Source organism: Camelus dromedarius, chromosome 5 (genome assembly GCF_036321535.1).
Source record: "Camelus dromedarius isolate mCamDro1 chromosome 5, mCamDro1.pat, whole genome shotgun sequence".
Taxonomy (NCBI): Eukaryota; Metazoa; Chordata; class Mammalia; order Artiodactyla; family Camelidae; genus Camelus; species Camelus dromedarius.
Window position 1 is genome coordinate 66066131 of NC_087440.1, and position 230624 is coordinate 66296754.

Below are 230624 nucleotides of genomic sequence, written 5' to 3' on the forward strand. Positions count from 1 at the left end.
CTGCCAGGTGCAGTAGGTAATTACCAGGGTGTCTTCCTCATTAGGCATAGTGAGAAAACAGGCGTGACTCAGGCAAATAAGGCTGTCCCACATCTCCTCGCCAGAGCAGACCCTGACGCAGGAAGACAGATTAGCTGGTTTGTCCTGCTCTGGTGGAAGGGTGGTGGGTGTTGTAAGTTAGTTCCAGGGCACGCTGGACCATTTCAAAGTTGAGCTGCTCGTTTGTTCAACATATGACTGGTGTCCTTGTAAAAAGGAGAAATTTGGATACAAATTCAAAGAAAGACTGACACGTGCGGAAGGAAGATGATGTGAAGACACACAGGAAAAGATGGCCATGTGACTGACATTCCTCTCCAAGCCAGGAACACCAAGGACTGCTGGTAAACACTGAAATTAGAGAGTAGCAAGGAAGGTTCCTCCCCTAGAGCTGTCTGTCCAAGGGAGCACGGCCTGGCTGACACCTTGATTTAGGACTTCTAGGCTCCAGAACAGTGACACGATCAGTTTCTATTGTTTTAACGCACCCAGATTTTTTACTTTGTTATGGCAGCCCAGCAAATGAATACACTATCATGTGTCATTTCTAAGACCAGGTTGTGAAAAGACTGTCGTTTCCATCTTGGATGTACTTTCTCTTTCAGATCATTTCTTTCTTAAGATAGTCAGCTGCATGTTGTGAGGACACTGAGGCCGCCTATGGAGAGGAACTGAGGTCTCTCAATAGTCACGTGTGTGAGCCTGGCAGGAGATCCCTCCAGTTCAGATAAAACTACAGCCCCAACCAACAGCCTAACTGTGGCTTCACTTGAGTCTCTAAGCCAGAACCACCCTGTGAAGCCACTTCTGAATTCCTGACTCACAAAGACTATGAGATAATTAATGTTTGTTATCTTAAGTGGCTAAATTTGGAGTTATTTGTTACACGGTAATAGATTACTAATATACCTGCTAACAGTGGAGGAAAAATGGTCCCTTGAGAAAAGGAGCAAACATGTGGAATGGCTGCTGAGATCATGGGAAAGGGAGGAGTGAACCAAACAATGCAGGTCGGTCAGTGGTTGCAAGTATAGTTGGGAACCACCTGATTAGGGTGCCAGTTAAACATTCAGATTCCTGAGCCTCCAATTCCTGAATCAGTCTCTGGGGACATGGCACTGGGAATCTGCATTTGGAATAGTGCCCTGATGATTCTTTTCAAGAATCACTGAGTTAGAGGCTAATTGAGAGAAGAGGTAAAAGTGAGACAGAAAGAGCAGCTAAAGCTAACATTTAAACTGGGTGTTCATTCATAGCACAAATGGACATCAAATAACCATTATGCTACGGACCCATAAAGAGTTTCTAAGTATTGGTCAATACATTCTGAATTAGTAAGAATTACTTTCTATTCTGTCTAAAAATATTCTCAGGAGCTTTTATGCTAACCTTTGCTCCTTCTTTCTTAAGACATTGCCCTATTTCTCCTTCAGTTCAATCCCTACGCAGAGATGCTCTGCCTTTTTAAATTTCTACCTCACTCTAAACTTCTCTGGCCTTGGTGGTCAGGACTCTGTAAACTCAGTAGAAGTGCTTCCTGTCTCTGGGATTTCTGGGGCCACCCTAATGCACAGAAAGGTATATCACATGAAGGTCATGCTATAGCTTTTATGATCAGGGCTTTGGCGGGAAAATCAGAAAGTTGGGTGTTCTGGGTAGAACAGATCGTTAGATTCTCTAAGCCTCAGTTTCCTCATTTAAACAATGTTTTAACACCTACATGGAAGGGTTGGTGTGAGAACTGACTGACATAACGTGTGTAATGTCCTTAGCATTGTGCCTGGATTGTACCAGTGGCTCAGGAAATAGCAGGTGTCAACATTAAGAGGGATGGTAAGGAGGACCTATCCTTAGGTGCCCTGAATTTAATTTCATGCTGATGTTAGAATGGTTTGTGTCCCTGTCAGGGCTCCAGCCATAACCTGAGTGATGTATGAGTATTTGGAGCAGGGAAGGTGAATTTTATGGAGAACAAAAAAGAGAGTTCCTAGACCTAGCTCAGTGTTAAAGACTATGCCTGGCTGAGTATTAGAAACACTTGCCGCTCTCATTAACAAACTAGGACTCCTCCCTAGACCAATTAAATCAGAATTTCTGCCAGTTGGGACTCAGGCAGCAGAAAGCTGTAGACGCTTTCCAGGTGATTTCAGTGTACAGCTGGTGTTGAGAAAGACTGATCTAGGGACTCAGAGTCATGGGTTCCTAGGTATTTTAATTACAGTGCGCTAAACTGAACAACAACAACAAAATCAGGATGTAGCAATAAAAAGAAGTCAGATGGGTATGTACGGGTGAGTGAGTCAAAACTGGAACATTTTAAAAAATCCATAAATTTCCAAGAGAGATTATTTAAGCATTCTTACTCCTACAAAAAGTGTTAGAATTATTATGTAGAAGCGGGGAAGCAATACCTAGTGTTGGGAATTTTAGATAGGAATTTTTAAGCACTTGGTGATATTCAGGACATTTTCAAAAAAATAGAGTTGTTTGTCAGAATGAGTATTTTCCCTAGGTGTGTGGTTGTCATATGAAGATACAAATTTGAATACATAGTTTTGACCATAAATACATTAACAAAACATGGGAAACAGCCATTATTAAGCTTTATGAAATAAAAAAACTCTCATAACATTTCTATATATGAGAATGATCCATATTTTGAAAACACAATTACACTTATAAAAAAACAATAAAGGGAAATTATAAAAAATTAAATAGCTATCCCTCAAGGTTGGGAATAAGAATGGCCTTTTAAATTCTCATACCTATGTTTTAAAAAATAATGATGAAATTGGAACTGGAAAAAAAAATTAAAAACTGGGGATAAAAACTGAGAAGGAAATATAGCAAAATATAAGCAGAGGTTGATCTGATGAGATCATGAGTATTCTCCTTTCAAGTTTTCTTCCTGTTGAACATTTTTGTGACAATGAGCATCTATTTCTTTTTATAATTGGAATAAAAGAAACTCTGTTTAAAAATAAAGATCAAATCCTGTCTCCTTGTTCATGATTTTACTTTCGGACAAAGGGAGTTGGGTGAAGCATTCACAGAGCAGTTTAGAGTTTAGGAATCACTTAGCTCGGTTAGTATGCAAACATTTTCTGTAATTGGCCAGATAGTAAATATTTCAGGTTTTCTGGTACATATGATCTCTATTGCAAATATTCAGCCCTGCTCTTGTGGCAGGACAACGGATGTAGACAGTAAGTAAATGAACAAAAGTGACTGTATTCTGAAGAAACTTTATTAGCGGATACTGACCTTTGAATCTTACATAATTTTCATGTGTCATGAAATATGATTCGCTTTTTGATCCCTTGCTCCCATCATTAAAAATGTAAAATCATCCTCAGGCCATACAAAAACAAGTGGCAGGCTGAATTAGGCCCACAGGCTGTAATTTGCTGACCCCTGAGTTAGATAAAATCAGGGATGTGATAAGTGAAACATCCCACAGTTATGCTGGAAGTCCCCCACAGACATGGCTGGTAAACTGTGTTTATTTTAATCTGTGATTTCTCTGCATCTTTTTTCCTTTACTAAAGATTTTCTAGTCATTTGGCTGTCTCAGGAAAAGGATGCCAAGCCATTCTGTTGAAACTTTAATATAGTAACAGGAACACCTGAAAGAAATGCTAATACAAATCAGGGTCTACAAATATTGAGTCTTATCTGTGCTGGGCATTTCTGAGAACAAAAACATGAATAACACGTATCTTTATTGTAAGTCAGTGGTGAAGGAATTATGGGGGTGTACACAGAATATTGCAGGGTCACAGAGGAGGGAGAGAGTAATTCTGCTCATGGAAGATGAACCCTTGCGTTTACTGGAGAAGTTGGTAAGAAACAATCTGGAGACGTATTAGGCAATTGTTACAGAAAAAACAAACACTGCAGAAGACAAGTGGCTTAAAATACAGTAGATTAAGTCCCTAGGCACTACTAATGAAAAATTACCTTTGTGGAAATCACATACCTTTTAACAGTAAATAAATCAAGAGACTATTTTAAAAAAAATTAATCCTGAAGAAAATCACACCACCTTGGGCTGAAAGCAGCAACTTAAAAAAAAAATGTGTACAGCCCTATCATTCTTGTTTTTCACCCCAGAAAATATTTTCCAGATTACTTTCTCTTATTGCAGCAAAAATAATGTTTAGTAAGTGAAATCACAAGATATTGCTTCCATATTCAACACAGAATATAGAAAATAATTGGAAGTACAATTTTTTAAAATATACAGAAAGCAAACAAATGCAATTAAATAAGTACTGGTTTTGTACAATTTTTGCATTATAAAATATTTATCAGGCTAGCAGCTAAAGATGTGTTTTAATTTAACAAACACATATTTTCTTTTAAATCCATCCTTTATTGCCCACACCATAACTAACTCACAATTTTGCTGTGTAGTCACTGAGACTCTTTCTAAAATTAACACACAAATGTATGAATGGACAAGTTCATGCCATACAAGTTACCCAAGTTCTAATCCAGTGTTCCCAAGGGCCCTAGAGGTCAGAGTAAGGACTGGTAGCTGCTCTTTCGTAAATACTTTATTCTCTGTGTAACTCCAGTTGCAAGCAGCAGTCCTAGATTCTGGGCATCTCCCTAAAATGGGGTTAAATTAAATGGGGTTACATTAAAGAAAAGTAACCTTCTCACCATCATTCTCTTTATGCCTTCAGAAGGCATATTCTGCTTCTGAAGAATAGTAGACTTTCATGTGTTACATTACAGAAACCTGAAAGGGGAGAGTTAACCAAATACCATTCGGACTTAAAAGTAACTTGAAACACCTTCTAGACTACATAGTCCTAGAAAAGTGGAAAAGCAGACATCTGCATTCTGGTCTCAATTCTAGATGGCCTTCCAGCCGCAGTTCCAATTTCAGTACTTCATGACCCCAAAACCTTCCATTTAAACAGTACTGCTCTTTGTCTTCTTACTGTATAACTAAACCATAGGTCCGTGGTGTGGTTGAAATACTTCCTTGAGTATCAAGGAGCGCAACCGTAAACTGCAAGCAACAAGGGATCAGAGCCAGATATTTTTGCAAAGTCTGAGTTTCCTTTACCCGGTACTGTTCGGGGTCTTCAAAAAAAAAATTCAGATTAAAAAGAGGTGTCATTTGTCTTAGGGTATTTTCATGGAAAAGATAATGATGAACCAAACTTCTTGACCTAGTAAAAGCGAAAGCCTTCCACCGCGGCCTCGCAAGCGCCGACCACCTGACGGCCACGCCCACGCCAGTTCCCGCCCTCGGCCCCGCCCACCGCGAGTGCGGGGTCGCTCGGGCTGTCACCGTAAAGAGGCTCCGCCCCGCGGACACTTCTGTCCCGGGACCCACGGAGCGGTAGAGGGGCGGCCCCGGAAGTGACGCGAGGGCGCGCCCTCCATTTTGTTGAACGCCAGAGCAGCTAAGTGCGTCAGTTGTGCAGAGACGTAGACGAGTTGAGTCCTGGTCTGTGGGGAGGCAGACGGCTCCGTCGCAGACTACGGACCTGTCTGGGTCTCAACTCCAAAGATCCTGTCCGGTAGGTGAGTGGCTCACTTTGAGGGAAAGGCTTCTCGGATCGAGGCTTCTTCATGGCCGCTCAGATGGCGAGTGGCCAGGGCTGCTCTCTGTGCGGAGGACGGCGTCCAATGAGCGCAGTTTACTCGAGGTGGGCGCTGGGGCACGTCTCCCTTTGGGTATTGTTTGAGGGGACCTGAAGGTGGAAGGGTGGTCGTGGTCGTTTTTACACAGCGGGGTCCTGTGCACCTCCCTGCCTCCTTATTTCACTGTCCGAACCCCGCGAGTAGTGGGCCGAGACCTTTGCTCGGGGTGTGGTAGGGGCTGTCTGAGGGCGGGTCGAGGGACCCCGGAATGGTGGGGTCGGGGGCGGGGAGGGAACAGGGAGTTTGGCACGCGCGGCTCTCCCCGCGGCTGGCTCCGCGGCCGCCATTTTGTGGCTGCTCAGCGGCCTCCCGCCGCCGTCTGCGCAGGCGCGGCGGTGGCGTCGCGAGATTCCGGCTTCCACCCGCTGTGACGCTCCTGGGAGGCGGCGACGCGCTCGCGGCCCGTCGCCATTGGGCTGGCCTTGCGGAGGGCGGGGTCGGCTCCGCCCGCACTTCTCGGCCTTTCCTAACTGCGGCAGATGGGAGGGGGCCAGAAGAGCCGGGGAGAGTGTGCGGCTGCGCAGTTCCAGAGGCGGCAGTGGGCGTTGCGGTTGCTGCGGTCTGGGCCCAGGGAAGGATCGTGTTGGGAGCCGAGTTTTAATTTTGTCTGCAAGGGACCTGGCCTAATAAGAGGCACTCTTGGCAATCTGGTTTATAACATCACCGGGTAAACATTTTATTTTATGCCGTTTATGTTTTTGATCCCTTGCCTGGGTATTCCTTTGATATTCACTGGTATTATCTCAATTGAATTATTTTCTAACAGGAAGTACTAGCCGGACATTATGAGTGGCTGTCGAGTGTTCATCGGGAGGCTAAATCCAGCAGCCAGGGAGAAAGACGTGGAAAGATTCTTTAAGGGGTATGGACGAATAAGAGATATTGATCTGAAAAGAGGCTTTGGTTTTGTGGTAAGTATTTAGAACTGGCTGAATTTATCTGTTGTTAAGTGGGTAAAGATGTGATAAGCAATGTTTCTGGTTTTATTGAGTCCAGGTAGAGTATCTTTAGGAAATGTTACGCATCCTTAAAGCAGTGAATTTTCTTAAGGGATAAAGGAACCTCACTGCTGGCTAGAGGGAAACCACTTCTGGTCGCCTGATTAGGCATATCTATATGGCGTTGTCGTTAGGACCGTTCTTCCATTTTTTCACAGATATTTAATGCTTTTTGTATATTGTAGAAGGCACTTTTAAAGCCATGGTAAGCATTGTTTTTTTCATGTTTGTACTTCAGGAATTTGAGGATCCCAGGGATGCAGATGATGCTGTATATGAACTTGATGGAAAAGAACTTTGCAGTGAAAGGTGAGAATCGTAGTTTTGTAACTAGTTAGCACTGTAAAGTTAAGAGTAGACTGGGTCAGCTGGGATGTTTTTCTAAGTAGATCTCATACATAGTTCAAGTGGATAATGAAGATTTTTCTTCCTTTCCTGTAGGGTTACAATTGAACATGCTAGGGCTCGGTCTCGAGGTGGAAGAGGTAGAGGACGTTATTCTGACCGTTTTAGTAGTCGCAGACCTCGAAATGATAGACGGTATGTGATGGATGGTAGATGCTGCTTTGAACAAACATTACTGTAGGAGTCTTCAGTGTTTAAGAACGTTAGCAATAAGTAATTTTGCTGTTTACCATGTAATCAGTTTTGTTATTCCTATGTTCACTGTTCTTGATTTAAGTGTATGTGTCATAAAATAATGCAGAAACGTTGATGGTTAAGTCTTCTGAATGACTTGTCGTATCCGATTGCTTGAACTTGCCCACAGCTGAACACAATAAGTGCATGTTGCTGCATTTCTTCCATTGTGAGTACTCATTTTCTTCCTCAGAAATGCTCCACCTGTAAGAACAGAAAATCGGCTTATAGTTGAGAATTTATCTTCAAGAGTCAGCTGGCAGGTTTGTTGAAATACAGTTTTGAGATATTTTAATGTGGCTTTTTAAAAATATTAATGGGTAGCTAATGTTAATGTTTTATTAAAAGTAGTTTTATCTTTAATTTAATTAATGGACTTAATTGTAATTTTAAAATTTTTAATTAAATATAATTGGGGGTTGTTTCAAACTTTAATATTAGTAATCAAATGTAAATGTTTTGAGGATATTTTTTCTTGTTTTTTAAAATCAATTTTAACCAAATATTAAACCCTTTATTTGCCAGCCTGTCTGTGTCGTTGGCCTTATGACGAGGAGTGCCTCTGGGTTATCCTAATCGTTGTCTTGGTCACTCTTGGTTGGGCCTGGTTGACTTTGCCAGTCAGCTCCTACAGTGATCAATTGGCCACCTCTAGATCTGTGTTTGCCGGTCTAGACGTAATCGGTGCACTTAACTTGAAGTGCCAGGTTGCAGCGATCCCAGAGCGTTGATAACGTGATCTGATCCCTAAGTTGAGAGCTGTCTTCCTGTAACGCTTCCGAATAAGAGGTCCTGGTCGAAAAGAGTTGAAAGATACGAAATTAGGTGGTCGTTGGAATCCTGATCGCAGTAAAGTGGTCCTTGGTAACTGCACAAGAGTAGAACGTGTCTGCATCCGCCACTAGTCCGCTAATAGGGAGGGGCTGTGCGATAAAGGCTTCCATCGATTGGGTAGTATCCTTCGAGTGGGTGGCGAAGAGCCAGTCGGGCATATGTCATGAAGGTTTCTCCGACCGATTATTGGTTTGCTGCTTGACTAGCCTAGGGAAATAATAATGAAGGTAAAGTAAACTTTTTTAATGACATATGGGGCACAAAATAACTGGTGTCTTGTAAATGTTCTGTTTTTAAATATTAAATTTTCTAATTTAGTCTTTACTTTAAAAATATGTACTGTTTCTTTGTTTTGTTTCTTGTTTTGTTTTGTTTTTTTTTCCTTTTGTATTGAGCTCAGTATAAACTAATACTACTTTAATGTTAAAATCTGAATTTCTAGCATTTTGCTTAAAAGCAATATGCTATTTGCTTATTTCGTGCCCTTGCATATATTATTTTTGAATTCTGATAGAATACCAGTGTGGTAAATGCCATGTTTGTACTTTATCTAACATCTTCTCTTTCAGTAGTCTTGTTTTTATACCATGTGGTTGTTTGTGTGTCACATTTTTTTTTTCTCTGCATAACACAATTATCTTGTGTTAAGGATCTCAAAGATTTCATGAGACAAGCTGGGGAAGTAACTTTTGCGGATGCACATCGACCTAAATTAAATGAAGGGTGAGTATATACTGAAGTATAAGAGCCTTTTAAAACATCCTGGAATTTGTACTTTTAGTGTTTTTGAGTGCTCAAAATTTGGACATACTTGAGTGCAGTAGTTCTTAATCAGGGTTGAGTTTATTCCTGAGCACATGTGACAGTGTTTGGAGATTTGGTTGTCATAACTGATGCAGGTTGCTGTTGGCTTCTGGGTAGAAGTCAGGGATATGCTAAACATCCCACAATGCACAGGAAAGCTCCCCACCCCCAAAGAATTATTTAGCTTACGTATCAACAGTTTGGAGGTTGAGAAATCTTGCTCTCACACTGTTATCTGTGAAGAGAGAAGACTCAGTATAACAATAGCAAAACAAACATTAAAAGTATTTAATACTAGACTGGTAATACGGTTTGTGAGAGTTCAAGAAGGAATTTTACAAATGGTGTTTTTTCTTTGCAGGGTAGTTGAGTTTGCCTCTTATGGTGACTTAAAGAATGCTATTGAAAAACTTTCTGGAAAAGAAATTAATGGGAGAAAAATTAAATTAATTGAAGGCAGCAAAAGGCACAGGTATCTCTTTAATATTTTTAAGTTTAAGGTTTAGTTTTTGAATTTGTAGGGCCTGCATTTATGTTGTGTTTTGTTTTGTTTTGTTTTTCACTTTCTAGTAGGTCACGAAGTAGGTCTCGTTCCCGGACCAGGAGTTCCTCGAGGTCTCGTAGCCGATCTCGTTCCCGGAGTCGCAAGTCTTACAGCAGGTCCAGGAGTCGGAGTCGTAGCCGGAGCAAGTCCCGTTCTGTTAGTAGGTCTCCTGTGCCTGAGAAGAGCCAGAAACGTGGTTCTTCAAGTAGATCTAAGTCTCCAGCATCTGTGGATCGCCAGAGGTCCAGGTCCAGGTCCAGGTCCAGGTCTCGGTCCCGGTCCCGGTCCCGATCAAGGTCCAGATCAGTTGACAGTGGCAATTAAACTGTAAATAACTTGCCCTGGGGGCCTTTTTTTTTAAAAAACAAAAAACAAAAAACACATTTCCAAACCATACTTGCTAAAAATTCTGGTAAGTATGTGCTTTTCTGTGGGGGTGGGATTTGGAGGGGGTTTGGGTTGGGCTGGATATCTTTGTAGATGTGGACCACCAAGGGGTTGTTGAAAACTAATTGTATTAAATGTCTTTTGATAAGCCTTCTGCTCACATTTTTGTGAATGTCTGAAGTATATAGTTTGTGTATATTGACAGAGCTCTTTTATAACTAAAGCAAATTTAATTTTTTTGTACTAGAAAAAATTTGAACGTTTTAGTTCCTGGTTATTCAAATATGTTAATTCAAAATTAGTTTAATGCTTCAATTAAACTAATTAATAGCTTTGGACATTTAAAAGAGCTCTAAATTTGCTTGTATATAAAGGCTTAATTTGAGTTTTCCTTGTTAGGGTCAAGGGTGTCCACTCACCCTTTAACAGCTGCCTGACAAAGACGTTAAAGCAGCTGTTTGTTATTGATAATAAAAGATTATAAAATTGCTTTTGTCTGTTTGTCTGAAGGAAGTATGGCTACCGATTCCTCTCCCCATGCACATTTCATTTTAAATCCCTTGTAAAGAATGCTGTAATAGTGAAGTACAGGGTCGACTTTTTTTTTTAAAATTTAAACAGTACCTTTGACATTTCCAGGCTAGTCATAAGATGGGCAACGAAGTGAGTGATTTAAGTTGTTTATGACAGTTACCCTTGTGTGTGACTTTTCCTGTCCTTTTATCACCTGATGTTATTGGCATCAGGTTAGTTAAGCTTTCATAGCCAAGAGAAGGACGATTTGGGAAACAAATTGTAAAAGTTAATGTTTCATGCCTATCTTAAAGGTTGTAATATAGTTTTGATGGTCAGAGGTCACCACATGAAGCTTTTTTTCAATCACCACACCCAAATGTTTTCTCCTAGCCTGAGATGTGGATGGTGACAATCTATGTTAAAGGGAAAACAGTTAAGTAGTGAAAATTGTGTAAGGTTCTATCTACATTTATCTTTATATGAAGTGTTGGAGCCCTATACCTATAGGAAATGAGCTTTGTTTCTTCTCAGAATTTCAAAGACTCATTCGAGTGCTAGTCTAGATAAATAGTTAATAGTGTATAACACATGGTAGCCACTTAAAGTGCCTTGCCTGTGTAGTCACTGAATCCTCGAAATTGCTTCACTATTATATTTAGTATTTATATATGTATAATTTAGGTCTTATTTTTACATGAAATTTTACAGGATAGTCAGGGCCAAAGAGAAGAGCAAGTAAATAGAAGATTGGTAGTAGAACACAGGAAGTCTAGTTCCAGAATCCCCAAACCACTCCAGACTGACTTAGCCTAGCGTTTCAGGGATTTTTGAGGAAAGCAGAATCAGAAGCACTGGGAAGATAGCTTTTGGTTTCCCCAAAGTGTGGGAATTGAGTGGTGGGAAGTTCTTTTTGCTGGGATGGGTTTGTAAGTTCTTGGCATGAAAGGTAACCCCTGTGTCCAAGACTAGAACTTAGGCCATAATATTGTGCAGCTGATATTTTCAACACAAGGGTGAGTATAGGGAGAGTTTGTGTGGTATACTTGTTAATTCACTTGGATTCGGGGCACTCAGCTTATTTAAATGAAAACCTAGGTTTTTTTTTTTTATAGTGTATCTAAAGGCTGTATAGGATAGCCACGAGCTGCTATCGGAGAGGCAATTTTGTCCACCTTTGGGCTTTTTAAATACGGTAACTTGGGGTGGTTTGATGTTTTACCAGTTGACTTTTTTCGCATGTCAACTATTAACTAGGTAATATCAGTGGCTTACCACTTTAATGTTGTAAATAATTGGCCAAATGATGAGCATAAAGACAAGGCCCTTTGAACAAATGGCAGAAACGACTAAGTTATTTTGAAGTGAAAGGACTAAGTTATTTTGAAGTGAGAAGTTCACCTGACTTACGAGATCCAGAATATGGGAAGTTAATGAGTGTGGGTATAATTAATCCTGAGTGAAGTTACAAGATCAAACTTTGTAGGGTGTAGTGTAACCTGTTTTCTATATACAGTTTTCTCTTGAACAACGCAGGTTTGATCTGCATGGGTCTACTTACGTATAGATGTTTTTTCAATACATAGTGCTGTCCTACGCGATCCACAGTTGGTTGAATCTGTGGATGTGGAACCTCAGATATGGAGGGCTGACTATAAATTATAGTTGAGTTTTCAGCAATATGGAGGATTGGTACTTTCAACCCCTGTGTTATTAAGGGGTCACTCTTCCTTCCAGTCCTCTAAGGAAGGTTGGTGTATGATGTATCTTAAGTCCAGGCCTACCTTCCTCACAAAGCTAAATTTATGTTTGTTCTGCCTAACCAAGTCTACTAGCAGATAATCTCAGGTGAATATGAGAGCGGTTTGAACAGACATGTAAATGTGGGTGAAATAGGTGGTAGATCTTTTCATAAACTTATTTTTTTTAACTATAATTTTTAAGAGTGTTAAATTCTGGTGTTGGGAGTACTGGTAATTCTGGACATGTGCCAGACTGATACTCTAAAATTAGTCTCGGTTTTATTTGTACCTTGATCACGTTAAGCGATACGAAAACTGCGGGTAACTAGCCATGGTCAGTTTGCACAAGTGTTCATATTAGTTCTTTAATCTTTCACCTAATGCTTGCTTGTATATAAGCAGTTTGGAAAATGTCTTAATTTCATTGAGGAAAATGAAATTTAAAAATGATAGTTGTTTTTCTTTGAAAATTCTGGTTATTTTTCTTTGTAAACCACTAATTTTGGCAATAGCATGCAGTACTATGGATTTTGAGGGAGCATAATGTGAAAAGCACTGATATCTAATGAACTGATGGGATAGCTTATTAGTGAAATTCTGTTGGTATTTACTTTCCTGGGTTTTCTTTTTTAAAGTTTCCCCTCTCCTTTCTTCAGAGATTGTATTCTCAAAAAGTGTCTTTTCATTTAATTAGTGAGTTTTTGAGTTTGTCTTACCCATTGCTTTTGTGTTTTATCTTGTCTGTACTTCTATACTTGATGTCATGTTCTCAGGAGCTTTAATCTCAGTAATGTCAAAAAGGAAGGAATGGAATCTGAATTTTTAAGGTTAGAAAGGACATCTGAAGTCTACCAATCCTATGGCACTCTGAGCATTTATTTCCCTTTTGGGTCGCAAAGCTTGGAATAGGATTTGAGTATTTGATTTTATTGACTAGTCTGAAAATTGAGTGCTTATTTTATGCCTCTCCAGCACTTTTAGAGATTCAACGGGAAAAGGCAGTTTTGGTTCCTGCCACCATAAGGCTGCCATTGAATGATAAGTCTCTTATTTTTAAAACAAGTATCATGTTCTGTGCTGGGAATAAGTGAGGCTTTTGGGGGTAGACTCTCACGTTGTCCACACAAGGCTTGATGATTCTGATAACTTATGCTGGAAATGCTAGAGGAAGACTCAGACACCACTGGTGGTGGTTCGTCTTTCTGCTGTCTGTAGTTTGCCTCCTTTGCTTTCTGAATTGCCTCTGATGAGAATCCAGATCACTGGGGGAGGCTAGGCTGTTTGAGGGGAGCACTCTCCTTTGTGGGTGCCATTTCCCAGAGCTGTTGGAATGGTTTCTTCAGATGTGTCAACTCTGTAGATCATTTTTGTCTTATCTGTGAAGTTGAAGAGAATCAAAGGTTAGGAAGAACAAAAGAGTAGTTAAAATACTTGTTTGATCTGGGAGATAAAAGAATACTAACTTACCCCTAAGGTGTGCTATGTTTTTTCCCATCTCTTTACCACCTTTCTTCCCATGACTTAACTCAAACAGGAAAGATTTGCTTTTGCCTCAACATCCCTAATGGTAGTACTAGTAACAAAAGTTCTGGGAGTACTAACTTTTCATCAGTTGGAGATGGAGTACACGCAGTACAGTGGGGAGTTGAGTTTATGTAAGCAAAGGTTGACTTGCATTCTGGACGTGCAGGGGTGGGACAGGGAGGAAAGTGGGAAGTCTTCTAGGGAGTTTCCGTACCCCTGTCATTGTGATACTGGGTCTCCCCCTTTTCTTGCCTGCATGGAAGTGGTGAGGCTCTTTGAAGATAGGGGCCACCTTTCCTGTTCTTCCATCTCTGAAGAAGTGTGTAAGGGTCAAAAGCACAAAAACTTTTGTGACAGATTCTTTAACCTGAGTACTGCTGCTTGGACCCAGACAGTACATTAGCTCCAAAGAATTCAGTTGTATGCACTTAGTTTTGCCACAGGAGTCTTCCGAGGTACGTTGGTTTTGAGACCAGAGGTAATGTACTTCTGAAGTATGTTAGATTTTGAGAGCCAGAGACTTACAGTTAGAGGACAGCCCCTTGAGCGCACTGCAGGCCTTTCTAGGACTGAAAGTACAAACCTGGGAACCTTGTATTTTTGTAAGAGGGTAGAAATTTCAATGGGCAACATGTTTCTTGAATTGCTCTCAGAGGAGTTTCAGACTAGGTTCTCCACAGCTTTATTGTAGTTTTGAATCGAAGCTTTAAAATGGTCTGAAGTATGGTCAGTTACTTACTAGTTTCTTTTTGGCTGCTTGATAACCAAGATTGCATCTTTTGATTCTAGGATTTATGAGTTCCACGAGGGTGAGTGGTATCCTTCTAGGATATAAATCAATCTCTAGTGTCTAGAAGAGGTCTTCAAGTTGTCCTCAAGTTCATGGAAAGTATGAGTTAAGTTGAAGGATTTGAGTGGTTAAGATGAACATACTGATGTTTAGAGTTATAAAATACTGAAACATGTTGCCAAGTGAGGTTGAGTTTCCTGCTTTGAAAAAAAAGATACTTGGGATTGATGTCCACTTTGAGGAAGGGACTCTGGGCTTTCTTGAGGTTTGATTATGTCTTGAAGAGAATGAAGTACTTGGAGCATCTTTAGAAAAGAGGTGCTATTGGCTAATCATACTAAACCTAGGCTGTTTTGATAGTTGCTATTAGTAAGCTGATAGTTAAGTTTTCTTATTATGTAACCAGAGTTGGAATCCTCTTATTTTGGATTCTGGGTTATTGGGCTGCAGTGCTTTCATGTTTTCCCTCATAAGGAGTTGCCAGTGGTGCTGGGGCTCTGACCTGGTTCCATGACTTGAGAACCTAGTGTTAACACGGAAACTTTCTGACTTCTTGTGAATAGGGGCTTTTCATATGATGTCTTACAATTGTCTAATATCCAAGACAGTTCTGTCCTATTTCTTCATCCTGGCCTACATGGTCTGCCCAGTTAAAGCAGCCCAAATCACTTCTGTTCCATGAAGCAAATCCCACAGTTGATTCTTTCAGAAAAATGGAGTGTAGTTAATACAGGTGGCCTTGGCTTTTTGGAGTCCTTTCCTACTTGCTTGGTGCTACCTGGTTCCTACTGCCTGTGGGTTATAGCCCCACCCAGAAGGTCCTTGCCAGAGACAGTTGCTGGCAGGATCATGTCCAAAATGGAAGCAGAACTCAAAGGAAAATAGTTCAATACTCACCTTTGGAAGATTTGATTTTCTCGTAACACCGAAAGATGGCAATGAGGAGAAGACCTTCTCCAACCTGGAAAATCATGTAGAGGAGAGGAAAGAAGAAAAGTGGTCCAATGACTTCAGGCGGAAAGGTCACGTTGAGGATGGTGGAGCACAGTTGAACATTTTGGCATCCAGTCTCCATGCTGACAGTGCGACTGCACCTGTGTAGGTTAAAACAACCCGTATGCTCTCAAGGGACATGAGGGAACAAATTCACTTGCTCATCTCCTTTCTCCAGATGCCTTGAGACAGATAACCCAAAACAGGAAGATGGAAATGAGTCACATGTGTGGAGTGCACAAGATTTCAAGAAAAGTCAAGTTAACCCATTCTTGAATCACCAATCCAGCCTTGGGGAAGATGGTGACTAGTAGGTTCATGTCGAGTTTTTTTGAGAGAATTTTTGAGTAGCTTGGAAACGTACAATGTGTCACTTGTGGGATTACCAACTTAAATTTTGGAGAAATGTCTGGCTGGTGATGGACAAAAGGAGGATATGAGCCAGAATCAATCATTGTCTCATGTTGGGCTTACATATAGGACAATTAAAATTTCAACATACAATAGAAGATTGACTAAAGTGTCTGGGAACCTTGTCCCATGGTCAAGTTTCTGGTTTGGACATCCTTTTTAAAGCCAAAACATGGTTTAAAAAAAAAAGCTTAATTCTGTTATCTTTGGAACACATTCACTTGGTTTTGCTTTCCATTTTATGAATTGAAAAATGAGATGTTTGTTTACATTTAGTGAAAACAACATTTGAGTCACTGAATTGCAATTAGTGTATTAAAATAGTTCTTCACTAAAAGGAAATCCCGAGAGCCACCTCAGCACCTACATTATAAAGGAGACTGCTGTGACAGCACTTGATGCTCTGGCCATTTGTTATGACCCGTATCACTCTGTCTTCACAAAAATTGGTGTGGTCATTGGCAGCCTTTTGACTCTACTGTATCACCATGTGTTACATCCTATAGTAGTTTGTTCTGTATTAAATTAGCATAGTTTTAAAAATGATAATTATTTTTAAATTGTATTTTAAAAACAATTATTTTAGGGGTTGTTATGGGAGGCTAGAGTGCTGTTATGCCCACACAGAGAAAGAGGGCTTCTAGATTCATGGATAAATATTGGTCTATGCATAAATAATGGTCTATGATGGCTGAAAATAGGAAAAGTCCCAAAATGTGCAACTACTTTGTACAGAAAGAGTGCCTGATGTTCCCACACCAGCCTCTCAAGCTGACTTCCCCTAAAGTAGCAGCTGTGTGAATTGGATTAGGCTGTAGCAGAGGTCTACAACTCTTGTCAGCTCTGCCACTTAGCGGAGTCACCACCCAGTGATGTCATGTCAAGACTGAAACCTAGACAGAAAAAGAGGAAAGTGAGTAAGGGAGATTATCAGTGCTTGCCTTGAAGACCTGGAGCTACTCCAGTACTATTTGCTACCAAGGAGTTGGACAGGAGGTGGAATCTAGGCTCTGGAAGGAACACTTTGCCATTTAACTGTTGCTCTTTGGATGATTAGATGCCTTTGGTCTTTGGACTTTGTTTCTGAATTTGTCATGATTCAGTACCTTCCCTCCCCAATATTTCTCATGGTCGACAGTTCCTTGTTCAGTTGATGCATTTGAACATACTGCTTGGTAAATGCCTTCCCCAGATCTTGGATCTTCTTACCCTTCCTGAGAGACAAGGATGAGCATGAAGCCCATGGGTCCAGTGGGACCTAAAATAACACATACCGTCCATTGAGGCAGGAAAGGATAGAGAGAATGTAGCCCAGCAGGAAGCCGATGAAAGGCAGCAGGGCGGAGGTGGCCAGCAGGTGTGGCTCCATGACAAACAAGATGCTCTTGCCCACATTGAGGCCAGAGAGCACTGCGACAGCCACACTGCACAGGAGTATGAGGATCATCCCTGTCTGAATGAGAACAAGAGAAAAAAGGCAGTTAGAAGGATAGGGAAGAGCGGAGGGTTGGGGAAGCACTGGTGGATATTGGGGTTGGAAAACATTTTAATTAAAAAAATACTTTTAAGTGGAAGGTAATATGAAAGACCTTTGTGTTTCATCTTTCTGGGTTTCTTATCTGTAGCTAGGGTGCTTCCTGGAGGGCGTAGATCTGATTAACACTTGAAGGCTCAGCCGAGCACAGCTTCTGATTGACATCTCTGGGTACCAGATTCTCAGTGTAGTAGTGTGGCTCTGAAGCATTAGACTGTTCAGTCCTCCCACACTGAAGATAGTGTAAATGAAATTTCTCTTTCAAAAGTCTCTGAAGCCCATATACTGCCATCGCTCCAAATATTTTGGAGCTCACTCGAAGTTATTCTTAGAACTGTCATACTTGTCTTAAAACACTTCCACTGCAGGTAGGGACTTCATCCATTTTAGGATGAATTTGACTTCAGGAACTTGCCAAGAGTCATTTGAAACAAAGCTGGTAAACAAAGCAGGTAATGAAGTCAGGTAAGGTGGTTTTAGATCCACAGTGATGTATAACTTGTTAAGGGATGAGCCTGCTTTCTTGAGTGATCTGCAAATTGGGTATAAAGAAGTTCCTTAAAAAGGAGTTTCAAGGAGGTCCACTCGGCCTCCAGTAAGTGCTGGGGAAGGAACTTCCACTGGGAACGATGGTATGTTTTAATTTGTTTTATTTTAAAATGTATAATTTTATAGTTGGATCTCACATACCACTTAAAGTTTTAAATAGGCAGATTCATGATGAAATTAGAATGAAAATTTTCAGTGTATAACAAAGATGCAGGCTTTCAAAGTGTGCTTACATGTCTCTGCATTTTAGAGAATGACACACTCTAACTGGTAAAATATATGTGTAAATTTAAGGCTCTGTCCCACTTACCTTCTGAGTGAAGGAATATATAACAAACTTCTTGAACTTATCCTGTTGTTTATAATGGTTATATGTGTTGGTTCAGTTTCTAGTTCACTCACACATGTGGCTTTTTATATTATTTCCTGACACCATTTTTAAAAAATTATGGTAAAATATGTATAACACAAAAGGACATCACCTGTACTGCTAGTGGTCCTGTCCCAGAGTGGGAAGGAATCTTGGCAGAGCTCATCAGTAACCACATGCTTCAAGTTTTATTGAAAGACTATTAACTGATGAGCTTCTTAGTTTGCCCTTGCGTTTTGAGTTGATTTCTCCTTTTGGAGTTTGTTCTTTGGATTTGTCTTCTGCCTAATGACCAATTTTTTCCCCCACGAAGAGTGTAATGGGGAACGTAGTGGGTGTTGGGCTATAGGAATTGTCCATGAATCTAAAAAGCCCTCTTTCTCTGTGTGGGCATCACTCTCATCTCCTCACTCTAATTCTCCCACCCTTGGGACCTATAGAGTGGTTGTGAGCACAGATACTGGTGTGACCCACGTGTGAAAGCTGGCTCAGTTCAGTTGATCTTAAGGTGTGTAAACTTTAGTGAATCACTCAACCTCTCGGAGTGATGTTGACAGCAAGGACCTGGCATATAAGAACCACCGACTAAACTGTAGCTCCTATTATTACTCATAGGGAAAGGAGGGGAACTTAACATTACAAAGTGTCCTGTCACTCTCAGTCCTTCCATTTGTGGAAATCTCACGACCACAACCTCCTGCTAAGCAGAGAGATCATAGGTGGTTGCTTCTGCATAGGTCACCATGTTTTCTACCACCTGCACTGCCCTGTCATCGCTGATTGAAGCTGTGATGAGTGTCCATTCGTGGGTAGCCAGTCCAGCTTGCCAGTGACCCAGGAGATGACCTGGCCCAAACTCTTCCACAAAGGTGGCCTACATAGGAAGGTGATTGACCCAACTAGTCAGATCCTCTCGTTTAGGGAGTTTGCAGAATTATAGAGAGGGAAATGGGAACAGAGGAGAAAGACATAGATGCCCAGGAGCAGCAGAAGTTGTGAGATAAAGGAGAGTCAGGTCAGTTCAGTAGCAGCAGGTATGGGAAAAGCATAGGTGGAGTGGTTGAGTCATGTGTTCGGGCAGAATCCTTATTAGAGTGGTGGGTGGCTTATGGAAAGAGTGGCTCCTAGACCATGGTGTGCTCAGATTCACCAACCTTCTCACCACGGAGGTTTGAATAAGCCCTCATGGGTAAGTTAAAGAATTAACTTGAATTGCCTTTTCCAAATGGGGCTCCCCTGAGATTATCTTAGCATGTCTAAATGGGACCTCCCACTAGGGGGTGCAACTGGTCAAGCAGAGTTTGAGCAGATACCTTCTGCCAGAGCTAGTTATCAGAAATTAGATCATTTTGATTTGAAAATCTCTAGGAGGGTTAAGTGTGCGAAGAGACTGGGACAACTGCTCATTTTTTCAGCTTGTAACTCACTATATTTTATGAAACGGGACAATGAAAGATGAGCATAGTCCTCAAAGACCTATAAAAGCAGAAGAAACTTCAGCCTTTGCATCTTGACCACTTGCTTTTCTCTGCATCTTCACAGGAGTGACTCCTGTTTGGGAGTATTTTATAAACAGAGCTCTTGATTGTCCGCTTGTCTAACCCTGGAGGTTTGGCCAGCAGCAAAGTGGGTCCAAGGTGCTGGCCCCTGTCTTTCCAGCCCAAGCATATCTCAGCCCCTTTAATGTTCTCTGGGGTATTTTGGTTCCTTTTTTTTTGCTGTGAAATTGAACAGTGGATGTGTAACACAACAGGGACAGGAGACTGAGTCCTTGGGCCTTAGTTATTCTATCTATAAAATGGGAATAAGGCAGGAGACTGAAAATCTTGAAGGCCTTTCTTTTCTAGCTTTAAGATTTGAGAATCTTTTTGCATCCTCAGAAGAACATTTTTAAAGTTTATTCTAAGGTAAGGAGACATATTCTTTTATCAGTTGTACTTGGGGTTCTATATAAAGTGGAAGAGGGCAGAGTTGGCATTAAGTGATTATCAGTGTTCACTTCACATTTTTGTGTTCTGTGATTTTTTTTTTTTATTCCTATCCCCCTACAAACTATCTTGAATAAGTGAAATGATGGACAAACATTTCTGGTTTTTTGTTTTTCTGCTAAAGTGTGGGTAAGATGGGACTTGCCCTTTATTCCTTTGTTTATTCTCAGGTGTTAGCTGTGCGGGCACTGCAATAGGTGTTGAGAATTCAGTGTGAAGACACAGTCTTAGGATCTTGCTTTTTGAGGAACTTGCAGGTAGGTGGGGAATAAAAACGCATGGGTATTTATAATACAGCATGATAAATGCTACAAGGGTGTTGAGTGCTATGGGAGCAAGTAGGACAAGCATCCTACCCAGGCTCGTGGGTTAAGGAAATCTTCCTAGAGCAGGTGCTAATTGTGTGGAGACTTGAAGGATGAGTAAGAATGAGTCCAGTGAAAGGTGATGAGTGAGGTGGGATTGAGAAGGGAATCTTCCAGGCAGAGGGAGGAGAATGCACAAAGAGCTGACACTGGAGAGGTCAGTTGAGACCAAATCAAGAAAGGCCTGAGAGTAAGGAACCAATGAGGGGCTTTACGGAGTGGAGTGACATGTGAGTTTGTTCTTTCCAATCTTGACTTAAAACTGGCCCAGGGAGCCAGGTTAGAAGGCTGTTTGAGTTGTCTAGTACGAGAGGAGAGTGGCCTGAATGAAGACAGTGGACACAGAGATGGAGAGACTTCGATGGATCCAAGCAAATGAAGGCAGAATGGACAATTATTAGTGTGGGGTGCAAGGAGAGAGGATGTGGAGAATGACTTTCCAGTTTCTGGCTCAGGCAGTTGGGCACAGTGAATGCCATTCATTGGGATTGATCACATGGGAGGAGGAGGGTGTTGGGGAGAACAGGCTTGAGGAGAAGATTTTAACTTAAGACATACTGCGTTTTAAATGCCTGAGGCATATTCAGGTAGAAAGGTTTGGCAGTTAATAAATGGATTCTGGAGTCAGGAGAGAGTTGAGGGCTGAAGATACTGTGCTGCAAGTCGTCAGCTTGTAGATGGCTGTTGAGATGGATCAGATCTCATGGTGGAGAGGTCCTGGGCTTAGGGAAGGTTAGTAAGGAAAGCAGAAGGTTTATACTGACTGTAGAGAAGTCACTTTTACCAGAGGAACTCACAAGGGAGTCTGAAAAGAAGTGCCAGAGAGGTGTTAGAAAAGCAGGTGTGCTCAGTCACCGAAGCTGAGGAAGAAGGCTTCTGAGGAGGCAGTGGTCAATCATCCAAAAGTGACTAAAAGAACTGAGAAATGTCCATTGGATTTGGTGAAGGAAGTGGAACAGTGGTCATCAAGATGCTGAGTGGGTGGGAGACCAAGGAGGAGAGGAGGCTAACTGTTGAGGGCCTGGTCACTGGAGAGCAGCCCTGCGGGCAGCGTGGTGGAAGTGGAGGGTGTATGAGAGGAAGTGGGTGGGGGCTGCAGATGTGTCCCAGGAGTGCGGCTGGGAAGGGGAGGAAAGAGAGGTGTTGGCTGGAACAGGAACAGAGTCCAGTGAGAGTTTGATTTTATATATATATATATTTAAATACAGGAGAGATGTGAACCCGTATCAGTGCTGATTATAAAGTCATATGGAGACATTCTAGAAATGAGAACGCAGGGGAGGAGGCTGTTGAAGTAGAGGGCATGATCAACAAAAGGAGATCTCTGAGAAGTAAGGGTGGAGAGAACAGAGGGTGCCACCCCAGAGTGGGGTCGATCAGCCATTTGTCAGGAGGAGGAATGACTTCATGTCTTCCAGCAGGTGCGGAGAGGAGCTGTGGCCATGGTATTAGGACTATGCCAGGACAAGGGCAGAGACGACCTTTAGCAATACTAGTGTGGAAATCAAAAGACTGACTGGCAGCTGCTCTGTCCCAGGCCCAAAGCTACTGCCAAACCTTGGGCTTCCAAGTAGCATGCCTGTAGACCGGCCCAGAGGCATGGATCCAGGGGCAGGGACAAGAACAGGCCCTCAGGAAGACAGGAGGCAGAATTTTTCCTGAGGAAGAGGATTGAGCCTTGGACCCAGGGGATGAATAGTGAGGGGAGATAGGGACTGAGCTCCAAAGTCCCAAGAGTTGGCAGAGGGACCTCTCCAAGAGTCTGTGATTTTTCCAAACGTAAGGCAATGGCGTGATGATGCCCTCACAGCACTCCCCTACACCCTCTGGGCCAACTCCACACTCCTCCCGTCCCATTCCTGAAATGCTACACGTGCACCTACCACCTCTTCCCCTATTCTCTTCCCCTCTGGCTTCTCATCCAGTCAGCCAAGTTTGCCCTTGGTCCCCCTCTGAACAACTCTATTCAGGCTTACCCAAATCCTACCCTCTATTCATGGTCTGGCTCAGGTCCGCCCCTTCCTTCTGTCCTCCAGGGAATGCCTTCCTTGACCACCTGGCCCTCACTAACCTCACCACCTTGCATTCTGACAGTACCTGATTGTCCACTGTGTTGGATCTTGTTTCTCGTGTGTTACTTGACTTTCTGCAAATAAACTGTCTGAGGACTTACTGGATAGCATAAAACTTAGCATCTAGCTGGTACATGATAAAAGTTAAATTTTATTATTAAAAGAGTTGATCATACCTTATAGTTTGCATGGTGGTTTACTTTTTTTTTTTATTCTCCTAACTCTTCAAAAGCATGTACATTACAATCCTATGAAGTCGGTTGTACCAATAGCAGGCTTTTCTTTTCTTTTTAAAACAAGGAAGGAAACTGACACACAAAAAGCCCAAATGACTTGCCTCAAGCCATTCACTGAGGTGATGGTGGTGTTCTTGCTCCCCACCCAGGCCCCCAGATTCTTACCCTGGTGACATAGTGTACATATTGCGGCCGTTTCGCATTGAGGATGATGCCTATGGTGCAAGGAATGAGAATCAGGACCAGTGATATCATAATGCCTCCATAGGGCACCTTGTCCTTCAGGGTCCCATCATAGATGCCTCTGGAGTAAATGTACAGGAGGAGGGGCATCATGCCCAGGCCGCAGAAGGTGGAGCAGGTGGTCATCACAATACTGGGTGGGAGACAGGAAGAGTGGAGAGAGAGAGAGAGTCCATTAATACAGGCGTACCTTGTTTTATTGCACTTGACAGATACTGTTTTTTTTGTTTTTAACAAAGCGAAGGTTTATGGCAGCCCTTCATCAAGCAAGCCTATTGGTGCTATTTTCCCAACAGCATTTGCTCGCTTTGTGTCTCTGTGTCACATTTTGGTAAGTCTCGAAATATCTCAAGCTTTTCACTATTAAGTTTGTTATGATAATTCTTGATCTTTGACTACTGTTGTACTTGTTTCGGGGCATTGCTAATCGCACCCATGTAAGATGGCAAACAAAGGATAGATATTGTGTGTGTTCTGACTGCTCCACTGACCGGCTGTTCCCCTTTCTGTCTCTCTCCTCGGGCCTCCTTGTTCCCTGGGACACAATAGTGTTGAAATCAGGCCAGTGACTAACCCTACAATGGCCTATAAGTGTTCAAGTGAAAGGAAGTCATATGTCTCTCGCTTGAAGTCAAAAGCTAGAAATGATTAAGCTTAGTGAGGAAGGAATGTGGAAAGCCCAGACAGACTCAAAGCTAGGCCTCTTGCACCAAACAGTTAGCAAGGATGTGAACGCAAAGGAAAAGTTCATGAAGGAAATTAAAAGTGCTCCTCCAGTGAACACACAAACAATAAAGCGAAACAGCCTTATTGCTGATATGGAGAGTTTCAGTGCTCTGGATAGAAGATCAAACAGCCACAACATTCCCTTAAGACAAAGCCTAATCTGGAGCGAGGCCCTAACTCTCTTCAAATCTATGAAGGCTGAGAGAGGTGAGGGAGCTGCAGAAAAAAAGTTTGAATCTAGCAGAGGTTGGTTCATGAGGTTTAAGGAAAGAAGTCATCTCCATCACATAAAAGTGCAAGGTGAGGTAGCAAGTGTTGATGTAGAAGCTGCAAGTTATCCAGAAGGTCTGGCTAAGATCATTCATGAAGGGGCTACAGTAAACAGATTTTCAGTGTAGATGAAACAGCCTTCTATTGGAAGAAGGTGCCACCTAGGACTTTTGTAGCTAGAGGGAAGTCAATGCCTCACTTTAAAGCTTCAAAAGGCAGGCTTATTCTTTCATTAGGGGCTAATGCAGCTGGTGACTTGAAGTTGAAGCCAGTGCTCATCCCCAAAATCCTAGGGCCCTTAAGAATTATGCTAAAGCTACTCTGCCTGTGCTCGATAAATGGAACTACAAAGCCTGAATGACAGTACATCTGTTTACTACATGGTTTACTGAATATTTTAAGCTCACTGTTGACACCTACTCAGAAAAGATTACTTTCAAAATATTTCTATTCACTGACTACATGCCTGGTCATCCAAGAGCTTTGATGGAGATATACAATGAGATTTATGTCATTCCATACCCGTTAATACAACATCCATTCTGCAGCCCATGGATCAAGGGGTAATTTTGACTTTTAAGTCTTATTATTTAAGAAATAGATTTTGTAAGGCTATGAGCAAAGTCAATTGAAAACCTTCTGGAACGGATTCATTATTTTAGATGCCATTAAGAATATTCATGATGCATGGAATGAGGTCAAAATATTAACATTAACAGGAATTTGGAAGAAGTTGATTCCAACCCTTATGGATGACTTTGAGCAGTTCAAGCTTTCAGTAGAAGAAGTAACTGCAGATGTGGTGGAAAAGAAGCAAGAGAACAAGACGTGGAGCCTGAAGATGGAACTGAATTAATGCAGTCTATGATGCAACTTGAGTGGATGAGGTTTTTTTTTTAATTTTTAAAATTTTTAATTAAAAACATTTATAGAGGTACTGGGAATTGAACCCATGACCTTGCACATGCTAAGCACACACTTTATCACTGAGCTACACCCCCACCCCAAGGAGCTGTTTCTTATGGATGAGTAAAGGAAGTGGTTTCTTGAGATGGAATCTACTCCTGGTGAAGATGCTGTAAAGATTGTTGAAATGACAACAAAGCATTTAGCATATTACATAAACTTAGTTGATAAAGCAGTGACAGGGTTTGAGAGGATTGACTCCAATTTTGAAAGAAGTCTTACCGTGGGTAAAATGCTATTAAATAGCAAAATCACTCATGAAAGGAAGAGTTAACTGATGGAAGCAAACTTCATTTGTCCTATTTTAAGAACTTGCCACAGCTATCCCAGCCTTTAGCAGTCATCACCCTGATCAGTCACCAGCCACCAACACTGAGGCAAAACCCTGTACCAGCAAAAATATTACAACTTGGGGAAGGCTCAGATGATGGTTAGAATTTTTTTTTTAGCAATGAGGTATTTTTAAATTAAGGTATGTAAGTTGCTTTTTAAAATGTAATGCTATTGCACACTTAATAGACTAGAGTGTTGTTTAAACATAGCTTTTATATGCACTGGGAAACCATAACATTTGTGTGACTTGCTTTATTGTGACATTCTACTTTTTTGCCATGGTCTGGAACTTGCAAGTACTCCAAGGTGTGCCTACACAGCTATTCTTGAGTGCCTGCTATGTTTCAGGTATTATGCTAAGAACCTTACATTCTTTATGTAAGGAATACTTTATTTCTTTTTCCCAGTAGTCTTAGGAGGTAAGCATACTGTCTCCTTTTTCGTAATGAGCAAGCTGGGGACTTGAAGAGTTAAGACTTGCCCAGGATCACACAGGTAGGAAGGCTGAGGCAGGATTTGAACCCAGGTCTGTACACCTGCTTCAGTCCCTGTGTGCTGCATTGTGGAAGGAGTCATGCTGGTCTCCTCTGTAACTGAGCTCTCTATTCTTGCCATCTATACTTGCTCTCTATACTTGCCATATGCAGAGCCCGTTTTGAAGAAAGCTGTGTGATCCAATCACTTTGACTGTAGCCCATTGGATCATAGAATAACACCTGATCTACCGTTGCTAAGTGCCTGCCTTAGAGCCCAGGGGATGGCTGGACATAGTGGGTCTGTCTAACTAAGATAATAGGGATTAAGTGCATCAAGAGCAGTTTTTCTCTTGGGGATTTTGAACGTAGACAGTGACGGAAATACTTGGTCTTTGAGAGTGGGTAGCATGGGAGGGATGGTCAGGCAAAAGTCAAAAAAACATGCAAAGAAAAAGTAAACAGAGATCACGATTAGAAGGACTGTAAAATATAGCAGCAAAGGAGTAGAAACAGAATAACTGAAGGGCCACAATGCTAGAACAGTAGAGAAGGCAGCAATAGTTACCCACTGTTGAGTAAGTGACAAGATAGCCTGGTCATCAGACCTGTTTTGTATTTGTATTTGTATCCTGAAATGTTTATGTTTAGGAAAAGAAGAAAGACTAAAAATTAATGAGCTAAGCATTTTCCTCAAGAATTGGAAAGAGAAAAACAAAATAAACCCAATGAAATTAGGAGAAAGAACATATTAAAGATGAGAGAAAAACTTTAAAAATGTTAAAAATTAGTTGAGAGAATTGGTTAAACCAAGAGCAAGTTTTTGCAAAGTCCAATAAAATAGACACTTCTGGCAAGACTAACCAAGAAAAAGAGAAGACACAAACTGATGTTATTAGGAGAGAAAAAGGAAACAATCTCAGATAAAATAAAGATTTTAGAGAGCCATGCAAGAAACCAAGTACAGCTTTATACTTTGTCTATTCAGATTGAGTGGACAGTTTCCTGGGAAATATGTCTACAAAAACTGACTCAATATGAAGGTGAAAACCTGAATCAACTTAGAATGACTAAGACATTTAAGAAGCAGTTTGAAACCTAGCATTCAAACGTCGTATGACGTATATGCTTTTACAGTAGAGTTCTACTAAACATCAAAGTACAGTAAAATAGTCACAATATTATATGGAGAGTTAAAAAAGGGAAACATGCCCCAAATTATTGTATATAAATAGTATAATTTTAGAATCAAAGTTGGAAAATGACACTGAGAAAGGAAAATTAGGGGCCAGTCTCACTTATGAACATAGAAGCAAAAGTCGTAAAGTATTATGAATCTAGCCATGCCTTTACAAAATAATACAGTGAACAAGATGGGTTTATCCCAGCAATGTAAAAATAGTTTAACTTTAGTCAATTTAGTGATATATATCACTGTAGTATCAGAATTTTAAAAATTAGTAGTGATCATTTCATAGATGCAGAAAAGTGTCCTTCAACAAAATCCAGTGTTCATGCACGATAAAAACGAGCACACTAGCAACAGAATGGAAATTCCTTAACCTGAAAAGGGTTATCTGTAAAAAATCTAAGAGGAATGAGTAAATCTAATGGTAAATATAGTAAGGATACCTGTTATCATCACCTCTGCTGTAAATTACATAGGTCTTTGCTGGCATAGCAAGACAAGAACTAGAAAACACACATCGCTGGGAAAGGAAGTTACTAAACTTTCATTGTATGCCAATGATAGGACTGTCCACAGAGGAAACCCAAGTGAATTTCCATTATAACTGGAAAGTAAGAGAATCCATAAAATTATGAATACAATAGCAATACAAAAAAAAAATCGAGTCCTGGTAAGCTATGAAAAATAATTAGCAGATGAATTTTTTTAAAAAGATACCATTTACAATATTTACGAAAACTATAAAATATTTAGTAATAAATCTAAAAGAGATATGTAAGATATTCATGGAAGAAATAAAACTTCACAGAAAGGGATAAAACAAAGTCTAAATAAAATCTATACCATTTTCATGGAAGGGAGGACTCAGTATTTATTATAAAGATGAACTCTGAATTTATCTATAAATTTAGTGCAAATTTAACCACAATTCCAGAAATATTTTTTGTAGACTTGAGAGTTAATCCAGAAATTCAAGTGAAAGAGTGAAGGGCCAAGAACAGTTAAGATGGTTTTCAAGAACAAGGTAGAGAGACTTACCTTTCAGATATCAAGATTTATGATAAAGTTGTAATTAAGAAAATATAATATTGGTGCAAGGAGAGCCACATAGAGCAATAGAAGGGAGATCCCAGACACCAACCCATGCGTATCTGTGAGTTTGATCAAGAGAGATGGCATTACAGATTGTTCGAGGAAAATTCACTCAGTGGTCCTGGGGATTTTCCCTATTCATATAGAAAACATAAAATTAGATCACAGTATACATAATAATACATTCTAGGTTGATTTGAAGATCTCCATGTGAAAAGCAAAACTTTAAAACTTTTCAGAGAAAAGATAGGGGAATATCTTTACAATCTTGAGGCTGTACAGCGTTTCTTAAACCCCCAAAACTTGAACTGTCAAGGAAAAACATTGGCAAACTGGTTAAATTAATATAAGCACTCTGTTTTATAAAATATCATTATCAAAATGTAAAGATAAGCCCCAAACTGAGTAGACCATTGCAACATATAAAAACAACAAATAACTACGAACTAATTTGAAAAACCACAACGTTCCCATTGGAAAATAGGCAAAGGGCATTATTTTCAGAAGAGGATGCCCAAATGGCCAACAACATTTGAAAAGATGCTAGATCTCCCATGAAATGAAATTTTAAAGCACTCTGACTCATTTCATTCTCACCAGATGACAAAAATTTAGAAGTCTGACAATTCCGAATACAGATGAAGACACGGAGAAACAGGAATCCTCATACACTGCCCCAGGATGTGTGAAGTGGAACAACGACTTTGGAGACTTTTTTGTTGAAGATGTGTGAAGCTCAAGACCCAGCAGTCCTGCTTTCGTTATATATGCCCTCATGTGAGCACAGGGAGGGGGATGCACAAGACTTCCATGGCGCAAGCCACGAAAGCCACATAAACGTCTGACAATAGGAGAATGAAAGGATAAATGCAAGCAAACTGCGCCGCAGTTCAACTGCATGAAGAAGCTCTTTACATATCTGTATTTCAAAAAAGCAAGCTGTCAAATGATATGGGCAGTATGAGACCATTTACATAAAATTTAAAAGCATGCAAATGGAACTGTGTATCTTGTTTAGGGATATATTTGCATGTAGTAATAGTATAAAAGCCTGGGAGGTACTCCCTGTGGGTTCGGTAGAGGGGCATGAGATTGGGAAGGGCACACAGCGGGCTCCAGTGCTAGCTATTGATCTCTTTCCGAGAAGAAAAGCCACACAACTTGTGTGCTTGTTTTGTTGTCCTTGAGCAGAGGAGTCATGCTTGCTTTGGCTTGGCGTGCTGGGAGCCTTGGAGTTTGCTCTGGACCTGGTGTGCCTCACGCACAGGGATGAGTGGGAGCTGTGCTCCCAGACCTGCCGGTACCAGCTCCGAAGGTCCTAACTTGCTAGTAGCATCTGTGACTGTCATGATTCTCAGTCACCCTGAAGGACAGGAATGGGAGGTGACTGTTCTGTAGTAATGTTGTGGACCCAGTAATGTGCTGCCTCTCAGGGGTCCAGGGGCGGGGAGAAAGGAGTGCATTTGGTTTTTTATCTATCCTTCCTGCTTAAGTTCCCAGGGCACTGCATACAGCCTGTTTTTGGACATCTGTCCACCCTGTTTGAAGGACAGGTTTTGAGTCCCTGTCAATAGAGGCACTGGAGGCAGAAGATGAGGGAACTGTGAGGGGCCCCGTCAGAGTCTCTGGTGAAATGGGAAACTTCTGTGAACCCGAGTGGCTTCTGTCTCATCCTGCTCAGTCATCCTGTGTCAGTGGGGAGAGCTGAGGGAATCCTTGGGTTGTGTCCAAGTCTGTTGTCACCACAACCATTGGCTCTGGTCTCCGCTGTGAGCTGGGTGAATCTGAGGGGCAGCAGAGGTGGTCAAAGGGGCGCAGCTCTCTCTGGCACTCTCCCTTCTGTCCTCAATGGGGGCACTTTCTTTTGCCTGTGGGTCACCCGCATTTTTTGGAACATGTCTAGCAGCATCCTTGAGGATGGAGCTGCTGTTTCTGGCCGCCTATGAGAGGTCCACCTGGTGGCCAAGCCTCCTGGGACGTGCCCGCCCACCCACCTTGATGTCAGCTCCCCCAGACTCACTCAGCTGTGAGGCAGAATGATGGGGAAGGGAGAGCCCAGTATTGGCTCCAGACATGGCTTTCCCGCATGTTCTGTAAAGCCTCTGGCAAATCTCTGGACTTCAGCTTCCTCCCGTGTAATGTGGAATCAGTGTCTTAACATTCTTTTCTCCTCTAGATGGGAAATAGTGTAGTGTTGTGCTTAAAGGCAGGTCCTGTGCTGTTTGGCTTGCACAGTGTTTTACAAATTTTGAATAAGTTGCCAATACTTAAAAATGTGGAGATTTCACATAAAAAGGGAGATTCTGTCTTCTCCTGAAAAGCAGGAAGCTGAGCTGGTGGTGAGTCCCTGCTCCCACAACCCCCATGGCAGAGATGCTCAGCATTTGCCCTGTGTAGGGGGGCCCACATCTCCAAGGCCGGTGGTCAGCCTCCAGCCACTTAGTTTGTTCGAGTGCGCACCTGACCCTGAAGATATTTGAGTAAAAGCACAGGCTTTGGAGCTCCCAGACCTGGGATGAATGTATTAACCTCTCTAAGGCTCAGTTTCCTCATCTCTAGAGTGGGTCTCTTTGCGGCACCCCCCGCCCCACGGGAAGACACCATGTAAAGTGCATGGCTCAGCACCTTGCTGTCTCATGGCCCGCATCATTATGATTATTGCAATACATGTAACAAGTTGTCCCAGGTGAGTTCAAATTGGAATTCGAAGTCTGGCAGCATGTGATGTAGAGGGTGAGAGTCACACTCGGCCAGTGGGCTCTGAGGCTTGGTTTCACGTGCTTGGGAGGCTGGGCCGTGGGAAGGGGCTTTATGGCCCAAGGTGGCCGTCCCAGCAGAGGATTATCTCTCGTGGGGCCTGGGTGGAAGTGATAGTTGGCAGGTGCCCAGGCAAGGAGGCTGAGCAGGAGAGCATGAAGGTTGCATTCCTGAGTCACCGCAGGCCTGGGTGGAGGCAGAGCCTCATAAGTGCATGTGTTACTAACAGACCTCGTTAGCACCCGCTGGCTCAGGAGGCTGGGACATACGCTTACGCACACCTGGGGACTCCCTCATTGTCCTTTACGCTGCCCTACCCTGCTCTGCTGCTTCCACAGAGCCACAAAGCCCCAGGGTGCCTCTTTCCTGACCTGCAGCCTTTCTACATCACAATTAAGATACAGTCTGGGTTTCCTGGGACACAAGCTATGATGGGCCTTGTCTGCAGACCAGATCAAGACTGAGGCGAGGGCTTGCTTTGCAGCAGGAAAGGTTTGGATTGGATAGAGGAGTTTCCTCACAGTGAGGTGGCTGAACACTGGGCATGTCCCCATGGGAGACTGTTCAAGCCCAGCTCCTTGTTTGTGCCTCCCCCTCCATCCACCACCTCAGTGAGGGTTGAATCACAGAGTCCAGAGCTACTCAAACAGCAGGTCCAGGTAACCCCCAATGATCACTTAGCATCACCAGGAAGGGGGGTTCCTTACTTGGCTGATTTCCTTGGTAACATTCAGCCAGGGGCAGGGTACGGACAGACATGAGCAGGTGGACTGTGAATTCACTGCCCTGCCCAGCATGGAAGAGTGTCTCCACCTGGCACTGAAGCAGAGGAGACTTGCTTGAGATGGAGGCTTCGATAAAAGCAAGAGTCTTTGTGCTGGGAAGTTCCCTTCGGCCGGCACGGGCTGCTGCTGCAGCTGGAGCAGGTCTGAAATGGCCTCACCCTGGGAGGCATTCCAGACCAGAGTCCCGCCTGTTTGGAAGGACAGGCAGCCAACTGGCCCTGCAGGAGCGAGCCCTAGCTGAGTTTTGCTGTAATGCTTTGGGTGCAGGGGTGCTGCTGTTTCTCCCACTACCACTTTGGCTGAGGTGAGGTCTGTCATGACCTGGGGCCCTGGTCTGCAGCTGGGAAATTCTAGGATCTACCTGGCTGTGTCTTTGTGTGGAAGTGTTTCTGTATCTGATGAGTGGATGGGGGAAGTTAGGAGAGGACGTGCCTGGATAGTTAAGAGGGTCTTTGGAAATTCTTACCTTGCTTGCTCTGCAGGAATTGGAGGTGCTTTCTAGTTCTAAGCTACCTTGATCTTCCTAGAGATCTTTGGAACTATTCTATACTTCCTTTCAGAACTCTGGCCTCACAGCAGACAACTTGCCCACCATGGTAAGTAGGCGAAAGTGCTCCAGAGGTCCCTTTGGTTTAAATCATTACAGTATTCCTTCAAGACAATCCTTATGCCCCACTCAAGACAGCTCTGCGAGTAGGGGGCTCTCCAGAATGCCCCTGGACCAGATGGGCCCCTTTGGCCTGGTCCTTGAACCAAGAGGTACCCCAACTCCTGCCCTCAGCCCAGCATAAGCTCTTGACAATAAAGCCCCCCACCTCCTGTCCTAGCACCCGCCCCGCCCCCACTCCCTCCCTCTCCTAGCTTTAGCCCAGCTCTAAGCCTTGGTTGCAATCTTCCACGCAGTCACTGACCGCAGGCTGCTCCCTCCTCACCCTCCAGTACCTGAGGTTCATGTCCCCCTTCATGGCCAGACTGAAGACGTTGGAGAGGTTACCCCCGGGCGAGCAGCCACAGATCAGGATGGCCAGTGCCTCGATGTTGTTCAGCCGGAAGAGCTTGCCCAGTGAAAAGGCAGTGAGGGGCATGATGCCGTACTGCGCCACCAGGGCGATGGCCAGCCCCTTAGGCTTCCAGAAGTGCTCCTTGATCTTGCTGAACTCCATGGTGCAGCCTAGCGAGAGCATGATGATCAACAGCATGAACACCAGGATGACGCTCAGCGCCCGGTCGGTGGGCCGCTTGCCGAAGTTGGGTGGGAGGCTGAAGTTGAACGGGACCGACTCGTTGAGGACCTCCATCCTCCTGTGCGGCAGTGCTGGAAGGAAGGCTGAGGACCCAGCACACCCCTCGCTCGCCTGCTGACTCCCTGCCCTGCCCAGCCCTTGCTGGCTGTCTTCCTCTGTCACCTCCCAGGACAGGGAACTTCAGGGTAAATTGTAGATCTGAGCAAATAGAAGGGTTATGCAACTGGCTGTGCTTTTTCTGTGGCTTCGGCCCCAAAAAGAAGAGATCCCTGAGCCTTATCTGCTGGGCTGTCCCTGCTGCTCCTGAACTCCTTGGCCTCTGCTGCCTTCCTGGTGCCACTCACACCCCTCCCTCATCTCCTGGCTGCTTCTGGGACGAGAGGGCTTATATCTCTCCTCCACCCCCCACTGAGCATGCCCACAGGCATTCTGCTCCTGGGGGCCAATCCAGATCCAGCTCCTCCTGTTCTCTGCTCAGTCCCTGAGGCCTCAGTTTCTCATTTAGGAGAAGGTGCCCAACCCAAGCCAAGATGACCACCTCCATCTGCCCCCAAGCCCACGGGACTGACAAGAGTGAGTTTTACCTTTCCTTTGTAGATCTAGGGGGCATATCCCAGGGGGTCGTGGGATAGGGTTGGTGCAGGTAAGTTGCTGGCATCTAGGAGGATATGTGTCCATGACCCTTCTCCTGGGAGAGGAGAGGTGCCCGCGTCCTTCTCACCTGTGCTGGGAAACCCTTGTCCTATCCCCTGGATGGCATGGTCCCAGGGAAGGAACACGCTGCCCGGCACACTTAACTCCAGGGAAGAGAGGGGACTCTCAGAAAGCCTCAGGCACTTTCCCCAAATCGAAGCCCCGAGGGAACCCCAGCTGTGGGGATTTATCTGTGTGCAGATTCTTTGGTCCGCAGCCCGAGGAACCCCGCTGCTTGGGAAACTTGCTGAGAAGGGAGCAGGAATGCACAGGCTTTTCTGTCTGATTTCTTGACTGCTCGACTTTTGCTCTGCACCTGTCTGGGAGTTCTGGATGAGCAGCAGCAGTAGACAGAGGCAGGATGCCTGGGGCAGGGTGCGCTTTGGGTATGTGGCATCCTGGGTCTCCCTCCTCCCATCCCAGCCGTAGGGACAACTGCCTTCAGAGGAAGGTCAGGTGAGCAGCCTTCAGAAAAACTGCCTCTAGGCTGGGTGGGAACCCAGGCCTGAGGGGGGTCTCATAGTTGGATATTTGCTGAAGCAGGAGATTAGGCTTTTTGTGTGGGACTCCAGAGGGCAGGACAGGGACCAGGATGTGAGCCATTGTGTGGGGAGGTGGGGGGCGGCAGATTTTGGCTTGGTATGAGGAACCACCACTCTCCGACAGTGGCCCTGGGGCCTCTGGGATCCCGCGTAGATAAGGGTCTGGTGACTCGATCTCCACATTGTGTGTCAGGTGCAGAAGAAGGCAGCTCCCCAGAGTCTTGTCAGTCACAGACTGTGGGGCTATATACTGCGACCCTGAGTGACATGAATCTGAAACTCCTTTCCCTCTGAGAGTCTCTGATATTAATGATTTCCTGCTGCTTAAGCTGATCTGATCTCAAGGGGAGGCAGGCAGAGTGCAGGGTGCTGGCTGATGATGGAGGTATGTGGAGCTTGGACTGAGTGTGCCTGGAGTCAGGGCAGGCCCCAGAAGGGCTGCTTTCTCTCCCTAAAGCTGGTCAGAAGAGGCCCCCTAACAGAGTTGCCAGGGGAGAATTACTGATCATCAACTGACTGCCAGGCACTTTGGGAGTACAAAAATTTATATAATCCATGCTCCTGTCCTCAGGGACTTTATGGTCACATGATGGTTCACAGTGCAAAGCAAAAATACTTGAGGGTGGAGTCTGTGCAGGGCTGCCACGTACAGTTGTGCAGCCTGTGACTGCACAACACAAGGGACACCACTCACACAGACATCCTGTGCAACCAGTTTTCACACAACTGCCTTACGCCTGGGGGGGTGAGGAGCAATCAGTCAGTATCTCTTAAAAAAAGTAGGGCCTTGGGATGTGTCTATTGATCAGATCGTGCACAGAGAAAGAGCAGATCTCTGATCAACACACCTGTAAACTGGATACCAAGCCATTTAATCTCCACCAATTCTGCCTCCTTGCCCCTTCTCAGAAACCCATGGTTCCACCTCTCACTGTGGATTTTTCCCTTTGGGAAAACACACCTTCTGGCCCTGGCCTCGCAGCCCTCCCCTCTCTTCCCCTACCCGTTCTGTTTGTTCCCAGCAATGTTACTTTGTAGAGAATGGAAACATCTCGTCTAGGAAGCTGACAGTCTTCACCCCTTTCTCCATGTCTCCTCTGCACCTACTCTAATGCCATAAAATCTGGAAGGTAGGAGGATCTTCCGTGTTATGTTAATGATAGCTGACGGCTGCTGAGCACATACTCTGTGATTTAAATTACATTTCTTTTTTGGGGGGGAGGTAATTAGGTTTGTTTGTCTTTTATTTAATGGAGATACTGGGGATTGAACCCAGGACCTTGTGCATGCTAAGCATGCACTCTACCACTCAGCTATACCCTCCCCTCTAAATTACATTTCTTATTTAGTCCTCACAATAGCCTCATAAAGTAGGTACTATTACTACCCTTATTTTACAGATTAGGAAAGGAAATCTCAGAGAGGTTAAGCAGTCTGCCCCATCGGCACAGCTGTCTAGTGGTGGAGTTGATATTCACACCGCGGTCTGGGGGGCTGGATACTGAGACCCAGCATGGCTCTATGCCCCTAACTGCTGTGCTGTGTTGCTTTGTTGTGTTTTTTGTTCCATCTCATCCTACCCACTGCTTACCCTGCTTGTTGAGACCTGGAAATTTTAACTGGAAAAATCCTTGTGATTATACATATATTTTTCCAAAGTGGACTGGACTATTTTTTTCACAGGCTGGATACACCAAGCAGCACAACATTCAGTTTATAAGGGTAGTGGTGGCCGAGGGAGTTTACTTACGGGGCACTGCGCTTTCAGCTCTAGTAAAACGGAGCTGTGTTCCCATATTCTGAGGTAGCATAAAAAGCCTTCAGTCAGCCCATTGCTCTTGACTCCAAAATTCTACTTGTAGAAAAGTATCCCACAGAAATATTCATTTGAGTGCGAGGTTATATGTAAAAGGATTTTCACTGCAGCATTGCTTGTAACAGTGAAATGTTGGAAACAACCTTAATGTTTATTGCTAGGTGCTTGCTTATGGTGCATTTAAAAGAATGTAGCCACTTGAAAAATATGGTAGGGATTCTCGCTATGAAAGTGGCTGTAGAAATCAGTATTTCCCTCTCTTAGAAACCACTCAAAAATAACAAGAAAATTGGAGAGGAAAAACATACAATTTTTTGGTGAAACTTGTGATTGCAAAATATGTGAAAGGGCTGCCAAAGTGCTTAACATGAGGCAGAAATCCCCAAAAAGAACGTGAAGGCAGAGGGATGAAACGTGGTGTGCAGGAGGGTGCAGAGGGGGCAGATGTGGGACAGCTCCAGAAATATCTACCCCTCCTACAGGGGGAGGATGCAGTGTCGGTGCAGCTACGGGAACTGAGGTGAGCATGGTCGATGGCAGAAGAAGCCATGTTAGACCCCAACATGTACAGGCTCACACAAACGGAGGGAGCGGGTGTCTCGGCTACCTGTTGCTGTGTAACAAACTCAGTGACTTAAAACACCAAGTTACTATTAGCAAGTCACCATCCTGGGATGTGACAAGCTCAGTGGGTGGCTTTTGCTGGGGGCTCCTCACACACTTGCTGTCGGATGGCGGCTGCGGATGAGTTACCTAAAGTTTCCTTCAGTCTCATGTCTGGTGCCTTGGTTTGTCAGGCCTCTCTGTCTCCATGTGGCCTCACCAGGCAGCCAGCTTGGGTTTCCTCCGAGCACAGTGGTCTCAGGATGGTCAGACTTCTTATGAGGTAGCTGACATCCTTCCCCCAGAACAATATCTCCAAGTGGTCTGGGCCAAAGCTGCGAGGCATCTTATGACCTAGTTTGGGAGTCTCACAACGTCATTTTCATCACATTCTATTTGTCAAGCAGGTTACTAAAATGTCCCAGGTTTGAGGGATGGGGGGGGGATTAGATTTCACTTCTGAATGGGAAGAGGAGCAAAGAACTTGTGGCTATCTTTAATCCTCCATGTAGGGTTGCACAAAGAATTACATGCGTGTGCAGTAGTCATAGAAAGCAGCCTAGGTCTGGGTGATGGTGGGGAAGACCAGCTAGCCTGGAACACTACCCTGGTCCCCTCTGCAGGAGCCTCAGGCAGATACCTGGCCTATTCAATGGTGAGTAATATACAGCATCCAACTAATGTAAAAGCAGAAGAGAGCAGCCAAAGTTTCCGACAATTGAAGAATACTCACGAGGGAAACACTGACACGGAGCAGATGAAACCTGTCCAGACATTATGCCGTCAAATTTTAAAAAGCAAAAGCGCTAATTGCTTCTATGAAAGAGGGCTACGAAATACAAGAACACAATTAATTTTTTTAAAATCACCATTTTGGAACCCCTAATGTAATAGTTGCTAAAACCTTTGGGCAAAAGGTAACTGGGGAACAGGATGTTCATATGGCGATAAAGTATCATCATATAGATTAATTAGTAATTAGACAGGGGAGGTATGTACTGTATAGTGGTGAAACCTGGCAGCTACTCACCTTCACCAAGTGATCAACCTTGGAATTACTAATAAGACAACCTGACATCCGGGCTTCCAGATGGAATGCAATATCAAATGCACAATGTGATCATAGCCCAAACTGTGGAATCTTGCTCTAATAAGTTTTTAGACCTAGCTAACAGTTTATTGGAAATACACGTGTTAGAAAAACAAACGAAATATAAAGAACTAACCAGACAATTCTAGAATGTGGAGCATTTTACAAAGTAACTGGCATTTATTCTCTCTCTCTTTTTTCAAGGATGGAAGAGGTGAGCTTGGGGTGGGAAGTCGGGCAGTGATTCTTACGTAACAGGTTTGTACTGCTTCCACACATAGCTTCAGTTTCTAAACTTCCATCATTGTTGAAAGGCATGTTCTCTCAAACAGGTAAATGTAATAGAAGTTGGGGGTCTGTTGTATGTTAAAAGAGAATAAAGAGGCATAGCAACCAATGCAATGTTTGACTGAAGGCTAGATTTAAGCAAATATCTAAAAATATTTTGCGGGGGCTTGGAGAAATTTGAATATGGACTATGTATTAGATGATATTATGGAATAATTATTAAATTAGTATTGTGGTCACATAAGAGAATATTCTTATATTAGGAGATACAGGCTGATGTTTCTATGGATGAAGTGTCTTGATGTCTGCAATTTTATTTTATTTTATTTTATTTTTTTAACATTTTTTATTGAGTTATAGTTATTTTACAATGTTGTGTCAAATTCCAGTGTAGAGCACAATTTTTTAGTTATACATGAACATACATATATTCATTGTCGCATTCTTTTTCGCTGTGAGCTACCACAAGATCTTGTACATATTTCCTTGTGCTATACAGTATAATCTTGTTTATCTATTCTGCATATGCCTGTCAGTATCTACAAATTTTGAAATCCCAGTCTATCCCTTCCCGCCCCCTGCCCCCTTGGCAACCACAAGTTTGTATTCTATGTCTATGAGTCTGTTTCTGTTTTGTATTTATGTTCTTCTTCTTTTTTTAGATTCCACATATGAGCGATCTCATATGGTATTTTTCTTTCTCTTTCTGGCTTACTTTGCTTAGAATGACATTCTCCAGGAGCATCCATGTTGCTGCAAATGGCGTTATGTTGTCAGTTTTTATGGCTGAGTAGTATTCCATTGTATAAATATACCACATCTTCTTTATCCAGTCACCTGTTGATGGACATTTAGGCTGTTTCCATGTCTTGGCTATTGTAAATAGTGCTGCTATGAACATTGGGGTGCAGGCGTCATCCTGAAGTAGGGTTCCTTCTGGATACAAGCCCAGGAGTGGGATTCCTGGGTCATACGGTAAGTCTATTCCTAGTCTTTTGAGGAATCTCCACACTGTTTTCCATAGTGGCTGCACCAAACTGCATTCCCACCAGCAGTGTAGGAGGGTTCCCCTTTCTCCACAGCCTCTCCAGCATTTGTCATTTGTGGATTTTTGAATGACGGCCATTCTGACTGGTGTGAGGTGATACCTCATTGTAGTTTTGATTTGCATTTCTCTGATAATTAGTGATATTGAGCATTTTTTTCATGTGCCTTTTGATCATTTGTATGTCTTCCTTGGAGAATTGCTTGTTTAGGTCTTCTGCCCATTTTTGGATTGGGTTGTTTATTTTTTTCTTATTGAGTCATATGAGCTGCTTATATATTCTGGAGATCAAGCCTTTTTGGTTTCATTTGCAAAAATTTTATCCCATTCCGTAGGTTGTCTTCTTGTTTTACTTCTGGTTTCCTTTGCTGTGCAGAAGCTTGTAAGTTTCATTAAGTCCCATTTGTTTATTCTTGCTTTTATTTCTTCTAGGAGAAAATTTTTGAAATGTATGTCAGATAATGTTTTGCCTATGTTTTCCTCTAGGAGGTTTATTGTATCTTGTCTTATGTTTAAGTCTTTGAAACATTTTGAGTTGATTTTTGTATATGGTGTAAGGGAGTGTTCTAGCTTCCCAAGGGTTTTATATTATCCTTCAACTATAAAGGCGACAGACAGTCTTGAACAGGAAAGTGTTCAGAGAACATCAATCCTACAAAACCTTTTTGAGGAAACAACTAGAGGGTGAATGTCAGCCAACTGAAAGATAATTGAGGAAATTGTGGAGAAAAGATTGGCTGCAAGCTTTGAAAACATTTACTGTGGACAAAAGATAAAATAGTTCTACACATTAGAGTGACTGAAAAGGATGTAAAAATGATGTGTCTGGAGAATATGGGCAGTAAACAGATACTCGCAGAGAAAGTGGGAAAGTAGGTGAGAAGCAGAATGAGGTTACTGATTGCTACACCTTTAATGTCTGGGAGTCAAACCACATTCCTCAAAGCTGACAAACCAAGTAATAAAATACAAAGATTAACTCTAAGAAAGATGTTATTGACTAAAATTGGTCAGGAGAGAGGAGGAAGGGAAGAAGAGGAAATGTGCTTTTATTTTTCCATTGTTCATAGTAAGAAACTAATAGACATTTGTTAACTTATAGGAAACTGGAGGTATTTAAAGTGTTCCTTATAAAAGTAGAGCAAAAATCAAAACCTTTTAGAATTTGAAAATTATAGCAAAAAGACAACAGACTGCACAGTGAAAGATTTTTTTAAAAACCCTATAAAAACAGAAAGTATAATATAATATTAATATGATAGAATTAAAGCTACATACATGACCTCAATAAATGTTGGAATAGTCTTAAATCACCTATTAAAAGAAAAAAGATATTCAGATTGTATTCCTAGGCAAAACTGACTTTTATGCCATTATCAAACAAATGACCCATCTACGACAAAGTGTTTTCCAAAAGGCTGAAAATAAAAGTATGTTTTTGGTATAAAATATAAAGATACATGAGACAAATGCAAAGAAAAGAAAGCACAGTTCATCATCTTAATATCACATCAGGTGAAGATGAGAAAGTTACTTTACAACATTCAAGGATGCAATTCACGATGAGGATATAACAGCTGTGAATGCCCATGTACCATATAACAAAGCACAAAATTCACAAAGCTAAAATCACAGGAGATAGAGGGAAAAAAACAGGCAAGCAAGCAAGTAATGGTAGACTTTACTTCACCTCTCTCAATCAGTGATAGATGACCTAGGAAAAAATAAATTGGGATGTAGATGACCAAGTTATATCTGGAGAAACAGATACAGCTTTGTAATTTCTTACCCAAACCCCTCTATTACTTCAAAGTTTGGGAAGGTGATATAGTACATATACTGTATATTATGTAACCTCCCAGTTGGGGTCTGGGGCAACACGATAGTCAAACACATCGACATTTCTGCAGTGAATCATAGGATGGGGTAAATAAAGTCTATAAATAGCCTCACACCAGTTCAGAATATGGTTTGCTGTCAAAGGAATTACAAACTTTCAGATTTCAGAACATTTGATTTAGGAATTGCAGAGTTGGGAAGGTGGATCTGCATTTGATTCTGTAACTGAGCAAGCTCACAGCACAGAGAGCTAAACTCTATCAGGGGGTGTTTGCAGCAAAGTAAGGATTTCTTTGTAGGGCACTAAGCAAGGAGTGGGAGACCAACCTCAGGTCTGCTCCATCTTGATCTCCGAGTTAGGGTGTTTTGAAGAGGAAGAACAAAGAAACTGGGATTTATCATCGTCTCGTGACATTTCTGCAACATTTCTTAATCGTGGTTTCGGGAGTCAGGATGTTTTTGGTTTATGATTTCATGCTCAGGTGGTCCATGGCTCCGGGGTCTGTGAGCTCAGGTTGCCCTGGAGAAAACTTGAGTTTGCAGTTAATGATATTTATAATGGCAGTTTTAGTACATTGATGATGTTATCGACAACCGGAATCTCAGTCATCTGACTCTGGTTGGTTAGTGTTTACTTAGCACGGGATTGAGGTCAGAAGGGACAAGAAAAGGGATTGAGGTCAGAGGAGACAAGCAAAGGAGTAAAGTTGTGGATAGACAGAGTAATCGTAAACTCGGTAAGGGGAGCCGGTGTCAGCGGGGCTTGGTTGCAGTTCCACACAGGGAAGACTCTTAACCTGTAACCGTCTAAAAAAAGAATGATGTACCTTGGAAGTGCTGGGGGGTGGGGGGTGGGGTGAGAGGTTCAAGCAGAGAAGCAGATTCTGAATTTCTCAGGACACTCAAGTATCAGGTATCAACCCAAACGGAGATTCTGGGCTGAGACTACTTGTGGGGACGGGGTATGTTAGAGGAGTGGGGATGAACAGAAGGATTGTTCATACAGTGCTAGGCATCATCTGTTATGTGTCTGCTGTGATTAAAGCAAAATGTCACCTGCTCAGTGTTGTAAGATGTGGTTGGGAAATGTGTACACAAGCTACTCAATCAGCAAAAAGACAGCAAGCACTGGCTTTCAAACATTCTCAGAGGACTGATCTCATTGCAAACTCAATATGCAATGTGTTGAAAGGTATACACGTTGGGTGTTGAAAGAACAGGGAGCTGGTCCCCGTGCTCCCATGGCTGGAGACAGTGATACCGCTCCTGGAGTATTTCTGAACTCTTTCTGTTCCACAAAACACATCTGTAAATGTCTGAATTGGAGGCTTCATAGTGGGGACCGCAGCAGGCTTCAGGTGGTCAGGTGACACAGATAATCCAAGAGGTTAGGTGGATTCCCAAGGGAGGAGGCGGTGGTGGGTGCAGGGCATTAAGCCTTTGACGGACTGTGATTGGCTGGCTCGATGATTATGACCTAGACCTGGGGGATGGGGAAGACAGCTCCTAGCACCTTACAACTTTTCCTGAAGAAGTGTTTCAACAATCCTCCTGAAATTGCTCAGGCTGTGATTCCTGCCACACTCAACTATGGTTCCTACACCACTCAGCTTGGAAAACGGTGAGGCTGGTGGAATGCATGACACCTTCACCCCATGAAGCACTTCTTGTCCATTTGTGAATGTAAGCAAATGTTCCGTGGCCAGGAGAAAGCAAAGTGCATGGGAGACTAAAGTTCCCGAGGGCAGAGAGCCGTGGACCCACAGGGTCAGCTGCCTTTTATGACATTGATTTCTGTTCAGCTTAAACAAAATTACACAAGCTGCAGAGGTGTAAAGTCGCCAGAAAGCAAAGATAAGCACAAAGGAGAAAACAAAAATCTGACCACCCAGCAACCAGCACGGTTAATATTTCAGTCTGGTGGTTTCCAACCGGGTTCCTAGAGGACCCAGGATTCTGTGGAGGTGCTTTTAAGACTTCATAAATGCTAGTTAGAATTTCATTGAAGAAGTAGAAAGACCACGTAAAGCTACAATAAACAAACGTATATGTGAACTTGTTTGAGCAATAACCTCGTTGGGACCACCAACACAGGAATATGCATTTTTCTGCCGGCTCTGGGGGCTTACTCCCACTTGTCGTAGACGTGCCTTGGTGGGCAGGCTGAAGCCTCACGGGAAAGGCTCCCACAGAAGCCCACACCAAGGCAGCTCACCGTGCAGTTCCAGATTAAATGCTCCCAGGCTCAGGGCCTTCTCTTTTGCACGCAGACATTTACCTTGTAGGGAACTCATGGCTTGTGCAGCAGGAAGTGCATTTGTAACGCACTGTGGTGTCGTTGCATCACGGATCATTTTAGCACTGGTCTATTATTTTTATTATTGAGGCATGGTAAATATCTTTGAATAGATATAACTTTTAATAAGTGGCAGGATAATCAAAACAACAATGAGGCATCACTTCACACCAGTCAAAATGGCCATCATTAAAATGTCTACAAATAATAAATGCTGGAGAGGCTGTGGAGAAAAGGGAACCCTCCTACACTGCTGGTGGGAATGTAGTTTGGTGCAGCCACTGTGGAGGACAGTATGGAGGTTCCTTAAAAAACTAAAAATGGAATTACCATATGATCTAGCAATCCCACTCCTGGGCATATATCTTGAAAAAATTATAATTTCAAAAGACACATGCATCCCAGTGTTCATAGCAGCACTACTTACAATAGCCAAGACATGGAAACAGCCTAAATGTCCATCAACAGATGACTGAACAAAGTGGAAGCAGGAGACCATTGCAACGACCCAGACTAGAGATGAAGGCTGCTTGGACTGTTGCTGGGCTGTCCAGCATGGTGGCCACCAGCCACAGTGGCTGTGAGTGCTTGAAATGTGGCTGGTCTGAGCTGAGACCATGGCACAAGTGTGAAACACACTGGATCTCAAAGACTTGCTACGAAAATAAGAAGGTAGACTATCATATTGATCATTTAAACAAATAGCAATTACATGTTGAAATGATAATAGTTGACTATGTTGGGTTAAATAAAATATATTATTAAAATTAATCTGAGCTGCTTTATTTTACTTTTTAAAGCTGGCTTCTAGAAAATCTAAAATTACATACATGGCTCGCAGTATATTTCTATTGGAGAGCACTGACCTAGAGTGTGAACATTGGGGGTGGCAGGAAATGGTGGGATTCTGTGTTGACTCTGAAAGTGGAGTTAAGGAGAGTGTGAGAGGTGAGAAGTGAGGGCGAGCAACTGGTTTCCGGTGGTGCTGTTTACAGAGAGGAGGGGCACTGAGGAAGGGCTGGCTTTGGGAGGGGAGATTGAAGGATAAATTCTGGAAATGTTGAGTGAGAGGTCCCTTTGTCACCCAGAGTTAAAGATGGAGTTGGAACTTAGAGGTGGAGTCAGGACACACCCTTGGAAGCCGGCTGTGCACAGATGGTATTTGTAGTGCTGGGACTGGAGGAGGTGAACATGGATTCAGGAGAAGAGGTCAGAGCCCTGAGGCAGTGTTTAAAGACAGGGAAATGGAGGAAGAGCAAGCAAAGAAGTCCGAGAAAGGATGATCAGCAAGGTGGCAGACCCGGGAGTGGGTGTTGTCGAAACTCCCTGAAGACTTACTGCCTGGAGGATCAGACTTGAAATGTGGCTGGAAGCTGGCTCCCAGGAGAAGGAAGCCAGGATTGGCTGAACTGCACCACGTGGTTCAGCCTTCAGCTCAGTCACTACACGACCTCAGTGGGGGTTGCTGGGCCAGGAGAACTACACCAAAGCCAAGGGGATGGAGATGCTTCACTACCTACCTTGACCTTTCTCTCCTGAGAATCCAAGGAGCGGCCAGTCAGTTCAACCCCCACAACCAGCAGGTCTCTTTGAGTGGAATCTACCCTCAGCCTAATCTTCCCAAAGCACAGTTACACACACACACACACACATGCACACACACCAGTTAGCAGCCCTCCATGACCCACAGGATCAAAATCCAAGCCCTTTAGCAAGATGTCCAAGGTCTTCCATGATCTGATGCCATTTCTGACTCCTCCCATCCCGTAGGGGCTCCACCCTGCTTGAAGGGAGGATTTTCTTCCTTCCCTAACATTTGCCACATTTATGTGTACTCCACAGAGGTGCTCAGAAACCATCTGGGCACTTCTCGGGACACTTCCCATCTACTCTTTAGTTCTTCATTTCCCTGCATGGCTTCCTTCCCAGATGGAAAGTTCCAGGAGGATGAGAGCAGAGACAGGCGTGGGTGGACCAGCCGGGCAGCTCTCTGGGGCACTCAGCTGAGTGGACAGTTTCCAGGTTTTGAATTCCCTGGAAGCCAGCCCCTGCCTGCTGTGGGCACAGGACCCAGGTTTAGAGAATGAAATTGTGAATGAAGGATGCAGAGGGAAGATGGGTTCCTGTCTGCCATCGGCTGGGGCCGCATACCCAGTGCTGGGATTGACAGGCCAACCCAAGCCCTGCCGATTTGTGTCTGTTTCAAGTCTGATCTGACCCTCCCACCTCCTATGAATTCTGTGAAAACTTCTTTTCTTTCAAAAACACCCCCTACTCCTTTTTCTTTAAGATCATCAAAGTTGGGTTTTCAGGCACTCTGACCCACACAAGATGCAAAAACATTACTGGACTGGATTCCCCTTGCCAGGGGGTGAGGGGAGTGAGAGATATAGTATACGGGACCTTAGAAGTCACTGTCAACGTTCTCTTTCTTGATCTGGGGACTCCCATTTAGGTACATATGTTATTATTCTTTATATATATATATATATATGCATTATTTACATGTAGAAAATGTTTCATAATAAACATTTGAAACATCACTGGAGCGAATGGGAAATCTTATGCTAGGAACTCAGGTTTTCTTCCTACCTGAAGAAAAATAAACTGGTCCCACTTTTATTGATTTAGTGCTATAAATCAGGAATAAAACACAGTTGTTGGCAGCATCAAACCGGATCTAGTAAGCATTTTTTGTGACCTGGAAATGCAGTCTATTCAGTGCAACTAAGTCATACTACCAGCCCTGACTGCCACTGGAAGTCAGCTGAAGGTCTGAAATCAAATAATCATGGCATGGTGTTGTCATAAGGGGTGATTTATTACCTACAATTTAAATCCTTAAATCTAGCAAGTTGCCCAATTAGGAAAATTGCAAAAGAAAACAGAAGAGAGAGGAAGAAAAACAGGAAAGTTGGAAACCTTTTGCTGACAAAATCCAAAAGAAAAATTTTAAGTACTTTTTGACATTGTTTTATAGCCGTATGCTTGTAAATGATTTCTTTCCTTGGCTAAGTGTGAATGATTAGAGCTTTATGGAAGAACTTTTTCTTATTTGAGCATAAGGAATTATACAAATTCTGTTTTTATTAAATACAGAATCCCAACTCCAACTAAACATATGTTAAAACAGGCTGACAGGACGCCAAGCTATGGTCAGCTGCCAGGAACCCACATGTCTCCATCTGATTCTGGGAAGGAGTGTGGGCGAGTTTGTCCATCTTTATATTCCCTGTAGCTCCCAGAGAACTGTTAAATAAATGATTGCTACTACGGCAGTCACATGGCAACATATAAATGTATCAACTCAACATGTTGTATATCTTAAACTTACACAACGTTACATGTCAATCGCATCTCAATTTAAAAAAAAAATGCTTTTTGTGTGCTAGATCACGTTCTGTCATTTTTACCAGAAAAATCAAACCAATAGACAAAATCTTAGCTGCCCTTACTAATTCTGCCACCAGAGGGCAGTAAGTCACCTCTGATGGGCTTTCCCTACACCTAGCACTGCTGGGGGTTGGGGACCAGGGAGTAAATAGAGGTGTGTGTAGAGGCCATGAAAGGGGTAGAGATGGCATTTTGATACAGAGAATTCTTTGTGGAAAAGGGAAAAACTGTCAAGACATATAACAGTTTCACACAGTTCACAGCTTCTTACAGCACCGTGTGTAAACAACTTTCTTGTTGATTAGTGTAATTTAAGACTATTTTTCGACACATCGATATTTCCTCATCTTTTATGCATAGTAGTTCTGAAATATTGTAAGCTTCTCTTGCCTTCATGGCTGAAATCTTCTCATCCAGACTCCAACACTTCTGATTGATTCATAAAAAGACCTTTTTTTACAAAGAATACAAAGTTGGATTCCTTCCCCATTCAAGGAGCACCTATAACATTTATTGAGGGCCTACTTTGTGCAAGGCATTGTACACATCAAGTTCCTTTTATTTCTCACAACAGCCCTGTGAAACATTTACCCTTAACCCCATTTTACAAATGAGAAAACTGAGGCACAGGGAGATAAAAATTGGTCCCATAACACGTCAGTGGCAGAGTCAGGGTCTGAACTGCAGATCTGCTGGCCTCCACACTCATGTACATATCATAGGGTTCCTCAGCACTGGCACTGTTAACACTCTGGACCGGGTAATTCTTTGTTGGCAGGGGTGGGCGGGGCGCTGCAGGCGTTACCCTGCCTGCGGCAGCAGGTTTAGCAGCATCGCTGGCCTCTACCCACTAGGTGCCACTAGCACCCTTCTCCCACACTGGTGACAACCAAAAATGTCTGCAGATATTGCCAACTGAGGAGACAAAACCAGCAGCAGTTGAGAACCATCAATGTATCAGAAGCTCTGGCTGGGCTTCTGGGTGCTGCCTGAGAAAGCCCTGCTCTGGCCCCCTTCCCGTAGCTACCCTCCCTCCCTGCAGGGTGAGGAGGCCAGGGAGCCAAGGAGACACGCCCACCTGGAGCAACCCCACATTTCTGGACCACGTTCTATTTCCCAAGACCTGCGTGAGCTTCCTGCTGGCTCTCCTGGCTGATATGCTCCTACCCCGGAGCGGTGGCCCGGGTGTCCACTGAGCGGGGAGGGAGGTGGACGGCGCTGGACATGCTGACTACATGGTTTGGACGCAAACATGCACGCCAGGACCCTCGGATGAAGGATGGTGTTGGAGGTGGAAAGAGAAGGGTGGTGGGCTATGGACGGGGGGATCCACTTGAATCCTGACTCAGCCTACAAATATTATAGGGCGACCTCTCCAGACTCCGGCTGCTGGTGTAGCTGGTGGGAGATGCGGTGGTGGGCCACATTTTTTTGACATATCATCTTGAAGACCTCAGAATCACCGTATTTGACAACATAAAAAGGTCCTTAGGGCTCCAGACTTTCTCCTGAATCACATGTTCTGTGGAGAAAACTTCACTATATTTATCTCTCACTTGGTGGTCATTTCCCACAAAGAAATCCTGATCATTTTTCTCCTGGACATGCAGAAAAGGGTCGAACCAACGAAGACACACAGCAAGGATGGGCCCTGCAGGGCTCTCTCCCCAGCTGAGGGGTCCTTACCCACAGAGCTTTGAGTGGGGACAGTCAGCTCTGCAGGAGACAATGGCTTGAAATGATGGCTCGCTCACCCCCCTCCCCAAATGGAACTATCCTTACTAGTTTCAGTTGAGGAATTCACATCGAAATGATCTCAAGATACACTTGGTCACAATTAATACAGGGGTAGGAATGTTTTAACTCATTTGGAATTGTTTAAAGCACAAGGTCTATCTATAACCCCCATCAAAGGGTATTTATAATGTTTTCAGTTAAAATTTTTTATTGAGGCATAATTGACATACATTATATTAGTTTCAGGCATGTAACACGAAATTTGTATACAGTGTGAACTGAACATCACAATAAGTCTAGTCAACATCTGTCACCATGTGTAGTTACAGTTTGTTTTTCTTGTGATGAGAACTCTCAAGGTTTATTTTCTTAACAACTTTCAAATATGCAATATTTGTCACCAAGCTGTACCTTACATCCCCACGACTTATTTATTTTATAACTGGAAGTTTGTACCTTTTGACCCCCTCTGCCCATTTTGCCCACCTCCATCCCCCAACTCTGGCATCACCAACCTGTTCTCTGTATCTATGAGCTGTTTTCAGTATTTTTTTTTAACATTGTAAATAATACATGTCTATCAGTGGAGGACTGGTTATTTATTTGTAGTACATCTGCATGCTGGAACCCAAGGCAACCATGACAACCAGTAGCAAGCTCAAAAAGCCAGCCAACATCATTAAAAAGTCCACAAATGATAAATGCTGGAGAGGCTGTGGAGAAAAGGGAACCCTCCTACAGTATTAGTGGGAATGTAGTTTGGTGCAGCCATAATGGAAAGCAGTATGGAAATTCCTTAAAAAACTAAAAATAGACTTACATATGATCTAGCAATCCCACTCCTGGACACATATCCAGAGGAAGCTCTAATTTGAAATGATACGTACACCCCAATGTTCATGGCAGCACTAGTTACAATAGCCAAGACATGGAAGCAACCTAAATGTCCATCAACAGATGACTGGTTAAAGAAGTTGTGGTAGAATTATACAATGGAATACTACTCAGCCATAAATAATAATAAAATAATGCCATTTGCTGCAACATGGATGGATCTGGAGATTGTCATTCTAAGTAAAGTAAGCCAGAAAGAGAAAGAAAAATACCATATGATACCATTTATATGTGGAATCTAAGAATAATGACACAAATGAACTTATTTACAGAACAGAAACAGACTCACGGACATAGAACACAAACTTATGGTTACCAGGGGAGAAGGTTGGGGTGAAGGGATAAATTGAGAGTTTGGAATTTGTAGACACTAACTAGTTTACATAAAATAGATAAACAACAAGGTCCTACTGTATAGGACAGGGAACTATATTCAATACCTTATAATAGGTTATAATGAAAAAGAATATGAAAAGGAATATATATATATAACTGAATCACTATGCTGTACACCAGAAATTAACACAACATTGTAAACTGACTAGCCTTCAATTAAAAAAAAAGACCAGCCAAGATTTATTTCTTCATTTACTCATATAACTAACATATTCTGAGCACACAGCACATATGTTGGTGCCAGTTTAAGCACTGAATAATAATTTTAAAAATACATGTTTTGACTTGCAAAGATGTCTATGATAGGATATTTTAAAAAAAACAGGTCACAGTGCGTAATAAAATCACATGTATGCTATCATGTATTTATACAGATGTAATACTGAATGCCGAGATCCGTTATGCCTGAAATACTGGGCTAAGCACTCAGACATGACAATTTCATTTCATCCTCATTCCTATGAGGGTTGTGTTATCTGATCTGTTTTGCAAGAGAGATAGCTGAGGCTTTAGAAGTTTCAGTAATATGGCTAAGGTCATACATACAACCTTAAGCTGCAGAACTGGGATCAACTCTGACCACAGAGCCTGAGATGTCTAATAGTGTGCTTTATAGCGTTTCCAAAAAATGTGTACACACAGGCACGACGATCCGGTAATGCTGCAGGAAGAAGTAATCTGTGCTGTCTAGGATTATGGGCAAATTGCAGAGATTACACTTCCTATTTTCTATGTATTTAAATGAATTATATAATAAATCTGTCAAGTTCCAGAAAGAAATTTGTGATTAAGATTGCATTTAACTCAGAGAGTATCATAGGTAGAGTTACCATCTGCATAAATAATCAAAAGTCTTATCTAGGGTTACAGGAAGTTTCCCCATGTATATTCAAGTTATTTCTGCCCTACAGAAATTAAGTGTGATAATTTAAAATGCATAGACCTCACCTCTTTCCTGTGAAGTTTAATCATAGGTTCTTCACAGTTTCTCCTGCTGCTTTTAAACGGACTTTCCCTCCAGTTTCCTTCCTAACTGTGTGTTCCAGGTAACTGATTCTTGGGTGTTAATTATCTATTCAGCCACTGTATTGAACCATCTTATTTTTTTTAATTGAGGTGAAATTCATATAACATAAAATTAACCGTTTTCAAGTGACCAATTCAGTGACATTTTAGCACATTTACAGTGTTGTGCAACCCCTGCGTCTGTCTAATTACAAAACATGTAATCACCCTAAAATAAAACCCCATGCCATTAAGTGTTACTCCCTGTGAGCCGTATTATTTTTTGAATTGATGATTAGGACTCGGGGCTGTGAGACCCACGGAGGTCATCAGGCCGTGCTGCGTTGCCGCCAGGTGGAGGCAGTTGTGATGGTACTGAGACCAGCCAGGCTGTGGAGTTCCTGGTCTCCTAAATTGTGGGAAACCCCACAGATGTGGGCTTTTTTCCATGACAGAGTCTTGCTCGTATTCCAACCTTCCTGGCTCGCAGCTCGCCCTCCCCACCTCCTAGATAAAGCTGAAGCCTTGCTGATCTGCTTCCTGGGCTCCTTGCTTCCTCTCCAGTTAGGACTAATTCCTCAAATTCCTGGGGGTTTGCCTGGACAGCCCCAGACGTGTGTTTTGGGATGAGCCAGGTAGGGAAATGAAATGGATCTAAGGTTTCTTCAAATCCTGGGCACACCTCTATGCCCTTTCTAAGCCTGCTTGCAAATAAACAGTTCAAGATATTCACACTGCAATGACCCTCAGACCTCCTTTGGCCAGTCACAAGCCTGGGTCTCGCTGCCAAGGATAATCGGTGCTTCCGCATGGCTGGAGCTGAGCTACGTGCCGCCAGGGCTGGCCAAGAAGCCCTGGGGGCTTGGGGAAGGTGGAGGGCTGGGAGTGAGGGCAAACGTCTGGACAGCCTGTTTGGATTGTCAGCACTCGGATGTTTGCATGAATCTGCATGTTATTTGTATAAACTGAAATTTATTCTTAAATTTCTCACATTCTTTTCTTTTCTTTGACTTTTTGTTTAAATTAAAGTATAATCAGTTTACAATGTGTCAATTTCTGGTGTACAGCATAATGTTTCAGTCATACATATACATATATATATTCGTTTTCATATTCTTTTTCATTGTAGGTTACTACAAGATATTGAATATAGTTCCCTGTGCTATAAGAATAAACTTGTTGTTTATCTATTTTATATATAGTAGTCAATATTTGCAAATCTCAAACTCCCAATTTATCCTTTCCCTCCCTTCCCCCCCAGTAACCATAAGTTTCTTTACCATGTCTGTGAGCCTGTTTCTGTTTTGTAGATAAGTTCATTAGTGTCTTTTTTTTTTTTTTAGATTCCACATGTGAGTGAAAGCATATGGTATTTTTCGTTCTCTTTCTGGCTTACTTTACTTAGAATGACAATCTCCAGGTCCATCCATGTTGCTGCAAATAGCATTATTTTATTATTCTTTATGGCTGAGTAGTAGTCCATCGTATAAATATACCACAACTTCTTTATACAGTCATCTGTTGATGGACATGTAGGTTGTTTTCCATGTCTTGGCTACTGTATATAGTGCTGCTATGAACATTGGGGTGTATATATCTTTTCAAATTGGAGTTTCCTCTGAATATATGCCCAAGAGTGGGATTGCTGGATCATGTGGTAAGTCTATATTTTGTTTTTTAAGAAATCTCCATACTGTTTTCTATAATGACTGCACCAAACTACACATTCTCTTAAAACAATTATATTTAATGATACAAATAATAAATGAAAACTTTTCCAATTTTTTACTGTTACAGTGAATCCATTTTCTATTCTATTTTCCCTCTGTCACTGGGTCCAGGGTTTGTGTGTGTTGATCTGGTTGCCATGCCCTGTCAGTGTCTTCAATGAGCTTCCTTTGGGAGGACTAGAAACCCACTCCCTTGGCCTTCACCTCCACCCCATGTGGCTTCTCTCTTTCTTCACCTACAGGCATAGCTGGGGTGGTGGGGCTGGGTTAGTTACATCTAGCAGAGATTAAGTAAGAGGTGAAGTAGGCTCACAAATGAAGAGTCAGCTCCCAGTGGATCCCAGCAGTGCCAGGAAACTTGTGACTCCTAGTGAGTGTGTGGAAACCCCATACTCTCTGAGCCCCTGCCTTGAGCTTTCATATCAGTTACAGACTGAATATGTCCCCCCAAAATTAACATGTTGAAACTTTACCCCAATGGGATGGGATTAGCAAGTGGGGCCTTTGGGAGATGATTACCATTAGATGAGGTCATGAGGATGGAGCCCTCCTGAATGGGATTAGTGCCCTTTAAGAGTCATGAGGGAGACTGTTTCCTCTTTCTGCTGTCTACCTTGTGAGGACATGCTGAGAAGTTGGTAGTGTGCAAGGAGAAGACTCCCACCAGAACTCAACAATGATCTCAGACTTCTAGCCTCCAGAATGAGGGAAAATAAATTTCTGTTGTTCATAAGCCACCCCATGTGGAGTATTTCTGTTTTCATAGCCCAGATGGGCTAAGACAGTAACGCTGGTATTCCAGCAGCTCCAGTGGTCCTGTGGGCTTGCATCTAGGCAGCAGCAGGCGAGGGCCCCTTCTGGGTGGGGCAGGACACTGATCCTGGAAGACATTCCAGATTGTGCCTGGGCTGGCTGCTTCAGTTTTCCTTTTCATCCTCCTCCTGGAGCAACCTCAGAGTCCATGCTCATGACACCTCCCCTCGCTGGTCTCATAGTTCCTACCCTTCCTCTCCCATCCCCTCCCTTGCTCTCTTCTTCAGTTTTCCTTTTTGATAATTTAAATGAAAATTTCTGAGAGATTTAATGTATAAAGTATTCAATAATTTGCCAATGGTCTGACTGTACTGTGGAAATATATACCAACAGCAAAACTTTCAGTCATAGGAAATACAGTGAAACAGGGTTTAAAGTGGAATCAAGCAACAGGGAGCTGCCGCACAGGCAAAATGATCCACAAAGGTGAGGATTGGAACCCAGGACTCAGGTCATGAGCTCCCAGCGATACCTGTTACCTCATCTTCATGTGTTACGTCTAGAGCTCTACCTACACGCAAGTCAACAGAAAAATTCTGGGAACACCTCTGACTGTGATTTTAACTGGAATAGATTAATAATGACCTCACATCATAGAAGGGTAATTGTCAGAGATCTTGGCAGGTCAATATTCTGTGCCCATCACAATTTGTCTCTTAAATTTTGTTTTTAAATAAAAAGTTAAAACATACAGAAGGAGAAAAAATAGTTTATTAAACTTGATGGATCCATCACTCAGCTTCAACGATTAATTTGAAAGTGTTTTATTTATTCTTCTTTTTTTTTTTTAATAGAGGTACTGGGGATTGAACCCAGGACCTCGTGCATGCTAAGAACGCACTCTAACACTGAGCTATACCTACCCTCTCCCACCTCCCACCTCCCTTGTTTTGAAGCAAATCCAAGTCACGGCTTCATGTTGTCTGTAAGTATTTCATTACATATCTCCAAAAGTTAGAGTCTTAAAATAACCCCAATATCATTTTTACACCTAAAGAAATGAACAACCCCTTAATTATCATCAGTGATCAATGTACACATTTCCCTAATTGTCTTATAATTTTTACAAGTTTGTTTGAATCAGGATTCAAAAGAGTTGTATACTGTAGTTGACTGATATGGCTCTTATGACCCTATTGATCTGTAGATTCCATCTCCATCTCTAGTTTTTTTCCTTGTAGTTTGGTTGTTGTTGTTGAAGAAACTAGTTCTTTGCCCTGTAAGTTTCCAATTTTTTGCTGATTTAATAACTGTAGTGTTTAGTATGTCTGTCCCCTGTGTTTTTATAAACTGGATCTGGGAAGTTTGTTTGAAGTTTGGTCCATTTTAGGGATTTTTGTTTGTTTCTTTTTTGTTCTTTGTTTTGCAAGATTATCTCATAGGTGGTGATGTATACACCTCTACTGGGAAGTATATAAAGTCTAATTGTTTCTTTTTTTATTAATATTATCAGCCATTGATGATCATTGCTGAGTAGATTCATTTATTAAGGGTTGCAAAGAATATTATATTCTAATTCTATCAATCTTTCTTTGTTGATTAGCTAAAGTAATCCTACAGAGAGAGTTTTCCTTCATCAACTAATTAGTTTACCTTACATACAAATGTTATGTTTATTTACCAATCTTGAAGATAATAAGTTGGTTGTCTAGCATCTTCCAAAGGTCACCAATGACTTTCTTAGAATCATTATAAACTCATGAATTAAATATACATGATGTGTTCCAATCCTATAGTAATTATCTTTTATCAGTGGTCAAATTGTCTCATCTTTGGCCAGTGGAAATTTATTCAGGTTGGCTCCTGGATCTCTTTGACACCATCTTAGTAGTCTTTGATCATTTCCTTGCTGTCTGGTACCATAAGATGTTTCAGATATATCTTGTACATTTCTTGCCTCAGAACTGGAATCAAGAGTTCAGACTCTTTTCAATGAGAATCACACGTAGAGAACACAATCTGCGTGCTTGCCTGCTCATTTCTACTGTGTTGGTCATTGCTGCTAGGCCTTTCGAGTGGACAGAGCTGGAAAAGATGAATGTGCATATATGCATATTTAAACATAAAATTAATGTTTCAGATTTTTTGTACAACCTCGTTCATCTTACATCAGTATCACTTTTTAAAACTTTTTATCGGTTGAAGTATAGTTACTTTACAATATTGTGTTAGTTTCAGGTGTACAGCAAAGTGATCCACTTATACATATATGAGTACTCTTTTTCATTATAGGTTACTACAAGATATTGAATATAGTTCCCTGTGCTAAATACAGCAGATCCTTGTTGTTTATCTGTTTTATATCTAGTAGTGTGTATATGTTAATCCCAATCTCCTAATTTATCTCTCCCCACCCCCCCACCCCCAGCTATCCCCTTTGGCAACCATAAATTTTTTTTCTATGTCTGTGAGTCTATTTCTAGTATTGCCTTTTGACCACACCCCACATTTTGGTTTTCAATGCCACCAACAAATTACTTACTTGGTTTATTCTACATTACACACATACCAAAATTAGAATATGAATACCAATGCACATACCAACATTAAGAATACTGAAAAATATTTAAGAGGAGTTTCATTTTTGTACATTTTTTTGTCCTTAGAGTCTATCCCACTAGGGAGGTACATTTTTCTGTATTTTACAGTTACTTGGAGTGGATCTTCTCTGTGATTATGCTTCCAACTGAATACATAGTTGAGTTCATTTGTTACATTTAATTTTTGATGTTTAAGTAATACTCTGTAGGCACATTTTTTGTCTTATAATTATATAAATATATTGCACAACTCCAAAGTCAAATAATATAAATGAAGTTACAGTCAAAGAAGTCTTTCTTCTATCCTTATTCTCTCAACTCCATTTCCTCCATCCCCCACAAGTAATCATTTAAAAAAAGTTATCATTTATCCTTCCATTCAAAAAATTTACAAGTGTATGTATTTATCGTCTACTTTTTAAAAAAATCATGGTGGCATACTATGTATACTTTCCTCCAATTCTCTTTTTTTCCCAATTTAACACCATATCCTGGAGATTACTATATAATATTACAGAGATTATTTTTACTCTTTTTTACAGCTGTATGGTATTATGTCATGTGGATATACCATAGGTTATTCAAGGAGTCCCTTACTGCTGAACATTTCCCCACCCCTAGCCTTTTGTTACTATAACTAATGTTGCAACAAATACTCTCGTGCATGTCTTATATTTTTGCCAACCTATCTGTGAGATAGGTCCCTAGAAGTGGTATTGCTGGGTCAGATGGCTAAATGTATATGTGATTTCATTAAATATTGCTGAATTCCCCTCCATGAGGACTGTACCATTTTTCATTCTGACTCACATTGGCTGAGAGTACCCATTTTCCCAGAGCCTCACCAGCAGAGTAGGCTGTTATGGAAGAGCACAATTTTCAAAGGTGGTTGCAACAGTACCCCCATCCCACGTGCTAGTCTAAAACCCATTCTTTCATTGAGAGGTGAAGCCTAAGTCTTTTTCCCTTGAAACTGTGGGCCTTTGTAACTCCCATGACCAGCAGAGCGTGGTGGGAATGATGCTATGTGCCATCTAAGGCTGGCTTATAAAAATGTCATCAATTTCCATCAGTCTGTTTCTTAATATTTTTCCTTGCAAATGCTGTAGTTTCTCCTTTATGGATATGGTTGCTGTATATTAATAACTATATTTTCATGGTGAACTATAGGCTTTATCATTATAAAATGTCCTCCTTTATCTCTTTTGTTGTCACTCCTATTTTTTTTTTTGGATTTACATATTCCTGGTATACATTTGTCCATTTAAAAATTGGTAACCTATCTGAATTTCTTTGTCTTAGGTGTGTCCCTTGTACATTTCATAGGTTTTCATTTTGCTTTGGTGGCCAATCTAAAAATCTTTTCCTTTTAATAGGTGACTTAAAAGGAAAGTGGTATGATCAATATGTTCGGCTCATTTCTGTCATATTATTATGATATGTGTCATGTATCTCTTTTCTCTTTCATCTGTCTTGTCATATATCTGTCATTATGTGTACTTTAACGTTCTCTCTTTCTCTTTTTTTTTAGCTTTTCCTTTTGCTTATTTTAGATGGCAGGCAGCACTGGATAGGTTTAGGTTTATAATCTTTTCTAAAAGCGTTTCATTTCTGTCAGCATTTTATTTTTTAATTTTTAAAAATAGCTTTATTGCGATATGGTTCCTGTACAGTAAACTACACATATTTCCGATGTGCAATTTGATGAATTTTGGTAGACGTATATACCAATGAAACCACCACCACAGTCGAGACATTTCCATCACTCCTCAAGAGGTGCAATTTTCAAATTCCCAATTTATCCCTTCCCACCATAAACCGTAAGTTTACATTCCTTCTCTCTTGATGTGCCTTTTAGTATTTAGGAAGGTTCTAGTTTTGTTCTGATGGTTATCTTTATATTCATACCTTTATATGATGCCCGGAGTACCCTCTCTTCTTTTCTTTGGAGGTGGCCTGTTGTCTTTTGGTGTCATAACATGAACACTGGTAAAACCAGGTAGTAACCCCTTCTCACTCCCCCGACCTTTGCCTCCAGTATTTGGAGGAATACTCTCATTCTCAAATAATACTTATAAGGCAATCAGTATGCTCATTCTGCTTTTCATATATACCCTCCATTCTCATCCATTTTATGATAGTTGCATTTTATTTGCATTGTCAGAGCATGTAAGCACCACATGCTTCCCTGACTCACTTATAACTTATATCACTTATACATCATTTGATCTGAATTTCACAGTAAATGTATATTTAAGGCCCACCTTCAGTGCTTATGTAGGTATCTTTTTAATAACTTTTTTTTCTTACAACTAATTTCCTAGTAGATTCCTCAGGAGGGATCATGGAAAAAAAATATTCCTGAGCTCTTGCATGTTACTAAATTTTACCTCTGGCCTTTATTCTTGAAGTTCCATTTGGTTGGATATAAACTCCACGGCTTACATTTTCTTCTCCTGAGTGTCTAAACTATCTTATTCCATTGTATTTTGGCAAAAAGCATTGCTTTTGGAAGATCTGATGACAACCTCATTTTCTTCCCCTTATAAGTGATGTAATCTCTCTGAATGTTCAGATGATCCTTTACTGTTACTACTTTTTTTTTTTTTAAGTGAATTGAGTATTTTTGGAGAAAGAGTTGACTCGAAAGAGTGTTTGACCTTCTTGGCTCTAGAACTCCTTCTTCTGTTGTTTTTTGCAAAGTGATAACAAATACGGTCTGGCATTTTCTACATCTGTTTCCTCGGCTTCACTCTCCTATTTTCCCCAGGCTTTTCTATCCTTTGCTCCTGTCCAGTCCTTTTCTACTTAGATGCTGTTTTTAGCACTTTCTCTTCAGTGTGGGGTTTCCTCTGGAAAGGAGATTTGGCTTGTTAGGGTTTTTTTTTTTTTTTTCATATATTTTAATGGAGGTACTGGGGATTGAACCTAGGACCTCGTGCGTGCTAAGCATGTGCTCCACCACTGAGCTATACCGCCCCCACCCCACCCCCCAGCTAGTTAGTTTTGAGGTCACAGGTCCTGGCCTGCTCTAGCACCACCACCATTACTGCATCATGGTGCCCCTGTCCTGACCCAGGAGTGGATCCTGCAGAAGCCCCTCTCAGTTTCAGCTACTCATCTTACATCGACTTGCTGCACTGTCCAGTGAGTTTTGGGGACCTGGGGGTACTTAGTGGTTTGGGAGTACCTTGTCACCTAACACCGCCGCAGACGTTGTCTGGGGACCTCTGGCTCTGCTATCCTGACTACTCCATCTGTGTTTGGGGGAGTTATGGGAGATTGCAAAACTGTGCCACTGCCACCATTTTCTCCATATCCACTCTCTTACCCCCACTTTTTTAAATAATAAACTTGATTTTTAAGACAGTTTTAGATTTGCAAAACTATTGCAATGATAGTACAGAGAGATCCCATATACTCTGCCTCTGGGTTTTCCTCTTATTACCATCTTACAGTGCTACAGTACATTCATTATAATTAAGGAACCAATATTCATACATTCTTGTTAATTTAGGTCCATATTTTATTCACACTTTCTCATTTTTTACTAACATCCTTTCCTGTCCCAGGACCCCATCCAGGACACCAGGCTACTGTTAGTCATCAGGCCTCCTTATGTTTCCCTTGGCTGTGGCAGCTTCTCAAACTTTCCTTGTTTTTGAGGAGTACTGGTCAGGTATTTGGTAGAATGTCCCTCAACTGGGATTTGTCTGATGCTTTTGTGACGATTGGACTCGGCTTACCGGTTTTGGGAGGAAGAGCCCGGAGGTAACGTGCCATTCTCTTCCCATCATAGCGACAAGGGTACCAGCTGCCTCTATTTCCTTGCTCCTCCTGAGCCCTCTGTCTGGCTCAGAGCACACAAGACTTCTGTTACACCTGAATAAGACCCTAGAGGTAGGAAGCAGCAGAGCCAGGACTCCAACCCGAACTCAGTGTGTCTTATCCTAGAGCCTGTGCCCTTAACCTCTCTGCCATGCTGGTTCTAGGAATTGAATAATTAATTTAGCGAAGGCCCCCACACCCTCTTCTCTTTAGTTCTGGCACTGTGTCCTCTCCCGGAGCCCCTCTCATCAAGGGGCCATGCATCCCCTCTTATCCTTGCTTTATGAAGGATGTCCGCTCTTCCTCCCCATCCAGGGGCCAGGCCATTTCCCCCTTGCCCACCTTCCCCCATCAAGCTGCAAAGAGGCCCTGTGATGGATGGGAAGGGAAAGCGGAAGGGCAGGGAGGGGAGGAGGAGGAGAAGAAGGCGGGGGAGGCGGGGGAGGAGGAGGCAGAGTGGGATGGAGTGGGGGCCTGAGTGGCAGAGCCACAAACCCTAATTTAATCACAGGGCCCCACGCTCAATTTAACAGATACAAGGGCACAGAATGGGGTCCCTGTGTGGCGGTGGGGCAATCAGCCTGCTGCAGTTCCTGGGAAAGCATTAATTGCGGATGACAATGTGTAAACAGTGGGGATGAATGGAGTGTGCAGGTGTGAGCGGCTGGGGCCAGCGGGGCTGTTTTCACACGAGCTGCGAGCTGTGGCTCCTTCACTGCTGACCTGCTCCCCGGAACTGGATTAGCGGCAGCAGTTGGGGACCGTTGAGGGTGCTGGAGTTTGGCACAGAGCAAGTGGCTGAGAGCAAAGGGGAAATAGGGGAAGGACTAGAAGGGCAGAGGCCTGGGAGACCAGTTGGGGAGGGAGTGTGTGTGTGTCTGCATCTGGCCTACCCCCAGCCAAGCCACCGGCTCTCTGGAAAGCAAGGCTGACCTTTAAATAATGCCACAGGTGTCAGGGCCCATGCAGTGCAGGGGCTGGGCTGGGGTCTGCCGTCCACTGGGCCTGGGAGGCTGGAGCGAGGTCCCCGAGGCCTTGAAGTCCACGGGTCTGAGAGCCTGGAGGTGTTTTCGGGGAAGGCCAGGCAGCGCTGGGAGCAGGGGGCCCTCCTGCACCAGCACGGAGACGCCCAGCAGGATCCGTGTAGGAGAGCGGCAGTGGTCGTGTGCAACTGGAGACTGACTGAGAAACAAGTCCCGGAAAGCCTTGATGTTCCAACATCTTCCATCTCAGGATCTGAAAGCTCCTTTCCAAAGCTGTCTCTATCCAGCAAATGTGAAAACTGAGGCCCAGAGTGTGCAGGATGGGCGGGTGGGTGGGTCTCTGCCTGGCCACAGCTGGCTCCAGGAATTTACCTGATCCGCTTAGAGCAAGCACCGGGCAGATTTTGACACATAATAATAATAACAACGCTATTTATTATTCTTGTGGATTCTACTTAGTGAGCTCTCTCTATGTGCCAGGCGCCCTGCTAAACACTGTCCTTATGTAAGCTTCTGGGTCTGCCTCACGCGCAGCTTCCTGTGTGTCTCTGGTCTTCCCAGTTCTGTTGTGACTTTCTGGGAATGAAGGCAATGCCCCCCATTTTTCTTGTCTCTCGCATAATCCCTAGCACTGAGCTGGGCCCTCAGGAATCCCAGGAGTTTGTTGGCCTTTCTCTTGTAGGCAGTGGGGGTCCAGGGCCTGTTTTGGGTAGTTGACTGTCATTGGGTTTCAGATGACACTGACCACTGTGATGACTTAGAGGATGGAGGAAGGACTTGGAGGTAGATGGGTCTGAAAGAGTTGCAACAAACCAGGCAAAGGGCGAGGACAGGTGAGGCGGTGGAGCTGGGGAGGAGTAGGCAGCGTTGAGAGACATGGAGGAGATGAATTCCCAGGACTTCAGGCCTGGTGGGCCATGAGGTGCGACGGCCCCGGGTTCTGGTCTGAATGACTGGCAGGGAACACAGACTGAGGGGCAGGCTCATGGTGGAAGATAATGAGTTTTGGCTTTGGAATGACTTTCTTTCTGATGATTACTGTGGACTCAAGGTTGGTAACGATGAACTGAGAGCCAAAAAAAAGAGTCCCAAGGGAGCTTCCTGAAAGAGGGGCAGCATGCTGGGTCCTCACGTCTACTTTCAGCTGAGGGCCCTGGGCCAGGCTGAGGCCCCAGCAGGAAGCTCAGGCCCAGGAATGCCAACCTTACTCTGAACACCTGCTGGGTGCCAGCCCTGAGCTGGGTATAACCGAATTGGTTATACAAACTGACGACAGGCTGAGAAGAGGAAAAACATCAAGTTGGCTCTAAAATATCTCACGAATAAGGTAAGGAAAAACAACACACAGATGTGAATTGAGTTCAGGACCTTGAACGTATGTTCTTTCAGGTAGACTGTTCCCTCCTTCCCCATCTGCTTGCTTTTGATTCCCTTTTTTAGAGAGAGATATGAATTATTTTTTCCCCTGCAAGGTCCAGGCACCTGAGTGAAGTTAAAAACTGAAGGGATTTTCCAATCAAAGGAAGATCAATGGTAACCCAGGCCTAAAACACTGGGTGAGAAGTTGGATATTGAGTACTATTTGTATTTTGGGGTAATTTTCCTATTTTAGTTTTTTTTTTAATTGAAGTATAGTTGATTTACAACATTGTGTTAGTTACTGATGTACAGCTAAGTGATTCAGTTTTATATATATATAATATATATTTATATATATAATATATATATTCTTTTTCAGATTCTTTTCCATTATGGTTTATAACATATTGAATGTAGTTCCTTGTACTATGCAGTAGGACCTTGTTGTTTATCTATTTTGTATATAGTAGTTTTTATCTGCTAATCCCAAACTCCTAATTTATCCTTCCTCCTCACCTTTGGTAAAGCCGTTAAGTTTGTTGTTTATGTCTGTGAGCCTGTTTCTGTTTTGTAAATAAGTTCCTTCATACCATTTTTTAGAGTCCACACAGAAGTGATATCATATGGTATTTGTCTTTCTCCCTCTGACTTAACTCATTCCCAACCTGTCCCCTTCTCTCAGCCAGAGGGAATGCCAGATCTCAGAGGCTGAGGCTAGGGGTATGGATGGGGTGTGGCTGCTCTGTGAGGCTCTCTGGGGCCTGGCCTCTGTGCTGGAGCTCCGCATCCCATCAGAGTCCAGCTTTCTGTGGCCTTGAGATCCTCCAAGTGGAGCTGGGCCTGAGGTTGAAGGCAGGAGCCTGGGTTGATAGGTCTGAAGGGGCTAGTCCTGGGAGACGAAAGAGGAAACCAGTTCCTGGGGAAGACTGACCTTTCTCTTCTCAAGAAGGGCAAGTGCACAATAATGATGATAGCTAAATTTATCGAGCACTTAGTATGCGCCAGGCATTATTTTAGGTACTTTTATGTCCCAGTCTTATTGAGATATAATTGACATGTAATATTGTATTAGTCCAAGCTGTACCATATAATGATTTGATATTTTAATATATTTTGAAATAAGCACCACAATAAGTTTAGTTAACATCCGTCACCTCACAGTTACAGTTACTTTTTTTTCCTTGTGTTGAGAACTTTTAATATTTAGTCTCTTAGCAACTTTCAAATACACAACAGACTATAGTCTCCACACAGTACATTACACCCCTAGAGCTTATTTATTTTATAATTGGAGTTTATACCTTTTGACTCCCTTCACAAATCACCCCCCCAACTCTGCAACCACCAATCTCTTCTCTGTAGATATGAGTTTGTTTTTTAGATTCCGCATGTGAGATCATACAGCATTTGTCTTTCTGTGACTTATTTCCCTTACCATTATGTCCTCAAGGTCCATCCATGTTGTTGCAAATGGCAAGAGTTCATTCTTTTTATGGCTGAATAATATTCCACAGTGTGGAATAATATTACACACACACACAACTTTATCTATTCATCTGGTGATGGACATTAGGTTGTTTCCACATCTTGGCTATTGTAAATAATGCTGCAGTAAACATGAGTGGGCATATATCTCTTCACTGTCCTGTTTTTTCTTCCTTTGGATATATACCCAAAAGAGGGATTGTTGGATCATAGGGTAGTTCCATTTTTAATTTATTGAGGAACCTCCATACTGTTTTCCATAGTGGCTGCACCAATTTACATTCCCACCAACAGCGCACAAGGCTTCCCTTTTCTCCACATCCTTGCCAGCATTTGTTATTGCTCGTCTTTTTGGTAACAGCCATTCTAACAGATGTGAGGTGTTATGTCCTTTACCTGTATTATTTCATTTAATCCTCACAACTCCCTATTTTACTGGTGGAGAAACTGGGGCACAAAAAATTAGGAAACTTGCCCAAGGCCACCCATGTAGTAAATGGGACAGCCAGGCAGCTGTGACCTAGCCACACACACTGCTCTGTGAGTGGCAGGGTTTGAAGCTTTGGGAAGGCCCAGGCCTTGTATTCCCTTTCCGGTCCCCACTAGCCTGGCAGGAGCTGGGTCTCAGTTAGCAAGAGGGGACTTCTAGATGCCAGGCATGAGGTAAGCCAGTTGAATATCTTGTTTTATTTAGTTCTCAGAACAGACCTCTGAGGTCAGTACGATCGTATCTTTATTGTGTGGCTGAGGGCTCAGAGGTTTATACAACTTGCCGGAGGCCATGATTTACAGGGGCCATGATTCACACGTGAAATTTCCAACTTGCAGGTGCCTGGAGGTGTCAGGGAGGGGAGGAGGAGGCCAATGATGACCTTTCCCCTTCATGCCAGAGGTGGAAGTGCCTGCCTGATGCCTTTGATTTATAGTGGGGCAGGGGGTTTAGTCTCAGCTGTCAACTTGGGAAGCCACTTGAAGATTCTATTAAAAGAAAATTGCCTTGTAATTTATAATAGTGGGAAAGGAAAAAAAGAAACCAAATGACAAACGCTGAGCAAACAGGGAAACAATTTGAATGATAACAATGGGGGAACCTGTTAAATCAATTATGGCACAAGCCCTTGATGGTGTATTTTGCAGCTGTTTAAAAATATTTTCAAAGCCTATTAACATAGGAAAATGCTCCAGATAATGGAAAAGCAGGAGATAAAAACTATACAACCTAGCTTGATTAAACAATGATAACTTTATATATGACTTATACATAGAAAAAGGCCGGAAGAAAAGACTCTGGAATATTGATAATGGTTCTATCCACGCTGTGAAATTAACAGCAATTAAGCATGTCTTAATTATACTATTATGTACTTGCCACATATTTCACAAATCAGTTCCTTGACTCACAGACCTTTGGAGCTGAAAGGCATCCAGGTGGCATTTTAAAGGTGGGAAAACTGAGGCCTGGGACTGGGAAGGTGGTTCAGGCGGGCAGGAAGCCAGCCTCATTTGGCCCGCGGCCCTGCGCGGAGGGGGTCAGCCCACGCCTCCCACTCTCCTGGTGGGGGCACCTGCGTGGGGCGCCCGCTGCAAGGGGCACGGCTGGAGCACAGGGGAGGGGAGGAGGGAGGGAAGAAGGTGGGTGAGGGCTGGCTGGAAGCGAAGATTGGGGACCTTTCAAAAATGGAAACCAGATGAGCGGTTCAAAGGGGACCACATTCTCCACGGCGCGCTCCTTTGTTGCGAGCGTGTGAGGCGCCGGCAGCTGCGCGCCTCGCCCCCAGCCCACGGCCCGATGGGGCGGACACGGATAACTGCATTAGATGCACTCAGCTCTTTTCAATAAAACGCTCTTGTTGGCGGCACAATAGGGGGAACGGGGCAGCAACCCCAGGCCGGGCCGGGGGCGCCCGGCCCTCCCCGCCGAGAGTCAAGAGCCCGCTCATTTGTCAGGGCTGGGCTAATTGACGTTTGGCCGCTGTGGGTTCAAAAGAAAAGGCCGAACTCAAGTCCACTTCCACCGGAAATGAGGCCGCCCTCCCCTCCCCACCGTGGGTAGGTCTCTGGGGCGCAGCCGGGGACCCCGGTGCAGCTGGCCACAGCGGCGCGGGGGACGCGCGCCCTGAAGAATCCTTCGCCCGCGGTTGCTTTGACTCAGAAGATCAGGTATCCAGAAGGTGGCTCCCCAAGGGCTTGGGCACCCCGCCTTCTAGTTTCTGTGGGAGAAATACACCTTGGGAAGGGGGCCGGTGACGGCTGCGAGTGCAAAAGACAGTTTCAGGGCTGTAAGACTTCATTACTGATTACTGAATGCCACATTCTTTTAGTGATTCTAATAAAGATAGCCCTGAACATTCTTTATAAGTTTTTTTTTTTTAAAGGGAAGAATGAGTACAATGCTTTATCTAGGAGTGAGGTATTTACCATCCCTGTTTTGCAGATGTGGAAACCAAGGCTTAGAGAGGTTATTGACTTGCTCAGATTGCAATTAGAAAATGGCTAAGCTGGAGTTTGAACCCAAGTGTGTTGACTTGAGAGCAGGATTTCTCAACCTGGGCACTGTTGACATTTCGGCCTTGATAACTCTCAGTTGGGGGACTGTCCAGTGCATTGCTGGATGAAGGGCAGCGTCCCTGTCCTCCACTTTCTAGATGCCAGTAGCACCCCCTTCCCAGCCATGGCTACCAAAAAAGTCTCCATACGTTGCCATATATCCCCTGGGGGAGGGTGGAGGACAAATTCACCTTCTGTTGAGAAGCAACGTTTTAAAGAAAGCAACCTGGCATGCTGTACGTGCTGGTACGCTGGTTTTCAGTGGGCTTGGTATTTCGTCTTTTGGGGAAAACAGTTGGACCAGCAGTGTGGGATTCTTTCCAAAGAGGTCAGCGGTGTGGTTTGTAGAGGGTGTGGCAGAAGAAGAGTTGGCTGAATCTGACAAGGCCAAACTGTCTGGACACTAGAAGCCAAAGTTATGTTGCGTGCTTGGGGTATTTTGAATTGGGTGTCTGTCTGTCTGTCTGTCTGTCTGTCTGTCTGTCTGTCTTTCTGTCTGGAGTGGCCTCAGACCCTTCAACTGCGCTCTCCATTTCTCTCTGTCCCACAGAGGGTGAGACCACCTTCCTCCTCCATTCACTCTACCAAAGAGCATACGTAGCCTTGGCCACTAGAAGAGCTAACATTTTAGGGAACAAAGCCAGTGAAGGCAGCATGAAGAAAGGTGATGTCACTGTGCGAAATGGAGCCTGGGCCTCATTGTGAAATAACCTGGTTGCAGGCAGCCAGCTGCACTGCTGGCCCAGGAAGGGGCCTGAACCGGATTTTCGTTAAGTAAGGGCTCACAACATTTTTAGCTGCAACTTGTGTGTGACCTTTTATCCGTCTTCTGGTCCTGCTGTGGCCTGCTGCTGCTTTAGTTCTCTGACGGTTCCACTCCCCAGAAAGCTGCTCGGGTCACTTGAAAGCCAACCTCAGGCTCTAGGACCACACCGTACCGAACTGAAGCCTGTTTCAGTCCAGCTGCCTCCTTCTCACTTAAAGTTGACTGATAACTGGGCTCCATATTTGTTTTTCCAATTCTGACCTTCCTACCTCCCAAGTGGCTGTGTTGACTTTTTACTGGAAATGCCATTTACAAAAAGCCCTCTGGGAGGAATGTCAAGCCCATCAGGGCCTATCAGGCTTTACACTTGTCCCCAGTCCCTCCTGGGCTGCAGTTCATGATGGGGAGATGTGGGTGGCGGGGTGCAAAAAGCTCAGAGCCTTAGAGATGGGGCTTATATTTGCTGATGGAGCCCAGTCAAGAGAGCATAGAGGATAAGGATTCAGAGAAGTTAAAAGAGAAGAACAGACATCTAGAAAGAAAGAAAGGGGAGACTGGGATAGTAAAGAGCAATCAACATTTCAGATAATGAAGGGTTAGGACTTTTGATAAGTGAAGTTTGTCTTTGTATCTTGCTCTTCCTCCGATATGCCCGTAAGCATTTGAGGTAAGTGTGAAAACCTGTATAGTTGTCTCTCAGGACTTGTTCCAGGACTCCCCCCACCCCCATACCAAAATCCGCGGATGCTCAAGCCCCTTATATAAAAATGGGGTTGTATTTGCATGTCAATTACATACATCCTCCCGAATACTTAAAATCATTTCTAGGTTATTTACAATGCCTAATACAATGTAATTGCTATGTAAATAGTTGCCAGTGCAGTAAATTCACATTTTGCTTTTTGGACCTTTCTGGAATTAAAAAATATATATATTTTTGATCTGTGATTGGTTAAATACGTATACAGTGGAAACTGTAACTATGGAGGGTGCCGACTGTGAGTGCATCACACACACACATACACATCCTTGGTTTACTTGGCATAGGATACACATCTTCTCTGTTTCCCCTCTTAGCCAATGATACATATTTGGTGGCCACAACTTCCTTCTAAAAGGACCATGTTAAAGAAGAAGACATGAAAATAAGTGTGAGAACGTGTGAGTGCCTTTGCCATGTGTAAGTGCTTCTTTTCTTTGCACGTTCCCCCTCCCCTGAGTGGTTCACACTGGCCCTCCTTTGGCTGAGATAATTTGCACTCTGCAACTTCATTAGTTGCAACCCCCCTCCTGCCCTGGGACAAAAAATAGGGCCAAGCTCTTCAAAAGAACACATGGAGACCCCATTAATGCTGGCCCTAATTGTGCCAATTCAACCCCCTCAATAACTCTAATTAAAACCTGTCTTGTGCAGGGCGCTGAATGGTCACACAGCTGTCATTCCACACAATCACATAACAGAGCTATGAAAAAAAAAAAAAGGTCTCTAGATGCAATTTTTGGTGGTGGTTGTTATGGAAAGGGTCAATGGAAGAGGATTAAGACAGGGGTGCAGTTGGAGTGGGGAACCTTGAAAAAGTCTTCTCTGTCAGGTCACAGTTTGAAATCTGAAGACCTTTAGCTTTTCCCTCTAGCTTCCCCCTCCTTTTTTCCCCCAGGCAGGAACACCTGCAAACTGACTGGAAGGGGCCATGACCACCAGACACATGGATACCACAAGTTGACTGAAACATCTGAAAGCAAAGGAAAAAAAAACCAACCAACAAAATCGCACACCAAAAACTAAGAACTTTTTTCTCTGCTTCTACCTCATCTTTTAGGATCCAGCTGCATTTTGCGGGGCACCATAAATAACTCTGCAATTACATTAATTGGTTGCGTATTTGTTGACACTGAAGGAGCAGCCCCTGAGGTTGGGGGAGGGGGATTTCAGCTGCAGTTTAACACTCTTCCCCTCTGCCCTCCCTCCAGGTCTGATCACCAACCACCCCGTTTTTTCTGGATGGAGAGAAGCGGTGGGCTGCCAGGCCCGTTTCTGAATAAGCTTTGACAGCCCCCAGTCAGACTCACATCTCATCTGTTGGCTGTCCCTGGATCTGTTCATCAACCCAGTGGGTTTAGAGGTTACATCCTACTGGGGCAGGACTGAGAGACAGGTTCCTGGCAACACTTGATGGGATTTAATTCCCTTTGGAGGCAGGGGGTGTGGCGGGCTTATTGTCAGGCATATAGTTTGGATCAAATGAGAATTGGCTAGACCTCTGTCTGAATCCCCAAGCCCATCTTGGATGCTTCTAATGGCTTGGCCCACCCTATGGAGTCTCTTGAATTCCATTCCTTGGGAAGCGACAAATCTTAGTTACTCCATTCACTCTGCCTTGGTCAGTGGGCAAAAGTAGGAGAGTTTGGCTTGAAAACCAGTGCTCTGTTGTTGGGGAGGACGTCTTAGAGTGGGGTGGAGGGCAAGTGGGGGCAGATGGCAGGGACTGAGCCCCAGCAGGCAGCTCAATGTTGGCCGAGGACGAGAGACTCAGGACTCATTCTCCCTTGGCCAGAACTAGGGTGGGAGGAATTCCTCTTGGGTCCAAGCCTGGGAGAGGATGGTGGGTGAGAGTAAATGTGACACACTGACGATGTGTGCCTTGGAAGTGGCCCTGCTGAGTGATTGGAGCCATCCTTGGAAGGAGGGGCCAGTCGGTCTCTTTTGTCACTGTGTCCTCACAGAGCACAGCATGACCCAGCATACAGGAGGCTCTTGGCTAACACTGGATGGATGGATGAAGACTGGAAGTCTGGTTTCCAGGTGCTCTGTGCTCTTAAGAAGGAAGGAATTACATCAGCCTGAAGTCATATGGTTTCCTTCTGCATAGTATGGTGGAAAGGGCATCGGCTTTGGAGCCATCAGACCATAACTTTAATATGCCCACTTTTCAGAGCCATTGTAAGGAAAAATGAGCTCAGGTAAGTAAACACAACAAAATTTCTTCCTTTTCCTCTCTCTGTGAAACCAGTGAGGGGAACTCTCTGAATCTAGTCCTCTGATTTCCTCATTATAAAATAAGGATAATGTGGTCCTGCAAACTAGCAAAAGGGAAAGCAGGCTTGAGAACCTAAAAAGTGGGGCCAACCTGACCTCCAGGCACACTCTCCCCATTAGTTCCTTGTATTAGCTGTTCCCTCTGTATTTGCTCTTCTCCCAGATCTCTGCAGGGCTCAGCCCCTCACTCCTTCCAGCCTCTGCTCAAAGGTCACTCATTCAAAGTGGTCTTCCTCCAGCACCCCACCCCAAATAGCAAGCCTCCTCCCTGTTGTCACTCTCTAGCTCCCTTACCTGCTTGATTGTTCCTTGTGGTGCTTGTCACCCCTTCATATCACATCTTAGTTGATTTGTTATCTATCTTATGGCATGCTGAGTTTTATAAGCATAGATACTTGTTTGTTTTGTTCATTGCTCTATCCATGGCACTTAGAACAGTGCCTGACAGTTCGCAGATTCTCAGTATTTATTGAATGAATGGATGAGGGGATGGTGATGCTCTCTTACCACCAACCAGGAAGAGACTATCTGGCCCTACATCTTTACTGGGTCAAGTTATTTCAGGAGAAATGCATCGTAAGAAGGCGGTGCTTCTTTCTTTGGTTTCCAATCTGGGGTTCCGGGAGCAGTGGTTAAGACCACAGCCTTTGGAGCCAGATAGATCTGGATTAAAATCTTGGCTCCACCCCTCAATAGTAATGTGAACTTGGGATAATCACCCAGCACCACTAAGCTTCACTTTCCTTCTCTGAAGATAATAATTAATAATAATCATAGGGGTGAATTGAGATCGTGTTTGAAAATTGTTTGTGACAATTCTTGGCACAAAGTATGTGCACAACAAATGCTGTATGGTTGGCATCATGATCATGGTCATCTTCATTACCTTGATGCTAAGACTCTTTATAACTGGTTATATCAGTTATAGGGGCTGATCTAAGTCCTGGCAGTTCCATGGGGGGAAGTGACAAAAGGGAAGGTAGACTTCTATTTCAAATACCCTCCCCCAGACTAATCCTACTTAAGGAGGGGTGAGCCACTCCCTGTTTGGTGGCTTGCATGCCTCTGCTATCTTATTTATAAAACTTGCACTTGGTTGCCAGTCACGTAGATGCAGAAGGACCACAAATTCCTCACTGAGTTTGTTCCCTCAAGCTTGGACAGCAGAAGGTAGTGACTGGTATTTGGGTCATTATCACCTTAACAAGAATTCTGATTCCTCTTCAAACCAGAACAGGTTTCTGTCCAAGGCCAGAGTAAATGCCATCCCTTCAATGAGGCCAAACAGATGAGTCAGAAGCAGACAAATCTGGGTTCTTTTTCAGTGTCCAAGGAGGTTATGCGTGGGCACACCCTCATTCCTTCCCAGCCACCAAGAGCTGGTCTTGGGTGTGGGCTGAGGAGATGGCAGGCCTGCTCCAGGGGCTCTCAACCTGTCAGTCCATGTTTGGACCCATGGCTTTCCTGGGACATGTCAGCCTTTCCCCAGTGTGGCTCCTTACCTACCCATTCACCTGTATTCAGTTGTATCGTATGACCATATGGGTATGTATGTTTATGTGCACATATGGAAACACACAATATACCTACAAACCCTAGTCGTTCCCTGCTTTTGGAGAGTTGGAAACAGTGTGGGTTTTGGAATTACATAGACCCAACTTCAAATTCCAGTTTTGCCACCTAGTAGCTTTGTGACCCAGATCAAGTCACTGACTCTCCCTAGCAGCAGAACTGGTAAAAAGGCCCTCGATAGGAAGTCCAATGTAGTTCCACCTGTGTGAACACTTCGTACCTCAAAAGGAGCTGTCTTGATTTCTTCCAGCAGGAAAGGTGGGGTTGGTTAAGCAAAAACTGGGTTCCCGGGTAGGGAAAGAGGCGAGGGGAAGAGGACACATACTTTGGAGAAGGGAGGAACCTATGAGGTGTGGAGAGTGGGGGTGCGGGTGAGAGAGCAGTGGAGAATCACACCCCAGAGTAAGGTCCCCACACACTCCAGCCCACCTTATGAGACTGAGGTCCGGGGCCCAGCTCTGTCCACCGGCACTAAATGCTGCTCACCCCAGATAGCACGAGCCTTCGCAGGGTGCAGACCTCAGTGCAAGACAGCATCTTGGCTCACCTCTCAAGCAAGGAGTGCTGATCAGCAGCAGGTGGAATGAAGAGTGAGAAAGATTCCATCTGTGGACATGTTCAACAGTCAGAGAACATTATGGATAATCACGGAGTGGCTCTTTCTCCGTCCGTCTGTCTGTAGATCAGATACTGTGCGCCATGTGGGGTGTATGAGTGGAAGCCCTGCACCAGGACCGGGAGCCCTCATCCTTTTCCGTGCTTCCAGTGTGCTGCGATGTATTATAGTTTACTTGTGCCTATTAAGAATAATTTATGAAGTATATTGTTTAGCTTTAACGAATACCTCTCCTCACCAAGTAGTCAGGCAGCCTAAAAAGATTCCTGCCCCCCCCCCAAAAAAAACTGTTTTAAAGATAGTATTAATAATTTAATATTGTTTTGCAAGCAGAAAGAAACAACAACAGCTGAGCTGGGACTTCTCCAGTTTTCTTATAAATTCCCCCTTTTAGCCACATTATGAGGTTAAAAACAGGGATCTGGCAAGAAATCAGTGACAAAAACAAATGGAAATTATTTTGAAGTCTACTTGAAAAATGAATTTAAAGCAACACTCAGCAAAGTCTTGCCCTCAGTAAATATTTTGCCTTGAAATATTAGTGAGTGATAAATTGAAGGCATCATGGTTAATAAAACATAAAAATACCATTTTTTTCATGTTTCTTTTATCCGTTAAATTTTTCTGTATGGTGTATACATAATATATCAGTACAAATAGCGTAGTATAACCAGAAATACGTAGAGTGGAGACGAATGCTGAAGAAGTTTTTACTGATAGAGGCATACATTACAAAACAGTCTGGAACCCACTCATCCCAACTGCCCTTCTGGTTGTAGAGATGAAGTAATTGAGGGCACAGAAATCAAGCCGTGCGTTCAGAGTCTCACTGTGAGCTCGTCTTGGGCGCCACACAGGCACTGGGACCCAGGGGAGTGCCTGTCCAGAGCTTTTTAGCTGCACAGGATTTCATTGTTGCTAAGGATATAGCGCCCCACAGCCATTCACTACACAATCGTGGAAACAGTGTAGGGTGTTTTTTTTCCTCTCTGTAGTTTAACCATATTTATTATAAAATGAGGTGGCAGTGCCATTGCCCAGATTATGTCTGGAAAAGTCACCTCAAGAATAAGGGCCTTTAGGGGGAGGGTATAGCTCAGTGGTAGAGTGCACGCCTAGCATGCATGAGGTCCTGGGTTCAATGTCCAGTACCTCCATTAAAAAAATAATAATAGTAGATAAATAAGTAAATAAACCTATTACCCATCCCCCTGAAAAATAAATAAAAAACTAAAAATCTAAAAAAAAAAAAAGAACAAGGGCCTTTAACAGTAACACTTGCATGCTAATAACCAATATACTAGTTATATTTAACTCATATCTGTTAAAGATTTTGAGTGCTGTTCCTGTAACTCTCAGTAGGTAGTGTATATTCTAGAACGCAATAAAATGGCATTTCTTTAGACACATTCCATTCCCCAGGTGTTTGGAGATATTCCATTCACCAGGGTTTTGAGTGATGGGACTGCTTTTCCTTCAGTTAGGGAAGAAAGAGCAAATTTTACTGGAGCCACCCACCCCACCAAAAAAAAAAAAGTGTCCCACTGCCACAGAGAGGAAGAGGCTGCTGGGAGTGAGCTGGAAGGAAGGTAAGAGAGGGAGGTGTGGATGGGAGCAGAGCCTGGAAGGATAAAGACGAGTCAGTCTAGGAATAGAGAGGTAAGCGAGGAGAAGGAGTAGGGAGAGGGGTGCAGAAAGGACTGGAGAGGGAGAGGGAAGGGGTGGGGGGGAGGGGGGACCCTGGGGAGGAAGGGCCGTGGGCTCACTATATTCCCGGCTTCTATTAATCCAATTAAAGTGTTGAAAAATCAGATCACATGTGAAGATTTTAACATGGATTTTTCATTATGTCATGGGGGGGGAGGGGAAGCACCAGAAATCATCCTGTGGGGGTGGGTGTCCTCCTGGTCCTCTCCAGGACACACATGTCTGTGTGACACTGAGCCTAGGCCTGTTTCTGTTCTGAGGCCCACCAGAAACTCTGGCCTCCTCCCTCAAGCACCTTCTGCCCTATTTTAATTTCCTTTAACCTCTGACCCCGGCATTCTGTTGGCAGGGCGCTTGGCAGGTGGGGTATGGGCGTTGTTGATGAGGACACTGGGTCCCAAAGGCAAAGAAGAAAGGAGGACGATACCAGTGCCGGATACCATATGGTGAACCTCCATCAGCTTCCGAACTTGGTGTGAGAAAAACAGCTCAGGAACCCCAAGCACTCAAAAAAGTCCCCTTCTGATCCTGGGGGAACACCACAGGGAAGAGAAAAGGTTGGCTTAGGCGGGAAGGGCAGCTCTCCTTTGCCTCATCAGCGCGGCTTCCATCCTTTACTCAGGCGACGGAAACCACGTAGGGACCAGCGTTGATGCTTGGCACCGTGCTGGCTGCCCGGTGGGTCTCCAGCGCTGAGCTCGCGGCATCTTGCTGGGTGAGACAGACAATAAACAAGTGAGCAGACCCAGTCCTGTTTGGCCTGCGTGGGACAAAGGAAATAACCCAGTCACACGTCTTACTGGTTTTCAGTCTTGGTTCGCAGCCCCCCTGGTTGGAGAGCGAGGCAGACAGATGGCCTAGCTGGGGCAAATGGTCCTAGGTCGCCCCGTGAGCTGGTGGAACCCAGACGAAAACCCAGACTCTGCCTCCTTTCGGTCCCTCGGATTTCCTCCCAAATTACGTTTGTTGTGTGATAAAGAAATTTGGTTAATTTTTTTTTTTTTTTTTAAGTCGAGAGGGAAGCCACGTCTGGCCACGTTTTGTGCGGTGGGCAGTTCTTCCCCGCGGACTTGCCTCTGCGCCCTCCCGGGTCTGACGGTGGGATGGAGCAGGGGCGCGGCCGGGGTGAACGCGATCCGGGTCCGCCGGGAGGGCTCTCTCCTTGAACTCCCCGCTCCAGGCTCCGCGCCCCTTCTGCGTGGGGGTGGGGTGCCCTCCCCGCCGCCTGGGGTTTAATCTCCGCCAGGCCTCCGCACCGCTGGGCCTGCTGGTGTGTGGTCCTTCACACTGATGTGCCTCTGCAGCTGGAACTAGTGAGGAGGGAAGGGGGGACCGCGGGCAGAAAACCCTGGCACTTCTCAAAACAAAACGAATGACTCCAGCTTTTAATCAGTTTAGGGCCGAGGCCGGGGAATTGTGTTTGGTTTTACATAGACAAAGCCCTTTTTAGGTCTCTGCTGACATTTCAGAGGACTCTTCGACCGCCCTTTCTGTGTGGGAATAGCCAGCCACAGCAGCCTGGGTAGGAGGTGCTGGGGCCGGTCCAAGCCGACCCTGCCGGGAGGAGGCCAGAGCCTGGGGCCCAGGGTGGTGATTTGGCCTTATCAACCGGACCCCTCTGTCTGCAGTGAACCGTGGTAGGTGTTACCCCCACCCCTGATCTCAGAAGCCAGGAGAACCACAGCTTTGGGGACGATGGCTGGTACCACCTCAAACTTGGACAGGTGGGCTCCTTCAAAATTGGGGCTGTAAATGTAAGTTTTAAAAATGAATTTCTATTTTGAGACTGTGGGGAGAGCTTGCTATTTATAGGACCTCAGCTGTGAAAGAATACATTTATAAAGCAAAGAATCTTATTCTGTTCTCCTCCCGCCCCTCCTCCAAACGATGCCCTGTCCAGATTTTTAGATACCAGGTTATTCTAGGATCTGTCATCATCATAGACTGACTCAGTGTCAAGGACTGAAGGATGAGTCGTGCCTCAGGCCTAAGGTTGCTAGATTTAGCCAATAAAAATACAGGATGCCCAGTTGAATTTGAATGTCAGATAAACAATGAATACATTTTTAATATTAGTCTGTCCCTTGCAATAAAACAGAGTTATGTAGTATTGGGGACATACTGATTACAAGAAAAAATTGTTTATCTGATGTTCACATTTAACAAGGCAGCCTGTGTTTTTCTGGCAACCCTGCTCTGGCCGTGTTTTCACAAGAGGCCTGCAGATCTATTCCTCTCCTAGTCTCTTCCAGGGCCTTCTCTTTTCATCCTGTGGTTCTTCTGGGGCTTAGGACTCTCCAGGCCCCTGTTGTCCCGCCACTGGTTGGACTAAAGCCAACAATGGTGATATCTACAATTTAGCGACCACTACTCTGCGCCAAGCACTGTCAACTGTTTTACCAGTGTTAATTTATTTAGCCCTCACTGTGAAACTACAAGGAAGATTTTTTGTGTGTGTGGCAAAACATATATATAACAGAAAATTTCCCTTTAAAAAGTTGTGGTATGATTGACATACATCCAACATTATATTAATTTCAGGTGGATAGCACAGTGATTTGGTATTTGTTTATATTGCAAAATGATCATCACAGCAAGTCTAGTTAATGTCCATCGTCATACACAGAGAGCTGCAGAATCTTTTTGTCTTGTGGTGAGAAACTTTAAGGTCTACTCTCATAGCAACTTTCAAATATACAATACAGTGTTATTAACTATAGAGGCCATGCTGTGCATTACATCCTCATGACTTATTTATTGTATTACCTGAAGTTTTTACCTTTTGATTCCCTTTAAGCATTTACTCACTCCCAACTCCCCATCCCTGGCAACCACCAATCTGTTCTCTGCATCTATAAGCTTGGTTTTGTTGTTGTTTCTAGAGTCCCCACATACTTATGATGAGTGTGATCTCGCTTATTTGTCTTTATCTTTTTCTATCTGACTTATTTCACTTAGCATAATGCCCTCAAGGTCCACTCATGCTGTCCCAGACAGCAAGATTGCATTCTTTTTTTATGGTGAATAGTCTTCCACTGTACATAAAATTTACTTTTAACCATTTTTAGGGGTATAGTTCAGTGGCATTAAGTATATTCACATTGTTGTGCACCCATTACTGTAACTTATCTCCAAATCTTTTTCATTTCCTTAAGTGGAAACTCTGTACCTATTAAACAATAATTCCCCATTCCCCCTCCCAGCAGTCCCTGGCAAACCACTATTCTGTTCTCTGTGTCTTTGAATTTGATGACTCTAGGTACCTCATCTAAGTGGAATCATCCAATATTTGTCCTTTTGTGTCCAGCTCATTTCACTTAGCACAATGTCTTCAAGGTGTAGCATGTGTCAGAATCTCTTACCTTTTTAAAGTAGAATAATTTTCCATTGTACTCATATGCCACGTTTTGTTTATCCACTCATTTGATGGACCTTGGGTTGCTTACACCTTTTGGCTATTGTGACTAAGGCTGTCCTGACCACAGGGGTACGAATATCTATTCAAGTCCCTGCTTTCATTTCTGTGGGATATATATACCCAGAAATGGAATTGCTGATTTATATGGTAATACTAAGTTTAACTTTTTTGAGGAAGCGCCCTACTGTTTTCCACAGCAGTTATATCATTGTACTTGCCCACCAGCAATGCACAGGGTTTCAATTTCTCTACATCTTTGCCAATGCGTCTTTACTTTTTTTCTTTTTTTGTTTTCTAAAATAATGGTCATCCTAATGAATGTGAACAAGGAAGGCACTTTTAATTACAAGTTCATAAATAGGGAAACTGAGGCTCAGAGAGGTAGAATGACTTGTCTGTGGTCAGGCAGCAAGTCACAGAGATGGAATTTGAATCTAGTTTTGTCCACCTCCCAAACTGGGACCCTTAACTGTTATATTTCTTGCCTCTAATATATGCATCCAAATGCAAACTTTTCTGTCTTTGCACAGATGTCTAATTGTGCAAGACATCTGGTAAAGGCACACAAGTAGGAGTGAAATATGTCCAAAGAGTTTTTACATGTTCTTATTGAAAATACACCTCTCACATGGGAAAACAGTAATAGCAAATGATTTCTCCTTAATCTGCATTTCATCCTGGTTAATTTTAAAAGAATTTAGTCAATTTGGCTGCCCTGTAGTCCTTTACCTCAGTGTCATCTGGCCATTTAAATGGCCTAACTCACAAGTGTGATTGAGCATGGATTTTGACCTTATGGGGAGGATAAAAAAGCCAGAAAATAGAAGATATGGACTCTAATCTCAAGATGTTTGTGGTCTCACTGGCCAGAGAGATGGCACCAGCTGAGAGGCATTATCCAGGGCACAGACACAGGACCACAGGATGGTGGGCTGCTGGAAGGATGAAATTCGAAGGGCTGGGGCCAGCTACAGTGACCTTGTGTCAGTCAGGGAGTGTTCCTGGCCGAGAGCAGCCTGCCTCCTTACCTGGGTGCCACACCTGCTGTGACTCCAGGCAGTGCATCCTAGAGAAGGAGGCTGTGGTTGGTGTTGCCCTGCCTCTCAGACTCCAGAACCTTCCTGAATGCCGCTTTGTGCAGAGGCCACCACCCTCTGGTTGCACCATTAACTTTGAATGTAGGTCCCATGGAGACCGCCAGGCTCCTGCCTCTGGTGACAGCTGGGCCTTTAGACTGCGTCATCGGGAAAGGTTCATCTGGTCGTCCAGTTCTTCCAACACAGGCTAGTGGTGAAGGACACGGGCTTAGGGGTCAGACATGTTCAGGTTTGAAAACACCTCTGCCACTGAGGCTCTGTAACCACAGGAAAGTGTCTTAGCCTCTCTGAGTTTCAGTTCCCACCTCTGAAATATGGGGATTATATCAGGGATAGTAAGCTTGTCATGAGGATGAAAGGAGATGTTTGGAAAGTGTTTGGTATATTTAAATGCTCAATAAATAGAAGCCATTAAAATGTATATACACGGAAAGCTTGTGGAAAAAACCTGCTAGGTTTATACTTATTTCTCGTTGGACAGTTTTGTCACTTTAGCTACATCATCACGGTCAACCTCAGTGAGAGGAAGAGGCCAGTTGACGTGTTGAAGAGGAGAGAATATGGTCTAGGCGAGGACAGAGGTTGAATTCTCTTCTGATCTTGCTGCTGTTGCAGGTGCTGAGATGGGCTGGTGTCTTCTCCCCACCCTCAGCCACGCATAATCCCATGGGCTTCCCGTCTTGGACCTGAGCCCCAGGGGCCCAGCTCTCCACGTGTCCTGCCTGGTTCACTCACACAGCCACCCTGGGGTGTAAAGCTCCAAGAGGGTGTGGGTCACAAAGACCTCAGCCCTGCCCCTGCCTGCACAGAACCAGGGTCCCTCTCCCTCTCCACTGGCCAGATTCCTCTAAAGGAGCAAAGCTGCTTACAGCACAAAAAAGGGCTGCTACTACTCAGCCATAAAAAAGAATAAAATAAGGCCATTTGCAGCAACATGGATGGACCTGAGATTGTCGTACTTAGTGAAGCAAGCAAGAAAGAGAAGGAAAAATAGCATATGATATCACTTATATGTGTAATCAAAAAAAAAAAAAGGACACAAATGAACTTATTTACAAAACAGAGACAGACTCACAGACATAGAAAACAAACTTATGGTTACTAGAGGGGAAAGGGGGTGGGAAGGTTAAATTGGGAGTTCGGGATTTGTAGCTACAAACTATTACATATAAAATAGATAAACAGCAGGGTCCTACTGTATAGCTCAGGGAACTGTATTCAATACCTTGGGAAAAAATATAAAAAGGAATATATAAATGAATCACTATGCTGTACACCAGAAATTAACGTAACATTGTAAACTGACTATACTTCAATTAAAAAAAATAAAAATTAAAAAAAGGGCTTGTTATACTCTTTTTCCCAGGACACTGATGCCTGCTGACCCTCCACGTACATGACTAAAGGGGACTCAAGTGATTCTTCTGACACAGGCCATCTGCTTTGAGGTGTGTGTCCACCCCTGCCCACACCTCATGCTAGCCGGCACGTTACCTTGCCAAAGACGATGAAAACCACAGAGCATCCTACCACAACCCATGATTTTACTTATTAGTCCCAGCAACGCTGTGAAGACTTTATGATCCTCTTTGGTAGAGATGGCAGTTGAATTCGGAGAGGCCTGGATTGGAATCCAATTCCTCCGTCTCCCTGCCCAGGACTATTCCACCGCCCCAGGAAGTTTCTTAAACGAGATCAGATGGTCCATCTGCCACCCCGGGAGCCCATTCCAACTTTTTGTTAAATGGAGAAAGCACTTCTGATGGTTTTAGACAGCTCCTTATTCTAATGACCTCTAAAAGCATTCTTTCTCCTAAACTGCCGTCTGCCATCATTAACTAGTCTCCTCTCTGTTTGGCTTGCTTACATCAGCCCAGTCTGCTCTGTTCTGCATGAGGCCTCCAGGTAGAGCAAGAAGAGCCCTATGATTGATTTTTAGAGTTGCAGTTGCTTTATCATGATGTGGTTTCACCTTGTGTCTTAGTTTAGATTCTCTCAATGGCATATTCTTTTTTTTCCCCTTCAATGGCAGATTCTAAGACGAATTTCAGTGCAAGTAGTTTACTTGGAGGTGATCCAGGAAGCACAGTGAGGGAGTGGGGAAGTACAACAAGGAAGGGGAAAATGCCAGCTAATGGTTCATTAATGAGAGGGCTACTGCTGTGGGCAACTGGGGCTTAATCCTGTTGGGGACCCACTGAGAGACTGTGGAACACAACTCAGAATTGTCTTGCTGGGGGGTGAGGAAGTTGGGATTTACCCACTAATTCTGGTTCCGCATTGGTTGCACCTGGGGGGTATTGCCTTCCAGACACCTCCAGCTCACCGTCTGCAAAAGATGAGCTGGCACCTGTAGGCAGAGGACGCCCTGGGGCAGAAAAAAGAGGCACTGTGATGTTAGGAAGATGCTGGGGAACTTGTGTGCTGAGGGGATGTGGGTGCGGCATGAATGGTGTCTGCTTTAAGTCCTGTCAGTTGTGTCACTTCTCCCAAATCTACTGCATCAGGTATGTTAATACCATCCGGGTTCCACTGGACTCAATTTTGGTTGATCTTTTTTTAATGCACTGTATCTTTTATAAAGCATTTCTCGCAAATATCTTTTCTTGAAAAGATCTTTCTTGACATTTAGTCTTTTTAAGATATCTTTCAAAGCACAAAGATAAAATTAACTTATTTTTTAAAGATAGACTAAAATTCATTCTATCTTGCCATTATGTTATAGGTGCATGGGAACCCTTTCATAAATGTAAGCTACATTATGAGTTCTTAGTGATCTTATTTTTTTCTTATATCTTGAAACACTTCGTTATTTTGTCATCCTAGGAGTTATTTTACCATTACTCATCAGTTATTCCCAACTATGCTGAAAAAGACTAACATAATAAGAAAACTGAAGAATGATGGAATTACCTGGAAGGATGGTGCAACAGTGTCACAAATCATCATTTTATCATCCTTCAGATTTCTGAATTCACTGCCTAAAATACTATATCATTTTCCAAGAAGGTATAAAAGAAGACTGGAGACATCATCTTTGTGGTCTGCTTTTAGCTTTCATTTGATAGAACTGAAAATTCTGAAATTTTCATTTTGTGCTTGTAAAGGCAATGAGAAAAAAATTGATAGAGGAAGAGATTTCACAATTATTACCTAAATCAGAAGATGAATCCAAAGAAGCAACAGTGTTCTAGAATATAAACAAATGATGGTAGCGAAATTAATTAAGAGAAATCTTAGCCTGTGAATCTTTAGATGATGATATCCTAGATGATTTTTTCTCTAATTCAATTATCAATGAATTAAGAATATAGTTTTAAAGACAAAAAGGACATACGGTTTTTTTTATCTAGTTATTCACTTAACAAGATGGACTTAATTACACAACATTTTGTGACAAGAGCCTGAACATTTTTATTTTGCAAAAGAGACATAAAAATATTCATTAATCTTTCATATTTTTGTGCAACAAAATTTGCTTGAAGTGGTTTGTAAATGAGCAAATGTTGAAGACAGGTGTGTATGCAAAGAGGAAACAGATGATGTAGAAATGAAAATATTTGTTGGGCTGAAGATTTTAAATTATGTTTTTAAATCTGAAAAATGAAAATGTTTGCAATTACAGAGCAAAGGAGATGGCCATCTTCTCTTCAACAGAATTATGAGCCACTAAAGCTTTCAAAAGTACTGTTTTGATGATGCAAATACAAACTGGAGAACCATAAGGAATGATAAGCTAGATCAATTAGAGATACATTTGAAATCTGAAATCCATATTTACAAGGTGAGTATGTTCCAGGTTTATGATATTTGATGAGTGAATGGTTTCAGTCAAAGTTTGTTGTCTATTTCAGGTATGTTACCTTCGAAACTAGGAAAATGTAGAATAAAATTTTGGGTTTATTATATTTAAATTCTTATTAACAATTCTAACAAAGTTGTTTTTCACTGTCTGTGGTTGTCAGTCTCCAAGATGGCGCCCACTGATCCCCGCCTTCTGGTATTCACACCCTGATGTGGTCCCTTCCACATTGTACCAGGTTGGTCTGTGTGACCAATCGAATATGGCAGAAGTGATGGTCTATCACTGCTGAGATTAGGTTATCAGAGACTGTGGTTTCCATCGTGGGCTCTCTTGCTGATCACTTGCTCTGGGGAGAAGCCAGCTATCTTGTGAGGACTCAGGTGGAGGAAAATGGAGGTATCCAGCCAATAGCCAGTGAAGAACTGAAGCCTCCTAACAACCATGCATGTGAACTTGGAAGTGGGTTTTTCAGCCTTAGATGACCGTAACCCTGGCTGAGGTATAATTGACAAATTACAAGAGATTTAAATTGTCCAACATGATGATTTGATATATGTATCCATTATGAAAGGATTTCCCCCGTCGAGTTAATTAAACATCCATTACCTACCTCACATATTTACTGTTTCTCGTGTGCGTGTGAGTTGCCTTGTATATTTAAAGTGTAAGAACTGACCTTGGTACGATTAACTTCTATGGGTGAATCTCATCTGCATAATGGGACAAATAATACCTACCTCAGCCCAATGCTAAATGTTACAGCAAGTTTATCATAAATCCAGAAGCAGAACCCAGGATTCTTAGTGTCCCAGGCTCCTGAGCTCAGTAGTATATTTGAAAGGAGTTCTGATTAGACACCACTCACCTTTCTCTGTTGGTATTGGTGTCACAGGTGAAGCAAACATAAATTAAGGTATATTTATATTATAGAAGCACTTTTCTCTAAAGCTCGATTCAAGACCTACCTTCCCAAGACCTTTCCTGCCCATTAGGTTTATAGTGGGTCCCTGCTCTTTGAGTCCCCAAGACACATTGCAGGCTTTGCCCTTAAATATGGTCTCCAGGTATCTGTCTGCTCCATGTCTTAAATTAGATTATAATCTCTCAGAGGGCTGTGAGTGCATCCAAAGATCCCTTATAATAATGAGCATTGTGCTGGGCACAGAGGGAGATGCATCCAAATGCTTGTTAAAATGAATAGAAAGGTTCTATTCTGAATTCAAGACAAGACTCCTCTAGGCTATACAGAAACAGATATATTTGAAATGGGTGTTCCTAGCTACTCCTAAATATTCAAGGCCCTCGGCCCTCAATATGGGATATAAAGTATTATTTTTCTTCACTGAAATATCCCTTCACAAACAGAAGTCCCACAGGACAAGGAGCATGGCTGAAAACCAGACAGACCAGGTGCCAGGAGAGCTAGATTTATTTTTGGACCATAAGCTTGGCCCCCAGGGAAAGAAGGAACTTGTCAATTTCACTTTTTCACTTGGATCAGACGATTGAGCCTGGCAGAGAGATGCTGTTTGGGACTAGCAGTTCTCTGGAATTTCTAACCTTCTCTGGGCTTCTCTGGGAGGAGTCAGGAGAAGAAAATGCATCACTTGAATGATGGCCATAGTTACGACAGGCCTTGCATGCCAACCAGAAGGAAAGAAAATACTTGCTAAGCAAAGTAACTGGAAGGCAGTTGCTCATATTTTAAACTAAGTGACATGGTTGAAATCCAGAATAATGTAGATTTTTGGACCAGCGACCACTTGGAAATAAGCTTTCTGGCTGGAGAGCAGCCCAGGGTGTTATGGATGGAAAGGACTATTGCAATGTCTGTTCCCTGGGCGCTTTGTGCTGCCAGATACTGGGGGGCCATTTCAAGGATATTTACTCACTCCAATAGATTTCTCAATAATTCCAGCTACAGAAGGAAGTTAACCAGCTTGACGCGGTGCATGTGGCCAGGTGGTAGAGTCAGCACGAACTTGTCAGCCTGCTGAGCCCAGTGGTAACATTTTCATCCTACCCAGCCCCTCATGGGGGAGCACCTAGGCAGGCACAGGGAAATTGATGTCAGTGCTTCAGTGCTGGGGCATGGGTGTACTGGGTAAGTGTCACAAGTCCAGCTGGGCAAATTCCCAGGTTGCCAGATCACAAGGGCTGTTTCCAGGAAGGGCTGACCCTTGCTGTTTCCATACCCTTCCCTGAAGCTCAGTGAATCTCAGAATCTCAGCTCCTTTGCAGGCCACTGAAAAAAAAAATCCCCAATGAGCACACAGGAACCTTGGAACCCTATGGCATTTGCAATTGGACATTGCAGTTATCAGGTGACAGAGGCAGAATTAGAGTCTGAAAACCTGATCTTGAATCTCTGCTGTCACTTACCAGCCAAATGAGGCCAGGCAAGTCTCAATCCCACGGAGTATCCATTTACTTACCTGTAAAGTTGGATTTCTCTAACTTCACAGGATCATACTGAGGCTAAAATGAGATGAGGCATTTGTCCCACCCTCTTCACATGCCAAATGGTGATATTTATAACTTACCCATTCTAAGGGCTTTATATACTCCATCTCCTTCAATCCTGCCAACAACCCATGAAGTGGATACTATTTTTTTATCCCCATTTTACAGAGGGGAAAACTTGACCCTAGATAAGTAAGGTGACTCTTGCAAGGTTATACCACTAGGTGGCAGACCCTGGATTTGAACCCATCCTGACTAGCTCCAGCAGAGGAAGACAGGCAATTCTCTTAGAGCAGCTCTTCATTTTTTTTTTTGGAGAACCACCAGTACTTTGTTACTGTTCCATCATCCAGTCTGGGCTTTTTTGATCTGAGGGCGCTGGGGAGAGTTTAAGCTTTTTAGGCAGAGAGTAGTGATTCAGGTTTGCTCTTTAGAAGGATGACTGGCAGCTGGTGGAGGCTGAGTGGTGGGCAAGGGGAGTGGGCAAAACTGAATGCAGGAGTTGGGTCAGAAGCTTGTTTATACAACCCAGGAGAGAAGCTGCAGGGGAGCATAGTTAACCTTTGTCAGGACCTCTCAGGCCCACAGGAAGGAGGAGTTAAGCCCTGGCGCTGCTTGCAGCTTGGTTGGAGAAAATTACTCCTCCCCTTGAAGTGAATGATCCATACCAATGAAAATAAACACTAAGGGTTGAAGATAAACCACAATTTTCTTGGGTTGACTGCAGTGGACTGTCTCCCTCCACTGAGGAGCTGATGTGATGTGTCTGTGACCATTTCCAAGATGGTCCCCTGGGGGTGACCCTGCGTAGAGCCTTCCAACATCCTGCTGGACACTTTGGTAGGCTGTGGTTCCCAAGTAGGTTGGTCACCCAGGAGAGGTCTCCCTCCCTCCTCTAACCCATCTCTGTGGTCTTTGCACCCACAGACTACCCCTCCCATCAACGCTTTTTCTTCCTTCTTGTCGCACCGGGAGACCAGGTCTCCTATGACCTTTCCTCCTAGGGCTCCTAGGCCACAGAGAGACTACGTGTTGGCCTTTCAGTTTGAGGCCAGGCGCCAGGACGCCTGGGTTCCAATCCCAGATCCACAACGGAGCCACAGGTCAGCATCATTCAGCATCATCCCATACCCACAGGGGCCGCCCCTGGCAAGCAGATAACCAGCAAATGCTTCCCCTTTCTCCTCGACTCTGCTCCCGGGGCAGCCGCTGTAGGACTTGGTATGTCACCCGCTGGAAACTTGTTTGCAAGTAGCGAATACACTCGCTCCCCACTCCCAACGCGAATCACAGCCCGCTCTGTGCGGGTGATCTGGCGATTTTCCAGTTGTCCTTGGTGTTAATGCAGAGAGGAAGCAGATTTCTCAGCCCCTCCGCGTCCTATTACCCTCATCTGAAAGAAAGGGGCTAGGAGTGTTTTCTCTGCCAATTTCACCCGGCCGCTGTGACAACTCGTGTACTCGTGCTGAAAACTGTAAGCGCTTAAGGTGTTACCATTAGCCGGGTGGGCATTCTGGTATATTTAGGCGGCTGGAGCTCTCGTAGGCTTCTTCGGACTGAAGCGCCAAGAGAAAGTTTCTCTTTATCTCAGTCTCTCCCGGAGCCCACTCCACCGAGTGTCGCTCCTCGGTGGGGAGGACCACGAGCCTCCTCTCTTTCCTCTCTCCCATTGGCTTTCACCTGCCAGAGGGGCGGCTGCCACGGGCCTCTTGGCCCGTCAATCAGAGCCGCCGGGCTCCGCCCCGCCCCTCCCGGGGGTTTATAACGGGAATTCCCATGGCCCGGGCTCTGGCATCCAACCTGCTGCAGCCGCAGCCCAGCCGAGCGGTGAGCGCGCCGCGCAGAGCACACGCTCCGGCTCAGCTCCCCTCCGGGGCGGTTCATGAGCGCGCGCTCCGACCGCAGCCTCAGCGAGCCCGCGCCGTACCGACGCGGCCCGCGGTCCGCCGCCCGCCGCAGCCAGGGCCCCGGGGGTAAGGAAGGCAGGAAAGCAGAAAAGCAGGCGCGGCCGTGCCCCCCGCGGAGCCCGCCACCCCTGCCCGCAGCCTGCTGCCCGGCCCGCCTGGCACTATGCTGCCCTCGCGCTGCGCCCGCCTGCTCGCGCCACACTTGCTGCTCGTGTTGGTGCAGCTGTCCCCGGCTTGCGGCCACCGCACCGGCCCCAGGGTAAGTGCGCCCCCAGCCGCGTGCCCACCTGCGGAGGGAGACCGAGGTCGCTGGCCCTTATCCCTCAGGGGCTGGGTAGAGGAGAAGGGAAGTGTCAGACCTCGTCCCTGCGGTCTTCTTGGCCAAGTTGTTGAAATAAAATTTTCTCCTATTGCCCGCTCCCCCACCTCCTCCAACCCCCCCGCCACCCCATTCTTTCTTGCAGCACCGACTCTGCCTCCTCCCTTCCCCCACGACTGTCTCTGGTGGGTTCTCTTTCCCAGTGTTTTCTTGCAGGGCATTTTGCTCCGGGACCCTTAGAGGAGCCTCCTGCATCCGAGAGACTCATTTTCCGCCCAAGCAGGGCTGCCCTGTGGTCTCACTCTGCGCGCGGTCCCGGAGCGCTGGCTTTCTTGGCAGGAGGTGGGGGGGGGGGAGCTCTGCCTCCAGGGTTTTAGGTTACCCGAGAGCCACACAAGGACCTTGTGTTGTTGTTGTTTTAAAAAGCTATCGCTGCTCGTAAAACCCATAGCAGATAATTTTAATGCTCCCTCCTGCTGGGCACAGCTCTGGAGGAGTGGAAGAGGTGGGAGCTGTGGGCAGCTGGTGGAGAGGAGCTGGCAGTGTTCTAGGGTCTCTTCCCTGGCGTTCGGGGCCGGGCGTTTGGACTACTTGTTGAACCTTGGTCCGATTGGAGTTCCTGAACTATGTGAAACGTGCCAATTCTGTGCACAGGACAGGCTGTCCAGAGCATTGTAAAATCTCCTGGAACCAACAGCATTGTGTTCATTTCTGGGCTAGATTATTGCTCCCTTTACCCCAATTGTTCTAATGAAGGATTCCACTGCCTTAAAAAATGTACTCTTAAACCACCCAGGGGTTCATTTGACCAAAAATATCCAGACAATCTCTGGCCAAGAATTAGCTTATGTCAGGAGAGCTGTCTCTCGGGATAGCTGCTTGCCTCCACCGTCAGCATGAGAGTCCCTGAAAAAGTAGCTGGGATCTTTGTGAAAACAAGGTTGGCTTCTTTACCAACTCTTGCTTTCCGGGATTTTGGTCGGCCTAGCCCATTGCCACCTGTTTAGATTGCAGGTTCTTCATTCATAGCTCTTGCTACATAAGAATCACCTTTATAGCTGTCGTATGTGTTGGGGGGAGGGGGAGCCTTGCAAAGCTTGTCAAGCCTTAATGACTGCCCAGATGCCGAATGATTACATGCAAGCCCAGCTATCACTGTGAGATCAGATTTGCAGCCACTTAGGAAAGAAAAGTGTTTGTCCCCGTATTGGGCCGGCCCTCGCTTTTATGGCCAGATGTGCAACAGCAGCAGTTAAAGTGCAGTCGATTAGATCCAGGGCGTGTCATAAATCCTCGACAGCAGGCATTCCCAAAGCTGGGGCAAGTCAGGGCTCCGGGAGTGACTTTTATGGATGCAGATGAGGATGCCTTTTAAATGAAGCTGCTTGGTTGGATATTCAGACTCCCAGCTCTTAAACTCCGAGGTCAGGAGAGCCACAGCGTTCCCTCCAATAATTAGGAACAGTCAAGACAGAGATGCAGACCAGAGCACCCCGAGTGAAATCTGCATGCCCGCCCACATGAGAGGCCCGGAGACAAATGGTGGGGGGCTTGCTTGCTGCCGGGCAGGTCTTGCATCTCAAGACATATGGCTCTCCTTCCTTGACTCCCGACCCTGGAGGAAGCAGCTCTTAGGGGAAAAGCTAGGTACGTAAGGGGGAGGAAAGGGACATTGGTTACTTTTCCCTCCAGCTTCCTTTGTTTATTAATTTGATTGAACTGATGGAACATAAGCAGGAACTGTAAATAGGTTTGTATGTGTCCCAGCTGCATTTTCCCTCTTTCTCTCTGACACATACACACATGTTCAGAAAGTACCAAAGGGAAGATGCTGTCTTGAGCATGTGGTTACCTGAATGCATTTATAGGCCCCAATAAGAGATACATTTATGAACCCTCGGGCTGGGTGCTTTCCTTGATAGTTTATGCTTGTAAGAATGAGAAGGTGGGTCTTTTTAGTATCATTTGGCAAGTGAGACTCAGGGAGGCTAAAAGCCTTGCCTGAAACAGTCATGGTGCATCCGTAGCTGTGGGAGCCAAATCCCAGTTTATATGGATGTACAGATTATATGCTTTGTACACCACCAAGCAGCTGCAGGGAGTGTTCGTCCAACCAGCGATGCGGTTCCTGTTAAATGGGCATCAGGAGAGTCTGAAGAAATCATTATTAATGGCACTTTTTGGTGCCTGTATTGCTAATGGGTGATGTCTTTGAGTTTCAACCTAACCCAGAAGACTGCAGTTCTGTCGCTTCTTGGTGGCCTCAGAAACGTGGCCATGGTTGTGAGTGGTGGTGTCGTAGGAGGAGCAGAAACATCTGGCTGTGGCACTATTCCCTTGGGCACTCCTGGGTCTCTGCTGTTAATCTTTTGAGTGACAGAGGCTTAAGAACTGGCATCTTTTCCAGCTGGGTTTTCTAGGAAACTGAGAGCATGCCCTTTCGGTTTAACTTTATCTGGCTCACTAATTGAGTTCCCCCGAGGCCTAGACCCCAATCTATGCCCCCTTATTTGCTTCTTGCCATCATAAAATGCCTGACATTTGTTTGACTCTGGAAGCCAGTGGCTATCAAGTATCAGATTGGAGGCTATTATATAGGCAATACCTGATTTCTTGGTCTCTCAGCTCCGAGCAGCCGCGTGGCTACCTGGGATGCTGACTAGGAGCCTTTTAATTACGGAAGAGGCAGCCATTTCTTTAATCCTGCACAATTTACTGAAAATGTTTCTGGGGAGTGTTGGATGGGGGAGGGGCTCTCCTGGGCTGACGGAATCCGACTGATGGTCAGGCCAACCCACTGCCTGCCTTTGTCTAAACCTCTGTCCTGCCCTACAGATGGGGAGCTGGGCGAGGGCAGGAATTGGGCCCGTCTTGTCCATCGGCGTATCTGCCAGAGCTCAGCACAGGACCTAGCCCCCATGGAATGAACAAATAAATACAGGTGATTCATCTTTAACAGTGACCCACCGGCTCCACTTTCTCGGACTAGAGGCAGGAGATAGATTTAAGAAGTTTGAGAAATAGGAGAAAATAGGAGAAGGTCAAGAATTCGGAGAGATTTGATTTCTGAATTGTTTTCGGTATATTCTTTATTTGTCCTCTCCCCTCTCACCTACTGGATTCGTACTTCAAAGCCCAGTTCCAGGATCACTCGCTAGGAACTTTCCTGCAGAGCACCCTTTTGGTTAGAATCGATCACTTTCACCTCTGTACGAGTTTAGCATCTGGTTGCCTTGTGTTCTAACTTTCGCTAATTCTTCTACAGTGAGCATCTTGAGATCAGGCCAGTACCTTCATCTTCTTAGCTCTAACTTGCCCCCTCTGCACTCCAAGCATGGCTCTGTCTTGTTAAATGAACAAGCTCACAATCTCTCGAGGGCAGAATCGAGATCTTATTTGTCAGTGTGCTGGTCACACTGCAGAGCATTCTGTAAATATTTATTGAAATGAATTCGTCTGTACTGTGACAGCCACGCCAGACCCTCTGCTCTCATCTAAATGTGAAATTGGTCCCTTAACAAACTATTTTTTCTCCCATTTTTAGACTTTTGTTCCTTATTTAAAAATAAGTGTGTGGGGTGGTTATGGGAGGTTAGGGGGTGGAGAGACTGAGCAAGCAGACTTGGATGGGGGAACAGGCTCTGGCTCCACCAAATCCCTTTTTTAAAATCTTACATTTGCCAAATGTGAAGCAGCTTCTAGACAGTTCCCCTCCATTTAACTAGCCTGCCTCAGGGTCTGGACCAGGGTGGGTCCTGTGTCTGCATAAGTGCCCTTCTGATTATCTGCATTAGGGACAAGAACCTTGCTTTTCCACATGGAGGATTCAGTTGAGAGGCTGCTCAAAGTGTTAGGCCAAGCAGTTGATTTAAACATTTTGAAGAGCTGACATGTGAAACTTAAACAAAATTGAGGAGGACAGGAAGAGGAAACAATCATCTTAGAAACTCTAGGAAATGCAATCAAATGGAAAACACTTTGATGTTATCTCATTATCTCCTAAAGTTGAACATTCACATTTCTTATGGTCCAGTGGTTCCATTCCTAGATATGTATTCCCAAAAGAACCTCGGGTCCAGAAGGAGACTTATGTGACTGTGTTCACAATACCACGAGCCTGGGAAGAGCCCAAATACCCATCAGTTGGAGGGCAGATGAATAAACTGTGATGTATTCACACAGAGGAGAATTATACTCAGTCAAAACAAATGAGCCTCCATGACATGAAAAAATATGGACTCATCTGGGTAATATGATATTAAGTGAAACAAATGCACCAAAAGATGCAGCATGACATCTTTTGTCAAGTTATAAAGAGCAAAAATTAAAGAAAAAAACTTTTGGGAATACATACAGCTGCAAGAAAAGTATATGAAAAGAAAAGCAAGGTAGCAACGTGCACAGGATTGGGGGAGGTTAGGGTGAGGCAGGAGGATGGATTGGCTGTGCGGGGACCATGGATCAGTGTAAGTTAGTGTCAATACTTTACCTTTTTGAGGGGAGGAGCAGAAGAAGATGGTTTGAAGGTATTTGTGCAGAGGTGAAGATCTAATAGCTAATGAAATAAAAAATAAGAGTGACCCTTGCATGGACCAGTGTTGAGTGTGACACGAAGCAAAATTATGATTCATTCAATTCTTTACACCTGAGGTCAGACAACAATTGCCTGAGTGATGACTCCTTTCTTGCCTCTTTCTGCTCCCTCCTCCCCTTTTCCAGATGTACATCTCCGAATTATTGGTTTTTGTTTTAATTCTTGGCTGATTAGACCCAGAGCAGGGCCAGGCCGGGGCATAAATATCTACTGGCGAGTGGGCTCATTTGTAAAGCTGAGCCCGCAGAGGGCAATCTTCCCTCTCCCTTGCTCGGGGGTCAGCCCTGTCCTTCTGAGTCCTCAGCCCATTAGAGTAGAAAAATTCACTAGCTGATGCTTGGGCCAGAAGCCTTATTTGCCAGCGGGGGTGGGGGAGGCGTGTTTCTGGCTGACCTCTGTCTTCATTCCAACCTCCCTCCTCACCCCTGCTTGGCAGAGGCTGCGGGAGGGAAGCAAGGCCCCTCTTAGCGGGTACAGGGTACCTTTTCTGTCCTGACTGCATAGAGATCTATTGTTTAAGCAGCCAAGTTCCTGGCATTGCCGGTGTTGGTAGGGGGATGTCAGTGTGGAGGACCCCCTCCTACTGCGTTTGTCACCAAGGAGCTGTTTGGGAGAGGACAAAGGTTGAGCTGTGGATGGGAAATTGATCAGAGCTGCCTGTGAGCCCCGGCAAACAGGGTTAGCCTTGCACATACGTGCCGTGAGAGAATCCTGAGTCACCGAGGGGGTAAGAGAACTGGGTCTCCAGGAACACTCCCAACAGCCTCATGAAGATCCCAAAACCACATAGGTCAGTATAGCAATGACTTGGATTTCCCTTTGCACCTGATGTCATTCTAATCTCAATCAGTAGATCACAAATTAATCTTCCCTCTGGCAGACATTTAAGCTTCTTAGGTGTGGAGCTGTGTGTACTTCCCAGACTTTGCCTTGGTTGATTTCAGCCTCCCTTTTCTGGAGCCAGAGTGGGGCAGTCTCTACAAAGCAGGAAAGGCTGCTCAGAAGAGCTGGCATCTCAGAAGAGCCTCTACCACCATCAGGGAGGACCAGGACAGGGTGAGGTTCTATGAGATAATGTGTCAGGTGCTTTGAAACCTGACAAAAACTCTACAGATGTGAGCGACTGTGTCCCTTCCCCTTAAAAACCATTTCCCACTCCACTATTGATCTGATTCTATTAGATAAGGGCTGATTTTTTTTTTTTTAAAGTATTGACAGTGGAGAAAAACTGGACCCACTTCCCAGAATAGTTCATTTTTTAGGACTAGATAGCATCTCTAGGACAGTGCTGGGTGTTAAAAACATTTTTTTTGTGCATGTTTATCATGCATCTCTTCTTGAAAAATTCTGTAGAGCCCCAGAGAAGAGGACACAGAAGTAGGAATAAGTCAGAGGGTGAGGCGGAGAGTGTTATGAAAGGATGAGATGCACACCTTCAAGTGTACAGCGCCCCCGACCAGCTCAAAACTGACCCCAACGACTTCCCTTCATCAGTGGGGATAGACCTCTTTGCCAGGGTGGAAATGTTCTGCATCTGCACTGTGCAATATTAGACACATGTGGCTATTGAAGTTTTAAAGGTGATTAGTAAAACAGAGGAACTGAATTTTTAACTTAATAGGATTTTAATTAAATGAAGTGTAAAAATTAATAGACACGTGTGGCTAGTGGCTATCATATTGGACAATGTTCTCTCACCGAGGTGCCCAGCCTGGCCTCCCACTAGATAAGCCCCACATGCCCCAGACTTTGGTCATACTGAACCACATTGCATTTCCTGACCCCTCCTTCTCTTCCCATCTCTGTCTGTCAAAATCCTGACCATAGTTTGAAAGGCTCCACACAGTCCTCCCAGCCCCCTGTGCTTTGCTTACCCCTGGGGCATCTGCAGGACCAGAGAGGGAGTGTTTTGAGGTAGCCTTAGCACAGGCTTTGGAGGTGGGCAGACCCAGGTTTGAGTCTGGTTCTGCCACTGCGAGCCTGGGCTAGTAATTTAACATCTTGGGTCCTCGGTCCCCCAGTTTGTCCAATGGAAATCATAGCATCTCTTTTCCAGGATGGTGGGGAATAGTTCCCTATTCCTAGTCTTACTCCTATACCTCTTCTTTTGTAACAAATACCACACATCTAGTGGCTTAAGCAATACACACTTTTGGAGGTCAGAAGTCTGACACAGGTCTCAGTGGGCTAAATAACCAGCAGAGCTGAATTCCTTCTGGAGGCTCTAGGGGAGAATTCCTTTTCTTGCCTTTTCCAGCCTCTAGAAACTGCCTGTATTCTTTGGCTTGTAGTCCTCTCCCACCTTCAAAGCCAGCAAGAGTTGGTCAAGTCTTTTTCATGCTGCCATCTTCTGCTTCCCTCTTCCCCATTTAAGGACCCTTATGATTGCTTACATTGGGCTCACCTGGAGAGCCCAGACTGTTCTCCTTGTTTTAAGGTCACCTGATTAGCAACCTTACTTCCTCCTTGCCATGTAACATAGCAGTATTAGGGTTAGGACATGAGCATCTTTGGGGAGGGTGCATTATTCTGACTACCACATTCATTAAGGGATAGTGCCTGGCTCATAGAGGGTGCTTGGTAAGTGGGGACCATTATTATGACCTGCATCTGTGAGTTTCTTTCCTTTCTGAGTAGCAGTCCCTTAATGGTGGAGTTGCTTCATTTTCTTTATAGACTCCATTCTGCCCAAGAACAGGTGCTTAGTAAATATTTATTGAATAACAGAATCTTCAATAAATGTAGATTGTTTCTTTCCTTGTAAAGAAATATTAAACAGTAAAAAGAAGTAAAGTGCAAACCAAAAAATATAATCCCCTTTGTGCAAAAAAAATGTCTGTATGTTGGTTTATGTATCGAAAAATTGGGTGGATTATGTCATGTTGTTAATGGTGGTCACCATGGGGATATTCCATTTCTATGATATGTGTCTTAGTGATTATTGAAATAATTTTGTTTACCATTAGCATATTTTAATCTTAGAGGAAAGTAATACAGATCAAAACATGCATGACTTGAAGAAATCCCCAAACCTGTCTCCATCCAGCCTGATCTCCGTCTTCACCGGACACAGCCTGTGCACGTGTTGGGTTGATTTTTAGGGTTAGTAACTATTCATACCAGGCCTCTGACTCAGTTTCTGCCTGCTTTGAACTCAGTCTGCTTTAAAGGAGAGTTTCAATTAACCTCAGCAGGACATAACTATAAAAAAATGTATTTATTGCTGCTGGTGGGAATATAAATTAGTACAATCACTTTGTAGAATTACAGTTGAAGTTGCACACCTTGAGCTTGTAATTCCTCTTTGATATATATCCTGAAGAAATGTGCTTAAAAGTATGCTAAGAGACATGTTTAAGGATGTCCATGGCAGCGTTTTTTGGTAGTAGCAAAAATTGTGAACCAGTTAACTGTCCATCAAGAGGAGACTTGAAATATAAATAATGAAATATTATACAGCACTGAAAATGACTACTATAAAGCATCACTCACTATAATGGATCAATTTCATAATCAAGATGTGGAGTGAGAAAAGGCAAACTGTAGAAGAATACATATGTTATGCTGCTATTTATATAAAGGTTGAAAATTTTGGAAAGAAGAAGTGTCAGCTGGAAGTATTCTGTCAAGGGAATTACTTGGGAAATTTATATAAAAAGTGTTACTTTGAGTAAGCAGGATTTCCTGGAAATGACACCAGGACGTTGGCAAACAGCTTAGACTCTCCATTTTTGATTCCTTTTCATTCATTAAAAGAACTTTTCTTTATTATGAAAACTTCCAAATATACACCAAGAAGGAGAGACTAGTATAATGAATTCCCCTGGAACCCTCACTCGGCTCCAACAATGAAAAACTCCTGGCCAATCTCGATTCTTCCCCCCATCCCTCTAGTCCTCTGCTCAGATTATTTTGAAGTAAGTTCAGACATTGTATCTTATCCATAAATATTTTCATATATATCTCTAGAAGCTAAAGACTCATTAAAAAAACACCTAACCGCAATATCATATCACAACCAAAGAATATTAACAACAATCCCTTAATATAGTAGAGTTTAATCAACATTCAAATCTCCCTGATTATCTCTCAGATCAAGATCCATTTAAGGTCTACCTATTGGCTTCTCTGTATTTTAGTCTATGAGATTTCTCACCACCTCCTTTTAACTTTGTAATTTATTTGTTGAATGAAGAGCTTATGCTAGGGTTTTCCACACTAACTTTTGTTGATTACCTTCCTGTAGAATTGTGTCACATGTTTCTCTATGCTTTATATTTCCTGGAAAATGATACTTAGGTCTCGAGGCTTGATCAGATGTAGATTTGGTATGTTTTCGGGCTAGTATGTTTCTTGGGAGTTGGTGTGTACTTCCATCAGGAGGCACATGGCATCTGTGATATTAGCACCCAGTGATGATCATCTTGGGACCCATTCATTTGTTAGGCATTGTCACTGGTTTTTAAACAAGTAATAGGTGATTCCAAAAAGTGCTTCTACCTTTTGTGTGGCATGACCATCTTTTTCGTCTCTGTGCTGGCATGGAGGGGTCTGGGGAAGAGGGCCTGGAGGCCAGTGTTCCGTTCTCAGCAGCGGCCTCCCAGTGGACTCTAGCAGCTTGAGAGAAACTCTGCGTGAGTTCTTGGTTGGTGGCTTAGGAAGAGGAGTCTCCTTGGTTTTGGGTGGAAGTAGTAAGGGCGTGAGGGAGCTGGTTTTACTCTCTGCTGCTACTTGGGAGGCCTTTGAAGTGTGACTGCAGATCAGCTTTGTGTGTGATCTTTGGTATATATACATCAGTTGGGAATTTATCTTGTAGGAAACAGACACCACATTTTGAACAGGCTTACCCAATGAAGGGGATTCATTCGCTCAAGTAATAGAAGATACAGATAGAAAGTAGGTTTCAGGATTGTTTGGATTCAGTGGCTTAATGATGTCCTCAGACACTCAGTGCATTTCTGTCTCTCCTCTCTGCCTTTTTGTGGTGTCTGTTTCATCCAAAGCCTCACTCTTCATGGTGGTGGAATTGCTGTGGTGGTTCCATGCTTCATACCTAAGAGAGGAAAGGGAGAATTGGCTTCCAGACAGCCTTTCCTCCATGCTCATGGAAACCTTTGGCTCTTAGCTTATTGATCTACATTGGCTCAAATGCCCATTCTTTTAGCCAATCCCTTTGGCCAGGAGAGTGCCCTGCTGTGAGAGACGTGGTCCTAGATTCCTTAGACCAATTTCTGTGCATAGTAGGAGAGAGGATGCCCATTTCTGGAGCTGAGGGTGAGGGCATTTTTCCTCCCTCCTCCTGACCACATGGCTGTACAAGGTGGGAGTCTGGAAGGGATGCTGGGGCAACAAACACAGTGTCCATTTGGGGATTTGCATTTGTAGCTCAGCAGAGTGGAGAGTGGATGCGTGATAAGAAGTGTGCTGGACATCATTCATAGTCAGAGCCCAGAGAGGGAGATCTCCTGTGACTGTGTGACCAGTTCTCTCATCTATTACACGAAGAATTAATGACCTCTAAGGTGACCACCACTGCAGACATTCCAAGATTAGGAGCTGATAGGAAAGGGGAACATGGGAAAAATTTGGATACTTTCAGAATAGAATAAGCCAAATGAAGATGATTCCAGAGGACCCCTCAACTGAAGAGACACAATCGCACAGTCCCATAGTTGGACAGAATCTCAGGGGTACCTTCATTTTATGCATGAGATAAGGACTGTCCTGGGTCCACACAGCTAACTAGAGGCAGAGCCAGAGCCCGGACCTAGAGCTCCACCTCCATCGCTCTGTCCATGGCTTTTCCATTCAAAAATGTCCTGGAGAATTTGGGAAAGCAGCAAAAGTCTAGCCAAGGGGAGGAAACAGCCCGAATTTTAGGAGCAGATTGTGTTTCTGAGTTGCCTTTGGCCAGTTCACCAATGTCCAGTGGTTGGAACATGTGGCCAAAAAACTCAGGACATTCAGAGTCTTCGCCATCCTTGCCACCTGACTCTTGGTGTCATTATACCTTCCATTTCATAAGGTTCGAGTTTCTCAGTCCCTAAAAGATGTGGATTCTTGGTTTCTGCCCGTGGTGAAGGTTTCAGTTAAGAAATGTGCAGCAGAGCAGCTAGAACATGTGGTCAGTGGTAGAGTTTGAAGTAAAGGCAGATCTTGGTGTAAGACTCTTCGTGCTTGTCAATAGCAATGCAATCGGTGCAGACACGCCCAAATTAAATGACAAATGGTCTAGAGCACAGGGGGTGTGTTTTTTGGTTGGCACAATATTTCCCTGGGAGATCTTTTAAAATCAATACCTGATTTGAGGGTTGAAGTGGAGACTCTTCGTATTTGTTGAAGAGCATCTGGAAGTGTCCAGGACTTGCCCTCTGTGGGTGCTTTCTCCCTGCCCTGTGGGGCAGATTCACAGCTGCACTGGCCCAGGCAGCCGGAAGTCAGAAGCTACACAGAGGACAAAATACATCATTTCTATCCTTTTCATCTTTTCCTTTGCTTCAAGGATCATGTCCCCTCTCCTGATGGTGTGTTATTGCACTTTCTTCTCCCACCACGGGAGAGACTTAGGGAAAAAAAATCAAAACACTCATCCCACAGCTGTTGCCAGTTTGTTCCTTTTCTCTCACTAAAGCTGCATTTACCTTGGGAATGAAATGCACCTCTCATCTTACTGCTGGGTGACAGAAGAAGTCTGAGCTGTTACCATTCAAAGCGTTCTTGCCCATCCAGAAGGCAGTGTAGCTTAGTGGTTTAGGGCCAAAGAGACTTAAGATTAAATCCTGGCTCTGCTTTCAAGCTCTGTGTCTTTGGGCAAATTAACCTCTGAGCTTCAGCTTCCTCATCTATAATTTGAAGATACATGTACCTCAGTGGGTCATTGTGGAGTTTAAGGGAAGTGATGGCAGGATGCTCAGTAAAACTAGTTCTTTTAACTATTCATAAAAGAACACATGTAACAAGAAAAGATGATTCAAATAAGATCCCAACATTGTTTTTTCCCTAGAGTTTCCCCTTGGAATGAAAGCTAAAAGGTCCATCGGTATATGTAAGATAGCTAATTTGTGGTTCTATTTCCTTTTGTTTAAAACAAAGCATATTTTGGGGGGATAAATCAAATATCTCTGCCCCTCATGCCTTTCCCAACCCAACATAGGTCAGAAGGACCCCCTCCTGGGAATCAGTGGAGGAAAGGTGCCCTTTGGAGTGATCTCCCTCCATGTGCCAGGTGGCCGTGTCTTCTTCTTCAGGTGACTGTACAAGCTCTCCTTCCTGAAGTCTTCTTTCATTTTCTCTTTTCCTGGGATGATAGGTTGTTTTTCGGAGTTTAGCATCTGAAGGAAGCTCAAGTAAGCCTGACCACCTTTCCTTTTTTCTCCAAGACTGTGAGAAGCAGTTTTGCTGGTAAGAGGTAACAGAAGGCCCTGCCGATGTGCCCTCCTCATCACTTCTGGGCTCAGGGTCACAAGGGTTGGGTTGGTGACTACTCAGTATGCTCCCAGATCTGGTCCCCAGGCAAATTCCATGGAGCTCAAGGAATTTGCCTGTTTTTTTCTAGGCCTCCTCCTCCCCTTACCCCATGCTGAGCCTTCCTTTATCTGGGGATGGAAAGCCAGTCACAGCAGGGCCTGTGGGTGGGCCTGAACAGGAGATCCAGGCTACTTTTAGAGCATTTCAGAAAAACTCCGTACTGTAAGCATGACTTCCAGGAGGGATATTTCCAGATAAGGTGGCTTGTGTCAACCACACTCACTTTTTTTTCTATCTAAATACTTCTAATTGGTGTCTTTAGACCATTGACGTTTAAAGTGATTGCTGATAGAGTTGAATTAATATCTACCATATTTGCTACTATTTTCTATTTGTTGTTCATGTTCTTTGTTCATATTTTTGTCTTGCACTTTTTCTACCTTTGTGTTTTTAATTGAGTGTTTTATACAATTCTGTTCTCTCTCCTTTCTTAGCATATCAACTGTACTTTGAAAAAAATACTTTTTTGTAGGTGCCCTAGAATTTGCAATATACGTTTACAACTAATTTAAGACTATTTTCAAATAACACTGTACCACTTCATGGGTAGCGCAAAGCTAGTAGGATAACAAAATGTTTCTAATTCCTTCCTCCTGCCCTTTGTGTCATTGCTGTCATTCATTTCACTTATATGTAAGTTGTAATTATTGAACACATTGTTGGTGTTATTATTTTGAGCAAACTGTTATCTGTTAGATCAAATAGGAAAAATAAGTTTTTATTACTTCTTTAGTGTGCTTCCTTTATGTAGATCCAAGTTTCCGACTTATATTTTCTATCTCTCTGAAGAGCTTCTTTTAATCTATCTTATAGAGCAACAAATTCCCTCCATTTTCGTCTGAGAAAGTCTTTATTTCTCCTTCACCTTTTTTTTCTTTCTGGCATTAGTAAATTTACTTAAATCCATTTGATTTATATTGTCTAGCAAGCTGTTACATTTATAGAGACAGAAATTATTACTAGTCTCCACTTTTGAAGGATAAGTTTGCAGGATACGGCATTCTAGGTCAATTTTTTTTCTCCTTCTCTCAACACTTTAAATATTTCATTTCACAGTCTTCTCACTTGTGTGGCTTCTGAGGAGAACCTCAGCGTAATTGTTCTCTTTACTTTTTTACAGGTGAGGTGTTTTTTTTCCCTCTGGTTTTTTTCAAGATCTTTTCTTTATTTTTGATTTCCACAGGTTGAATATGAAATGTTTAGATTTAGTTTTGGGGGACTGTATCCTGCTTGGTATTGTCTGAGCTTCCTGGATCTGACGTTAATTTGGTGGGAATTCTCAGTAATTATTTCTTCAAATATTCCTTTTGTTCCTGCCTTTCTTTTTTCTCCTTCTGGTATCCCTATTACATGCAGTACATGCATGACATCTTTTGTAGTTGTCCAATAATTCTTGGATGTTATGTTCTGGTTTTTGTTTTTTAGTCTTTTCTTCTCTTTGCTTTTCAGTTTTCTATTTGAAATTTCTACTGATATATCCTCAAGCTCAGACATTCTTTCCTCTTTGGGGTCCAGTCTACTAATGATCCCATCAAAGGCATTCTGCATTTCTGTTGCAGTGTTTATCTCTAGCATTTCTTTGGGATTCATTCTTCGAAGTTACATTTCTCTCCTCACATTTCCTCTCTGTTCTTGCATGCTATCTGTTTCTTCCATTACAGCCCTTAGCATGCTAATCATAGGTTTTAAAAAGTTCCTGGTCTGGTAATTTGAACAGCTATGCCATTTCTGAGTCTAGTTCCAATGGTTGCTCTGTCTCTTCAAATTATGTTTTTTGCATTTTAGTAAGCCTAGTTTTTTTTTTTTTTTATTGAAAGTCAGATATGCTGTACTGGGTAAGAGTGACTGCAATAAACAGACCTTTAGTGGTGAAGTGGTGAGGCACAGGGGGCAGGGAAGTATTCTATCGTCCTATGAATAGGTTTCAGTCTTTTAGTGAACCTGGGCCTTTGGACAGTGAACATCACAAATGCTTCTCAGTGCTTTTCTCTCCACAGGTGGGACAGGATGGCTAGAGGGGGCTGGAATCGGGTATTTCTCTTCCCCCAGTCAGTTAGGCTCTGGTAAAATAGTTTCTCTTGAAGGCAGGTCTTGTTAGCAGAATGAACAGAATACTCTGGTTATTTCAAAATGGCTATTTTTATCTCCCCTTTCTTGAAGCAGGTGGGGATTTTCCTGATATTCATTGTGAGACCCTGGTACATTTATTTTCTTCCTTCCTTCCTTCCTTCCTTCCTTCCTTCCTTTCTTCCTTCCTTCCTTCCTTCCTTCCTTCCTTCCTTTCCTTCCTTTCTTCCTTCCTTCCTTCCTTTCTTCCTTTCTTTCTTTATTTCTTTATTTCTTTATTCCTTCCTTCCTTCCTTCCTTCCTTCCTTCCTTCCTTCCTTCCTTCCTTCTTTCCTTCCTTTCTTCCTTCCTTCCTTCCTTCCTTCCTTCCTTCCTTTCCTTCCTTTCTTCCTTCCTTCCTTCCTTTCTTCCTTTCTTTCTTTATTTCTTTATTTCTTTATTCCTTCCTTCCTTCCTTCCTTCCTTCCTTCCTTTCTTTCTTTCCTTCCTTCCTTCCTTCCTTCCTTCCTTCCTTCCTTTCCTTCCTTTCTTCCTTCCTTCCTTCCTTTCTTTCTTTATTTCTTTATTTCTTTATTCCTTCCTTCCTTCCTTCCTTCCTTCCTTTCCTTCCTTTCCTTCCTTCCTTTCCTTCCTTTCTTCCTTTCTTTCTTTATTTCTTTATTTCTTTATTCCTTCCTTCCTTCCTTCCTTCCTTCCTTCCTTCCTTCCTTCCTTCCTTCCTTTCTTTCCTTCCTTCCTTCCTTCCTTCCTTCCTTCCTTCCTTCCTTCCTTCCATATTTATTGCTTGTTTGTTTGTTTCTGCTTGGGGGGTTGGTAATTAGGTTTATTTATTTACTTACTTATTTTAACAGAGGTCCTGGGGAATTGAACCCAGGACCTCATGCATGCACTCTACCACTGAGCCATACCCTCCCCGCTGCCCTTCAGTACATGTCTTGCCTATCCCCAACACTAAAGGCTCTCCCTTTGTGTTAGTGGTGAAAAACCTGATAGCCCGGTGTTCTGAGGCACTAAAGCAAGTCAGTTGTACATTACAGTGTGCATTGCCTCCCCATCCCTGTGCTAACTAAGGCTGATTGGGTTCATGACCATATGACCACAATAGCCTGGTCCAGCTCACGGATCCTTTAGTCACACCAGCTCTCAGGAGCTAAGACTCGGCAGTTAAAAATTTTGTTACATCTTGTAGATGTGTATTTCTTTTTATTTATTTATTTATTTTTTATTGAAGTATAGCTGATTTACAATGTTGTGTTAGTTTCAGGTGTATGGTAAAGTGATTCAGTTTGTATGTATATATATATATATATATATATAGAGAGAGAGAGAGAGAGAGAGAGAGAGATTCTTATATAGATTCTTATATATCCTTTTTCAGGTTCTTTCCCATTATATATTATTACAAGATATTAACAATAGTTCCCTGTGCTATACAGTAGGTCCTTGTTGTTTATCTATTTTCTGTATACTAGTGTGTATGTGTCACTCCCAAAATCCTAATATATCCCTCCCCTCTAGATGTGTATTTCTTAAACAGCGTATTTCCTAAGGTATGGTCTGTAGCTTTCCTGAGCTGCTGCAGTGTCCAGGAATCTGCATTTCTAAAGAAGTACCACAGGGGATTCTCATGCATACTCTGAGGCTTCTTTAGGCTAAAACTGTAGAAGGGAATAAAATCTATCAGGCAAGGACTGGAACCCCTGGCCTGTGTAACCTGTGACTTAAAAGAAGATAAACACAAATTTCATTTGCTTTTGCCAGTAGCTACTTACATATATCAAGACATGCTCCCTTAGAGGGAAGGGAGCCTCTTGAGGTTGCTGACCTCTACTTTCCCAGTGTTATGTCCATGTCTGAAGGTAGAGGAGCATCTTGTTTTGGGGTTGGAGCCATTCCTGCACTGATAGGAAACTGAGAATCTTAGCTGGGTAGGAGTTTTAAAACAGTGATGTCCAATTCTGTGGAAAACAAGTCTTAAGGGTCATGTGCAACTGCTATCCCATGTGATAAAATTTAAAACAGCTCCTTGTACCATACTCGGGAGTTGTCCATGGAGATGCAAAGATGAAAGCTACAGCGTGGATTAGTTCAGCAGAGTCTAAGAGGCTGCAGAGAGATGGACTGGTTGGATTTCTCCATGACCACCTTTGCTTCCTGTACCTGGGGGCTTTGGATCTGAGCACAGCTCTAGTTAGGGAGGGGCATTTTGATTCATTCTCTTGTCCCTTTATTCATTTATGAGTTGGCCCTTGATGGGGCTGTGGTAGGCGAGGGGGAAATTGTGTTTGCATCTGATGCCGAAAAACCACTAAGTTAAAAGGCAAAGCATTCTGATTTCTATTAGGGAGGGGTATCTTTGGGAGCAACGTGACAGATGCCCAAGAAAGGACATCATTTACCAAACGGAAGAATTGTGCAAGTACACGTTGCAAAAGGCTTTGTCCTATGTCTTTGTTTTTCACATGCACAATGAGTCATTCAATGGTGCACACACCACCTCACTGGGAAACACTTCTCAGTTGGCAGAGTTGCAATGATGGAGAGAGCCATTCAGTGCATTCTGTGGTGGCTCTGCCCTGTCACCATCTCGAAAAGCCTATTGTAGTAAACATCTGTGGTTTTGGTCTGTCTAATATCCATTCTCTCTTTCCTGGTAATAGAATATCTTTTTCTGGGAGAAACCCCTCCCTTACACTTAGTCCCCATAACTGAAGTGCACTGATCCCCTCTGCCAGTTGCAGGCTGAAAGTGTGACCTGGACTTGGTCAACGAGTGTGTGCTCTCTCTTGGGTCGAGGATGGTCCTGAGACCCAAGCTGGGCCAATGAATTCATTTCTGGGACTTTTTGTTACAACAGTTGAGGAAGAGAAGCTCTTAGTTGGGCTGGGACACCGTGAGGAAGTAGACCTAGAGTGGTTAGTGGTGACTTGGTCCTTATGAATGAACAGTTCACTTGAGAACAAAGCCAGCACAGAGCAAAACAAAGCTGAGAGAGGAGAGGTAGGTTTCTGATAATATGCTGTGAACACCTGGATACAGCTATGCTTAGAGCTCTTGTTTCTCCCATTTAAGTATGTCGGTAACTTCTTGTGGTAGATAAAACATGGCCACAGTTGCTTTGTGGCCCCTTTCATTAGGAACTGGAGTCTGTGTCCCCATCTCTTGAATCTGGACTGGACTGTGACTTGCTTTGACTCATAGAGTGTGATGGGGTCCACACTGGTGTGAGTTCTGGATACTGGGCCTCAAGGTTGCCTTGCAGCTTCTGCCTTCACACTCTTGGACTTGAGCCCTGAGGCTGCCATGTAAGAAACTCTAACTTCCTGGAGGATGAGGGGCCACGTGCAGGAGAGCTGAAGAGAGCCAGCCCGTTGCTGGCACCAATGGCCCAGCATGTCAGGGAGGCCATCTTGGGCCATAGAGCCTAATGGACGCCTCAGTGGCCGCAGCTGCACAGGTGAGTACCGCAGAGGAAACTCCCAGTCAACCCACAGAATCATAAGTTGTTATCTTAAGCCACTAAATTTTGGAGTGGTTTGCAATACATTAATAAATAGCTCATATACTCCTTTTTTGGCTGAAGTCAGTTTGATTCTATTTGCTGTCATTTGCAAAAGAGACTGATGTGCAACTGTTCCGACTGAGGCTGTTATGTAATAAACGAAGTTTTACCACAAATGTGCCTTTGTGGAACTTCTTCCCACCTCTGCCGTCGAGGCAGTGAAATCAGCTGTCTCCATCTGGACTTTCACTTGTCAGGTGTGTGCGTGAACACACTTGGTGTGGAATCCATTTCTTGCTCGTGTCAGTGTAGCTTATCTGGATATGTGCCACCGTCTCCAGAAGGGCAGCTTTCTTCAGCACATGCTCCGGAGGGTATCCCACTCCACAACTCTTCTTCACTGGTCCCTTATGTGATTTGATGCTTGATTTTCTTTGGCCCCATTGGAGAATGTTCTCTCCAAGATGACTTCTTGAAGTTGGTAGGTCTTTTTAAAAAAATTCTTATTTTTAATTGAAGTGTAGTCAACTTACAATGTTAGTTTTAGGTGTATAGCAAAGCAATTCAGATACACACAGACACACACACACACACACATTTTTTTTCCAGATTCTTTTCCATTACAGTGGTAGCTCCTTTTTATGGGTTCTCACACATTTGATGTCTGGGGTTCTTGATCTGTCCGTAGAATGCCTAGAAGATGTGAAGATGGGTTGTTTGAGACTAAGGAAGGTGGTAGGGACAGTATAATAGCCCAGGCCGTGGAGTCGGGCAGATGTGGGCTCAAAGGTTGGCTCTGCCACCTGCCAGCAGAGGGTTTTTCGCTCGTGACTTAACCTGGCTGAGGTGTGGTTTCCTTGCAGGTACAAGGGGAGGTGATAATACCGACTTCATGGGGTGGTGGAGCCCATTCCCTGAGGGAAGGCGAGGGGCAGGCCTGGCAGGCAGTGTGGGCAGTGCAGATTTAGCAGTGACCTTCAACATTGTTCCTCTTGTAGGAGGCGGGGTATCACGGAATGTCATTTTTCTCCTGCCTTTATCTCATTGTTAACGCTAGAAGGAGTCATGCTGTGTTTGGTTTGGAATCAATAGTATAACGGGTTGCTTGTGATAAGGAGGATCTTTTCTAACAGCCTATCTATTTCCTTCCAAGTGGGACTCATGGTCATGATGATCAGAATGGTGATAATGTAAACAAATTTTAACATCATGTGATAAGGTTGTAGGCAATAAAATTATGATGATGGTGAGAAGGGGCACTATGGCAGCACATGGGACAGAGGAGCCAGTATTTTTCTGGGAGCAGAGTCAAAGATGTCCTGCTTGATCTAGGTGTTTAACACTGAGTAGGAGTTTCCAGAGGGGCTTGGGGAGGAATTTCCAGGCAGAGGAAACAGCACAGGCAAAGGCTTGGAGGTGTGAGAGAGGGAGTGGTAAGTTCTAGAGACTGCACGAAGTTCAGTGGGGTGGTGGTGATGGAATAGAAGGAGTGAGGCTGGAAAACGGGGGTGACACCGGTCATGAGGGACAAGGCATCTGTGCGCTAAGGAGTCGGACATGGTGCTGTAGATAGTGGGGCATCCTTGGAGGACTTCAAGCCGGGGAGTGACATGATGAATGCTTTAGAAAGTCTGAGGAGTGCAGAGTTTGGAGGGGTTCAAGGCTGGAGGCTGGGGGCCCAGTTACGAGCTAATTACAAAAGCCCATCTAGAGATGATGAGGATCTGACTTAAAGGGGTTGTGATGATGGCAGGAGAGATGAAGGACTAAAACTATCGAGAGGGCAGCACAGCTAGGAGTCGGTGGCCGGTTAGATGTGGAAGGGCAGAGGGTGAAAGACAGTGAGAGATCGAAGATGCCGATTTGTTTTCTCACTTTTGGCAATTTCAGCAATTAGGTGGTGCTACCGTCACATTGGGGAGTACAGGAAAAGAAGTAGACTCGATGAGGGGCGAGGAAAGACTGTTTTGGACTTACTGAATTTGAGACACCTTGAGAAATCCAGGTGAAGCTCTCAGGATACATTAATTCCAGATCAGCTGCAGACTGAGGAGCTACCGGTGTGTAGAAGAGAGTTAAAGCCATGGGTGTGGATATAGCTGTCCAGGGAAGATGTGATCCGACTCTGGAGAAAGCTGCTGTTAAGTTGGGCACAGGAAGAAAAGCCATGGGAGAGGAGTGTCGTGGATTGCATTGTCCAAAGATACCTCCAACATCATCCTCCATCCCACATGCCCTTCTTACTGTATGACAGTGACATTCCTCCCGTGTGTAGGTGTTTTGGCTAACAGCCCTAGCTGAGGTCTCAGCTGACAACCAGCATCACCTGCCAGATGTGTGAGTGAAGACACCAAGATGAATACACCCCCAGCTGTAAATTCACCCATAGCCTTCGAGTCTTTCATGGAGCAGAGAATAACCAGCCTACTATGCCCTTTCTGAGTTCCTGACCCACAGAACCTGTGAGCATGGCAAAACTATTGATTTAAGTTGTTATGTTTTAGAGTGTTATGGACTGGATGTTTGGATCATTCCAAATTCATATATTGAAACCCTAACCCCTCAATGTGATGGTATTAGGAATGGAGGCTTTGGGAAGTGATTAGGTCATGAGGGTGGGGCACTTATGAGTGGCATTAGTGCCCTGATGAAGGAGACCCTAGCGAACTCTCTGGCCCCTTCTGCCCTGTGAGGACAGAGTTAGGAGATGCCGTCTATGAACCAGGAGTTGGGTCCTAATCAGACACTGAATCTGCTGGTAAGGGTGTTGTGCCTTCCATTCAGTGACAGTAAAGATGAGGGTGGATAAGACAGAAATGGAAGGGAAGGATTCAGAATGAACCTAAATAGAAAGTAGGTGAGTAAGTTATGGCATTGACCGATGGCACAATCTATAAAAATGGTGCTGTGTTTCTGACATGGATAAATTCACAGTAGATTTAGTGTGGAATGAAAATGGAGGTCCAAACACTAGGTACTGTGTGGTAAGGTCCCATTTTGTAAATGATAAATATGCATAGAAAAAGAAGATACATTAATATGTTAATAGTCTGGGGATTATGGAGATTTTCATTTTCCTTGTTTCAAAGAAGCTTGCATTTCTTGCATATATAAATACAATTAGTAAAAATGGAGCAGTCACTGAACCTGCACATTCGTTCATTGCAAATGGGAACATTGACAGTCTCGCACAGTTATCTACGTGCAAGGAGGTGAGCCCTGGCTGTTGCCTTTCCTGACGTTGGGCACCAGGACAGACTCTGGCCACAGGACAGGCTGTGTTTCAACACAGACAAGGAAAGAACACAGCTAGACCCCTGACAGCCTGCTCGCCAGGACTGGAGGGCCTGGGCCTCAGCATCCTTTCTGCTCCCCTTTTCATCTGGCTGCTGTCCCATTTCTGTGACAAATATGTATATCTTGGCCGCTTCTCTGGCTCTGCCGGTGCCGGGGGTTCTGCGGATGGCGCGCTGGCCTTCCAGTGCCCTCCGACGGTCTTCCTGTTAGTGTTGGAGGCTGGAAGGGGAGACCATTTCGGTCTATCGTGGTAACCTCCTCAGGTACAGTTAGGACTTGGGGTGAGCTCAGCTCAAAACAGTGCAGGGGAGTCGCTTTTCTGTTTTCCTTCCCCCTTTCCTGTTAATCCTAGGTATTGGTGTGAGTGTGTGTTTATGTGTTTATTTATTTTGGGGGAGAATTTTATTTGGGAGAATTCAGCTCTCCAGATTGTGTCTTTGAAGTGTCCCTCACCTCTTCCTCTCTGTCTCCCAGCACTTAATACTCACATCTGCTGAAGCTCTGATGGTGATGGGTTGGTTGGTTCGCTGTAATTTCTTTTTCTGCCCCACCAGACTGTGGGCTCCTTGAGGGCGGGAACCCCATTACCAACTCCATCAAAGGAACTCGGAAGACAAGAGACCTGTCTTCAATCTCTGTATTCCCAGGGCCCAACACTGTATCAGGTGCTGAATAACCACTTACTGGTAATGGCACCTGCCAGCATTTCGTCAGAAGTATGCGAGATTCCTGCATCTCTGAATCATATAGTACACGTGTACTCTATGTGCTTTGAATTTAACTAGTGTGTGAAATGTTTCTCACCTAATGATCTGAACAGGTAATAAACTACATCTGATAGCAGGGGTTGGCTAATGCCCTTCCCGATTTGTTGTTACCTTCTCAAAGCAAATACATGTCTCTGATGGACTTCGCTTTGATTTTATAGACTGATACATCGAATTCCAAATTCCAGAGTTCCCACTGCAGCGTCTAGGTGGTAAAAAGTTTGCCTGGGGAGGGAGACAGCTTTTAGTCCAGAGTATCGCACTGGGGTAACATGATTTCTGGCGAGGGTTTATGTAAAAGTTTTTCAAAATTGTGACTGTTGTATCTGTAATGAACGTTCAGTCTCCTGTTTTTGTGAAGAGCTATTTTCCATTGATAAACAGTCTTGGGTTTTAAGTTATGCCATGTAAAAGGTTTCCAGAAAATGTCAGGGTATTTTCCAAGAGCCCCCTAGGAGGTAGGAGCAGTTAGAACACTTTTTAAAAATATCTGTATTCTGATGGACATTGGCCATTTAGTTTGTTTTTCATTGACTCGGGCCAAAAAGAATTCCACCTGGGTGTGAATGAGGATTGAGGGAGTGAGAGACCAGAGACTTATTGGTCTAATGCTCCCTAGGAAGGGGTCCCACCTGATTATTAGTCAAGGTGACAGAACTAGAGACCAAATTTCTTTCTCTTCACTCAGATGTCAGTCACCCCTGGGAACCCAGGTCCCTAACTTGGAGCAGATGGTTTCCTCCTGGCCTCTGATGGCTGGCCTCTGCTTTCTGTGTGAGCTGTGTGTTCACACTGACGTGAGCTAACTCCAGGTAGAGGAAATTACCTAGGAGAAAGGAGACTTAAATGCGATGAGCGTGTTTTATGAGCCACGTCTGTGTTATGTGTTTTCCATAGACCCTCTTTTATTTCTGTCAACAGTCCTGCAAACGGGACCACTCTTTATCCCCACCAATCAATGAGCAAACTGAGGTTTAAGCAGAGTGCTCGGCCCCTAGGAAGGAACTGGACTTGAACCCAAGTCTGTCTATTACCAAGTCCTGGTGCTTTCCAACACACCACGCTGCCTCCCAGCACATCAGAGCCCAGTGCAGGTGGGTGGAAAGAAACAGTTGGGAAGAAACCTTCCTGTGAAGGTTCTTACTGTATTTCAGGCATGCAGGGTGGAGTTTATGATGGCCAGGCAGGAGGCTTGAAGCTGGCAGAGCTACTCTGGCACCTTCTGCCCACAAGACAGGCTCTGTTTATTTCATGCCAGCTTTAATGTGGAGGGTGCCTTAAATGATTTATGGTTGAAGGATTTTTTTTTTTTGGTCCACAAAAGTACCCCTATTGCAATAAATCTTGGATATTCAATTTTTAATAAACCAGGCTTAGTAGCTGCATAAGGTCAAGGAGACAGACTGTGTTTATGCTGAGAAGGTGTCCAGTCGAGTGTGCCCCTGGTTGGAATCCCTCCTGAGCAGATGGATTTTCCTCGGCTTGACTCTCACAGATGAACCCTGGACCTTCAAAGCTTTAGGGGATGGTGTCCTCTGCGAGGTCATCAGGGGTAACTAGTAGGAAGCCTGAAACTGGGGACTTTGGTGGGTCTGGAATAGGAGAGGGTCTGTTGTCTGTAACATTACCAGGGAGTTTCCAAGGACTGAGGCTGTTCTGAGCTATAGGTTTAACTGACATATTGAACTGTGTCCAGACTCCGTGTTACGCCGGGCAGATCCTCCAGTCCTGAGAGCCAGGCAGCTGCGAAGGCTGGTGGCAGGGAGTCACCATGGAACTTGTTGCTAATGTTTATGCAGTGGCCTGTATGGGGCTGCATACAATCTGGCTATTGTCCTGCGTTTCAGGGGTGCCAGTTAGTGGCTGGTGTTAAAATGCGCCCAGGATTTGGCAGAGAATCCTCTGTGCCTACCACTTTAGTAGATCCTAGAGGGATGTCCAGATGGTGTCTGGGGGTGGGGATGGGGACAGACCGGATTGGGGCAGACACTGAGGCTGGGGCCAGGGGGGGACGTCCCAGGAAAGCCATGTGGCCCAGGCCTATTTTCCTGAAGGACACTCATTTAAACTTAAAAAAAATTATTTTCCAGTTTACGTAGAGTAAATGAAACACCTTTTGGTGAGCAGCGGTATGAGTTCTGGCAAATGCGCAGAGTTGTGTAACCACCACAGTAAAGATGCAGAGCAGTTCTATCACCCCCGACCCCAAAATTCTCTCCTCTTGCTCCTTTTTTTTTTAATGAAGTTCCTGGGGATTGAACCCAGGACCTCGTGTGCGCGCTTAGCTTTATCCCTCAGCTGTACTCCCACCCCTCCCGTTGCTCCTTTTCATCGACCCGTCCCACCTTAACTCCTGACAAAAGCTGATCTGTTTTCTGTCCCGACAGTTTTGCCTGCTCCAGAATGTCATATAAATGGAATTAGGTGGGCTTTTGAGCCTGGATTCTCTCATGTGTTATAGTGCATTTGAGATTCATCCCTGTTATTGCACGTATCAATAGTTTGTTCCTTTTATTGCTGAGTATATATCATGGTTTGTTTATCCACTCACTCCTTGAAGGATGTTTGGGTTGTTTCCAGTTTGGGGCCATTGTGAATAAAGCTGCTAGAAACATCCAGGTACAGGGTTTTGTATGGCCATACGTTTCCACTTCTAGAAGTGGGATTGCCGGGTCACAGGGCGAGTGTATGTCTAACTGTACGAGACACTGCCAAACTTTCTTCCAGCCCGGCTGCGCCACGTTGCATTCCCGTCACTGATAAGTGAGGGTCCTAGTTGTCTGTGCCCCCACCAGCACTTGGGATTGCCACGATTTTTAATCTGTTTATGTTTACCTTTAGCATTCTCATAGGTATTCGGCATCTCATTATGGTTTTAACTTGCATTTCTATTGAAATGTTTTGGACATTGCTTCCCAATGAGGTTACAATTTTCAGGATTGAAAGAGGTAAATGGCACAATTACATTAAATTGTGTTTTGTATGTGGAAAAAGCCCATCCACTTGTCAAGTGTACACATCTGACAGGTAATACCATTTTGGTAACCTTGTTTTAGTATTACTTTATATTTTAATATACCCTGTGCCTGTAGCATTTAGGAATGGTGTCTGGCTGCAATTAACAGATATTCAACTATAGTTGAGGCTTAATTATATCTGGCTTCATTCACTCACAAAAAGGAGTTCCAGATGTGCCGTCGGTCTGCAGCGTCATCCGGGGCCCAGGCTCTTCTGTCTTTCTGTGCCATCGTCCTTCAATTGTGGCTTCCTTTCTCCAGGTCACAAGGTGGTTTCTAGATCGAGCTCTAGCTACAGCCTTACCTTCCAGGCAGGAGAAGAGGGGTGATGGGAAAAGCCCCCATCAGCTTTTTCTCCTTGGCTCATACGTTCCCTGTTTGGAGAATTAAAAAAAAAAGACTCGTGTGTCTTTTTCTTGAGTATCTGTTTATGCATTTGAAACTAGAGTTAGAACAGAAAAGCTCAAGTTCACTACAGTCGTGAGTAAGATCTTCATGAGGTGAGCACATAGGCCAGTGTTGACATGTTCAGGGCTTTTTTTTCCCCCCTAAACCAGTGGTTCTCATAGTGTGGTTCCCTGAACCAGCGGCATCAGTATCACCTGGGAACTTGTTAGAAATGTAAGTCTGAGCCCCACCCAGACCTACTGAATCGGATACTCTTCACGTTGGACCCAGTAATTTGTTTTTAGTAAGTCGTGGAAGGGGTTCTGATGCAGAGTAAAGTTTGCAAACCACTGCTTTAAATTGGGGGTAGGCAAACTTTTCTGGTGAAGACCAGATGGTAAATGTTTTAGGCTTGCGGGCCGGGCCGTAGGAAGTGTCTACTACTCAGCTCTGCCGTTGTAGTTGGAGAGCAGCTACAGACAGTATGGGAAACTCGGGTGTGGCTGTGTTATAAAGTCAACAACGCTTTACGGTCGCAGAAACAGGGAGCTGGGCCAGATGTGTCCCCTGGAGTAGTTGGCCGACCTCTGCAAAAACAGATGCCTTCAGAGCAGTGAGACTTGCTGGTTACTTGCCTCTTCTGTTCATTGATAAGAGCTGAAATGCTCCTAAGCAACCAAACAATCAGAAGTGGGAGACACTGGAAGGAAGGGAAAACAAAACAGCAAACAGCACTGCCTGGGTCTGGGGAAGTAGCTGCTGTCATCAGAGAAGGGTCCCTCCCAAGTGACCCGGGGACTAGGATGTCTTTGTCCTTCTGTAAGTCCTACCCTGTGTCCAGCGAGAACGCTCACGGATGGGACCCTTCTGACTGTTCTTATTGGAATTTGTTCCTATTTACCCCAAGTGCTCCCTGGCAGTCCAGTTCTGTTCCTCTGGTCCATTCAGTCTCCCTCTGTTCTAGAAGGCTAGTCCACACATGCTCTCCTCAACCTCCAGCACATAGTCCTCCGTCTGTACCCTCAGCTGATGGTCTTGCTTCCTCTTTCACTGAGAAAACGTAGGCAAGAGTAGAGAAACTCTGCAGTCTGCCATTACGGCATCTCCAAATCTAGGCACGCCTGTCCCCACATGCTCCACCTGTCCTGTCACTGCAGGTGAACTGCCGTTGCATCTCTCCCAGGCAAACCCTCCACTTTTGCGCTAGATCTTATCTCCCTGCACGCACAGGGACATTCCCTTAGCATTTGCCCCCTGTCTTCAGTATCACTGGATCCCCCCTCCCTACTGGACCATTTCCTCAGTGTCAAACCTCCTCTGATTTCTCCTGTGCCTCTTTCTTGCTACCACCTTGACAGCAAACTCTCTGAAATGGTTTTCTATACACACGTTCCCCAATTCCTTGCCTCTGTCTTCTTTTGAACCCGCACCTGTCGAGCTTTCGTCTCCACCTCCTCTTTGAGGCTTGTCACACTGACGTCCAGGCTGCCTAATTCCACGGCAGTGTGGTCCCCAGGCTTTCAGCAGCACTGGACACGCTTGTTCTCTCCTCCTTCATATCACACTGCCCTCAGTTTCTGGGACATCACTCTCTCAGTTCTCATCCTATATTCTTGGATGCTCCCAGTCCATCTTATTTCCTGGTCCCTCCTCCTCTCTCCCATCCCTGAGAGCTGGAGCTCCTCAGGGCTCCGTCCTTGGCATGCTTCTCCGTCTGTGCTCATTCCTGTGCTGCTGCCATTTAACTTCATGGTTTAAATGGCATCCGTGTGCAGAGCCATCCCAAGTCTACGTCTCTGGTCTGGATATCTCCACACGTCCAACTTCCTACTCAATGAATCTCTGCATAGATGTCTAGTAGGTATCTGAAACTAAAAATGACCAAAACCTAACTCCAGATTTTTCCTGCTGGCCCTAGCAAACCCATTCACCCGGTCGTCTTCCCCAACTCAGCCAATGACAGTGCCATCTTTACAACTGTGACAAAACCATTGGAGCCATCCTTGATCTTTCTCTTTCTCTCACCTCCCGAATCATATCCATCAACATATTTTATTGACTGTACTTTCAAGATGTATCCACAGTCCACCTGCTTCTTATCCCCCTGCTGCTTTATCCTGGTCCAGCCAGTATTCCCTCTGAACAGGATGACCGCAATAGCTGCCACACTGTCTCCTTTTTTCAGCCTTTGTCTCTACACTCTCAGCACAACAGCCGAGTGAGCTTCTGTGACAAGGATCAGACCATCACTGCTCAGCTTCCCATCTCACAGTGACTTCCAAGCCCTGCATGACTGTCTCCTCTGCTGCCTCTCTGGTCTGACTTCCTGATGCTGCCTCTTTGCACCAGCTGCTCTGGCTTCCTTGTGGTTCCCTGAGCACCTCAGGTACACCCTGTCCTCAGAGGCCTTTGCACTTGCTGCACCCTCTGTGTGGAGTGGTCTCTAAAACCATATGGCTCACTCATTCACTTCCTTCAGGCCTCTGCACAAAGGTCACCTTCTCAGAGACTCTTCCCTGGCCAACCTGTGGATAAGATGTGACATCCCCAGCCTCCTTACAGCCTGTGCCTTGCTTTAGTTTTCTCCCTAGCACACATCCATCCCTGCTAGATTATAGATCTACTTCTTTATTAGCTGTGTCCTTCTACTAGCATGAAAGCCCCCTGAAGGCAGGGGCCTGGTGCCTAGAACGGTGCCTGAGATAGAGAACAAGCTGGCAGCATGTGGAATGAATGAAGTCTCACTTCTCAGACTCAGTTAAACTGCATTATCATAGGGCAGTGGTCTTCAAACTTTTAAAAAGCAAGACAATTCTTCTTCCAAAAATTTTGGAAGGAACCTCAGTCTGTAGGACAGATATCAATGAGACTTGGTCAGTTCAAATTGATCTGATATTTATATTGTTTTTGCTGTCTTCTTGTTAAATGTTGAGAAAATTCTGATTTACATTGCAGTAGTAGAATACTTTTGAATTAAACTGAACCAGAAATTTGAAGGAAGGACAGTCAGATATTTTTTCTTTCAAAGTTGAGTTACTAGCAGCATTTAAAAACCAGTCAGGGAAGAAGAATCCTGATTTATAACAGGGTCTCAAACTGTCAATAACAGGCTGCTATTATGATGTGATAAGTTAGACTTTTGTGGGCTCTTCAGCAACTGACCCAAACGCTTTGATGAGAGTACTCGCTGAGCGTATGTGCCCAAGCATTTGACTGTGCTGCACGTGGGCTGTCGTAGTTGCTTCTAGAATTTCATATAAATAGGTATATGCAGCCTGAGTTAAAACAAAACAAAACACATAGACCTACAGCTTCTTAATCAATGAATGACACATTTAGAAAACATCTAAATAAACACACAGAGATGACCTGGGAGCAGTTCTGTTACTGAGTGTTGTGGGAAAACCTTGGGAGCACAAGACAGTGTGCTTACAGTCCTTAGTGTGTTAACACATCAGTTCTTTTAGAGAATGGTTTAAAACGGTTAGACTCTTCTGACTTTCTTAACCCTCTATTTTAAAATAGTGAGCATTGTTTTTCCAGTTTCTACATGAACAAAATCTACCAAGCAAGGCGCAGTGGGCCAGTGAACTTGGATGTCTTTTCCAAATGGCTATTAGGGACATTCCAAAGACTAAGGACACAGTAGATACTCAATGATTGTACTTTGGATATTGAATGAACCCAGCAGAAGTCAGAAGGGGAGGCAACATGCAGTGTCCTAACCTTGCCTCACATCCCTTCCTGCCTGTATGTTGTGGTTTTGACCATGAACCCTAGCCTCAGACTGGCTGGGTTCCATTCCTGGCTCCATTACTTACCAGCTAGAGACCTTGGCCAAGTAACGGAACTTCCCTATGCCTCAGTTTCTTCAACTTTAAGTTCTGTTAAAAAAAAAATCTATCTCGCAAGACTGTCTTGAGGGTTGAATGAATTAACATGTTAAACACCCAGAACAATTTTTAAAATTGCTATTATTATTATTATTCTGAGAGGTGACATTTTTCATAGCTGTCCTGCTGGCCAAGACTGCAGAATAGCTGAGGACAGTGCTTCTCTGTCCCTTCTGACTTGTACCATTATGAGGTGCTGCGGGTAACTCTCAGGACATCAAACACACACAGTCAGGCCAATGATACAGGGATGCGGGCTCATCCGCTGTCTGTTGACGGATAATCGGGGTGGTGATTGTGCTGCCTTTGATTCCTGCTTCTCTGGAGTTTAAGCTGTACGTTTTCTTACTGCTGCCCCTGGGGGCCCACACACTTGGGGAGGAGCAGTGCTGACTTTGGGTTTTTTTATTGAAGTGGGTAGAATCTTCTTTCTCACAGGGCTGGCTTCCCTTTGGGAAACTCTGTTGCTGCCTCACACAGCCGGGTCAGGACCATGAGAAGAGCTGGACTCAACCTCCGTCTTCTGTCCTGAGCCAGAGGGGATGCTCAGAAACCCTGTGGTCCCATGGGCTGAAGACAGATGCTCATATTCCTGGTATGGCCCTCCCAGCCCCTCCCCCCCATTCGGACTCTGCCTCCCCAGCCTTTTGTGTCCCTTGTCTAGCCTGTATTCCAGCCAAGGGGGAAGTTACTGTTCCCCACACATACCCTGAGCACTTTGCCTTCTGTACTTTAAAAAATGAAAATGATTATCATTTCAACCACAGCAATTATTACTACTAATATTTACCGAGACCTAGAAGGTCCCAGTCACATGCACCAGCATCACACACCTGTGGTTATTTACCTTTCATGGGCAAGCAGAGGACACCGGGGTATTAAATGTGGCCTGAACCCAAGGTCACGTGACTTGTGAACGTGAAGCTAGGTTCTCAAGCTTGGACCAGAACTTCAGCTCTCACACTCTTAGCTCACCATTATCAAAGCTGCAGGGGGGATGGGGTGGGCCTGAGACTTGCAGGGACTCCTACTTCATTCACTCCCCTGGCTTCAGTGAAATCAGTGAAAACCTGCCAGAGGTAGATTGCTCCAAAAAATGTGCTTTTATTATACAATTATTCAACTTAAATTTGGGGAAGGATTATCTAATATAGAATTAACATAACCATCTGGACTCAATTATCCTGTTAAGAATACCACACACACACACACACACACACGTATGCGCGCACGCGTGCACACACACACACACTCACCTGGAGTAGAGGTAAGAGGCACGCATCATACCTTAACACCAGGGTGGGCGCCTGCCATGTCCTCTGTCTCCCGGGAGGTGTGGGTGGGCTCCCTCTCCCCCTGGTGGCTGTCGAGGCTGTGGCTGCAGAATGGGTTCAGTTTAAAGGCTTTCAGCAGAACAAGGCCTGGAGCCCCTAGAGGGGCCTGGATCTGCAGGCAGAAGGACAGCGTGCACCCCTGCCTGGAGCCCCAATATTCTGTCCTGGGAAACTCTTTCCACGATTGCTTTCTCCAGGGCTTCGCTATGATTAACTCTTTGCCAATGAATGAACCCTAATGTGCTGATCCTGGATATGAATAGTGCTCATGCTGGCTCTGTCCCTGCCACCCACCTGGCTGTAGGTTTTACTGATACGCAAATTAGGCAGGGGCAGATGAGAATAGGGGGGCCTTTGCTGGGAGCAGGCATCCCTCTGTTATTACTGCTTGGGGACCATTGGCAGAACGGGACTTGGAGTCCTAATTCATATGATCATGCACCACAGTCACTTCCTGCCGTATTCAGACTATCTTCTCCATCCCACCCCTATCCTAACATTCACCCGGCACATTCGTACAGGACAACTCGCGTCTGCTCGGTGCCAGACTCTGCCCCAGGTGAGGATGCAATGATGACAGCAGAACAGACACAGCCGCTGCCATCAGTCATGGACTTGATGTCTAGGGGGGGAGGCAATAAAATAATCACAGAAACAAAATACAGCTTCCTCGCGGTGAGCGCTCCAGCGGAGAGCTGCTTAGCGCCGGCGCTCTGACCCCGTCTGGGAGGGAGGAGGTCTTCACTGAAGATGCCTGCTCCAGGTGAGGTCTGGAGGCGCAGGAGGACTCCCTCTAGGCCGAGGGCGCAGCACAGGGAAAGACTTGGTGGCTGGAGGTGGCCTGTTAAAATTCCACCCACCCTCTAGGCCAGTCCACAGTCACCATTCAGACGCAGAGCCCTCCTCTGAGCTTTTTAGCACTGGGTTCCTCAGGGCGTTTGACACCCCTGGGTCCTATGAGACAGTTCCTTGGGGCTGAGGCCCCACACTTGGTTTGCCAGAACGGGCCATGAACTAACCCCTCTCATGCTAACTTCCAGCCGCAGGGCTGGCCAGATGCCCCCTGAGCTCTGCCTCCTGCCTGAGTCACAGCGTGGGGAGGCCAGGGGCAGGGAAGGGAGCGAGCTTGACTCAGCCGCCCCCAGCTCCACACACTTCCGCCTTGGCCATTCCAACACGGGCACGATCCTGCAGGCTGCTGAGAGGAGTGACTGGCCTGAAAGGCCCCTCACGTCTCACACAGTGCTGTGCCGGACCTTCCCGGGACGTGAAGCTCCCAGCCCGCCCTGTTTTTCCCTTCCACTTACTCACTGCAAAGTTTAGAGTGATGAGTTCTTCTCTGTTCTGGGCCAAGTTTCCCAGCAGAGCAGAAGGAGACATCAATTCACTCAACAAACATTTATTGTACCCCTGGTGTGTCATGTTCTGAGCCTCCGAGCTCTGGGTCCTGGGGCCTCAGCGGTGAACAGTCTCCATCCCCTGTCCGTGGGGGCTCCCAGCTGAGTGACAGTGTCAGCCCCTCCCCCTCTCTGGACTAATCTCAAAGGGGGTGAATGAAATCCCATATCTGTGCAGAGCTTTGTATTCTGGGGAGGGAGACGGCTGCCATAAACCCCAGGAGAATCTTATTAGTTTTCTGTTTCCAACAAAAGAGCATTCCCAGGGGCCGGGCTGGGGCCCTGACCTGGGTGGTCTCACTGCACTGTCCAGCTGGAGAATGAGCCAGTGTTTCTCATGTGCTTCTTTCCTTTTATAAAATAGTGTGGAGGGTCTTGAAGTCTCTTGTGCTTTGTGGTGGCAACCAGAAACAGCAGGCTGAGGATCAGGATGGAGAAAGTTGGGCACTGAGGGAAGGACCCCTCTCTACCTGAAGTGCTCCTGGTGAATTTGGCTGGGATGCCCCACTGGGAATCCTGACCCATCTGTCTGAGCCCCTCCCTCTTCGGATCAGTGCTCTGTTGCAGAATCAGGCAGGGCCCAGCTCAGAGCGACTGGGGACCAGACTCCTCTAGCTCACTGAAGTGCAGCTCAGGTGTCATGATGCAGAATGCAGGCTTCAACGGGGACCGCCTGGTCTGGCTGTGTTATCCTGGCCTAGTAATGTAACCCCTGGCACTTTATTGTTGGCAAAATACAATTGTAGACACCACAAGCTATGCAGATAGACTGAAAAACGCATTTCATGTCTGGCATAAAGTTGGCAAGCTCGATGAACAGTGGTGGATTATTGTTACCCGCTTCTTTCACTCCTCCCATCATGCTTCAGGCTGTCAAGGTGCTGTGCATCCTTATATGCTCAGGTACAGTACGAGCTGCCACTGGAAATGCTGGAATGGGGTCCAGGGTGAGCTGAGCCCTGCCTGCTGCCCCACCAGGCTTTCCCGGGGAAAGTCATGGCTCAGGTTGACTCCCTGCTGTTGCCCTGAGCCATTGCTGTTGGGTGTTATATGGTCTCTACAGCCTTGATGCTCCAAGTGTGGTTCAGCATCACTGGCATCACCTGGAGGCTTATTAGAAATGCAGCATCCCAGGCCCCCTCCAGACCCACTGAATGAGAATCTTCATGTTTATTAGACCCCAGGTGATGCACGTGCACCTCAAAGTTCAGGAAGCACTGCTCCGCATTGTCTCAGCTCATGGGGAGAGAGGCCTCCCTCTGTTTTCGGCGGTGTGGGGAGAGGGTACCTATGGTCAGAGAAGGGAAGGGAGTGAGCCAATGAGATAACTGAAAACCAACAGAACTTGACCCGGGCCTTTCTGCATCCTATCAGTTGTCACATTAAACCTGGCTCACCTGCTGACTCTCTCCCACCGTGGGTGAGCTCCCAGGCAGGGTCTGTGCTGTCTTTACACCCTCTGCACCAACTCACTGCCTGGCTCAGTGCAGCCCAGTAAATATTTGAGTGAATGCAGCAAAATTATTGCCGTGGAAATAAGTGTTTCCTCACATTGGTTCTGAAGCCAGGGTGCCGATAGGGGATACAGGGGAAGTGGGGTAGGGGGTGACTTGGTGTGGACCAGAATGAGCGAGAGACTTGATCTCCTTTGATCTCACTGTGTTTTCCCATGTCAGCTGCCCATTGGACATCTTCATTTAGGTGTTGTCTTAGCTGGATTCCCTCGTTACAAACAGAGCTGGTGACAGGGATTCTGATGCAGGATTTACTGAGCGCATGCTCTCTGGGGAAAGGGAATGAGGGCTGCAGGATAGGGCGGGAAAGGGGCTAAGCAAGGATGTGGTGCCCCTCCCTTATATGTGCAATCTGAGAAAGTCAAACTCCTAGAAACAGAGTGTAGAATGGTGGTGGGGCTGGGGGCGGGTGTGGAAAATGGGGAGATGCTGATTAAAGGCTACAAACTTCCTATTAGAGGAAGAATACATTCTAGGGATCTGACATACAGCATTGTGACTCTCGTTAATAATAACATGTACTTGAAAGTTGCTGAGAGAGTGGATCTTAAGTGTTCTCACTACACACAAAAGGTAACTTTGTGATGTTAATTAGCTGGATTGCAGTACTCATTTCACAATATATATCTATAACAAGACATCATGTTTATACCTTAAATATATACAAGCTTTGTCAATGATATTTCAGTAAAGCTGGGGAAAAAGTGGTATGCTGTCAGAAAATGTCTGGCCTTGGCCTGGTCTCCTGGGTGGGGTTTGGGGGTACAGGCACATAGCTTCCCTGGTATCCCCGAGTGGAGTAGCCACCTTCATCAAGACAATTCAGTCCAGAAGATCTGCAGCACTTTGAGCAGCTGGGGGTGGGGGTGGATGCACCAGCCTGAAAAGGGGATCTACTAGTCATGACCAGTAAGCATCTATAACTTAACAAGCCCCAAAGTGCTCTTCCCTGGCAAACTAAGTCCTCCCCAGACTTTCCTACTTCAGTAAATGGTACCACTCACCCATTTGCTCAAGAAATCTAGAGATCACTCTTAGTCCTTTTTTTTTTTTTTTTAAATCTCAACCACTTACATCTGTCCCATCAGCAAATTCTGTTAAGTCAGCCTCCAAACTATATCTCATCTGCAGTGACTTCTCTCTCTCTACTGATCCTACTCTGAACTGCTCTCCTCATCTCTTGAGCCTGGCTGGTCTCACTGACCTCAATATTGATCTCCCTGCTTCTTTTCTTATCCTTCTTCATACAGCAACTGGGTGAATCTTTTTAAAAAGATTTTATTTTTTAGAGCAGTTTTCAGTCTGCAGCAGAATTAAAAGGAAGATGCAGACATTTCCCCTCTACTCCCTGCCCCCACATATGCACAGCCTCCCCGACTGTCAGCATCCTCTACCAGAGTGGTATATTTGGTACCACTGATGAACCTATATTGACACATTGTTATTACCCAAAGTCTGTCATCTGTATCAGGGTTCACCCTTGGTGTTATACATTTTATGAATTTGGGCAAATGTTTAATGGCATGTAGCCATCCTTATAGTGTGACACAGAGTATTTTCACTGTCCTAAAAATTCCTCTGTGCCCTGCCTACTCGTCCCTGTCCTGAAACTCCTGGCAACCACTGATCTTTTTACTGTCTCCTTAATTTTGCTTTTTCCAAAATGTCCTATAGTTGGAATCATACAGCATGTAGCCTTTTCAGATTGGCTTCTTTTACTTAGTCATATGCACGTATATTTCCTCCATGTCTTTTCACGATAGCTCATTTCTTTTTAATGATGAGTAATTTCCCTTCTCTGGATGTCCCACAGTTTATTTATCCATCCACCTACTGCTTCCAAGTTTTGGCAATGATGAATACAGCTGCTGTAAACATCCATGTGCAGGTTTTTGTGTGGACACAAGTTTTCATCTCCTTTGGGTGAATAGCAAGGAGCATATTACTGGATTGCATGGTACGAGTGTGTTTTGTTTCGTAAGAAACCACCAGGCCGTCTTCCAAAGTGGCTGTACCCATTTTGTGTTTCCACCAGCAGTGGGTGAGAGTTCTCGTGGCCCCACATCCTCACTGGTAGCTGAGGTCAGTGTTCCACGTTCTGGCCATTCTCGTGGTGTGCAGTGGTGTCTTGCTGTTGTTTTAATTTGCATTTCCCTGATGATGTGGAGCATCTTCTCATGTGCTTATTTGCCACCTGAATATTTTCTTTGGTGAGATGTCTTTTAAGGTCTTTGGTCCACTTTTTCATCAGGTTGTTTTGTTTTCTTATTAGGGGCAAATCTTTAAAAGAAAAATGTATATCCAATCACATTATCTTCTGTGAAACCTTTCAATGCCTTTTCATGCACTTAGGATGAAATTCGAACTCCTCACCCTGGCTTGTGTTGAGTTGTAGGTAATCTGACCTTTGCCCCCCCTCCCCCACCCCCCCCACCTCCTGCACCAGGTAGGGTACGGTAAGGTGGGTGAGATGGGATGTGTCTCTCATGTTTGTGCATCTTTTCTCCGCTAGTAGACTGGGAGGCTCTTGAGGGGAGGAGCCACGATCTTCCCTGGACGTTGTGTGGGCAGCACATTCTGGACATTGAAGTCTGTGTGCAAATGTCGTCCACCCTCCAGTATTTCCTCGAACACGTGATCCAGTTACTTGCTGTGCCATCACACCGGTTTATTTTCTTCAGAACACAAATTACTGTCTGAAATGGTTTGTCTATTTCTTTGTGTCCATCTGTCTCAACCCCCTAAGATACAAAGCCCATGAGAGTAGGCGCCTGGTTTATCCTGCTCACTAAGAACAGTGCTGGGCACAGGCTAGGTTCAACACAGATATGTGTTAACTGAATGACTAAACACTGGGAGAAGTGAACAGAGAGACACGAGGGCAGCTGTTTCTCTGGAATCTTCAGGGGCCCATTTACTTTCAGGCATTCTGTCCAGAAAGTTCACTGTAGGTTAGAAGTTGTTCTTTTTCCAGCTTTCTTCTTATCAAAATAAGCAGAGCAGGAAATGAAACCCAGTTTCCTGCTTATACCTCAGACCACCAGGAAAGACAGATGAATCTGGAAAAATCTGAGCACACACTGAAGGGGTGTTCTGGCTCTTCCCAGCTGAAGACACACCTCCCCAGGGACAGCTCAGCTCCCCACAAGGGTCTTGTCTCAGGAATCCTCTGGCACTGAGGCCTATGGAGCTGGTTAACGTCACAGCCTTTTGGGATTTTTTTCCACGTCCTGACTTGGTATTACCAACACCCTGACAAAGTCTGGAAGTTGCATGTCTAGGGAACAAACACAAATGAACTACGTTCTCCAGATGCCAACTTTGTGTGAAGACCAAGAGGCAGGAGAGTCTTAGGGTAGTAATGCCACTAAGCCAGTCAGGCCTCTGAATGGTTTCCTCAGAAGTTTGGGGAGGAGAATCTCAATGCCGGACCAGTCACCCCTGGGCAGACTAGGTCGGATTTTAGTGTTTGATTTTGTGCCGGGGGACAGGGATGACTGAGCCAGTCTCCCCACTTCAAGCTTCGGGTCAGGCCATGGGACAGGAAGGACCCTGAATACTTTGAGAACATGGGGAAGGGAGAGTGGAAAAAACAGGTCTCGAGGAGCCGGGCAGCGGATGCAGGAGAGATTTGGATTCCTCTACTTGCTGTATCTCCCTCTCGTGGCCTCTAGTCCTAGGGGTTCTACCGAGGACAAATGTTTTCTCTTTCCAGGCAGCTGAACCCTGCTGTGTCCCACAGGCAGCACCTCTGACCAGTCCTAGCAGATTGTTCCCAGAATGGCTTCCTCTCTTCACAAGATCTGCTCCTCCACGGGGGTGTAATCAGGGACTATGTCTGCCTTGCTCACTGTGGTATCTCCTTGAGCAGAAATGGTACATTGGCACCAAATGAGCATTCTTGAGTATTGAATAATGGAAAATATGTTGGAGCAAGGAGACCTCCCTGAAAGGCATGTTGTAGCCCTTTACACAGTGACCTGGAGAAATTTGCTTGACCTCTCTGAACCTCCGTTAATCTCTGCCAGAGCGGCTCACAGGTTGCTGTGAGAGCCTGAATGTGGTTATGCTGGTGACAACAATGGTGAACATTTACTGAGGATTGTTTGGCACCAGGTGTGATTCTCCATTCTTCACTTGTCTTTACTCACCCTTCACTTTGTTTGCAATATCCTGATGTGGTGGTTCTATCATTGCACCCATTTAACAGATGTGGAGAGTGAGGCACAGATAAGTTAGACACACCATGTCTGAGGCCACAGACTAGAGCTTTATTTCACATGACCGTTTGAGGTAATACGTGCAGGACGAGCTTTGTCAAGTCCTGGCCAACTTCCAGTTGCTTCGGTATTACACATCCAAGGAGGCCTCGGAAGGTCCAGGCCTTGGATTTGGCCTTGGAGGTCATTGACCTCAGAGCATTTGCCATTTGTGTGCCGGGACTGACAAACGCCAGATAGGAAGGGCTCTGTGATTGCTTGAGAATGTGATGGGGCTGGCAGGATAAGGAGCTGGACTCAGTTAGATGGTAGGAGGACACCTCTTCCCCATGCCAGAAAACCTCAGCGGAGGTGCGGGATTGCTTGCAGAGGCTGGAAGGGCCTGGTCCTCCTTCCCGGCTCACAGCTGAACCAGTCACTTGGCAGGACTGCTTGTCCAGCAGGACCTCCTAGCCCCTAGCCCGGGATAGTGGAGCAGTGTTCCCTTCTGTCCTATAACGTGAGGCAAAGAGGGAGCCCTTGAGGAAACCAGACGGGAATAAACAGAAGGCAGGGGTCCCTGAATAAACAGAAGGCAGGGGTCAGTGTGGGCAAGGGACGGCGGCTGGGAACTGGGCGAGGAGGTCAAGGAAGGCTGCTGAGCTTGGTGAAGTGGGATTCCTGCCAAAGAGGAGGGATGCCTTGAATAAATCCAGGAAGCTTCAGACCTGAGACCCAGCTTGGAGAAGAGATTCGCTCAGGGCCAGGCTTGGAGGAGAATGTGTATCTGTGAACGTCTGCGCTGGCACCCAGGTTGGGAAGCAGGAGGTCCGGCTGACCTCGAATTGGCCTCTTTCTCCGGGATGTAGGCAGGCTTCCTCGGCTCTGCCCTGCCGCGTGCTTTTCGAGATTTTTCTTGTCTATCTCAGAGATGATTTTTCTTGGCAAACTGCAACTTTTTCAGAAAGCAAAACTGCAGTCTCCTCATGGCCTGGGTCTGTGTAATCCCCTGTTTGTTTATGCAGGCTCAGTTGTTTGAGGCCAGAGCCAGAGCCAGCCGGGGGTGAGGGTCCAGCCCAGCCCAGACATCTTTGTAGCTGGATTTACAAACTCCAGGGTGGTTCCAGCTCTGGGTCCTTCTGATCCTCGGTGCACGCTGTGTGGCTGGGTCTTGGGTTTTCTATCTGCCTTACTTTCGGGTACTCTTCAGTGGGCCCTTTTTTGCTTCCTTGGACCTTAATTTCAGAGTGCAAGTGAAATAAGAACCTGCCTCACACTACAATTTGGGAGAAAAATCTAGATTAATCCATTTTGCCCCATTAATGTGTCCACCTGGGTAGAGTTACCGATATGACATATTTTCAGAGCCCAAATAGCTAAACTGTGCATATATATGCTTCATGCTTATGTTTATTCTTATTTTCCACCTTTATCATAAATTCCAAGAGAAGGTCAGAAAAGATAGCTTTTTTTTTTTTTTAATGTGTTGATTTGATTAGTTTTTCTTTTTCTTTTTTTAAACGGAGGTACTGGGGATTGATCCCAGGACCTCGTGCATGCTAAGCTATTTCCCTCCCCTCAGGAAAGATAGCTCTCGAATCCCTAAGTGTTAGATGGTATGAGTGCTGGGATACTGGACAAGGACAGAAGCCTTTCTGGACAGGGTCGCTCTGGAATTTCCTCTACCCTGGAGCGGCCACTCTCTGGAGAGCCCAGATCTCTAGGGAAGATCTCTTTGAGGGGCTGGCCTCCCCAGGAAAGGCAGCCTCCCAACCACACAGGAAGAGACCTTCTTAGGGCCAGCATCTGCCACATCCAAGTTTCCTGGAAGCTCTACACTGACTCTTAGCAGAGGAAGAGGAAGGAGCCAGCTGGAGCCACCCCATGTGCTGAAGTCTTTCTCTTCCATTCCCTACTCCCTCTGCCTCCCCATCCTATTTTGGTCTGAGGACTGCAGTGTGGTCCTAATAAACACAGCGACCAGAGATCGAGCGTCTGCGGTGTGCCAGGCATGTACTAAGTGCTTTATATGCATCATTTCACTGGTCCTCGTGACAAATCCACGGGACAGGCATATTCTCATTTTACGGATGAAGCTGAGGCTCAGAGAGGTTAAGTGACTGTCCCAAGGTCACACAGCAAGTAAGTGGTGGAGCTGGGTTTGAAATCCTGGTCTGTCTGCCTCTAAAGGCTACACTCTTAAATATTGTGCTGCACTGGCCACAGAAATGCCTGAGAAACTGAGTACCTTCCAGGACATTGAGGGTGAGTGTTTTAGAGAGGTGTTCTGGAAGTCATTTGAGAACTAAGCCTGGAACACAGGGTAGTGAATCTTGGAGGCTTTTTTAGGAATCTGAACTCCAGGAGAAGGAGAGGGGAAGAGATGTGATCTCCAGGGGAAGGTACAAACCTGTAAAGAACTTCTTGGGCCTCAATTAAACACAGGTGGGACTTCCTAGTAGGGCCAACCGGAAGTTTGTCTAGACTTGGGGGCCTTATTTTTCAGTGTGGACATGGAAAGGGGCAGGCCCAGGGGCGCTGGGTGGGTGAAGCAGAGAAGCCTTCTTACAAGGAACCCTCTTTATGGTGTCTGGACCAATCTGGGCACAGTCACTTTCCTGGAGTCACTTTCCTGGAGGTTGTCTAGTGCAGACTGGACAAGGGCCTGCTCAGCTCGCCACCCACAGCGATCCTCCTCTAAGGAGGTGGCGGGGTGCGGTGTGGGCAGTGGGTGTCACAGCCCCTGAGAGAGAGCAGCCCGGCCCCCAAGTCCACCTTGGAGACTGGGCTGCAACACCCAAGCGTGCTTCTGCTGCCTGGCCTCCGGATCCCTCCTGGCTCTGCTCCACCCTCTCCTCCCACCTCCCCCCGCCTCTGGTGAGTGACACCCGGGGGGCGCCCTTCCCGCCTCTGCACAGCTCCGTCTGATGGCTGCCGGGCCAGCTCACTCAAGGAGCCTTTGTGGGACTTGCCTTGTCCCAACGGCATTTTTGAGGGTAGATGGATGTGTGCTTGGGGGAGAGTCAGGGGATACCGAGTCCTCTTCTGTGGAACACTAGTTTACGTTGCCTGAACCAAACTGTGGCTTTGGGGAAGGCATCTTTTTCCCTTCGGTGGCTGACAGGGTGCAGAGTGACACCGCCTAGCCACTTCCAAACACTTTTCCTGGGTGGGAGCCAGCAGCCAGGTCCTGGGGCTAGAGTTTGGAGGGTCTGAGGTCTGAGGAGGGTCCTGAGATCTGAGGAGAGTCCCCTGGGACACTAGAGAATGGATCAGGGAGCTGGAGTTGCTGGCCTCCAGGGTTGGGCCTGGGGAAAGCTCCCTGTCAAGGGAGGACCCGAAGGAACTGTCCCAAGAGGAGGCTGGCTGGTGAGAGGGCACTTCTGAAGCTCACTCGCTGACCAGAACGCTCATCCCCCAGTGCCTGAAGCAGATCTTGGCCTGGAGCAGGGAATGCAGGAGGTGACCCAGATACATCGCATTTACCGCAGTAGGCTGGACGCAGAGGATGGTGACAGCCATTTCCAGAATCTTCCTCCAAACCGTCTCTCATATTGATTCTTTCTTTCCATCCCAGTTGCCACTGGGTAGCCTGGGCCCCTGTCAGCACCTCAGGTCTGGAGTTCGGCCAGTGCCTCTTAGCTGTCTATTTTGCGTCTCTTCTCTTTCCCCTTCAGTCTCTTCTACCCACGGTGGCCAGAATAACCAGCTGAAAATACCGGTTTTATGAAGTGACTTTCCTGCCCAAGCCTCCAAGTGTTCCTTGTGGCCTGCAGGACTGAGGGACCCACCCCATCCTCACACAGACATTCTCCTGCAGCCAGTTTGGTCTCTTCTCTGTCCCTTCCTCCTCCCAGCCATGAGCACAAATCGTATCTACCCTTCAAGAAGGTGCCCATGTCCTCTGCCCTCCGTGCAGTCCTCTCAGCTGCTCCAGCTCCTCCTGTTCCGTGACCCTGCAGCCCACCGGCCTTTGGGGAAATGGGGCAGGCAGGGTCTGGTTCCTCCTTCCTCTCCCCCAGAGCATTGGCTTCGGGAAGGAAGGAGCCAGGTCATGTTCTTTTGTAGCCCGGGGTGGCCGTGGGTCAGGCCTCTAAGAAATGTTGAATTGATCACTAGGGAATAAGCTTAACTCGCAGCATGAGGGATTTAGATTAGACTTAAGGAGGGATTGTTGGAGAGCAGTTAGATGTTTAGAAACGATGACTTGGGGGGGGGGGTTGTAGGAGTACTAGGTCTTGTGCCATTTGTGAAAAATAAGAGAAAATTCTCCTGAGAAGTGCTGTTCAGGGTGTATGCTGGCAGCGGGGGCAGCAGTCAGTTTCATGCAGAGAAAGGGCAGGTAGGAAGAAGTGGCCACTTCCGGTTGTAGCCTCCAGTTTACAGAGGCTCTCTGCCTCTCGACGTCCGGTTCTAGCCTTTGGCTCAGGGCTTTCTCGGCTCTCCCCTCTTGTTACCCAGCTGTGGTCTGGCCGTAACTGAATCGGATTCAGGGGTGGGAGGAGAAAAGGAGCAGGAGGCAGGCAGGAGGGAGAGGGGCACCAAGCTCGTCAGGGCCAAAGCCTCCATTTGCCTGTTCCAGGCGTCCCCAACCAACGAGTGGCTTTGTCTTCCTGTTCCCTGAAACCTGAGCTGTCCATCAACCAGTGACCAGGTGTACCATCAGTCATCATAAGGTGCCAGCAAACTGGCATGCTCAGAAGAATGGAAACCCCCCTCCTCCCCACTATCCCTGCAAGTTGGCCACCAGGGGAGTGGGAGGGGGCTTTGATTTGCCAGAGGCAGGAAGAACACAGGTTCAGCTTCTCAAAAGACAGCTTCCCACAGGGCCTATTTGGGCAGGAGGTGGGATGCTGGTTTTAAAGTAAACAGAGATTTTGCAGTAGAATGTGTGCCTGACAGGCTAGAATGGGCTACGCCCCGGGGGTGACCTTCCTCTGCTGTTTTGGGTGCTTCTGCCTGCTGCCTTCAGCCCCAAGGAGGGGAGGGGCAGCGGGAGCCAGAGGGGGCTTTCGGTGCCGGTTTGGGCTGCAGGTGTAGTGCTGTTTGTACGGGCACAGCCCTCTTCTCCTGCTCACTTGCAGAGGCCTGATGAGCTGCATTCTGTGGCCCTCTGCTGCTCTGTTCATTCAAGGGCAGCTTTGTGGGCCTGGGGACTGTCCGTTCTGCTTTGGGAACCCCTGTGCCCTGAAGCTGAGAGCCACTGGCTGGCAGGGCAGGGTCGGCTCCGTCCTGGTGACCCCCGGAACTGCAACAGGAAGGTGGAGGTGGGTGCAAAGGTGCTCTTTCAGGGCTGAAAGACTGGGGAGATGGGGATACCGGTTCTCCTTTTGTCACCTCCTGTCACCCCATGAGGAGTTCTAAGCAATTCTGAGATGAGATATACAGGACTAGACCATCCCAGGGCGGCAGCTCTGAGACATCTTGAACGCATGGCCTTTTTACATTAAATCAAACCAGATTTCAGTGCGCGTAGGGGGAACACACGTATTATGATGTGCAAGGCGAGACTTTCACTGTCTTTCACCCGTAGAATGGCATGGACAGAAAACGGGTCCAGTCTTGCTGCAAAATGATTGTTTAAGGTTTTATCTTATTCTTTTACTTCAAGCCAGTGACCCTTATTGGAAAGAATGAGGTCTAAAATAACGTGTTTAGAGGAGTGGTATTTACTTACTGTGAGAGTCAGATGGCAATTGCGGGTTTGTAGTCTCATTATTCTCCCATTAAAAAACATTCATGGTCGCCCTCCCCGTAAAACAAATAAAAGACATTTTCACTGTAGTTAGGGACAGTTGTACTATTCTTGAATTTGTAACTTTTTAGAACTTAAATATTTTCCACTTCTTTTTGCCGTGTTTCTGGATGATCCTGCTGTGGGTTGAAAATCACTGTACTATGAAATTAGAAAGCAGTGCACTCACACGAATGGAAAATACAAAGAAAATAGGCAACTTCACAAACTATCCAAAGTTTAACTTTGTTTGCCAACCAATCCCCATGGATCTTCAGTGAGAATATGTGGGACTACAGAATGTAGTTGGAACAACCCTGATTTAGTTGATAATAGAGGTAAATGTATAATGTTAGCTAAGAATTAGCAAGCCCTTTTAATGCACCAACCTACTCTTTTATCCTCAGATCAGCCTGAGAGTAGAACTGCTCTATTTCCTTGTCTGTCTATCTTTTTTTCCTTCCTTCTTTTCTTTTTTCTTTTTTCTCTTCTCTTCTCTTCTCTCTTTTCTTTCCTTTCCTTTTCTTTTCTTTTCTTTCTCATTGAATTATAGTTGATGTATTTCCTGGTCTTAATGGATGAGAAAACCGAGGGTCATAGAGTATCTTGACCGAGGTTCACAGTCCAGGGACTGGATCCAGGTCTGTCTACTCAAAGTCCATGCTTTTAACACCTGCATTTTCTGCTAGGTACAGAAGACCTTCCCAAACAGCACCTTCTTTGCTGTGTCCTGTGAAAGACTCAGATCTGGTTACTATTGCAAATGCCACAGCTGCCTGATAGTTGGGGTATAGAGTTAATTTTTTTATCCATCTTCCCCACAACTCATAAAAGAAGACAACCCCCTTTCCGCACATCAGAAACAGAAAGGCATTGACTTTGGGCTTTTCCCCTGTTATTTTCAGCTGACTTTATCAGAGAGCAGCTGAGAGACGGGGGGGGGGGGGGGGGGGGCGGTGCTGGGAAGATGGGTGGAGCTGGACCACAAGGGTGGGAAGTGTTGGGTCCTGGGGAAATTGCTGCTAGGGACCTGGTGCTGTGGCCCATGAAGGACCCAGAGTCTTTGTTTAGTCATATGCTTCCTCACTGCCCTCCTGCCCATCTTTGTTTTAAGGTGGTGGGTGGGAGGAGGTGAGAACGTGGTCGTGGGGTATTAGGGGTCTACATTTTCTCTCAGTTGTGTGTGAAGACATAACCACATCAGACTGCATTTTTTAGTTTGCTGAGCCTTTATGTAGTCGAAAGCTAGAGCAAGCAACTCCTAGGGGTCCTCGAATGGTTCTCTGGTCCTTGTTGGTTGTGATATTATGGAGTCATCGACCTGGGTTTGGATTCTGACTGTGTGGCCTTGAGCAATTGCTTAATTTTTCCGAGCCTCAGTTTTCTCACCTGCAAAGTGGGATGCAGAATATTATGTCTTGGGTTGATGTCAGGGTCATTGAAGATAATTATTCCAGTTACCTTGCACTGTGCCTCACACATAGCAGTTGTCCAGTACATGAGAACCACCGCCCTCCCCTTGCAATTTATTCCTGTTACGGCCCCCTCCCCTCCCCTACAACTTTCTCTTGGAGGGCTTTGAAATTTTAGCTGTGCAATTAGGTGTTTTATTAGGTCTAGGTTAGATAAATACGATCTTCTTTCTTGGGACTTTTGCACTAAAAATATACTGCTTTTAGGCAGTTTTCTGGTGGATACTGAGACCCTAACATATTTAGATCTGGCATGGAGAATCTAGTTAAAGCACAGAAGCTTCTTCTTTAAGTATGTTCTTCAGGAATGCTTTAAAATGCATCAGGACTTGGGAGGAGATACTCTAGTGAGGTAGAAAGGGGCAGGCTGGAAATTGTCTTTTTCTGCTTTCCCTAGGAGGAACAGTTTCCTGTACAAGGGCCGGTGCTCTGGCATGTTACCCTTAGCCCTATCTTTTTTGGGAGCCACGCCGGAGGCCGTCTCCCTTGGATCTTTACGCAGCCTGCATGCTCTGATAAGCTTGAGCAACATCCGGATTCGTTCTGGGGGCCTCGTGAGTCCCTCTTCCAGCAAGTTCTCTGGGCTGTCTTTAGGATTGATCTGTTTTTCGGGATCAGCTCAGGAATGGCTTTGCCTTTTGTGGGCAGCGGCTGCGTCGTGATTCAGACCAAGAAGAAACTTCCTCAGGGAGTTTGTGACATGCGGGTGGCAGGTCCTGTGGTGGCTTATTCCTGCTCTGCAGTCTGTGCCTGGATCACGACTCCATATAGCTGGGGTGGTTACTAGGTCCTAGAACGACCCCATCTGTATGTGAAACATGAACATAGAAACTCAGCACAGCCCTTGAGGGTGGGGGCCATGTCATTGTGTCCCTCACTGTGCCAAGCTCCCAGCATGGTGCCTGGCCCCTAGAGCGCTTACTAAATATTTATCCAATGAATGAATGAATTTGGGAAGTCGTGGAGCCACGAGACAAAACTACTTAGCACGTTTTGGTTTATTTTGCAAGGAAGGAAATGAATGCAAGGACGTTTTGTTCTAAAGGCATCTTGCAGGAACATGGGAGAGCAGATGACACTCTGGTTCCTTCCCTTACCTGAAGCTAGAACTGCTTGTCCCCCAAGGCCTCATTTTTAGCCATGGAATTTCACTCCTCTCCCATAGCCCCAGGTGACAGCATACAAACCACCCATCATCACCCTGTAGTCTGATGGTGATGCAGGCTACATGCATGTCTTTGAAAGGCTGCTGAGTGCTGCTGGTAAACCTTGTTACAGTGCTGCTCTGGACTGGAAGATGAGTTCATCCTGATGGGTGAGATTCAGAGTTCCTTCTGTAGAGAAGACTGGAGATGTGCCTGGCTAGGCCACCCAAACTGGAGAAGGAGGCGACATGGTGATGAGGTGCTTGCCCAGATGGATGCTGCTGATCATCTGGGCCCAACATGACACCCCATGGAAATGATGCTGAGTTGTTCTGTGTCTACTTTACGAGAGCTGTGTGCATGAGGCAGAACAGGAAACCGGATCAGACGCCAGGAGATAAAGAAGCCCAGAGGAAGACGCCCCTCCCTCCCACTTCCAGCTAAGGCAAGCTTCTCCCAGCTCCTGGCCTGGGTGGGCCTCTGGCTCTGGGGCTTTGATCATCCTGAGACACCAGAGTTTAGGGTAGAGTTTTTGGAGGCAGCTTTGCCCAAGAGGCAAGCCTGTGTCGATCTCCATGGAGCTTTGTGTGTTTTTCACTTTTAACCCCCTTGAAACATGCATATTGTGGGAAACTTGGAACATAAAATGCAAAGGGAAAAAATCAAACAAACCTATGTGTGTTCTTACCATTCAGAGACAGCCACTATTAATATTTTGTTGTGTTACCTTCCATATTTTGTGCTCTTTCTTTCTCTCTCCCTCTGGAGTGGAAGGAAGATATACCTAAGTAAATATGTATACACATATGTATTATATATATGCATGTATGCATGTACGTGTGTATACATACACACATTTATCTGTCTAGTGTTATCTATCTGCACACACATACATATGTTTGATATTCTGCTTTGATTTTCTTTACCTTTATATTGTGAGTATTTCCTTGGCCTTGAGCCCCGTTGGAGCCTGGATTAAATGTCTTTAGCACCAAGTCTTTGTAATCGGCCCTGTACCGCACGTCAGAAAGCCCGAGAAGTCCCATTCCTTGGGAGTGTACCCCGCAGGCTCTGCAGCGTAGATCCAGCCTGCCCCTTTGCTGCCTCGTTTCACAGAATTGCTTACCAGATGGAATCTGCTCGGTGCCAAGTTAGATGTCCTCTCAATCGGGTTACCTTATCCGGCATTGGAGGGAGAGCTGAATTTAAGGGTTATAAATGTCTAGACTAAAAGGAAAAGATCCTCACAAGTCAAATACAAATTTTTATCCTCAAAAGAGAGACCTTCTCTGTGCCCAGGGTCTAAAAGGATCGGAAAACGGAAGGTCTGTTCTTTCTCTCCCTCAGGAGTTGGCTTGTTTTGGGATGCCCCCCATCTTCCATTCCTGCCTGTAGAATTTGACATGGTTTTATTTACTTTTCCTTGGCCCAGTTTGGGTCAACAGGCTTTCTCTCCTGCCCAGAACAGCCTCACACTTGTGTGAAGGAAGACATGAGCCTGGGCTCTGGGCAGCAGTAATTAATCCTTGTCTGAGCAACGCAGTGGGGATTTTCAGCCCGAGACGGAGTGACAGAGTCAGGTTTTACATGGCACATGGCAGTCCCACATGGGCTTAGCTCTTTCTTCTTTTTTGTCTGGAACTGACTTTTAAGACGTTGTGCGTGTGTGCGTGTGCGCACACGCATGCTCCTGTGCACGTATATAGATGCTGTGTGTCTGGTGATCTGGAGCCCGGCTCTCCGCAGCGTGGTCTCAAGATGACAGTGGAAATAGCAATAAAAGGAAACACACAGCCCCAGCATAATTCGATGACATAGCAAGACTGGGATTTCCTCTTGTGTTTGTTTTAGTCTGTACTTGCTCAGCGCTCATCCCCCCGGCTTAGTGCTGTAAGGGAGTGGATTTCCTCAAGTGCTGGGGATAAAGCTTTTCTTCCTCTGTTATCTCCCTTGTCAGTATAAATTGCTCCACTGTGTGAGTGGAGACGAAGATGGGCCTGTGTGTCCATGCCCTAGTATCTGGCCTGAGCGAAATGGGCATTAAAATGACATCTTCATCCGTGATAATCCCATGACATTGAAAGTATACCCATTTCTCCATTTAGTTATGGTGGAGCCAGGGAATAATTCCCAGGGGCTGGGAGGGTGTAATACGCCTGCCTCTCCTTCCCGCGATGTTTAGATTGTGTGTGGAGGTCTTTTATCTTGGGTGGGCTATGGTGAGGCTGTTTGGGGCCCTTTTGTGTTGATAAGGGGAGCAGTAAGTGGGAAAGGCTGGAAGGCTCACTGCAAAATATGTGAGTGGACAGATATCTTCTAAGGGCAGAAAACTGACAGCAGCAGCACCAAGAATCCGAAGTGGTGGTCTGCTGCGGGCTGGTGGCGGCCCTCCAGCAAGATGAGAAAGGAGACTCCACTAAGTTGAGTGTCTTCCAGGTTAAGGGGTTCAGTCCTGAAGGGGACTTTGGGGGCCTCTCCACCACGCAGGATGCTGTGGGGCTGTTGGGGTGAGGGGTGGGGGCAGGGGGCTGGTGGGGGCTGGTTGCAGGGAGGACTAGAGTGTCTGATCATGACCTCTTTGGGTGCTGTGGGGTCCATTCACCTCCTCTGGGGAACATTTTGTGGTGCTGAAGGACTTACAGAGGACAGTGCAGAGCAAATCCACAAGGAAAGGAAAACAGAGACTTCCAGAGTTATTGTTTTTGCAAGTAGCTTAGCTATAGCAGCTTTCTCCTTCGATGTTCTTGGCCCTGCACTCTTGAGCAGGAGGTGGTGATTGTGCCCCACAAAGATTACTTGCTCTTAGTGAGTGTGTGAGTGTACACGCACACGCACGCACGTGCCTGTGACCATACAGTGGACACCCTCATGTTGAAACCCATGAACAGGTTCAGTTGACCAGCCCTTTCATTTTGGGGACTATCCAACTCCCACCCCCTCAAACTCTCCACCCTGCTCTGGGCCAAGTGCTAGCAGCTTTATTTTAATCACATAACGAGTTACTGAGGCATTTTGTTGACCAGTCTGGGAGCTTGACAGCCAGACCCAGTGTTGCCGTTTTGGAAAATGGATTTCTGCGTGCTCAATTGGCCTTTGCAAATTCGCCCTAAGTTCGGGCTGCTGGTTTTGACTCCCACAGCCCTCGAAATGGACCTGCACTCCCGTTAGCATCTGTTCTCATAACTGTTATCTCCAAGCCTCTTCTGTCCATTGATTGCAAAGTGGTGCCACATTGACCTTTACTCCTGAATTGCAATGACTACAAGACCCTAGTCTGCTCAAATAGCTATTCTTCTTAGTCCTTCCTTGGGGGTGCTTTAAATATTTCCACAAACTAGTCATAATTTTCCCCTTTGCCCAAAGCCTCACTGCTGGCTGTGCCCATCATGAGAACACCTGAGTCTGTGCCAGTGGAACTGTCTCCAGCAGCTGCCAAAGTTGTTGATTCAGTTGCCAGAGCTGGGCTGGGTTTCAGGCAGAGGCGGGGAAAGGACCTGCCTCATTGCTATGTCTCTTTGTCGCCTAGGCCCTGAAATAGCTCTGGATGCCTAGAATCTCTCAAAGTGATCAGGAATCTCTTGAACACTCTTTTCAGATTCTGTACCTCCTATTTTTTCCCAGCATCTCACCAAACCTCCTGAGAAAACCATTCTGTTTTGGGACCTCATCCTTCCAGCCAGAGGGGTTTAGTCACCAACCAGCACCCAACTGGATCAGGACCAACTCCAGTCATCTCTCCCCACAGTCATGAGCCCCAGTCCTGACCAGTCTCCTCACTCCTTTCCCTGGTTATGAAACACATGTCACATATCACTAGGCATAAAATGCTACTAGTGATGGTGGGACAGAGTATGGTGGGGCAGGGCCCAGACGGGCAGGAGTAGCATCTGGGCCCCATTGCCACTAGCCAGGATGCTCAGTGGTATGTGAGACAGTTCCATTCTTAGTAACACCCACTGAAAACTTGGAGCATGTCACTGGGCAGAGCTGGGGCAGTGTTCAAGGGTAACCTTGTAAGGAGCCTCTAGCCTTGGTGGAATAAATTGCTCTTTAGGTAGACAGATAGTGCTAATTTAGCAAACCTTACTGCCAGACCTGTGTGTCATTGAGATGAAGAGCTGGGCACTTAGAACGCAGTGGGTACTAAGAACACCTTGACTGTCCTCTTTGCATCCTAAGTCCAAGTTCTCTCTTGTAATCCACCCTGAATCTCTCAGATGCACCCTGAATACAAGACCACTTTTTTGTTCCTTATTAATACCATCAAGTTATTTTTTCCCCCAGTGCTAATGGGCTGAGAGAACTGAAAAAAATCTGGGTTCTGGGTCCCTGAGAGCATTCTCTTCATTTGATTTGGAGTGAGAGGAGTTTTTATTTATTCTGATGGCAGAGTTTGAGGGATTGGGGGCGGAGTTGGGGGTGAGGATGGGTAAGTGACTTTCTCTGTGCCTAGCTTCGTGAATTCCATTGGTTAGAATCTAGTGACTGGAGGGTTGCAAGCAGGAAACAAAAATAAATGCTTTGTGTCTGTGACCAGAAGGCTTGACACCCTCTTGGTGATCAAGGCTGGCTGAAACCTTAAACCGTTTTTAAGCTAAAGGACTCCACTCATGCAAAAATGTATTTTTACCTCTACCTGTTCTCCATGTCGCCTTCTTCTTTGCCAACAGGTATGCTTGTGGCATCTCCCGCTTTCCCTTCCTAGCCTCGTGGAAGTCCTACAGGGCTGTGTTGGGGAACCCAGACCATCTCCATGGGGCAGCAGTCCTGCTTCCCACAGACAGCTGTTTGGTTCCTGGTGCTTTTATCTCATCCAGTTGCCTCACCCAGCCACTCACTCGGTCCAAATATGCCCCTTCTTCTCAAAATTCCTCCTGCTGCTATGTTCAGCTAGAGTGGCCCCCAGTCAGTCTGTCTGTGGTCTTTCCAATCCCTGTGAGAGATTGCTAAAGCTCACGTCTGATCTTGTCTTTTACTTTCTTCACTGGCTTCCAATGCTTGGGGAGGAGGGGAGACAAACGGGAGTTTTCAAGACCCTCCATGATCTCACTGTCAACCTGACCCTAGAGCCTGACTTCTCCCATAAATGGTCATTTCTAAACTATCTTTTAAAGGGAGTTTGCTGCTTTAATTTTGTGTATCTGTTGCTCTTGCTTAGGTTCCCTTTCAACATCCCTTCCTGCTTGTGGACACCCTTTGCAGCTCAGCGATGGCTCCTTTGCTGAGAAATCCTCCTGCATCCTTGCAGTCGGGCATCACCTCTCACCCTGACTCCACAGAGCATGTACGTGGGCAGCTGCTCTGTCCCTGGCCCGCACATAGCTGCTCAGTTATTTGTTGCTGATTGGACTTTTCTTTTTTCTTCCTCTGATCGCCTCTCTTTCTTAAAGAGTCAGTCGTCTCAACAGCTTGGACTTTCTGGAGTCCTGTTTTCAAATATTCGAATCTCTTGTCTGTTTGTAATTTAGGCTTTGCTTCCCGGCTGCTGTTTGAAAATGCAGTCCCTATGGAGTTGACTGGACACATGTCAGTCTTTGCAACTGGATCGACTTTTGGGGGCAGGGCCTTTGTTCTTGTTTATTTTCATAGCCCCCAGTGCATCTAGCACAAGGTCTGGGAATTGAAGGGGGTGGCAACAAAATCTCCAGAAACCTCTTTGTGTGCTTATGAGAGGGTTGACGTTTTTCTTTAGTTTTGTTGCTTTTTCCTTTTTTTGTTTATTGTGATATGATTTCTATGCAGTACACGTCACCCTTTGTAGGTGTACACTTTGATGGTTTTTAACAAATTTGTATAGTTGTATCACCACCACCACAGAATGTTTCCACCCCCTCCTTCCCTCATGCCTCTCCGTCTCCCTCCAGTCCCCAGCAATCACAGATCCGATTTCTGTCTGTACAGTTTGGCCTTTTCCAGAATGTCATGTAAATGGAATCATAGAGTATGTAGCTTTTTGAGACTGGCTCCTTTCACTTAGAATAATACTTCCTATTTTGGAAATCTGATGGCCTGAGCTCTGACCCACACTTGATCTGTGCCTGCCTTTCTAGCAGACTGGTATGGGGCGTGGGTTAGGGTGTGGACGGGGTCCCTGGGAGTTAGAAGCTTTACCTTTGCAGCCTGGTTAGTGCCTCTGTCCACCCAGGGTCCCAGCTGCTTGGTCAAACCCACTGACCCTCCCCCTCTTCCCCCCAGTGGTACTTGGTATGAAACAAGCTTCTTGCCTGGGTCCTGCCCATCATCCCTGTAGCTGGGGGTAGGGGGGGCACCATGGAGGAGGGAAGCTGGGTGGACGGGGTAGGGTGATTGCTGAATTCCTCCCTTGGGGAGGGTGTTGGGCGAGGGTGACAAGGGTCAGGCCTCTCCTGGCTGAAACAACAGAAGTGGTTCCAGCTGCCCAACAGCTGGAGGGGGCTGTCTGCTTTCCTTCAGCAGCGTGAAAAGCCCTTTAATCGGGCACTCTGTTGTCAGGCCCGCAGTGGAGGTGTGGAGAAGAAGAGCAGACACCCCCGTAGCTGCCGGCCTCCCCTTCCCTTTGACCTCCCTTATCTCCCCTCCTCCATCTCTGTGAGCCGCGCTCTGAGGCCGGCCCTGATCGAGGCCCTCCTTTGCACCTGTGTAAATGCAGCGGTGGTGGGGTCAGGGAAGGGTGAGGGCAAGCTGGCAGGAGCAGGGATGTGGATTTTCAGTGCAGATGATGGATTAGATAGTGGGTGGCTGAGTGATGTTTTCATGAGAGGCGGCTCTTGGTTCCCAGAGACGCGGGCCCAAGAGAAAAAGGCCAAAGTCCAGTTTTGCAGATGGTGCAGCAAGTGGCAGCGCCGGCTTGGAGAGTGAGGGGCCAAGCTGCAGCTAGACGTCTGGAATGTGCGTCTCTACATTTTGTTCCAGGCCCTGGATCTAGGAGTGGCTGCCCCCTCCAACCCCTCTTTAATAGCAGATTTACCTCCCAGAAATGCTTTCTAGTGCCTGAGTTCTAAAAACTTGAGCTGGACTTGGACTGACAAACATAATGGGAAAAAAAAATCCCTCCCTTAGGAAAGCTGTCTTTGCTTGCAAAGCCCTTCTCCTGTCCTGCTCACCAGAGGGGCCTTGGCCAGAGACCCCAGCCACTGCAGCCAGAGCTAACAAGAGAGTGCCCTCTGCCCTCCTGCCCTCCCCACCCCCTCCAGCCTCCGAGACTCAGGGCTTGCTATCTTGCCTTGAAGGAAAGAATCTGGGCCACTGAGTCACTTAGGGTCAGGCTGTCCCACTTCTAGCTTAACCTGGCTGAGCCTTAGTTTCCTCCTCATTCATACAATCCATAGATATTTACTGAACACCCACTTTGGGCTAGACCCCTGCTGGGCACTGGGGATCTAGCAGGGTGGCACCCAGCAGATCTCGGTCCCTGCATGCAAGGAGCATACAGCTTAGTGAGAAAAGCAAGAAGCATATAATTTAACAGTTGGTCGTTTAATGACAGTTGTGACAAAGGCCACAGTGGAAATGGAGAGGGTGTATGGAGGGTTACCACAGAGTCCTGACCTACCTGGTGAGTCAAACGCCCCAAGGAGGCAGCATTTGCACTGAAGATTGGAAGGATGAATAGGAGTTTATGAGATGGAAGCAGAGTCTAAGGAAAAGGGCCCGTGCGTGTCAAGTCCCAAGGCAGGAAGGAACAGTGCCCAGGGGCCAACCATCTCTACCCAGCTGAGGGTGCTGGCTTTGGGGGCCTTCACTGTGCCTGTTACTACTCAGCGGGCACACAAGTAGGGCTCCTCCTTTTCCTTCTCATTCCTTCCAGATAGACATTTGCAGCTTGGGCTGGGCCACTCACCATTGTTTACATCATAAATTCTATGGAAAACATAAATTCAAGGTGTCAAAAATATGACTTCTAAATGAATCTGGCTGTTGTTCTTACTCAAGTACATGCATATGGTGGCTGCCAGAAAAACCAGAGTGCTAATCGCATGGGCTGTTAAGTTGTTAGAGTTTCCTGTCTTGACATACTCATTTCAGGCTTAGCAACCCTGGGCATCTCACATTACTGCCTGACTTACGGTTGACATGACTTATCTGCAGGGTGGTGGAAAGCCTTCCAAGAGGACTGTGTGAGGAGGCTGCTCAGGCTAAGGCCAGTTTCACTGGGAATGAATTCCATGGTCACTTGGTGATGATATCTTATGATACTTTGGGTGTATGGGTACTGTCTCAGCCAATCTGTTATGTTTCTTCAATGACTCAGGGATTTTATTTTTCCTTTCCTTTAATTCAAGGGAAAAATCCTGTGCTTAATGTATGACTTTTTTTATCTGATAGACTTTCCTTAAAAGGAAAAAAAGTATCGAACAGCTTCCATTACTCTAGGCATTTGAGAATGTTAAACTTTTGGTGGCATTTGGATAAAGAATATATATCTCTTTTCATAGTAAGTGATAGAAAAAAGGAGCTTCTTTTCCAGGATATCTTTTAAGATAAGATTTAATGTTCACTCATTCATTCTTCAAACATGTCTTAAACAACTGCGTTGGATCCAGGCATTGGGTTAGGCCCTGTATATATATATTTTTTAAATTTTTAATTTAATTTAATTTTTTAATTGAAATATAGTCAGTCACAACATGTCAATTTCTGGTGTACAGCACAATGTCCCAGTCACACATAGATACATATGTATCTATATGTATCTATGTGTGTATATATATATATACATATATATATATATATGTATATATACACATATGTATCTATGTGTGTATATATATATATATATATTTATATATATTCATTTTCATATTATTCTTCATTAAAGGTTATTACAAGACATTGAATATAGTTTCTTGTGCTATGCAGAAGAAATTTTTTTTAATCTATCTTTATATATAAACATTTGCAAATCTCAAGCTCCCAAATTTATCCCTTCCCACCCTCTTTGCTCTGGTAACCATAAGATTGTTTACTATGTCTGTGAGTCTGTTTCCTTTGTAGATGAGTTCATTAGTGTCCTCTTTTTTCCTTTTCTTTTTCTTCTTTTCTAGATTCCACATATGAGTAATATCATATGGTACTTTTCTTTCTCTTTCTGGCGTACTTCACTTAGAATGATGATTTCCTGATCCATCCATGCTGCTGCAATTGGCATTATTTTATTCTTTTTTATGGCTGAGTAATATTCCATTGTATAAATACACCACAACTTCTTTATCCAGTCATCTGTTGATGGACATTTAGGTTCTTTCCATGTCTTGGTTATGGTAAATAGTGCTGCTATGAACATACAAATGACCAATAGGCACATGAAAAAAATGTTCAGTATTGCTAATTATCAGAGAAATGCAAAACTATAATGAGATGTCACCTCACACCAGTCAGAATGGCCAGCATTAAAATGTCCACAAACAATAAATGCTGGAGAGGGTGTGGAGAAAAGGGAACCCTCCTACACTGCTGGTGGGAATGCAGTTTGGTGCAGCCATTATGGAAAACAGTATGGAGACTCCTCAAAAACCTAAGAATAGACTTACCATATGATCCAACAATCCCACTCCTGGGCATCTATCCGGAGCGAACTCTACTTCAAAAAGGCCCCGTATATATAAAGAAGAGTTAGACACAGTCTTTTATAGATATGTAAATATGTAAATGACAATGAAGTATATTGAGGGTTTCGATGGATAAATATGAACACAATGCAGCAGGAGCTCCAGGGAAGTTAGCAGTAGTGTTTGAAACATGAAAGCGTTTTCTTTTTCAGAGGATAATTTCAATGGAGTGTGGAATTTGAATGGGGAGAAAGTTTGGTGGCAAAACTCAGACATTTAGGAAAGTGATTAAGGACTGAATGAAGTCACCATGGATAAAAGAAGAAAGCCTGCTGGAGAGAGAGTCCCCGCCAGCCTCCTGGCCATTTCAGCCACTCTGAATAGGTGCCAGTGAGTGATGTCACAGTGGATGCTCTAGCCCCAGCCGAGTTCCCAGCTGAATGCAGCCTGTGTGTGATCTCAGCTGATGCCACATGGAGCAGAAGAACCTCCCAGCTGAGCACAGCCAATCCATAGCATCGAGAGAATGGTTAATAGGAGCCACTAAGTTTGGGGGTGGTTTGTTTTGCAGCCATAGATGAGTGAAACAAAATGTTAACAGTGAGTTGCTGAAGCTGTGTTAACTATGAATTTATTAAAGAAAAACCTCACATTATTTGAGTTTGGCTGTAATTTTTGAGTCTGATATCATAAAAGGAATGCCACTTGCTGTTCCAGATTGTGGACCTCACACTTCCAAACCAGTGTTCTGGTTGTTTAGTGTGGCTTCTGCCCCACTTCTACACCTGGGAAAAATATAGAGCTAGGCATGTCACTAGCCACCTTTAGAATTTTAGATGCTGGTGAAATCAGCATGGTACAGGTGAAACCAACTCCCTATTATATAGAATTGAACATCTCCTCCCAGCCAGAACCTTAGGCTGCCTGTTTGTCCCTCTGTTGTCATGGAAACTTGGCAGCCAATCAAACGGAACACAGCTTTTGGTACTGGAGTGGGTCTCCCTGAGCAAAAGCTGTGGCAGGGTTTACATTCTCCTCTGCTGGAGGCTGAGGGCAAGGATCAGTGTGTGTGAATTTCAGACAGAAGGGACTGTTGGTCTACCCTTGATTTCATTTATCCCCATCTCTCTCTGGCAATGCTAGCCCCCGTCGGTAGCTTACTTTTCCAATAAGAAGGATGGATTGTTGATAAGTATTTCAAATGCTCGCCCTACTTTACAAATGTGAGCAGAACGCAAAATGCTGTGTGTTTGCTTTGGAATCATTCACTCCCCAAGGAGAGGGTGGGAGTTGGAGCTGTTGGCAAATGCACAATTGTCTCAGCCCCTTTTGTTTGGTTTCTGTATTACACAATCATATTTAACATAATTATTTTGTTTTTGTTGTCTTTTGGTTAGGAAGAAGGAAGGGAATGTATGTGAGGATTTTCATGAAAATACTATTTCCTCCCCAGAGGGAAATGGTTCAGCATTCGCCCAGTTGGGGAGACAGCTTGCCTCTGCCTGACACCGAAAATCTCCACCAACTCTGGTTGCTCTTGAGCCCACAACAGACTTCTGTGGTCCTGGGTTCAATCTCAGCAGGGTGACTCAGACTCTTTGAGTTTTGTCTGTCTGCCGAGAGAACTGGCCCAGGCCATGGGCAGTGCTGGGGACTTCTAGCCTGTCCCTCCTGTCTCCTGCAGGAGAGAGGAAAAATCTGCCTTTGTGACTTCAGATTGACTGTGTTGAACTCCTGGGATGTCCTGCTGTTGAAACCCATTTCATGCCCAGTTTCAGAATGCAGAAATTATCTCAGTCTCTGCTTCTTGGCCCAGTCAAATCTTGGTTTGGTTCAACTAGGAGAAAGTCCAGTTAGGATGAGCCTTTCTCCCCTCCCCTCTATAGTGAATCTGGCAGCCACTAGCCACAAGTGGCTATGTAAAGTTAACTGAAATTAAATGCAGCTAAAGATTTAGTTCCTCACTTACACTGGCTGCACTTCAGTGCTTCATAGCCATGTGTGGCTTGTGGCTTCCATATTGGACAGCACAGATAGAGAACATGCCCATCACTGCAGGAAGTTCTGTTGGACTGTGTGGCTTTGTAGCACTGCAGTCCCTAGGATGAAATCTTCTCTTGGTCCTGTGGTGTCCTGTTCCCTTGCTGTATGGCCAATGGCAGTTTGCTTGTTCTTTCTACCCTAGAGTGCAAGCACATTGAGGGCAGGACTATGTTGGTTGTGTTCTTCTTCCTATGCCTCATAGTGCTTGCTTGTTGTGTACAAACGTAGATCAGTGGATGGCTGAACAAGCAGTGTTTGTGGACCCAAAGTTATGCTTTTGGGACCCTGGAGGTTTGGGTGAGCCTATTAGGGCACAGTCGTTCTGTTATACCAAGATATGGAAGCAACCTAATTGTCCATCAACAGGTGACTAGATAATGAAGATGTGTGTGTGTGTGTGTGTGTGTGTGTGTGTGTGTGTGTGTGTGTGTGTGTGTGTGTGTGTGTGTAATGGAATACTACTCAGCCATTAAAAAGAATGGCATTTTGCCATTTGCAACAACATGGATGGACTTGGAGGGCATTCAGCTTAGTGAAATAAGTCAGACAGAGAAAGACAATTACTGTATGATATCATTTATATGTGGAATCTAAAACACTCAAATAAACTAGTGAATAGAACAAAAAAGAAAAAGACTCACAGATACAGAGAACAAACTAGTTGTGACCAGTGGGGAGAGGAAAGGAGGAGGGGTGACGTAGGGGAAGGGGATTAAGAGGTACAAACTACTATGTATAAAATAAAGAAGCTACAAGGATATATTGCACAGCACCAAGAATATAGCCAATATTTTATAATAACTATAAATGGAGTATAACCTTTAAAAATTGTGAATCACCATGTTGTACACCTGAAACTTAGTCAGTATTGTAAATCAGCTGTACCTCAATTAAAAAAATAAAACTCCATTTTATAGAACTCATTGCCTTTTGGGGGAGATCAATGACAAATACTTGCAGTTCCTAAAACATTTGCAAATGAGACATCACAGACCATTGGCGATGGTCTTCAGCAGTGGCCCTGTGCTATCTCAGAACTTTTTCAGTTGGCCTCAGGAGCCAGCCATTTCTAGATGGACCCTTCTGGGAGCTCTTCTCAAGCTGGGAAGGATCTCCATGTCAGGGTAGGTAGGGCTCCTTCTGAAGCTGCCTTTAAAAGCTGTCTGTTTGCAGGCAGCGTTCCTCTAGTTGTGAAGCTGGTCTCTGGTACAGCTGCCGTGGCATTTCTGTTGGCCCAGAGCAGATGATTTCCAAACCAAATTTATGGCCTGGAGTTCAACACCATGGGGACGCCTGCAGCTCCCCTCTCCTATGAGCTGGGGAGCTGCGGAGGAGACAACAGGGCAGCCTTTTTGAGCATGAAAAGCATCTTTGTCTTCCTTGATCCCTCTTCTTTGGAGATGAACAAGAGCCCTAGGAGGAGCTTCTCACAGTAGGCTTAAAGTGCCAGGGGGCAGGGCTGTCTTATCTGGATTTTCGGCAATTGATGTCTGGCACATAGTAGGCTCTTGTTCAACACGTTTTGACTTTGGGAGCCCAGTTTTGCAACTGGGTCAGAGTTTCTGCTTGCAGTGTTACTCTGTAATAATGCAAGGCAAGCAGGGACGGTATAGCTCAGTGGTAGAATGCATACCTAGCATGCATGAGGTCCTGGGTTCAATCCCCAGTACCTCCATTAAAAATAAATAAATAAACAAACAAACAAATAAAGACCTAATACCCACCCCCCAAAAAACCCCAAAATGAAATAAAATAAAAATGGTTAAAATGATAAATTAAAAAATAATAATAATGCAAGCCAATGTGTGTAGTGGTTAGAAGCATGGCTCTGGAGCCAGGCCTGGACATCCAGTTCAGCACTGACACCCACTTAACACACCCTGCCTCCTAGGGCTATTGTGAAGATCAGATTAGTTACTGTATCCTCTGTGATACATAATTATCAGCTGTTATTATCACTACTCTTCAGACTTAAGGTCTGGCTACCAAACCCCTCTGTGACCAAGGATGAATTCCTTGGTTTTCTCAGGTGTTAGAAGATACAGTTGTTTGTGATCATGAGAACAAAGGGCGTGCTGATCCTTGGCTCCTGCAGATTCACATGGCAAAGTCACTTACAAAGAGGTCTGAAAATCAGGGTCTTAATTCATGTAAGTAGCCCTGACTTCCATGGACCAGGACACAGTGGTGTGATGGCGGTGCCTTGATCTGCTTTTGGACAGCCCTGAGGCCGCTGGTTGGCCTGCAAGCCAGGGTGTGAGAACATTGGTCCCACCCTCTGGCCGGGTGTCTTCTGCTCACCGGGCAGGATTACAGAGCCAGGTCTGGCTGTATTTCCAGGCTGCAGACAAATTAGGAATGGGTCTGAGGGAGCTATACTGAGGGAGGAAGAGAGACTTCGAGGCCATCTTTGCTGGTTGCAGCCACCTGTACCCTGTGTCCATCCAGAAGCCTTCCAGGCCTGCCTATTCAGCTGGACCTTTGGGTCCCGTTTTTCTGATGCATAGTTGGTTGTAGGCTGGGGGGGCTGTAGTGGCTGAAGGGCCTGGGGGGGGAAATGGAGAGAGAATAGACTCACCTCTCGGCCTCAGAGATGACTTAAGTTCTGAAGGGGTATCAGGCAAGGAGCTGTGGCCCACCTCTGCCCACCATGTAATGCGGGAGGGAGGGGGAGAGCTCAGAAGGAGAGGGTGGGGTAGGGCTGTGGCCCACTGATCCCCCTGGGGTGGCAGGAGCCTGGGAGACCAGGCCTGTCAGATGGCACAAGCTGATTTGGAGGTAATAGCATGTGGGAAAGGCTGTCGCAGGGGTGCGTTCATCCCACGAATAATCAAGTGTCCCCTTGTTGCACTGGATGCCGGGAATGCATTCACTGGCAGAATGGACAGACCCTTGTCTCCTGGGAGCTCAGAGTCAGGGATTCTTTTGCTAATCAAATCACACAAAGCAATTCATCATCACAAACTGTGGTAAGAGCTGTGAAGGAAGAGTGAGGTGTGAGAGGTTATTAGAGGGGGACCCAGCCTCACCCGTGAGAGTCAGGGAAAGCCCCCCAGCTGAGCCCAAATCAGAGTAAGAGTGGGAGGGAGGGGAGAAGGAACAGTGTGTCCAAAGGCCTGGGGGTGGGGGCAGGTGTAGGTCCTTTGGGAACTGGGAGGCAGGCCATTGTGCCTGACCAGCAGTAAGCAAGGCAGGGTCGGGGCAGTAGGAGCTGAGGGTAGAGCAGGGGCCCCTGCATCCGATGTGTCAGGCCAGCAGACCGTGTGAAAGTCCCCAAGAGCCATGGGGCACCACTCAAGGGTTTTAGGCAGAGGCAGCCTGAGGGGAGCTGATCCTCTGCAGGGTTGAGGTGTGAATGACACCACCTCTTCCCACTGTCCCGTCAGCTCATCCCTCCTCCGTATGGCAGCCTGGGGTGGGGGAGGGTGCTGCCTCTGGCTATGACTCTGTACACTATTGATTTTTACCCCAAAACTCTAGACTCTATCCTGAGACACAATCAGGACATTTCCCTTTGAGCTCTGGGCAGGACTTGGGCTGAACATGTGAGGGTGGGAGCCCAGGGGATCTGAAGAGAGGCTGGGTTGTACTGTCCACCCTGATAAGCCTGTGTGTGTGTGGTGGTTTCAGCCCCCAGCTGCTGCCTCCCTGTGTGGAGTAACTGGCACCCAGGCTTGAGGTCAGGAGAGCCAGAGGGACTGGCCTTACAGATGGGAGGCAGTCTGTGTATTCATGGGCAGGCTTGGACTCTCCTGGGATTTGGCCAGTACGGGGTGTGTGTTTCCAGCGTTCCCTTGAAGGGAGTGGTCCTGCCTCTGGACCTCCCTCAGCTGTTCTGGCAAAGGGTCAACATGTTCTCATCAATGTGCTTTACATAAAGGGCCTGCAGGTAGGAAAAACTGCAGTCACAGCTTCTCTAAACCTCTATGAGCTGGTGCGATTACTCGGTCAACTCTGATGTTGCTGACGGCCAGAGGTGTGCTCGTGGCCTTGCCATGCGTTGTTGTGGGATATTCATTCTCGCTGCTCACCCTGATGCAGAGCCTTCAGTGTGTCCACAGCTCTGCTCTAGAGAGGTGGTTAAGAGTAGACTCAGCTCTCAAGACCCATGCAGCCTAATTGGGGTAATTCAGCAGAAGCTCGTGGATTGTACAGTCCATTACTGTTTTCCAGCTGCATTCTAAAGTTGTTAACGGGGGTTCCCTGAGAAGGGGGTTCATGGTCGGACAGTTTTGGGAGATGACCCATCATATACGCCCCTCGATCTTGATGCCTCCCGCCCTGTAACAAACTACAGCGCAACTTAATGGTTTAAAATGACAACTTATCATTCTCTCTCTCACAGTTCTGGTGTGTTGACTGGGTTCAGCTGGGTGGGTCTCTTTTGGGGATCAGTTACTACTTTTCATCTCTGTTAGTTGCAGTCAGATGATTGCTGTGGCTAGACTCATCTGAAGGCTCCATTACTGACAGGCCTCTGCGGCCGTGTCGGATGGGCATGTCTCTCTCCACACGTGCTGGCTCGGGCTTCCTCATAGTGTGGCGGTCTCAGTGTTGTTGGGCTTCTCATGTGGCAACTGGTTTCCCCCAGAGCGAGTGTTGCACGAGGCCTGGGAGGAAGCAGCAAGGCTTTACATGACCTTGCTCAGAAGTCCCAAAACATCACTGCTACAGCATTTTACCGGTCAAGCAAGTTACTGAGGCCAGTCCAGATTCAAGGTCAGGGAATTAGATTTCACAGCTTGATGGGAAGAGTAGCAAATAATTTGTAGCTGCCGGCCTTTAATTTCCTGTTCTTCTTGGAGATTCATAATGTATAAGAATGTACCAAAGGTGTGAGAAGGCCTGCAGTAAAGAAAACGGTTTAACGTAGCATTTCATGACCTGAGGATTATCATTTTCTCAAATCTGGAAACCCCTTTCATGTGAAAAATTACTTAGCTTGTATTCTGCCAGAGAGCTGTGGGCAGAAATTGAAGGGTGATAGATTTGGTAAGGGTACTACTTACTAATAAATAAAAATTTCCAACAATGGAAAGCAGAGATGCTAGAGAGTTCCTGATTTGGGAAAGTGCCCAGATAGAGGTCCCAAGAATGACCCACTGTGTAGACGGACAGACCGAATGTCCGAATGGTGAAAGTTTTGACCTGACCTCTGACAATCTACGTTCAAATTCATCACTTAGAGCTACGTAGAACTGGGCAAGTTACCTCTCTCTAGGCTTCAGTTTCTTTATCTACAAAATAGATACCTCCTGTTCCATAGGGCTGTTGTGAGAATAGGTGAGATCCTGCGTGTGGATTTACTCAGCACAAATTGCCTTCCTTGTCAGAGTTTGTGGCTGCTCAGTTCCTTTCCCCTCCTAGGGTTGAGTAACTTTGGATTCATTCTGGACTTGCTTCCCAAGGGCAAACTCATATTGTAAGTCATGGACTCACCCTTACTCTTCTTGCAAAAGTAACGTCTGAACCTTTCACTTTTTTTCTAATCCAGTTTCTCATCAGTGACCGTGACCCTCAGTGCAACCTCCATTGCTCCAGGACTCAACCCAAACCTATCTGTGCCTCCGACGGCCGGTCCTATGAGTCCACGTGTGAGTACCAGCGAGCCAAGTGCAGAGACCCAAACCTGGGTGTGGTGCATCGAGGTAGATGCAAAGGTGAGTGTGTACCTGCCCGGCCAAGGAGACACATCTGAGCGCCACAGCTCCCTGCGTGGTGCACTCCGCGTTGGGGGAGATCAGAATGAGTCTGTTCTTTTCATTTGCTAACCTCTCTCCCCAACCCTGTCCTCTGGGGAATATGGGAAGGAGGACTGGCCAAGCAAAGGATGATTACTTTCCTGTCTTTCGAACACTGCCCCCAGGTTAGAGCTGAAAGATGTGTTGCTATTTGGCTAACGCTTTTAATTTTTATTATTATTATTTTTTTTTTTTTTTTGTAGAGATGCTTAAAATGGCAAGACATTATGGCTGACTCCTGAATAGGGATTCCAAATTGCTGGCCAACAGATGTATTTTGTTTGGTCTACTCACATGTTAAAATATTAAAAACATTTGAGACCACATTTAAAAATTAGGACATGCGACATAAAAATCTGGGGTTTTGTACTTCTCATAAAAATTGGAAGCTTGGTAGTGTTAAGTCTGTGTTCCTTCTTACAAGGAAAACCCATGGCAGGGGCTGAGGCTGAGTAGAAGCTACCTCCTTCAAAGGGGAACCTGTTCTCTAGTTTGCCGCAGTCCTCAGCCTTCCCTATGGCATCTCCGAGCTGAATGACATTCTTTGTATACTCAGCTCATTTCTCTAATTTCTATCGCTTTCCTACCCCTGGTGGTGTTGGAGTTTGTGACCCCAAGGCTGGTTAGAGCTGTTGTAGGGGTTGTGGAAGGCTAAGCCAGCTGACCTAGAACCTCTGATTTTGCAAAGAAAGTGCTTGAAGTTCTTGAACTACAAAACGTCTTTGAGACTCCTGGGGCTTGCCCACATTTGAATAAAGCCAGTGATAAATAATAGAAGTGGAATATTCGCCACCCCCACCCCCCAGGAGGGACGGGATATTTGGGAGAGAAAAAAAAGAAATAGAACCCGGTTTAAATATGTAAGAATAACATTAAGAGGAAGGTGAGGCCGCACGGCACTCACTAGCCCCGGCCCTCGTGTCCTTAGTAAAGCCATTTGGCTGCGTGTGGGCTCCCCATGGGCCGGAGCTTTTCTCCCAGTATTTCTGGAACCGGGCAGCCATTTTGTCCACGGCTCCTGGGTGGGATCCAAGTGAAGTCTGAAACGCACTCACTCCTCTCCTCTCCTAGACGCTGGCCAGAGCAAGTGTCGCCTGGAGCGGGCTCAGGCCCTAGAGCAAGCCAAGAAGCCCCAGGAGGCGGTGTTTGTCCCGGAGTGCGGCGAGGATGGCTCCTTTACCCAGGTAGGCCTTGGCCAAGTCTCTCAGGCCCGGTTCCTGGACGGAGGCCGAGGGGAGGTGCCTGGAGCAGGAGGGCCCTGAGAGCCTCGCTCTCTGGAAACGGCTGAGGGCTCTTTGACACCCGTCTGTGCTGCCTTCTGGTGCCTGCGTTCCCCCTTCTGGGCCCCCACACCACCTCTTGCCAGCTGGCAGTGGGTGCTAAAAGGCTCATGGAGGTTTGAGCCAGGAAACTGGCATGGCTTGGTCCTGTCCTCCCTGCTGGCCGTCTCCACTTTTCTCTTCTGTCTAATGTAGGCTGATTGTTTTTTCTTATTCCCGCCAGTTTCCATGGGCAGCCCCAGGGCTCCCTTCACTGATTATGGCTACCCCTTCTGTACCCCCTCTTCTTCCTACCCCCAGCCTCAAATGAAGCCGTGGTCCCACTGAGTGTCAAGTGTCTGTGGTTCTTGGAGTGTGTGTGTGTGTGTGTGTGTGCGTGCACTTGTGGATGCACGCAGTCAAATTTAACATTTTCTTTTCAGGCAGTTCTACCTCTTATCCTGGGTGACCCGGTTAGAGCTAGTGTAAAAGTAACGCTGGCTATGTTGAACTTGGCACAGATGGAAACACGGGTAGCATGGGACAACAGGGTGGTAAAGTTTTTAGGCTGGAGGTGGGGACAGTCTGGGGGGCAGAAGCGGCTGGATGAAGGCACTGTCTGGACAAAAGTGGGGGAGGTCCCTGGACAAGGGTGGGTCAACCACTTGCTTGGGATGGGCCGGCTGCTGAGATTCCCTTTGTGGACTGGAGTGGCATTTGGGGAATCCTACTACCTGAGGGCTGGAGGCCGAGGCCTCAGGGGTTTAAAAGCTTCCCTGTAATTCTGAATCTATGGGCAAGGGGGGCAGACTGTCCTTCGGTCCACTGGGTTTCGGGTTTCATTTCAGGACTGGGCCCAGGGGATTACTGATTTCAGACCTAGTGGCTGTTGGGGTGGAAATGTGGAGGGGTGATGGGGTGGAAATGTGGAGGGGTGATGGGGTAGGGACTGGGCCTCATATTTTTAAAAGTTTCCCCACTGATTCAAATGTTCAGCCAGGACTGAGAGCCACTGGGTTAAGCTGACCTTGGCTGCCGACCCTGTGAGAGGTGCTTTTGTTCATTTTTCTCACTGAAGTCTCACCCCAAGCCTGCCAGGTAGGTGTTACTATCGCCATTTGCAGAAGATGCAACCATAGCGGGATGTGGAGTGGCTGAGTTGGGAGTCCAGCTGAGATTCCTCTAGCTCCAAAGCCCTCCAGAGTCCTTCATACTCTGCTGTTCTTGGAACTGGCGGCTTTAAAGGAGGCTGTGAGGTGCGGACCGGAAGGAGGCAGTCTAGTGCTATGGTTAGCGCACTGCTCCTGGAGCCAGACTGCCTGAATCCCACCTGCCACCTAAGGCAAGCCGCTGAACTTCTCTGGGTCACAATATCCTTATGTGAGAAAAGGGGATTATTGTCTCCATTATTTTATATCATAAAAATTATTATATTATGCATATTATATGTTACTATTATTGTTCCTATTATTAATGAGTATTGCTGTAGCTGACCTCATAGGGCTGTGATGAGCATTAAGTGAGTTAACATGTGTAAAGCACTTGGAACACATAAATGCTACCTCAGTGTCTGTCATTATCATCATCATTATCCCCATCTCTACTCTGGTTCTACTGCTCAAATCTTCCCAAGATATTACAGATGTTATGGCAAAGAAAACTTTTGGTTGAAGCCCCTCTCCCCCCCATCCATTCTTTATTTATTATTTATTCTAGTGAAAAGAATGCAGGTGACCTCTGTATATATATTTGAAACCACACTGCTGAGAATTCGTGTCTGCGGGAGAAAATCAAACCTCTCGAAGCTACATTTGGGACTGAGACGGGGGTAAAGGTAATAGGGAGGTGGCGAACTCTTTCTTCCCCCTTCTGTAGGCTTGTGCAATTCTGAGTGTGTTGCTTATGAGAACAGTTGACCCCTGCCCTCCTGGTTCTGAAGCGTTTGCCGCCTCGTGACAGACAGCCACTGGCTAGCTTTTTGTTTTGCTGAAGCCAGGCTGGACCAGGTGGTGTTTGCCAGGGAGAGGAACTTCCAGATTAGTCCGGGCAGGATTGCTGAGTGAGGGGGCCCCTCAAGTTCAGCAAAGGTTGGATAGACAGTCAAGAGCCCCCTCATTTGTCTGACACACTAAGCACTGCCATGCGTCTGCCGGCTCGAGCCTGGCTCACGCCGGTGGGCAGCCAGGCAACCAGACAGCCAGCCCGTCCCCATTACAGTGATTGAAATGGATGTGCTTCTTCCCTTGATCAAAGACACTGCAATAACTTCACAAAATGAGGCTGCCTCTTTGAGTGTGCTTCAACTGCATTGACAGGCTGCCAGAAGGCTATGAGAAAAAAAAAAAAAAAAACGCTTTTCTCCCTCCCCCAGCCTCCACTATCACTTAGCTGGACTTTCTTTTTTTTTTTTAAGACCAAAACCCAGAGACCAGCTACATTATTTTAATATTGTTTAGGATATTGACATGCATGCATCCTGGGGTTGATAACGTATTTTAGCCCTGCGAATTGTTACACAGCAACATGCTCTTGAAGTTTATGGAGGGAGTGAGGGGACCCTGATGGGATTGGGTTTGTCTGGCCTGGGACACAGTGTGGGACACGTGACTGGGTTGGCTTTCATGGGCCTCGTGTGGGACCCAATGGTCTCTGTTCTCCAATTTGTTTTCCTTGTCCTCTTCCCTTGCAGCCCCCAACCCTAGCTCACACAGCAGAATGGTAGACACTAGATCACATTAGGTTTTTAAAAACCTTGATACCTATTCCACATCCCAGATGTGGTTATTATTTCAAGCTCCCCAGGGGATGCCAGTGTTGGGTCCAAGTTGTAAATGACCTGCTGTCATAAGGGCTTCATCACTCTCATTGTTGGTTGCATCATTGGAATGTGGACTTTGGGCTTTTTGATGACCTGTTGAGTAAGGCTGAGAGCTACTGGTTTTGTCTTTTGCTACGAGCCTCTCTGTTTTCTCTTCTGGGTACAGGAATGTAACTCCTGACATCTGTTCTACCAAGTTTTCCGCCGAGCTGTTGTCTGGTGCCCAGTGTGATTGACTGAAGTCACAGCTGTAGTGGAAGGGTCTTGGATCACTATCAGTAGGAAGTGTTGGCTGGAGCTTGTCAAGTTTGTGCATCACTGAATAATAATGATGGCAGCTCTTTATTGAGTGTTACTTGGTTTTACGCCCATTCCTCTTTACTAGAACATTTTGAGGTAGTTATTAATACCCTCATTTATACTGGGAAACTGAGTTTCAGAGGGGTTGAATAACTATGTCAAGGTCACTGAGGATTCATACCCAGGCCTGCCTAATTTCAAGGCCTGTGCTCTTAACTTTTTTATGCTACAGAAGTGTCCTTGATGCGTGTGCCATTTACTTGCATTACCATTGTTATTCCAGACGGCCCCTCTGTAATGCTGTTGACCAATCAATCAAGCAAACACACAAAAAAATACCCTTTTGATTATGGAAATTTTCAAATATACAAAAAAGTAGAAATAATAGTATAATGAACTCCATGTACCCGTCACCCAACTTCAACAATGATTAACATGTGGCTAATCTGTTTTCTTCGTTACCCCATTTTCACGTCCCACCCTAAACTGGATTGCTTCAAGGCAAGTCCCAGACACAGTATTTTTCATGTCAAATATTCTGGAGCTCTGCTATGGCTTGGGATGTGAGCTGGTTGCTCTGGTGGATTCAAGAAATGCCCTGCCCTGTGCCTTCAAGGAGCTACTATGCAGAAAAGATATGAAAACACACGATGAAGTAGCTAGTATACAAGACCCCAGAGGTACAACTGGGTTATTTCAAATGTCCATTTACAAGTCAGTAATTTGGAATTACAAGTGATTTTATTGTTGAAAAAATATATACAAATTGAAAATTTCTGAACATAAAAAATGCCTGAAACAAAGAGAAAAGGCAAGTGACATATATTAGCAAAGTGACATATATTAACAAAAGGTTAATGTTAAGTAAAGAACTCTTAAAGATCCTGGTAGAAAGTGGGCAAGAGATCTCAGGTCACACAATAATAACAAATGCCCGATAAGTGACTCTGAATGATATTTTCCTTAGTAATTAAAGAAATACAAATAAACATAATGTTGTGTCATTTTACTCACCAGAATGTTAAAACTTAGAGAAGAGATAGTCAGGCTTGGGTAAAGGGGAAAGGCTACCCCCATATCGTACTTGAAAAAGTAAATTGGCCCTGGTATTTTATGGGCTGATTTTGCAACATGGGTCAGAATTCTTTAACTGTGCTCACGTCTTGAACCTTGAATTCTAAGAATTCATTCTGAAAAAATAATTAAAAATACATGCAAATATTTATCCACAAGGCTTTCCATCTGAGTTCTGCTTATCATAGCAAAAACTTGGAAACAACCTACATATCCGAAATAGAGAATTGCTTGAACAAATTATGACACAGCCCTACAGTGCAGCTAGTAAAATGACGTGTTGTGGGTGCTCATTTTACGTAGTATGTGTGTACACATGTGTGCTAGACACTTCATCCAATGAAAGAAAATATTTTTATTTTTTTCTAAATGGGAAAGTTACATACATTTTGTAAAAGAAAATTCTGACAATACGAAAGTGCATAGATAGAAAGGTAGAGCCACTGATTTCATCTCTTTGAAGTAGCAGCAAGGAAGCTTGTTTTCTTTGTGTACTTTTCATTATTGACAAAAAAGATATAATGTCATTGATCATTTTCTAATGCTTTCTTACACTGACTATATTGTGGACTTATTTCCAGGTTAATTACGTATAACTCTATCTCATTTTTTAAAGGGCTGCATTGTATTCCATTGTATGAATGTACTGTGAATTTTGGAAATTTGGGGATTAAACTTCTGGAAGTTGAATACTGGGTCAAAAAGACATGCACTTTTTAAGTCATTTGATGCATACTCCCAAATTGGCTTCCAGAGTGTTGAGCAATGGTGTGGTTGGTTAGTGGTTGTTACCAAATGCATTCCCAAGCCATTTAAATTTTTTATGTAGATGGATTGTAGTTCTAATAATACCATAGAATATAAAACACCATTTGTCATGTTATTGCTATGTGAAAAAGATATATTATGTGTCCCATCTTTAAGCCCCATGTTCCAGGAACAGATTTTTTCTTTCTTTCTTTCTTTTTTTAATTCTGGAACAGATTTCTTGATATAGCTTTGTCTGGCACAAACTCTTTCCCCAAGTTTACTCATTCTAATTACTGCTCCCCACACCAATGCATACATACATGCTTTTTTTATTTCCCGAGGTCTTTTTTTTTTTGTAATTTCTTCTTGATGGTGCTTTTTTCAGAAGTTGGAAGTGCGAAGAGAAAGATGGCTTTTTGGCTAAGACAGTGGGCTCCCCTTGTCAGCATTTCTATAGCTCCTACTGTTGCGTTCCCTAAAACCTGGGAAGCCACAGCTTGTTTCCTGAGTGCTGGGGGCTGAGCTATGAAAGCAGGTCTTGAGGTTCCTTTTTAGCGCCTCCTCTCCCCGCCCCCACAGTACAGAACTGCCCGGCCTGAAGTCACCCCTGCGGGCAGACTAGCTTGACCTGGAAACGCCTGGCTTTACCATCTGGGTCTCTCTCTTCCAAGTTCCCAGCAAATACTGAAGGCATCGATGCTTTATGTCAGCTGTTGACCTGGGCTGATGAAACACTGGCAGGCTGGAGGTCATCAGAGGGGAAAGCATTGTCCCATCTTTGATGGGTTCAAGGGCTACATCTTTTTTTCTTAATGTGGAGCTATCTTACCTAGAGCCACAGTAGGCACCTCTCCTTAGATAGTGCAGAGGGCTCTGTAGGTAGGGTACTAAGAGCCTGGCTGCATCCATAGCTGGAGTGTTCTGAGCTTCTCCAGCCGTAATTTGTTCCTTAGGATGCTGCCAAATGCAGCCAATTCAATGTTTTAGTGGATGGTGCCAACTTTTTTTTTTTTTAAAGCAGTCATGCTGTTAAAAATTTAAGCCCATCCTTTATGTGCAAATGGCATAATGGTCAGGAGAGCCAATGTTGGGTCAGTTGTTGTTTTCCTTTTTCCTTCTGTGTTTAGTGCTCAGTGAACATATTAGTGTTGCCATTTGAACATCTCCTGTGCCCGGGGCACCTGACTCCTTGTTGTACATATGTTTTTCATTGAATTGCTTTTGTTTCAAACAACAAGAGGTTGCATAGGATAATTTATATGAAATTATCACATACAGTGTAGCACAGAATTGCTGTTTAGCAAATGTTAGTTTTCTTCTTCTTTGGTCTCGGTTTGCTGAACTGTAAAATGGGAGAGCTAACTGAGCTATTCCAGAAGTTGGCAAACGGTGGCCTGTGGGCTGGCCCCTTGGTTTTGTTATTTAAAATAGTATCTCTATTAAGTTAGAATTGACATGACATAAAGTGTATCCTTTAAAATGTATGATTCAGTGGTTTTTAGTATATTTACAGAGTTGTGCAACCATCACCACTGTCTGATGCCAGAATATTTTCAACGCCCAAGAACAAATCCGGTACCCGCTGAGGATCCTGTAAAAGTAAATGTTTAATTTTGTAACTGATGGCAGGGACAGGGCCTGCTGCCCCCACGTGCAGGAAGGACTTGTCTAGCAAGTGACTCATCTAATCTCTTGCACATGGTGGGAGCCACCACTCTCATCTTTTCAGTGAGAGAGCTGGCACTCCCTGGGTCACCCACAGGTGCAGAGGAAGGCAGGATGAGGGTGGAGGGAGCATGCTTTATGCTCGAACACTGTGTCCATTGTGCTCTGTGGTGACTTGCCTACCCCAACCACTGCTCATTCCTCCTCTTCAACGGCCGAACGGCCACTGAGCATCCTCTCCCAGATGAGCTGGCATCATTTGTTTTGGAGCAAGTTGCAGGGTCTGGGTGCTCCCAGCTGGGCTCTGCCCTCCTGCTAGCCTTTGGTGAGTCTGCCCCCTCAGTCTGTTGTGGAAATGAAAGGAGAAAGCTCTAGGCGGTATCTGCAGCTGCTCTTCTGCAAGGGGGTGTACTCTGGAGGGAGGAAAGGACTTCTCTGGCCTTCCTGCTGCTTATGAGAAAAAGGAAGCTCAGTGATGGAGGCTCCAATCACCCTGTCTGCTGTTTTTTCTTTTTCAGATAGTAACGACACCTATATCGCACTTACTGTGTGCCAGGGTGTTTTATGAGTACCTGTCATGTTAACTCGATCCTTACTCTGATCTATAAGTATCATCTCATTTTATACATGACGGAAGTGAACCACAGAGAAGCTGAGTAGCTTGCTGTGGGTCACACAGCTTGCAAGTGGCAGAGTCAGGATTCAAACCCAAGCCGTCTGTGCCAGGGTTCTCGGTCCTAACCACGACTCTGTGCTGCCTCCCCAAGGACACTGCCATCCTTTAAAGTGGTGTTGACAAACTAGAGCATGTCCAGGAGGATAGTTCATGTGAGAAGGCTGGGAAATAATGTCACGTGAGGAATATTCAAAGAAGCCAGCAATTGGTTTGGAGTTGAGAAAAACCAAAGGATGGGTGGTTTCGAAAGAGGTGACCAAAGGGATGCATGAGCATATCTTCAAACCTTCGTCTGTGGATGACAAGAGCTTTTTACCGAATAGTCCCGCAGAGCCGACCCGGGATCGCTGAGTGAAGTATTTCATGACTCAGATTCTGACGCAGAATAGGGAAGAACTTTTTACAAGAGGAGCAACCCACAGATGGAGTGTTTTACTCAAAGACGATTTGACTTCCTATCCCGGGAAGTGGGCAAGTGGGGGCTGTGTGGGCATCCGGCAGGGCTGCTGTGAGGGGCGGGGAGAGCTGCTTCACCAGGATGGAGGGTGCACTGATGACCTCTGGGAGAGAGCCTCCACCCTTCTCAGGATTTTATGAGGTGGTAGCTAATGTTCAGTCTGGTAGGCAGGCACACAGAAGGCCCACAGCAAACAGTTGTTCAGGAACCTTCCAGGCAGAGCCATTAATACACACACATTTAGGGCTATTGCCACTCCACTGCGGGTCCATATAACATGCTAGGAGATGACCTTGCGGGTTAGTCAACTAAACTCTTCGGCACAATTAACAGGATCAGATTTTCTTCCCTGTTAAAGCAGGGAAAGGTAAAAGGAACACAGGAGGGAGGTAGGAAGGGAGAAAAGTCTAATTAAAAGTGAAGTCCGATATGGGAAGCAAGAAGGAGCCGCCACTCCTGCAGGCCACCTTTGTCCCCTCGCTGGCCCTCTTTTCACAGTTGTGATCTGAACAAAGCTCCTACACACGGGGGACTTTTTTATTGGAGATTTTTAAAACACAGAAATGTATTTGATAACCCCCTTCACCCCCAAATGGAAATAGAAGTGAATGGACAAGAGGTGTTATATTTGCTGTTTACAAAACGTGGGCCCTTCTAGGTACCAAATAAGGGGGCAGGAGTCAGGAAAATAAAGTTCTTTGTGTCCTTGAAGCACTAACGCTCAGATTTTTAAAATTTCTTTATGTGTGTGTGAGGGGATTTGTGTTTGCGTTTCTTGAAAATTTTTTTTAAAAAAATGATCATCATATATTTGGAAAAGTGGTCCTAACACTGACAATTAGGTACTAGTTTATAAATTTTTCACCTTACTCCTGAGCAGCAGAAGTTCAACGTAGAGCAGATTTGTAGAATCACAGAATCTTTGCGTCAAAGGGGACCCCAGAGGTATGTGGTGTCTGATTCATCTTCATCTCTCTACCCCAGCCCTCCGTCCAGGGCTCAGATTCCACTTACAGTCTCTCACCAGGCGGTCAGCTATCTTCTGCTTGATTTTACCACCAAAGACAGGACGCTTATTAACACCAATGACAGCATGATGCATTTTGGGGTGATTTAGCTGGAAAGTCTCTGTGTTGCCTTGAGAGTTGTAATTTCCAACAGATGACCTGCATTCTAGCTATGGGACTTACAGCATCCACAGAAATCCCACTTGCTACAGAAGGATTTGAAAACAGACATCATTATGTCCTTGTGAAATCCTCTCTTAGAGCTGACAAATATTTCTTCTCGCCCTGGCAAAAATCCTTAGTTCTCTCCCTCATTCCCAAATCAGAGAGATTTATTAATGTCTCTCTTTCCTCCTGGCCTCTTTCTTCTCAATTCAGTTTGCCAAGGTCCCTCTTAGAGAAGGTCTTGAGAGGGTCTTAGAGAGGGTCCTTCCTCAAACTGGACACATTTCAGACGTGGTCATAAACAGCTTGGGGGAAGAATGGGCCTGTCTCTCATTCTAAACACACTACTGCTAACTAATATCATGTTGGCCATCATGTTGCATCATTAAGTCCTAAAAAACATAGCCAACAATGACTCCCGTGTTTAGGAGGATTTGAAATAGAAGGATTACCTTCCTTCCTTGCATCCTCTCTATTAAATTCTGGAGGATGTGGTAAATACTCTAAAAGGAGAATCCCTTACTTCCCAGTAGACGGTCCTCCCTAGACCTGGCATAGGGCAGGAGACAATGTCTATGGCCAACAAGAATAGCAGTGCTTTGGAGCAATAACCTGCATACTCCCTGTGAAAGGGGAGGGGAAAAGGACGAAATCGGCTTGTGCTGAGTCCCTGCTCTATGCCTGGCATTATTTTAGATGCTTTATTTATCTTACCTCATTCTGTCTTCTCAATAACCTTTGAGGTAGGCACCATTAACCTCTTTTCATAAATAGGCTCAGAGAGGTTAAATGACTTTGCCAAGGTCACACAACTTGTGGCAGAGATGATGTTTAAACCCAGGTCATTTTGCCTCCAAAGGCATATTTTTCCTTCTGCATCTTGTTGCTTCTCAGCCAAACCTGACTAGCAATGAGGAGGACGTTTGTGGGATAACCTCTTCCAAACTGAGGGAAAAACAGCTACTACTAGCCAGACCGAAAGGATTACACCATCCCTTCCTTCCCCTCCATTCTCCTCTCTGCGATCAAACTTCCTTCCATGTGTGAAATCACCCAGAAGATTTAATGCTGCAATCACTTGGTCCATGGATTAAAACACCTCATGTCATCAAAACAACTGGAACAGAAAAACTTTGGAGAGAAGTTTTGTTTCAAGGCTCCTTGCCCCCAAATTCCCACCCAGAAAAGTATTTGTTTCTTGAGTATTTCATGATAAATCCAGAAAGGATAGCGTGATGAAGCACCCTTTAAAACAGTGGTTCTTGAAGTGTGGTCCCTGGTCCAGCAGCAGCAGCATCCCCTGGGAACTGGTTAGAAACGCGTATCCTCCAGCTGACCCCAGACCTAAGGAATCCAGAAACTCTGTGGGTGGGGCCCAGCAGGCAGTTTTCATAAACCCTCCAGGTGAATCTAATCGTGCACCCAATAAACAATGTTCTCCTGCAGCTTCTGATGGAGAGAGAGGTTCTAGGGAAACAAGTTGGCAACCTTAGATGGCCCGGGGACTCAGCCTTCCACATGTCCCCCTGGAAAAACACAATTTCTTAGAGGTCCTGTAGGGAATGCAGACAAAAGGGAAATGGAGCAGCTGAAAATGCTGCCCTTGGACAAAGTTATCGGGTGCACCAACAGCAAGATGCTTAACTTCCACTGTGTATTAGCTTAATCCAAGAACCGACTTACTGACTTAAAGCAACTGGCAGATTATAAGGAAAAAAAAAAAAAAGATCTCCTACTCCCACTGCCAAGGAGAGTTAGAGAAATAGCCACATGCCTTCTGCTTTTAGTTTAACTTTCTCCCACTAGGAAATGTTCCTGTGTATGACAGTAGTCATTTTGTTACAAGTTTGGTAGTTGCTACTAAGAATGCTGAATCAAGCCTGTCCCTTTGCATATGGTTCACATTTTCTATTTTACAAAAGAAGCACAAAGAAAAGGGGTGGTGGACGGGGGATGAAGCCACAGGGTAGAAGGTGCTATGCTTTGGAGGGGATCCCTGTTGTCAATAAAGGTCTGAGGGAATTCAAGATGGATTTTTTTAACAGATAGAGCATGAGAAGGCATTACAGAAAAGGAGATGGGGATTTGCTAGAGAGAAATAATTTCAAGAAGAGGAAACCAAATGAAAGCCTGATGCCTGGATGGTAAGAAAGTACAACTGGGCAAAGCAGAGACATACAGCAAAGCCCTGCACTTCATGATAATGCCATAAAACAGACAAGCAAAACAAAACAAACAAAAAAACATGTTTCAGAGAACACTAGTACTACCATGGAATTCTCCCTGTGTTACCAAACTGAGCTCGGGTCTGCTTGCCCATGCACAGCAAAGCCAGTGTACCACCCCTGTGTTGTGATGAAGGGAAGTACAGTGTTTATTGCAGGGTGCCAAGCGAGGAGAACAGGCATCTCATGCTCAAAAAACCTGAACTACCTGATAGCTTCCAGGGAAGGGTTTTAAAGGCAACATTTGGGGTGACAGCTGTTGCTTGTAGACTTTCTTTTGATTGGTTGGTGGTGAGGTAATAGGGTAATGTTTTGGTAATTTTAATCATCAACTTTCTGGTTCCAACCAGCCTGGGGTCCACATGCTTGTGGTCAGCATGTTGTTAACATCTTCCACCTGGGTAGGCGTCTTAGTTTCTGCAGAACAACTTAAAGATATGTGTCAGATTGTTATATTTACCCCTTGAGGCGGAACTGGGACTCTGTTTTATCACTGACTATTGTTTAAGCTATTGTTACTTTTCTTGCTTGACTCCTTTTCCTTTGTTTCTGCATTCCCTCACTTCCCTAATTAGTTATTGCTTGAGTCTGCTCTTTGGAACTCAGGGAAGGCCTAGGAGACTAAAGCCTTTTTCTACAAACAAGAAATGGGCTTTGGTACCTGAGAGGGCCCCACAGGGTCCTGGTTGGTTTCAGTTCCCTCTTTTCTTTGATTCTCCTCAATCCTGAGGGGGAAAGGGGCCAGAAAGAAAGGGGATAATATTTTAGACAGAGAGGTTAACCATAAACTTAGCAAGGGAACTCAGTTCTAGGGGGATTTGGTTTCACCCACATGAAGTTAAGGGAAGGCCCCACAATTAAATAAGTTGAAGAATTACTGTAAATGATATCTTCCTCTTAAAGCTGAATCATGAACCGATTTAAGGCTTTGAGAAGTCTTGCAGTCAAGAAATCTTTTAATTTTATTTGACCCAATATTTCCGAAGTCATTTGGCTAGAGGATCCCTTCATCCCCAATAATTCCTAGTCACGCCCCACAGGACACCAGCAGTATTCATCTCTCTGTCAAAGGGGAGGACGTAAAGGTGTGAATATCAGTGTCACACTCCAGGGGAAGGGAAGAAAGTGGGCACACGCAGGGTAGACCGGTCTCCTAGGGAGGCAGGGGCCCTTGGTAGGAAGGCCGGCAAAAGTCCAACGACAATGAAGCTACTTTGGGATTCAAAGTCCGACCCTGGCCAGAGATGCCCTCGAAGAACAGCCCACGGAAAGCGGGCTGGCCGGGGGACACAGCAGAAGCCTTCGCTCGGTCGTCCAAATGACTCCAGAAATAGCCTCTCACTCCAACTGGAACAAAAGACTCTTGATTTGAATATTTATCCCATTTCCTCCCCCATGCCCCCCAAAAGAATGACAAGACACAAAGACATCTGGCCAGTTCCCTCAGACACCAGCACTGGGAACCCTGCCTTTCTCCACCTCCCTTCCAGGTCTGGGGGATCTCCATCTGCCAGAGCTAGATACTGGCCATCACGCTATCCTCATCTCTGGGCTTCGGTTGCCTCATTTGTAAAATGTTCGAGTTAGCCTGGTGATCTCCAAGGTTTTCTCCAGCTCTGTCAATTCTGAAATTTTATGAGAGCTTGGGGATCGGGATGTGAATTCCGGTGCTTTTATGAACTAGCTGTGACATTTGAACAAACAGCCGCTGCTCCCCGTACGAGCTCTCCTATGAAAGACTTGCACGCTAGGTGAGTCAGAGGCCCAAGTGAGACAACGCATCGGTCGGTCGTGGTGATGACTGAGAAGTCGTTGTAAAGGTAGAGGCAGTATTTTCCATCTTGGGTGTGGCGCCTGAGAGATCCTTGTCTCTATGTGTGTTCCATTGTTGCCTTTGCTTTTCTCATGCTTTCCTCCCATTCAGGGCTCCGTTGGCTTTACCCTGTGAGCTGGTGTTTGCTCCATTCATCTCTACTCGTCAGTCACTCAACTGTACTTGTTGGGACTGCTGGCCTCCCACATTCTTCCAGGTGTCCACAAGTTGGTCTCAGGCTGAAGAGTAGCAGGCTTAAAATAATTTCAGATTTGTCTCAATTTGGACAGAGGTTGACCTGAAATACACCACTGGGCTGTTTATGCAAAGGGCTTCTTGCCAAATATATTTAAAAGTATGAGTCAGAGATGAAATTTACCTACCTAAGAACACATTGTTTTCAAGCACCTTTAGGAGTACCACTCATATCCAACAGTATAGTTACAATATAAGCAGAGAGTAACGTCACTTAGTTTGATATAAAAACACTTTATTTGTTAAGGAAGACCCATCAGTTGACATTTCAGCCTTCCCAGGATGCTCCAGAATAGGAGCAAATAGGGATAGGAGCAAACTCCATGGTTTGTATCTGTACCTTTATGGCTAGAACAACTCTGAGGTGTGAAAAGTACACTAGAGGCTAGATACTAGAAATGGCCAGTTACCTCATCAGTTCCTCTTGGCCCATGCTTTTCTCATAGATTAAGTCTAAGAGTTGATTAATTTGAGGCTGGTGTGTATGGAGGAGGTAGAACAAAGGAGATTACTTACTGACTTAAAAGAATAAATATGTTTACAAGGGAGGAAGTGAAACGAGGTAGAATTTACCTCTTGATCATGTGTGTGTGTGTGTATATATACATTTACCATCAATTCTGTAGAATTTACATACTGATTGCTTTTGACAAGAAACCTTACTTCTCTCCTCTGAGAATACTGGAACTGTTTCTATAGGAAAGCAAACTTCCCCTTCCTCTACTCAAACTTTTTCACATTTTTGCTGATTTCAGATTGCCCCTTCCCTTGGGGCTGGTCAGAATAGAATGTTCTTTGGTTTCCATCAGGGAATCTGACTGGGCTTTTCTTGAGTGTACACATAGTTGGCTAAAAAGTAACATGATGATAATAAAAATAAATAGCTCAGTGTAACTGGGCACTTACCATGTGAGCTAAGTGTTTTATTTACATTATCTAGTTTAATCCTCCCAGCGACCAAGTGAGGTAGGTATTGTTATCTTCCTCTTTTTAAATAGACACGGACAGTCTGAGGCTTGGTTTGACTATGAACCTTTCCAAGGCTGCAGAGGGTTGGCAAGTTCAGTGGATAACTTCAGTGAAGTGGCAGAGGTGGGCTTAAGGTTTAAGGAAGGCAGGCTATAGTCTGGCTCCATGATCACTGCCTTCCGTCCCCATGTAACTTCTTTTTCTTCAGGAAGACGTCTTGAAAACTCCCCAAGACGACTTACAAACAACCTCTCGATTGAGAACCCTGGGTCGATTCACTCAGGGCTCCTTTGGCAAAGAGAAGTGACCTCACTGGGCACTGCCTATGGTCCTGCAGGCTGAGACCCTGCCCAGCTCCTCTGCATCTTCTTTCGCTCACTGCTGTTCCCTCCCCTGGAACACACCTGGGGCAGGTGTGCCGATAACCATGTATTCCAGGCCTCAGAGGAACATGGCAGCAATTCCTCATTCGATTCTAGTTATAAAACTTGAAAGGACTTGGAAGCAGCTTTCAGCCTGAGGATTTTGTAATCCAGACTCTACTCCTTGGAGCCTGGACTGAGGAAAATGCCCAGGGCCTTGGGGAGAAAGGAGCTGTTTGGGCCTGTGGGCCTGGCTCGGGGCTGGGAGGCAGCGTCCACATGCCCATGTGGATACAATGGGCGCTCTCAGTGAGTGTGTGGCCCTGGGGACCTTCTGAGCCCTGAGGTCCGATTATATCCCCTGAAATAAAGCTTCGGGCTCAGTCTCTTACTCATGCTGGTGGTTCTATCCCCAGCAGACTCAGCTGGGACTCTGCATGCCCAGGAGAAGGGAGCGCCCCATGTAGCCTTCTCCACAGCCCTCAGCACTGGACTTGGTGGGTACCATCCTCATGGAAAAGGAGGCTGGCCTTGGCCACGGGAGCCAAGGGGCCTGGAAGTGAGTCAGTGCGGCCACCCGGCCCGGGGACAGGTTCCCCAGAGGGTATTATTGGCCAAGGAGGAGGAAGCAGCCAGCCAGGCCCCATTAAAATGCTGCCCCTGGCAAGGAGACATCTCTCAGAGCTATCCCCTGCAGGCCGGACAGGATCTGAAGGAGTGAACTCCAAGTTTCCAGCAGCGCTTCCCACCGGAGCCTCCGGAGGTTACCAGGGGAGCTCTGGCCGGCAGGGAGGCCAGCTTGCCAGGTGTTTCTGACATAGCTGAGAGCAATCATTGCCACAGCCCCCCTGCATCCGGCCACCACCCTGTGCTGGGCACCGGACTCACACTGTTTTCCTTGCCAGAGCCCTCCAGGTTTGGCGTTGTTACCCCCAGTTTACAGACAGGACTCAAAGAACTAAGTACCAGGCTACTTTGTAACTGGCTGGATCAGGATTCAAACGCAGGTCTGTCTGGGTTCTTTCCATCTCACCCTTAGTCTTCCTCAGAAAGTAGCACTAACCCAACTTAGGACTGATCTTGGGTGACCATCTCGGGTAACAACCATGGTCATGGGGTTTATGGACCGTCTCCATGAGATGAAGTGGGGGTGGAACGTGGTCCCAGGGTAAAGGCATTGAATTGAGTTTCCTTGCACAGAGAGCAGAGGTAAATGCCTCATTTATACACAGTCGTCACACTAGTAGGGACAAGATGCCCTCCATCTTGTTTTTATCCTGATTCTGTGGGGAGGTCTGTAATGAAACAACTAGTTTCAGGGAAACTATGGTATTTGCTACCCACACAAGAGCAGAAGCTGTTTCTGTAGCTTTTCTGCCTTACCGATAACTTCTGGGTTTTAATCAGGCTGTCAGATCTCTCCTTTACCAATGTAGCGCTTGTATACCTCACCTCTCAATTTGTATGCTGTCACTGTCTATCCTCAATTCTAATATGTCCTTGATCCCAAGAGGCACCTTTTTTTTTCTCACTTCAATGTCTGTGCAACTGGCACACATTTTGTAATTGAGGTCTATATTTAATCTGGTGGAGCTGTTTAAATTGATGGTACATTTTTAGAATGGATGGAGATCAGGAATTCTGGAAATATGATAATTCATGCATTTGTTCAACTCGTCAAATGCCTACAATAAATGTCAGGCATTATGCTAGATGCTTGGAATATAGAAGTAGCCAGTACGCAGTCCCTTGCCTTAGGGAGGTCACAGTCTAGACAGATCAACAGTTAAGCTCATTGGAACAAGGGCTTTGAATTTGGGGAAGCAGGGTGTGTGGAGGGCCAGAGGAAGGCGGGAAAGGAGGCAGGGAGGCTGGAACCACTTTAAGAAGAAGGTATATCATGAAGGAGGTAGGAATACAAAAGAGTTGGGAGTGGGTTGGGTTGGGTTGGGGAATGGTATTCTGGACATACTGACTAGTTGGAGCAAACAAAGGTTCAGAACCGTGAGACAGTAGGATGTGTTCCTGAGCCTCAAAGAGTTCCTTGTGGCCAGAATGGAGGGGGTGTGGGGAGACCTGGGATGAAACAAGGCTGCAGGGATAGGCAGGGGGCAGATCATGGGGGACCTCAAGCTCACGCAAATCAGTGTAATCTCTCTCCTGAGTCTGATGGCGAGCCATTGAGGGGTTTTAAGCAGGGGAGTGATGTCCCAATTTGTGTTTAGGAACTCCGTGTAGAAAGTGGGTGGAAAGAGGATGGTGGGGGTCGGGGGTGGAGGAGGTGGACAGAGTGATAGCTATTGAAAGGGAAAGAAGTGGTGAGGGGATAGCTGAGCGGTAGAGTGCAAACTAAGCATGAGGTCCTGGGCTCAACCCTTAGTACCTCTGTTAAATAAACAAATAAATAAACCTAATACCGTCCGCCCAACCAAAGCAAAACAAGAAGAAAAAAAAAAAAAAAAGGAGAAAGAAGAATGAAGCAGAAAGCCTCGTTTTTATTTCCTAGTCCCAAGCAGCATGGGTGGGCCTGATCATGGAGGCTTGAGGAAGATCACACGGTGGTGACAGGGCATCTAGAACTAGAACCTGCAGGCAGAAGGGACCTTGTTCTGACCTTCACCCCATCCCATGTGCCCTTGTCTCAGGAGAGCCACGTGAGCAATAGGCAGGCTGACTGTATGAACGGATGGATGCTGGGAAAAGCCAGAAAAAGAAAAGCTTTCCACTTGTCTCTGCTCATTAAAGAAGGGTCATATCCACCGACCGCGGTGACACTTCAGCTTATACTTGCCACATTCGTTCACCAATCAGAACTTCTTACAAATGGATGGGATCCGCAGTGGACCAAGTGTGCTTAAGTGCTGTAGGAGATAAGCACTAACTGTCATGAGGAAACAGGAGATAAATTGCTGCGGCTGTGCCCGAGAGTCAGACGGAAAGCACAATCGATGTTGTGGAGCGGTCCACGACCAGAGCTACCCAGGGGAGGGATGCTGGGCTGAGAGGAGGAGGGACCTCCTCCGCCACGCTGGGGATGCTTTGAAAGGGTTGGGAGGTGACTGTTGGTACAGTGACCCAAGACTTAACGGTTCTTTTCCCCTTCCACTTCCCTGAACAGGTGCAGTGCCATACTTACACGGGGTACTGCTGGTGTGTCACCCCAGACGGGAAGCCCATCAGTGGCTCTTCTGTGCAGAATAAAACTCCTGTATGTTCAGGTACCGTAGGGAGGGGTGGGAAGAAAGAAAAGGGTTGGAGAGAGACCTCTTGGCTGGTCTCTGGCATCTTGTGGGGGAACCTTTGAAAGATTGGCGGTGGTTAGGAGCCCACTTCCAGGACAGGGAGGACTCTACCCAGACACACTTGCTCTGTAGTCAGCGGGGTGATAGCATCAGGATATGACTGTGTTAGGTGTTTATTCTGTGTTTAGGTTTCTGGCTCAGTGCTCTTTACCCAAGTGTCGGCTGTAACCTCTAGAGCACAGCTTGTACGTTTTTAGCTTGTGCGCTCTGATTGCTGGTGGCCCTGGGAGCAGTTTATTGAGATGGATTTCAAGACTGCATGGGAGTTCAACATTGAAGGCTGTGATAATCAATTAGTGATGTCTATCATGGCGTAGGAGAGGAGAGGGGTGGCCCCTGTGCCGTGTGTTTGCCATCCCTGAACGATGTAATGTCTAGTGATGAAAAGCATTCATGACAGTGGCCCTCGAGTCCGGCTGTCCTCTGCAGTACCTGGGGAATTAAAAAGAACCCAGGTGTTGAAGGCTTCTTATGTCGTCTGAGCCGGTAGGTCTGGAGTGAGACTTGGAGTCCACGTGTTTATGAAGCTTCACAGACGGTTCTGATGATTAGACAAGTCAGGGAACCACAGCTTCGTAGTAACCCTCTGGGTTAGTAAAATATTACTAGCTCATAGCAAAATCAAGCCCTTTCTATTTTCAATTTTATAGGCACAGAGAAAATTTGTTCTTAGGTCAGTTTCATGGGATTGTGCACTATGAATTTACATTGTGAAGCCCCATGCCTCCCACTTCTATTCAGATGGTGAGGGATTTGGGAATTACTCCCTTAATTTACTCTGCAGCTCAGCCCGCATTTAAAAAAAACAACAACAACAACAACAAAAAACCAAAACCAGCCTATCCCACCTACTAGCTGTTTCATATTTCTCTGTAATCTGTGTCTATGAGATTTTCTTCATTTACTTATGTTTAATTTTTAAGTGCAGGCAAAATACAAAACATTATTCTAAAACCTATGGGAAATTCAGAAGGCTCACGGTCCTGCTATCCTAGCATTTTTTTCTTTTTCACTAAACTTACTCATTTTTCAACCAGCCCTGCTATCTGCTGTATAAGGGGGAAAGTAAGTGGGAAGGGCAGTCAGTATCTACATTAGGAAACCAGAGTTTGCAGGCAAAAAAGGAAAGTTTACTTTATTTGTGGCTTACATGGAAACTGGAAACCTTAATTGGGGTTGGTGTGGGGAGGAGCAGGAATGAGCCTTCCTTGCAAATGACCTGGAAAGTTTCATTTGAAGCAAACAAATGTGCTAGAAACAAGTCATGCAGGGTAATACAATTGGATTCTCACAAACTAGTATACGGAGAAGGGTGTGGATTGGGACAGATTTCTTCTCCTTTGCTGCAGGGACGGCCACAGATGCCCTTCTGTGGCTGCGCTGGCTCTGCCCTGCAGGTGGGGGTTGGTCTTTGTGGAGGAGGCAGGTGCAACAGGGTCGGGACCCTCGGATGGGTCCACGTGGTCTCCTAGCACAAAGAGGGCCAAGCGCTTGGCCAAACCCACACGCTACCCCCTCCTCGAGGAACAGGCTGCATCTAGAAAATTGCTTCCATGCCTCAGACGAATTTGGCCCATTCAGGACAATTGGGCCAACAATTTTCTACTTAATGCAGATGGAAAATCGCCGATTTCCTGCCCTAACCAGCAAGGACTGTCAATCATTGCATTCACAGCGAGAGGGGTTTTCTTTTCAGTTGGCCCTCCTGACTGGATATGGCTCAGAACATGGAGCTGGTGGGAAGTGGAGGTGAGGGGCAGTCACTGGAATGTTCAACAGAGGAGTTATGTGGATGTGGAATTTTGTAAAAATCTGGTCCAGTCTATTGCCAGGAAGCCTGGAAATCATGGTTCATCTCAACAGTGCTGTGGTATCAGTGACATTGATGTTAAACAAACCCCACTCACGTGTATGTATGTCCTCACTTTGTATATAATGTTCCTAGATGTGTATACAGTGTGTATATATACATAACCATATGCTCATAACATTAGGCTTTACCAACTCTTTGAAAGAAACCAACCACGATGCATTCTGAACGTCTGTGTTTTTGTTTCCCCTCTCACCCAAGGTTCAGTCACCGATAAGCCCTTGAGCCAGGGTAACTCAGGAAGGAAAGGTGAGTAGAGTTTCACGCTTTATCTAAATGTTTGCTTCTAAAGCCAGTCCAAGCAGGCGTTCTTAGACAAGATGGAAGGAGCCTGGGGTGAACACTTAAAATGCCCCGCAGAAATCCCCATTTTTATTTTGTGTTTCCTCCCAGAAGCATCGGAGGTAAGTAAGGCTCAAACCATGGTGGGGGCCAAGCTCCCAGAATTTCTGAGAGAGGTGGGCAAGTGCAGTGCACAGGGCTGGCAGGGACCCCGAGACTCCTGGCTCCTGGGAATTTTGGTCAATCAACTACCAGTGTAGCCAGTATTAAACAGAAATGGACAATGGAGGCAGGCAGGCCCCAGTCTGCCCTGACTCTTATTTTGGAATCCCATCTGAGCATTTTTTTTTCTGATTCTTCTTGATGATTGTTCCAGCACATCCAGAGTCTCTTCGCTGAGAGTAGGATGCTTCATGGGCATGCAACCTGGGCAGCCGTTGTCTCGAAATTCTTAATTATTTTGCCTTTGAGCTTGCATTTTGTAAGTCCAGTTCAATGGGACGATGAAGTGTGTGTGCAGGCAGAAGAGACACGTGTGCCATGTGTACCTGCTGCAGCCTCATTTGTAGATGGCTTCGGTAATGCAGGCTATGGGGCTTCCATAGTACCCTAGAAAGTTTATTTTTTTGTTACCTAAAACAGCATTAAATAGCAAATTAAAACACACTATGACACGTCAAGAGAGAGACCGTAGAAGAGAGGATAAGACTACATTTTAGTGACTTTCATGCCCCCCCCCCTTTTTTCTTGCTTTTTGAACAAAAGGCTTTGCGTTTTCATTTTGCACTGGGCCTTACAAATTATACAGCCGGCCCCGACTGGGGCATGTGTCTGAGCACTGTTTAGTGCATCAGCCAACATGAGAAATAGGTCCCTGGGATATGCTGGTCATACTTTCCAGTGTGGGAGACACTAAGAGTCACCACCTCTTGCCTCCAGGACAGCATACACGCAGAGACCTGGTAGCCATGTGGGAAACAGGTACAGCAGTTTTATTGCACGTGCAAGGACTCCAGAACCCCTGTTTTGGGTTCTCGGGTAAAACTCAGACAGGAGATCTTGGCTGAGTTTGAGGCTTTCCACCTAAATCTGGGCCTTGGGAACTTCATGCTCATAGAATCCATGTGGAGAGTTGGGCCTGCAAGGATCAGCATGAGGCACATAGGCAAGGCCCTGGACCTTGTCCCAGGTGCTTATCCCGTGGGGACCAGAAGAGGAGGCAATGTCCCCCTGCCTGAAAGCAGGAGATGAGAGTCTGGAGAACCTGCTGTCCCTGAATGCAGGTGCTCCAAGAAGATGTTGAAGTGGAGCTTGGTGATACCACCACCCACTAGAAACCATGGACCAAGGGACCCGATGAGCTGCTACCCTTCTGGTGAGGAGGAACGAGTAAGTGGGCAAAAAGAAGGGAGCAGGTGCCTTTCCAGGTCCTTCCCAGCACAGGGGCACTGGGGGAGACAGCCATCCGTGTTGGCAGCTCCCTTCTAGGTGGGAAGGTAGGAAAGAGGATGGACGTTTCTTTCTGCAAAGACCTGAGATCATCAACACTGAGGGTAGTGTGGATCTGCCTACAATTTACTGGGGTTGGAAAAGGGAGCTGCCTTCAGTTTTGCTTGTTGCAATTAACATCTTCAGGAGCATCGCCTTTATTCCTGGGCATGAGGTCTTGGTGGTAGAAAAAAAAAAAATGAGCAATCATGCAAAACAGACCATCCAGACTTTCTCTACCAAAGGGGGTACACGATGCTGAATGAGGCGCCTGAACCAAGAAAGGCCAACCAGGTGTTCTGGTTCTTAAACTGTACGGAGGAGTTCTTTCCAGGTTATTGTGGCTTTGAACCCTGTGGGTAACAATAAGAGACCTGTGGTCATGGCGGGCTCTTGCTGACCCAGCTAGAAGAGGGCAGGCGAACCTGATTCCTCCAGGGAGAATTCAGGGAACAAGGGGGTAGAGTCTGAAGCCTCATCTCAGGGGGACAAGTTGCCGCCATCAGTTCTCAGCTCCTTGCTTCTGCACCCCGGGGGGTTCCTCCCTCCCAGGTGGGAGGCCTGGCAGGGGGTGGGGGTCGGGGAGATGTGACAGCTCACTTGCCCCTGGACACTTGACTTTTGCCCAGTGGCCTCTCTCTGCTTGTACTTTGGAGGATCTGCAGAGGTGTTGATCCTCTTCTCTTTGTCTGCCGTGAGCAGGGCAGTGGAAAGCAGGTTTGGGCCACCTGTAGCCACCTGAAGCCACACCTGTCCAGGAAGCTGGAGTTTGAATGGGGACAGGGTGCGAGAGGGCATTTGTAATATCCTGTGTCAGCCCGCCGAGGTCCCTCTCTCAGCTGCTACTTAAGAATGGAATGTGCTCCGGAGGGCAGCAGGTGGGAGGACACAAAGGCCCCTTGTCTGAGCTTGTGCCCACACGTGGGGTCTCCTAGAAGGCACCTCCCCAGAGCCGCAGCCTGCAGCCCGAGACCTGCGGACAGGGATGCTAGGCTCGGAACATCATTCAGGGTGAGGAGGACAGCAAGGGAGGAGGCGAGGCTGGGGGTCTAGGTGAAGGTGGCGGGGTTGGCGGGGGAGGAGCAGAGTCAGCCCCTTCTTTCCCTACTCGCTTGCCTTTTTGAACATGCTCCACAGACGGGGCTTGGAGGGATCGGTTCTCTCTGCCTGGGAGGAATGAAAAGGCGTATTGTGCGGTGGAGGGTCTGGTTGCCAGCCAGGAATCAGTCCTCCAAAGGAGAGGAGGAGAAAGGCAGAGCGGGAGGAGGCTGGGGGAGAGGCCCAGGGAGATAGCAGGAGGTAGGCAGGGAAGAGGGAGCGGCCAGGCAGTAGCAGGTCACCGCCGTCTGGCCTGGGAGGGAGGTCTGGGTTGCTCCTGCTCCTGGGTCCACAGGTGCGGGGCCCAAGGGGAGAAGTGGGGAAAGGAGGGAGGGGGCCCGATTATCTTACCCAGATGCACGTGCTCCGGGAGGGGAGGAGGGTCAGAACTTCAGACTATTTACTTAATCCCTTGGAATGTCCTTGCCTCGCTCTGTTCTTTGGGCCCCTTGTGTTTCACGAACTCCTTTATGGGCACATGTGTGGTAATTAACACATGCAGGGTAGGTCCCGGGCCATGTGTTTGAGTTTCAAATATCCATTGATCTGGGGCACTCCCATCTTGCTGCCCTTCCCTTCTTCTCTTTCTGTCCTCACCCTTGAAGAGAGATGGAAGGGGTATGTGCTTGTCTTGCGGGGGGTGAGGGGCACACATGCATCCACATGTGTTTTATTGATGCTCCAGAGAAATATCAGAAGAGAGGAAGGGACCCCCAGCAGCCCCTTGAGCCCTGACAATCTGCTGCTGCTAAAACAGTCCAAGGCTGCTGCAATTGAGAAAGAGAAAGGAATTTTTGGTTTCCATTGAAGTAGCCCAAAGAAAAATGGCTGGGAAGCGGAATGTGTTTAGAGATCATGATTTTACCCTGATTGGCTTTTCCTGGCCCCCCCACAGCTTGTCGATTTTGCTGAGGTGCTTCTTTTTGGGGTCTGGATGCTAGTGGATGTGGGGGAGTTTCCAGGATAACCAGACACAAAGTCAGGGACTGGTTCAGGCATCATTGCTTATGAAGTGTGGGAGGGACATTGTCGGCTTCCAGTGGGATGGTGGAGGGGCGGGTGGAGAATGATTAAGTGGGAGAATGATGGGAGAGCACTTGGACAGTGATCTCTGGCAGTTCTCTGGGAGCTTTCTCTTCTGAGCACCCATGACCTTAGAGATCCCGGGGTGTTGCTTCAATACATGGCAAATGAAAATTTAGGGTCATCAGGAATTTTATGCAGTTTCTTCTTTTCCAACTTGTAAGTGGTCTGTGAGTGAGCAGTTTAAGGAAAGTGAGAGGGAATAAAAACATTAGCAGACTTCTTCCATTTTTTGCATGGCCTTCTGTATTTGTCAAGGCGGTCTTTGAGAGAAGCCGAACTTCCCAAACCCAACCCCCCTTTAATTTGCAGAGATTTCTTTTATTCCCCACTGGCTGTTCCACAGGATGTGTTCCAAACAGAATGAGTCACAATTATTTCTCCAAGGTCCTTCTCTGGGTCTCTGTTTTTAGAATCTCTCTTGGCACCCAGTCTACAGGTTGGTGCCAACTTAGAGACCTTGTCACTCAAGTGATGTAGCAACTGACAGTCTCGTTCAAGGCTGAAGGATGTGCTTAGGGCAGGGGTGATGGGTGGCAGGCTTCCCAGATGAAGGGACCATGTGGCTTCTAGCATAAGCCCTCAGGAGGGTAAAGCACACCAGAAGGAGGTTTACTTCATTGCCCCCAGCCTGGCTGAAGTGTGCAAGGCTGGCTGTCTCAGATGGTTCTATACGTGGTTCTATAATGTTCCCATGACTTTAACCTCTTCCCAGCAACCTCTTTTTTCTCGTTGCCTAGCACCAAGTGGGAAGCTGGATCATAGTAGATCTGTCAGCGTTGCCATCAAATGGCAGGAACCTGATTATCTACCAGCCTGGGTGGGACCTCTAGGGGTTGGCCTCTGCTCACACTGGATTTCCCTGTGGAGAGGCATTCGCTCTGGTACATGCCTGCTGCCACAAACTGTGCCTCAGCAGCTCCAAGCCCACGAGAGGCAGCTCTTTTCCTCTGCATGCATCTTGCTGCTGCTTCCTGCTGCTCTGAGCCACCTGACCAAGCCTGGCATATCAGCACATCGACTGCAGAAAGGGTGTGCGTCAGTGTGCTGGAGTGTTCGTGCCTGGACCACATCTCCCTTCTACCCACAGTTAATTACTCTCCCAGGACGGCTCCATCTACTCAATGCCCCACCCTCTTCTCAGCCCCTATTCTATGTTCTCCAAAAGAAAGTTTATGCATGGAAGTTACTAAATTAAGAGGTTAATCTCTGCCGTATCCTTATTTCCAAGGACTGGAGAGGAAATGGGGGTTAGTGATCTGGAAAATTCTCTTGACCATGTATCCAAACAAGTCCCTGGTATTATTAGCAACCAATGGGGCTTTATACTTGGCTCTTTTATTCTTTCATTCAACAAATATTTATTGAGGACTTAGTGCCAGCCTTGTGACAGTCACTGAGGGTCCAGGGACAAGTGAAATGCTGAGAGTCCTCGCCTCATGGAGCTGCCGGGGATGAGTGGGGCCCACCGGCCAGTTCTTGGGCCCTCTGCCTGGTCCCTGGGTGGGGCTCCTGAAGTCCAGGCAAGGCAGCCCAGAGCTGGGCAGGCCACTGAGCATGTGGTCGTTTGCCTACTGCTCCTTGACTGAGCAAGTTCAGTTCCAAGTGTAACGCAGCAATTGGAGGGAGGCAGGGATTTCAGCCTGTGGGCGGAAAGGGCTCAGGGCCGCATCTGAACCACTTACCTCCAGCCCCGAGCGCTATGCGCTCCGTGGTAAAAGTCGAGGAACTGTCACTCTCAGGTCCTGTTACACCAACAGGTGCCCGTTGAAAGAAAGCCATGAGATTCAAGGGCTGCCTATCCCGGTGTATATGGAAAGGCAATGGAGCTAGAATAGCAAAACCAGTTTTTAGAAAGAAAAAGAAAGTGGGAGGAATCACTATCTGATTTTTTTGTTAAACCAAGAGATCTTTAATGTTTTAGTCCCTTCACAACCCTTTATGAATTTTCAGTCCATGCTTCCCTTTTATCATCTGAACAAATGCCGTGACTCCCCATGTTTTATATGTTTATTTTATTTCTTTTCTTAAAAAAGGACAATTCTTTAGAGCCATTTTAGGTTCACAGCAAAATTAAGAGGAAGGTACAGAGAGTCTCCATATCCTGCCCCCACACATGTGCCGCCTCCCCTATTATCAACATCTCCCAGCAGAGGGTTCATTTGTTACAAGTGATAAACCTGCAGTGACCCATCATGATCACCCAAAGCCCATAATTTATATCAGGGTTACTCTTGGTGTTGAACACTCTATGAGAATGGACACATATAGAATAATATGCATCCACCACTGTAGTATCACACAGGGTATTTTCACTGTCCTATTGACATAGAGATCACTGGAACAGAATAGAGAACCCAGAAGTAGGCTTACGCAAGCATGGCAAGCTGATTTTTTGACAAACATGCAAAAGCAGTTCCAAGTGTAACACAGCGACTGGAGTTAGACATTCATAGAAAAATCAGCCCCCACAAGCCCTCAACCTAAATCTCACACCTTATATAAAAATTAGTCTAAAATGGATTTTGGACTTAAATGTAAAATATAAAGCTATTAAAACTTTTAGAAGAAAACATAGGAGAAAATCTTCAGAACCTGTATCTAGGTGAATCTGGAGCTTTGGTGTCAGAACACCAAATGCATGATCCAAAAATTTTTTAAATGGATAAATTGGACTTAATCAAAATTGAAAACTTGCTCTTCCAAAGATCCTGTTAAGAGCATTTAAAAAAAATACAGACGGGGAGAAAATACTTACAAACCACGTATCTGACATAGGACATATCTAGAATATATAGAGAAAAGAATGCTAAAAAGCTTAAATGTTGAAAAACAGCTCAATTTTTAAATGGGCAAAATACATGAATAGACATTTCACCAGAGCACATGTGCAGAGGGCAAAGAAACACACAAAAAGATGTTCAACATCATTAGCTATAAAAAATGCAAATCAAGACCATGACAAAGTATCACTACCCACCTATTAGAAGAGCTAAAATAAAAGTAGTGACAATACCAAATGCTAGCGAGGCTGCAGGGAAACTGGATCCTTTATACATTGTCGGTAAGAATGTCAAATGATACAGCCACTCTGGAAAATACTTTGGAAATGTCTTTAAAAAGTAAACAACGAAACATATGCTTCTCACGTAATTGCACTTCTGAGCATTTATTCCAGAGAAATGAAACCTTATGTTCACACAAAAACCTGTACATAGATAGTCACAGTAACTTTGTCTGTAGTAGCCAAAGGTGGAAGCAACCCAAATGTCCTCCAGTAGGTGAAGCAAACTGCGATGTCTCTGTCCTGTGGAAGACTACTCGGTGATAAAAAGGAACACATTGTTGACACGTACAGCAATGACCTGGGTGGATTTCAAGGGCGTTATGCAAAGTGAAAAAGTCCAAACTCCAAAGATTTTATATACTGCAGAATTCCATTTATGTAACTTTCTGGAAATGACAAAATTATAGAGATGGGGGAAGCATTAGTGGTTGCCGGGTGGAGGGAGAGAGAGGAGATGGAGATGGGGAAGTGTGATTATAAAAGGGCAGCACGAGGGACATCTTTGCGCTGAAGAAATCGTTCTGTATTTTGGTTGTGGTGGTGGTCACATGAATCTGCACATGGATAAAATTGCATAGAACCACACACCACCCACCCCCACAGACACAAACAAATGTGTACATGCAAAAGTGGTGGAAGGGGAATCAGGTCCGTGGCTTATACCAACATCAATTTCCTGTTTTTGATATTGTCCTCTAATGATATTACCTATATTATTATGTTAACTATTAGGATGTAACCACCGGAGGAGACTGAGTGAAGAGTACGTGGGATCTCTCTGTATCATTTTTGCAACATCCTGTTGCAAAATCATTTCTATAATCATTTCAAAATAAAGAGTTAAAAAAATTAGCACAGTCTTTATGTGAACCCAGTCTAGAGCCAATTCTGCTACTGGTGCCACTTTTCCGCCACCTTCCCCTTCCCCTCACCGTCCCCCTCCTCTGCCTCTTGGTCCATCTTTGGTCTACCTTTTCCAACAGCCTCACGTTTCTCTTCTTACTCAAGGGAATGTGGAGCTTGGCAATGTGGGGAACTGCTTGCAAAAAGACAGCCTTAAGCTTGCGTTCACTTGTTTTGGGGGGAAGTGTACAGGTGGGTAGGTGGAATGTAAAACATTGATCTCTCACTCTGGAAAGGACCTGAAGTACCCAGATAATGCCTGTTCTCAAAGGGCAGAATCAGGACAGCTTACAGTACGTTTCTGAACCTCGTTGATCATGGAACATGCATCTCAGAAAATGTTGAGGTTAACTAACATTCGGTTTAGGTTAACTAGCATTCCATCCTCCTCCTGGTATGGTTCGGGTCAGATTTTTAAGAGACTTTTGCAAATAGGCACAGTTGTCTTCCTGTGATGCCCAGAATATGTCGTCGCAACTTTCACACTGAGTCTCTGAGTCACCTACTGAGGGAGATGACAGCTCTGGCATAGATGTGGTCCCTTCACAAGCAAGAACCTTCCAGCACTTCTTCCAGGCTGAAGTTTATCTCCATGTCTTTGTAAAAGATGGCCAGTGGCAGCCTAAATGAATACAAGAGGGAGGGTGACCAGTGATGGACATAGCTGGGGCAGAGCCCAGGAATCAAAGGGGACTCAGAATCGTTGAGACTTTCCAAATCTCAGGATGGGGGTGGTGGTTTCTTTTCCCCCCTTCTCCAAGGCTCCTCAGTCTCAGAGACCCCAAGAGATGCCATTAATACAGATTCCTCTTCTGGCCCCTTTGACACATTTGCTTTTGAAGGACCTGGAAGAGAAAGCTCTTTGTATGTGGTCAGAATAAACTCATTGTACACCCAAACAATTAACTCCTCAATGGACTTGCCAGCCCCTTGAAAGGCCCGGCCCTGCTTCCTTGGACCTCTTGGGCTCTATTCAGTCCCTTAAGCACACCAATGTTTTTGGGGTTTTGTTTTGTTTTGTTTGTTATTCTGAAAAGTCTTTCCCTGAGAACAGTCAGAGCGGATCAACATTGTCCTCAGCCCAGCATTTATCTCCACTCGCCAGCGATTGTCAATCAGAAATCAAAAAGCCAAACAGAGGCGGCTTTGAACGGTGTCATCGGGGGTCGAAGTGACTTCCAGCTGTCTGTGCGTGGGCCAGGCCTTCTCGCAGGGCAAGGAATTGTGCTGTCACACAAACCCACTGTCTGTATAGGCTCACAGAGCCCGTGCGGGGGCTGCGACTTTCTGGGGCTGCACCTGCAAGGACGAGGCGTGGTTGGGGGTTGGGGAATCTTGGAAGGCCAAACGCCACGGCTCTGGGGCTGGGCAGAATCCAACCGCCTCTGGGGCCTTGAGCAAATCACTTTCTTGCACTGAAACTCAATCTCTTTTTATCTGCCTGGTGACTTCCTCTGCCCTGGCCGGTGCTGAGAATAGTTGAAGAAAGCCACCTGCCAGAAACTTGGAGGGTCGCAAAATGTAATAACACTTTCTTTTGTTGTTCTGGACATCATCCTTGAGAATTCTCTCAGGTTTGCCTCATTTATTTATTTTTAATGCTTCCAAGTTTACTTTTTACTTTTCTCCCTGTAAGAGAAACAATCATCTTTGAACTGGGTTTTTCCCAGTGTCCTAGCCTCTTCTCCTCAGTCTGGGAGAATATTATGGTACCAAAGAGAAATAAAGTCTTACTATTTGAGGTCTAAAAGAACCACCAAGACTAAGCATATATGCACATGAACTTATCGTGTGTGTGTGTGTGTGTGTGTGTGTGTAAACTGAGATTCAGGTGTATTTTTCTTTAAGACGTAAGAAAGCGTCTCCTCTGAAGTTAAGGATCACGCAAATAATCCAGCTGCTGCCACCTGATGATTTATCTGTAACGACTTTGGCACCCCCTCCCCACTTTGTCTTAAAAGCTTTCTTGAACTATAATTACATTACCATAAAATTTACCCATTGTAAATATACAATTCAGTGAATTTAGTACATTTATGGAGATGTGCAGCCATTAACAAGAGAACATTTCCATCACCCCAAAAGGAACCTTGTACCCACTTATGGTTATACCCCACTCCCTCCTCCAGCCCTCAGCACCTGCGTATCTGCTTGCTCTCTGTATAGATTTGCCTTTATTAGGGGTTTCATGTAAATGGAATTATACAATGTGTAGTATTTGTGCATGGCTTCTTTCATTCAGTGCAATGTTTTTGAGGCTCAGCCATATTGTTACACGTAACAGTAATTCATTCCTTTTAATTGCTAAATAACACATCATGGTATGTGTACGTCACAACTTGGTTATATCTTCACCAGCCGATGAACATTTGGACTGTTTCCAATCTGAGGGTATCATGAGTAATGCTGCTATGAATATTTATTTGTATACCTACGTGTCTTTGGGCGGATATATCTTTATTTTTCTTGGATAGATTCTCAGGAGTGGAATTTCTGGGATGAATGGTAAGTTTATGTTTAACTTTTTAAAGAAACTGCCAAACTCTTTTCCAAAGTGATCGCCCAATTTTACATACCCATCAGCAATGAATGAGGGTTTGAGTTTCTCCACATCTTTATCAACACTTGATAGTGTCTATTGTAAAAATTTTAGCCATTCTAGTAGGGATGTAATGTTATCCCACTGTGGTTTTAATTTGTGTTTTCCTAACAACTAATGATGCTGAACATTTTTCCATGTATTTATTAACTGTCCATGCATCTTTGAAATGTCTATTAGAATATTTTACCCATTTCAAAATCAGGTTGTTTGTCTTCTTATTGAGTTGTAAAGTTTACTTTATTTTTTATTTTAAAAACTTTGTGGGATTTTAATTCTGCAAATCCGATGAAAAGAAAAGCAGTTGGATAAGATAGTTTAACACTCATGGTATTATACCTTCTTTAAGAGGCCTTTGAAGTCTTTTACAGCTGCACAGTGTCCTGAGGCTGGGGAGGCAACCATCCTTCATTTTTAGAAGAGGATATCCACCGCCCAGAGAAGAAAAGTGAGGGGTTCAGGTTACCCAACTTAATGGATGTAAAGCTGGGAACTGGGATGTGACCCCACTGGGAGGCCAAGGGCACATGTGGAAGCTTTTCTCTCTCCCCAGGGCCCAGTGTGGGGCCTGCTGTTGTCCTAAGGCTTGCCAGGAAGCAGGCCTGATGTGGACCTTGGACTCAGGCCTTGGACCTGTGTTCAGTAGAAGGGTGCGCTTGTTTGCTGGGTTGGAAGCCAGGTGCCCAGGTGCCCGGAGATGATGGTCAGAGGGTCCTGTTGGCTTTGGCTTGACTTCTCATCCTTTGGGCATCATGGATTTCACAGGTGGCTCTCCTGGCAGCAGCGCACCTTGTCTTTTCTCACTTCATAAAGAGTTCCATCTAGGGCCTCCATTGTGGCCATGCAGCTGTATGTCTTCACCCTCGGTGACCCTACCCAGCAGAAAGATTCACTCCCTGCACACAGCTTCATGCTAGGTGGGCTTCTGGGTCTGCATCTGGGCAATCGTGGAGGTCCTCAACCTGCAGAAGTGCACAACTTCCCCGGGGAGACTGCACCCCCTCCTTCCTCTCCTCCAGCAGCCTATTTCGGCTGAATACTTGACCAGATGCTCAGTGCAAGACTCTCATGTGGCTGATGGGAGAAATGAACAGAATATTTTCTATTGTCCCACTCCAGAGAGAGATACAGCTCTTGGAATATGGGAGGACTTTCACTGAATGTTAAAATATCCTATAAGCCATTTGGCACTTGGCTTGTCACTGTTGTCCCTCTGGGAATGTTTGATTTTCTCACTCTCCCTCTGTTACCTTTAAGAGTCCGAAAATGAAGCCACCCTGGGTGGAGAGGCTGAGCACGCTGTGCTGGGCTATTTATATTGTGAACTCTGCATCCGGCAAGGGCAACAAAATGGGCACTGCAGCTGCCAAAAGACTTCATTCAGTGGTTCATTGAATTCAATGGAAAGAGGCGTTAATAGAGTCAGGAAAGTGATGCTATTTTAAAAAATGACTTTGTGTGGCTCCACTCTGTGTTTATTCTCCCTCAATGACTTCCAGATCAAACTTACACAGTTTGGAATCAAAAGATGACCATTCTGGACTCCAGTTTGAGGCAAATAAGATATTCAGCATCATTACTCCTCTCTTCCTGCTGCATCTCATCTCTGGGGATGACTGTCGGATAGTTCAGGATCTCCGTGGCTCTTGTGGGAGCTGGGTCTTGGTCGGCACAAAGAGCAGCAGGCTCAGGTGTCACACGACTGTCAGGTTGCTGGCCTCAGCCTCCAGTCAGGGTTTGGGTCTCCATGGCTCTCGAATCTTAAGATCCCAAGGGAAGGGCGTTGGCACAAGAAAGGGATCAGGACTCTGTGTTCTTTCTCCCTCCCCTGATAAGACGCAGGGAAGTTGGCCAAAAGTTCTGGGAGCTCCAAACAGTGAAGGCTGTTACTATTGGTGGTCTGACTGTGCTGCAGACTATCTGAGACCTTGCATTCTCTGTAAATAGTTAATGGGTGGAGAATAGTGTTCAGTTCTAAAAGATCTCTAGGGGTCTTGGGTGGAAGAGATTGTGTGACCACAGTGTCTGAGACCACAGCGCACTCCTTCCCTGCCCCTGCCAATGGAAAAGACAGAAAAATCTCTGACCTATGCATTCTCAATACAGGTAAAGATACCTGCTCCCGGCTTTCGCCAAGGAGGTGAAAATTGGTTCCTGGGGCACAAAAGAATCCTTGTTATTTTTACATCTAGAGCACGGATATGCATACAATACATAAACAGATACACAGTGTATCTTTGCTATTAAAATTTCATTGGGAAAGTGATTAGGAAAAAATGTCTAAAAATTCTCCTTACTTGGGCAATAATTCTTTTAAAAGTTGAGAAACACTGTTCTAAATTCAGGTTTTGGGGATCTTGATGGACATAATTCAAGAGTCCTGAAAGGCATATAAAGTCTGCATTTACTCTGACCTGCAGAGGTTCTAGTTCTGCAGAGAGAGCTGCCAACACTTCTAGGGCCGTAAGTGTTAGGACTTTGTTACTGAGAACTCCCTGCTCCCGTGACCTGTGTTAGAAATTTCAAAGCAAATCCAGGGTGCAGTTACTCATGTTCCATCCCATTTTGTTTGCCTCCATCTCTCCTTGGGAACTGGGGTGCATGCTGTTTCACAGTTAAAAGTGTTCCAAGGATTCCCGTTTCTTTGCAGTTCAGCGTGCTGGAGAGAGAATGGTGCTTGCCTTCACACTGTTTTTAGATGTGGGTGGAGAAATCGGTAGGAGTTTGGGAGGGAATGGCACCCTGGTCTCTTGGTTCCCCTCAGCTCTTCCATCAGCACCACTAGAAGGATACTGGGCTGGTACCTTTCACAAGAGGGCAGGGAGGAGCTGGGGACATCAGAGCTTGATGCCCCATTTCCTAACATGCCTGGAGGGAACTCGGGGCTGTTGGGGAAGGTAGCCCTCCCTGCCTTCCTGGGGAAAGAACAAGGGCTAACAGAGTCACACTGGGGTCACTCAGAGTGATGAGTCCTCCGGAGCCATGACAACTTGGCTCCCTTCCGTGGAGTGGCGAGCACACACCTGGGTTTGTCTTACTGTTGGTGTCTCTCTGTGATTCTCTCTTCCTTCTTGTTCCTTTCTTCTTTCTTTTCTTTCTCTTCGGTCTGTTCCTTGGGACTTGGCCGGGCCATGTGCAAACCCCAACCATTCAACAGTGCTGGAGAGTAGATAGTATTTACCTCAATAATGGTAGTCTCTTTTCGATTCTTTTTAACCCTCAATTCAGATGACGGGTCTAAGCCGACACCCACGATGGAGACCCAGCCGGTGTTCGATGGAGATGGTAAGCTTTTCTATTACTTCAGATTCGAATTCTCCCACCCGTTTTCAGCTTTGGGGAAGGTATTTCCTTCAGATGTTTGTGTAAGCTTTACTATTATTATTTTTTTCTTTTTTAATTTCAAATTTTCCCCAGTTTTAGCTGGGTTGTTTTAACCTTTTAAAAAATGCAAACCCTCCCAGGAACTAGTACACTCTCCACTTCTGGAAAAGGCCTCTGTTCTCACCAGGCTTCCTGCCTGGCTGCTCGTGGCCAACAATAACAGAGCCTGGATGGACCCTGCAAGCTGCCAAGACCAAGGAGCCATGGCTGAGAGAGACAGTCAGGCCGGCAGCATCCCTATTCTAAACAAATCAGCACTTACAAGTTCCTGGAGTGCTCTGTGCCCAGCATTGTGCGAGGCCTCTGGGGGATGAAGGAGACACAGATGAGATGGAAGCCTTTGCTCTCAAGAGAGCAGCAGCTATTGGAGAGCTTTACATATGAGATTATATGGTCTCAGTTTTTTGTTTTTTGTTTTTTTTTGTAAGAGACATTTATGGAAGAAAGGGACCACAATGGTGTGGGAAAAGAGTGTGTGAACAGAGAGAACTTGAGCTGGATCTTGGAAATGCGGGGGCAGGAATCAGGAGTTCCTGACCGGGGGACTGGCGTGGAAAAAGGAAAGAGTATGGTGGACACGGGGTATAGTGACAAAAGTAGGGGAAAGAGACTGCTGAGCGGAACTGGTTTGGCTAAGTTGTAGGGACCTTGAGAGTTGAGTCAAGACATTCGGGAGACGAGAAACTCTAGGTCAAGAGAAATAGTGGTGTTTGGCGGTACGAGGGAGGCTGGTATCGCGAGAGGTGTGAGGAGCAGGCAGAAGGAGTCTGGTACAAGAGGCTGCCTTCGATTAGAGTTTCAGCTACTAGGAGTCTGTATCCCAGTTCTAAGAGGAGGAGCGGGAAGCTTGGCAGGGTGCAGTTTCTAGAAAGTCTAACAATAAGGTTTAGGGCTCAGTGCAATATACAACAACCCTTTAGTAGCTTCCAGCCGAGTACATCCAGCCTCGGATCATAAGACTGGACAGTGTGACAGAGGAGTAAGAAGAAATGATGCCACTGGTTGGTACTGTGGCTAAGGACGTCCCTCACCCAGGCTTGGTTCTAGATAGAAATATGAGATAGCCTTTGCAGCTGGTCACATAGTGGAACTTATGTGTGTTCATGCCTAGAAGGTCAAATGTTTCTGTGATGTACAAACGTCCTAGATCATTGGCAAGTCTGGGACCTGGGAAGATCGGGTGGGGAATGGAGACCATATCAGCTTGGAAGATCTTCCAGACACTCTCCCTGAATATCTTGTCATTCTACAGTGTGTTCAGGGTCACTGTCAGATTTCCACAGCACCTGTTCACTGGGTGACCCAAGCCCTGGAGAGCATGGAGACCCCCTGGAGCTCACTGGATGGAGGAATTCAGACTGTTCAATGAGGAACCGTTAGAAAGGGGATGGAAACACGCATTAGACCCATTACTCTCTCTCCCATGTGGAGCCGAGTCTCGGCAAGCTAAAATCTGTTGTGGCTCAGCTGTTTCCTCCAAAATGGTCTCTGTGGTTTGTTTGGCGTTCATTTGTTGATTTATCCCCTTTAAATCTTCCTCCAGGGAAGCAGCTGAGAGAGACTTGGCTTGGCCCGTGCTCCTCACCTCCTGGGATAATATTTTTATTCCTGGATGGAGTGGCTCAGTGCCTCCAGACTCGGACCACTCTGCCTCCCAGTATAGGAGGCCCTGGTTGGCTCCTATGAGCTGATGGAGAGAGGGGCTTCCATAGTGAGAAAGCATGAGGACGTTGGGACAAAGTGGGTATGGAATGAGGGAGATAGCTCAAGTTTAGATGCCTCAGTCTTTTTAAAAAGCTATTAAAAAGTCTGGAGGTTACACTCCAAGTTATATATTCTCTTTGCCCAGACTTTATTTTCTCTCTCCTTTTTTTTCCCCCAGAAATCACAGCTCCCACTCTATGGATTAAGCACTTGGTAATCAAGGACTCCAAACTGAACACCACTAATGTAAGAAATTCAGGTAAATGTCCTCCCTTGGATCACGTGCACACCTGCCCTGTCCGTGGTTGCCACACGGTTGCCACCGCTGTGTGGGCTTGGGCAAGTCATTTAACCAGTTTGGTCTTCAGTTTCTTCAACAGCTGTAAAATGAGATGAGTGAGATCCCTTCCAACTTTGTCTTCAAGTAAGTGCTCTGGGATCAGCTTTCATGAGTAGCTGATCCTCTTAGCCAAAAAAATTTTGATTGTATATTTTAATTCACTTTCTATATACCATGCAGAAGAATTTGAAAGAAGAATAGCTGGACATAGAGAAGTTGGACTTGAAATCTTAAGAGCCTTGGTTCTATGTGTTTTTAAGGCTCTAAATAGCCACTTACAATTATGTCTTTTCTGGTCTGCTCTTTTGAGGGTCTTGTGAGTGTTCAGGTTTTGGTACTGGCTGAACCCCTTGTGGAAAGGTGGTAACTTCTGAAGAGTGATTAGATTTGTAGGATTTAATTGTAGAGTTCATTTACCATCAATGAAGACCAAAGTTGATGAAGTTCATTTACCGTCAACAAAGACCAGCTGTCCTTCAACAAGAAGATGTATTAACAGACCCAATCTGTATCTCTGTCGGGGTTGGGGGAAGTCATCCTTCTTTCAGCCTCAGACTTCACTGAGAGATATGCCGCTTGGCATATTTATGTCTGGTTGTTGGATTTAGCCATATCATCTTTTCCTGATAGATAGCGAGGACTGTAAACTAAAGATACATTCTCTTCAACTAGTGGGCAGAGTTTTGCATGACCATTAATTAAGGAGTGTGCTGTCTTTGGTCCACTTTCGGTTTATCTGTATGGTATACCCGCTCTGTCCTAAGTGTGGTGGGGACCAGAGTGTGTGGAATGGTTTAGACCATGAGATGAATCCACGCAGAACTGGTTGATTTTCTCTGTGACTTGAGCTTGTCAGTACCTCAGCATGTGTCTGGTTCTCTGTTTGATAAAAGCTGGGGGAGGTGTGGGGTGATGAGGTGGGAAGGAAACCACGTAAATTCCCATGGGCCAGAGTCTTTGATAGAACAGTGCCTGGTTAAAGCACTGGTTTTGGAATCAGCAAAAGCTGGGTTCACTCTTGGCTCCAACACTTAATGAGTGACCCAGTCAAATCAAAGCCACCTCTCCTCCCTGCCCCCACCCTGTCCCCAGGAGCCTCAGTCCTCAACTGGGATCATGATCTCTCCCTTAAAGAACAGTGAGTAAAGGTTAACTGAGTTAATGTCTGTATGGTACTTAACCAGTGCCTGGCTGAGTGATAAACAGTGAGTGCATAATAAATTGTAAGTACAATTGTATTTGTTGGTATCATCATTAATGGTAGGAAAAATGGGAATATTTACGATAATGCTTGTGGTGAGAATTTTTCAATCAGGAAAGAATTTATGACTGTCACCCTAAGCAAAAAGCATCCATTAGGAAGCTGCTTCTTAGAACCTTCCTCCACTCCCCCCTCACTGTTAGGCAAATGTGATAAATCAAAGAGAAAGAGTTTGGGTGCCTGAGTATCTGGAAGTGACATCTGCAAAAGGTCCCCGCATTTCCTGAGCTCCTGGTAAGTCTGCAAAGCCTCTGTATGAGGCTCAATTCTCATTCGGTGACCAAGGGATGGATAGGAGGGTGAGTTCTCTCTGAAATTATTCATCACGTTTTCCCTGAAACACTCATTTGACAACTGAGCAATTACTTTCATGAATTTCTTCACCTACCAGTGGTTAATTTTTCTACCTGGGTCATGCTCTGTGAAGGCAAGGGCTTTCTTGCCTATTATATTTATTAGAGAATCTAGTTCAGTGTGTTTGATTACTTTGGGGAAGGATGGAGGAGAAGAATCATCATCAGTAAAGTCAGAATCATCAGCATCATCACAGCTGGTCTGTGTCAGCTATGCGTTTTCTCATTGAGCATCACCAGAACTCTGTAAGTATTGTTACTGTCACCATTTTACAGAGCTTATTGTCCTCATCTTGTCCTCAGGCTGAGAGAGAGGAAGTAACTTGTCCTGGGTCACAGCTAGTAAGTGGAGGGGCTAGAGAAAACAATTTCTCTTTGGGGACAGAGCGCCTCTCTTCGTGGGCGAGAATCTCTGTATCGAGTCCAGTGGCGATGTCAAGTGTGATGACATTTGCTTCCACTCAAGTCCTTCCGCTTTCTGTTTCTTCTTCCCTTGTCTAGTTTCCACTTGGGTGAATATGGGGTCATTTTGAGAAATTATTTCCAGGCAGGTACAACCACATTCCTTTTGTTGGAGGGACCCAGCCACCTTTACTTTTCCCTGGTTGGCAGTACCAAGTTATGTCTGAAAGGCTGGCGTCTAGGACAGGATAGCTGGGGAGAGCTAAAGGTCCCCTGGGAGAAACCGAGGCCAGGGATCATTATCAGAGATCACTACCATAGGCATATTCTAATAAATTAGGGGTTTTCTCCATCATGATCAAGTGGTAATACTGACTGAGTGCCTGTCAATCTTTTTGATGTAATTATGTGTGAGGGACATGAAAACACATAGGCACATAACAGGGGTTGGTAAATGACCACTTGCCTGTTTTTGCAAATAAAGTTTTATTGGAACACAGCCAGATCCATTCATGGACATACTGTCTATGGCTGTTTCTGTACTTCAACGGTCAAGCTGCATAATCGTGACAGAGACCGTCTCGCCTGCAAAACCTAAAATATGATCTGATCCTTTATGGAAAAAAAGTTTGCTAGCCCCTGGTATTGAAATAGATGCATTTGGGTGGGAGTGTGTGTAGAGGAGTGTCTTTCTCACGTTTTGGGCCCTTTTCATAGACACAGGGGCTGTGCCTCCTGCAGTGCTTCCTGACGTACCCCCGGGAAGCCTGCATAGCACAGAGCTCTTTAGGCAGCTCACGTGGCACTTTCCACCTCATACGATCGTCATGCCTTGCCGTCCTGTTCTGTGCACGCTCTCACAACTGGGTTGCCAAGGAAGCATCCCAAGGCTTGGCTTTCATAGGCGGGGGGTAGGGAATCTTTTGTATATGGAAGAAATAAACCATGTAGTGGCAAAAGCACAGGCTTTGGTATCATGCAAACCTATAGACCTGGCTTCTGATGCTGGCCTCCCACTGAGAGGCTGGGAGACCTTGGGAAATTTATGAACTACCCTGAGCCTTGGTCTCCTTAGTTATTTGTTAAAGTCATTAGAGCCTTGCTGGATTTTTTCTGAGAATTCAGCAACCTATCTCAAATGCCTGACACATAGTAGGTACACATTAATTATTTTTTTAAAAAAATTCGATGGAATATCTTTATGCATTGTGCTAGCCACTTTTCACATGATCTCACTGGGTTCGATGAGAAGTCAGATATACTTTGAATGGTAACTTGAGCCTGGGTAGCCAGCTCTGGTACGGACTGGAGCCTGTGGGTCAGGCCTCTGGGGTGGTTGCCATTAGAGTCTGACGGAATGTTCTGGGTCCAGAAAAGCTGCCGCCTGCTCCTCTGGGGAGGCTGGAGTAGACTCTGAGAGCCGGCGGGGTGAGAGCTCTTCTCAGCTCTCTCTCAGAGGCAAAAAGGCCATCCCAGTTTCTTTTACACCCCAAACATCCTTCTTTCACACTCAGACCCTGTGACGCCAGGTTTGTTTTCTGGCCTGAGGACTGTTGACATTGGAAAGGTTCCACTGGGCAGCTGAAGTTTTGCAATAACATGACACACATGCCTGCAGATTTATCCTGTCTCCTTCCCTCCTCCTGGAGGTTTTGGTCCTTGTTTTTAAGGCTTTGTCATGTGTTCATCGTGGTCAGTGTTGCCTTCTGAGTACCCGGCAGGGTCAGCGTCAGCAGGTTTGCCTTTTCAACTTCTCACCTCCATTGCACCGGGAGTTCCTGCTGTGACCAGGGAGACAACACACCTGGTGGCGAACACCCTACAATTGGAGGGCGGGCATCTTCTGCTCTTCGAGTGTTGGCCCGAGACTCTTGTTCTGCTTTTATAAGAAAACAGAAACTCTTGCTGAGTTTTTTTTTTTTTTTTTATCAGGAGCTAGTGACCAAGGAAGGCATTTCTTAGCATAACTAGAATTGTAAAAAATTATAAACATCTGTATCTTACAGAATAGAGTAAAAAGATTAGGGAAATGACAAAAATGAGGCTTCGTCTCATTCTTAATTTGTATCTTACTGTTTCTAATTCTACTATAGGCAGACACTTTCCTCCAGCTGTGATTTATAAAAGTCTTTTTTTTCTTTTTTCTGTAGGACAAAGTTCTGTGCCTTCTCCTCCGGGAAAATACTATCTCTCAGGAAATGTGGTCCGTGAACCTTTATTCTTTGTGCAAACAATGCCCTCAAGGAACGTCAGAAGGCCCTTTCCCTCTGCCCCCCTTGTGGCCTCTGGTGGCGCCTTTTGGCTTCCCTTCTCTTTCTTTCCTTTATCTCCATCTTTTCTAGTTAATTTCTTTCACGATCTGATGAGATTTCAGAACCTGGCACTGGGGCTTAAATCCAAAAGGATGGTGCCTTTCCTTCCTGGCCTCCTTGCCGGGCAGACCTTCCTTCTGTTCATCTGTGAATGCAGTAGCTGGTGGTAGTTCTGCTCCCTGGAGACAAGCCATCAGCCAGGACATAAGGCGGAAAATAAGTACTGCCACGGCAGTGTGTCCCTTGTATGTGAGAGTGTTTGCCTCGCTCCCCATCCACACCAAAAGAAAGCTGTTTACAGCATCCTGTCCTGACCTGCTGGTGTCAGCACGGTGCTCTTCTCGGTCTGCTTGGGGCCCGTTAGGCACGTTTTGGATTACTCCTCCCTTACCTGGATGCTCCTGCCGGGATGGCTGCAGCCAGGACTAGGATTTGGGGTCACAGAGGCAACAGCCCCTCCTGGGTGGATCCCCCACCCCCTAACCAGCGCTCTTGGCCTGCCCAGAAACCGCGGGCTGATGTAATGACCTGAGGCCTGGAAAAATAAACAGTTCTCAGGGAAACCAGCAGTAGCCGTTGTAAGCAAATACCCCACAGCCACCTGGAACCTCGCACATGACGTGCTTGGAAGGAAGAATGAGTAATCCACTAACGTTAGCAGCCGCGGATGGGTCTGGGCTCGTGTGCATTTAAAATATCTATATAAAAACAAATTCTTGATGTTTATTTCTATAAGCGGCCTTCTGGATGTCTGCCCATCTATCTTATGCAGGTGTCTTGGCCCATCATGGCCAGTAGAATGGAGCCGGGGCCGGGGATGTGTGGCCATTCCTATGGCTTTCTCCCTGGCAACACAGGCCTTTCTCCAGTTTTCCCTTTGCCAAGAGGAGCCGTAACACATTTGGAGGCCCCAGGGAGCCTAGCCCCGCAGTCTTTTTAACCTTGCTTTATAAGTAGCCTTCCCAGGGGCCTTGCTCCTTCACCCCACATTGTCTTCTGGGAGCACGGAGGTGCAGCAGTGGTGGGTAGGAGTGGTGTGGGGGTATGATCCGGCCTCTGGAACTGGCTCCACCAGCAAAGATTGTATTTCTGTAGATGAGTTTGTATGCTTTTTCATGTTGATAGCAAAAACCATTATGTCCCAATGTTTTCCTTTTGGCCTCGGCTGCTAAAAAACTGGAATCGAAGGTATTGCAATTGGGTCCTTCCAACTTGCTAGAAGTCAGCTGCTTTCGTCTAAGGGTCCTCGTTCTGTGTATATTTGTAAAATGGCTTTGGAAGTAGGCAGGGTATATATCTTATTAACACACTCATACGTGCAACATTACTGTTTTGGGGAATGAAGGGTCAAGTTATGACACTTTATTTGACAAATTGGAAAGTCTCTTCCATCTCCCCCTTGGCCTCTGACCCCTCCTCCCTTCTTGCCTGAATTTGCATTTGCTAGCTCTGGTCCTTAAGGGACAGAGCTTGTCAGGTCAAAGTCAACAAAGTTACTGAGAAGAACTGGGAAGCAGACAGCTTGCCACTTCTCGGTACTTGTCACGGTAGAACCCCTGTGAAGTGTTCCGTACTCTTTTTGGTGGAAGGGTCATGTGAGCTCCCTTAATGGCATGAGTCAGTAGAGATGGAGGCTTTTATAAAATTTGAGTGGATGTGAGTCAGTGATGCTTTGGGGGAAAAGTTTTTTAAAAATGCCTATATACTATATTGGGACAATCCATTTTAAAGGAACTATCTTCTGTCGAATTTTTATCTTGTTTTCCTCCATTTCTCAGTCTCTGTGTGGAAGGAAGAGGTCACTGCTTCAGACAATGGTGAGCCGTGAATGGCCATTTTAGGTTCCCCAGAGAGAAGTTATGTAGACCCGTTGGTTGGTTTGTAATTTTCCCTCACACCCCCTCAGCCACCACACTTCATCCCAGCACCATGCCCTATTTACAGAGCCTGCTGCAAACACTCCTGTGAGTGGGTGCACCCAGGACGTGGGGCAGGCATTGTTCGTCTTGTTCTGGAAGGAGGGCCTCTGGGCCAAAAGCAGGTTGGAACACAGCGTGACCAAGAGGGTAGGGGGGACAAGGTACAAGGGAGGACCTGAAGGACCCCGGCAGCCTCGCCCCCTCACTCAGCTGCTTCCCGGTGCTCGGGCTCCCCTGGGACGGGGGAGGCTGAGTTGGATCAGTCCCCTGAGCCGCGAGGAAGTGCACCTGATCCTGTCTAGTTGTTAGGTTGGGGCCATGGGAGCCGTGTCATCTAGCAGCACAGCTTTGTTTCAGACGAAGGAGAGGGGCCCAGACAGGTAAGGGCCTTGTCCAGGGCCACAGGCCCGTCAGAGCCATCACGTGCGGAGGGAAGAAACAGAACCATCGGACAGTGGTGTGCCAATGGAAGAGGGTGCTGGTGCCGCCCACCCCAGAGGGGAGGAGTATTCTGCCACAGACATTGTTTGGAGTTGCTGGCATGGTGATCATAGAAAGTAGACTGATTCTTAGTTATACGATCATTTTTTTACATAAACTACAGACAGTGTGCCCCTTATTGCCTGGACCTGGAGCAGGAGGTGCCCACCACCCCGCCCTTGGTCAGACCCTGTGGTCCACATAGGAGACTGGTCATTCACAGGGATGGGTCAGGAAGGCCAGGTTTACTCCACGTGTGCTGAGGACACTGCTCCCTGAGACCAGCTAATAATCTACCATTTGTCAACTAACTATGGCGCCAACTTAAATGCTTTACATGTACAATTGCGTTTCATCCTCACAAACACCCTGTGCGGCCTGTGCTGTTGTTGTCCTGCTTTTGCAAGTAAGGCACCTGGGGCTTAGAGAGCAGACAAGTCCACCGCCCCAGGTCACAGAGTGAACAGAGGTAGAAGCTGGTCCATCTGACCCTGAGCCCATGCCCTTGACCACCATGCGCTTCTGCCTCTGTTCCCACTGCTGCTGACTTCCATGAGCAGTGACAGAACCCTCCACATGCCAGGCCTGGGCCGGAGTGTGTGGGAACAGGAGTGCTGGGCACTCACTCTTGCTTTCAGCCTTGGAGAGGAAGCCCAGGTATCAATGATACTCTTGTTCCTAGAATGTCTTCCCTTGGACTGTTGGAGTTCCCGCTTGTGTTTGGCAACAGCCACCCTGCTGAGGTTTTATACCATCCTCATTTCTCCTCTGGACCAGAGCTGAACAGCATCTCTTCTCTTGCCCTCCTCCAGAGAACTGGTCCAAGTTCCCTTTGTAAGTTACGGCTGGGCGATGATGTTATTTTGTGCATGTCATTTGGCTGCCTACTCTATGGGGCAAAGGGCCTTTAGATTAAACTGGATGGAGAAACCCATTCTAGTGGAAGAGGTGACCATTTTAAATTTGTGCATATTCTGTGTCTGTCCTCTCTGCCTTCACCCCTACTTGATTCACACCTTATCACAATTTCAAGCGTTGACTTTGTTCTGTGTGTCAGGGCACCTGCATCTTCCTTTCCCTGACAGGGCTTCTCCTTTTCTAGGCCTACTTTCTGTTCCAAAGGGAGCCCTGAGCAATGGTCCTGTGGGTTCCTGTCCTCTTCAGGGGGTTCTTGGAGTCCCTGGATGACTCTCAGACTTGGGGATTGGCAATGGCCAAGTGACAACTCAGTGCCAGGCGTGATGGAAGGGCAGAAAAATGGTCCTCCGGGGATAGGCGCTGAACCCTGAGTGGCTAAATGAACAAAAAGACTGATCAGTGATGTCCTGCAAATCGCCCCCCAGGATCGTGGACTCCACAGCATCTCCTCCCTGGAGACCACATCTTCAGTCCCTGGGCCAGCCCTTGAAAAACAGGAAAGTCAGTGCCTTCAAGCCAGGTCCCTCCGGTCCCTCCTTTTGTTCCTGTAGCCCCTTCCTCGGCCAGAGTCCCTGCAACTCTTGCAACAGCACACACCACTCACATGCCAACCCAGAGACTCCTGCGGCAGGAACCACGCGATTTCTTATGCCTCTGGAATTTCATGTTGTGATTTCAGAAAGCCTGTTTTTAACACACGGCTTGTTATTTTGGGTTATCCTTCAACATTTCATTCATTTTTGATAAGAGGCTAGGTGGGTGTGAGGTATTTGAAAGGGTTTCAGGGTAATTGTAGGTGACACAACACTAGTGTTTTCCTTAATATTCTTGGCCCAGTGGGATGATTCCTTTTGCAACAAAACATAGATAAGCTCCTTTTGTTTTTCAGGCGGGTAACCTTTCATTGATTTTTTCCCCCAAGAAAATCTAGTGCTTGGTGGTCTGAAGGTTGAGTGTGGCATTTCCCAGGATGAGTCAAAGGGACAGATCTTCTTTTTTCAGCCTCTGTGGTCTCATCCTCCCCGCCACCCTCTACTTGGCATTGACTCAGCATTGAGTGGTCCCATCTCCGAAGTGTCAGGCTAGAGCAGAATCCTGTGGCTGGGGATGGCACAGCAGGGATTCAAGCAATAGAGTGTTTCTTGGACTAAATACTCTATGAATTCTATGTACCCGAGACTCCATGGTTGAGTGAGGTGCTGGGGGCCAGGGATGGGTGTGGGGAAGGATCAGGAAGGATGCGGCAGAGTCCTTGCTCTCAGGAGCTTGCAGTCTCATTAAGTCCTGGTGCCAAAGGCCAGGGGTCCAGGAGGGAAACAGACACTCTGACTCAGCAAAGGGAGGCTTCCATCTAAGTGGGGCCCCCAGGGAAAGCTTCGAGGATAGAAGAGGCCTGGAATGAGGGTAGGTTAAGATCTTGTGGCTAATTCCTCTTTCTTTCTTTCTTTTTTTTTAATTGAAGTACAGTCAATTACAATGTGTCTATCTCTGGTGTACAGCACAATATCCCAGTCATGCATATACATACATATATTCATTTTCATATTTTTTCCATTAAAAGTTATTATAAGACATTGAACATAGTTCCCTGTGCTATACAAAAGAAACTTTTTAAAAAATCTATTTTTATATATAGTGGCTAATATAATTGCAAACCCCCAAATTTATCCCCTCCCTCCCCCTTTCCCCAGTAACCATAAGATTGTTTACTAAGTCTGTGAGTCTGTTTCTGTTTTGTAGATGAGTTCATAGTGTCCCTTTTTTGTTTTTTTAGATACCACCTATCATATGGTATTTTTCTTTCTCTTTCTGGCCTACTTCACTCAGAATAACAATCTCTAGGTCCATCCATGTTGCTGCAAATAGCATTATTTTATTCTTTTTTATGGCTGAGTAGTATTTCATTGTATATGTATACCACAGCTTATTTATCCAGTCATCTGTCAGTGGACATTTAGGTTGTTTCCATGTCTTAGCTATTGTATATAGTGCTGCTATGAAAATTAGGGTGCATGTATCTTTTCGATTTAGAGTTCCTTACAGATATATACCCGGAAGTGGGATTGCTGGGTCATATACTAAGTCTATTTTTAGTATTTTGAGGAATCTCCATACCGTTTTCCATAATGGCTGCACCAAACTACATTCCCACCAGCAGTGTAGGAGGGTTCCCTTTTCTCCATGCCCTCTCCAGCATTTATCGTTCTTGGACTTTTGGATGATGGCCATTCTAACTGGTGTGAGGCAATACCTCATTGTAGTTTTTATTTGCATTCCTCTGATAATAGTGATATTGAGCATTTTTTCATATGTCTATTGGCCATTCTTATGTCTTCATTGGAGAAATGCTTGTTTAGGTCTTCTGCCCATTTTTAGATTGGGTTCATTCTTCTTTCTTACTATGTCTCACAGAACTTCTCTGACCTCCCAGAGCCCACCGTGGTGCCAGCACACACCCAGTACCAGCCTGTGTGAGAGCCTGGGTCCAGGAAGGCCCCTGACCCCTTTTGCATCCTCTTGGTGAGCCCTAGTCTCATGTGTTACCCAGGACCCCGTGTTAGGTCTGAGACTCCAGGGCACCCTCCTCTCTCAGGACCTTGTCCTCAGCCCTATCAGCATCTCACTCATGTTTTCTGCAGTATAAGCAACGCCAGTCAGAACAGCCTGAGCAGGTGCCCTTAATTACCAGCAGAGTGTCCACTCAGGAGAGGACTTCTGGTTCTTTGTTGGGACGATTGCCTCATTCATCAAGGCATCTTCCCAATACACGTTTCTATGGCCTGTGACTCTCCTCAGCTTTTCTGTGTGTGGTTTTCTGTAAGATCTGAGTTTTTTCTTGGTCTCATTTTTCATAAAGATCTTGGGGTGGTTAATTTTAGGAGCCAATTTGGCTAGGTTACAGTCCCCAGCTCAGTCAAACACTAGTCTAGACGTTGCTGCCAAGGTATTATTTTAGATGTGATTCACTTTTATAATCAATTGACTCTGAGTAAAGCAGATGACCTTCCAGGATGTGGGTGGGCCTCATCTAATCAACTGAAGCCTTAAGAGCAAAACCTGAAATTTCCTGAAGAAGAAGGAATTCTTCCTCCAGACTGTAATGTAGAAATCCTGCCTGAGTTTCCAGCCTGCTGGCCTGACCCATTGATTGTGAACTCAAGACTGCACCGTCATTTGTACCTGAATTTCCAGCTTGCTGGCCTAGAGCCAATTCCTTAAAATATTTCTCTCCGTATGTGTAAGTCCATATCCATATCCATCTATATTTATATATATCTTTGTTAGTGGTGGTACTGGGGATTGAACCCAGGACCTCTATTTGTATATATCTTGAATTAGTTCTGTTTCTCTGGAGAACTCTGGCTGCTACTCATCTTCTCTGACGACTGCCTACTCTCTTCTCCCATCTCCCCTAGCCTCCATCACCATAAGATCCCCCTGTTCCTTCTCCAAAGAGTTCAAGATGTGACTGGCTTACCATTCCCTGCTCACTTGGGTATTGGGTTACCCAACGTCCCAGCTTTTGTCTGAACCTTCCTTCAGCAGCTTCCCCCCCTGGAACGCAGCAACCAGAAATAAAGACCAGCCCAAGGACCTGAAACTCGAATCTTCTGATGTTTATATTTGTTGAACATTTTTGTTTTTGTTTTTTTAAAGGAAAGAAGAAAAAAAATAAAAAGATGATAAAAGAGAAAAGGTTCCCAGGACAAAAGGATAAACTGTGGGCTAAAATCAAGATTGGGGATTAGCTGAGAATTGAGGTTGGCCACCCTCTCCTTCGCTCCTAATTACCACGGGTAATTGAGAGGTGCAAGGCAGGGGCCGCTGTAGCAGACAGGGCGTTCTCCATGCTCCTCCTGTCTTGGCTGGACACCGAAGAACCCGTGCCCTGGGCCTGCAGACGGGTTTGTGTTGTCTGGTTTATCCTGGTCTTTCTCTCTCCTGTCCCCCTCCTTGCTCACTCTCACCCGACTTCAGTCCTGCTTTGCTCTGGGGCTGTGTGATCGGTGGTAGAGAGGGCTGTGTGCTTTCCGGTGGCAGTGTCTGGACCATGTTCTCATTTCTTCCACAGGCTACCTTTCTGTTGTGTTTCTTCTCTTAGGCAGTTGAATGTTTGTGATTGAAACTTAAACCACCCATTTCCGGGTGGGGAGTGAACCAGCTCTCCTGATTTCTCTGCACCGTCTTGGGATAGGATTATAGGGGGTGGGTATGCCTGAGTGTGTAAGAATGTGTGGTTATGTAGTCCTGTGCCTTGCTGGACAGCCCTGATTGTTCTCTCTTCCCCACTGTTTATGTCTTCCATGTGTTTACAGATGCTCCCAGCTCATTCTTGTAGTTATCAGGCCAGACCTGCTAAGCCTGTCGTCTTTCCCTGAACTTTCCTAAGCAGAGGTTGAAAGTTTTAGAACAGTGAGTATCCACGTCTGAGGAGCTTCCTCTCTGAACCAATGGTCATGAAGAGATCCTGGAAATAGATTGCTGGCTTGCATTCTGGAAGGTGACTTCTTGGTATCTGGAAAAACTGATAGTTGTGAATTTTAAGATTCATTGGGGAAGTGACTGAGAAGGGCAGAGGGTGACAATGGCCATAAGGATGGGACTGGCTTCTGGGTCTTCATGTAGAATGAGCTTATGCCTCTTGGTATGTATTGATTAGTATTTACATGACCTCTGGAAAATCACTGATCTGGGTCTGGAAGTCACACAGTATCCCCTTTGTCCTTTCCATTGTTCAAAGCAAGTCAGAGTCAGCGGGAGGGTTCTACACAACGGCATGAATACAGGGACGTGTGAGTCACTGTACCTTTTTGTAATGATCTACCACACCGAGTAAGAGAAACCATAGGTTAGAATAAAAATCAGATTAGCACAGGGCAGTGAGAGCTGATATTGAAGAGTGGTGAAGACCAAGTCCCGGGAGCAGACTGCCTGGGAGCAGGCTGGAATCCAGGCTCTGCCACTTCCCCAAGGAAAGCACACAGCCAGTCTGCTCAGTGAGGTTGATGATAACACCTCCCTCAGAGGCTTGTGATGAGTTTGAAGTGAATTAACACCAGTGCCCAGTACCGAGCTGGACACACGGTGAACACTCAGAGAGCTGTTAGCTATTTTATTCATGTGCCTGTCTGTAAAGGTGGGTGAGTTACAAGCTGGGTTTTAAGCGTCCCAGTTCCAAGGCAGACAGGGGAAAGTACGTAGGTACGGAATTTGTAGTGTGCTTAAGCTGACAAACACGGGTTCAGAAGAAGCGGGGCTGTGTCGAATGGGCAAGTATGTGTTTTGATACATTTGCTTTTGAATGCTGCAGATTTGGGGTAGTCTGCAAGGTGACTGGCTTGGAAAATCCTCACACCATAAAAATAAATGTATTTTCCCCCGAGAGCAAGTAATTAAAGCCAGTAACTTCTGTCTAGAGTTCAGCAAGACAGGCTTGACTGTCAGAAGCCCTTGACTGGAGGGAGCCCCAGCCCTCCTCTCTCCAGGTTGAGTGAACTTGAGAAAATTCATGAATCCCTCCCCAGCTCAGCTTCCTTGTCTACAAAATAGGCCGAATAATGGTGCCCACTTCAAACGGACAGAGAGTTTAAGCAAGTAAAGCCCTTAGTCTGTTGCCTGGCACATACTACTCAGTGAATATTTGCTTTGACTGTTCTTAGTATAAAGAGGGTTTTATTGGAGATTTTCTCTCTGTTGGAAGACAAGTTCTCTGTGCTGACTTCACAAACGTTTAGTGCTATGATTCTAAACCTTTCCTGGCTCTTTCTCGGAGGGACACCTGGACTTGCAGAGATTGTTGTAAAGTAGTAAGCAAGCAAACAAACAAATGAATAAAAAGGTAACAGCCCCTGCACTTTTCTCTAATTCCACGCTAGCCCTGGTTTTTCCAGATTAGTGAGCGTCATCCTTGGTATGGTTCGTATTCTCCATGGAACTTCGTGCAGCCTCTATGGAAGCAGGCCTACAAACAGTTCAGAATGGCCTTCAGGGACTTCCAGAAATCTGTTGACAGCCCCCAAACCACGGGATCCCCCCTTCTTGTCTGGCTCCCCTCCCCACTTCCGCAGTGTCCGGATCCCCGACGGAGTGAAGTCAGGTTCCCCATTTGCTCTGTCCCCGGGAAGCTCTCTCCACCCTCTCTTCGCATCTCACTTTCCATCTGATTTATAGCTTTAGCATGTTGGCCTCGAGGATCTTAATTTAAAGCCTCTGTCAGAGGTTGTTACACGGCCGTGGTGCCAGTAAAAATCCATTTTCCTTTGGTTTTGCTCCTCTGTCGCCTTTTTTTGCAGCATGAAATACGAGGTAGAAAAATAAGGTTACCAACTTGGGGTTGGGAGAGCTATTAAAAACCTCTTGTGTTTTCCCCTGGAAGGTGCCACCGCTCCATCCCAGCCAGGGGCTCAACTCAAAATTCTAGGTCTTCAGGCCGGGTGCCCCCCAGGCCCCCCTCTTACCTATCTGTGTCTCTTTCTTAAGCTTCCTCTAGGGGCTGTTCTGGTGGTGGTTATAACTGGGTTCAGAATCCTGAGTCTAGTGTCAGTCAACTGTTTTAAACTCCTGTTCCTCTAGTCAAGGAGATTCTGTTTAGTTTTGCTGTGTTTGCATTATGAAAACAATAGTTCTTTTTTTCCCATTGTCCAGATTCAGAATTGTATCTTGATAGTGAATATGCTGTATATACCTGCCTCCTGACCCTCAGATATTTTTATGCCCTTAAGGGAATAGTCCCTCTCCCTCCAGGGAGACATTTTTCCTAAGCGTGAGGCAAAGAATCGCTTCCCCATCCTCTAACTTCCCTCTAAGACGGTGTTGAGCTCTTTGCGTCTCTGTGTACACCTCTCGTCTGTTTAAACATCTGTCCGGTTCATACGTATATCATTAATGGAGCTGTTATTTCAAAGGGTTTGGCTCCTTCAAAGCTGAGCTTCTGTTATTTCATCATTTGTGCTGTTGTCTAATGAGCAGAATGAGTCTCCTGGTTGCTGGTACCGAACTCCCGGCTCTAAGAATGGTATTTCCATAACATGCTGGGAAAACTTCACAGGATGCTCGAGACAATTCCTGTCTTCTTCAAGAGGAAAGTTGTGGAATATTGTTCATGAAAGAAGTAAAGTGATAATAAAATAAATAGATAGATAAACAAGCAGATAAAAAAGTGACTGCACAGGTTTATGATGTAGTCCCTTTCATTGTTAAAAGAAACCCAAGTAGGTAGTGCATCTGTGTGTATGTGTGAAAGAAAAGGTCCGGGGAAGGCAGTGTTTAACTCTGGTGGGATGATCAGGGGTTTTTCAAATTTTTCTTTATAACAAATAAAGAAACCCAAGATTATTTATTTTTAATAACTAAAAAGCAAAACACAAAATCAACAAAAGAACAAGAAAGGGAAGTCAGGCAGGCTGGCTGGTCAGGGGCCGTGTGGGTCTGAGGCCTCCGGGCACCAGGCACTGCCTCAGCCTGGGTCTGACTCCAGGAACACCAGGTTTGGCTGTTCAGACACCCTGACATGTTCCTGAGTCCTCTGAGTGCAGACACCTTCCTGTGGGCCTGGTTCTGCCTCCCACTGGAGGGAAGCAGTGTTGTGTAATCAGCTCAGGTACATTCAGCCTACTTTGTTCAGCCCTGCTGGAGGCCAGGAAGGGGTGGGGTTGGGCCTTGATTCTGCTCTTCCTGGACTCTTAGCATCCCCCTCCTGGAGGCCAGAGGCCGTGGCTCTGTCCCGCTGTGTCTGGGCTTGGGAGAGCGTCCACACGCACAGGCATTCCTGCATCAGCTGTCAGCTGGCAGGGCAGCCAGGCTCCTGCAGCCTCCTCTCCAGAGCCAGGAGACAGTGCATCAGCAGGAGCCACTCTGAAAACAGCCAGGAGATTCCACCCCTGGGGCAGAACTGCTCTGATGAGGAGTGGCCCTGCAGTCCCTGACTGCCTTGCGGCTGCTGGAACCCACTGGGTGTGAATGCTGGTGCAGCCTGGTGGTGAGAGGGCCGCAGGGAGGTTCTGGGCCTTCAGCCCTTGGTGTAGGGGACACAGCTCCCCACTGTGATTCACCGGCCAGCCATCAGCTTCTGGGGGGCCTGACCGGGTCCCGGGTCCTGGCAGGGAAGACAGCAATGACGTCACAGGAGTGAGAGTCCCCACAGGCTGCGTCTTCTCTTGCAGAGAAAGTCCACTCGTGTGACCAGGAGAGGCAGAGTGCCCTGGAAGAGGCGCGGCAAAATCCTCGGGAGGGCATCGTCATCCCCGAGTGTGCCCCTGGGGGGCTCTATAAGCCAGTACAGTGCCACCAGTCCACTGGCTACTGCTGGTGTGTGCTGGTGGACACGGGGCGCCCGCTGCCCGGAACCTCCACACGGTAAGCCCCCCAGAGCCCATCCTGCCCCTCAGGTGGACCCCGGGGCAGGAGAACCAGCTTCCTGTCAGGCTGGCAACTGGCATCTCCCGGCTTTCTCTTCCCAGCCTGGTGGGAGTTTAGGGCCTAGGGGAACAACATTTCTGCCCATGGGCAGATGAGATTCTGGTAGAGAAACCTGGATCCTAGATTCTGGTCACAGGTCTGGCCCTTCCTAGCTGGGTGACCTTGGAAAAGTAGGCAACCTCTCTGAACCTCAATTCACCAGTAAGAAGGTTATTTCCCTGCTGGAGTCACTAGGTTCTGTGGATCAAAACGATCGTCCATGCAGACATGAGGTGGCGTTGTTACACTCAAGGGATAACACTGAACATGTCTCCTTGGGGATGCTGATGCTGGGATCGTCCTGCAGCTGCTGGACAGTGTAGGAGATATTTTGCTGCTGTCCCAGGGACATTAGGCTTAGGGACCTCACAGATCATCACTGGTAGTAGGAGCTGAAGTCGGCTCAGCTCCCAACCCCTCATCATCCTCGTATCTCTCTCTTCCCAGCTACGTGATGCCCAGTTGTGAGAGCGACGCCAGGGCCAAGAGTGCGGAGGTGGACGACCCCTTCAAGGACAGGGAGCTGCCAGGTGGGAGATGACACTGCCCCTTGCTGGCGCTGTCACCTCTTTCTTTTCCTCCACCCCCTAATCTTACAGAAGCAGCGCCCTCCACTGGGTCTGTTTCCCCATCTGTCAGATGGCACGGGGATGCTGGGCAGGCATTGCAGGAGCCGTGGGATCCATATCCAGTCAGGGATTTGTCTCTAATTAGTCCAGTGCACTCTTGAGCATACTGTTTCTCCCCCTTGTTCTTACCTTTTTATCTTTAAAATGTAGTCATTGGGTTAAAATGACTGGCAACTCTGTAATTCTTTCTCTGTCCTAGGGTGACTGGGACAATGTTCTGGGAGCCATGGACGCTTTTCCCTAGGGCTTCAAAGAGAAGATAGCTCCCAGGGAGGGGCTGTCCTGAGGGACATGGCAATGTCTGTCACCAGCCCTGTAGAGTACCTTTGCAATGATCCCTGATGGCCCAGAACTGTCATTGGGGTATGACACAAGACGCACAGGCAGGGGGCCAGGACCTCCGAAGGGCTGCTGTGCTGGGCTTCCCTTACTTACAGTGTTCTCTGCCAGTAAGTTGCAATAAGATTACTAAATACTGATGTCTCGGAACAACTGTAGTCTTAATCTGCACAAATGCAGGTCAGTGCTGGTGGGAGCTGGGCCCACCGTTCCCCATCCAGGCTCTAAATGAGAACTGAAAACAGAGGCTCCTGAAAGTCAGGGGGTTTCCAAGTGAGGTTTGTTGAAATCACTCTGTCATGAGAACGGAGTTGGAGAGATCAGGCTGCCTCCTTCTAGCCATCCCTTCAACAAATGTGGATTGAGATTCCACTACGTGCCAGGCACTGGGTATAATCTAGTGATCAGAATCGACATGAGGCTTACTGAGTTGGGGAGACAGATAGCATACAAATAAACAAAAACAAACATAGATAAATTGTGGGAACAGGTACTCCAGAGGGAAAGAGCAAGATGCTGGGAGGAGGGCAGAGAGATTCTGTGGCTTCTCTGAGAAGATAGCGTTTAACCAGAGACCTGGAGTATCTGCAGAGAGAAGGGAATGAGATAGTTGCTGCCGAGAGGAGGGTTGTAGGTAGTGCTAGGACCCGCGTGGAACCATGAATTTACAGGAAGGCCCTTCTCTCCAGCTGTGTGCTGGTGTTTTCACACCAGCAGTACGCAGCTGTGGGGTGCAGACTTGGAGACTGCACATCTGTGAGAAGGTTCAGCTGTGCTGCGGTTTTGCTGGAACAGTGCAGTGAGGTCTAGAGAAACAAAGGACTTGAGAGTACATGTAAGGGAGGCTTGATGATTATAATCTGAGCTGGCTAAGGAGCGATGTGAAAACAGGAGGAGGTTCTTGGATGGGTAAACTGGTAGGTCTCCTAGAGTCAACTGTGACCATTGACGTTCTCTCCATTCCTTGTGGCCCCGCAGCACCTGGTCCTTGCCTCTAGAGTCACCTGGTCATATGATACCAGAAGTAGTTTGAGTTCCCTGGTAGACAGTGTGCTTCATGAGGATAAGAACCCTGTGTATTACTTCCCTAATGTTGACATAGTGCCTGAGTTGATATTCAGCAAAAATGTGTGGAATGGAAGAGTACTGAAAGCATTATTATCCATTTGGTCTGATGGACCCTTGTGGGCTGTGGGAAGAGGAACTGTGGAGGTTTATGAGAATCAGCTGAGCTGTGGACAATTCCCAAAGTGGATTTGGCTGGACAAAACGGACTTGGAGAGGTTTGGAAAATGGTGGTAATGGAAGAAGCTGTTTACTTGATTATTTATCTGGCGTCTGCCTTCAAATCTCCCTCTACCTTTCAGGCTGTCCAGAAGGGAAGAAAATGGAGTTTATCACAAGCCTACTGGATGCCCTCACCACTGACATGGTGCAGGCCATTAACTCAGCAGCGCCCACCGGAGGTGGGAGGTGAGAATGTGAGCAGGACTCCGGCCCGGCAGGGACTGTGGGGCCCCTGACATTTCAGATGCTGCAGGGAGAGTGAGGAGGGGTTGCCTAGGGCAAGGGCTGGAAGTCAGTCCTCTTCCTGAAACCCTGTAGCTATGGCTTTGTCCCACCTTCCACCAGAAATCTCATTGCCTTTCTCCCCTTTCTAGTCTTTGGGAGTTGCTTTTCTCTACCTTCTATTTACCTGATTATAGGCAAGTCCAGGGGTGTCTGGAGACTTCTAGCATTTTAATCTCAGAAGTGGATGCATTGGAGTGAGAGTCCTGAATGGCAGGAAGGGGGATGGTCATACAGTGGGGACTGGGACCGCAGGGAGGGAGTCCAGAGCATTTGGTGGTTTCCTACTCTCCTGAGAAGGCAAGGAGCCACGTGTCATTTTGGCTTCCTGAGAATCCCAAGGGACTCTGGGCAGCGGGATTGGACACTACCATAGCCAAATCCAACTTAGTTCAGGAGAGTATGCTGACCAAGGCAGTCCTGACATGAGACTGAAATGCACACGCTCCCCAGTGACCAGCATCACCAACATTCACTAATTTTGGCCCATTGGGTCAGTTGGCTGGAGCGTGCATGTATTCATCTGTCCACCGCTCAGACCTATTGAACATGCATGGCACACCAAGCACTGGGCTAAGGACTGGAAATCCAGGGGTGTGAGGTGTGCCCCTGCCTCCAAAGAACTGTGCTCTGTTCAATCACTTACACAAACTCTGTGGTAAGTGCTTGAACAGAGGTGGAAGAACAGAGCAGAGTTTGCTAACTCAGTCTGGAAGAGTCAGGGAAGGCTTCTCAGAGGAGGTGATTTTTGAAGGACAGGTAGGACTTAGCCAGTAAAAGAAGGAAAGCCATTCCAGGAAAAAGGAAAGAATATTGTGATCCCAAGAAAGTGCACATCCGTAGTTCTCTATGGCTGGGCTGGGGTGGATGGAAGCGGAGGCGGTGGAGGAGATGACAGTGGTAGTAGATGAGACAGAAGAGGCAGGCAGGCAGGAACCAGATCTCAAAGGGCCTGTGAGACGTGCTTCCCATTATGAAGCCAGAGGAGGAGGCACAGCAGTGGGTGGGGGCGAGTTCAGGCTCCTGCAGCAGCAGAGGAAGAACCATGTGCTTGGCAGGGATGGGCTCACGAGGCTCACCAAGAGGGTGGGCTAGTCCCCCCACATCTTCTCAGAGGCAGAGGTCTCAACAGGCAAGGAGTGGGGCCCGATGACAGGAAGGGCCCCAGGATGACTGCCTCAGTGGTGGTCAGCAGGACCACAGGGTGTGTATCTAGGGTGGGAACCAGGACTCCTAGCACAGCTGTCAGTGCTTCTGCGTCCCGAGGCAGACGAAGACAGCCATCCTGAAGACCCACTTTAACGTCACATCAGAGTGAGTACAGTGGTTGCCTCGCGACTTGCCAGTCTTGGAAACTGCTTGCTGGGAGCTTGCTTTCAGCACCCTCATGGTCCTGTGAGCTCTGAGGCTGGTTTCTGGCCCTGCCCTGGTTTTGCTCACCCCGTGGATGGGGCCAGGCATCCCCTGGGAGGAGCACAGCAGTAAGTCTGAGAAGATGGAGACAGGGTCTGACAGAGGCAGCGGCAGCGGGCAGCCCATGGTGCTCAGCAACTGGGAGTCTAAAATAGAGAGGGCTGTGTCCCAATCTCCAGGAAGGGAGGATGGGAAATGATGAAAAGGCATATTCAGTATTATACGCCTTTATGTTATTTATGCTTGGAATGTGAAAACATACCTGTTGTTGCATACAAATTGGGTATGAGCTATTTATGTTTTTTAGAAGAGAGGGAAAAAAGAAAAGAGAAGGGGGCATGGCCTTAAAAATCCCATGTCTGGTGCTTCCCACACACAACGCCCCAGGGTGCTGGCCTGGTGCTTGTACTTGGGTCCTAAGGAGACAAGACATCGCCTTCCATCCCATTTGCTTCTGCGGGAGCTGGGTCCTGGGCCAGTGGGGACAAGAGCACAGGTCGGCCCTTCTGCTAGGGCATGTTAGGATGGAAGCCTTGCCCTCGAATTGCAGGCTGAAGAGATTTCTACAGAAAATAAAAATATAAGGAGTTTATAAACGCTTTTAATCCAAGTATGTCCTTAGGGAAGGGTTTTTTGTTTGTTTGTTTTTTGTTTCCCCAAGAAAACCTTTCTTTTAGGTATAAAATAGAGTTGGGAAAAAAATCTTTTTAATGTTCTTTTCCTAAACATGTTTTTCATTTTAAGCTCATATTAGCTTGATTATGTTTGGTTTTGATGCGCACGGAAGGTTTGAACTGCATTTAGCAATTGTGTTACCTGGAAGCTAGACTTGTAATCAAAAGACAGACAAAGTGAACCAAGAAATAGTTTAGAAATCAAGGGAGTTGGGGTGGGCCTGCGGGGAGGGAGAATGAGAAGCAGTTCTACAGGGAGGGGGCTGGCCTGGCTTACCAATTTTTCTGAGCTTAAATCCCTCCCAGATCTTCCTGCTAAATTTAGAATAAGCCCAAACGCTGATGTGAGCTGGCCCTGCAGGATGGTCTCGCTGGCTCTCACCCTCCTCTCATATTCCTCTCCCTCCCATCATTACGTTCCAGCCACTGGTCCTTCTCAAGTCCTCAAACAGGCCAGACTCTTGCCTGCTCCAGGGCCTCCATGCTGGCTGCTCCTTCAGCCTGGGGTGTGAGTCCCCCATCTTCCTGCGACTGGCCCAGCTGCTCCATTTCAATGTCACCTTCTCACTAACCATCCACTCTAAAGGAACAGCCCAGTCACCCTCTATCAGGACACCTCTTTTTAATTCTCAGCCCGGCAGTGATCACTATCTGATGTTTTTTGTTTTTTGTGGGGTTTTTTTTTTTTTTTTTTTTGCTGGTTTGTTTATTTATAGCCTTTTTATCACCCCACCTGATGGAAATTTAAATTAAACGAGAGAGGGGGCATTTTCTGCCTTCTTCCCTACTGTGTTCCTACAACTCAGAACAGTGCCTGGCACATAGTAAGTGCTGAGTAAATGTCTGTGAAATGAATAACCAGCCAGAAGGATGGGTGGGTAGATGGATGAATCCCTGTCAGATATAGAGAAGGATGTCTTGATGAGGCCTCTTTATCTTGGCACATTTCAGAGGGTCCACCAACTACTTCAAGACTAGTTATGAGGCCAAATCTAGCTGTCAAGTTCACTGTGGCATTTCCTTGTCACCAGGGCCTCCCAGCACCCTGGCTGGGCCCAAGGGCCTCGGGGCACCGTGTGGACAGCCCCTGGCCAGGCAGCCTCCTGTGATGGGAGAGCAAGGGCCCAGGGCAGCACATGTGCAGCAGGGCTGGGAGGAGAATCAGCAAATCCAGGCTTCCTGGGATCCTGGGTTTGGGCACTGGCTCTGAATTCTGGCAGAGTTGGGGTTGCAGACACAGGGTCAAGGAAGCCACAGCTGATCCCAGCATCCTCTCAGGGTCTGGCCATTAAAGCTGGGCATCAGCTGGGGCCAGTGGGAAACAGTCCCACTTGGGGACAGTGGGAAGAAGGGACAGAGGGGATGTTTGGGCAGAACAGAAAAGAGAGTGTATTAGCCTGAACTAACACCTATCAGGCATGGAGATTTTGGCTTTGCACAAACTCTTATGTCTCCACCCACCTCTGGCATGAACTCTGTTCTGGGTTCTGGGGACATCCAGGGATGAAGGCCTGGAGGAGCTCCTGGGAGAAGAGAGATCTAAGAATCACGTGATTGTACTATAAAGCCAATGTGACAATAGAGGCAGATAAAGTCCTGCAGGGACTCAGGGGAGAGGGCATGTGAGAGGAGGCTTTCCATAGGAGGTGACATTTAAGCCACATCTTCACTTACAAATAGGAAAATGCACCAACCCAGATGGACCAGGAGTAAGGACATCCCAGTAGAGGGGACCTACGGGTAGTGAGGTATGAATGAGATAGGGTCTGTGGAAGGAATTGTGAGAAGTAAGGTTTAAGCTTGGGAGGCAGGCTGTGGGCAGGCAGGAGATGAGGCTGTAGAGCTGGGCAGAGCCCAGATCGTGGTGGACCTTGTGATTCATGCCAAAGAGGGCAGTGGGGAGCCACGTGATAGGATGGGCATTCCTATGGAAGCCAGATGGGAAGGGAGCAAGATGGGTCAGGAAGGTTACAGCGATGGTCGGAGTGAAAGGCGATTAGAGTGTGAACTACAGGTCTTGGGGAAGGGATGACATTTAAAAGCTTAAGTAATGAAATCAACAGGATTTGAAGACTTGTTAGATGTAGGGAGTAGAAGAGGAGACATTTACTTCCCTTTCTATTCCAATTTAGGGGGAATAGCAGGGCTGCCCAAATCTAAAAATAGGCAAAGTAGAATGGGGTATCCATGGAAACATCTGTGGCTAGTGCCTGGGAGAGGGTGGTCTGCAAGTATCATTAGATGGTAGCTGGTCTCAGTGAAGTTTTGCCGGGTGATTGAATTATGCTCTTGGGCCTTCCCACTCAGGCTTCAGGAGGCAGACACCTTCCCCTCCCACCACTGGAGATGAGCCCCTCCATGGCACCTATCAGAATTTATCAGTCTCAATGGAAGAGTTCTGAGGTCCTAGCTGGCAGAGTCTTCTAGAGGAGGGGAACCCTCGCCTTTATCCAACCCGCCCTAGAAAAAGTCAACTTTGAGGGGAGGTGGGATGGGCTGTGTGAGCCTCCTGGCCCCTCCCATGGCCCGCAAACAGAGACCGTTTGCACTGTGGCTTCCTCCTTCCTGCCCATTGCGGTTCCTTGTTGATGGTCTTGCAAGGAAGAGGCTGGAATGTGGCTGACTTGGCATTTCCCAGCCCCACCCGCCCGCACAGCTGGTGGGGCCTGGACCCGGCTCCAGATGGGGCTTAGTTGGTCTGCTTGGCTTGGCTAGTGCCTCCAGGCCATCCCACCTCACCTTGTTTAAAACTGCTTGGGACAGCAGAATTGGGCCCAAGATCTTGGCCAGAGCCAGTTTCCTGGTGGTTAAATGGGGCTGGCTTTCCAGCTGTGCATTGCAGCCAAGGCCTGGCGGGCTGAGGCTGCAGAAGCAAAACGGAGAGGGCTGCAGGCAAAGGGCGGCACCTGCCACCTCTAAATTCGGGAGAAGACTCGGTGGGGCCAGTCCAGGGAGGGACCTGGCTCTACTGGTTTTCCTTATCCCTGGAGGCAGGAGTCAATGGGGCTGCCACCAAAACATCCCAAAGGCAGGGCTGACACCACCATTTTCCTGTGTCCCTCCACACCATATCCGAGGAAACTCTACACACCCAAGGAGCTCCTTCAGTAGAAATGGAACTCCACGTGCAGGCAGGCCCACAGCAGAGGCCTGGGAATCGCTGCTAAGTGATCTTAAAGAACCATGACACTCTCTAACGTAGGGTCCCCAGCCCTTGCCTGATGAGCAGCTTTGAATTCTAGTGGTCCTGAGCCCAATGGGGTTTCTGTGTGCATGCATGAGACAGAGGTTAGAAGTCTGATGCCAGTGTAACCCTAGAACTGGGTGTGCAAGTTGCCAGTGTTTTTAAAGGCTACTTCTAAAAAGCTGCAGGAGCTGGAGGGACCAGTGGGGTGTGGCTTTGAGGTCAGGAGTAAATTGTGGGGAGTCTAGCTATGATGGAAGGGACTCCAGCAAAGACTGCTGGAGAGATTCCTGGAAACTCTGGGGGAGGCCCTCCTGCCCACCCCCTCATCCAGCACGTGCCCCCAGCTGGTTTGGCTAAATCAGGACTCCTGATTGAGCTCAGTCTTCACTAGTTCTCGTATGAAGCGTGGTAGGTTTGGGACATAAGGCTGTTGTGAAGCCAGAAACCTTACTTTCAGAGTTTGGAACCAGATACCTTCAGTAGTCTTCTTTTTTCTATTATGCTTGTTGGAAACATGAAAACTAGCCCCAACCCCCCACCCCCACCCCCCTGTTACTGTCTTTTGTCTCATTCCATCTTCTTCCAGAAGGTTCATACTTAAACATTCTTCTGGAGCCACGGCTGGAGTCTCCTTCCCTCTAGACAAAGATTCTTTTCTTGAGCCCATGACCTTGGATGAGGTTTAGGAGTCCATTAAACCCCTAAAATCTGCAGAGCTCTGGGTGCCTGCGCGTTTGAGAGAGGAGGACTCTGGCTTTGTTTGGGTTCTTGAAGGGTCCTTGATCTCCCAAAGCTAAGAAATTCTTGCCTAAATGCACTTGGAGCTTGGCCTAGACGAAGTGTTGGATTCCAAAGTAGGGCCCTAGCACTGCTCAGCTACACACACAGAGCCGGGCTCTCTCCTCAAATAATGGGGAGGGGGCCGCCTGGGATTCTGGATGTCAAAGGAGTTCCGAAGCAGAGAGCCTTAACACCAGCTGGGGAGAAGCGGGGAAGAGGCAGGACCCTGAGGCTCCACAGAGCAGGCTGTGGGACTTGGCAGTGTTATAGGGAACCAGAGGCACTGCTTGGAGGGGCCTTGAAAGACCTCTCCTGGGGACGTGTCCTCGGCTGGGTCAGGAGTCTGATGGGGGCTGGGGTGTGTGCAGGGTTCTAACGGTCGGAAGTCGTGGCTGCTCTGGGCTGCGAGGTCCTGTGGGGAGTGAAGAGGGCAGGAATGTGGTTATCCAGACACCGGATTCAGGGGTGGGAGGCAAAAGGGAGCAGGAGCCAAATGACAGTCACTCTCTGGCACGAAAGGAACGTCTTAGAGGCTGTAAGTGGGTGGAAAACCTGCTTCTTGCTGCAGACTAGCCCCGAGGAAGGTGCAGGGAGCTCCATCCACGAGTCACTGAGAACTGGACGGACGGGAGCCCCAGGAACATGTGTTGGAGGCAGCCAGCCTCTCCTGGCAGGGCGTCTGGGTGGGATGACCTCATCCCTTCCCGTCTCAGCGACTGAGGCTTTATTATTCCAGCCTCTAGGTAGACATTACGCTATGCTAAGCCTAAAGGTTAAAGGAAGAGCTGCCTTTGCCTGGGGCTCTTGGGGGGCCCCCTCCTGGGAGGGGCTGAGAGGGAAAGCCGCTGACCCCCTCCCCTGGCTGTCTTAGAAAGCCTGGACGGGACCAGCTGGAGTGCCTCCCCTGGGGCCGCTCCACAGTCTGGGTCCTCCCTCGCGTTTAGGGGGAGGCAGAGGCAGGCGGGTGCTCTGAGAGGGAGCTGGCCACCTCCCTCCTTCCCCACCAGCATCCTGATGGCGAGTTTTCTGCTGCCTGCCTGGGGTACCCTGCAGGCTCGAGAGTGAGTGTTGCAGGGAAAATAGAGGAAGCTTAAAACCACCAGAATACCATGTACCGGCAGAGACAAACATCTGAGCTCTGCCTGTGTGAAAGCCCTTCCAAGCCTGGCTTCTATGACAGATTCCCAAAGAGCTCGAGGCAGACGGTCCCTCACACCTTTCCCAAGTACTCCCTGCACCAGACCTGTCAGGATGAGGTCGTGCTGGCAGATCCACTCACTGTGCTCTCTTGGGACTGGTCCAGGGTGCCCGGGGGGCCTGCCCAAGACTGCAATCCACTTAAATAGGAATGGGCATTTAGCAGGGATGCCTGACTTTTTTTGGTAATGAAACTTCTTTTTCCCTAAACGGTGAGATCACTTGGGGGTGGGGAGGGGAGGGAATCTGCCTGCTTATTCATAAGGGAGGTGTCAGGGATGGTTCCCTCCCTCCTGGAAAACTCGGCAAACTCCAGAGAGGAACCCCCAGGGCATTGGCAAGTGCCTTGAATATTTTTCTTGCCTGGTACAGCTTCAGAATATGTCAGCAGGCCTTGAACCCCGGGTCTAGGATCCCTGTGAGACAGTGAGCCCCTCTGTTCCCGCTTCTAGCCCACGGTGGTCATGTGGTCTGTCCCAGTGCCTTGCAGACTAGGTATTTGAATGTATGGGCCTCTCAACCTCAGCCCAGACCCCTAGCCAAGAGAAAGTTACCCAGGACTTTAAACACAAGGGCCTGGACCACATTCACGCAGTGCCAAGCCCCGGGATCAGGAGCCATGGGACTCCTGTGGCTCTGTCCTCCTGGTCAGAGACCCCAGTCACCCACTCTGGAACAGACCCATCACTGGCTTTAAAAGTTTTAAATATTAGCTAGCACTCTGAATCCTTTTGGGGAGAAAATGAGGCATGAGGAAATAAAATGGACGGGGAGCTCTTGTCCATGTTACGTAAGAAGACATTGCTCTTGTCACCTTGTGGTCACCAGGCGCACACGGGCTGCTAGACACAGTCACCACCATGCGTCTCAACACCAGGAAGCTTTCTTGGTTATTCCAGTCCAGTGCTTCTCGGCAGAATCCCCCGGGGGTTCAGTTAACACGTGGCTTCCTGGGTCCACCTCAGACCTCCTGTCTTGAAAGCTGTGTGTGGAGAGACTCACCCTTAGTAGGGCTGGACTCGCCAGTTATAGAAACTCTGTTTTTGTCCGTCTCAGTTGCCTTCTTCTCTCAATTCCTGCTGGACTTGGTACCCGACAGGGACGGCCCATGGGAACCTCACACTTCACATGGAATTGTTGCTGCCCGGTTTCACATTTTGGGCTCTGTCTTGCCAAGACAGTGAGCACTTTGAAGCCAGGGGTTCTGCCTCCTGCTTTGGAAGCTCTCCAAGCCCTGGCCTGGCGCTGGGTGTGTGGTACAGGCTCAGAGCACCCTCTCCCATTTGGGTGTCACACTCATGGGTGGTGAGCAGCTTGTCTGGCAGCAGCATGAGGCTGGGAGAAGGACAGTTTGGATTCTTGTGGTTTTCTCAGGTCAATGACATCCAGCCAATATGTCTTGAGCACCCATCTTGTACGAGAACTTTCCTGGCTACGCTAGAGGGTGTGGCAGCCTCACCCACTTGGACCCCCCACCCTGAGAAATGAATTGTCCAGTCTTGAGGCTCAAGTTGGAAAGGATGGCTTGATTCTGCTGCAAGCAGAGCAGGGCTGGGGGGCCTTTGGCTTGGAGGAGCCGGTTCTACCTGGCTGCCAGCAGTACCCTGGCATCTGACCATGCGGGGGGAGAACTGCGGTGGGGCTGATGGTTCCTGCAGGAGCCTGAGTGGTGTGCTCTGGGGTGGGGGTGTCTGCCCATGGCCCAGGTTCTCGGAGCCGGACCCCAGCCACACGCTGGAGGAGCGGGTGGTGCACTGGTACTTCAGCCAGCTGGACAGCAACAGCAGCAGCGACATCAACAAGCGGGAGATGAAGCCCTTCAAGCGCTACGTGAAGAAGAAAGCCAAGCCCAAGAAGTGCGCCCGGCGCTTCACCGACTACTGCGACCTGAACAAGGACAAGGTCATCTCACTGCCCGAGCTGAAGGGCTGCCTGGGCGTCAGCAAAGAAGGTGAGTGCGCACCTGTGCTCCTGGCCTGGCGGGACTTGCCCCTCCCAGGCCCAGGGACTAAGGGCTCCCCCCAGCAGGTGAGATCCTAGGTGCTCGTTTATTCAGCTGTTTCCTGGGAGTGCGTTATGCTTCGTGCTAGACGCCTGACACCTGGAGGAATTGATGGATAAGGTCCCTATCCCTCCCTTCCCTGTCTACTGAGAGGACGGATACTGACGTATTTGCATACATTGTGGTAAGTGCAATGAGAGTGTATTAGGATAGGCCAGGCTGCAGTGACAAGTAGAGCCACTCATGTAATGGTTCAACACAGTGGGAATTTTTTCATCTTGCCCATGTAATAGTTCCCCCTGATTCCAGGTCCTGGTGTTTGGTGCAGGGTGTGTGTGTAAGGGAAGGAATAGGAGGGGGGCTTGCTCTATATGCAGTCACTCTGAGATCTAGGCTGAGAATGTCTCTGCCAGCTTCATTATGTGGCTTCCAAAGTCACCCTGCGGGTCATCTCCCTTCCCAGTCCACCAGACGGGGTAAAACCTGAAGCAGTGCATGTGGGGCAGGGTTTATGGGCCCGTCCTGGAAGTGACACGCATCACCTCTCGTATTTCACTGGCTGGAGCTCAGTCACTTGACCACACCCCGCAGTGAGGAAGGCTGGGAGCCCAGGAAGAGGAGGAGAGCATGGATTCTGGGGACACCCAATGATCTCTGTCACAGTGGAGTAGGTGCAGAGTATTGTAGGAACATGTGTAGGGCGCGTACGTCAGCTCGGGGGCAGACGGCCTTGGAAGACTTCAGGAAGGACGCGATGCTTAAACAGGGGGTCCACAGACCATGGCCCAGGGGCCCAAGCTAGTCCACAGCCTGTTTCTGTACAGCCTGTGAGCTAAGAATGATTTTTCTATTTTTAAAGGGATATAATTTTCAAAAAAGGAGTATATACAAAAGGGACTGTTGTACACTGTACATGGCCCACAGAGCTAAACTCCTTACTATCTAGTCCTTGATGGATAAGTTTGTCACCCCTGCTCTACACGGATACCTGAGCAACGAGCAGGCGGTGGCCAAGCAGAGAGGTCAGGGGAGGGAAGAGAGCTCTGAGCTGAGGCAAATGAAGAGGACGCTGCAGAGGGGAGGGAGCAGCGTCTTAGAGGAGCTGAAAAATGTCCATGTGACTGAGATGCATGTTGAGGATGGGAGGAGAGGGGACGCTGCAGGAGGCAAGGTGAGAGAGTTTCAACTTTATAAGGGCAGTGGGAAGCCATTGAAGGGATTCAGTCAGAGAAGCAATAGTGTCAGTTTTACTTAAAAATGATTCTGGTGCAGTGTGGGAAATGGACTGGCGATGAGTGAGGCAGAGGACTCCGTAGGAGGTGTGGCACTATCCGGGTTGGAGGTGATGGAGGCCTGAATTAAGAGAAACACAGAGGAGGATGCAGTGGAGTGGGTGGGTCTGAGCTGGGCAGACCTGCAGGGCTTGGTGCCTGAGTGGGAGAGGATGGAGGATGGTTTGGACAGCTGGAGGATGGGCCCATTCACTAAGAGGGGCGACACTGGAGGAAGAGCAGGGGTGTAGGGGGTGGAGGAGACGACGAGGAGGAGGACTTGGGCACGTCGAGTTGGCTGCACCTGAAGGATGAGTGGGTCTGAAGTGCCGGGGAAGGGTCTGACCTGAAAGTACCACTTTGAGTGATGCTTATTTGAAATGGAAGCTTTGGAAAAGCTGAGACTGCCTTGGAGGAGACATAAGGACTCTTCCTTGTCCCAACCCCTGGTTGACAGTGTAAACCCAAAAGGTAGCTTGGGAAATGGCTGAGTTGCCACAAGCTGCCCAATCTCAGGACTTGCCCCCTTCACCCTGGTGACCCTGGGTGAGTGACTTCATCACTCTGGGCATCCTCACTAGACAGGATGTCTAGTGTTCCCACTACCCTGAGTTCCCAGGACACAGTGCAGTGTCATGGATCAAACCCCGCCTCGGCTGCAGACTGGTTCTTTTGGCCAAGTACACTGGGCAAAATGGTCCTCAACCACTCCAGGTTTCAATCTCTCCATCTGTAAGATGGAAATACCCTAGTATCTACCTCATAGGGCTGTTGTGCTGATTCAAGGGGACAATGAGTCAAAGCAGTTATCATAGTGCCTGAGACGTTACAGGAACTCAGTGGAAGTTCAATATTACTGTTCTTCTTCATAAAATTATTGCCGCTGTCAGAAGCAGTTACCATACTGCATTGTAATTCACCCTCCTGATTCTCTGTTGAAGCCATGAACTCTGTCTTCTCAATTTCTAACCTCAGGCACAGTGCGTGATCCTTGGCAGTAGTAGTGCATTAGATCCTTGTCAAATGATGAAGGAATGGTGAGGGGTTGTCCTATGCAGTGACATTTTGCTTTGATGCACTTGCAGTCTGTATCCATTTCTCGGAACACAGGCAGAGAGAGGGCCAGTATTGGGAAGAGACTAGCCAATGTTAGCCTAGACCCTAGGCCCACCCACGGGCACTTCTGGCTCAGTAGGGTGGGAATCACAGGGCTCTGTAGTGACTATGCCCTGGGTCCCCTTCCCTCGCTGGTGTTTCAAGTCCTCACAGCGCACAGCGTCCAAGGGGAGGCTGAGTGGGATGACCTTGGGTCCAGGAAGCTCACGAAGGCTTCCTAGCTTTCCTCTAAGCTTTGCCAGGCACCAGGTGTCCAGGACCTGGAGAAGGCATCCAGCTCTGCACTCACTAGCCCTTTAATCCTGAGCAAGTTCCCAAACTCTCCGAGCCTCAATTTCCTCCCCTGTAAATGCAGATGATGGTATCTGCCTCAGAGATCTGGTGTGAAGATTACCCAGCTGGTGCCTGTGAAGAACTTAGCCCAGGGCCTGGTTTGTGGTAAGAGCATGAAAGAAATTAGGAGAAGTAGAGGAACATACCCTGGCAGCTTCCCTGGGTCCCTCCGCTCTGGGGAGCCACAGAAAGGCCACCTGGGTAGCGAATGCCGGTCATCCGGTGTCATGCGGTGCCCTCTGGTGGGCTGAGAGGGGCTTGCATGCCAAGTCGGGGGTGGGCAGAAGTCAGGTGAGGGGAAGACACGGAGTTTGGGGGTGAATGTAGCCTGGGATCCGAGAGAATGAATTTTTTGGAAATGCCCCATGAACATAGGCATTTTTACCAACTAGACTCCTCACCGGGGAGCTGAATTCTCTGCCCTGCGTTCTGAGGACCGTGCCTCTCTCTTGAACGGTCCTTCCCAGTTAATACAGCACAGTCATCAGGATTATTGTCACTATCCTGTGAGGCAGGCAGGCTGGAGACGAGTGCCTCCATTGAAGAAAAAGGCAACGTTCCAGCTTAGCTGCCCGAGGACAGCGCCTGCCCTGGGCTCAGGCCTTTACCCTCCCCGCCCCTCTTGGTGGTGAAAAGCATGGTTCTGGGAGCAGTCGGCCAGGCCTGAGTTTGCTTCACCACATAAAACTATGCCATCTCCAAGCCTGTTTCACCCTCAGAAAACGGGGTTAATGCGATCATTTTACTACTGCACATAAAGTTGCTCTGAGGATGCAGAGATATGACAAGGAACGGGATTCGCGCAGCAACGCAGCAAGCCTTCAAGGAGAGAGCTGGCCACTGTACGTTTTCTGTCCCGAGTCTCAGCCAGGTGGGCAGGACAGTCCGAGGTCCCTCTGTCTGTGGGGATCTTTCCACTCACCACTGCGAGGAGCAGCTGCTAGGAGCGGGTGAAGGCTGGCCGCCTGGCTCTGTCACTTCCCTCCTGCCTGCCAGGAGCCTGTCAGTCTCTCTCCGAATTTATTTTCTCATCTGTAAGACTGGATATACCAGTATCTACCCAGGGCTCCACCCCACCCACGTTCTGTCTTTTTTCTCAGCTCTTAAGGAATGATAGCGCACCTGGGGGGCACGTGAGCTGAGGGTGGGTGTGGATTCCCGCAGCACTGTATACTCCTCCAAGCCCTTCCTCCGTCCCTTCTCAAGGCAGTCCTGTGAGCACCAGAGCAGAAGCAGCGCGGCCTAATTCCCGTTCCATAGACCAACCCAGCGGCGTTAAGGGGTGCGCGCAAGATCGCGTAACTCCACGCGGAGCTGGCCCAGCTCTTGTGTGCTTGCCTCCCAGCTCCCTGCTCCTCCCTTAGGAGACCTGCACAGCCTCCAAAACTGATCAGCACCCCATGGGGCGGAGGGGGTGTTAGCAGAGTAGACCTGGGACCTTGGGTAAGCCAGTCAACTGCTCTGAGCCCAGTTTCCAGATTTGTTAAGTGAAGGGGCTTAGATTCCTTAGATGATCACTTAAAGTCCCTCCACCTGACATCCTGCAGCTTGGGGAGCCAGGACCCAAGGCAGTTATGCAAATGTCCATCCTCACCAAAGCCCCTCTCAGCTAACAAGGGGGGCCCTGGCCTTAGGGAAAAGGGACTTCGTTTAAAGGTGTTGGCCAGCAGTGGGTTCATCCAGGCAGAAGAGGGAGCATGGCCACACAACCTCTGGCTCTTCCCCAAGTCCCCTCTTCCTTCTGGGGGTGACAGGGGACAGGGGCCCAGGGATAGAAGGAGCCCTACCAATTCTCTCGGTCAAGGCCACTCGAGCGTCATAAATTCCCCTTTGTTGTAAGCGGCACTCTTGGCATCCTCCCCCAGGGAAACGAGCAGGCACAAAACCATTCAGGAGTTGCCTTCTTTCTGGGGCCCCTTCCTTGGTCCCTCTGACACAGCTTTGGTGGTGCGACAGGAGCGGTGGGATTGGCAATTCACCTAGGCTCCTATGTTCAATTATCTTGCTGAGGACACACGAGAAAGATGAGTCATTTCTCCAAGGATCGTACCATCCCCACCTATAAAAAAGCACCTACCACTTCCACCCCAGCCTCAGGTTGAAAGGCTGGCATCAGGAGCCCCAGCTGCGCTTACTAGACAAAGCCAAGTTCTCTGGAATGCCCAACTTGCTTCAGGCGCCACTGTGATGATGCCTCATGGCAGTAAAAGATGGGCTTGGTAAAACATGGGCTTATCCGCAAGCCCAGCTCACCTGTGTCCCGCCCAGCCCCATATCCAACGGCAGGTGGAACAGACTGCTCTGGGGAGGAAATTGGTATGTGTAGTTGGCGTTCTCATAAACCCAGCTCTAACCTCTTGCTTGCACCTCCCCTTCTCAGTAGGACGCCTCGTCTAAGGCACAGAAAACCAAAGGGCAGGTGGAGAGACCAAGAGGCATGATGGACCATCAGACACCTAACCTTCGACGCTGCCCTGGCCCGGCCACATTCCATGTAACATAAGTGATGCCCACCGTGTTTGCACTTTTAATAACTCTTATTTGTGTGTTTTCTTTTGGGTTTCATTTTTAAACATCGCTATCTAATACCACAGTGGGAAAAGGAAAGGGAAGAAAGACTGTTTATTCTCTCTTTTATTGTAAGTTTTTGGATCTGCTACTGACAACTTGTAGGGTTTTTTTGTGGGGGGGGGAGGAGGGTCTCGTTGGGATTGAGAAGGAAGAGATTTATATACTGTATATAAATATATATGTAAATTGTATAGTTCTTTTGTATAAGTGTTGGCATTGCTGTCTGTTTATTCCCCTCCCTCTCCCCACTCTGGGTTGTGAGGGCTCTGGACACATGGTCCAGCTTTCTGGAATCAAAGACGCCATCCCTAGCTTGCTTGGGGGCTGTTTGGAGACTGATCCTGGTGATCATAGTGCAGATGCCATTGGTTCTTTTCTGGTGAGAGGAGGGCACTGCCTCATGCCCCAGTTGTCAGAGCTGTCAAGTCACTTGGTGGTTGACCTTCTCATGGGAGGTTGGGTGAGGGACAGATGGGAGTGGCCCCTACAGGAGGCCCATGGCCAGCACAGGCACTCATTCCCATGCCCGTGTGTTCCTGCCATCCAGACCCCTGGGGGCCAGACTCGGTGGGTGCACAGTATCCTAGGGACCCACTGAGCAAATTGTCCTCAAAGGATTTGCATTAGAGACAGTTGAAATATTTCCACTGACATTTAGCATCTACTCCATGTAAAGCATGAGAGGAGAGGCAAAGAAGAAAGACACACGGTGGGGCCTTTCATTTAGTAGATGTTTAGTATTTGAGCAGCAGAAGAAAGAGGACAGAGGGCCTGCACTGGTTGAGGGCAGTGCCCACAGGAGGCTTCTCAGCTCCTGCAAACCCACGAGTGAGGCTTCCCAAGACAGCTCCCAGTGCCAGAGTCATTCCAGGCTTTCCCTTCCACCCTCCTCGATCCCCCCTGCCATCCTCTGGTCCTTATAAGTCTGAGGGAGGAGCTGGGTTGGTCACCTTGTTGGTAACTCAACCTTTTTTTAAAAAATCCAGTACTGAGGTTCTTCCTTTTTCCCTAAATGCTCTTAAGGGCTTCCAGGCTTGAGGCCAATTCCAGAGCAAAACTTGTCTTGGGCGTCCCACTTCTGCCTCCCCTAGAAGTGCAAGGATCAGAACCCAGCTCCAGGGAAACCCAGGCTGAGCCTTCCACAGACGTTTTACTGGGATTCCAGTGTGGGCTGCCCAGCCTTCTGGTCAGATGCCGCCTTCCTCTGCCCAGGTGGCTGTGCCCATTTGCCCGGCATCAGACAGAGGGCAATAAGTGACACATAGTGCCCTTTCCCATGAGCAGCCATGGCGGCAGCGAGGGAGGGCGGGTAACACAGGACTGATGCCCCTGTGGGTTGTTTTTGGAAAACTGGCCGCATTTCCTATCACATCCCAGGATTTCTGTAAGTGTGTCACCTGGGCAGACTGTGCATCCCATTTCAGGTCTGGGAGGAATTGGCATGCAAGCACCACCCACTCTAGGTCCTGCTGGGGAGGCTGTGGTGGTGGCAGGGGGAGGTGCCCCGCTGGCGTGGGGCATGGCCTTCTCAGGACGTGCTCAGATGGAGCCTCTGGCTGGAGAAGGTTCTTGCTGTCCTGGTGAAGGTCCCAGAGGTTGTCTCAGAGTGACTGGAAGCACCATCCCAGCATGTTAAGGAGGAAAGGGAGCCCTCCCCCATCCAAGGGGGCCTGGACCAGAAAGCTCGGTGTGCCGGCACTGGTGGCCCTTCCAGGAGACCCCAGCCCCCTTGTCTGGCCTGGAAGGAACATGTCAGCACAGAGAAGGCGCCTTCTTGTGGAAACTCAGACTCTGCCCCAGGCATCTTCCCTTCACGTGTGTGTAGGCTGTATTGTGTGGTTTCCTTTGTAAGGAGGGACGGAGACTATTTGTAGCTTGTTTTATAAAAAATAAAAATGAGTAAACCTTGGTGGCTGTTGCCTTTTTGTTTGGGTGGCCTTCTCTGATGGATAGGTTTCATTTCCTTAAAAGTTTGGTGGTTTTCTGTGGCCCTGGGTGCCCTTCACTCTGATCATAGAAAGTCCGAGGTGCTGGACTGGAGACGAACCCAGAAGTGGCCATGAGGTGACGCCATTCTTTGCTGTGAGGACATCGATCCCCTGGGTCCTCGCCTATAGTGGTGGTGCCCTTGGCACAGCTGCCCCCACAGACCCTCACTGGAGGGTCGGGATGTGGCTGGTGGTGCTTTGGGGGCAGGGTTGGGGGTGGCCCATTCCGTGGCTTCAGGCTGGCAGGCGTGGGCACACTGGCCGTCATCCGGATCACAAGAGCCCAGGCTGGGAAGCAGCTGCAGACAGGGAGCAGGCCCCCAGTGGGGTTCACGCCGTCTGTGCCCCAGTTCCGTGTGGCACGTATTCAGGTCAAGCCTGCTGGTCTGGTTCTTGTTGCTGGCGGCCTTCGGCGTGGACTCTGCAGCAGAGATGTGGCCCTGATTTTTCCTGGTGTTGCTGGCATCGACTCCCTTTGTCCCCCTCTCTCCACACACAGCTGACCCTGGCGGTGGCTTCCTCATCAGCCTCTCAGAGCCTCCTCCAGATTCCTTGTCCTTGGCATGTGAACAGAAGATAATGCCCTTGAAAAATTCTCCCCTAAGCCTTTCTTCAGCTAAGTTTCTCTGGGAAAGGATCTCAGCCCTTGAATGTGGTCACACAGGTCCCCCCTCCTCCCGCGGTGCCGCTGTGTCCACAGGCCCTGAGATACTTCATACTCACCCCAGCCCAGAGCTGCCGGCGGCATCACCCCCATTTCACAGGGGTGGATGCAGACGCAGGAGTTCAGCGACTTGCTGGGTTGCACCCAGCTGGGAAAGGCAGAGCCGGTGTCACCCTCAGATCTTCTAGTCCAGGCCCAGGGTTCTGCCCAATCCTGGCTGCCTTCCTGGAGCAGCTAGAACACGGTCTCCTCCCCCCCTTAACCCCAGGCGGTTGCATTCAGCTGTGAGTGCATTTTTTCCTCTGAGCAGTTTAGGTCTTATTAAAAGCCACTAATTTGCAGAGGCCTATCATGGGCTTCAGGGATTTGGGGAAGAGAAATAAGGGAGGTCTTTGTCCAGGCAAGACCACTTTGGGGTTGACCCCGCTTCCAGCAGAGACACCCAGCCTGATGTGGGGAGGGGGAAAGGGCTAGCCTGTAGCCCCATCGGGATGTCAAGAGATGGCGGCTGCTGGGGCCAGGCGTGTTTTCAGATGCCAGAGGAGGGGCTTCCAGGTCAGTATTCATCCCTGGTTCCCCAGGGAGTCTGGGTGGGATGGGAAGCTGGCAGCACCAGACCCCTAGGAGGAAAAACCTAGAGACAGCCAGGCTGGTCATCTGGACATTTACTCCCAAGTTCCTAAAGGAACCATATGGCCACAGGTGTGCCCACCAAAGAGATTGAAGACCTTCCCAGCATCTTGGTCTGGTTTTGTGGCATTTGGGCTTTTTTTTTTTTTTTTAACATTGTACACGTAGGGGCAGGTGAAACTTGACCTTTTTCATGCAGTGCCACCAAATCAAGCCCTCATCCCTATGGTCTGGATCATGACTACACTTTGTGTGACTTTCATGAATTGATACGAAGGGTCATGACCTTGGTTACATGCCTGCCATCTGAATGTCCATGCTAAGTGTTTGAATCAGGTATCTCCTGACATTTCTTGTCGGATCTGGTCCAGCACTCTGGCCCATTTCTTATAATCGCTTGTGTCACCCCAGCCAACACCTCCTCAAAGTTGCCTCAGCCCTTTTGCTGTCTGCACTGTTCCCCATCTTCCTTTAGCTGCTCTATGAAGGTCCTTTTGCCTGGGGTTTTCCCAGCCAAAGCTTTGACTGTAGCTAATGGTCCCCGATTCCGTATGTGGCACACCCGACCAGGGCCACCCTGATCGTCCACATGTTTGGTGGTGGAGTGGCATTGAATACTTGGATGTGGTCTCCTCACTGGGTGATGGGCACATTGCTAAACGACTTACAAGAATCAGGAGAGACCAGGATAAGCGGCAGTAACACAGACCCCACCCATCCTCCCAGTGGCTAAATCACAAAGGTTTTCTTCTCATTCCTGCAACATACCCATCATATGTCAGCAGGGGGCGCTTGTCTTCATCAGGGAGCTGGGTTGAGGGAAGCGCCATCCTCCATGATTGTGGAGGCAAAAAAAGGAGGGGAACATGCTAAATTGCACCTTGGCTTTTAAAGCTTCCACCTGGAAGTGACATGTCACTTTGCACACATTTCAATGACTAAAGCAAATCACGTGGTCCCACCTAGCTCAACAGGTTAACTGCCCAGATGTAGAATTAGAAGTATTTGGTAAGCAACTCTGGTGACTTTGTAGATGATCACAATGTAGATGATCTTTGTGTTTTCTATATGGATTTAAAATCTGTAATTTTCATATTGCCCAAGAACGAAAAAGACTTGCTTTTCGGGGTTTTACATGGTGCATTTTATGTCTATTACTTCTGACAGATCTATCACATTTATGGTAATTACTGTTCTCCAGCTTGGTAACCATGAATGCACCTTCCCTCCTGTGAGCTCCCGGTGCCCTCCCCTCCCAACCTGGAAGCTACATCTCAGGTAAGTGAGGCCCTGCAGTAACTGCTCTCCCCTCACCACCCCCTGCTCCCCGAGCTGTGCTGGAGGACTTGGGCGGGGCAGGTAACTCTGGGCTGGTTGAGGAATCACTTCCCTCCGGAGGCACAGATGTGAACTGTCCCCGTGCAATCACTGCTTTCAGCTGTGCTCTGCTGCATCTTCCTACTCTGTGCTGTGGACCCCCCACGACAACTTGGGCAGTTCCCCTAACTTCCTGGTTACTTCAGGTATTTACAAGCTCAGTTCCATCCAAGTACAAACTTCAACCTCTAGCTGGATTTAGATCATCCTCCCCTCTCTGCCCCCGGCACAGTCGTAAGCTGGCAGTCCGATGGCTTGGAGGCGAGCAGGGGGGCTATGGCCAGGCTCTGAGACTGTTCCTCCTCCCCTTCATCCTCACGCAGCTGTCCTGAGATGGTGGGATAGAGGGAGGGAAAGGAAAACCATGGGGGTCTCTTAACAGACCACAGTTGAGCCCTCTCTGTTCATTGTGGCCACTTCCCAGACTGGCACGGCTGGCCCCTGTACGACAGGGGCCCGAACTCTGGCCTTTGTATGGGGCCCGTGCTGGTTCTGGGTGGGTCTTCCCCACTGCACAGGGCCTTTATGTGGGAAGTCCAGCTCTGGCTTGACCTCTTCCACACTTCCCCACACCAATATAGCCCATGTCCACTTTGTTCTGAGGACTCTGCCTTGGGTTTTATACCTGAATTATGGTCACACCCGGCTCCCTTCTAGGGCCTCCATTCATCCGTGGGAAACTCACATCCTTGCCGTACCGGTTGGTGGTGGTGCAGGTTGATCCACACCTCCCTCCTCTCTCAGCTCTGCCTCTCAGCCACTTCTCCCCTACTTTGCCTCACTGGGTAGAGGAGACTGGTCAGCAAGTCTGCTGCATCACAGATGTCCAACTGGGAAATGGGATGTCGGGCCTGCAGCTGGCCTAACTCCCCAGAAACAATTCTCTGAGCCTCCCTCCTTTTTCAGCTTCAAGGAGGAGAGCAAGCAACCCAGTGATTCTTGTCTACCTCTCTCCTCTCTCTCCCCTAACCTTTTTTAATAGATAGGGATGGGGAAGGGTGGTTAGTTACAGAGTTATTTTAAGTGTCGTGCTATCTTTGGGGAGGGTATCTGTTGTGCTTTAGGATATATGATACTAAGCCTCTCCTTTTTTCTCAGTTTTGGCCCTTAATTACCAATTCTGGGAAAAGAGAGAATCCCCCCACCAAAGTCCCGAGGGGCTGAGCACTCCAGTCTTCTGTAGGGAACCGCTGGACAGGCACAGAGGGCAACTGCTCGCCTTCTGCCCAGTCTGCCACCTCAGGTGGAGTAGCAATGAACTCAGGAGCTGGAGCCATCCATTCACCCTGAAATTCCTCCTTGGTCACAATCTTCAGCTGCAGCCTGCTCTTCCTTTTCAATCTCTTCAGGATCTCTGTGGAAGCAGAGCTCAGGCATGACCTCCCAAGGATGTTTCCGGGAGATGGTGCCGCACATGTGCAGAACCTCCTGGGCGAGCATCCCCTACATCAGACCCACTGAGTGAGCTCCCTTGTTGTTGCTCGGGATGGCAATGTCCACGTAGCACAGAGGGGAGTCCCTGCTACACAGGGCGATGGTAGGCAGGTTAACATAAGGTGCCTCTGTGAGGTTCCTTATTGTGTAAGACGATCATAAGATTTTAGGGTGACCAACCATCCCTAGGACTTAGGGGCTTCCCAAAACATGGGAATTTCAGTGCTAAAACCAGGAAAGTCCTGGGGAAACCCAGACAAGTCATCCTACTTGTAAACAATGCTTGTCTTACATACCCAACAGGTGCATATGAAGGTAATAAGCAGTGACCTTGAGCTCTGGTTGACCTAGGTAGTTAAGTCCAGCTCTGCCACTTGCTGGATGACCTTGGACAGACTACATGGCATCTCCCAAAGCTTCACCTCCATCTGCAAGCCCACAGATTTTTCTGTCCACCATGACTCACAGAATTACTAACATGGAAAACCCTATATGGCCTGTTGCCCTTTTCTGTGTCACTTTCTTTGATGCCAAACACATCTGCCTCTCCTCTCCAATGTGCTAAGGGGCTTTCTTGACCTGGGGGTGCTTGTTCCCCTTGGCCATCCCTCTAAGTCTCAATCTCTGTGCCTCTTGCAGACCCAGCAGGTAGAGGCCTGCTCCTGCTCTGGAAGCAAGACTGTGGGGAGCTTCTCTCCACTTTTCTGGAGCCTGCCTGGACCAATCTACAGAGGGACGGCATGTTGGATGTGGTGGCCTGGGGCCATCCGTCTTCCCTTCTGGAACACTGCCAGGCTCTTCAACCCCGATGGCACAAGCTGTAAGGGATTTTATCACAAACTAATATTGTGAGGCGAAAGGAATATTCCCAGGGTATATGCTAGGTACAGGGCACGACAGTAATTGCCTTGAAAAATGAGTCGTTTAACTTTTGCAACAACTGCATGTTTGGATTGGAGAAACTGAGGCTCAGGGAGCTTAAAGTCACTTGTTTAAAACCTCGCAAAAGGTGAGAATGGTAGAACTGGGAATCAAACCCCACAGAATCCTGAAGGTTAGCACCAACACATGAAAGGCCAAAATGCAAAACCTCAAGCCTTGACCCCATAGCTGGTGTCACATGTCTCCAGGGACCAGGAAGGTCCCGTGAATGAGAGCGGCGGGCCAGGTAAAGACACTGGTGAGTGGAGAACGTGAGCCGTGTCTCCACAGGGTGACCACTGATCAGCTCCCTTGGATTGTTGCCACATGGGAACGCCCACCCACCATAGCCGGAGAGGCAGAAATCCAGATTATCACACCAAATGTTTCCAGTTTAAAACACTGACAATTATCCCATTAAAAAGACACTTCATGGATCAAACATATCAAGCCTGCTGGCCACCAGGTTTTAACTCCTGCCCCACAGTCATGGAGAGAGAAGTGGAGTCTGCCAGCGGCACTGATCGTAGCAGAAGGGTGAATTACGTCGCTATGCCATTCATGGACTCTGCACTTATAGTAAAGGTGACTGGGGAGACCACAGAGTGACGACCAGCTCCTATTGTGTTTCAGCTGATGTAGATGTTGGGATGAACCTGAGATACAGCAGAAAAGACTAAGATTAGGAATCAGAATCTAAGGATTCTGAAGCATCAGACTCGTTAAACTTGGGTCACCTTCTTTCCAGATTCTTGAGAAAGAATGATGAATTTCCTTCAAGCTGATGAGTAAGGGCTAATCTCATTTCTTATAAAGACAGTTTGGTCCCCCTGTTCTCTGCTGCACATGTCATAAAGGTCACATGGCCTGCCTCCTAGGGCAGCTTTCCAGGAGTCCTTTCCCAAGGTGTCTTTTGAATCACCTCCCTCTCTGGGACCAGGTAACACTCCATCATTAATTGTGAGTAATTAGACTCCTTACCCCAAATCACTTTATCACAAGGAAATTTTTCTTTTGGAAATTTGGCTTTTCTGGAACATGAGTCCATTCAGCTGCCCCCAGAGGGCATTCTTGCTCAGTAAGGATGGAGACAAAGGGAGGTGAAGGAAACTGAAGGAGGGTGAGGGGGTCAGTGGCATCTGGCTTCTCCTGTGTTCCTCCCAGACCCTGGCTGTCTCCCAGGGCCTCTCACTGGGACAGCAGCCTCCTGGGCTGGAGGGGGGTGGTCACCTCATCCTTTGTTCTGGTGTGGATCATGGGAGGCCACGACATTCTGATTTGGAATTACAAGACTTGTGTCTCTGACCCGCCTCTTACTCTCTGTGTGCTCCTGGCCAATCGTTTAACCTCTTGGAACCTCACTGATAAAATGAGAATAACACCTAGCTCTGTGGCTCTCAACCAACTCAAGCCCATGCATATGAAAGGTTTTTGTAAACCACAAGACTCCACATAGACATAGGTCAGATTGCGTTTGGCCATTGATACTAAAAATATCTACCTTTAATCACAGAGGGGTTGTGACAGAGGCAGCCATTCATAAAAAATTCGTCTTTTTGTGGGATAGAGTGGTCACTGGGAAGTGGCTGCCTGGTCATGACTATATTTCCCAGTGTCCTCTGCATTCGAGTGGGTTAAGGTGATGAACTTTTATGAATGGAATATGAGCAAAGGCGATGGTTATCACTTCGGAGCCAAGGCAGTGAGAAGTGTGCTTATATTTCCTAACTTCCTTCCCATCAGCCACTGGACGAAGAGGACACCAAGGCCTCCGAGAGTGGCCACATTGCAAAATGGAAGAAAACCGAGTTCCTGAATCATCACATGGAAGGAAGCCACCTGCTGACCAGGAACATTCTCACTGGGTTAGCACATGAGTGTGAAAATTTCATTTTGCTAAGGGTTTTTTGTTACAGCAGCTGACATTACTCTATATAATAAATGAGTCGAGGGGATGGGAAAGTTGTAGCTCTCTCAGTAAAAAGTGCTAAAAATGGCATGTGCATGACAGTTGGCCATGTCATTTTCACACTGACTAATACACAGGCTGTGGAGCCCAGGGACTGTAGAAAGACGTCTGCTATGCTCTGTCAGATGAGGGCAACGGGCGGTTTAATTACTTACATGCACATACACGTGCATCACTTTTCATGTATATATCCTAGAATCTCTGTGTTAAACCTAGAAGTAATGGGCTTCAAAGGGCATGGATGGAAACCTTATTTGTAATTCAGGAAACTGATCCACAGAGGATGCAGATCGGCTCAAGTCCACAGAACCAGTTAGTGGTGGCAACAGACTCATCCCAGGTCCTCGGCTTCCCCAGCTCCTCTCCTCAGTCCTCTTCCGCATTCTCTGCGGTTCATCCCAGCTTCTCTTGTGACAAAGCCCAACACCTGAACAACCCAGAAATGACTCACTAATGGGGAGAGTTGGGTACGAATGGATTTCATGAGTCTGCGTCTACTATTTCATTGGCTAAGGGACATTTTTCATTGTCAACTTCATGGTTGGCAAAAAAATGGAACGAGCCTTTTAGCCAAACCCTTCTCCCTGACTGCTTTTGTTTTTGGTGTTGATTTGTGTCCTTTTGCACTCTACTCTCTAGCCACGCCAACTACTGTTAGTTATCCCGTAACCCCACCATGCCCTTTTTCATGCCTGTGCCTTTGGGCATCCTGTTCCTCATCTGTTCTTCACCACCAAGCCCCCTCACCGAGGTAAATCACCATATATTCGTCCTTCAAGATCCTACCTAAATGTGGCATTCTCGGTGAAGCCTTTCCCACTTCTTCCAGCCTGACTTAGTGTTCTGTTCCACCGGGTTCCCACGGCACTCTGTCTACACCTCTTCCACCACTGACCATGGGGCTGTAATTGTTATTTGCACCTTGATGGTTCATATGATCATAGGCTTCTTCCCATCTCTTAGCTTCTGGAAAGGGCAATAGTACGTACAATGTGGTGGCCAGCCCCTCTCTCCTTACCTGAGCTGTCTGGACCAGGAATGGACACCTTACAGAAAGTAACCAGTCCACAGGGCACCCCCACCAGCCCGACACAGCCTTTCACAGAGGACTCTGCCTTCTGGGAATGACCCTTTGGGGATGGGGAATTGGCCACATTTTCTCCATTGAGAATCTGCCGTCAGATTAAAAAAGAGACGTTCCAGTTAGGGGACCAGAGCTGCGAGGGCATGCTGCAGTGTCAGGGTGGGTGGCTCTGCTGGATCACGAGCAAGACAAGAAAAGCACGTTGGGACTGGGAGTGGGGGGAAGTGGCTTCGCCTGATGGGGGGAAGAACAAGGATGGGGGACACTGCGGTCGGAGGAGGAGGAGAGTGGCCTCCGTTCCTGACTGCCTTCGGGCCCCTGTGGCCTGCTGTGCTTCCTGCCTTGCGCTCCTTTGAAGGATCGCACTGCCGCCCCACATTTCTTCAGTCAGCTTAATATAGGTATCTGTTTCTTTTAACCAAAAGAGCCTTGGTGAAAGAAGTCATCCCCTCCTGTGAGCTTCCTGAGGTCAGGCACTCTGTCTTAGTCTTCACTGTACCAGCAGAATGCTCCATGCCTCGAAGCTGTTCAGAATACATTTGTTGAATGAGTGAGGAGTGAACGAATGAATGTGTCTATTGCTAATAAATGCAGGGCCC

General features: G+C 46.3%; 3 protein-coding genes across 10 annotated transcripts; 2 read left to right on the top strand and 1 right to left on the bottom strand.

The window, feature by feature from the left end:
• The first annotated feature begins 5426 nt into the window (after positions 1 to 5426).
• SRSF5 (serine and arginine rich splicing factor 5) lies at positions 5427 to 10398 on the top strand. 5 transcript variants are annotated; one of them, XM_031453942.2, is made up of 8 exons: positions 5427 to 5583; positions 6470 to 6614; positions 6940 to 7010; positions 7143 to 7241; positions 7534 to 7603; positions 8824 to 8897; positions 9340 to 9450; positions 9549 to 10398. In XM_031453942.2, exons 2-8 carry the CDS (start codon positions 6489 to 6491, stop codon positions 9844 to 9846), a joined length of 849 nt encoding a protein of 282 aa, XP_031309802.1. In that variant the 5' UTR covers positions 5427 to 5583; positions 6470 to 6488; the 3' UTR covers positions 9847 to 10398. The 5 variants fall into 5 exon arrangements, with proteins under 5 accessions (XP_031309802.1, XP_031309804.1, XP_031309805.1 ...); XM_031453944.2 differs by having other exon boundaries at positions 5429 to 5579; XM_031453945.2 differs by having other exon boundaries at positions 5435 to 5708; positions 9552 to 10398.
• A 2844-nt stretch (positions 10399 to 13242) lies between these two features.
• On the bottom strand, positions 13243 to 33436 carry SLC10A1 (solute carrier family 10 member 1). Its single transcript, XM_010976588.3, has 5 exons — positions 32773 to 33436; positions 23162 to 23372; positions 17157 to 17335; positions 15376 to 15572; positions 13243 to 13540 (listed from the first exon to the last, which is right to left on the bottom strand). Exons 1-5 carry the CDS (start codon positions 33126 to 33128, stop codon positions 13437 to 13439), a joined length of 1047 nt encoding a protein of 348 aa, XP_010974890.1. The 5' UTR covers positions 33129 to 33436; the 3' UTR covers positions 13243 to 13436.
• Positions 33437 to 86267: 52831 nt separating this feature from the next.
• On the top strand, positions 86268 to 221867 carry SMOC1 (SPARC related modular calcium binding 1). 4 transcript variants are annotated; one of them, XM_010976587.3, is made up of 12 exons: positions 86268 to 86643; positions 149614 to 149779; positions 150932 to 151044; positions 168774 to 168873; positions 171029 to 171076; positions 184576 to 184632; positions 186614 to 186694; positions 202583 to 202775; positions 203325 to 203407; positions 205213 to 205318; positions 214372 to 214616; positions 219771 to 221867. In XM_010976587.3, the coding sequence occupies exons 1-12, from the start codon at positions 86548 to 86550 to the stop codon at positions 219782 to 219784; spliced, it is 1302 nt and encodes a 433-aa protein (XP_010974889.3). In that variant the 5' UTR covers positions 86268 to 86547; the 3' UTR covers positions 219785 to 221867. The 4 variants fall into 4 exon arrangements, with proteins under 4 accessions (XP_010974889.3, XP_031309806.2, XP_031309807.2 ...); XM_031453946.2 differs by having other exon boundaries at positions 86274 to 86643; positions 184543 to 184632; positions 219768 to 221867; XM_031453947.2 differs by having other exon boundaries at positions 86274 to 86643; positions 184543 to 184632.
• The last annotated feature ends 8757 nt before the right edge of the window (positions 221868 to 230624 follow it).

What these genes read in the sequence shown, in the direction of transcription:
- SMOC1 (XM_031453946.2), top strand. Translation starts at nt 86,548, where the DNA reads ATGCTGCCCTCGCGCTGCGCCCGCCTGCTCGCGCCACACTTGCTGCTC. An exon ending in CACTAATGTAAGAAATTCAG is followed by an intron (nt 186,695 to 202,582) that starts GTAAATGTCCTC and finishes CTTCTCTTGCAG; the next exon opens with AGAAAGTCCACTCGTGTGAC. An exon ending in CTGCCCGGAACCTCCACACG is followed by an intron (nt 202,776 to 203,324) that starts GTAAGCCCCCCA and finishes CTCTCTTCCCAG; the next exon opens with CTACGTGATGCCCAGTTGTG.
- SRSF5 (XM_031453942.2), top strand. Translation starts at nt 6,489, where the DNA reads ATGAGTGGCTGTCGAGTGTTCATCGGGAGGCTAAATCCAGCAGCCAGG. An exon ending in AAAGAGGCTTTGGTTTTGTG is followed by an intron (nt 6,615 to 6,939) that starts GTAAGTATTTAG and finishes TTTGTACTTCAG; the next exon opens with GAATTTGAGGATCCCAGGGA. An exon ending in AGACCTCGAAATGATAGACG is followed by an intron (nt 7,242 to 7,533) that starts GTATGTGATGGA and finishes TTTCTTCCTCAG; the next exon opens with AAATGCTCCACCTGTAAGAA.
- SLC10A1 (XM_010976588.3), bottom strand. Translation starts at nt 33,128, where the DNA reads ATGGAGGTCCTCAACGAGTCGGTCCCGTTCAACTTCAGCCTCCCACCC. An exon ending in ATGTACACTATGTCACCAGG is followed by an intron (nt 17,336 to 23,161) that starts GTAAGAATCTGG and finishes GTTCTCATTCAG; the next exon opens with ACAGGGATGATCCTCATACT. An exon ending in GAAAATCAAATCTTCCAAAG is followed by an intron (nt 13,541 to 15,375) that starts GTGAGTATTGAA and finishes TCAACTTCACAG; the next exon opens with ATAAGACAAAAATGATCTAC.